This window comes from Castor canadensis, chromosome 5 (assembly GCF_047511655.1).
Source record: "Castor canadensis chromosome 5, mCasCan1.hap1v2, whole genome shotgun sequence".
In the NCBI taxonomy this organism is placed as follows: domain Eukaryota; kingdom Metazoa; phylum Chordata; class Mammalia; order Rodentia; family Castoridae; genus Castor; species Castor canadensis.
The window spans coordinates 2,376,853-2,661,199 of NC_133390.1; the positions used below are offsets into that span (position 1 = coordinate 2,376,853).

At 48.2% G+C, this 284,347-nt stretch overlaps 5 protein-coding genes and 2 long non-coding RNA genes across 27 annotated transcripts; 2 read left to right on the forward strand and 5 right to left on the reverse strand.

The window, feature by feature from the left end:
• Positions 1-16,915: 16,915 nt before the first annotated feature.
• Positions 16,916-39,899, reverse strand: Rrp1 (ribosomal RNA processing 1). 6 transcript variants are annotated; one of them, XM_020152696.2, is made up of 13 exons: positions 39,696-39,899; positions 38,681-38,763; positions 37,723-37,780; positions 35,028-35,113; positions 33,420-33,481; positions 22,623-22,752; positions 22,476-22,540; positions 22,138-22,283; positions 20,664-20,743; positions 19,675-19,772; positions 19,397-19,416; positions 18,439-18,546; positions 16,916-17,551 (listed from the first exon to the last, which is right to left on the reverse strand). In XM_020152696.2, exons 1-13 carry the CDS (start codon positions 39,826-39,828, stop codon positions 17,316-17,318), a joined length of 1,305 nt encoding a protein of 434 aa, XP_020008285.1. In that variant the 5' UTR covers positions 39,829-39,899; the 3' UTR covers positions 16,916-17,315. The 6 variants fall into 6 exon arrangements, with proteins under 6 accessions (XP_020008285.1, XP_020008282.1, XP_073928645.1 ...); XM_020152693.2 differs by having other exon boundaries at positions 16,916-17,554; XM_074072544.1 differs by lacking the exon at positions 39,696-39,899 and adding an exon at positions 39,536-39,647 and having other exon boundaries at positions 16,916-17,554.
• A 3,964-nt stretch (positions 39,900-43,863) lies between these two features.
• LOC141423178 (uncharacterized) lies at positions 43,864-52,218 on the reverse strand. Its single transcript, XR_012447826.1, has 4 exons — positions 51,500-52,218; positions 49,310-49,438; positions 47,275-47,392; positions 43,864-46,530 (listed from the first exon to the last, which is right to left on the reverse strand). It is a non-coding gene; the product is annotated as an uncharacterized lncRNA (long non-coding RNA).
• A 180-nt stretch (positions 52,219-52,398) lies between these two features.
• Positions 52,399-55,702, forward strand: Cstb (cystatin B). 2 transcript variants are annotated; one of them, XM_020152534.2, is made up of 3 exons: positions 52,399-52,588; positions 54,867-54,968; positions 55,344-55,702. In XM_020152534.2, the coding sequence occupies exons 1-3, from the start codon at positions 52,523-52,525 to the stop codon at positions 55,470-55,472; spliced, it is 297 nt and encodes a 98-aa protein (XP_020008123.1). In that variant the 5' UTR covers positions 52,399-52,522; the 3' UTR covers positions 55,473-55,702. The 2 variants fall into 2 exon arrangements, with proteins under 2 accessions (XP_020008123.1, XP_073928648.1); XM_074072547.1 differs by lacking the exon at positions 52,399-52,588 and adding an exon at positions 52,684-52,828.
• Positions 55,407-57,136, reverse strand: LOC141423179 (uncharacterized). Its single transcript, XR_012447827.1, has 2 exons — positions 57,076-57,136; positions 55,407-56,773 (listed from the first exon to the last, which is right to left on the reverse strand). It is a non-coding gene; the product is annotated as an uncharacterized lncRNA (long non-coding RNA).
• A 9,076-nt stretch (positions 57,137-66,212) lies between these two features.
• Pdxk (pyridoxal kinase) lies at positions 66,213-94,266 on the reverse strand. Of its 2 annotated transcripts, XM_020152663.2 has the most exons (11): positions 94,038-94,259; positions 84,396-84,450; positions 81,099-81,203; positions 79,982-80,065; positions 78,292-78,338; positions 75,970-76,055; positions 75,013-75,058; positions 72,721-72,832; positions 71,608-71,744; positions 69,108-69,174; positions 66,213-68,846 (listed from the first exon to the last, which is right to left on the reverse strand). In XM_020152663.2, the coding sequence occupies exons 1-11, from the start codon at positions 94,119-94,121 to the stop codon at positions 68,734-68,736; spliced, it is 936 nt and encodes a 311-aa protein (XP_020008252.1). In that variant the 5' UTR covers positions 94,122-94,259; the 3' UTR covers positions 66,213-68,733. The 2 variants fall into 2 exon arrangements, with proteins under 2 accessions (XP_020008252.1, XP_020008269.1); XM_020152680.2 differs by lacking the exon at positions 69,108-69,174 and having other exon boundaries at positions 94,038-94,266.
• Positions 94,267-102,218: 7,952 nt separating this feature from the next.
• Rrp1b (ribosomal RNA processing 1B) lies at positions 102,219-130,367 on the reverse strand. 11 transcript variants are annotated; one of them, XM_074072551.1, is made up of 16 exons: positions 130,158-130,366; positions 122,671-122,753; positions 121,224-121,281; positions 120,029-120,114; positions 119,482-119,543; positions 118,776-118,905; positions 117,414-117,478; positions 116,749-116,930; positions 115,460-115,554; positions 114,873-114,970; positions 113,853-113,872; positions 112,862-112,990; positions 110,852-111,573; positions 109,136-109,288; positions 107,971-108,034; positions 102,221-105,335 (listed from the first exon to the last, which is right to left on the reverse strand). In XM_074072551.1, the coding sequence occupies exons 1-16, from the start codon at positions 130,285-130,287 to the stop codon at positions 105,220-105,222; spliced, it is 2,193 nt and encodes a 730-aa protein (XP_073928652.1). In that variant the 5' UTR covers positions 130,288-130,366; the 3' UTR covers positions 102,221-105,219. The 11 variants fall into 11 exon arrangements, with proteins under 11 accessions (XP_073928654.1, XP_073928652.1, XP_073928650.1 ...); XM_074072549.1 differs by having other exon boundaries at positions 102,221-105,339; XM_074072548.1 differs by lacking the exon at positions 102,221-105,335 and adding an exon at positions 106,992-107,280 and having other exon boundaries at positions 112,862-112,987; positions 130,158-130,365.
• A 43-nt stretch (positions 130,368-130,410) lies between these two features.
• Hsf2bp (heat shock transcription factor 2 binding protein) lies at positions 130,411-224,694 on the forward strand. Of its 4 annotated transcripts, none has more exons than XM_074072555.1 (9): positions 130,411-130,494; positions 131,448-131,538; positions 133,022-133,172; positions 156,905-157,008; positions 165,003-165,152; positions 166,879-167,011; positions 177,309-177,426; positions 189,579-189,682; positions 223,934-224,694. In XM_074072555.1, exons 2-9 carry the CDS (start codon positions 131,518-131,520, stop codon positions 224,140-224,142), a joined length of 990 nt encoding a protein of 329 aa, XP_073928656.1. In that variant the 5' UTR covers positions 130,411-130,494; positions 131,448-131,517; the 3' UTR covers positions 224,143-224,694. The 4 variants fall into 4 exon arrangements, with proteins under 4 accessions (XP_073928656.1, XP_073928658.1, XP_020008205.1 ...); XM_074072557.1 differs by having other exon boundaries at positions 130,436-130,494; positions 131,448-131,741; XM_020152616.2 differs by having other exon boundaries at positions 130,436-130,494; positions 131,448-131,662.
• The last annotated feature ends 59,653 nt before the right edge of the window (positions 224,695-284,347 follow it).

A 284,347-nucleotide genomic window follows, 5' to 3' on the forward strand; every position in this document is an offset into this window, starting at 1 on the left:
TCACTGTTCCAGAGGTTTCAGTCCCCGGTCGCTGGGCCCTGTGGCTTTGGGCCTGTGATGAAGCTGAATGCCACCACTGGGTGAGCAATGGAGCAAAGATGCTCACCTCATGGCAGCCAGGAAGCACAAGAGGGAAGAAGGAGCCTGGCCCCGCCCCCTTCAAGGCCACACCCCCAATGGCTTCGCTCCTCCCACCAGGCTCCACCCCCTAAAGGTCCCACCACCTCCCAATGGCACCAGGGGCTGGAGACACAAGCCTTCAACACATGGCCTTTGGGGGACATTTAAGATTGAAGCCAGCTGAGTGTGGTGGTGCATGCTTGTAATTCCAGCTACTCGAGAGATGAAGGCAGAAGGATCATGAGTTTGAAACCAGGCAGGGCATAGATAGCGGTGAGACCCTATCTTAAAAACAAAGTGAAAAAAAAAGAGAGAGAGAGAGAGCGAGAGAGAGCTGGGGTATAGCTCAAGTAGTACAGGGCTGGCCCTGGATCCTTCCCCGAGCACTGCCAAAAAAAAAAAAAAAAAAAAGGCAGAATGGCTTCCTCCCCTCCCCTCCCCTCCCCTCCCTCCCCTCCCTCCCCTCCCTCCCCTCCCCTCCCTCCCCTCCCTCCCCTCCCTCCCCTCCCCTCCCCTCCCCTCCCCTCCCTCCCCTCCCCTCCCCTCCCCTCCCCTCCCCTCCTCTTCTCTTCTCTCTCTGTTGGGAACAAACCACAAGCTACATCCCAGCCCCAGATTACTTTTTTTGGTTCGTTGGGGTTTTTTGGTTTTGTTTTATGAGACAGGGTCTTGCTGTGTAGCCCAACCTGCCTCAGCTTCCAGAGTGCTGGGATTATAAGTATACACCACCACATCTGGCTGGTTGCCTTTTTACCTCAGGAGAGTGCTCCAAATCCATGCACGAGGCTTTTGGTTTGGTAGCTGAGGCAATTTTCATCAATTCCCAAAACAGGAATTTTTTTTTTTTTTTTGGTGGTGGTGCTGGGGTTTGAACTCAAGGCCTCAAACTTGCAAGGCAGGTGCTCTACCACTTAAGCCACTCTGCCAGCCCCAAGTTTTAAATTTTCTTTGTTCTTTCCTTTGGCTGAGAACTGTAACAAGGTGAAGAATTCACAGCTCAGAACCGAGGCTCGTGAGAACCTCACCTCTTACCTCCGTGTCTGAAGAGTCCCAGACACGGACTCCAGTGGGCCAGGGGTCACTCTGCACCCACCCCACCCACACCTGAATCCCAGAACCTGTGACTACGTGACCATCCAGGGCAAAGGGACTTTGCAGATGGGATGAGGTTAAGGGCTTTGAGATGGGAGTTGGTCCCACATTGCCCATGGGGGCCCTAAATGTCCTCCCAAGGTCCTTTAAAGGGGGAGGCAGGAGAGCCAGAGTCCCAGAAGGAGACATAAGGGCAGAAGCACTGGTCAAAGAAACCTGGAGACTCTGTGCTGCTGGCTTTGCAGATGGAGGAGGCCCAGAGCCAAGGCTGCGTCAGCCTCCAGAAGTTGGAAAAGTCCAGAAATGTCTCCCCACAACCTCCACAAAGACCTGGTTCCAGAATCTTGGCCTCCAGGACTGCAAAGAAGCCTTTTCATTGCTGTCAGCCACAGAATTCCCTGTAATCCACCACAGCAGCCCCAGGAAACCTTTACAAACACCTGCAGATTTTGAAAACTGCTTCTGCTAAAAAGCACAGACCCAGGCCGGGTCCAGTGGTACACACCTGTAATCCCAGCCATGAGGGAGGCAAAGGTAGGAAGATGGAGGGCCAGGTCAGGCCTAGGCAAAAAACATAGGACCCTATCAGAAAAAGAACCAACACAAGAAGGGCGGAAGGGCAGGGTGCAGGAGTCAAGTGGTAAAGCGCCTGCCTGGCAAACACAAGGCCCTGAGTTCAAATTCCTTCATCCCAAAAAGAGCACCACGTCCTCACCTGGGCTGCTGTCAGCTAAAAGCAGGACAAAGCCTGCGTCCCTGCCTTCCTTCCCGTCCTCTCCCGTGTCTAAAACTCTGGGTCAGACCCCTGCTTAACTCTGCAGCAGGCGCACGAAGCCCTCAGAGGCATCTGCCTAAACCCTGGTGACACCTCGCCTACCGTCCCCAGAAGGCTGAAGGCGCAGAGAGCAATGGGGCGTCCACCGTCAGCACACGTGGGCGTGTGGAGCTCTCAGTCCATGAACTGAGGCACAGTTTGGAGACGCATGGTCACATGGCTGGTGCATTTGGGGGACACCACAATCCTGCAGGCAGCAGCCCCAGCCAGACCTCAAGGCAAGTCGGGTAGCAGAGCACCGGGTGCACACCAAGGAAGCCTCTGGGAGCCAGTGTGTGCTGGCATGTCCACCAGCGGGGTGTCTATGTGTGGCCGTCACCTGAGGATGGGCGCCTGCCCTCTGTGCAAACTCACCAAGGCCAACTGAAGTCGACAAAGCACTGACACACAGAAGGGAAGGAGAAACAAAAGGCTCCATGCATTGTCTGTGTGTCATGGCCAGGGTTCTTAGATATGCCAAAGGGACACAGCTGTGACTTTCTTCTGATTGTTATTCTGCCACTTAGAAGAAAGTGACATTGAAATAATCAGACTGAATGGCAGATGACACGAGCGCCAGGAAAAGGAGGGTGGGTTTCTCTCTGTGTGACACCCACATCCTCACTCTCTAGCCAGAGAGGTCTTTTGGGGATAAGAAGTCTCAGTCAGTGACACCTGTGTCCCTGGTGTGCAGGCTCCTGAGCAGGACAGCACTGTCCTCAGAAGGCATGAGCAAGGTCCAGCCCCTGGTGTGGAGAGACACCGGTCATAGTCGGTCCTGGTTGCCTGCTTTTTCTTTTTCTTTTGTGACGCTGGGGTTTGAACTTGTTAGGCAGGTGCTCTGCTGCTTGAGCCTCACCTTCCAGCCATTTTGGTTTTAATTAATTTATCTGGGCTGAGGATGCAGCTCAGTGGTACAGCACTTGCCTAGCCATGCGTGAGGCCCTGGGTCCCCCCCGCAACACCAAAAACAAACCATTTGGGAGACACGAGGATCCGAGGATCCGTGTGCAGTTGTAGGAAATATGTCCTGAGCGCCCTTCCCTCTCCCCTGTGGCACACCACATCGTCACAGCCAGATGGACGCTTGCTCCCACAGGACCCTCCCGCCGTTTAGCGGCTGCATGTCGCTCCCCGACCCGGCAGCCACGGTCGCCTCTGGATGTGCAGCTTTTGGTTTTTGCGATCCTGGGGATCAAACCCGGAGCTTTGTACGTGCTAGGTCAACACTCGGCCATGGAGCGACGTCCCCAGCCCTGGTGGTGTGCTTTTGTCAAGAGTGTCCCAGGACGGGAACCACAGTTTGTGGCCTTTCGGGCACTGGCCTTTCTCACTCAGCAGACCTTTCTGGAGACTCTTCCACTGAGGGGAGCCAGCTCAGCATGGGCTTGCTTCTGGGGTGCAAGCGGAGCAGGGGGCCATCCCAGGGTGGGAGGACATATTTCCATGAGGAGTGGCACCAGGGCCAATGGCAGCCCTTCTAGCAAGGGCTCTGGGATCCAGCTCTCAGGAGCTTCCGTTTCTCTGGCTCCCAAAAAGGCCCACACTCCCTTCGGACTCCCTTTTCAGCCCAGTGCACCAGGGACAATTGTGATGCTGGCCACCAAAGACCCCACATCTCCCCCTTCTCTGGAGATCAGAAGGGCATCGTGGCCCGGCCAAGCCCGAGCACAGATGTGCTGGACACAAGTACACATGTGACCACACACTCCTGCTGGGGAGGTACCCAGCCTAGCCCCTGCCTGTGGCCCTGGCACTCCCAGCCTGTGGTTCTCAGTACCCTCGTGGGCTTCCCAAGAAGGCTGGGGGACAAGGGCACAGCCAGTCCTCCTCTGGGCTCCCTGCTCTCCTTCTCTCCTGCCTGGCAGGGCAGCTGTGCAGCCCTTCACCTTGCTCCTCACTCAGAAGCCCTCCCAACAGTTCTGCCATTCAGCAGTGTCTGCTGTAGGTTTTTGGAACACTTCCTCGCACTTGGAATTGCTTGTTGATTTCACTGAGTGTCAGTTGTGACCCAATTGAGATGGACACAGGCTTTTCCCCCTTAGGTCGCAGAGAGTGGTGAGCAGCCAGTTGGCTACACGTGCTTTCTGTCACCAGCCTCCAATCCCTGGCCATGCTTCTCTGGCCCATTGCTGGATAAATTAGGCTGTTTTCTTTGATTTTTCTTAATATGATTTTTTAAATAACTGAGCATGGCCGGTAATTATCCTTTCTGGTGACATCTTTGCTGGATGTGATATCAAGATCACATTATCTCATGAAGCATGGTGGTCACTTCCTTTAAGGGACAGAGGTGGCATACCTGTGCCCTGCAGCAAACCCAAGCTCCGCAATCCACAAAAGTGTATTCGCTCGCTGTCTTGAAGCCGGAAGTCCAGCATCACAGTGTCACGGGTCCAAGCTCCCACTAAAAGTGCAGGGAGGGCCTTCCTTGCTCCACCAGGGTCACTGTGCAGGGGCAGGACCTGGCTCCACGAGTCCAGCCAGAACCTCCAGAAAGCTTCTCTCTCTGTGCGGGGAGACGGCTTCTGCTTGGGGCTCAGACCCTCACATGTAGACACGACACCCACGCAAGCACCCATGGGATACACACACACTCAGCCTCACCAACACGCACACAGACGCACTCGTGTGCAGACGCAGATGCCCTCTATCCCACACGCACGTAACACATGTCACACATGCTCACACTGACGCACGCACACCATGCACACCGGGGGCTCAGGGTCTTTGGGAGCTTGGGCCCTTGACACACAGAGGCCACCTCGGGCAGGAAAGGGCGAGAAACAAAAGCAAACATTTCTCTACCTGGTGATGAGCTGCTGACATGGCCTCCTTGCTTGCTAACCTGTGAGGTGAGGCAGCTGCTTTTTTTGGCTTCTTTCACTGGTCATTCTCAAGTGGATGGAGTAGTGCAGTACTGAAGGGGGCAGGGAGGGAGTACAAGTGTCACCAGGACCCCTAGCTGTGCCCTGGGCTCCACTGTAGTGCCCAGGTCCCACTGCTGTGACTAGCTGGGCAGTAGAGCCTTGCTTTACCTTGAGGCCAATGTTAAATAGACATAAAAACTTAGTAGTGGAAATTAAATAATACTTTAATGTAATCTTTTTGAAAATTGAATTTGATGCCAAAAAGTCCACGATTAACAAAATATGACCTTTTAAATGAAGTCTCCCCATGCGCAGTTTGATCTCAGAGCTGGGAAGGAGGCCAGGTGAGGATGAAGCCATGGCAGGGGGTGACAGTCGCAGCTGTGTGTCTGGCTCTATCTGGAAGTTCTCAGACATCTCACACTCAGGAGAAGCTGACTTGGACCAGCACCACTAAGGGCCAGAGCCACTGGTCTGCTTCACATCACCATCTAGCACTGCCAGTGCGTGTCCCTAAGGACATCCCGGGATCAAAGCCCCTCTGGAAGGTGTCCCGGCCACCAAGCCCTCTCATGAGGGAAACGACGTGAGCTCTGGAATGACCGACTGCAGAAGGACCCCTGGGCCAGCACAGCCCTAACCAGGGGACTCAGCCAGCATGGACACCAAAGCAGCAGAGCTTCTGTCCCTCTGTGGATCTTAAGGAAGGCCAGGTCCTGAGCTGCAGGGAAGGAAGAGAGGCCCTACCAAGGTTCCCCATGCACCTGTGTGTTTACAGTGACCTCCTTTAGTGGCCTGATTTGCTCTCTCTGAGCACCAGAACTTTCACTCTTGGACAGGGGAGTCCTCAGGTCAGTGTTCTGCCCACAGCAGTGACTGGGAGGGACCTGGTGACCCAGAGGCCTGTTGAAGATGTCACAAGTCCCCAGAATGAGGCACAGCCCAAGTCACTGGATTAGTGTCAAACACTACAATGACCCCTCACCCTTCCATCTCCCCCTCCCTAACTGGGAGGGTCTCAGCTCCCTGGCTGGTGTCTTGCCTGTGTGGGCAGCATGGAAGACACTGGCAGACACGGAGACCAAAAGTCATGGGAACAGATGGGTTCCCCATCCCCGTGGAACTTACAGTCAGTGACTGCCACTTGAGAGCTAAAGCTGCTGTCCTAGGGTCAAAGGAGTTGCAACCAGGATCTACCCTGAGACCCAGGGGTGGAGAGGAGAGAGCCATGGCTGAGGGAAGCAAGGCCCAGTCCCCATGCTCCTGGCATCCCTGTGCCCAGCTCAAGGGGGACTTGTCCCCAGCAAGCATATGGTGCCTCTGCAGACCTATGCATCGGACCAGTCTCTAATCAATGCCACACCAGCCTGACACCACGCAGCGTGGTGGCCTCTGTCTGAGGGGCTATCCTGTCAGCCAGCCTTGGAAACCCCAGGAGGAAGGAAGGGTCTACCCTTCAGGTTACACAGGAAAAGAGGATCCCCACCGGGCCCCTCTTGGGAGGAGACAGCCGACCCCAACAGGGACAAGCTCAGTAAGGACCTGGGACAGGTGCCCACCCATCTACTCCTTAGCAATCGAAGCACAGAGAGTGTCGTCTGCTGAGCCAGCTTGCTGCGCACACACTCCACGCATGAACAAACTGCTCCCGGAGATCATAGACCTAACAGGCCTTTCCTTGCCCTGGGGTCCTGGAGCCTGCCTAGGTCCTGCAGCCTGGGCCAGTCCGTCTGTGAGGGCATGGAGGAGGGCACCAGGCTGGTCCAGGTGGTGAGTCAGGGCATCAGGAGGGAAACCCTTGGGAGCCACACTTGGATCTGAAATCACTTCTCCAGCAAACACACAGCTGACCTGATTTCCCGGGCAGAGCAGGCCCAATGCCAGGCCCTCCCCAGGACAAGAGCCGGGGGTTGGTGCCACTTCCAGAAGCCATGATGTCCTACTGCACCCGAAGCCAGCCTTGGTGTGGGAGGAGTCACCCTGACCCATCTTCCAGGCATTTAAACGGGGCACCTTCCACAGAGGGCTGACCCCAGGCAGCCCAGTTCCCCAGACGTGCACCTGAGGCTGCTGCGTGGCCATGGCCCTGCCAGGCAGCCGCCCGGCAAAGCCAGGCTGGAGTGTCATGGGCCTCCCATGAGATCCTGACACTCCAGCCTGCTCACCCGGGCAGGTAAGAAGGCAGCACCCACTGAGCAAATCTCAGCGTCTGCACAGGGAAGACACCACTAGGCTGCATCTCCAAAAGCTCCCACGACCCTGGAATCGGAGCCCCCATCACAGGTCTGGGCCTGCCTTCTCAGCCCACCCAGGACGGCTGCCTGCCCTCACCAAGTGTGCAGACTTCACTTCACTTCTCCACTTCTCTCCCATGCCGCTGCTGGAGGTCACAGAAGAGCAGAAGTGGAGTGATGACCCCCCTCCTTCTAGGTAGGGGAAGATGGGGTCCTGGGATCCTTCAGGTGGGTGGACTATAGCACCATTTGGGAGCCAGTCTATGGATACACACAGCAAGCAGCAGGTCAGAGCTTCCCTCCCTTCACAGAGGTTAGCTGTACTGCAAAGGCCAGAGATGTCCCTGGGTTCTGGACCCTTGGTACCCACCTGCCAATTGTACCTATTCCTTGCAGCACTGTGCTGACCACCTGCAGCTTTGCCCCTGCTTGTGAGAGTCACCAGCGTCCAGTTCTGCAGATGGCCTGTCACCTGAGGTCGTCCTCCTTAACTGTCCTCAGCACAGGGCCTGGCTCATGGGGACACACCGATCTGAATAAATGAATGACAAATGAGCGGGTGGCATAGACTGGAAGCGGGACAAACCCAGCCTCACCTTGCAGCAGTGTCCCTTTCCCGTGTGGCCATCTCTCAGAGCTCTTGCCACGTCTTGGTGTTGACTTCAGTTCCTGCCGGACTCCATGAGGCCACATAGTGACCATCTGTCTCCTCAGGACATGGAAGAGCAGATGGCTCTGGGGCAGAATTATGTCCCCATAGGCCCAAGGGCGAGGTTGCCAGCCAGATGCAGAGATTTCCAGAAAAAGGTGCTCTGGAGCCACCATGCTGGTCTGGGAGTGGCAGGTTCCAGCAGGGGCTGGCGCAAAGCAGAAGCCTTTTCTTCTGTCTCGGCAGCAATCCTTCAACGCTAACTTGACTCACTTTCCAAGTGACTGCTCTTCCTAGCGCCTTCGTGTTCCTGCCACTTCCAGCTCCGTTTGTCCCACTATTTATAGTCGACTATTTCAGAGACACAAATTACCATTGTGCGAGGCCTTTAGATTTCAAGGGAACACTGAAGAGGATTAGCTGAACCATTTGCTAGTGATTCTCGCCTCTCATGGTTAGCAATAGCTGCGTCCTTTTCCTTAAAGGATGAATGTTCTTTCGTGTTGCAAGAGGCCTCTCCAAAAATATAACCTCCTTTAAATAAAACTGTGCAATTGCATTTCCCCAAGGGGAGCCACATTCATCCTCTGCCCCAATCCCCCGTCACCCAGGAAAAGGCCATCTCTCCAAACTCGGACTTAGAAAGCCATTTAGGACTCCCCACCTGGTTCCAGGTTCCCTGATTCACGTCCACCTCCTGACATCTTCCCAAAGCGTGGGGCTAGCCTCCATTCTGAATGACCATAGTGCTGACAGTGCCAGCTGTTGTGTGGGGCAGCTTCTGAGTATTTCACACGCATTCATTTACTGAATCCTCAGACAGCCCAGGAGGTGGGGGCTGTTGCCAGACTGACACATGTGGTACCAAGACATGGCCTGCCTTCCTTGCACTGCCTGCCGGTGTCCTGCAGACCAGCATCTCGGGGCTCCTCTGGGACAGAGTGTCCAGAAGGCAGGGGCACTCCAATGCTCCAAGGACACTGTTTTGATGCTTATTTAAGTGACTAGTAGAAAGTGCCGGTTCACATGGTTATTAGGGAGCCAAACATCACACAAGACTGTGCTTTTTGTCCTCTTGTGGACAGTGTGTCTACAGAGCAGGTGGGGGTCAACAGCCTGTCCACACTGGATCTAAAGTGCCTTGGGTACCCCTGGGGATATTGAAAATAGGAATTAGAAAGCCAGGAAGACTTGAGTAAGAGAAGTCAGAGTTCTGGGGGGTCCAAGGGCACTGTAAGCTAGGAGAGGCTGGGGTTTATCCTGCCACCCTCTGTCAGCCCTGCACTTTCACATGGACTACACAGTGCTTAGGCCAGTAATAGGTTCTCCAAATCCCATCTCCAATTCAGATCCATTCAGGCCTCAGCAGAAACTCTGCAAAGCACAGCAAGGAGCAAGTGCAAGGTGGCACCGTATGGGAGCTGTCGAAAGGCCACTGTGTGAGGACAGGGCTGACACTGGGAATGGCACCATGCTCCCACCATACTGAAGGTCTCCAGCCAAGACCCTCAGACACCTCAGAACAATCCAGCAGAGCCATAAGAAATCCCTGAGGCCTCCTGCCATGACCTCCAGCCCAGAAGCAATCAGGTCCCAGAGGGCAGGTGCTCAGGTGTGAGGAGAGTCCTGGACAAGTCAGCAGACAACAGTGTGTCGTTTGTATTTTCATGAAGGGTCCCCAGGCAACACTGTGGGAAACTGAGGAAAGAGAGGTTTACCAGACACTGTCCATCACAGCCCTACCAGAAGGGACTGTCGCATCCCCACTCAGAGTTTGGGCAGTGCAAGGCTAGAAAGGGACTGGACATTTCAGGCAGCTGGCTCCCACTCAGAAACCTCCCCACCCACCCCAGGGCTGTCATGAGGACCAAGCCAGGAGTGAACTGCAGGCTCAGAGACAGGGTCCTCCCTGGAAAGACAGAGGTGGCCCTCCTCTCCTGCACCGAGCAGAGCGTGTTTCTTGCCGCACAGTCAGGTACAGATGACACAGGCTTCCCGATCCTCAGAGAGCTGACGAGGTGGGCGTTCTCCACCGGGCCTGACCTCTCCTTTCTCTGCACACCTTCCGTCATGCTTCTGAATCACTCATGCAAGAGAATCAAAGCCAGAAGGAACACTGTCAGCATCACCACAACTGCTCAAACTTCAAGGTCACCAGGATGCTGTGAGCCCGGTTCTGACCCCTCACAGCTGGCCTTCACTGGCCAGGTGGACCTGTCTGCTGCAGTGATGTTGGATAAGTGCAGCAGCTGGAATGGGCATGAGGGGCTTTGCTCTCAGAGTGAGGCAGAAGAGCCCAGGCATTCCCCCTCGGTGGAGAGGAGGGTTAGAAACACAGAGGGGGCATGTTCTTGGGGTCCCTTGCCTGGGATAGTTTTCTAAAACTGCCCATGGGGCCTGTTGGTAGCCAAGGGGCACAATTGTGGTCCTCTTTCTGACCCTTCCTTCTCCTGCCAGTCTGGATTTGGGGCAGGTGGGTTCTTCCCCCTACCGGCCGGCAGGCGAAGTTACTCAGTCCTTTGCCAAGAGCTGGCCTGAGGCTGGCAGAGGCAGAAGAGGATGTGGCTTGGAGAGCCCCCTCCTGGTTGCATAGATCTGTTCCCAGGACAGGCCAAGCTACTCCCATGCCCTTTCCTTTTGGACTGGCCAATTCAGCAGCCTGGGGCTGGCACCTAAGTTCTCTAACTGAAGGAGCTGCTAACCTGCCCTTGCAGTCACCCCATATAACCTCTCCTGCTAGGAAGTCATGCAACAGAGAGGAAGAGACTCCCAACCAGGAAGGAGTCATCAGCATCACACCTTTCTGTCACTGCATGTCTCTGATTTGACTAGGAGTCTGATTTGACTAGGGAACAGGTGAAGTCTCAGTTTCCTGCCTTGACTGCCACCTGGTAGAGCCAAGCAGAAGGGAGAGACCACGTTTCCTTCTTCCCAAAGCCTCCACGCCTTTCAGGCTCCCTGAGGTTCCGGGCATCAGACTGAGAAAGGGCAGGGCCCCTGGGTGTGACCTTCTCCTGTGACCGCCCCTAGCTGGGGTCAGGGCTGCTTGTAGCCCACTTGCACCATCAGAGTGGGTTTGACTTTGGCACGAGGCACCCAGAGCTGCAGCTCAGGAGGGAAGAACACAGGAGGTGGAGGTGTGAGCTCACCTGCGCCAGTGCTGCATCCAGTAACTTCCCTCTCGAGTCTGGGTCGTCAGCCAAAATGTTCTGCATCTCGATGCCCTACCTTCCAAATTCAGGCACATCTTCCATTTATATCAAGGCAGAATGTACAATGATAATTATTACAACAACTTAAGCAAGCCAACACCTTCCCAGAGAGCCGCTGTAGAGCCTGGTTGAAAGCAGAGCTGTGAGGCTGCCTGTCCTGCTCCAAACCAACAAGCACAGAGAGCTGTACGCAAGGCACCAGACAGGCTGGCCCCATCACCTCAGCCCTGGAAACAAGAGCTGTTGACCTCTCACACAGGGATGGTGGACGGAGTGGAAGTTAAGTTAAATGAGGCAGCCCTTAAGAGCCAAGACAGGGCCACTGGGAGGAAAGTTCCTGTGTCCCTGCAGGGAAGCCCGTTTCCTTGGAAACCACAGGCTGCAAGCAGAACTGGAGAAACCAGAGCCCATTTCAGGGCTAAGGGCGTCCCCAGAGGCAGATTCTGGTATTACATGTGTGTGCATCCCAGATAGGAGGGAATTTAGGGAATACCCAGCATGACAGGTGGGGCCGCACATCCTGGGGTTTGTGGCAGAGAAGTCCAGGCTTCCTCTCCACCCTACTGAGCAGGCCAGTGCCCATCAGCTTCCCTTCCACCTGTCCCCTGCCCAGAATGCAGGTCAGGGCTTCAAAAGAACAAGCCGCTCCATGGGTGATGTCTGTGTGAGGAATGAGCCACAAAGAAGGAGATGCCACTGTGGGGGACACCATCATGGAAATGGCACCATGGAGACATGACAGTCTGGGGGATGGGCTACTTTGCGACAGGATTACATAGTTCTTTCATCTTTGGGACAACCTCTGGCCAGGTTATCTCTGTAAGACTGTGTGCAGAGCATCACAAGACATTGGTCAGCAAGTCATCCCACAATTGCCAAGACTGTCCCCAAGTCATCTCTATCCCACCCTGGCTGGGCCAGACCCCTGCAGACTGCACCCCCAGAACCCACAGCACAGCTTGGCCTGTGTCCATCTCAGCCCACTCACTTCAACTGCCACCCACACTGCATAGGATCCTCAGATTGCAGTCCCCGACCTTACGCCCACCCTGGTCTTCCTGGGGAATTGGAGGCCTCACTCAGCCTCCCATCAGGGCTGGTTAAAACAGGGGGAAATCATGGGTCAAGACCACATCTGATGAGAAGCTGGTGCAAGACCACTGTGGCAGAGGGAAGGTGTTCCAGGCTGTGTCATTCTCACCCTGCTTGGCAATGCTAAATGAGGAATGTGGAGTCTGCTTCCAGCAAACCAGGCCCCTGGGCCATCACCCGCACTTGCAATGACAAAGGAGCAAGATCTCTGTGAGACATCCCCTCTAGCCTCATAACCCCAGAGTGACTGCTCAGTCTTCCAGAGCATCCTGTCTCAGCAGAGAACTGTAAGGCATTGGCTCCAGGGGGCTTTGTGACACCTGAGCCCCAGGTGATGGTGTCCCAACCATTTTGTTATTTAGAGAAGTGTAAGTGAACATCTCAACTCTGTGATCAGCAGCCCATCACCGGCATAGCAGGCTCCTACAGGGCAAAGCCCCTCTCAGACTTTCTCCCAGAAGTCTGCTCTAAAGAAATGGGGGAGCTAAGTATGGGGCTTCTTTCAGGGATGGTGAAAATGTTCCAGAATCAACTGTGGTGATGGCTGCACTCCCCACTCTGACAAACCAAGTGAACCAAGCACTTCCAGAGTGAACTGAATGCTTCACTGAATTGTTGCTCATTTAAGTTGTCTTAACAAAGACTGGGGGACCCTACCTAGTGTGGTATCACTGCTGCTGGGCACACCTCCAGGACAGAGCCTCTCTGGTCTGTGCACCCTGGGGCTTGGACTCTGGCCCTGTGCTGGCTGCCCAAGGGAAAGGACAGAGGGATAGTTGGGGCTGCCAAGTTTCCCTGATAGCTGTGGTCATTGAGACCTGAGACCACTGGTCTTCAGATCAATCAGGCAGGTCCATAGTGCCTTCTTCGTGTTCTTTGCTCCTTATGGGCTTTGGGGCGGGGGGAGGGGGAAGGCTGTCACTTCCCCAGTCCTGCTTCTGACCTCCTGGAGACCCTGCTGGCACAGTAGGGGGCCAGGGCCAGAGGGAAGGAAGAGCACCCAGGGGACCCTGGATGCCAGACAACCCTCCCACTTTCCACATTCCTGCAGGGACTCTCAGACAGGGCCCAAGAGGGCTACGCTATGGAGGCAGGCCCTCAGTGGCTGGGTGAGGTCCTCCTATGGCACCTGTGCAGGTGTCATTAGGTCAGAGCCAGCAGGCACACATGGGTCCATGCTGGGGGCAGCAGGCCATGCTGAGTTGAAGCAGGTGGAGAGAGGTCTATAACCAGTGTGGGCAGCTACGTCAGGCAGCAGAGCCCAGGCATGATGAGGAGGCACCCAGGCAGACAGGGCAAAGCAGTGGGAATGGGACCTTGACTACAGGTGAGACACACAGGAGAGGCCAGCGGGGCAAAAGGCCAGCTTGTGGAGGGCGCCCACAAAGGGAAAGGGAGATACCTGAACAGGTCTGAGGGCCGGGGGACACCCCCCTCTGACTTGAGGGAGGGAAACAGATGCTACGTAAGTAGAGTGGCGGCCGATTTTCTGGCTATGCTGTGGTATCCAAGTTTTGGCAATGTCCCAGCGGTTTCTGTGAAGAGACTGACATTTAAATCAGCAGACTCTTAGTCAAGCAGCTAGTCCTCCTCCAGTCAGCTGAAGACCTTAAGAGAACAAGCCGGAGGCCCCCGCTGAAGAGGGAATTCTCCTGCAGTCTCCTCCTGGGCCTCTGCCCACCGACCTGTCCTGCACTTGTCAGACTTGCAAACACCCCCACAAGACAGCTCCTTAAGAAAAACTCTTCCCCCATACTAAGTCAGCCCTTCTTACCCATGGGTTCCGAATGTGTGGGTTCACCAACTGCCAATCAGAATTATTCAGAGAAAAAGAATTTTGTCTGTAGTGAGCATGTAGATGTTTCTCTTTCACTAATCCCTGAACAACGTGGTGTAACAACTGTTTACACAGCACTTATGCTATGACAGGTACTTTAAGTCACCTAGACATGATTTGCAGTGTATGAAGGATATGTGCAGGTTTTGCTATTTTACAGACGAGGCTTGAGTTTAAGTAGATTTTATGTGCCAGAATTGTGGAGCCCAGCCCCAGCACCCCTGAAGGTGTCTCGTGTGTAGTTGCTTCTGTCTGAGGTCTCCTGGGCAAGAGGTTTGAGACAGCAGTGGGGTGAGCCACCCCTGCACAGGAGCCTGGCAGATCCCCAGCTGGGAGCAGATGACATCCTGGGTCGCTATGGTGCATTCCCACGGGACTGAGGAAGGGGGGGAGGGGCAGCATCACCAGCTAACAGGTGAGGTGGCACTATGGAGCACTCACCTGAAGCTGCACCCATACGCAGAATTACACCTGGACGGGGCCCCCGTTCCCCCGCAAGGCCATAGTGCTGCAGTAAGGTCTGGCAGTTCCTCAAACAATTAAACAGCACATGGTCAGCTATTCCACTCCTGGGTGTCTAGCTACCCAAGAGCAATGAAAAGTCCACACACAGACCTGCAATCCATGGACACCCCAATCCATGGACGGGCCCTGAAATGTGCCCCGCCCCATGCCGCAGTACTGTCCCACAGCAGCCCAGGGATGAGCCTTCAAAGCATGCTGGGTGGAAGGAGCCAGACCTTGAGAGCTCCTCCCAGATGACGCCACGTTCATGACAAGCGCAGAGCACAGAATCTGGACGAGAGGTTGTTGGGTAGGTGGGGTGGCACCCAAGGCGTGCCAGGTTTCTTCTGGGGTGAAAATGTTCCAGAACTGAACTGTGGTGATGTCACACAATTCTGAGACTATACTAAAAACCCACGAATTTCGCACTTTGAATGGGTGAATTGTATATGCGTGATGCTTAGTGGGAAACAAAAGCAACACTCCTGAGTGTGAGAGCTGGCAGTTTCCATTCCTCAGGGCGGGTGTCGCCATGTCGCCTCACAGAAGACACTTCCTGGATAAACAGCAATCATGGTCAAGACAACAGTGACACAAGGCAGTCACCTGAAAGGACTCTACAGACCCAGGAAATGCCACATCACACAGCCTGAGGACAGTGACCAAAGAACGTGAAAACCCTGGCTCAGCTAAGAACTTCTGGAAGAGCACGGCAAGCAGGGTCCTGGTGTGCAACCGCAACCAGGCATGACTACTTTTCACAAATTTCTACAGTACAGTCAGTTCCTTTACTTACCCATTTACAGCAGACCCTTGGTATTGGTGGGAATAGCACAGTATGGCTGAGCAAAAAGCACGAGCCACAGAGGTCACACTGTACCATGGATGCTTGGTTCATTTTCCCTTAACGCTGCCCAATTTCCGCTGAACAGATTTCTACTTTATCACTTGACTCAAGCACATCACGTGCCCTTTTTGGTTTGGGAGAATTGCCATAACTTCTGCCTTGCTTTTGGGGCACCACCACCACTTGCCTTTTAAGATTTTCACAAAATTAAAGGCAGGAAACACTCAACAGATCACACGACTTAAACACAACTGATGACATCTCAGAGCAGACAGCTTCCCCCTCACCAACTGGGCTATGTAATACATGTGTAGGAATTTAAATTGTTTGTGAAATTTCTTTGGTTTTTGACCACTTTGTCAAAACCGTATGTAATAAATCCACAAATAAGGCAGGCTTCTGTATTTAATTTCTGCGGTACTGGGGATGGAACACCTTTCTGCATGCTAAGGAAGCACTCCACCACCTGAGCCATGCCCCAGCCCTCTACTTTTTAAGGGTCTCACTAACTTTGCCCAAGCTGTCCTGGAATTCCTGTCCTCCTGCCTCTCCACCTCTGAGTAGCTATGACACAGGTGTGAGCCTCCTTGCACCTGGCCTGGCTTCTCTCACTTTTGCACTGACAAGATGACAAAGCATTATCCTGCAGTGTGGGAACACTGTTAAGAGCAGCAGCTTCAACCTCGAGGGACTTCAGAGTGCACAGGGAAGCACATGGGGCAGAAGTGATGCTGCTCACTCACAGCCCATCACCCTCACCTGTGTTCTTCCCACCAGCACTAACAGTGGACACACTTGTCTTTTAAAGTTGCTTTGGGCAAAGAAAACCATAACTTCCAGGAACTTTGCCACTGCCCTCCTTCCCCATGGCTTCTAACCTGTCCCCCAGTCAACCCTGGCTACCCAGAGTGCTGACCCCTAGGTGGGGGCATGTACACAGCAGCAGGGCCCTAGGACCCTGCTTCATGCTAGCCTCTGTGGAATGCCAGCAGAGGCCCCCTCCCCACCCAGATGAGTCCATTACATGTCATGGCCCTCTGCCGGGCTCTTGCCAACACGCCCTGCTGGTCCCAGGGATGCCAGGTGTCACCCTGCCCCGTCACAGAAGAAGAGGAACAGCAGCAGCCAGATTTTCCTGCCATGGACGTGTCACCATAGCAACAAGAAACCTCATGAAAACCCTATGTTCTCAGAAGGGCCCCAGACACAAGTTCATGAAGTGGAAGTAAAAGCCCAGCCGCCCACTGGAAGTACACTAGTGGCTTTTTCCAGATTTTTTTTTTCAGATATGTGTAAACAGACCTCTTTCCACAAAAATGGATAAAAGAAAGACAGGACTGTAAAACAGGTACACTGTGGGGGGGGGGTACCTGTGGGAGCAGGGAGTGAATGAAGGAGATGAAGGTGAGGGAATATGGTTGCTAGAACTCACACGCATATACAAAACAGAACAATGAAACCTCCTGTAACTGCTTTACATTGGGCTGGAAGGAGGGTGTGGGAGGAGGTGGAGGGTGATCAAACAATGTACAGTGCAAGTCTATCTGTAATTGTTACAATGACTCTCCCGTAAACACTGCTCAGGAAAGTGCACCTGTCACTTCATACACAAGTGCGTCCATTCAAACATCAGAAGCTACAGTGTTTTGCTAAGGACGCATGTTTTATTTTAAAGACAGCTCACGGCCTAGGTGACCGTCCCCGACACAGGTGGAGTTGGGGGTTTGTCTGTGACAGGGTCTTTCTACACTGTGTAGCCCAGGCCGGCCTGGAACTCGTGATGCTCCTGCCTCCCAAGTGCTGGGACTATAGAGAGGCACCATGTCCGATGTGGGTGGAGTCTGATGTTTGAATTTCTCATCCAGACACTGCACACAGGTGGTGCCTGAGGAAAGTGCATTTCCTTGAAGGCTGGCTCTGAAAGAAGGTCCACCTCTTTGTCCTATCCCTGGCTTCTTCCCTACAGGAAGCTAGGAGACTTTCAACTTGGTGCAAATGAGAAGCCAGCAGCAAGCACGACTCCCACCCATTCTGGGCCAGTGCATCATTTCCTGTTCTCCAGGGACTGTTTCCTCTTCTTCTCTGGCTGCTGAACACCAGCCACCCTTGCTTTGCACCTGTGCAGCTGTCGAGACCTCTTCCTCCTCCTTCCATGAGCCCCTCTCTGGCCGCGGGTCTCCGCGGGTACTGTGGACCCGGCTCTCTCAACCTTCCGCCTGCTCCTCTTCCTCTCAACCCCCAAGTCTGGGTATGGACTCAAGGCCTTCTCCTTGCCTTCCCCTGCTGAAACAGCAAGGCCACGATTCATTGACCTCAACCCTGTGACTGCAGATGCCAGCACAGAGGATAGCCACAACAGTTCCACATCCAGTGTGGATGGTGAGCTCTATGCTTAGGATACCAGGGAGGGCTGGCCTTGGAAATGAGGCATCCAGAAAGAGGATGACATTGACGTGGGGAGCGGGGCATAAACGAAGAGTGAGCAGACTAGTTTGGTGTGGGAAGGGAGGTGGCAGGAGACAACCTGGCCAGAGTGCCAACGTTTTAACTCAAGTCTCTGCACAACAGAGCTGTGATGAGGGCATCTGGCAGAGGTGCCGGAGCAGGCCAAGGTAGGCTGGTAGGAAGCAGTATGGATGAGCCTCAACACAGAAGTGACCTGGGGACCACGGAAGGGAACCCAGTGGCCCTTCGCAGGGAGGATTGCAGGATGGGGTCAGTCAGCACAGGTGGGTGACAGGGAAGGTTTTTCAACTCAACCAGGGTCAGCATGTCTTCCCCAGCATCCTGCCTAGCATGCCTACATAGCCTGCCTCCATGCAAGCAGGAAGCCCTGAGCCTGGTCATCTACAGCAGACCCAGGACAGCCTTCAGCCAGGCCGTCACACGCCAACCACACTCCTGTAGCCCACACAGGAGTGGGGAGGCTGGGGCTTGGATCAGAGATGGAAGAGGGTTAAGGAAGAGGTAGCTCAGCCAGACCATGATCCCATGGCCTCGAGGGCAGTCCTTGTGGACAGCAGGGCTTTAGACAAGCAAAGAGGAAGACCTCAAGTGGTCCCCAGGACAATGGCACTAAGCCTAGAGGGAAGCCCTGGGCAGCCATCACAGCAGACTGGGAGCAAGGGAGCGAGCACCTGCCCGTTAACCACCGCCTCCAATCCTACCTTTCTCCTGCGACTGTGATTTAAGCAAACGCTTCTTTTTCCGTTCCCTCCTCCCTTCAAGCAGCTTCTTGTAGGCTTTTTCTGGGACATCATCCTCAGGGAAGGTGCCTAAGAACCAGGCAACAGTCAGGAAGCTGAAGGCAGGCTTGAGGCGTGCAGCATACAGCACCTCCACACTATGCAAAGGCGACTCTCATGCCATGTGACTTGTTTAGCAACAACCCCACAGCTGAAATCAACAGCCAAATCCGCATGTCCCAGCTCAGAACCAATGGATTCTGGGAAGTCAATTCTTACAGCATCTATGATGTCAAAAGTCTATCTCTCTAACAGGCTTATGCTGGGTAGGGCACAAGGAATTTGTGAGTAGTGGTGACGTCTGCACCTTGTCAGGTTCCTACATACTAGTCAAGCCCACCAAATGTGCAGTGTTCCTATACTTCACCCTGTTGGTTTTACCTAAAAACACTAGATGTGAGTTCATGCTGAAACATTAGGGTGGGTCTGCTGTGTGGACAGAGGATGGCCTCCCCACGCAAGAGCATGAAAGAACAAGGACAGTGACATCTTCCAGTCAGAATCAAAGTGGTACATATGCAGGTATCCAGATAAAACCCCTTCAATTAGGTTTTATGTTTGAAAACTTTTAAGAACCATCTAGGGAACTGTCCTTCAGGTCAACTACGCCTCACACTGTAAAGTGGAGCTGCTTGCCACCCAAGAGACAGGGCACCTCATAGCCTCCAGGGCTGTGATGGACACTTAGGTCTGAGAACCTCTCAGCAACCACAAGAGGAATGAGAGCTGCAGAATCTCTCAGCCCCACCTCCCTCTCCACCACAACACTGGCCTCTGCAGAGACCACTCATTTTGTGACAGGATACTTGGAACCACCCCACGCCCTTGAGGATGATCACTTCCAAGTCAATAGCCACTCGGTGCCCAGCCCAATCCTTACCTCCAGCCAGCTCCCGCAACCTGAAAGAGAAGACAGATATTGTCACCAGACGAATCTGCAGATTCCAAAGGGGACTCTGGGGCCGAAGACGGACCCTGCAAAAGCTCTGTTCTCAGGTGAGACACCTTCCTATGTGAGTTCTGAAGAGACAGCCCCCACACACCACCTGTGTGAGGCCACTGCAGAGGATAACAGTGCAAAGCAAAGGCAGTTAGGGCTAAGACAGCAGGCAGCTCCAAGGACAGTAAGGACAAGGCTAGGCACCTTCAGACACTCACTTCTGGATCACTTTGTAGAGACGCTTCCTGTTCTGAGAAGGAGTGCTCTCACCACTGGCCAGCTCGAACAATCTGTTAGCAACTGCCTCATAGTCAAACTGTTTCAAAGAGATGTCAGTGAAGTAAGTCAGTTACTTCCACATGGTCTGAGAACTCAAAGCCCAGCAGGGTGGCAGGCCTTGGTTCTGCTCAGCCACTAGAACACACCAAATGCCGTTCCAGGCCTCCCTGGCTGATGCTCGGCAGGCTCCCCACCTGCTAGGAGGTAGCATGGCCAAACAGAAGCTACAGTAAGGCTGATGTAGTAGGCCAAGCAGTGGAAAAGCACCTGCCTAGCATCATGAAGTAAAGAGTTCAAACCCAAGTGCTGCCAAAAAAAAAAAAAAAAAAAAAAAAAGAAGCGTACAGTCTGTGGCCACACCACCCTGATGTTGCCTGACCTCATTAGTAACAGCAAGCGCTATGTGGGCAGCTCACCTGTACCTTTAGAACCCCAGTAGCCACAAGCAGACAGGGAAGGAAGAAAACAAGTGAATGTAATCTGATGCCCAGTATTTCATTAACTTGATAAGCAGTCAATATTAAAATCTTATTAATACCTTACTTTTCCAATTTCCCCCACATCACTGATCCCATGTGCTGAGCTGATTCCGAGGTAGAACCCAAATGCTGACCACTCAGCGTGTCACCTCTTTGAAGCCCGGCACCTCAGTGCGGGGGGGGGGGGGGGGGGGAGCACCCCCCCACCCCCTGCCAGAAGCACAAGGACTGACACAAGGTGAAGCCAGGACTGCTCAACTTCTATGCCACATCCTGCCCAGTGTACATAAGCAAGCCCGGCACTGTCCTTCCCTAGGCCAGCCTCCACAAAGGTGAGGCTCCCCATCCCCACTGCCAGCGCCTTCCTGGGATACTTTCTTCCCTCTGGAGTTGGCAGTAAGGCCAGAAGGCAAACGCCAAGTTGGCAGCCCACAGTCCCAGATGCCTACCTGGAGCACAGGGTCAGAGCTGTCCCCATCGTCCTCTGCCTGCTCCTCATCCATCTCAGGATCAGCCCTACAGAAGGAGCCTAAAATGGAAAAGACGCCAGAACTTAAAGCCCCATGCCTGGTGTGAGCAAGGGCCCAATGCCAACACTTGGGCACCGATGAGCCCTCATGCCACCCCACCTCACCCCAGTTGGAGCTGTGTGCATAGACTGGGTAAGCACAAGGCAGCTGTGAGGCACCAAGTGTACTGGGGGAGCAAGGGAAGATATCCCAGGGAGACCGGGCCTATAGCAGCCAGTGGGCACCTTAGGCAGCAAAGGTAGCATCAAAACTTCCAGAATTGGGTTGGTAGAGTGGCTCAAGGGAGGGGTGGACAGAGGGAGAGAGGGAGGGAGGGAGGGAGGGAAGGAAGGGGCTGCGGGTGACAAAAATGATAGCAGGGCCTTGGGACTGACTCTGAAGGTGGTGGCCAGTGGACCACAAGCAGGAACTGGGGGACCTGCCAGGAGTCTCTTGGAGTGGCTTGGGCTACTACAGGAGACAGTACAAAGGAGGAACAGGGAAGATATAACAGGATAGCCAGATAGTGCTGGGGGACAGGGAGGAGTCTGCCGACCCACCAGAAGGCAAAAAGGCACCCCAGAACTGGCACCAAAGGTGGAGGGGTCCTGAAATGGGAGGATGACCCAACTTTTCAGCAAAAGGACAGGATAGAGCACATAGCAACCCCTCCCCATCACCCAGTCAGACCACAGCATCAAGATTGGAAGCAGGCCAGAATGGATACCACTGCTGCCAGAGAATGTGGGCACAGGATATCTAAAGCAGTGTTAGGTCTGTCCACTCACTCCTCTCCCCAAGATTCAGTCAGGAGCTCTCTCAGCACTGAAACCCAGCTGTGATCAACACAGAGGTCCCTGTCCCCAAGGGCACACGGGCCAGGAACAAGGAACACAATGGAAAAGCAACTTATAGAAGACACCAGCAGATGGCAGAGGTGGAGAAACCCAATGTGGTAGAGCACTTGCCTAGCATGCACAAGGCCCTGGGTGCCATTCCCAGCATTGCCAAAAAAAAAAAAAAAAAAAAGTCAGCAAGTCAGAGTGTCCCAAGAGTGACAGGTGGAGAGAACCAAAGAGTAAGGGTGCCTGGCAGCCCCCAGGAGCACTGCAGTCTAAGCCAGGTGTATGTCTAGGGAGCTGAACTGGGGAGGAGTCAGCACAGGGGAGTCGGGACAGTGCTGAGCACCAGGGGCCGAGACAGGCTTAGGAGAGTGGACAAGATGTATGCTGTGTGTTCAAAGGTCTTGTGGCTGTCAGGCTATACTGGATTTTGGGGAAGAGAGCAGAAACATAGGACAAAAACAATCCAGCAGAGACCAGGTGGGCTTGACCTAGGACAGGAACCAAGGGAATTGGGAAGATAACCCTGGCCCGCCAGGATCCTCACTACAGGTGGCCCCACTGGAGCTCACCTTCTGACAACTCATCATCGCCATCTGACACCTCATCCTCCGCCTTCTGCTGGTCCAGTTCATTCATCAGGTCCTCAATGGCCAACGGTGCCTGCTCCACAATCATCTCCAAGATGCTCCGGGTGATATTATGCAGAACCAAGGAACTGAAGGAGCAGAGCAGAGGCCACAAAGCCCATTAGGTTGGACTCCCAGACAAGCAGCACCAACCATCACACCACCTCCCCCACCAGGATGACTAGTGGCCTCTGTGGCTCTGACATAGCCAGCAGGAGCACAGATGCCCTACAGCAGTCTCTCCAGAGGCAGGTCGGGCCCCAGCAGCCCCTGCAACTTACTCATTAGTGCAGGCAGCAATCCTGCAAAAGGGGTCAATGAGCTGCAGATTCTGGTCCGCAGTGAGCTGTGGGAAAGGAAAGAGAGGGGGCAGGTTCAGTCCTGCACACATGCACAGTGCCCAACTGGCCACCACCTGGGTGCCTTACCTCTGCAGCGCCCACTTTGCTCAGCTCCTCCAGGAAGATCTCGAGGAAGTGGCTCTTCACTCCATTGGGGGCCTCGCCGTTAGGGTGCAGGATCTCAGTGGTCAGCAGTTCCAGAAGCTGCTCAACCTGTCTGAGGAAAGAGAGCACAAGTACAGCAGCAGCCCAGCCCCAAGGCTGGCATCCCTGCTCCCTATGTTACAGGCTCTGGTGGAACCCAGAACCTTCCATGCCACCGGTGAGGACTAGTGGGCCTGGTCTATGTGGCCCAGGAGTCCTGCAGTCGTAAGTCTAGGAGGCCACAGCCAGCACCAGAACATGTGGTATGCATTTGGATCTTGGCTACAGCACATCCTGTGCAACACTCACAGGCCTTCCATGTAGAGGGGCAGATGAGATGTGAAGCTCTACCATCGTGCCAGGTAGTCCTGTTTGCTTTCCCTGAGGGGTGGATTCCACTCAGAAAGAGTCAAGTCAAAACAGACCAGAGGCAGAGAGAAAGGTGGCACCCAGGCAGTGCTGAGGGCCACAAGCCATCTGCTGTCTTCCTAGAGCCTTTCGAGTAGCACACTGTCAGTCACATATGCAAGCTGTATGAGTGTGGCTCTTCCTGACACACAGAGTCGACGGTGTTAGAGGCCCTGAGCCCTACACAAGGGCGCACCAGAGAGCAAGCAATCTTCAGCAGTCTAAGTGTGCTTGAAACTGCTGGGGCACCAACAGTGCAGACCCTACCACCCAGCGCTGTGAGGATCTCCCCGACAACGCCAATGCATAGAAAGCATTGGCTACAGGAAATGATGCTCTACCAGGCTCAGGAAAAAGGAGGCAAAGGCAAATCGGGTGCAAAATCAGGAGAAAGATGCCCAGAAGAGGCAAGTCCCGAGCATCAGAAACAAACAAAACTGAGAGAGAAAAGCAGAACACAAGGCCCACATAAGCATCACTGCTGCCCAGGGCAAGGGGAGGGACCAAGGTTCTTCACGGTGTTCTCTCAGCCAACAACTACTTGCCATGAGGACAGAATTGCTTTTGCAACAATCAACTTTTTATTTTAATCTGTGTAAGTCACTAGGTCCCTTCAGAGAAACCCACACTATGAAGCCCTAAAATGAGGAAGACCCATGCCCTCCTACCCTGAATGTAAACTCCCCTACAGGAATTCAAACCTTGAGGTGCTCACCAAACTACACCACAACTCCTACTGAGTCTTCTATAAAGGAAAAGAAGAGGGCTGGCTGTGGAGGGGATTCGTTCACATTTACTCTTACAGAAAATGTGGTCCTAAAGGAGCTCATTTGGAGCTCATTTGGAGCTCCTGTAGGACCACATTCCAAATGTATTTTTTCTAAACACATTTGTGGCAGTGAAGGAGGCAGAGATAGCGCTAACACTGCCCATCAACAAAGTATTCAGCTGTGAACTTGTTCCATTCAGCATCTTCTAAGGCACACTGATGCCTGGCATAAATGCAACAGTTTCAAAATAATTTCCTGTTGGAACTAAAATTACCTCTCAGGGCTAGGGACACAGCTCAGTAGTATGTAGTGTGTGTTTAGCATGTATGAGACCCTAGGTTTAATGCCCAGCACCAAAGAGGGAAAAAATTACTTTTTAATGTTTCATGAAGGTTTTGAGTTCTTTATACCAAACATTCATCAGTCATAATTAGAAAAAACATGAAAATTATAAATACAACATAGTTTGAATATGTTATAAAGAATTATAAAAGGTTAGTCAATTTAAAAAATATAAAAATGTGAAACACAAACTTGCTTCACATTGTGGAACTTGGATTACTATGGAAGGTTCCAGAGCCCAATGCCCACAGGTCACATGAAGAGCCCCAGGTGACCCCAGGCAGCACCTGAGGGTCAGATCGCTAAGCCTAGGATCTCCCAGAAAGAGCAGGAACTAAGCCAGGGGAGAGCATGGGACTAGCAATACCTGCAGGTCAGGAGTCCAAGGAAGCTCAAAGTTAGACAGAAGATGCACCACTTCACAGTTTGTTGGACACGGGTGGCCCCATGCTAAGCACTGCTATGGACAGTGAAAAGGCTGGGCAATCTGAACACTTAGAACCAGGCAAAATGACCATTGACAACAGAACCGAACACACTGTGTTTCTATAAAAAAGGATGTCCTGGGCTGTCCATCATGATCAGTACATTCAATTCTGACTTAGTAAGAACTGACCAAGACGGCTAATGAGGGCAACATCTCAGCAGACACAACCATTTTACTTTTGAAAATGCTTTCAGTTGGGTGTGCTGGCTCGTGCCTGCAATCCCATCTACTCAGGAGGCAGAAATTGAGAGGTAGCCTGGGGAGAAAAGAGTTCACAAGACCCCATCTCAAATAATAGCAGGGTTTGGTGGTGCACGTCTGTCATCCCAGCTACTGCAGGAACCTTAAAATAGGAGGACAGCAGTCCAGGCTGGCCCAGGAAGAAACAAGACCTACCTCCAAAATAACGAGAGCAAAAAGGGCTGGTGGAGTGACTCAAGTATAAGAGTGCCTATCTAGCAAGCGTGAGGCCCTGAGTTCAAACCCCAGTACAACAACAAAAAAGCCTTCATTTAGCCAGGTGCCAGTGGCTCACACCCGTAATCCTAGCTACTCAGGAAGCAGTGATCAGGAGGATCGCAGTTCGAAGCCAGCCTGGGCAAATAGTTCTGTGAGACTGTGTCTCGAAAAACCCTTCACAAAAGTAGGGCTGGGAATTCCAAGATGGTGGCTACAGGGAGGAAGCAGAAAGCATGCCTCCTAAAGTAAAATCTTAGAGAGATGCTGGAAATACACCTTACAGGAAAAACCACCAAGAGGCAAAACTTTGACTTCTCCACACCTCCAGCCTGTGCAGAGCATCTCCACTTCACATTAAACAGAGAAAACAGGAGGGCTCCCACGCCGCTGCCAAACAGTGCCCAGACCGCTTGGGAAGACGCAGACCACAAGGTGAGCTAAGCGGTACGTGGTACTTCCACAGACAAGCCTGGGCCAGATCAGCATAGCCCCCTGGACAGACCGACCCCCACCCAGGGAAAAAAGAAAAACTGAATAATAAGCAATAACAACAAAAAAAAGACACGTAGCAAAGAGGGTGGGGTGCCCTGAGCACTGAAGAGCGGGGGAGAGGAATCCCTCACAGAACTGTAAATAAACAAGCCGGGCCAGAGAAGGCAGGAGCAGCAGCACACACCCAGCATCCAAGAGTGGGAAAGCTTGTAAAAGTGGCAGAGGGAGGAAAACTCCACAGGAGAGGGGAGAAGACCCACTTCCCACGTGAGCTGTAAATAAACACACCAGGCCGGAGAAGGCAGGAGCAGCGGCACATGCCCAGAAACCAGGAGCAGGAAGGCTTGTGAAAGTGGCGGTGGGAGGAAAACTCCACAGGAAATGGAGGAAGACCACTTCCCAGTGAACTGTAAATAAACAGCAGGCCTGAGAAAGCAGGTGCAGTGTCACCTCCCCCAGTGTGCTTGGAAAGGGGAAAGCTTGTAGCAGAAGCTTGCAAACAGGAGAACTCTGAATAAACAAAGCCTGCAGGGCCAGGTGAGTGTTAAGCTCACCCAGAGATCTGCATAAATAACGCCTCCAGCAACAGCAGGCTGACAGCAGTGGGCCGGCAAGCCACAGCCGCAGATAGCCATTCACAGAACTGTCTCCAGACTCTTTTTTTTCTCTCTCCCCACCTTTGATGAGAAAACAACCGAACTACACCTGAATGCGGAAAAACTTACTGAAACTGTATTGCACTTGAACTTGGGACACTTTGTGGGGTTTTTTGTTTTGTTTTGTGTGGTTTTGTTTTATTTTGGCTTTTCCAGGCTTTTTCCCCTTTGATGAGACAACCACAGAACTACTTCTGAGGCACCATTTCCAGGATTGGAGGGACGAACACCAAAATTATTAAGACTGAAACTTTATTGCATTTAAACTTGGAGATTTATATACATATATATAAACATATACATATATATATATATATACATTTTCATTTTTATTTACTTATTTATTTTTATTATTTTATTCTATTTTTTTTTTTTTTTTAATTTTCAATCCTCTATCTTTCCAATGCCTGTTCAGCTTATGGTTGATTAGTACACTATCTCTCCCTGTTTATATCTTTGAAACTTTTTTGTTTGTTTGTTTTCTACTTGTTTGTTTTTCCCTTTTCCTTTAACTTCTTTGCTTTCCCTCTCCTCTCACCCTTCCATTCTAAATATCACCATTGTTATTATTACAAGCTAGAAAATACTTAATTGCACATAGTATAGGGACAATAACAACACCGAAGACAATGACGGGAAGACAGAAAAAACAGGGAAACCAGTTTCCCCACAGCAAAAAATTAGTACAGGAACCAGAGGGGAATGAAGAAAACAGATACTCAGATCCAGACTCCAGCAAAATGAAGATAAACTATGCCAAAGGACCCAATGAAGCCCACAAGAATAATCTAAAAGAAGAAATCCTACAGGTAATCAGTGAGAATTTTATAGAGATGATACTGGATATGGTCAACCAAAATGTACAGGAGACACTCAAGAAATTCCAAGACAACAAAAATAGAGAATTTGAAAAAGCAAAAGGATAAATAAAGGAAACCAGAGAAGAACTGTATAAACACCAAAGTGAAACAAAGAACACGATTAATAAAGAGATAAATGAACTCAGGACAAAAATAGACAACATTAAAGAGGAAACCACCCAGGATATGGAAAACCTCAGAAAAAAGAACGAAACAGAACTGCAAAACAAAACGGAAGGCCAATCCAGCAGAATAGAACAAGCAGAAGACAGAATCTCAGAACTCAAAGATGAAATGGTAATTAAAGGAAAAACCGAAGAACTATTAGTTAAACAACTCAAGACCTGTGAAAAGAAACTGCAAAAACTCACTGACTCCATCAAAAGACGAAACCTGACAATCATGGGCATTGAAGAAGGAGAAGAGGTGCAAGCAAAGGGAATGGGAAATATATTCAACAAAATAATAACAGAAAATTTCCCAAATCTAGAGAAAGCTATTCTCATACAGATGCAAGAGGCCTCCAGGACACCAAAGAGACAGATCAAAATAGAACTACCCCACTGCATATCACCATTAAAAACAACAAGTTCAGAAACTAGAGAAAGAATATTGAAGGCTGTAAGAGAGAAAAAACAAATAACATACAAAGGTAAACCCATCAAAATCACAGCAGACTTCTCAACAGAAACATTAAAAGCAAGAAGATCTTGGGAAGAGACCTTCCGGGCACTGAATGAAAATAACTTCAACCCCAGGACACTCTACCCAGCAAAACTATCATTCAAAATAGATGGAGCAATAAAAGTCTTCCATGATAAGCAGAAACTAAAAGAATATGTGAACACAAAACCACCACTACAAAAGAGTCTTCAAGGGATTCTGCACACAGGAAGTGAAACCCAACATAACCATGAGAGGACAGGCAGCACCAAACTACAGAAAAAGAAAAAGAAAGAAAGTAGAGAGTAACCTCAACTTAGGTACAAACAATCAAACCTTCAAACTAAGACAACTAAATGACAGGAATCACCACACACCTATCAGTACTAACACTTAATGTTAATGGACTTAATTCACCCATCAAAAGGCACTGTTTGACGAAATGGATTAAAAAGGAATATCCAACAATTTGTTGCTTACAGGAGACCCATCTCACCGGCAGAAATAAACACAGGCTTAGGATGAAAGGCTGGAAGAAGATTTACCAAGCCAGTGGCCCCTGAAAACAGGCAGGAGTAGCAGTACTTATCTCTGACAAAGTAGACTTGAAACCTACATTGATCAAACGAGATAAAGAAGGACATTCCATACTAATAAAAAGGGAAATAGACCAGAAGGAAATAATAATTATCAACCTATATGCACCCAATGTCAACGCACCCAATTTCATCAAACATACCCTGAAAGACCTAAAAGCATATATTAACTCCAACACAAAGGTCGTGGAAGACTTTAACACCCCATTATCATCAATAGATAGGTCATCCAAACAAAAAAAATCAGTAAATAAATCTTAGATCTAAAATATACAACAGATCAAATGGACCTAGTTGATGTCTACAGAACATTTCATCCAACTTCTACACAATATACATTCTTCTCGGCAGCCTATGGAACCTTCTCCAAAATAGATCATATCCTGGGGCACAAAGCAAGTCTCAGCAAATATAAGAAAATAGAAATTATACCATGCGTACCATCTGATCACAATCCAATAAAACTAGAACTCAACAACAAAAGTAAAGACAAAAAACACGCAAACAGCTGGAAAGTGAATAACTCATTACTTAATGAACAATGGGTCATTGATGAAATAAAAGAGGAAATTTAAAAGTTCCTGGAAGTCAATGAAAATGAAAACACAACCTACCGGAACCTATAGGACACAGCAAAGGCAGTCCTGAGTGGAAAGTTTATAGCCATGACTGCATATATTAAAAAGACTGAGAGATCCCAAATCAATGACCTAATGATACATCTCAAACTCCTAGAAAAACAAGAACAAGCAAATCCCAAAACAAATAGAAGGAGAGAAATAATAAAAATAAGAGCTGAAATCAATGAAATAGAAACCAAAAAAACCATACAAAGAATTAGTGAAACAAAAAGTTGGTTCTTTGAAAAAATAAACAAGATCGACAGACCCCTGGCAAACCTGACTAAAATGAGGAGAGGAAAAAACCCAAATTAGTAGAATCAGGAATGCAAAAGGAGAGATAACAACACACACCATGGAAGTCCAGGAAATCATCAGAGACTACTTTGAGAGCCTATATTCAAATAAATTTGAAAATTTTAAAGAAATGGACAGATTTCTAGATACATATGATCATCCAAAACTGAACCAAGAGGATATTAATCACTTGAATAGATCTGTAACACAAAATGAAATTGAAGCAGCAATCAAGAGTCTCCCCAAAAAGAAAAGTCCAGGACCTGATGGATTCTCTGCTGAATTCTATCAGACCTTTAAAGAAGAACTGATACCAACCCTCCTTAAACTGTTCCATGAAATAGAAAGGGAAGGAAAACTGACTAACACATTTTATGAAGCCAGTATTACACTTATCCCAAAACCAGGCAAAGACACCTCCAAAAAGGAGAACTATAGGCCAATCTCCTTAATGAACACTGATGCAAAAATCCTCAACAAAATAATGGCAAACCGAATCCAACAACACATCAAAAAGATTATTCACCACGACCAAGCAGGCTTCAACCCAGGAATGCAGGAGTGGTTCAACATACGAAAATCAATAAATGTAATAAACCACATTAACAGAAGCAAAGACAAAAACCACTTGATCATCTCAATAGATGCAGAAAAAGCCTTTGATAAGATCCAACACCATTTCATGATAAAAACTCTAAGAAAACTAGGAATAGAAGGAAAGTACCTCACATTATAAAAGCTACGTATGACAAACCTATAGCCAGCATTATATTTAACGGAGAAAAATTGAAACCATTCCCTCTAAAATCAGAAACTAGACAAGGATGTCCACTATCTCCACTCCTATTCAACATAGTACTGGAATTCCTAGCCAGAGCAATTAGGCAAGAAGAAGGAATAAAAGGAATACAAATAGGTAAAGAAACTGTCAAAATATCCCTATTTGCAGATGACATGACCTATACCTTAAAGACCCAAAAAACTCTACTCAGAAGTTTCTAGACACCACATCAATAGCTATAAGCAAGGTAGCAGGATATAAAATCAACATAGAAAAACACTAATAATGAACAAACTGAAAAAGAATATATGAAAACAATTCCATTTACAATAGCCCCCACCCAAAAAAATCAAATACCTAGGTGTAAACCTAACAAAAGATGTGAAAGACCTTTACAAGGAAAACTATACACTTCTGAAGAAAGAGACTGAGGAAGACTGTAGAAAGTGGAGAGATCTCCCATGCTCATGGATTGGTAGAATCAACATAGTAAAAATGTCTATACTCCCAAAAGTAATCTACATGTTTAATGCAATTCCCATCAAAATTCCAATGACGTTTATTAAAGAGATTGAAAAAACTGAGGCCACGAATAGCCAAGGCAATACTTAGTCAAAAGAACAATGCTGGAGGTGTCACGGTACCCAACTTCAAACTATATTACAAAGAAATAACAATAAAAACAGCATGGTACTGGCACAAAAACAGACATGAAGACCAGTGGAACTGAATAGAGGACCCAGATATGAACCCACACAACTATAACCAACTTGTCTTTGACAAAGGAGCTAAAAATATACGATGGAGAAATAGCAGCCTCTTCCACAAAAACTGCTGGGAAAACTGGTTAGCAGTCTGCAAAAAACTAAAACTAGATGGATCTAGTATATCACCCTATACCAATATTAACTCAAAATGGATCAAGGATCTTAATATCAGACCACAAACTCTAAAGATGATGCAGGAAAGAGTAGGAAATACTCTGGAGTTAGTAGGTATAGGTAAGAACTTTCTCAATGGAACCCCAGCAGCACAGCAACTAAGAGATAGCATAGATAAATGGGACTTTATTTTTTTTTTTTATTGATTACATCTGATATTTTAATACATATATAAATAATATGGTACATACATATCTAATATGGTTATATGAGGAAATTCACTTAATTTAAAGTCATGGAACTATTTTACATATTTGCTTATTTGAGATGAGATTTACTTTTTCATGGATGTCTCAAAGTTGGTAATTTTCTTCCTCCAAAAGAGTCTGAGAAAAACTTACATTGTAAGCTTAGTGGTATGTGTAGTAGTAATGTAAAATCATTTTGCTTACTAGATAAGGGTATGGATATATTGCTCTACAATTTGTGGTTATGAAATCTCTGATATATAAAAGAATAACCACTTAGAATTACTGAAATGCAAAGATAAATTTTGTTTTCTAAGAGTAACTTGCTTGTAAAGAATGTTCAGGGATCATCTGTAAAGTGCTTTCTTGTTTACAAAGGACCTTTACATGCTTTATCATTCAGTCTTCACGATAGCTCTGTGAGGTAAATAGTAGTGTTTTCTTTCATAGCTGAGAAAGCTGCGGCTCACAAAGGTCACATTTGTATGTGACAAGCCAGGATTTTATGAGAGACTGAGTCACTGTAAATGATCCTATAGAAATGATGCCTACACAGGAGGACTCTTGGAAAATATCCTACAGGATCCTTTCAGAGCCATATTTCTGTGATTCCTATAGTTTTTTTTTTTTTTTTTTCATTTTTCTTTTATTATTCATATGTGCATACAAGGCTTGTAAATGGGACTTTATAAAACTAAAAAGCTTCTGCTCAACAAAAGAAATGGTCTCTAAACTGAAGAGAACACCCACAGAGTGGGAGAAAATATTTGCCAGCTACACATCAGACAAAGGACTGATAACCAGAATATATAGGGAACTTAAAAAACTAAATTCTCCCAAAACTAATAAACCAATAAAGAAATGGGCAAGTGAACTAAACAGAACTTTCTCAAAAGAAGAAATTCAAATGGCCAAAAAACACATGAAAAAATGCTCACCATCTCTAGCAATAAAGGAAATGCAAATTAAAACCACACTAAGATTCCACCTCACCCCTGTTAGAATAGCCATCATCACCAACACCACCACCACCAGGTGTTGGCGAGGATTCGGGGAAAAAGGAACCCTCTTACACTGCTGGTGGGAATGTAGACTAGTACAACCACTCTGGAAAAAAATTTGGAGGCTACTTAAAAAGCTGGACATCGATCTACCATTTGATCCAGCAATACCACTCTTGGGGATATACCCAAAAGACTGTGACACAGGTTACTCCAGAGGCACCTGCACACCCATGTTTATTGCAGCACTATTCACAATAGCCAAGTTATGGAAACAGCCAAGATGCCCCAGCACTGACGAATGGATTAAGAAAATGTGGTATCTATACACAATGGAATTTTATGCAGCCGTGAAGAACAAAATGTTATCATCTGCTGGTAAATGGATGGAACTGGAGAACATCATTCTGAGTGAGGTTAGCCTGGCCCAAAAGACCAAAAACCATATGTTCTCCCTCATATGCGGACATTAGATCAAGGGCAAACACAACAAGGTGAATGGACTTTGATCACAAGATAAAAGCGAGAGCACACAAGGGAGGGGTGAGGATAGGTAAGACACCTCAAAAACTAAATAGCATTTGTTGCCCTCAATGCAGAGAAACTAAAGCAAATACTTTAAAGCAACTGAGGCCAACAGAAGGGGACCAGGAACTAGAGAAAAGGTTAGATCAAGAAGAATTAACCTAGAAGGTAATACACATGCACAGGAAATTAATGTGAGTCAACTCCCTGTATAGCTATCCTTATCTCAACTAGCAAAAACCCTTGTTCCTTCCTATTATTGCTTATACTCTCTCTTCAACAAATTAGAGATAAGGGCAAAATAGTTTCTGTCTGGTATCAAGGGGGTGGAGGGGAGAGGGAGGGGGTGGGATGGGTGGTAAGGGAGGGGGTGGGGGAAAGGGGGAAAAATGACCCAAGCATTGTATGCACACATGGAAAAAAAAAAAAAAAGTAGGGCTGGTGGAGTGGCTCAAGGTTAAGGCCGTGAGTTCAAGCCCCAGTACCTCAAAAAAAAAAAAAAAGAAAGAAAGAAAGAAAAAAAAGTCTTCATTTTCAACACCACCAAGGGTACCCCTTAATGTAAAAGCCAACATCTCTTCACAACAAAAAGTTATAATGGAAACACAGTCCCTCATCCCTTCTGCCCCTGGACACCCAGGAGTCTGGACTGACCTTTCTTCCCATCCTTGTGCTTTCACAGCCTTCAAGGACTCACTCAGGACCATCCGCATGAGCTTGGGCACAAGAGAAGACCTGAGTTAGTGAAGAAGTACAACCCAGCTTCACCAGCCCCCTGCGCTCTATGTACCAGGAGCCTCCTGGGCAGGGGAAGGCTATAGCCTACCCCACGGCAGATGGAGGGGTACTGCCAGGATGGATGCAAGAGCTCCTTGCCTGGAGGCAGAGTCACTGCAAAGCCAGGTCTGAAGCTAGCAGCTCTTTCCCAAGCCCCACTCTCCAGCAGACAGCAACAGCAGTTTTCTCTCTGCTGTGCAGTGCATGTCAATCACAACGTCAGTCGAGGCCCAGCATTGGCACATGCTGCCTCCACTTCCTCTTCACTGGCTCAGTGTTTTCTGCACGGTTTTCCTATCTTTGGGATCTTAATACAACATCCCCACTGCAAGACCGGGTCATGGTAAAGAGACAATCAGGAACACGTGTCCCATGAGCCTGTCCATGGAACACACCTGGCAGCTAGGATGCCACTTTCAGGGACACTGCAGAGCTGTCTCATGCCTCCCTGCAGTGCTGCCAAGAGGATTGACCTACCTCAGACTGAGCTGCTGGGCTGAGCTACACAGAGGGACATGGGAAATGGGCCTTGAAAACCAACAGCGTTCACCATGCAAAAGGACCTGGCAATTACAACCTAGTCAATTGCATCTAGTGGTGGTGACTTCACCCAAAACTGTCTAACAGATTGGCACCCTGCAAAAGACTGTACTCAGTTGACCCTACCCATGCCCACTCAATGCCCCAGAACCGTCCTCCTTCCTTCCCAGCTCTGTGCTTCTCTTGCCAGGCAGACCTCACTCTGAGAGTGCCAGTGTGGCCACACTGGCACTGGCCACAGAGTCCTGGCTCAGGCTGGAGTTGCCACTGCACCTTGTCCTTCATCTGGAAATAGCTCCACCATCACCATCAGCACACATCTCCTCAGTAACAAGCATGCAGCCTCGTAGGGAAAGATGTGAGCAGCATACATGATGCTACAAAACCCAGTTCCCACTGGAGGCATAGCTAATGGAAAAGTGCTTGTCTAGAATGTGCAACACCCTGAGTTCAATCCCAACACTGCTAACCACCCCCCAAAAAACCAGTTCCCCTGTGTTGCTGAGGGCAAACTAGCAACCCAGATAGGAGCAGCATGATACAGTGAAGGAGAGAGGAGCTATGCAGAGCACCAAGACCTTGCCCTCGCCCAGAAGGAGCACTCACGGCAGCACAAGCCACAGCTACCTCGCCGCCCCTACTGGGTACCACTGGCTACAGCCCCTTAGGCAAAGTACTGATGGCTTCACCACAGCCTCCACGGGAGAGCAACTCCAAGGACCCTCTGAACAAAAGTCTGAGTAGGTGTTATCAGGACTGAACTCTTCACCAGCTCGCTAACCTCCAAGATGGGCACGAGGAACACACAATTCTAGCATGGACAGTCTACACAGGCCTTCTCTCACACTCCAGCCCACTGGGCTCATGGGCCGTGACCTCAATACTGCACAGCTTGGGGCAGGGAGGGCCCGGCCAGCACCACAATACAACACACATGCTCCTCACCATGTAGAACTTGTCCAGGCGCAGTCTATCGATGCCTGCCCACTCACGGTTTATGGTCTGCCAGAAGGTCTGCAGGAACAGGTGTCCTGCAGGAAGAGAGCCCAGTTAACACTAGAGCTATGGGGGGATGACATGGAGGAACATTCAGAGCCACAGGAGGGGGGACACAGAAAGCAACATTCTCAGGAAGTCCCATCTGGGGTTTCTCAGACAGTCCTGATCTAAGACACGGTGCTATGTACGTGGCTGAGAAGACAGGGCTTTCAACACCACAGAAAGAATGCAGAGCACAGCTTGGCCCAAACTGTTGCCATGTTTTCTGAAAAAAAAGCACGAAGAGGGAGCAACTTGGCTGACAAGTAGTGGCTACTTGGCCAGGTACAGTGGCTCATACCTGTAATACTAGCTACTCAGTAGGCACAAATCGGGAGGATTGTGGTTTGAAGCTGGCCTGGGAAAATAGTTTGTGAAATCCCATCTGTAAAAATCTATCACAAAACAGGACTGGCAGAGTGGCTCAAGGTGTAAGCCCTGAGTTCAAGCCCCAGTACTGCAAAAAAAAAAAAGACTACTCTCGCATGTCCCCTCCAGGCTTCCTTTCATCCATCTTGGCTAGGGCTGAGAATCCCAACACCCAAGCTATACCCGTCAGGAAGTGTCACCAAAGCTGCATGCCTACAGAGGATGCCAGGTACTCACCCTGCTCGTTCCACTAACACCATCAACCACATACCCTACAGATAACAGGTGTCAGATACGAGACGCTAAGGATTTCCTTGTGCTCCCTAAAACGCTTATGTAGAAGTCCTAGCCCTCAGTACCTCAAAATGTGACTATAGTACACATAGGGCCTTTGCAGAAATTTTGTGGGGTTTTTTGGCAGTACTGGAGCTTGAACGCAGGACCTCATGCTTAGGCAGGCACTCCACCACCTAAGTCACATCCCCAGCCCTTTTGCTTTGGTTATTTTTTCAATAGGATCTTACTTTTATGCCCAGGCTGGCCTGGACTATGGTCCTATTTACACTTTTCACATAGCTGGAATGGGCAAGCACCACCACGCCCAGCTTTTATTGGCTGACACAGGGTCTCATGAACATTTTTTCCTGAGCTGGTCCTGAACAACAATCTCCTCCAACTGCGATCCTCCCCATCTCTGCCTCCTGCAAAGCTGGGACCACGGGTGTGAATCACTGCGCCCAGCCTTTCTGCAGAGGTTAGATTAAAGCAAAATAGGGCCCTAATCCAATCTAACTGGTGCCCTTGTAAGAGGAGATTGGGACACAGACACACAGGGACAACAATATAATGACATGAGGAGTAAATGCCACCTACAAGCCAAGGAGAGGCCTCAGAAGGAACTAGCCCTGCAACACCTGGGTCTTAGGACACAAAGGCAACTCCTAGCTCCCCCTACAGAATTTCTACACCAGCAAAGGACTGCTCGGCTGGCTCGGTCACAGGTGAGCTAGTATTTACCTACGAGTATCACTGAGTGAAGGCTTTGTCGTTATACTCAGCACAGCAACCATTCTGCAAGTATTTAAAGTAAAGCTTAGGGTGCACAGATCTAGTTCATCATTTACACATATTAAAGAGATTCTCCCACTGGGCTTGGTGGCACAACCTGTAATCCCAGTACTCAGAAGGCTAAGGCAGGAGGATCTCGAGTTCAAAGTTAGCCTGGATTACACAGTGAGTTCAAGGCTACTCTGAGCTACATAGCCATAACCAAGACCCTGTCTCAAAAAAAAAAAAAAAAAAAAGCCCACTAGCTACTCAGGAGGCAGAGATCGGGAGAATGAAGGTTTAGGACCCGTCTGGGGGAAAAGTTCAAGAGACCCCATCTCCATCAATACCACCTGGGCATGGTGGCCATGCAGCTGTCACCCCAGCTATGCAGGAAGATAAAGCAGAACCCTATTTTAAAACTAACCAAAACAAACAGGGCAGGGGACATGGCTCAAGTGGCACAGCACCTGCCTAGCAAGTGTGAGGCCCTGAGTTCAACCCCCAGTATCACAAAACAAAAACATCCAAAGAGAGAAAGAGACAGAATTTCCCAAATTGAGAAACTGTGTGCATTCCCCTTGTATTGCTGACCTCAGTATAACAGAACTAAAACCCACCACACAAACTGTACCATAGCACTGCCTGCCTCCCATCAACCTCCTCCTCCTTCCTCACTTCACATCAGCCCTGCCTGCCCTCAGCACAGTGATGGTCAAAGATGCTAATGCCCAGGCCACACCTACAGGGCAGAACTGAACTGGACCAGGGTCTGGGGATCGAGATGATTTTTAAAGGCTGCCTGGGTAATGCCAATGGACAGGCAGGGGGTGAACTAGTCATCCTGATCAAGATAAAAAAATTGAAGCACTAGAAAAATACACTCCAGTAACTTCATAGTTACCAGGTGGAATGCAGTCAAATACTATAGTTTCATCACACCAGCTTTTCATTTTAAATGTAAGATGCAGGACTTCAGCCTGTTGCTTGGAGCTGCATCTATTTGGGAGAGGGAGTCAGTACAGGCTGAGCACTTAAGGGCACATTTCACACAGGACAAGCAGCCAGACATCAGCTGGCTCCCCTAGCTTTAGATTTCAGAACACAAATATCTGTGTCCAGTGGCTTTGAATCTCAGCAACTCTGACACTTGCAAATGGGCTTAACTCCAGCAGAGTGTACTTACGTGCCTCTGTGGTCTGAAAAGCATGTGTAAGCTGGGAAATGGTCCTTCCTAGTTCTTCCTGTACAAGAAACAATAAAAAAATTTTTAAAAATAGATTTAAAAAACTCCACAGGCCCTGAAGCACTGTGCACGTACAGATGTCCACTCACTTACCACAGAGAACCACCAGCCTCTAGAAGGGCTCAACCCAGGGAACTTGAGTTTTGCAAGTCTCCCCCATACTGCAAAAGGCTCTTCTGCAGCTGAGGCCAGCAGACCCAACCAAAACCCACAACAGTCACTGCCACCCTGACTCAGGCTGTACTCTAAGCAATAAGGCGATGTCACAGGGGGTTTGGGAGAATAGGGGAGTATGGGAAAGAACAGATGGGAGCCTCAGGACACAGCCACCTTACCAGCAGGAAACAGGACCAACCAGACTCAGGGATCACTTAATTCTTGCCTGCTTCTCGCTGTCAAGCATCGCCTGGCACCCTTGCTAAGGCAGAAGATTTCAGAGCCTCCTCTTGAGAGAGGCTTGTTTAGTAGGCATGAACACGGACCAGGCATCTGCATAGAAGTAAGTTCCCTCACACCCAGGTGATTCTGAAACCTAAACAATTTACACTTGAGAACCACTGCTCTAAAAGGCCAGCAGGAGAAATCCTAGACCCAGAGACCTGGATTCTGTCCCTTGAATTCCATTATTTCAGTACTCGGTTTTCAACCAAACCTGAATAAACATAAAACCCACCTCGCCCTGGCCTGCACTGCCTACTGCCAGTGTCACCATGGTGTTCAACTTGGCAAGCCATGCCTATCTTCAGCCAGTGCCAGAGCCACTACAACCAAAGGTCCCACCCTGCCAGCCATCCAGAACAGGCATGAAAGCTGCGCCATGTTAAACGGGACTCAGCCACATTGCCCATCTGTCCTCCCTTCATCCTTTGTTTCCTGGGCTGCCCCCCCAAGCACTCACCTGCAGGAGTGGCTTGTCCTGCATCCACATGCAGTAAAACAGTCCCTTCCATATCTTCAGTAGCTCGTCATGTGTGAAACCACCTGCATCACAACAGAACCATTCACACTAAAGGAACTCAGGCCTGGGCTCTTACTGCCAGTTAAGAAGCATGACCACCCCAACTTATTACTGCATAGGCCACTGTGGGGGCATCTGCTCCTCCCAGGGCACTCTGCCAGCTCAGCACCTACTGTGCCTGAGGCAAGCTGCTCTCCCACGGATGACTTTGTGCACGCACTGGGACCATAGGTCGCAGAGATCCCCAGTTCAGAATCCTAGGCATCCCTAGCAGGATGGCAGTCCCTTCAGGAATCTACTAGGGTGACTCTCCCAGGGCTACACTGAGGGGCTGTCAATTTTCCTGTTATGTCTCAAATGTTAGGAGAAAGTGAACGCAGTCGCTCAGGGTAGCAGAGAGCGCTGGCCAACGTGCACCAGGTGCTGTCAGGCTCCCATCTCCAGAGTGGTGCGTTGGTGCGTCTCAGAATGCAACTTGGATAACCAAGGCTCCTGCAGAGCTTGCTAAAACCCAGGTGTCCCCTCCGATCCGGCTGCGCGGACGTAGAATCTGCAGTTGTAAAAAACGCCCCGGTGATGCGGCGACTGCTGACCAGGGGCCACTGAGAACCATAGGCACAAGGAGCAAGAATTACGTTCTCGGCCTTCGGGGAGGGTGCCTCCATGTGACAATAAAGTCGGAAATCAATCCAGTAACATACTGTCCTGTTCCTGGTTCGGGAAGCCAGAGACAGGAGGCGACGTGGCCTGATGGGGGCCGGGAGGGACGGGCCCGAGTCGGAGGTGGGCACGCACCGGAACCACGTGTCGCTGCCCTGGAGACAGAGGGGCCGGGACGGGGCCGGACGCGGGGGACACCGGCCCATCGGACCGGCCCCACGGCCACGCGGGGGACCCAGGCAGTCCGCGTCGCGCGGTCCCGACCCCGCGCCCCTCTCCCCCTCACCCTGCCCACCTGCGGCCCGCTGGGTCCGGGCGACGATGTACTTCCGGAGCTTCCGCACCGCTCGGTCCCGGGTCACCTGATCGTTCCCCGCCAAGCGCTGCGCGAGCTGGATCTCAGGCGGGAGCTGCACGCGTGGAACCATGGCGACGCCAGAGAGACCGCCGGACCCCCAAGCTTCCGCACACAACGCTCCGGCGGCGGCGCACGTGTGTCGTCACACGTCATGTACGTCACACGTCCGCGACGACGCCGGCCCGCACGCCAGCGCCACGTAATGGCCGGGCCGTGCAACTGCAGCCCGCAGGAGAGGTGGGCGGCGGGGAAACCTGCATCTGGACACTGGTCATGGTGGGGAAGGCAGGAGTGTTGTGTGTTCTCCTTCCCCTTTGCCGAAGTATGTCGGCGAGCACGCTCAGCAGGAACGACAGAGTTAGAAGAAGGGTAACTGCTGCGACCATCCCAGAAGAGCTGCATGGAGCCGGCGCTTGCAGCGTATCCTCTGCCCACACCACGCTCTACCTAGGGGTCTGGCGCGGACAGCTTACTGACAGCATCGTCAGGGCCCCCTGAAAACCCAAACTATGAAACAGCTAGGGCTGCGTCCGCTCTTCAGGGCAGAAGGGGCTGGAGGAAAGCAATCGTGGGACAGGCGGTGGGACATCATCCTGAAGGCTGCAGAAAGTTAATCTGAACAGAGAGATGCATGCGTCGGGGAGGGCGGAACGCACTCTGCAAAGCTCGAGTGTGCCCTGGGGGAAATCGGAAGTTGCGGGTTTTCTCAGGTATGACCATGGTGTTTTCTGTGTAGAATGGGGCCCAGTTAACTGCTCCTCTGAAGGCCCATGTGTTGGGGGACCCAAGACCATCCCAGGCTCCATGACTTGCTAGGAGTTCTGAAGACCAGGGGAGAGTTAGCCTCGCTGCTGCTGCACCCAAATCTGGCCTCACCACAGGCCAATGAAGTGGAGAGACAAGTTCTGACAAAGAAGGGATTTCATACCCAAAGTCCATCTGGAGTTGATTTAGGGGCAACTTAGGAGGCAGGTGTTGTTAAAGCAGGTGGGCACTGTTGGAGTGCTTTAACTTGCAGCCCACCTAGCCTAAAAATCAAGTATAACTGGCATGACCCTTGGGTAACCTTGAGCCCCACTCCCTGGAACAAAGGGAGGTGGAATGGTTTCTGGGAACAGGGAGTGTTTCTGATTGATCCTGCTGAACAGAATGTGAGTCAAAATGTTAAGACATCTGGTGTTTTTCAAGTTCCTGACAGGTCAACCTGATAAGTAACCGTCTTGTGTTTTTTCACTTCCCAATAAGTAATCTTACCCCACCACCAGGATGTGGGCAATGTCAGAAAAATGTGACCCCAGGGGCATGAGGAATTCCTATGCAACAGTGATTAATGCTTTAAAGAGTAAACTTTGCATTCAGGGTCCTTGTTGAAACCAGCTGCATCAGGCAGATACTCGGACCCTAACCAGCTAGAAATAAACCTCGCTTTGTAGCTTGCTTTGTCTCAAGTGTCTTTTGTCCTCTCAGAGGGTGGCCGGCCTCAGACCCCAACAGGCACCTTCTCCCAGGTGGTTTGTGGCCCAAGGATATATATTTGATCCTAATCCCCTGGTGTACTGAGTTGGAAAATCTCAAGAACAAAGGGCATGAGTAGTTGATGTGAGAAATACACTCACCTGTCCAAACTCAAAGAATGGACTCAGACACATGAATTACAGCAGAAGCAACACTTTAAGGACAGCCTTGAAAGATTGGGTTGCTAGTAAGCCAGGCACACTCAGAGCTGTCCTGCAGGTCCCTCCCCTGGTTCCTCATTGGCTGAGTATTATGGGGTTTGCACTTTCCGCTCCCCCCCATCGCCTAATTCCTATTGGATTATTTTAAAATATACCTCTCTTGGGACTAGTCAAATCTTAGAAGGGGGATCCACCTCTTCCTGTGGCAGGAAAGTCTCCCTGAGATATGTGCCTGCTTGCACAAACACAGTTTTTACCTAGGTGATTTAACCCTCCCAGTTTAAGTTCCTGTATCAGTTTCCCCTCCCGCAACATCTGCAGGCTGATACGAAAACAAGCAGATAGGGCTAAATGCCTTGCCTTGAAAATGAACCACCACTGACTTTATTTCTAACAATTGAATGACAAAAGTCATTATTTCCTGGGGCTGTTCTTGCCATTGATTAGGTGACTGGAGTGCAGTCCCTGACATGTGTATCACACAATAGCCAGGTGAGGGGCGGCTGCCCTGAAGCTCTCCTGCTGATGACCAAACTCTGGTAATGAAAGGAAACATATCTCAGCTGGTTACTGTGGAAGACCAGGGTCAGGTGAGGTTACAGGAAGCTGGGCACAGATCTGTCTCTATGCTCAGCTTCAGTATGGTTTATTACAGGGAAAGGTTGGATGGAAACCAGGTCCAAGCTGCCTTGAGACCTTTCCAGGTGGGGGCTGTGAGAATCAACTAAATCAGGTCTTTTCTATCAAAGTGGCTTAACCAAACCACTACCATCTTAAAATGTCATGTCTTTGAGTCTCATATTCCTGGAACTGTGAGTAAACACGTTCTGAGTTGTAAAATGTCAACCCCTCCCCTGTCTAAACAATAGCTAACCAGGAAGAATCATGAACCCAGGTGTGACCAAGCCTCATGAGGGGCAGACCTGCATTAGGAATATAATCCAAGTGGACTTCCCACTTGGTGTGCTCACTAATCAGACTTGAGGTCTGTGGCTGCACCCTTCTGCAGAAGTAAAACTTTTTGCCTTGCTGAGCAACTGCTGAGTGTTTCTTTGATTGCCATTTGGGAATCCTAAGATCCCAAACTTTATTTCTAACAGGGGCTACACGATACATTTAGTGCCCCATGTGAGAAGTACGTTCAATTGTACAAACTCAAAGAACGGACTCAGAGACACATGGAGTATAATGAAAGCAAGCCTTTAATAGTGATCTTGCAAGACTGGGTGCCTGGTGAGCAGACACACCCAAAGCAGCTACAACAAGCATCATATTGTCTGGTGCACAAGTCCCTCCCCTGGTTCTTCACTGACTGAGTTCTGTGGGTTGTGGGTCGTATATTCTTTCCTGTATGTCACCTTACTTTCTTATTGTGTAATTTTAAAATATGCCTATCTTGGGATTGATCATATTTTAGAACCAGGTTTTACGTGGTATCCATTTCCCTTTGTGGCAGGATATGTGCTTTCTGGCACGTACACGGTTTTGCCCCATTTCCTCATTATACTGTGATTTACCCCTCCCAGTGTAAGTTCCTTTATCAGTTGGCCTTCCCCCAGTATCTGCAAGCTGATACAAAAGCAAGGGGCCTGGTGAAATGCCTTTCCTTGAAAATGGACAACCACTGACTTTATTTTTAACATCCAGCAATGAACTGTGACATCTCAGGTGAAATATTGCCAACCAGGAAGCTTGTCAGAGATTCAGCACCCTGGGGTTTTATGAGAATCTGGTCACGCAGGCATCTTCCTGGCACACACCAAAATAGCTGAGTCCAGAAAGGAAAGCATGGCCCTTGTGAGTCACATTGTTGGTGAATTTTGTGCAATGAGACCCTCTTCTCGGAATGGTGGGAAAACCTCCTGAAATTCAAGTTCCCAGAGACACCCTCAGGCCTCTCAAAGAGAGCTGCCAAGTATGTTCTGCTAACTCTTACATGCTTTTATGCAAATTCAGCTGTAGGTACTAGGTGACTGCCTTGGGTAACTGTTCCAATAAAGCTTTATTTTTTAAAACAGGTGGGCCAGATCTGGCCTAGGGCCTTAGTTCACCACCCTTGATATGGAGTAACACTGAGCCATCCGTTAAGGGTGAAGAGTCATGATATTTGCGACACGCGTGTACACACGTGCATATAGAGAGGCAAGCACAGCAAGACTGTAACGGTGTGGAATCATGCAGAACACAGGAGTTCTCCTACTCTTCCAAATTTTGCTGTTCGAAACATTTCAGAATGGAAAGGGGAAATAGTTCAGAAACCATTTTTTTAAAATTGGAATTAGTTCTTTTACCATCTGTCTAAGTACCATACGCACACCAGGCAAAAGCCACAGAGTGAACAAGACAAGGCCCTGCCTCCTGGGCCCACACAGCAATAAAATGACAAGTGCGTGTGTTACAGAGCAGACAGTGCTGCGTCCGTGAAAACCATAAAGCAGGAAGTAGACAAGTGAGCCAACAAAGGGAGTCATTTTAATAGACATGAATTTCTGACATGAAATTTCACCAAAATAATAAAATGCATCACATATACTTAAAAATGTACTCTACAGGGCTTGCAGAGTGGCTCAAGTGGTTGTAGAGTGCCTGCTTAGCAAGCAACAGGCCCTGAGTTCAAACCCTGGTACCGCCTCCCCCCCAAAAAATAAATAAAAAGTAAAAATGTACTCCTCAGTGTATACCGCTGGTAGATGCTACAACCAGTGAAAGAATTGCATCATGTTCAGTTACTGAAAATAATTTATCAATCAATTAATAATAAATGCGTTAATATTAATAAATCCACAGTGGTCCATCTTTAGGAAGCCTTTTAAAATCTGTTTTTTGAACCATCCATCTATAAATACAGAATTAGCGGGGAGAGCACTTACCGAGCATGCGTGAAGCCCTGGGTTCAATCCCCAACACCAGAAGAACTAAATAAAATCAGTGGGCAGGCGTATAATGAGAAATACGGTATCTGCAAGGTCCCCAGGCCTTCTAGCTAACAAGTTTAGCCACAAAAGAAGAGCAGCATCTTTGCGGTGGGGAGATGAGCAGGCCACTGAGGTGACGAAGGCCGTGGCCAGTGCTAAGACATCGCCATCATGCTTCCTGAACTGATGGCCTGAGGGGCGCAGCATCGTGTTCCCCCCCCCCCCCGCAGCTCCTCCCCAAAGAAGCCCACGTTGAGGGCATTCCCAAAATGACAGACCAGGACTCTTCCAGGCGACTGACTCACAGATAGGAGTGTCCCTGGCAGAGGTGTGGCTACCTCATTGGTAAAGTGGGAAGTGCCTGGCCAGAAAAGGCCTGGGTGGATGCTGGTGGCAGGCAGGTGTGACAGATCTGAAGATCCATCCCATCTGGGTGCTGCCATGCTGTGCCTGCTGTTGTTCGTTGTGCTGACCAGTGGAAGGGTGCTGACCTTCCAGGAAACAGGTGAAGTGCACACAGGGACTCTGAATTTTGCAACCTAAGACTATTACGTTATAAAAAGTTTTAGAGAGGCCAGGCGTCAGTGGCTCACACCTGTAATCCTAGCTACTCAGGAGGCAGAAATTGGGAGGATCATGGTTCCAGACAAACCTAGGCAAAAAGTTTAGGAGAACCCCCAGCTCCACCGATACCCAGGGGAGTTGACATGCACTTGTCATCCCAGCTATGCTGAAGGCTGAGATTGGGACAATCACAGTTCCAGGCCAGCTCAGGCCAAAGAAAATTCACGAGACCCCATCTCAACAGAAAAAGCCGGTGGTGGCACACACCCGTCATCTCAGCTACTGTGGAAAGCATAAATAGGACAATCCTGGTCCATGCAGGCCCAGGCAAAAAGTGAGAATCTATCTCAAAAATAACCAGAGCAAAAAGAGCTGGAAGTGTGGCTCGAGCAGTAGAGTTCCTGCCTAGTAAGCACAAAGCCCTGAGTCCACCCCTAGTACAGCCAAAAAAATGTTTTAAAGATTGAGAAAGATAAAAATTTTGATGAAAATTTGGAAAATGGAACCGTATTCCAACTTTTTAGACATTACACACTCCCAAGGGTACCTATTACTATTATTTTTTTTTTTTAGACAGTGTCTTACTATGCTGCCCCAGCTGTCCTTGAACTCAAGATCCCCTACCTCAGCCTCTGGAGTGCTGGGATTGCAGGGATATGCACCACATCCACTTTCCAAAGGCAGAAACTCATGTCTGATTTGTTGCCCTCCATCCAGGACAACACCTTGATGGCGAAAGTGAGGGACAGCTGCAGGCAGCTCACTGGGTCCAAGCCAGCAACAAGCACCAACCCCTCTCGTGGCCCTGCAGGACCATGCCCATCCGCTCCCTGTCCTGAGGCTGGCCTGTGTGGGCCTTGTTTTTTAGAATGTAGAAAAGTCCATGTTTATGGGTCCTGTGTGCTTCCGTAATCTGTGGGTTATTCAACTCCAGGCTCAACTTGATGAAAACTCATGTGTCTGAGGGAGTGCTTGTGACAATGAAAAGCATGATTTTGCTTCTGCAACTGGGAAATAGAGTCAGGGAAGATGCACACAGCTGCATAACAAAATACCACAGAGCAGGTGGCTTACAACAGCACAACTGTCTCCCCTCGGAGTTCTGAAGGCCTGACATCCAAGCTCAAGCTCAAGCTGCTCTGAGGACCCAGGAGGGCTGTCCTGCCTGTGAGGCCATATCATTTCTGGCTCTGCCTCTGCCTCCATGTGGCTTCTTCCCTGTCTGTTTCCTGAGCCATTTTTTCTGTCCATGTGTCCCCTCCTCTTCCTGTAAGGACACCACCATTGGATCTGGGACCACCCTCACCCAGTACAACCTCCTCCTAACTAGTAACATCTGCAAAGCTCGGTCTCCATAATCATAGGAAGTCTGGTTTTGCTGCCATGGGATGAAGCCAAAAGTCAAGGGACAGAGAGAATAAAGAGCTTCACTGGCTATAAACCAGCAGGTGGAAGGTGGGGGGCTTCACACACATTCTGTTTTGCCAGGAGTCACAGTGTGTGAACTGTAACTTCAGCCCTCACACGGTGGCCACCACAGTAACCCACCCTGTTGACGTGGTTTTGATGTTGTCCACAGATCACCAGGTATTTCAGGTGTTTCTGGCCCCTGGACACCTAGGGAGAGATGACTGATCAGAAGAGCACATGCCTGATGGTCTTCTTTAATATTTCACCTTTTTTTTTTTTCAGGCAAGTGTGATTTATCAGTTAGTTATTTGGGGAGTGAGGCCTAGGGGAGTGAGGCAAGACCAAAGGGTGAGAAGCAAACTGGCTGCAGCTGGCTTCATTTCCAAATCAAGGCCACAGGTGAGGTTCCAGGCAGACATAACTTTTAGGGGAACACCATTCAAGCCACTCCAGGAGGGGTGAAGAACACAGGTGACTATCACTGCTCTCCAGTGAATTCCTACTCTGTGCCTAGGACCTCACACACACCTTTCCCAAACCTTAAAACAATCCTGGAAGGGAGACCTCCTCTTTGCCCTTTCAATAGACAAACAAAGCAGCACGCACGGTAAGTAAACGGCCCAGAGGCAGGGAGCAGCAAAGTGAGGGATTAGCCCAGGCAGGCCCAGGACCTGACAGTGTGGTACCCAATGTCCTAGCCACAATGACTTCCCAGTAGTTACCTGGGCAAGTGCCCAAGCCTGGAGCTCTGCAGGGCCCATGCTCAGTGTGACACCCTGCTGTTACCATTCTAAAACTCTGAGTATTTTTTGAAAAACAAGGGTGTGCAGGTTCACATTGCTTAGGCCAGCTCATTGGGCCGCCCTTCCCGGTCTGGCCACTGTAAGGTCCAGCCTGCTGCTCCTAGGTTCACAGCCTGGCTCCCACCCCACCCACCTCTTGCACACTCACGTGTCTTCTCCTCCATGTGACTCTGCCAATTCTTTCCATAGCAAATGAACAGGAGAGCTGGGAGAGGGTGCTTCCATGTCCTGAAGGAACAATACACAGCATAGCTGTTCTTTCTTTTCTATGAAAAGGATGTAAAAAATAGTTTAGTCACACTATAGAGATAATTTTGTAACCTTTCATTAACATACCAAGCCTTTCCGACAATGTCACTAACTTGTCAAAGTATGAACTATTGTAAATCAAACAACCTTTTTTCTAAAAGCAAAAATTTCTTTTACAAAACAAAAAACTTTAAAGCCAGGGATGATGGTTCACACTTGTAATCCCACCACTGGGAAGCTGATGGAGGAGAAGCCTGAGTCTGAGGCCAGTTTAGGCTATAAATAGTGAGACCCTGTCCCAAAAAAACCAAGGCTGGGGATGTAGCTCAGTGTTAGAGCATTTTTTTAAGTGACCTTGAACCATGATCCTTTGGCCTTTGTCTCTTGAGTGCTAGAATTACAGGTGTGGCCACCATATCCAGTTTAGAGCACTTCTAAAACCAGAAAACTCAAGGCAGCAACCTTTAAAATACCAGTATCCACCCCAGGACTGGCTTCTGTGAGCATGCTAGTCTGTGCTTTGGTTCTGCAGGAACCTGGACCCTGCTCAGCCTGGGAATTGGGACTGTCCAGGGAGGCCTGGGAACTTGCATTCCAGTGAACACCCAGAGGGTGCAAACCCAGGCACCCCGGGGAGACATTCCTTGCTGTGGGTGGAGGCTGGTGCTATAGTTGCTTCTCAATTCTGTGATTCACATTTTTATAGATAAATTTTCTGTCTGGTCATTCATTTTCCCTAAATTCTTTGGATTTTGTTTATTTGTTTGGCAGCAATGGGGTTTGATTTTTAAAAATATACATATATGCACACATATTTGTGGAACTCAGGGCCTTGTGCTTGCTAGGCAGCTGGTCTTCCACTTGAGCCATTCCCCACCAAGATAAATTCTTTCAATTGATTGCTTTAACTTTGAAGTCTTGGGGGCTTTTGTTTGTTTGTTTGTTTGTTGTTTTCCAGTTCTGGGTTTGAACTCAGGGACTACACGTTGAGCCACTCCACCAGCCCTTTTTTGTGATGGGTTTTTTTCAAGATAGGGTCTTCTAACTATTTGCCCTGGCTGGCTTTGAACCCCAATCCTCCTGATCTCTGCCTCCTGAGTAGTTAAGATTACAGGAATGAGCCAGTGGCGCCCAGCTGTGAACTCTTGTTTTTGATGTACCAAAATGAATAAGGATCATGGTTTTTAGGGCCTGTTCTGTGCCAGGCATGGGGATAGGAGCTAGCCAGCAGCTTTCCCTTCCAGCCTGCCTCAGTCTCTCCTCACACAAGCAGCTGCTGGCTCCCCACCCAGCAGCCTGGAGCAAACAGCCTTGCCAGTTCTCACTAGGGTGACCTTTGTCTACTTCCACAGGTGTTTCCTCCTACTTGTAAAATGTGGGTGCCTGAGACCCAGCTCCAATAGGAAGCAGTCTGTCTGCTGGGAATCCCCAAAGCACTTAGGGTGTGAAGGAGACACTTGGGCAACAGCTAGGTCAGGATCAGATGCAGCAGATGTACCCAGAATGCAACTGCCCCCATGTGGGGCCCAGCCTCCCTTTCTGCGTCTTCTGATGCTTTTAAGCTTAAAACAAAAACTCTCTGCTTATGCTAGTAGTTAATAGCAATGACCTTTTAAAACTGTGCGTCTGCCGGGTGTGGGGGTGCATCCTGGTGGTCCCACTATTCAGGAGGCTGAGGCAGGAGGAACTGACATTCAAGGCCAGACTGGGCTACACAGTGAGACTATCACAAAATAAAAAACAAATAAAATAAAAATTCAACCGTGTATCTGTTCCCTCCCTTGACTTATCCCAGTTTTGGGGACCCTGCCACCCCTCCAGAGATGGCTTACTTAGAGGGGCCCCAGGTTGAAGGCAAAGCCACTGTCTGCCCCTTGTGGGTGTTCCCTGGCAGCCAGGTCTGTGACACAATCCCAGGGTGGTGCTTGGCTCACCTTGATACAGAAGCTGACGTGGTCCATTGAAAAATGCTGAGCTGTTTAAATGTGTCATCTTTCTTCTTCTCACAACCAAAGAGCTTCTCAGGCTAGCAACAAATTGTTCCACGATGGAGACACGGCAACCTATGAGAACCTCGTGGTCAGGAGGCACACAGGCAGCAGGAAACTGGAGCTGCCTGCTGGGGAAGGGGGAGACCCTGGCAAACCCTGGCAAAACTAGCTTCGAACCACTCTGGGAGACTCAGGTTCACAGCCCAGAATCTGAAACTGCTTGACTTGAAGATTTTGATCTTCCTGAATGTAGATTTTAAATTTAAGTGATGTTCAAAGCCCCCACAGTGGGATGGGACATGAGGTGACTCTGGTGAAGACACAGAATGTGCGGTCTTTTCCCCTGGCTGTAATCCTATGTACTCAGTAGGCAGAGATCAGGAGGATCACGTTTCAAAGCCAGACTGGGCAAATAGCTCTCGAGACCCTATCTCCAAAAAAAAAACCCATCAAAAAAAAAAGAGGGCTGGTGGAGTAGCTCAAGGTGTAGGTCCTGAGATCAAGCCCCAGCACCACAGAAATAAATAAATAAATTAAATAAATAAACAAATAAATAAATAAATAAAAAGAATGAGAGGGAAGCCAGGCACCTGTGGCTCACGCCTGAAATCCTGGCTACTTGGGATGCTGCGATCAGGAAGATCGAGGTTCGAGGCAAGCCCAGGCAAATAGTTTGTGAGGCCCCCATCTCCAAAATAAGCAGAACAAAACAGACTGAAGGTGTGGCTCAAGTGGTAGAGCACCTGCCTAGCAAGTGTAGGGCCTGAGTTCAAATGCAATACTGCCAAAAAAAAAAAAAGAGGTTATACAAATCATTAGTAAGATGCTCATTAAGAAAAAAATTACATGAGTATGCTAACAAAAAACAGTGACAATAATAATGCTTACAGCTCACCCCAGAGCTGAGATACTGTCCCACGTTTTCTGTACTTATTAACTCACTCCTTTAGATAAACGCTTTGAGAGGATGGGTTACTGTGGTGGCCACTGTACAAGGGCTGAAGTTACAGTCCGCACACCGTGACCCCTGGCACAACAGAATGTGGGTGAAGCCCTCCACTTTCCACCTGCTGGTTTGTAGCCAATGAAGCTCTTTCTTCTCTCTGTCCCTTGACTTTTGGCTTCATTGGGCAGCCATGGACCCAGCCTTTCAATGCACAACAGGAACCAGGCAGACCCCACGTGGCAAGAACACTGTGACTCAGAGACTAAGGCAAGCCAGACCACGTGCAGTGCTCCCAGCCAGGAATGGCCAGGATATGCCAAGGACATCCTTCCCCATGTCTGTCCCTAATGTTCCCAATTTAGGATTAACCAAGAAAGCCAAGTATGCCCCTCACATGATCACTAGGGCCCTCTGCTGTGAGCTCCATGGAGCTGCGCTTGTCCCCTGCTGCCTCAGCCTCTGCCACACACAGGAGGGCAGCCCCTTGCATGGCCAGCCCGAACAGGCACCCTGTCTACATGCTGCTCCCACTGGAGCCCTGTGTTTATCCCCACGGCCCTTACACTCCTATTGCACAAGTTGCACACGGGGACCCAGCTCCAGCAGGGAGCACGAGGACCAGACTCAGACCTCGTAGATGGGTCAGCCTCTGGCCAGCAGGCAGAAGTCCACAGAACTACAGGGAGGTTTCCTCTCTCCTTCACCGTGGTTTTGGTTTGGGTTTCCTGATGCTTTGCTTTCTACACAGAAGGGTTTCCCATTTTATGGGATTCAATCTGTCCTCGCTCACTCAGTAGTAATGGGAATTGTCCCCCAGGATGTCTACCCCACTGGGCCCCTCCTGTCCTTTCACCATTTAGCCATTCACCGTGTCCCCTTAGGCCTCAGTGCCCACTGAGGGGAAGCCTAGGGGCTGGGAAAAGGCTGATTTTTTTTTCTAGCAGTACTGGAATTTGAATTCGGGGCCTAACCTTTGCCAGGCAGGTGCTCCACCATTTAAGCTACACCCCAGCCTGCTTTTGTCCTTTTTCACCCAAGGCTGGGCAAAGAGACTGCCATCCTCCTACCTACACCTTTCAGGTACACTATGTCTGGCTTACCAGTTGAGAAGGGGTTCTCGCTAACATTTTGCTTGGGCTGGTCTGGAAACTCTATCCTACCTATGCCTGCTCAAGAACCCTGAGCACCTGAAATTCCTGCGCGTGTCATCATGCATCACTTCCAGCTAGGGCTAGGCCCCTGCTTCTCCCCTGGGGCTTGGCAGCTCTCAAGCCCAGAGCCCCAAGCCTCTGGGCATGCCAGGGCTCCCACTGTCTCCGGCCTGCGGTGGGCTCAAGGGATGACACCGAGACTTCTGACGGCCAGGCTCCCACAGGGCTGGTCTAGCCCCACTTTCTGCCCGCGGGGGAGGGGCGGGGAGGGGAGAAGGAGAGAAGTTGTCATCCAGGACCCCAGACTCCTGTAGGGCTGTACCCGCTCCCACTTCATGCCAAGAGGAAGAGGAAAGAGGACAACACAGGAGGGGAGGGGTCCCAACCCCCAGGCTCCCTCAAGGTTGCGTCCATCCTCGCTTTGTGCTCACGGGGGGCTGGGGGGAGGAATCGGAACCCCAAAAATCCCACCAGGGCTGTATCCATCCCTACTCCGTACCCACGGAGGAGTGTGGGGTGGAAATCGGACCCGGAACCCCCCCCATCACCACTTCGTGACAAGAGGCCCCCCCCCCGACTGGGCTGCGCCGGTCCGCAGCCCCGCCCGTCCTCGTGACTCAGCCTGGGGTGGAAGACTGAGACCGGGACGAGGGGGAGGGGGGAAGGGCGTGATGGGGACCCCAAGACACCAGCAAGGCTGTGTCCATCCCTCCTTCGTGTCCACGAGGGGTAATGGTGCGGACAGAGACGCAGGATCTCCCCATTCCCCACTTCTCTACAAGCGGCCCCCACTGGGCTGCGCCGGGCCCCGCCCCCGCCCCCGCCCCCGCGCCCGTCCTCGTGACTCGGCCTTCCGGGAGGAAAGCGAGTCGGGCGCGGTGGGCGTGACGGGGCGCTTCCGGCGGGGGCGTGGCCGTCCGCGTCACGTGGTCGCTCGCGCCCGGGGGCGGAGCTGGCGTGGCTTGTCTTAGGCGCAGTGGCCGAGGTCTCGCTATCGCTCGCTGGTCCTTCCGCTGCCCGTCCGCTGCCAGCCCGCGCCGTCCTCTCCCTGCCGCTAAAATGATGTGCGGAGCGCCCTCCCCCACCCAGCCGGCCTCCGCCGACACCCAGAAAATCGCCGACCAGGTGAGGCCCCGGCCCTGCCCTGCTGCCCGGACGCGGGCTTGGCCTCTCCGAGGTCTTGGGGTTCCGGAGGGGAGGACACGAGATCCCGGTGCTCTTAAATCGCCGCCCAAGCTGGGCGTGATCTGTGGCCGAGCCGGGCCCAACTGAGTGCAGTATTTGGGTGCAGAAGGGTCACTGGGCCGGTGGCGGGCCGCTCGCATGGAGAACACCGCCCAGCCCTTGGGAATTATGCAGATAGAGGTAAGAGGCTCGTGGTACGTGGTGATCCCAAATAGTTAATAGGAAGACAGCACGGAGTTCACAGTGCCAACACCAGGAGCTGTAAAAACTCAGGTGAAGACGCGACGATGGAGAGTTAAGGGGTCAGTCTGGGTTGGAGGAGTGGCTCGGGTGGTAGAGCGCCTGCCTAGCAAGGGTGAGTTCAAACCCCAGTGCCACCAAACAAAAAAGTGGCCAGCCTGACCACGACTCAAATGAAACTCAGGTGGATCTGCATGAAGGTATGCAGGTATTCTTTTTGCTGTTCTCAAACTAAGTTTGAAATTATCTCCGAATAAAAAGTCAAAACATGCCAGGCGTGGTGGTGCACGCCTGTAACCCCAGTACTCAGGAGACGGCAAGAAGATTCCAGTTTTTAGGGAGACTATCTCAGGATTTAAAAAAGGCTGGGGGTATAGCACCTCCACAAAAAGCCAAAGCCAGGTCAGATTGCAGGAGTTGAACTCCGGGTGCCCCAGTTTCCCCATCTTCAACATGGTATCATCACAGGCTGCAGCTGGGGGGAGGTGCTGGTGAGGATTTCCTGAGTTGGTTTACTGAGCCAGGCCCTCCCTGTCCCACTGTTCGTTAGCAAGGATTAGGGTTTTTACAATGGACTGATGATTCAGGGTTTTGAGTAAGAAGAGGAATAGCCAAACAAACTTCATCGACTTTCCTGCTCTGCTGCTGCCTCCCACAGCCTGTGGCACGTGGCGAACCCAGGGTGGCACTGCTTGAGTGGTTTGGGCCATCTGACTGCAGTCCTGGTGGTGAGTCAGTCCCATGAGACCCTGCAAAGGAGGAATTGGTCCAGATACAGGAGCTCAGGCTGGACAGACAACCTAGAAAAGCCGGCAGCCACTCTCGGTGTCCCAGGCCTGCGAAACCCTTGTTCTTACTCAGCCAGGACAGAATAGCGGGCTCACTTCTCAACGGGAGTGTGCAAGTGGGCAGTAGCTTTGCTTTGGGGGGAAAAAAAATATCTTTTTTTTTTTCTTTTTTTGCAGTCCTTGGGTTTGAAGTTGACCTTGAGCTTGCTAGGCTATGGGGAGAAATCTTAAGGCTGGCAGTGCTGGGCGGTTTCTGAGCAGAGAAGGCCTGGAGGGGCAGGGACGCTGACAGGGTTCCATCCATCCTGTGCCGTTTTTATAGACTCTGACCCACCTGCCTTTTGGTGGCTCTCCCCCTGTAATACAGTGGACTGTCTTTATTCACCAACTACTGTGCCTCATGTGATCGTTTTGTTTTGTTGAACTGAAACACCTAATCCCCAGCACCACCCTCGTCACTATGACACTACTCTAGCATTACCACCAGCCTTGTCAGGCACCCAGGGCACTTCTAAACAACAATAGATTGCAGTTTTTAAAAAGGACGCACATGGTCTTCCACCATGAAGGTCGATCAGCTTCTGAAAGGCAAAGACCCTGGAGAACAGATTAACATCCAAAGTATGTTTACTGTTTCATTCACAGTGGGGTCAGCCTCCGCCCAAAGTGTTGTGTCCTAAAGAAGCCACTTAAAAATACAGGTGGAGTACTTTACACCTGTGCAGCTACCTGTTATGGCAAAATTTACCTAAGTGCCCCCAGCCACAGAACAATTGAAAGAACTGAGACGTAGAGGATTAAATTTAAATTTGCTGTCTCAGTTAATTTTAAAGACTAGGGCTAGGGTGTAGCTCGTGGTAGAACATGTGCTCAGAGAATGCACAAGGCCCTGGATTCAATCCCTAGCACCAAAAAATAATAATAAACAAAAGATTAGTTAAAAATGGTTCACAGTGTTTCACATGAACTGTTTGTGTGTATAAACTTCTACCTAGTGTTGTAATGATACAGATACAGAAATATCCCACGTCCACAGGAGAAAGAGAAATGTTTTGAACTAGTAGCATTAAACTTGGGTACAGGTGAGGAGCTGTTGCCTGGGGCTGTTTACCATGTCCCCGGCTGGACTAGGAATTCGCCCTGCAGACACCGAGCCACTGTGTCCTTGCCTTCCTCCTCCCACCCCACAGGTGAAGACACAGCTAGAAGAGAAAGAAAACCAGAAGTTTTCCACTTTTAAGGCTGTGTCCTTCAAGAGCCAGGTGGTGGCAGGAACCAACTACTTCATCAAGGTGAGTGCTGGTAGGAAGTGACCGGTCTGCGGATGTGGCCTCAAGTGCCAGGCAGGGTGTTCCATGGGGGTCCTGTGGCCATTCTCAGCTTTGGGGGTCCATGGCCTGTTAGACGAGCATCCTGTTGTATATGTGCCTGTGGGCGTGGCGAGTATATGCCAGCCTCTTAGGAGGACACTAAGGATTCTGAATGTGGGGTGCTGGGGTCCCTACCCTTGAAGGAGAAGACAGGACTTGTCATCAGCCCAGTCCCTGGTGGCCTGCAGTGGCTGGGCTTCTCATTTCCCAGGTAGCAGCTGTTCTCACAGTTGAAACCAGAGGACTGGGGTCAGGGCTGCACACCACCCTCACTGGACTCTCCCTTTCTCTTTCTAGGTTGACATTGGCAATGATGAATATGTGCACTTGAGGGTATACCAAAGTCTTCCTCATGAAAACAAACCTTTGACCTTGTCTGCCTACCAGGTCAAGAAGACCAAGCAGGATGAGCTGAGCTACTTCTAATTCCTCATTTCCCAGGGGGCCCTTCGTCCCTGTGCCAGCTACTTAATCAGTTCTCTGTCCTCTCTGTGCCGTGCCTCCCGGGTAGAAGGACAGAGGGAAGGGGCTTCCCTTTTGCTGTGATTCCTATTTCATTGTATGGATCTTTTTTCTCACAATTAGTGATCTTAATTATTTACAAAGAGTTCTATAACTGATCTGTCTTTAAATATATTTTTAACAGTCCATACCAATTGCCTTCTTTGTTTTGGATTTCTTTCCTTCATCTGAGGTCATAATCACACTATACGTGTGCCAGGAGAGAATAACACGTTTGTAAGTTCTTTCACAGAGCTGAGGGTGTAGCTCAGTGGCAGAGCACTTGCTTAGCATACACGAGGCCCTTGCTTAGCATACACGAGGCCCTGGGTTCAATCCCCAGCATGGCAAAAAAAACAAAGTTCTTCCACAGCCCACGTTGCACACAGCTCATGAGCCGCTTGTGTATCAGGCACTGATCCCAGCTGGCCCATAAAGGTCTTTCCCATTCCAGAGTGCTGAGTGCCCAAAGTCACAGTGAGTGGGTGGGAGAGCTGGGGTTTTCACTGGGCACCCCACCAGCCTGCGGTCCTGGTGATGGCTTGTCCACAGGCTGTTGTCTTAGCTCTAGGCTCTGTCCCCTAGCCTCAGTCTCCCCCCATAAAAGAAAAGGTTTTGAGCTGGGTACTGTGGCTCATGCCTGTAACTGTAGCGACTTGAGAGGCTGAGATTGGGAGAATCACAGTTCAAGACTGCACCAAGTTCAAGTCTAGGTAGGAAAGACAGGTGAAGAAAGGCAGTGTGCAACATCCAGCATGTGCAAGGGTGGCCTGGTGTGAGTTGATTGTGTGTTGTGACCTTGCTTTGACAGTGAGCACTCTGTCCTTACATATGCAGCCCCATTACAGATGCTCCTTGTGCTGCCCTGTGTAGAGCACCTGTTTCCACTGGACCCGGAAAATGACACACTGAGCAGGTGCTGGTCGGGCTGCCCCACACTGAGAGTCTCAGGACCTTTTTCCAACTGAGTCACAGGCTGTGGACCCCAGCCCATCGTCATCCCCTCCACCACCCTCAGTCTCCTTCCACCCTCTGCCCAGAGTTCTCAGTGAGTGACACTTTACCCAGAGCCCGTGTTCATTCTTACTCTGCTGACAGGGTGTCCGTGAGCTGGGCTGGCTGAGGTCTGTAGGAGAGTCCTGGTGGGGCAGCCAGGAGAGCTAACGGTGTCCTTGTCAGCATGGAGAGGAAGCAGGGTGAGGCCACCGCACCCCCGTGCACTGTACCTGTTGTCAGAAAGAGGTGCTCGCTCAGAGCCGGTGGGCTGATGAAGTGAGATTAGGTTCTAATTAGTGAGAGACAGAACAGCATATAATTGGACGCTCATTCTGTAAGAGACAAAATCGCAGACCTGGGGGAATCTAATCATCGCACTACCAGGTGGCAGGTCAGGATGTCCTAATTGGGCTGCCTGGAAAGCAGCATTAACTGTTTCAGTGGGGGACACAGTCCCTCCTCCCCGCCACAGACTCCCATGTCACAGCCAGCCCCTATTGTCCCTAATCAGGCAAAGCTCAGGACACCTTACCCCTCTAGGGATGGTGCTTGCTTCCTTCCCACAGTGGAGTGTCCTCAAGCCAGACATGGTGCCGGTCTAAGCAGAGTGACAGAGACAGACAGATGGGGTCTCCAATGGGGCTTTGATCCCAGGTGACCAGAGCCTCACCCTTCCCTGCCCAGATCCAACTCTCCATCTCCCTGACAGGGGACACAATTACTAACTGGGCGCTACTCAGCCTCCTTAGCAGCAGGTATGGCCACATAGCCAGGTGCAGCTCAGACAAGACCAGATCAAGGAGCTGTGAGCTGAGGCAGGAATGCCAGGATGGGGTGGGCTGTGCCATCTACAGTGTGCACGGTGGACAGCTGCCCTCACAGATGGCCACAGGCTGACCTGCTGAGGGTGAAGGGAGACACTGAGGGCCAGCTGGTCATGGCTGAGTCCCTGGTAGCAGGGGGCAGGACCCAGAGTTGCCTAACCAGTGTCCAGAGGAAAAGTGATGCTCCTCTGTCCCTCTCCACTCTTCCCCACAGCAGTGCCTACAGCTGTGCCCCTGAGAATGTAGTAATCGAAAAATAAAGATACTGAGGCCACCAAGCCACCTGCCCGCCTGGGTCCTCAGGTGTCTTTTGTAGCCCAGAGCTATGTGATAAGAAAGAAGGATTACAGCCCAAATGAACAGGCCACCACCTACAAAATGTATTGGCCTCTTGCCACAACTGCCAGGGACTGAGATGTCCCTGGGAGGTTTCTGGTCACTGGCAGGATGAGCAGTTCTGGGGATGAGGCCCGGACTCGGTCTGGTGGCACCTCTGGAGCCTGGACCAGGGTGCTGGCCAGGCACTGCAGATACGTCCTTGTCCACAGCCAGCTGTGACATCTCAGAGATGCCTCCTGAGTGAGAGGACTTTGCTCCAGAGGCCTTGGTGATTGTGTGGCCAGTGGGAGCCCAGGGCTGTGTGGCCTAGCCACCTCCATTCACTGAGACTTGTAGGATAGGGTGGGACCCTGTTACTGCAGAAACCTGGAAATGATGGGGTCCAGGACGGACTTTGCATAAAGCTCAGTGGTGGCTTTGATGTGAGACCCAGTGGGAACCAAGGAGGACACAAAGCAGAGAGGGAGACCAGGCTGCAGAATCACACCGGGCAACAAAGGGAAGCAGGGAAGTCTGTGGTCACATGATTGCTTTGGACCATGGGCTGTCCCAGGAACAGCCAGAGTCCTCGCCAGACACTGAGCACCAAGTGAGTTGTTGTCCATGGGCTGCCACACAAAGCACCTCAAACGGGGTGGCCTGAACAATGGACATTGGTTTGCCCACAGTTCTGGTGGCCAGAAGTCCAAACGCCACGTGTGGGCAGGCCATAAGCTCTATGAAGTTCTCTGGGGAGGGTCCTTCCTCATGCTGGCCAATGCCAACCCTTGGCTTTTGATTCCAGTCTGTCTCTGCCTCCACATGGCTGTTCTTCTCTCTCCAAATTTCCCTCCTGTGAGGGCCCACAGGGCCCACAGTGGGACCTCATTAATCCCCTCTGCACCTGCATCCTCATGATTTCAAAGAAGATCCCATTCATAGGCCCAGCGTATTGGAGGACACAGTGGAACCCACAGCACCAGGTCACCAAGTCACAGGTGAGTGCCCAGATCGAGGCACTTCTCCTCCCAGCTAATGCACGGTACCCATCCCACCTAGGCCCACCTGCCAGGCACTGCGCATGCCCACTGACAGGTCAGGCTGGGCCTGCACTTCCTAGGGAGTGTGGGCACCCCCACCTGATGTGGTCTGATTGAGGTCTGAGTCAGGTGACCCTGGAGTCCCATGGGGATGCAGGCAGATCTGGAGGAAGCAATGACCATCCTACATTCCACCTGGCTCCAGGTATGGGAGGCTGTTCTCCCCTAAGAAAGCTGGGGAGGGTGCTACCCTGAAGCACAGGGGAACTCAGAGGAAGCTGGGGAAGTGAGACCCTCAGGCTTGTCCCTCCAATGTCCTTATTCAGGTCTTAGGGGCCCATTGCCCACAAATGACCCTTATTTGAAAGTAACTTACTGTCCTAGGAACCTAGGGTCCTAATACAGGGTGACCTCAACTTATTTAACTAACTACATCCACCAAAACCTTATTATCCTTTTTTAAAGTCCCCGGGACATCACTGAATTTGGAGGGACACCTGCCCAAGCTTAATTCTGTGTCCTTCTCAACAGTTCTACCTCCATAACCAGATCCCGATCCTACACTCTGCGTGGGCGAATCAGTGTGGCATGTGAATTAGTCCTCTGTAAAGCTGCTTCTGAAGGTGGGGGGGACCGCCACCCCTCCACCCTCTTTCCTGCCTCCCTGGCTGGGGTGTAGACTGGTGAGAGCCACCTCCAAGTTCGTGCATGAGGACCACGGAGAGAAAGCAAAGAGACAACACCCAAGGGCCTGCCTGGCAGATGTGAGGACTGTCACAGGCCAGCCAGTGCTGGCTCGCTTCCTCAGGACAGGAATGCAGATGGAATTCCAGATGAGGCAGAGCCCAGCATGTAGCTCCAGAGGCTTCCAGGAAGTTTGCTTTGAGGAACACTTGGTGACCCTGACGCTCCCTGCCCTCAGCAAGCTAAGCTGAGAGAGAGGGTCTTGAACAAGGTCCTAGCAAGGTGGAGAGGGAGTGACAGGAGCATTGGGAAGTCACTGTTTGTGTTTCCAAGGGCTGGGACATGTGCTCACCAGAGCCAAAGGGCACAGGAGGGCTGTACTCCCGTGACAGTGTTACAGCCAGACCTTTCCAGTGGGGTCTCCAGCAGCCCACAGGTCTCTGCAACCAGTCCATCCCACACCCTGGCCACCTTCTCTTCCTTTCCCTGTCTCCCTTCCCCTGTGTCCTTGCTCCAGTGGCCTTGGAATGGTCCTGCCTCCCCCACCACATCGGCTGGATGCTTTGGTCTAGGCACCCAGACTCAGAAATTCCTAAGCCATGTATACTTAGGGATAGAACCTGAACTCAAGGCCAGCCTTCCCCGAGCCACCAGAGGAGGCCCCCAAAGGAGTCCTGACAATGGCTTGGAATTGAGTGCCTGTGCTGGAAGTTTGACTCAGAGGCTCAGAAGGGTAAAGGTGACCAAGTCAGAACTCCACTCCACCCACACCCTGTCACAGGATGGGGGCCACAGGTGATGGTCCCAAACATGTCCACATCCTCATCCCTGGAGCCTTGAAGAGAGTACCTTACAAGGCAAAAGGGGTTTTGCTCATGGGATTGTTAAGGGTCTTGAGATAGGAGGTGATCCTAGGTTATCTGGGCTGCCCAATGTCACACAGCCCCTTACTGGGGGAGGAAGGAGGGTGCGAGTCTGTGAGAGATGGAAGATGTCACACTGCTGGCCTAGAAGACAGAGGAAGAGGCCACAAGCCAGGTGCTGGAAGAGGCAGAAATGATTCTTCCCTGGAGCCTCCAGGAGGAAGCAGACCCGCCAACACTATTTTTAAACTTCTAGCCTCTGAAAGTGTGAGGGAATGGATTTGTGTTGGCTTGTGGAAACTTTTACAGCAGCCACAAGACACTCATCCACAGGGATCACGGCTCTAAGCCAGGATACTCCGTTGGACCAGGGCACCAGATGTAGGAACGGCCTGAGGGGGGACCAGCAGGCTGCAGGTGCACAACACCTGGTGCTCTGGCCATCCTTCCCTATCCTGTCTGGGCCTCACATCTGGGCCCTTGGTATGCAGTGTCCTCCATGGTGATGGGCTTAGGGGCATGGGGTGGGGTGGGGCGGGGCGGAATCTCCTCTCCCAACCTCCCCAGAGCTGCTGTGAGGCCATTGGATCATGGTGTCCACCACACCAACGCACCACAATGTCACTGCTCAGGCACAAAGGAGCCAGATGGGCACTGGAACTCATGAGGAGCAGGGATACTGGGCTGGTGGCTGGTCTGGCAGGGAAGGGCTGGGAAGGGGATGCTCTCCATCCTCGAGTACCCCCAGGGCCCAGGGCCTCCCAAGATGGGGAAGAGCACGCAGGACAGAGGGGAGTGCACTGCAGGTGGGGGCCAGGCCATGCCCTTCCTTTAAGAGGGAGATTCTTATGGAGTCTGCCTCCACCCATTTGTGGCAGTAAACATGCTGGGCTGGCTGGGTAGCATGGCTTGAGTCCCATGGTTTGAGGGACTTCAAGGAGGTAAGAAATTGTCACGCCAACACAGCTGCCATGAAAATATTTATTTGTGGATAGATCAGGCAGGTCAACAGGACCAGCACAACACACAGCCCACACGGGGCCGATGGTGCTCATGTTGCAGACACAGATGTGGACAGCACAGGGCTGGGAGAGGCCAGGCTCACGAGACCCCTGAACCCACAGAGACCGTGCCGACCGCGCAGCAGGACTGTGGGATGACGTGTTGCTTTGTTCTGAAGGCAGGAGCTTCTGAAAGGCTGTGCTTGTATACAGGGAAGGACCGGCCAGGCTCAGGTGAGCCCTGCCACAGCCCCATTCTCCTACTGGTTCAGTGTCACGGTAATTGGGTGAAATTCTGACTAAAGTTCTACACCAGGAATCACACAGCTGAGAAGCTAAAAGCATCCATGGCGTCATCTGTGTACTTCCCAACCTACAAGGACTATGTGGGATAAATGAAGAATTCACCCTCATTTCCTAAATACTGACCTCCTTGACTCACATCATCAAAGCAGTTTCAGGTACTTTTTGGAAATCTTCAAGCTGAGCTTTTTTTTTGTGGTACTAGGGTTTGAACTCAGTAGGTGCTCTACCCACTGAGCCACACCTCCAGTCTATTTTGCTCTGGTTATTTTGGAGATGGGGAGGGAGTCTCAAGAACTATTTTTCCCAGGCTAGCCTCAAGTCTCAATCCTCCAGATCTCAGTCTCCCAAGTAGCTAGAATTACAGATGAGAACCACCTGTGCTGGGCTCAAGGCTGAGCAATGAACTTTGAAGTGCGTTTTGCTCCGCCTCCCTGCCACTCTTAGGACACACTGGATGAGGCTACCAAGCTCCCGACTCCTTTTTTGTTCCACCAGCCCCAGCACTCACTCTCCTCATGCCAGGCGCTGGGTCCTGAGTGAGAAAGCAGATCCAGTGTCTTCAAAAGTCACTAACCCCACTCATAACTAGTTTGCGTTCACAGAACAGCCCAGCCCTGCTGGGGAGTGGTAAAACTGGACCACAGCTTGCTCAGGACCAGTTTCCCAACCAGCCCCAAGGTTGTGTGGAGCTTCCCAGGCACTCTCTCCTCTCCATTCCCACCCTGCTGCAGGCAAGGGTTTGCTCTTGCTGTTTCACAACTGATGTGCAGGTAGCTGATGTCCTCCTGGCCAGGGTGAGGCCCCATGGCCTCAGGAAGGCCCTTCCTATCCTAAATAAATGTTCTGTTGCAGAAACACAAGAAACTGCCCTGCAGTGGACTGGAGGAGAGAGGCTAGAGTTTGGGAGCCCCCTCCCACTTAAGGATGAACCTGGGACTCATCCCCAGGCAGGGAAGAGTCAGGGATAGGAGCCAGAGCCGCCTGCTCTAAGAACCAACTCCTGCCTGGCTTAGACAAAGGAGAATAAGCTTAAAACTCCTGCTCACTCTGCCTGAAAAAAAAAATTTTTTTAAAAAAGCTACAGAATACCTTTCTTTTTTGGATGGGTGTTTTGTTTTTGTTTTGTTTTTTGCAATCTACATGTTCAATGCAATTCCCATTAAAATCCCAATGACTTTCATCACAGAGATTGAAAAATCTACCCTAAAGTTGATTTGGAAACACAAAAGACTGCGAATAGCCAAGGCAATACTCAGTGAAATGAGCAATGCTGGAGGTATCACAATACCTGACTTCATACTGTGTTACAAAGCAATAGCAATAAAAACAGCATGGGACTGGCACAAAAACAGACATGAAGACTAGTGGAACAGAACAGAGGACCCGGATATGAGGCCACACAGCTATGCCCACCTTATTTTTGACAAAGGCACCAAAAACATATGATGGAGAAAAGACAGCCTCTTCAATAAATGCTGCTGGGAAAAGTGGCTATCTGCCTGCAGAAAACTGAAAGTAGATCCATGCCTATCACCCTGTACTAGTATCAACTCAAAGTGGATCAAGGACCTAAATATCAGACCCGAAACTCTGAAGTTAGTACAAGAAGGAGCAGGAAACACTTTGGAAATGATAGGCATAGCCAAGGACTTCCTCAATAGAACCCCAGCAGCTCAGCAACTAAGAGAAAGCATAGATAAATGGGACTTCATAAAACTAAAAAGCTTCTGCTCAACAAAAGAAATGGTCTCTAAACTGAAGAGACCACCCACAGAGTGGGAGAAAATATTTTCCAACTATACATCAGACAGAGGACTGATAACCAGAATATACAGGGAACTTAAGAAACTAAACTCTCCCAAAAATCAATGAACCAATAAAGAAATAGGCAACCGAACTAAACAGAACTTTCTCAAAAAAAGAAATTCACATGTCTAAAAAATACATGAAAAAATGCTCACCATCTCTGGCCATAAAGGAAATGCAAATCAAAACCACACTAAGATTCTACCTCACCTGTTAGAATAGATAGCTGTCATCAAAAACACCACCAACAAATGTTGGCAAGGACTCGGGGGAAAAAGGAAACTTCGTACACTGCTGGTCAGAATGTAGCTAGCATAACCACTCTGGAAAACAATATGGAGGCTTCTTAAAAAACTAAGCATAGACCTGCCATATGATCCAGCAATCCCACTTCTAGGGATCTACCCAAAGGAATGCGATTCAAGTTACTCCAGAGGCACCTGCACACCCATGTTTATTGCGGCACTATTCACAATAGGCAAGCTATGGAAACAGCCAAGATGCCCCACCACTGACGAACGGATCAAGAAAATGTATTTATACACAATGGAATTTTACTCAGCCACAAAGAAGAATGAAATTTTGTCATTCGCAAGGAAATGGATGGAACTGGAGAACATCATCTTAAGCGAAGTTAGCCAGGCTCAGAAGGCCAAAAATCGTATGTTCTCCTTCATGTGCAGATTACAGACCCAAAACAAATGCAGTGATATTACTGCACATGGGTCACACACTAAGGGGAGAACTTGCATGGGAGGAACGGGGAAAATGAAGGAAACCTAAATAATGAATGTGTTTGATGTGCTCACTGTAGAGGAGGGAATATAGTAATCTTAAACTGGCAGAGGCCACTGGAAAGGGACCAGGAAGTAGTGAAGAGGTCTGGCAGAAATGAACCAATGTGGGTTGTAATACACAAGTGCATGGAATCTCTCTGTATAGCTATCTTTATCTCAAACTAGCAAAAATGCTATGTCTTTCTTATTATCTCTTGTTTTCTCTTCAACAAAATCAGTAAACAGAGTGCAGAACAGGTTCTGCCTGGAAGCCGCTGGTGGGTTTTTTTTTTTCTGGGGGGGGGGACGACAGTGTCTCATTATGAATTAGCTCAGGTTGGCCTCGATCCTCTTGCCTCAGGTTCCCAAGTGTTGGGAATACAGGCATGAATTCCCACCCCCAGAATTAGTTTTTCTATTAATATAAAACTTTAAAATACTCACTGTTAGATCTAAAGTTACTCATTAAATTCTGTTTTGAGCAAACAAACACACTGGGTTGTAATGAAGGCAGAATATGGAGTATAAGATGCTATTTTTAATCAGTTTTGTACATTTAGAACAGAAAATGTTTTCACCAAGAATAAGTTGCAGTCAATAAGGAGACACATACATACTATAAAAAGCCCCCAAATTTAGCAACTGTGAACCCCAGCTGTGCAGCCTGAGCAATGATTCCAGGTCTGCCATGCTGGAAGTCACAGAGCACTCCTCTCACTGAGAGGTGTAGTACAGATGACAGAGCCTGGCTTCTCTCTCTAAAAGGGAAAGATTTACACGCTGAAAGCCCAAAACAAACAAAAGGGTCTACAGAAGGGCCCTGCTGCTTAGTCCACCAGGGTGGTGGACCAGGAAACCTGGTCTCTGGGCTCACTTGGCCTTGTGACGCCTGCTGGTGCAAGCTGGAAGTGTGTTGCTTGAGGCAGAACCCATAGTGCTGACCCATGCTCCCTGCACCTGCAGGTTGCCTACCAGTCAGCTCTTACAGTCAGAGCAACTGCAGCAAGGGCATCCATGACAGGCACACGCGTGCCCAGCTCTGCCACAGCCCCAGAGACATTCTCCCTGACCTGCTGGGGTGAACAGTGCTCCCAAATGCTGGTCTCTCCTCTTCCTAGCTCAGGGCTCATGAAAGAGCCTTCAGGTAGTAGACCTGGCCTCCCAGACCTGCCCTCCCCAGGTCCTGGGGTCGCTCTGAGTGCTTACTTGGTCACCTTCTGGTCAGCATTTATCTAATGTGTTCCTTTGGCAGACATGGCTTGTGCAAGGAGCTGTGTGGGTGGCCAAAAGGAAAACTCTTCCATTCTGGCAGTGAGATGGCAACGAGTGACAACACCCAGCAGTACATCATGTGGGGGTGTACTGGAGTCACCAGTACTGGTGCCTGGAGTCAGGACTCAGGGAGCCACCATCAAAGTTTCATATCCCTGCCCAAACTTCAGTCCCCTCTCTGGGCCCAAGCACATGCTTAGGGGCATCCCGAATGGAGCCCTGCCTCAAAAGGAGGTTTGCATGAAGGCCATGAGAGCAGCTGGGCAGCAGGAGGGAGGAGGGCTTCTTGATCCTCAGGCCACAGGTACAGTTCAGCCTCATGGTCATAGGGTGCCTCTGAGCAGCATAAATATGGACACTGATGTCCCAAAGCAGTTGTCCTGTCAAAGGCAAGGCAAGGGCTTTATCTTTGGGCCAAAACACCCTCACCTCTTTTTTTCTATACTTTCAACCAAAGAATGTGTGGCACCAAGAAATAAGAGATGGATGTCAGGGTCAGGAGTGTGACCAAGGGCCCCTGCTTGCTGTCGTGACCAACGTGCCTCCTCCCCAGGGCCTCGCTCAGCCTGTACCTCTCTGCAGGGCCTGAGCTCTAGCACACACTGCTTATTTTCTCATTGTAGGTGATGCTGGTGGTGATGTTACATCAGGAACTTGGGCAGCCCAGCCCAGCCCGTCCCGGGCAGGCAATGCCCCTGCTCTAAAACACTGTCGGTGTTCATCAGTTCAGTTCAGCCAAGCCCAGCCCCGTCCATGATAAAATCAAACAACACGTTAAAAACTGGCTCGAACAAGTTTAAGAACAGGACACAAAACAGAACACCATTTTTACAATCACTGACATCTATTGCAAAAATAAGAGGCACACAATTACCTTGGCAGGACTAGGCAATGATTTAAAATTGATTTAAAAAGGGTATTTTATAATTCCTTCTTACAGTCTCTGGGTGTTTGGAACAGCCTTAACAAAGTATTAAAACACAGCTCCCTTAAAAATAAACTAACAAAGCTCCCATTTCAACAGAAATTGTTAGCTATTATTTTGTATGTTACTGAACTATGGAAAGTAGAAACAAAGTTGGTTCTAATTTGAACCCAAGTCCTACCAATAACCACTACCAGTGCCACAACAGCCTTCTTGGATGGGAGGACCCACTCCGGTGGTGAGATCGCCACTGTCCACATGGCAGTCCCAGGGAGCCTGGCCCTCAGCAGTGCTGACAAGGAACCCTGTGTTCACAGCGGGACACTTTTTCCCAGAAGCTAATTTTTTTTTATTTTTTGTGGTGCTGAGGATAGACCCGGCCCTCACAAGTGCCAGGGGAGTGCTCCAACTCTGAGCCACAGCCCAGGCTTCAAATTATTTCCACATAAATCCTGTGCTCCTCCGCACAGACACGAGGCTCAAGCGGTCCACGCGTGAGGCCCTGTTGCTTCCATGGCTCAAGTCACAGCCTCTCCTCATCGGCCCCAGGGCCCCCTAGTCAAGACAGGAGGGGAGTGTCAGATTGTGCCTGGGTTCGGTTTTATGGAATGCTCTTGGTGGGGAAGTGCACCCGTCCCTCTGCGTATAACACCAGGAGGAAAAATGCCTCCCTCGGCCCAAGACTGTGGTCACAGCTCAAGGAGCTGAGCACCAGGTACAATTCTGTATGCCAGCTGGCACTTTTTCCATCTCACTGAGATACATACAGGTCATTCTCCAGTCCTATACTTGCTCTTCAAATGACAGAGAGAGAGAGAGAGAGAGAGAGAGAGAGAGAATGGAGAATGAGAATCATGTCCCTGGCCTCTGCATGGCAGTGATGGGCTTTACTGTGAAAGGCCCTATGGAGGCCCAAGCCCCTAGGTGACTGTGCCTGGTCCTCCCTGCTAGGCTAACCACAGCCTTCCTCCTTCTGCTGGTCTGGTGGATCCCAAGGCTCGAAGGCCTGCCCTTGAGACCAGGGAACAGGTCCGATTTGATGGCCATGGTGGTGAGCGAGCCAACTATGGCCAGGGAGTGCTGACCTGTGAGAGCTCAGACACTCAGAGTGGGAACTGGGTTAGGGAGAAGGGAGGTGGAACGGTTCCAAGTCCTAGGTGGACTGGCACCTCTTTATTTTAGGGTATTTCATGCACCAGACAAGTTTTCAACAGAACCTAGGCCTCATGCGCATCTGGCAAGTACTGACCACTGAGCCACCCCCCGCCCACCTGGGGGTATTTTAACAAGTGAAGAATGTACTGTGGGAGGACTATCTTCCTGACAGACCCTGGAACTCATTAAGAGGGCATGGGCTCTGGGAGAGGACCACAGAGTGGGGGCACCCTTGGAGAACCTGCTTTCCTGGGGACCAGAGTGGGGCCCCGCCTCCTGCAGTCTCCCCATTTCTCTCCAGGCTGTGGGTTCCCAGGAGAGGAAGTGGGCTGTGGGGAACAGGGGTGCAGGGTGGGTGCCGAGAGGGAGGCAGGCCAGAGATGACCCCACTTGCAGCCACACCTGGAGGAAAGTGGAGCTAGGGAAGTCACTTCTGAGCAGTGGACAAGTGGACTCATGTCCAAGCCGGCACTGTGGCCTTTGCCGTCACAGCCTACCCAAGGGTCTGAGGGCCGTCCCACCATGGCGCTGTGTGCTCCCCTAAGGAGAACTCCCAAGGGGGCAGAGGACCCACTGGCTTAATGTGAGGGTCACTTGCTCCCTAGCATACGGCAGGCACAGAGTGCAGAACTGGGGTCAGGAAGACAGGGTGAGGGGTTAACTATGCCATTAGCAGGCAGGTGCCACCTCTGTCTCCTCTGTCCTTGTCTGCACACAAATACCGGTGGTTCTGGACATTGTCACCAGTGGTTTGTGGCAAAAACTCAGTGCCTAATCATTTGGACTGTAGGCTGGGGAACTTGCATACAAACCCAGCATGCAACTTGCCCTGAACCTTGCAAGCTGCCCTTGGCCCAGCAGCACCAGTGAGCACCACTGTGTCCTTCACGTCCTCTCAGAAGTTGCTCATGAGTGACAGGAGGTCTGGCTAATACCCAGGAGGTTTGCGGGTGGTGACCATGTGCCTGTGTGCATCAGAGCACGCAGATGTGAAGCCTGGAGGGAGGGGCTGAGCTTCAAATCACAAATTTCTGACTGCTTTGTTATGGTTTTTAAAAGCACAATGGCACGTTTTCACAATTGAGACTGGCTGACACCCAACACTCATGAAGAAACGAAATGTCAAGTTTCGGTCATGATTCTAAGGCAGACATTATGTTTTTTCACAGGGACGAAAACGGAGACACCGACACTGCGTTAGGGGCGAGCGCATGTGGCTCTCACAGCACCGTGGCCTGCACCACGATCTCAGGGTCCTCGATGTCCTTTTTGCTCTGGACCATCCTCAGCTCCAGATGAGCTGGCCTAGGCTTCTGTCCTTCCCCAGCTTGGGCTTCAGAACAAACAGAGGATTAGTGAGAACAGGCGGGAAATTATTTGGGGCATCTTTCTCCTTCTCTGGCCTTTGTCCAAGCCCCCTATGCCCTATCACCTCCTGACTTCCTGTTCTAGAAGTAGGCTCCAGCCACTGCCCCAGTCCTAACAGCTTCCACTGGCTATAGGAAAAGCTAGGAGGGACCTCAGTCTCCTTATCCTGCTCACCCCCGAGATGGGACTATCTCTCCATGGGAAGGCAGAGCACGAGGACAGGTACCTTTTGCACACTGGATAGTCCTCTGTAGTACATGGTGCATGGCCGACACCGTCTTCTCACAGGCCACCTGCATAGAGGACAGAGACTCTGTGTCCTGGCCAACCTGGGTCCTGCTTCTAGATTCTGACCAAGGGGACTTCATAAGCACCAGCTGCCTCGTCACCAGGGAGCTGGTTCCACCGTCACATATGCTTACATGGACATGGACTATCTCCCTGGATGACTGGCTGCAGGACAGCCCAAAGATGCCTGCTGCTATGGTTTGGATCTGGAACGTCTCCTGAGGCCCATGTGTTAGAAGCTTGGCCCTCAGGTCCGTGGGGGGCCTTCTTGAAGGGGATAGTGGGACTGTGCTCTCTTCCTCTCCTCCCTCTTTGCTCCCTGACCACCATGAGGTCATCCTGTATCACATGCTGCCACAGGCCAGGAGCAAAGAGGTCAGCCAGCTGCAGACTGAAACCACAAGAGCTGTAAGTCAAAGTAAAGTTTACTCTTTGTTCGCTGAGTGCCCTGGGTGCTCTGTCACAGTCATGAAAAGCTGACCGCCAAACAGGGAGAGTGGAGCAGATGTTTAATTCATCATTGCCCTCTGAAGCAGACACCTTGTGCTAAGGGGCCATGTTTCAAGACCTCTGTTGCTCTTGCCTGGCATGCAGCAGGTACTTCACAAGAGTTCCTGGGATTCACGACTTACAAAGACTCCACAGGAGTCTCCACAGGGGAGAAGAGCTGGCATCTCAGGGTCAATGGCCTCAGGTGCTGGGGGAGGATGAAATGCATTCCCTGACTCAGTGACTTGGAGCCCTCATAGGGAGGCCTCCTCTGGGTGTCAGTCGGCAAGTTCTTGCTGCCCTGCACCAAAGGAAGAGGCCTTGGCTGTCAATTACACATGGCAGGTCTGGCTCTGCCTCTGCCTGAGGGAGGCAGGAGGGGGCAAAAGGGTGAGGGAACCCCATGTTGCAGCCTCAAGTTCAGGGATTATAGCAGGCTTGACACATGAAGACATGATCTACTTCTTCATTTTACAAACGAGGAGCTGGAGACTTGGCCATGCTGACTTGCTGGAAAAGGAAATGCCTCAGGGGAAGTGCAGCCAAGTGTGCCCAGCAAATGAGGTAGTGTTAGGGGGCTCCCTTCCATGTCCCTACTTCTTCTTTTTTTTTTGGTGGTACTGGAGTTTGAACTCAGGGCCTCATGTTTGCTAGGCAGGTGCTTTACCTCTTGAACCACTCCATCAGCCCTGCTTTGTATTGGGTATTTTCAGTATATGGTCTCATGAACTATTTGCCCTGGCTGGCTTCAAACCACAATCTTCCTGACTTCTGCCTCCTGAGTAGCTAGGATTATAGGCTTGAGCCACTGGCGCCCAGTTCCAGGTCCCCACTTCTGACTCCTTCCCTAAGCAATGCGTGGTCCAGAGTCCTTTCTCCTGCCCCTCCCACATTTAAGGGAGGGTAGCTCCACCCACCTGAGCCCAAGAGGCACACAGCAAGGGACATTTGAGGGCCGTGATTGGTTGAGGCCAGGCCTGGGGTAGTCTGCCCAGGGCTTCTCCTCCCCTGCTTTCTTTTTTGTTTTGTATTTTTACTGCTGCGGATGGCTTCATGCACGCTAGGCAGACGCTCTACCACTAAGCTACACCTCCCGCCTCATCACTTGCTGGCTGTCAGCTGACCCAGCCTCAGACAGAACAGATCTGATAAGTGGTCATGATGCAACTTTTCTCCACACAATGCAGGAGGAAGCCAAAGAAACAAATGACACAAGCTGTAAAAAAAACAAAAAACAAAAGCAAAAACAACTCCTTCGTCCCTGCTGAGCTACATGCTTAAAAGTGCACAGGGCACAGGAAAGGCCCAGACACCTCCTCTCAGTGCATTAAATCACAGTTGCGGTGGGGCCACTCTGCCTGGAGGCACCTGAGCAAAATCGCCCTCTCTGTGCAGTGTATGGAGCCGGTGGGATAGACATGCAGACAATCCACACAAAGACCAATCACCATGCACCCACCCAGGCCTCTCTCCTCAGCCTCCTGCCCATGGTACCCAAGGGGCAGCTTCAAGACTCTCAGTTCATCAAAACATAGCAGCAGCTATATCCCAGGAAATACCCCTGGACTGAGATGCCCTTTTGAGAGGGTCAACCTGGCAGGCTGCAACAGGCCCAGGGCTTCTCCCTGGGTGGAGGAAACCTGGCTGAGTCCAGTACAGGCTCTAAGCTTTTGAGTTTTTTTGTGTGTGAATGAAATCCAGGGCTTTGTAAACAGGTCAGATCTCCATCCACCATGGATTCTAAACTCTCTTGCATTGTCCCAACCCTGAAGGTTTCTGACACCCCTCCTTCCAAATGAAGGGAGTTAGGTCAATCCAACAGGGTGGGTCCCTGAGCCCAAGGCCAGATAAGTCTGGTTCTCCTTCTTGCTCTTTGGACCGCTGTAACCAGTTCCCAACAAAGTGCAGGCGGGGGAAAACCATGTAGGGGAGCAGTGTGCATAGCTGACCTTGAGATTGTTGGGGTGCTTGTGTGTCCACGCCAGAAGCATGGCGGCAAAGAGGTCCCCAGTGCCCACGAAGACCGCGTCCACCTTGAGCATCTCCATCCGGATGCGCTGGGTCACCATGGAGCCATCTGGCCTCCCTGGAAAGACGAAGACCCAGGTCACTGGGTCTGAGACTTGTTGGCCAGTGGAGGGTCGGCCCTGCATTGGGATCTGATTAGCCTGACTTGTCCCCACTCTTCCCACACAGCAGCAGGAGGGTCAGCATGACCTACTCTTGGGGTGCTCACACAGAGCGTGGGGTAGCCTCCTTCAGGAAGCAGTGTATACCACACCCCCTGCTGCCACCTGTCCCAAGGGAGGAAGTGGAAGACTGGAACCCCAGAAGCCACAATTAGGGTGACTCTGGGGACACAGTGGAACCAGGAACCGCCTGGATGTGCTGAATTCTGTGTGTATGTGTGTGTACACACGTGTGAGCCTGTGAGCTCAGGCATACACACATATCCCCAGATGCAGAGAGTGGGAAAGAAGCCACACCTGGAGTGCTAGCTGGGGCCAGTGGGTGTGACCTCAGGGTCACCCTCTTAGCATGTGATCCAACCTTCCATGCCACTAATACTGCTCACAAAAAAGCAATCCAGGTGCTATTTGATAATCAAGCATCACAGATGAGCAGAAGCCTGCTCCCTTAGGGTGGGGACATGGAACCAGCTCAAAGCCTGGGACGCCTGGTCCACAGAAGATGGACTCAACTGGCCATCAGCAGGTTATGCAGTCCAGAGTGGCCCACATGACCTTGGAACCTGCAAACAGGGATGAAATTTTGGTGCCACCAACACAGCGTGGACATCTGAGTGCTCGGTGCATGAGTGTGAGTGAGCCTGTGGCATCCCCAGAGCCCTGCCCCACCCGGCTCCAGAGACCTGTCCTAAACCTGCCTCTGGTCTGACCTTCTTCAGCTGTAAAAGGCTCTGGGGAAACCAGCCAACTGCTGAGTAAAATGTGACTTCCCTTCCACTGAGCCCAAAACATTCTCTGACACCACCTACCGGTCATCTGAGCTGCACAGATGAAGCTGAGCCCAGGGGCAAAGGTGGGTGGGTAGGCACTTACGTATCCTCTGGCTGCCCAGAGAAATCAGGTAGTCACTGCCCCGTGGGGCAGGCAGATCGGAGCTGGTGATGACCACTGTGTGGGGGCCCATGGAGTGCAGCACATCCATCACCTGCCAGTGGCACAGGGAGCACATCAGCCCAGTGACCGTGACACACCTCCCCCCGTGGCTGGCTTGATGATGGCGTGGGGAAGGGAGAGGCCCGATCGCCACTGTCCTCCTAGCATTCCAAGCCCAGGCCATAAGGCATTGTCAGCATGTGACAGGCCCCCGGAGAGAGAAGAGGAGCTAAGAACTTGGAAAACCACATGCATAGGCCAAGCCAGAGGCCTGCTGGGGTCACCGAGGTGAAAAACTCGAGACAGCTACAGGTGGTAGAGGACCCCTATCTGAACTGCACACCCTCCCCCTCGGGGACAGGGCATGTCATGGCCACAGCAAGAGCTAGCCTCTCTCTGAGCTGGCTTTTCCCATCCCTCGTGGGAACTGCTGTCCTCCTGTATCCCTCAGCAGGGGTGGAGGGGATCCTGTGTGGGGGCCTATGCTGCAGCTGAGTCCAGGCTGGGCTGTGAACCACATATGCACACAGGTATACTGCACACATAAGATACATGCAGCACACACTATACACGGGTGCAGCACACACATCTACTTCAAATACACACCCAACACACACACAGAGCTCAGGTACACATGCCACACACGATTTGCACGCACACGTGCCCAGGCCTACAACAGTCACAATACAACATAAAACACTTGTACAAAACTGCGGGAACATCACCACCCCTCAGCTCATGCCACGCCAGGACCAGTACCCCACCCAGCTCAGCTGGCTCTGAGGCCTCGGGGCCTGGTGCCAGCTGGAAGCAAGGCCCAACAGCAGGACGAGTGTGCTCACAATCCCTGAATGAGTATCCCTCTGCGAGCGAGGAACGCACAGCAGGCTGCAGGCCCAGGCGTGACCAGCACCACAGGCTGGCCCCAGCAGGGGAAAGCCCAGGCTCGGAGGCAGCTGTCTAGGGACTCCTGCTATGGCTTGAATGAGCCAGCCAAATTCAAGCTGTAGCTCCCCAGCAGCCTTAGGAGGTAGGACCTCTGGAGGAGGTGGGGTCAGCAGGCTGGAGGAAGGGGCCCAGTCTGGAACGGGGGCCTTCCCCAGATACTGGACCTGCTCACCCCTTGACCTTGGACTTCCTGGCTTCCAGAACTGTGAGCCATATGCTTTTGTACTTTACAAATTGCCCACACCTTTGCAGCTGTGTGTCAGCATGGAAGAACAAAGGCAATTTTCCCTGAGACTCAGTGTAGGGCCTCAGCAGGTCCCAGAGACAAACTGGGAAAAAATTTGGAAATCAAGTCTCAGCCTGGGCTGGCTGCTAGCCCCAACCTGTCTCCCAGATGGCCTGTCCTGTAGTGCCAGACCTGTCCGGTAGACACGACAGACAGACACACACACATACACATACACATACAGCCTGCTGGGCCTCCGGCTGGGGTGGCTGTGCTGGGGTGTGGGACCACTGCTCAGGACACATGAGCTGTATACCTGCCCTGCAGACACGCAGCTCACAGGCCTAGGGTACAGCTATCACCACAGGCGTCTGGTGGCTCATTCCTGCCTGCTGCTTGTCTCTGGCAAGAAGGCATGGACTGAAGGTCACCAGGGACATAACAGGGAGGGGGCACAATGACACACTATGGGCTGTAGACTCAGTAGGAGAGACTGCTGAGCTCACAAGGTGCCCAGCACACAGTAGGCACTAACAAGTGTTGTTGCCTATTGTGGGTTGAAAAGCTATGTTGAAGTGTTAACCCCCAACACCTCAGAATGTGTGACATTTTCTGGAAGTAAGATGGTTGCAATGGAGTGGGATGTGTCCTGTCATAAGGACATGACTGCTGTCCTAAGGAGGGCATTTACACAGGAAGAGGATGCCCATGTGATGAGGGACACAGAGATGACGATGAGCCTTGGGTGCCAAGCACTGCCATGTGTCAGGAGCTGGAGAGGCAGGCAGGGCCCTCCCTGGAGCCATCAAAATGAGTCACCACCTGCCATACCTAGATTTTGCACTCAGACTGCAGACCCAGGAGGGAACGAATGGTCGTGGCACTGTGTTACACAGCCCTGAGACACTCGTGCCTGCTTAGACCATAACCAGCAGCCACCTGAGGGGCCAGAACAGAAGTGACGGGGTGCCGGCAGGGTGACAGAAAGGCGGGATGCTGCTGCAATGAGGCTTGAACCCCTCCCCTGGAAACAGCGTGGCCACAGAGGGTCTCCTTACCATTAATGCTTCTTCCTGGCTGTGGATCTTTCTGCCAGTCAGTAACCTGGAAGGCAGAACAGGGCAAAGGGCACGAGGTGAGATGCCCCCTCGGGATTATGCATGCAACATTCCCTCAAGTGTGGCAGCCCTGGCAGCTAGCTTAGCATCCACTGGCCACCACAGCCCAGGTGACCACTGTGACACATGCAGTCAGGGCGAGGCTGGAAAAGAAGTAAATATGGCTTTAAAAGGGAACTTTCGTATGTGATGATGGTTGGGGAGGTTCCAAGCTAAGTGACAAAAGTGAGGAATAGCAGCACATGACCCCCCAGTGACCCGTGCCACAGCACAGAGCGCCAGCCAGGTGACCAATGTCCACAGAACTCCAAGGACGGCAAATGGTCAGTGGACCACTTTCTCATGAGCCCATCAATAGCTCAGGGTCCTCTAGGTGAGATGTCATCCCCCAGCTTGAATGGACCCAGGTCAGGGAACCCTAGCCACCTGTGGGTGCGTCAGAGGCTTCAGGGACAGCAGGGAGCCAGCTCCTGGCCAGATGGGACAGGGCAGCCTTGTGCTCTAGGTAAATGGTAGACCGTCCCATGGTCAGCTTCTTCAGTTAGTCCAGGGGCCAGCACACACCTCGGAACCGCACAGAGAGATCTGGGTGGCCGGTCCGTCCCTCTGCATCGCTACTGCAGCTGTCTCCTGGACGCATTTCCAGCCATGTGTGCCCTCAGCATTCAGGGAATGCCCTCCCCACCCAGACCCCAGGGCATCTGGTCAGCAGGAGATGCTATGCCAGCAGGATGGTCAACTGGGAGTCTGAGTAAGACTGTCCAGCTGCCGCCCAGCTAGAGGCCAGGGTGGGCCCGGGGCTGTGTCTGCCCCTGTGTCTCAGGTACAGCGACACTTGCAGTGTTCTCCACCATGCTCCCTGGGGGAGCCTCACAACTGGGGCTGTGAGTTACTTACTCGGCCTCAAACTGGTTGGGAGTTATGATGTCTGCCAACGGCACCACTTTGTCCCTGTACACTGGAAGGAGGTCCTCTGGAACGTACTAAAGAGCACAGGAGACAGGAAGGGAGGCTCACTCACCACAAAGACGGGGCAGCAGAGGACACTCTCCCTAAAGCCCTGGGGTCCAGGCTCCAGAGGGGGCCTTTGGGGACAAATGAAAACTGCACTGTGGAGAGGATATCCACACCACACTGAGAGTCCTGAGGTGGGGCTCAAGGCTCAGAGCAGGGATGGAGAAGGGCCTCCCTGAGCAACCGCAGGGGCAGAGGGTCTGGGACGGAAGGAGGTCTGGAGTAGAAGGCCTCAGTTCACGGGCTGAGGGGCTGGGGAACAAAGGAGGCGTGGAGAGAGAGGCCCTAGGGATCTTGGGGCCTGGGAATGCCAGGTGCCCATCGGACTCGGAGAACCTGACCTGTGGGTCTTCTTGTCTCTACCTAAGTCAAGGTTATGACCCAGGATTGACTCCTTTTTGTCTTAAACCGTCCAACAAACAATTTAACAGACTAGCTTTCTTTAGCTTCTGGATCCTTTTTTTTTTGCAGTAGTGAGGATGGAGCCCGGGACCTCACACACCCGAGGCAGGCAGGTAGTCTACCTCAGAGCCACACCTCCAGCTCCCTACCTCTCCCACATCCCTTTTCCTTGAGGCAAGGTCTCACTAAGTTGCTGGGGCTGGGCCTCAAACTTTCAATCCTCCTGACTCAGCTTCCTGAGTAGCAGGGATTCTAAGTGCGCACTACCATGCCTGGCTCAGCCTTCTTTGAAAAAGAGTTCCAAAGCCAAAGTCCAACCCGAGGATCTGAAATACTTTTGCTTGCTTTAGAGATACCTCCCCAGGCACTGGCCAAATGGTCAGTTGCTAAGCCACACTCCCACAGTGCTTGGGAACATCCCTAGACAGCCAAGGTCCTGAGTAGATGTACATAAGCTTGGTGCTGAGTGCCCAAAGTGGGCGCTTGTCAGCCAGTACTCTGGCACAAGCTGAGGAAGTGCTGGGCGTGGGTGGAGGTGCCCTGTACAACCCAGCCCCTGGGTTTCTTAGGTCTGACCAAGACTCTTTAAAGCCTGACTTTGCTGGCTAAAGCATATCTCAGTGTAGAGTGCTTGTCTACAGTGTGCAAGGCCCTGGGTCTGATCCCCAGGACTGCAAACAAACAAACACAAGCTGCTTTGGGGTCGGGAGGCCCCAGGTGTTCCTTCTAGCCTATGTAGAAAGCTGGGATAGGGATTTCTGCTCATTTGAACCTCAGATAGCATCTCATGTCCAGCCTGGTCTCAGCTCCCAAGCGAAAAGCAAGCTTGATCAAAACCAGGGAGCCAGACCCTGCAGTTACACTGAACTGGACCAGGGACCTCAGCTCTTCCAAACACAAGCATTCTTCTTGGGTCACCAAGCTCACAACAAGCAAGCAGCACCAGGAAGAAGGAGGGAGGGACAGGCCTGTGCAGGCAACCTTCCAGAAAACAGGGACTAGAGAAAACAGATGAAGATACAGCCACTGAGCAAACCAGCCACCTGGTCTGGGTAACTGCCCACTGATCCAGCCTCAACCACTGACCAAGCAGGGCAGGGAGGGCCTGGGCCTTCATGTGTCCTGTGCAGCCCAAGTCAGGCTGGCTGTGCTAGGGAATTCACAGTGAGCAGTTGGACGAACCAGACCATGCCAACAGAGAAGGTGTACGTAAGAGAGTTTGGGTGTTAAACTGCCAATGGTGGACCCTGCCAGCAGGATGACCTTTGCTACAGTTCCACCTGCTGTGATGACTGCAGGACAGACTTCACCTGTGGATTTCTAAGACCTGATCGACTTGAAAAGCACAAAGGCCTATTTGTGCTGGCCTTTTTTTTTTTTTGGTGGGGCTGAGGTTTGAACTCAGGGCTTTGTACTTGCAATGAAGGACCTCTCCACTTTAGCCACACCTCCAGCCCTGCTGTTTTTGAGCAACTAGTGAGCTGAGTGATGTCTGCAATTTTAAATGATTAGGAAAGAAATGCCATAAAAAAAGGAAATGTGGTGACATACAAAAGTTATAGGAGATTCAACTTTCAGTGTCCTCCTGCCTTATTAAAGGACAGCCACACCTGCTGTTGACATGTTTGTGGCCACAGCAGGGCCAGGTGGTACAGAGCCTCATGTGTTTACCCATGACCTGACCAGCTTAGCTGCTCCTTCCTAACAGGGTGGCATCTCAGCCCCTGAAGGGGACCCACCCTTTCGGTGTCACAGAACTGGCTTCCCACACCATGTGTTTAGTGACAGCATGGCAGCACTCACCATTTTGCCTTCACCATTCCACTTGTCGCCCATCACAGGATCACACACTGTGGAGACAGAGCATCTGGTCAGCAGCCTCGCGTTGTTTTCTTTTTAAATTTTCATAATGTGATTAAAAAACATGTGACACGAACTCTGTCACTGTAACCATTACTAAATGATGCCTGATTCTGGGGCGTCAAGGATGAGTGACTGTTGTACAACCGTCAGCACTACCACATTCCACGTATTTCCTCTTCCCACACTGAAACTGTCCCATTAAACCTAGGTCCCCCTCCTCCTTCCAGCTCCCAGGACATCAAATCCACTCTGCCTCTGAATTTTCCTGTTCTAGACACTCCGTGTCAGCGTGGGGGCTGCAGTAGAGTGCTAGCCTAGCACGTGCAGGACCCTGGATCCCATCCCTCCCACCACTAAAAAAAGAAAAACTCCTCGAAGCAAAATCGTATTTGCCCTTTTGTGACTGGCTTCTTTCACCAAACACGTTTCAAGATTCATCTGTGTGGTAGCTCGGTTCGGATTTTCCTTCTTTTCTAAGGCCCAGTGACACTCCGCGTTAGGGAGCGGCTGCATCGTCTCGTTCATCTGTCAATGGACACCTGAGCTGTTTCCACCTTTGGAACTGTGAGCACAGTGCACAACTCCAACACGCCGGCCTCAATTATTGGGGATACTATGGACAATGGAAGGGCTAGGTCGTACGCTGACTACGTTTACCTTTTTTCTTTTAGAGACAGGGTGTTGCCCAGTGGGCTTCGAATTCCTGATCCTCCTGCCTTGGCCTCCCAAGTAGTGGGATTACAGGGGAGTGTCATCACACTGGGCTCCACTTTAGCTTTCTGAGGATCTGCTGTACTCTTGTCTGCAGTGGCCTTCCCATTTTACGTTCCCATCAGCAAGGCCTGATGTTTCCAACTTCCCACATCCTCGCCAACACTTGCTATTTTGTTTTGTTTTTTTAATCCTACATGGTGTGAAGCAGTTCCTCAACTTTTTTTAACATCAGACATATACCAAGGCAAAATGACAAAGTCATGGCCTCCCGTTTTCCTTTACCTCACTCCCTTGGCACTTTTCATTTCTTTGCCTGAGATGACTAGGTCCTTTGCTTAATTTTTGTGTAACTTAAAATCATTCATCTCAGGCCACCCAAGCTGGCACACCCCCACTGTCCTGTCCTGGCTGAGGGCACACTAAACCTGAGCATGTTCCCTTTGGACAACAGGCTACACCATGGACCAAGCAGAGGTCTGCTATCAGTCACATGCCTGGGAGACCTGAAATCTGGAGAGGCCACTCCATGCCGATAACACAGCATATGGTCACCGCTACCTCCACCCTCCACGCTGGCCGTGACCCTGCCTGGAGTGCCCACACACTGCCATCCTCAAGGACCAGTGTGGTCACACACATCTTGGGCGCCCCAGGCCTTCTGACACGGACCCTGATTTTTAGCACATCTGAGCCCTTCCTCTCTCACACACAGGCCTGCCCAGGTTCACCTGAAAACTTTCCAACCCCTACAGAGCTTAGAAGGCTCCTCCTGAAGGCCCAGCACAAAGAGCCGATTAGCCAGGGGAGGCAGAGCAGGAAAGGGGTGTGGTCCTCTCTGGGTTCAGCCCCACTCAGAAGGGTGATGACCACAGCCGTGGTTGCACAGTAGGCCAAGTGTCCACAGCCCAGCACTCACCATACACCAGCTTGGAGTTCTGCTGCTTCAGCTCCTGCACAATGTCCACCACTGTGGCCAGGAAGGACTTGTCCCTTGTGTAACCTTGGGGAGGGAAAATTCAGGGTTATCTTCTCAAACCACCCACAGCCATGGCACCAACAGCATCATCTGAACTGTCCCGGTATGGAGCGGAGAGAGGACAGGCCAGACAACCAGTGGCCATGGCAGGCGTGGGGGCCCCAATGGTCTATGGTCATGGAGAGGAGACTAGGTGAGCCCAAAAAAATGGGTGAGTGAAGTTTTAAATGAATGGACCCATTTATGGGTGATCCATAGAAGACTTATATTTTCTTTTTTTTCCATTTGCATTAATAAACGTGTCAGCCAGGTGCCGGTGGCTCACGCCTATAATCCTGGCTACTTGGGAAGCAGAGACCAGGAGGATTGTGGTTCAAAGCCAGCCTGGGCAAATAGTTTCTGAGACCCTGAGACCCTATCTCTAAAAAAACCTTCACACAAAAAAGGGTCGGTGGAGTGGCTCAAGGCGCAGGCCCTCAGCTCAAATCCCGATACTGTAAAATAAATAAATAAATAAATAAATAAACACAGTCACTTTTAACCAGGTATAAAAAGCGAACTGTGTGCAGTGGTTTACAGAATCCTCGCTTGGGAAGTGGCGATCAGGAGGATGGCCAGCCCAGGCAAAAAGTTAGCGAGACTCCCATGTCAACTGATAAGGTGGGGATGGTGGCACATGTCTGTCATCCCAGTATGCAGACTGCAGAAAGCAGTATCGTGTTCTGAGGCTGGCCCCAGGCAACCGCCCCCCACAAGACCCTATCTAAAAAATAACTAAAGCCAAAAGGGGCAGAGGATGTGGCTCAAGTGATGATAAAGTACCTGACTAGCAAGTGTGAGGCCCCGAGTTCAAAACCCAGTGCTGGGGAAAAAAAAAAAAACCTCCCAGGGTGGCCCTAGGACACCCATGGCCTGAGCCTGGCACAGTGTGGCAGGAACCTAAAGCAACCAGGGGTGTGGTATTGCCTATGGCACACCAAGAAGGCAGGGACCAGGCACGAGCCCAGGAAGGGGGCTGTGGGCCTTCCTGACTCCACACCGCGGGGGAGCCCCTCACCTGTGAGCACGTAGTCATACTTATTCACGCTGTTCAGCGTCAGCCCTTCGTACAGCTCATGGAGCTCCTGGGAATTCAGCACATGACCCTTCCAGTGGGCATAGCCTGCAGGGAGAGCAGAAGGCGCAGACCCATGATATAAGGCAGTCGCAGCTATGGAAGCCACAGATTCCGAGGGCCATCTCAGCTGATGACAACTGCCCACCCGTCCTGAGGATGCCCAGGGGTTGGCCCAAGGCGTGGATGAGATCACCCAGTGCCTCAGTGGGCATTACCAACCCCTCTCCCCCGCTGCTGCACCTGTCCAAATCCAAGTGAGTCCAACCCCTGAGAGCGGCTCTGCTATAAGGGTCCCAGGGAGGTCAGTGGCCTCCACCTTCCCATGGCCACTTCCTGCTGTAATTAATCCAGTACAGCAGATACTTGGCACCCCAGGTGGCCTGCAGACACCTGTGGAACCTGTGTCCTAAAGAGATGGGACATGGGGAGGGACGTGCTGGGCACACACAGCTACCTAACTTCTGTCTTCAGCAGGAGCAGCTCAGGGCACACCCCAATCACAGTGTGTTCTCTGTCTCCTCTGCATGTCTCCAGTCATCCAAGCTGAGTTGTTCATCGCCGTCACCTGGGCCCTCTGGCAGGCAGGGGCTCATCCTCTCCCTGCCCTCTCCCCTCCCCCAAAGCTTATTAAATCACAATGACAGCAAATTGTAGATCAAACCCTGAGCAAGAGAAAAACGTGAATGAGAAACAACCCAGCCCTGGTTTACAACCTGCCCCTGGCCCAACAGGTGTCTGGGGTGAAGTGTTCCCTCTGAGATGGCCAGCCTTCCAGGAGCCCCTCCCAAGATGCAGGATGCCTGGATACATCTCCATGTCTGAGCACCACTGGGGACAGGGAGTACTCATTCGTGCCAGGCAGGGGCCAACCATGGATACCCCACATTTCACCAATGAAAGCTTCCCTGCATCCAGGGGTCCCCAGCCTCCCTGACTCACACACAACCCTGTTAACATACTCCTCCAGCACGTAAGTAACACTTTCCGGAGGATGGATTCTTAGAACTGCAAAGCACAACTCCAACCACAAAGTCCTAGTTCAAGTACTGGAGGTGGTCATGACCAAATCAGACTTAGTCTTGCCATGCTACTGACTTCCTCCAACCCCATGTGGTACACCTGTGCCCAGGGCACAGTGGCAGACACACAGCAGAGCCCTCATCAGCAAGCTCTGAGGCATAGCCCTGGTCCATGGAGGCGCACATGTGGTGCCTCTAGGCCCATGTGGCAGTAAGTGTCTTTGTGAGTGACCTTAATAATGCTGAGAAGTGAGAACAGAAATTTACAAAGGCAAGATAAACAAATGCTTCTTAGCCCACTGTGGACTGTGGCACAAGGATAGAGATGGCAAAATCATGGGTGTTCCACTCACTCCACCAGAGAGTGGGGAGTGACCCAGGGGCTGTGAGAGGGTGGCCAAGTCAGGGTGCCAGCTCCTTGGTGCCATGTGCCATGGGGCAGGTGTGACTCCCCAGCCTCGCCACTCCCTTGAGGTGGTGATCCTCAAGACGCCTCTGGATCACCCAAACCTTCCTGAGCAGGCTGCACAGACAGACAAACCTATGTGGCCAAGTGCAGTGTGGTGGAGCCAGTCACAGACGGGGCTACATCGGGGTCCCTGAGCCAGGCTAGCCCACATGGCACCTGGGAGGCTGGAGCCTGGAAGGAAGCTCTACCCACTTCAGCCTTGCCCTATACCTGGTAGGCTTCTAAGCACTAGGGGGTCTCCATCCCACCCCTGCTTGGGCAGGCCAGAGACCCCTTTCTGTTTTGGATTTCTTAGAGTGGCCAGTCCTACCCCATGTAGCAGAAAAGGCTACATGGAAGCCAGGCACTGGTGGCTCACACCTATAATCCTAGCTACTTGGGAGGCTAAGATCGGGAGGTCAAGATTGAGAGTAGCCTGGGAAAACAGTCCAAGAGTCCTCCAAAATAACCAGAGCAAAATGAACTGGAGGCATGGCTTAAGTGGTACAGTGTCTATTTTGCAAGTGCAAAGCCCTGTCCCATCAGTCCCACTTAAAAAAAAAAATGGTACATGGAGGCAGAAGGCAGCTGCTCACATCTAAGGTCTGAGAGCTGCACCATCTTGGAACTGGGCATCGAGCTAGTGAGCAAGGTCTGTTGACAGTAATCCATACCAACATGGAAATCTGTATTTCCTCAGAGGTAAATACAACCTCACCATGTAGTATCCTCACCAGTCTGGCTTATTTACTTAAACAGAAGTAAGCAAATGTTTCTAAGAGTAGGGTGTGAAAACAGCAGTGAGAGCCCATGGGTTTGGGAGCAGTTCCCTGTAGGGACCTTGGCCTTCTGGGATGCAGCCAAGTCGGAGCACCAGGCACCTCAACAGCACAAGCTACTGAGGACTTCCGGTGAGAAATAGAGCCCCCAGTTGTGTCAGGCCAGTGTTCTCCCCTCCCAATTTATAACTCAAAATACTCCCTCCAAGAAAACTCTCATCCAAAAGAACCTTGGCCAGCCCTCCTGAGCACCAGGATGCAGCTGCCCTGTGTGTCCTGCCGTACTCAGCAGGGCTGCTCTGAGACACTCAGCATCTGAAGTTCCTCTAGGTTCAGAACAATGTCAGCACAGGGCTGGGAGTCTTTCAAAGAGACAGTGCCTTTGTTCTCCTGCCACCGGGAGACTAGGGCAGATTTCAAACACCACAGGCTCCATGTTCTCAGATTCCCCAGGGTGAGACAGCTACACAAACACCCCCTCCCTGTGGCACTGGTATTAACTGAGGGAATCCAGAACCACCTACACCCCCACTATGGATCAACCACATGGGGACCCACTCCTTGCACCAGAGGTGTTGCCTTGGCAGACAAGGGTGTGAACGGGCATATCACAGGGCTGACGGCAGGACATGGCTCTGAGCCAGGCATCAGCCAGCACGTGACAAAACTCGTCTGCCTAACTTTCATACCCCACAGCAGGTGCTATAATTGCCACTGTTTTATAGACAAGGAAACTGAGGCACAGAGAGGTCCTACTACCTGTTCTGGGTCACACAGCTTCAGAGCAGCCAAGCAGAGATCCAACTCAACAGCACACACTCAAGGATGAGGTGAACCCCAGCCCCTGCAGCGTGGTGGCTGTGTGGGCCAAGCACTGAGCAGTATTTGCAGGTTCCTTTTCCCGGCCACAGGAGGGTGGCGCCTGGCTCCACAGAGCCATGTCTCACATCCACACTCAGTTCTACCATGACTGCTTGTCTCCAGGTCTTACCTGTGTGGTTTGAAAACTGGACAGAGTTCACTGCATCGATCTCAAATCCCAAAACCTGCAGGATAAACAGCAGGGACAGGTTTGTAAGAGCACTGGTCTGGGGCCCCACAAACTCACAGCAGGTACCCAAACGATGGCCTGAGCACCACTTGCAGGAGGGGAGGAAGAGCAACTGAGCTAGACCAGTGCAGTGCAGACCCCTGGGCCTGTGGGCTAGGGCTCACCAGTGTGGAACAGGAAGTTCCCACAAGGCAGCAGGACGTTGGTACTTCTGAAGCTGCACATGCCTGGTCATGGGCTTCCCTGGTTCCTTTACATAGGAAACCCCCTGTGGCCCCTGCCAAGCCTGCGGGAACTTACCAGGGTTCATGGCTCATTCTGGAGGTCCCACCTAATAAACATGGTCTTCCCACATATGGCCGGGCCACAAGGACCACATCACCTACTAGGACTGTGTGAACTGGCCCTGCCCTAAAGAGTCCTGCTACCTCTCCAGCCCATCTCTGATCGATCCTACCTCTGGCCCAGGTCACCAATCTCCTAACAAAATCAGTGTCTGTCTGTCCTGATACTGAGAAAGGACTGCGAGGCCCTCTTAGGAACATTTGGGTTTCCAACCCCCACTCCAGTGAAGAAGCTGGGCAGTGCCCCACTGGGCAGCACAGGAACTACAATTTCAGCAAGTTCACTCAGTGCACAAGGCAACACTGAACAAAATTTAAAACTATGGATCACCGAGTCAGTTGAAAACTATCACTGAGTTTAAAATCTCATTTTTTTAAAAATGAAAAGCTCCATCTTTCCACATTCAGTGGGCCATGGCTCGCTCGGGATGAGCCATGTTCTCTCCCGGGTCCTCGGCATCCTTTGGCCACTGGATGTACAGAGAGTAGGCACAGGACAGAGGACACGCCTCAGCTCACAGCTCAGCTTTCACCCAATATCACCTGGGTCTCTGCCAGCCTCATCCTCTTGCCTCTCCAAGTTGGCCTCTCTCCTGGCATCATCAAAGTGGATCCGTCCTCACAGTGACCATCCCCTCCTCATGCAGGCCACCCTGCTACTTCCCACCGCCTTCCAGAGAGCTGGCCTCAATGGTCACCTGTGTCTTACACCCAACTCCCTCTGGATTGGGCTGTTTGCAGAAAGAGCCTCCCTTGCTCCCCAACTCTCCAGCTACATCATTCCCCATTCTGCCCACGGCCACAGCCAAGCCCAGTCCTCCCCAGAAGGCACAGTCTCCCCTCTGTCCCTTTCCAACTCCCAGCCAGGTCTCAGGTAAACCATTAATGTTCACGTCCACAGCTGAGGTCATCCAAGGGCCACTCCACAAGACCTTAACCAAATGTGTCCCACACCAGCAGGGGCCAGACAAAGGACCTGCCAGGGTATGGGAATGAAGGACCCAGGGCTCAGGAACAGCTGTCCAACAGCCATGAACACTACTGTTGATCTAGAGATGTGCCCACCAGGGTCAGGAGGGGAGAGATGACAGGAAAACCTGATAACGTCACTGCCAGGACTATCAATAAACAGGAAGTGCCAGGTGCTGGTGCCTCACGCCTGTAATCCTAGCTATTCAGGAGGCAGAGATCAGGAGGATCATAGTTTGAAGTCAGCCTAGGCAAAGAGTTCTGCAAGACCCTATCTCAAAAATACCCATCACAAAAAAAGGGCTGTGGAGTGGCTCAAGGTGTAGGCCCTGACTTTAACCTCAGTACTGCAAAAACAAATAAATAAACAGGAAGAGAAGAGAACTCAGACATCCCCCAGTCAGTACCTCAGGAAACCAAGAACAAAGGAAACACTGTAAGTTGGAGCAACCAGGGCAAGGAGACAACAGGAGGTGAGAGTTGTCAACAGTTCTGAAACAGCAGAAAATGTACTCTGAACAGTGCACAGTTCCAGTCGCCTTAAAACTAGGGTCCTGCTGGGTGCCAATAGCTCATACCAGTAATCCTAGCTACTTGGGAGGCTGAGATTGAGAGGACTGCAGTTTGAGGCCAAATTCAGGCAAATATTTCAAGAGACCCCCATCTCCAAAATAAGAGGGAGAAAAAAAGACAATGGACAGACAGTGAGACAGCGCAACAGCCAGCCAGAGACAGAACCTCTAATGCAGCTGCCCTGAAAGGGGCTCCCAGGTGCTGGCCACATTCTAGAGCCTCTGCTTCTTCCAAGGGCTGCCTTCACTTCACGCTAATCCATCCAGCCGTGTGCTTATGACCTATGTCCAGATGGTCATTCAAAAACTTCAAAACCAATATCATCACTAAAGTAACAAACCAAAAACTAGCAGTCTTATTAAACCAGGAGTCAAAATGACACTTTGCAAACGTAGCTGCCTGACTCCTCTGCACTGATACAGCCTGCAGTATTTCAAAATCCCTAAAAGTTCTACTCAACGCTGATGAAACAGATTCGAAGCAATGATGACACGAATCCTGGAAGTCCTGCCAAGATCCTCTGCTTCACTACTTCTGTGCCCATAGATAATTAACCCTCTGGAGTTGGCAAACATATCTGGGAAAGAAGTTGCTATTTTCTGCTTTTAAATGATGGAACTAAGCCTCTGAGCTGGTGGCTCCATTTCAAATTTCACCATCAAAATCCAGCTTATTAGGAGTGTCACATGCTCGTTTCAACACTGCCAGAGTCTGCCTATCAAACTGCAGGTGCGAAACTCAAGTGGTAGAGCACCTGCTTAGCAAGTGTGAGGCCCGGAGTTCAAACCCCAGTACTCAAAACACAAAACAAAACAAAGATACAAGTCTCATTTCAAGAAAAAGGAAGAGGAAGAACTAGCTGGTTCAGCCCAGGGAGTTCTGGCAAGATAAGAGAGAAGTACACAGTCAACTCTCACCGCCACTTGGGCTGATCTCCCCTCCCACTGCTGCCCTCATTGTCCAACAGCTCACCTTTCCTTTGCCCAGCCTTCCCCACCCCACCCTCACTCAGGGGCTGAGTCCGGGAATTCCCTGCAGGGCTCAGTCTCTGCGGAGACAGCCTGCTTGGGGGCGTGTTCACCATCACCCCATTCCCATTCCTGCGATGGTCATACTGGCCACCATCCTGCCCCGAGCTCCCTGTAACGTATCCTCTACCTCGAACCCCCTACTTGCACCCCACTGCATCTCTCTAAACCCCAGCTTTGAGGATTCACTGCTGCCCATGGGATGAAGCCCAGATCCTCTGGCCACACCCACTACCCCAGCCCAACACCCCCATGGAGCAATCTTATCTCCTCTATTCTGTGAGTTCCACTCTGGCGTCACAGAGCTGCTGGCCACCTTCTGCACCTCAAAAGGCTCTGAGCCTCTGTGCATTTGTCAGCTTCCCTCTCTCACCTCAGAAGGCAGCAGCCCCCAACCCCAATCCCTGCTTTCACTTTCTGTGGTTTCTGTTGTCTGCAGCCAGTCATGGTCCAAGCAATTACTGCCTATCTTAACTGTTCAAGAGACAGACTGTTATTGCAACTTATTATGGCATACTGTAATGACTGTCTCTCAACACAGATGACGCCTGGCACGAGGCAGGGCTCCCTGGACCTGCTGATGGATGAGACCATGGCATGTGCACATGAACACCACCCGGCTTTCCTGCAGAGAGGAAGATGCTCAGACTGCCGCGCCCCAGGTGGTCGAAGCCATCCCAGGCAGAGCCCAGGCAGCGGGATGGCTTAGAAAGGCTCCCATTTCCTCCCCCACCCGCTGTGCGGGGACCAGCGATGTGATCAGTGTAGGTGGTCCCTGGGGAAGTGTGCAACGGTGACGTGGGAAAGCTCTCTGTCCCTTTTCCTCCCTGCCACCTACAGCTGCCAGACACAGGCTAAGCTCCTCCTTCTGTCCCCCACACAGCCACACCAGCTAGCCTCCTTTCTCTCCAGCAGTGATGCATGCTGAGCCAGGGGTGGCTGCTGTGGGCAGGAGGTACACATTCCAGCCACCCACGCCCGCCTCCATGGCTGTATCATCAGCCCTCTGGCAGAGAGGCGGATGCAGCCAGACATGCGGGCATCTAAGGCAGCAGCGCTGCTGATTCGCCCTCCCCAGGAGGCAGAGTGACTCAGAACAGTAGGAGTGAGGAAAGCTCTGGAATATTCCAGTGCAGTTTCTCCACTTGGGCAGGTCACCCTTGCTCAGGCATCTACAGACAGACAGAAGGGTTGGGGGTATCCTTAGAAGTGTCCCCCCACCTTGGAGAACACTAGCCCTGCCTTTCCCTTTAGCCTTTTTCATACGAATGGGGAAAGAGAGGCTGGGGGAGCACCATGTGAGTAGTGTCATTCCCAGCAAACTCAGGGTCAAGTGCCACCACTGGTCATTGGTAGACCTTACAATTCAGGCAAGCCACATCTTTTATCCTCTGAGCTCCAAGGGGAACTTCACTGGAAACAGCCTATGTTCCCCAAAGCAGCATCCCACCTCTCTGGCTCACCCCAAAGCCCCCTTCACCCCATGTGTGCATGCTTGCCTCTACCAGCATAGCCATGGTCCTAGCCCTGCTTACAACACACGGCCTTCAGCCCCTATCTCTGTGCTTACAGTGCTCACTGTCAGGATTCAGTGCCAGACAGGCCCCGCTCAGGCACCGTGCAGAGCTGCCAGGGTGTGCAAGGTGCTATTCTATAAAACCCTAAGGGCGGGGTCTGTCTGAAGTACCCAGCAGCACCAAGAGGCTGGCAGTAGTAAGTGTTGCTGTTGTGCCACTCAGAGGCTCCATAACCTAGCCACAGGCTTAACTAGGCGACAGAGGGTGACTGAGAACCAAACAGGTCAAAAGCCACCCACCTTCCCTTGCCCTATATCCAGATGCTCACAGCTGGTTCAGAGCTCTGATGGCCAGACAGCTAGGGCTGCTGAGCTGTCCAGAGGTTGCAAAGCAGTGTTCCTGACCCAAGAACCTTCCGGGTGGCAGTCCTCTTCATACCTCACCAGCAGGCACTCCACAAGGTGCTGACACCCATCCTGGGACTCTACTCCCATATACACCCCTGGGTGGACCAATCCCTGTCTGCCTCAATGGCTTTCCCAGTTTAGCTAGGTACTTGGCAACCATCACAGGTAAGGAGACGGGACAGGAGGGTACAAAGGGCTGGCCTTCTTGGAAGCTGCTGGGGGGTGGCCCGGGAAAGGAGCAGAGGCTTGCAGGCTGCCTGCAGTGTTATTGTTGACACCTCTCCTTCCTCTCTCTGCAGGAAAACTTCATTACTTCTTCCTTGGCATCACCCTTCTAGATCACTGAGGGGGACTGCCTATGACACTATGTCCAGAGCTCTGTGTAGGCCAGGAGTGGTGGCTCAAATCTGTAATCTTTGCTCTTTGGGAGGCAGAGATCAGGAGGATAGCAATTCAAGGATAGCCCAGGCAAAAAAGTTTGAGAGCCCCCATCTCTCAAAAGCCAGGCATGGTAACAAGTGCCTGTAATCCCAGCAAGGTGGGAGGCCTAAGCAGGAGGTTGTAGTCTAAGGCCTATCCTCGGCAAAAAATGCAAAACCCTACCTGGAAAATAAAGCAAAAAAGGCCTGGGGGCATGGCTCATGTGTTAGAATGCCTGTGAGGCCCTGGGTTCAAACTCCAGTACCTCCAAAAAAGGGAGGAAGGCACCTGGGGCCTCAAAAGCACCTGCCTAACAAGTGCAAGGCCCTGAGTTCAAACCCCAGTATAAAAAAAAAAAAAAAGCTCTGTAAGGAGGTGTCAGAGTCAAGGAGCCACACAGCCTGTTAGTAGGCCCTGTGTTCCTGAAGCTCTGCAGGTATGTCTCTTTTTCCAGAGGGTATAGCGTTACCTGAGCCAGGATCCCACAGAGGGCAAAGCAACATACCCATACTCACCTGCTTTGAATGTGTGAACATGACATATTCAGAGAATAGCCTTTGAGAGTATAATTAAGTTAATTAAGTTAAAGGTTTTAATATGAGGTCATCCTGTATGATCTGGGTAGGCCCTGGGTCCAATGACAAACTTCCTTGGAAGGAGAGAGGACATAGGAAGAAGGCTATGTGGCAGAGATGGAGTGACACAGCTACAAGCCAAGAGATGTAGGGGGCCACAGAAGCTGGAAAAGGCAGGAAGGATTTACCTTTAGAGAGAGCAATTTCTTGCTTACCTCATGATGTTAGACTTCTGTCCTCCAGATGAGAAGAGTAATTTTTTTTTTTTTGGCAGTACTGCAGTTTGAACTCAGGACCTCACACTTGCTAGGCAGGTACTCTGCCACTTGAGCCACCCTGACAACCTGGTTTTGTGTTGGGTATTTTTGAGATTGGGTCTCGATAACTATTTGCCTGGGGCTGTCTTTGAACCTCGATCCTCTTGATCTCTGCCTCCTGAGTAGAATAACTTTGTTTGAAGCCACCCAGTTTGTGCCAGGTACCGCAGCCCTCCAAACTCTAACCTAACCCCAAGGTTAGTATAGTATTTTCACAGGAAGCAACAGGGCAGGAGTGGGGCTGGGAGCTGGGCTGGGAGCTGCTCTGGGTGTCCCAGGATCTCCACGGTAGAGCAGCTCATGCAAAACACAGGGGCTGTGGAGTCCACATGCCAGGAAGGCTCTGCAGACACCTGTAGGGCTCAGGAGGCCCAAAGCTCCTGGCTCTGGAAGACAGAGATATCCTACTTTCAGGAGGAAACGGGCTGGGGGGCATAGGTCAGCACGTGTCTTGCCTAGCCTCTGTAAGGCAGGCCCTGGGCTCCATTCCCAGCACCGCAAAATTTAAAAAGGTAGCAAATAGTCCTGGTGGTGCCTGGTAGGAGGATCAGCCATCAGGTGGCAGAGCCTTCCCTGTTCTCCATTCTACAGTTCAGAGCTTCACAGGCCTGTGTGTCCTGGATTCAGCCCCTCTCCTCCCCTCACTGCAGAGGTGGGTAAGGAGGGGATGGGGTGAGGAGCCACCAAGACCATGAGTTTGCTGGCACCTCCATCATGTTTTGCAAACCTCGGACACCTGACTACCTCCTGCCAGGTCTAGTCACACGAACAGGTTCCCCTCTGCCACTAAAATGCATCTTGGGCACTGGCCCAGAAACAAAATCCAAAACAGCATCAAGGTTCTACAACCTTCTCTTTTGTATGTTTTTTTTTTTTTTTTTTTTTTTTGGCTCAGAGCAGGTTGCTGCCAATGAGACCCATGAGTAGTGTGTTTGGAGGACCCAGCAGGAAGCACTAGGGAGGCAGGACTCTGATGGTCTCAAGGTACAGAGTCTGTGCCACGCTAAGGTCACGAGCGGGAGCTCCTTATCTATGAATAGATGCCACACCCAGCACAAAGGCGTCTAGGAGCCCTGACCCTAGGCCCCAAGTCTGCAGGGGAGGCTGGGGAAAGCTTAGAAACTGGAATCAGGTTACCCAGCTGGAATTCCAGGACAAGGGTACATCTACTTCATGGTACAACCTCTGGACACTTGGGCTATCTCCCACAAGTGGCCTCCTTCCTCCCCCTGCCACAGCCTTGAGGCATTCTCTGGTCTCCTGGAGCAATGTTTAGGACAAACCGTGGGCCCGCCCAAACTTACTCTCTTCCCCTTTTCTAACTTTTCTTAGCCACAAGACTTTAGACAAGACTTTGGACTTCCAAGATGTTGCTCAAAATTAGAATATCACACACCACACCCTGACCTCCACTAAGAGCAGCTCTGGACCTTAGGGGCTGCTCTCTCTTGGGGTTGCTGCTGAAAGGCTAGCCAGTGCTGGCCCCAAGGTCATTTTGGGCTCTGCCCAGCCCAGGCCCTACTGTATTCAATAAGACTGGTCAAGCTGGATAGGCAGGTCAGCAGTCCAACTATCTGGGCCCACCCTCAACAGACTCACTGCATCTCGCTCTCCAAGAATGCTCAGATGTGGGGGTGGGGAGCAAAATGCCAGGATGGGACCCTGGGGAGCCCACAATGAGGATGCTAGGTGCCAAGGAGACTCCAAGTAAGAACCATAACTCTGTCCTTAAGAGACACTTTCCCAGGTCGTTGGAAGAAGCCCCCTCCCTTCAGCACCTGGAAAACCATGTCCTCATCCTTTGTGTGGAAGCTAGGGCATGTGCCTGGCAATTTAGGAACCAGGGGCCCTGCTGGAGGACCTGGAGTGGGTGGAGGACAGAACAGTTTGTCCAATGAAGGGAGGAAGAGGAGGACAGGGAAGAGCGGCAGGCCAGGGGCCTCAGAAGAACTGCACACCTCTGCACAGGTGGTGCAGACTCAGGGCTCAGTCTGGCTCCTCCCTCCTTGGCTGCCTCTGCTTCAGGAACCCTGCACCTTTGCTCCCAAGCAATCTCATCTCAGTGATCCTGCCATGACCTTCACATAATCTCCCCTCCATGAGCAGAGTGGGAGTTGGGAGCAGTGGTTAAGAGCCTGGGGCTTGGGACAGGTGCACCCTGAAAAGAAGGAGAGGTGTGTACACCACACATCGGAGTGGCATGGCATGCCTCACAAGAGTGCTCAACACTCAGCAACCACCTTGTGTCTTTGGACCTTGAACCTTTGTATCTACTTGCAAATCTCTGATCTAGTCTGCCAAGTGTGCCAGCCTCAGGACAGCTCTCAGACTCTATTGAGACACAGCTCTGACCATTCCTGTCTTTCTTCCACTGCAGGCACATCTAACCAGGTGGCTCTTCTGCATGACTCCTAGGACTTAGCACAGTGACCAGACATGCACAGCAGGGGCCCAGGGACCTGTCTTCTTGTTCAGGAACCAGGCCAAAGGTGGGAAGTCCAGGAGGCTACTACCTGGCCAGGCCAGAAAGTGCAGGCACCCTAACTCTGCTTCTGGCCTAGCCTAATACCCCTGTACCCAGGCTCCCTCCTGCCACTCCATGCACAGCCAGGAAGCAGTGAGCTCTCCACCTGTCATCCAGGATGGGAGACAGATATCCATGAAGAAAGAGCTCTTAGGGCAGCAGGGGGGGCGGGCTCTGAGAGGGTAGCAGGCTATAGAGATCTGACAGGTTGCTTCCAGCAGTCCTGTGCTGGTCTTGGGAATGCTTTACAGCAAACATGTGCAGGACTGTGAGAGGTGCAGGGTGGCCCTTGCCCCGTCCTTTTGATTGACCACCTCTGGGACCCAGCCTGTCTGGGCACTGACCTGTCTGTGACCTCATTCAGAGGCCTCCTCTGTTCTGGGGGGCAGAACCTGCAGGCCAGCAGGTGAGTGGACAAACACCTGCCTATCCTATCTCCCCGTCCTTCCTAGAGACTGTCCACACTCCTAAGGGTCAGGATCCTCCCCGGCTCAGAACCCTCCAAGCCCTGTCGCATTTTGTGGCCACCAGAGAGCCACCGGCTGGTCCGGTGGCGGGAAGCGGCAGGGACTCGCAGGGACGAAGGAGTGCGCCACACACAGCTGGTGCGGGGGGCTGCCTTCTACCTGAGCACCCCCACATCAACGCCTGGAGACAAACCCGCCCGCAGGGGCCACCAGAGTGCTCCACGGTCCCCGCCCCCGCCGACCAGCTCATGGGAGCGGCTCATCCGTGCGCCAGGCTCTGCCCGCAGCGCCCTGAACTCCAGATGGAGAACCGAGGCTCGTGTCAGGACCGGACCAAGGTCACGGCTCGGGGACGGCCAGTCGCGGCCACCCCGCCAGGGACCCGCGAGCTGCTCGCGGGTGCAGCCGGAGCGGGTTACGTAAGCCGGGCGGAGCGCGTACCTGCAGCGGGAACGTGGCCGCCCGGTTGCCCACGTAGCCTCGGACGACGTGGCTCTGGATGGAGAGCACCCGGCACTCCTCCATGCCGGGCTGGCCGCGGCGGCGCAGGGCCGGCGCTGTGTCCCCCGACTCGGCCGCTCGCTCGGGCTCCCGGGTCCCCGGCTCCTCCGGCGTGCGTCGGGCTCGCGCAGGCGCTCGGCTCGGACGCGCTGCCCGCCTCCTCTGACCTCAGCCCGCGGCTGCGAACCCGCTAAATGCGCGCGGCGGGAGGCGGGGCGAGGCGGGGCGGGGGCGGGGCCAGGGCAGCACCACGCAAGCCCCGCCCAGGCCGGCTGCTCAAGGAAGGGAAAAGCGGAACCCGACCCCGTGCCTTCGGGAGCTGGTCCAATGCTGTGCACCCGACACGTGGGCGAGCGGCCACTCAAACGCCGGTCAGCCCGCGCGGGACCGGCTGCGTAGTGTCGCACGGTCATTCACGGATTCCGTTCACTCCGCACAGGTCTTCGCTGCGCGCCGGGCGACACCACCTCAAAGGGAACCAGGGTCGGGGGCTGCGGCCATCGCCACGGCGCTGAGACCCGCGTGGGCCTCCGTGTTCCCTTCCAATCCCTGGTCACGTGCCGCGCCCTCTGGCCTTAGGCTGCCCCCAAGTTGGGCCACGTGTCCCCGGGCCCAACCCGGGCGGGTCTCCACGCTGGTGTTCTCCCTGCTCAGGGTCTTCCGGGAAGAACTTGGTTCTGCCGCACCCAAGATCTCTGCCCTTTTTCTCCCACCCCAGCCTTCTCTGCGGTTGGCAGTTGGGCAGTACACACCGCCCTCTGGATTCAAATCTCCAGCCAGACCTGGGACTTTGGGGCCTCTGGGGTCACTGACAACAGTCTTAGCGACATAGGAAGCACAATGTAAGGCTTGCTTGGTGACAGCATGCCCGGTACCAGGCTGGTGCTGGGGAGGGAGAAAGGAAGACATTGCCTAGCCCACAGTTTATCAAGAGGAACTACTTTAGGGGCGGAGTGGGGGGGGGGCGGGAAACGCAGCTTGGTGGTACAGTGCATGCGCATGAGGCATGGGTTTGATTTCCCCAGCACCACACGTAGAAGAGGAAGTACATTGTAACTAGTAATAATCAATTGCTGATTAATAATAGCTTCACGCATTAACTCCAAATCTTTGTAGAGAGTAAGGTGGAGTCCATTCCGTTTTACATACAGATGAGGAAACTGAGGACGAAGAGCCAGATTACAGTTGATGACAAATGTTGCTCCGAGAGCCCCAGGAATCCATAGTGCCCGGTTGCCAACCACTGTTCTTACTGCCCCTTTCCAATCCTTTCCTGTAAGGTGAGGTCACTACCCTCGCCTCTGATTCCATTCCTCCCTGCCTGTCACCGGTAGCCCTCCCCTGTCCCTAGACACCCTCCCCCCAGGTCCCCGTTACACCTATAGCCCAGGTAAATCCAAAGCACTAGAGGAAAGGGCAGAGAGGTGGGAATGTGGGTCTGCCAGCCTCCAGGCCTGTGGACCCTCCTGGACAGAGGACTAAGGTTCTCAGAGCTGAAAAACCTAAAAAGCAGACAATGGAGTGTGTCTCAAATGGTAGAGCACTTACTTAGCAAGTGTATGGCCCTTGACAAAAAAAAAAGAAAGAAGAAAATCCTAAAAAGTGCATTTTGGTGAAGACACTGCTTAGTTTCCAGCCAGGGGTCAGTGGGAGGGGCCAGGGAGGTTTTCAGAAAGTCATTCTCTATCACAGAAGAGTGACCTTGGGAACTCAGCCCAAGCTCATCTTCCATCAAACTTTTGAGTTATGGCATTATGGCTGTTAGGTACACCTGTGCCCTCAAAGTACTCTGAACCTTGGGAATGACTCTGGCTATAGGATCATGTTTCATGTGACCAGTAATTTTTTAAAAGAGCTTTCCACTGGATACAAGGCTGTCTATGCTGGTGTATTTGAAATGCCCTTATCAGGAGAGCACTCGGAGGACAATTGTCTAACACCTTCCCAACCTTACCATTTCCTGAATTGGCATGAGAAGGTTAGAAGTAATTTTTCTTCAGTGAAATGGGTGGTGCTTAGAACTTGGGTTTAGCCAGCAGTGTAAACAGGGTCTCTGTTAGCTGGCACTGCTATAACAAAATGCCATGGATGGAGTGGCTTAACCAACAGAAATTAGTGCTCTGGAAGCTGGAAGTCCAAGATCAAAGTGCCAGCTGATTTGTCCCTGGTGAAGACTTTTCCTGGTGAGCCCATGGCTGCCGAATTGCTGTAACATCTTTGTGTGTGAGAGATAGATCTTTTTTTTTGGTGGGGGGAGGGCAGTACTGGGGTTTAAACTCAGGATCTCAGCATTTCATTATGTAGCCCAGGCTGGCCTGGAACTCCCAATCCTCCTGCCTCAGCCTCCCAAGTGCTGGGGTTCCAGGCATGCACCCACACCTAGCTGATACGTTTACTTTAGACTTCTGGTCTCTAGAAATATGACAGGGTACTTTTCTGTTGTTTAAGCTACCTGTCTGTGGCTCTTTGTCATAGTCCTAGCAAACTCGGGCTTCCTGACGACCTGCATGTGTATCAGATTCTGATTTCATTTACGTGTCCACCTGGTGGGTATTGAGCTATCCTATATGGTTCAAGGCTTTGACTCCAAGGAAATGGAAACCGTGAAAAGACAAATTGATTTAGCTTAGTTTGCAACGTGTGTTCCAGATTTTTCCAGTCTCAAATGTTCTGTCACTACAGACCGTGGACACTGAAACAAGAGGACACAGTGGAAGGGTGGCCATCTGCAGGCCAGGAGACAGCCCTGGGCAGAAACTGTCTTAATCTTGAACTTCTAACATCTTGAACTGTGAGAGAGATATTTGGTGGTTAAAGACACCCAGTGTCTGGGACTTTGATATGGTGGCTGGAGAAAACCAAGACAGTCACTCAGACCGTCCTTTTTTTTTTTTTTCAGTACTAGACTTTGAACTCAGGGCCTCAAGCTTGCTAGGCAGGTGCTTTACCACTTGAGCCACTCCTCCAGTCCTTTTTTGTGATTTTTTTTTTTTTTCAAGATAGGATCTCATTGACTATTTGCCTGAGCTGTCCTTAAACTGTGATCCTCCTGATCTCTGCCTTCCGAGTAGCTGGGGTTACAGGTGTGAGCCACTGGTGCCTGGCTTCTAGTATAGATTTGATCACAAATCAGGTAAGGTGAAGCCAACACATCAGGCACAAAGAGGGAGGACATGCTTGGGCAGGAGCCTCACTGTGGTTTCCAGAGGAAAGTCAGGGAAAGGCTCAGGACTGGTGAGCTCAGGTCATTTCTGTGGCCTCTGGGGCACAGGGGCCATCTTTGTTCGTCTGGTGCTGGCCCTGAGACATTTGGGGCCTGGGAGCATTGCTCCTGGCATGTAAGAGCCAGATAGAAGAGGTGGGGAGAAATAGAGATGAGAACCAGGGTGTGCTGTGGGCTCTGAGCCACCCTGCCCACGTTCAATTCCAGTTCTCAGATGGCCTTGTCACCTTGAGTGACAAGTTACTTTAACCCTTGGGCTGCTTCCTCACTTCCTCAAATGAAGACATAGTAAGTGTCTGAGGTCCCACAGCAGGTGGCCCCATGGAAAGACAAAGGGCAGGACAGGCACAGCCAGTGCCCAGGCACACTGCCCTCTGATATTTATCTGGAATTCCCTGGCTATGGAAATTCCACATTCTCTGTGACCCATGGCCTCTAAGCCACATTTTTGTGATGAAGAATCCAGTTTGAAGTTCTTCCGTGGTTTTGTTTTATTTTGTAAAGTAGTAGCAGAGTTTAAGTGAAAGCAGGCAGGGGGAGAAGGCTCTGAGCGAGGCAGGGTAAGATCGCACCTGTAGCTCAAGAGGCAAGTTCTTCTGTTATAAGAAGCCGCTCCATCCCTTAGGGTACAGACTTAGGGATGTTTTCCAGGTCCAGAACATCTTTCTTAAGGGGCAAACACTAAACCTAAGGGCTGGGATACATTTCATAATGGTAGAATTACCTTTTTTGCCTTCATCTTGGGACTGTACTGGGGGAAAGTCGGTGCTGGGGCTTGCTAGGCAAGCTCTCTAACCACTTGAACCAGGCCTCTAGCCCCCCCATCTTCTTTTTGAGACAGGACCTTACTATGTAGCTGAGGCTAGCCTCAAACATCCTGTACAGCCCAGGCTGGCTTTGAACGCTCCATCCTCCTTTGTCAGCTTCCCCAGTGCTGGAACTACAGGTGTGTACCACCACTTCTGGTTTCTTGGAAGTTTTTGAAGCTTTAAAGCACTTTGGGCCAGGATTCCTAGATACCCTGTAAAATCCCCTAGACTCTTTTCAGGGCGGAGTTTGATGTTTTCAGTCCTCAAAGACATCGGTTTGAAAGCTCACCTGTGTCTTTGGGCCAACATTTGGGCCTGGTGACAACTCCTCAGGGCCTCCCAGATCCCACAGGCTCCAGCTGAGACAGCTCCATGCCACCTAGAGACCTTGCTCCAAGGAATTCTTAAAAATGTGTAGTGTTTGCTTATACCCACCATTGCCCAGGATTCCTCACCCAAAGAAGTAACTTTGAGCCTTGCCCTCTGCTCCCAGTCACCCCATTCCAGGGGCTCCCTTCGCAGTGTCACTTTAATTAAGGAAAGATAGGCTGGGACAGTAGCTGGAAACTTGAGACCCTCAAGGACCTGCTGGGGCAAATTATTCACCAAGACAGTAAAGAGGAAGTGAGGGAGTTCTCCCTTTTACCACAGTTCATCTCCCTTAGGAATTCCCTCCCAAACGGGAAATGAAAGTTTGCTTTGCTGTTTCTCTCCTTATAGGAGAAACTCACATTGTAGGACATTAGGAAAGATCACAATGTAGGAAAGAAAATGGAAGCCCCAGGATCCCATTGGCGGGAGGACAGTGCTTTCTTGTCCTCCTTCTGAGCACATCTGTCGAGTTTTACCTGGTGTCAGGTGCACAGCAAGGCTCAAGAAACAGTTAGAATGTTGTTCTTTTGCCCAGTAGGGATTGGAATGTGTTAAATGTGACGTTAACCTTGTCTTTTTTTGGTAGTACCGGGGTTTGAACTCAGGACCTTGTGCTACAATGCTAGGCAGGCATTGTAATGTGTATGTACCTATTATTGTACCTGCATACTGTCTTAGTGTATTCCTGCTGCTATAACAAAATACCCAAGACTAGATAATTTATAAGAACAGAAATTTTGCTGGGTGCCAGAGTCTCACGTCTGTAAACCCAGCTACTCAGGAGGCAGAGACCAGGAGGATCATGGTTCGAAGCCAGCCTGTGCAAAATAGTTTGCGAGAACCTATCTTGAAAATACCATAAAAAAATGACTGGTGGAGTGGCTCAAGGTGTAGGTCCTGAGTTCCACACAAAAAAAAAAAAAAAAAAAAGATATAAATTATTTTCTCACAGTTTCAGAGACTGGGAATTCCAAGATCAAGAAGCCAACTGGTTGGGTGTCTGGTGACACACATCTACCTCCAAGATGGTGCCTGTTTGGTTTAGAGTTAATTATTTATTATTGTTGTGCTGAGAAGATGGTGCATTTTTCTGTGTCTTCACTTCGTAGAAGGACCAAAGGAGAACAGCTTCCTGGACTACTTCATAGGTCATTAGTGCCATTCATGAGGTGGAGCCCTCAGTTTTGAATACTGTTACTCTGGCACTTCAGAGTTCAACACATGGATTTATTTGTTTTGGGTGCTGGGGATCAAGAAAACCAACTTATCCCACCAGACTGTGATCTCAACAGAGCCCGTGTCCTGGGCATCCTGCACTCCAGCATCTATGCTGTGCCAGGCTGCTGGGAGTCACTGTCGATGTTAAACACTGAATCTGTGTTAAGGAGATAAGAAAATAGTTGATTCTGAGCCAAATATGAGTGACCATGGCTTGGGAACATGGATTCAAGTAACCCTAAATGACATGTCCCACCATGGAAAAGGTTACATGAATGGCACTGGGGTTTGAACTCAGGGCCTTGAGCTTGCTAGGCAGGTGCTCTACCACCTGAACCATGCCCCAACCCTTTTTACATTTAAGTATTTTTCAAATAGGGTTTCACATTAATGCCCAGGTGGGAAAATCCCTTTCACCCTAAGAGTTCAGGTATGATCAGGCTTAATGAAAATTATGTGAGTTGCTAAGGAAGGTAAAGAACCTTGAACCAGAAACCGAGGGATTGGCTGGTGTCCAGGGTCTTTCCAGGCAGGGTGGGCAGCACCCCTGCAGAGGTAGGAGGCTGGGTGTGCTATTAGAGTCCTAGACCCTTCCCTAGGCTGAGGTGTCTGAGGATGTGCCCCAGTGGTGTGGCATGGTGCCCGTCTGTTTGCAGTGGAGTGTGCTCTTAGGCTTTGAAGTCCCCAGGGGGGTCAGGAGTCTCCCTCCCCTGAGATATAGATGGAAGGTCCTGTGGAGCTGCTTTGACCATCTTCCTCCTCCCCCTCCTAACCGTCTCCTCAGCACTTCCTTTCTCCCACAGTCCAGGCTGACCCCCACCTGCCTTTTCACTTTCTTCCTTTGACATGTCCTGCCCTCTCCTGCAGCTGTGCTCTGCAGGCCGCTGGACACAGAGCCTTGGTAGGAGGGGAGGTGGGGATCCTGCCCTGGGCAAGGTGGCTTTACTTACAGTGGACTGAATCAGACTGGGTGAAAAGCTTGGAGAGGCACTTTCATGGCAGATATGTGCTCAGGTGACAAACTCCCTGTTCTGCTGCGGACCCTGGCCCCAGGATGGGTACCAGGGGTAGGGTGAGAAGAGTAATCAGGAAAGGAGGCTAAAAACAGGCTGGGGGTGGACATTTTCTTCCCAAAGAAAACTAAAGCCAGTCACAAAAGATCACAAATTGTACGATTACTTTCTTTTTCTGAGTCAGGATCTTACTATGTAGCCCAGGCTGGTCTCCTACTGGCAATCCTCCTACCTAAGCCATCCAAGTGCTGGGGTTACAGATAAAGATGCAATTCTTGAATAATGTGGCCTTTAGCCACATGTGGGGCACAATGACAAGACACCAGACAGGAACGAGAAAGCAGGTCCTCACTGGACATTGGATACCTTGACCTTGGAACTGTAGCCTTCAGAATGTTGAGGAATAGATTTAAGTTGCTTAAAAACTATATTGTTAAAGTAGCCCAAATGGATTAAGACACCTCCTAAAGACACCCCTCCCCAAATACCATCATTTGGGGACCAGGTGTCAACATCTGTTTTGGGGGGACACAGCATTGGGTCTGAAGCAGCAGCCTATGTGGCAGGCCTGGAGGAGGCTGTGGGGCTGGTGCGGGTGTCACTGGCCCAGTGGAGAGTGTGGTTTTTGGGAAGCACAGGACAAGATGGTGCTTTGAACAGGGTGTGGTTGGAGGGGAAGCTGCTGTGAGACTGAGGACATGGGGACTTCGTCCACCATGCAAGAGAAAGCTGTCATGAGCGGGGAAGGAGGAGAGAATGGGAATAAGATGGAGGGGTGAACTTGTACACATGTATGGGATTATCACAATGAAGCCCCCTCATTATTCCTTTTTTTGGGCAGCACTGGGGTGCTGCACTGGGTGAGGCACAGGGCCTCAGGCTTGCTAGGCAGGTGTTCTAACAGTTGAGTCACTCCACCTCCAGCCCTCTCCTCCTATTTTTAATGTATGATAATTTAAAAAAATAAACAAACCAAGCAGACACACAGAATCCCATCCCTGTCCCAGGCCCATTTTCTCACAGGGTTCTTCTCAGCAGATTGAGTTCACAATCATTTCAGATTAAGTTCCCTGCTCGACTGTGTGGAGAAATCTCACTGTGGGCAATGGCTCACGGGGAGAGGAAGCAACCTCTCTGCTCAGTAGCCTAATGCCAACTTCAGGGCAGAACATGAGTGTCAGACCCCTGCCTCCTCAAGGGGTTGTTATGGCCAGCACAATCAGTGCCGCTGGCCTGCTGGAAGGTACTCACTTGCTTAAACAGGACTCAAAGCAGTCACCAGCGGCTGAGGATGGCTTCAACTTTTGTTCTTAAAACCCTAGGTGGAGAAGTAATTACAGGATTTCGAGATTGATGGACTGAAGCCTTAGTCACCAGCCGATGACTAATACCAGGCAATTTTTAGACTGGGTTCAGACAGGCAGCAAGTCCCAGGAACAAAAGGCAAGTTCTAGGCCCTGGGAGAGGCCCCGGCTGAGTCCCTCTAAATGCAGGTGGCCCAGGCCCCACTTCATTGCCTTTCCTGCTGAATCAGGGACCCAGTTTAATCTACCTCCTAGAGGGAAGCTCGTCATTGTAACCTGTTGAGAAGTGGGAGTGGCTGCCTTTTTTGGATGGTTCTGGAATAAGTGAAGTTCAATCCCCTCTGGCCCCAGTCCCCAGACTGAGAGGCAAGACTCCTTGCCTTGGCCCTGCCAGCGGATCCTGTCCTCCCTTCCTATAGTCAAGCCATGCTCCCTCCCCCCGAGTGGCCGCCCAGTGGCCAAGGCTTCTGTGTGGCCTGCAGAGGCAGTGCCTCTCGGGCATGTTCCCCCCTGGGGAGCCCCAAGGAGTTGACTCTGGAAGTGGGCCCTCTGCTCTGGGAGCCCTTCAATCCCCCAGAGAGAGCCATCACACTCAGGCCTGGTCCACTGCCCATCTGGGAGGCCCGGAAAAGCCAGTCTGCCTAGCCCAGCTCTTCAAGGAAGGAAGGACGGGTCATTTGTGAAGGATAAGAACAGCAGTGGCAGAGAGGCCGTCATCCTGTCTTCCTCTCTCAACATTCTCTTTGACCCCTTCCCCAGCGCTGAGCTGCGTAGACCCTCAAGTCCAGGTGCTCCTGCAGCCTGGCTCAGCCCTGGACTCCCTCCTTTTCCTCTGCTGCTGGGGCCACCATCAAACCCAACTCCACAATCCGTAGTCCCTGAAGTGTCCCATAGAACAGCTGGGACCTCCACGTGTTCTGCATACCTCCCTGATCCAGCCCTACCTGTACCCTGTTGTTCTTTGGAACTCATGATCTTCCTGCTTCTGCCTCTCGAATGCTGGGATTACAGGCATACACCACCATTCCCAGCTTTGTTTTATTACACATTTTTTTTTTCAGTACCGGGGTCTGAACTCAGGCCTACACGTTGAGCCACTCCACCAGCCTTTTGTGATCGGTTTTCGAGATAGGGTCTCATGATTTGCCCAGGTTAGCTTCAAACCATGATCCTCCGGATCTCTGCCCATTGAGGAGCTAGGATTACAGGCGGTGCCCAGTGAATCTCAGGCTTTGAAGACAGCTAAGGCTGAGGATCTGCTTGGGGGTGTCTCCAGCTTAGACCTCCTGGATGCACAGCCAAAGAAAACCCTTTGGATTTTTACTTATTTTTTGCTGGTAGAGTAGCTAAAATGGTAAGAACGCCTGCCCAGCAAGTGTGAAGCCCTGAGTACAAACCTCAGTACTGCCAGCCCTCCTCTCCCCCACGCCAAGCTTTATTAACATTCTTATAGTGCTGGGACTGAGCCACAGCTTTGAACACGGTAGGCCTAGGATCCGGTGCCTGACTTCCCTGTCTGTAAGAGCTAACCACAGAACTCACCATCTAGAAAGGTGGGAGTACTGGACACAGGATGTCTGATTCAGAGTCTATAGGAAGGGCTCCCCCAAAGCAACCACAGCCCCCCAGGATGCTGAGCTGACACAAGGTCTGCAGGGAAGGAGAGTCTGAGTCCTTCTGCTCAAGTGTGCTGGAATCTGTCTTGAGTAGCAGGGAACTCACTGCTTAGTGAGGGTAGGTAGGTGGTCTGTGTACATGATGGGGAGGCAGGCAGGGCTGCTACAGGCGCCATGGGCATATGAATCCCATAGTTTAACTTGTGTGCTCTGCTAGTCCTCCTTAGGCACCTAGGACACCCTCTCACTGGTTGAGGAACATGTTTGTCACACTAAGTGCACTAAGAAATAAGCACGACGCTGACTGCCAGGAGCCTGAGGTGGGGATGGTCTAGGTGCTCAGTGAGCAGAGGGTTTTTCTTGGGGTGGTATAAATGCTTTGAAGACAGGGGTGGTGGCTGCACATCTGAGGGCACGAAATGTTACAGAGTTGTGCTCTTGGAGGAAGGTTTGTGGTTGGCTTTCCCTTTTTTTGACTCTTGAATGCCTCATCCTGCAGCCTTTCAGCCCCCTCCCCTTCCATGAGAAGTCAGCTATTGACTTGTGACAAGTCATTTCTCCTTTTTTTTGGTGGGACTGGGGTTTGAATTCAGGGCTTCACACTTGCAAAGCAGGAGCTTTACAGCTTGAGCCACACTCCAGTCCATTTGCTCCGGTTATTTTGGAGATGGGGGCCTCATGAAATATTTATCCCTGAACCTCTATCCTCCTGATCTCAGCTTCCCAAGTAGCTAGGATTACAGGCATGAGCCACCGGTACTGGCTAGCTTTCACTTTTTTCTCTAGCTGTTTTCAAGATCTTTGTTGTTACATTTTGATTATGGTAGGGTGTATGTCGTTTTTACCTGTAATAGTCACTCTTCAGAGATGTGCTGGGAGTGTTCACCCAGGACCCTGGCACCTTTCCACTCATCTTCACAGGCCTACGTCTGTGGACAGCGTGTTCTAGACACAGTGTGAATGGCTGTGAGCAGCCACAGGACTGCATCAGCCATCCAGATGAGACCCCTGAGCAACCCCGCTGGCTCTGGGGAGTAAACACAGAATGAAGGGACAGGGACCCGAGGAGTTGTTTCCAAACACGACTAACAGGAGTATCTTCCAAGCTCTGTGGCATTATGGTAGTTTCCTGAGATGTGTATTTTTATGCTTACTAATGGTATCAATTTCTTTAAACTGGCCCTGGCTGTGACAAACACCAACAAGCACTGTAGACACCAGTACAACTGAGAGCAAACACATGTCCTCACCAACATGCAACTCAGAGAATACAGACAAAAATTAACACTTTCTCATAGAACAACTGCTTCTGGATCTTCTTTATATGCCTTTTTGTGCTTTCAGTTCAGTAAGTTAGAAAGGTTGAGTTTGTCAAGTCTGATGCAAATCATACAAAATTGACAGACCCGTGAAAATATTTTGCAAAATACTGCTATTAAGATTACCAGCGCTAATTATTTGCTTTTCTGGACTTGGAAAATAACATGCATAAATAGAAAACAGGTATTCTAAACATGTTTTCTTCATGTGACACACTCTTACTGTGGGTACCTGTGATGATGATTTTTCAAAAATGTTTTCTGCCAGGCATGGTGGCACATTCCTGTAATTCCAGCACCTGGCAGACTGAGGCAGGAGAGTCGCAAACTCGAGGAAAGGCTAGCCTGGGCCACACAGGGAGCCCTGTCTTAGAAAAACAAACAAAATAACAACAAAAAATACTGAGTAAACCAGATAGATTTGGAGGGCAAAGAGAATTGAAAGTGCACACACTGCCACTCCTTGATAGACACAAGCTCCTGGAGTGACCATGGCAGGATGTGCACTAATAGGATATTCACTGTCCCTCAGACAGGCAGGTCATATGGAAACACCATGAGGGAGTTCTTCCTTCCGTCTTCAGAACAAGCAAGCCACTACTACCCTGGTGTTTGGCTAAGACAATTCAACATTGTCCTCATTTGGTTATGACCCTCTTTGAAGCTGAAATAAAAACTGTTGAAAAAGTTGAAAATGGTTCTTTAAACCTAACCTTTTAGTATGGGTTTTGATTTTAAACATGCCTTTGTAAGACTCAGCATCCTGCACCCATTCAATCACAGTGGTTGTGCTGTATGACTTCTCACCACAACCTCAATAGCACAATGGTAATTTTCTTTTTTCATGGCCTGATGATGACGAAGTGCCTTCACCAAGAAGCCAAGGGGCCTAATGCTATTTAACCCCCAAGGACAGATGAAGTCCTGCCCTTAATTCTGTAGCAGAACCAAATTGCCCAGCTTTTATGTGTGGTGGGGGAGGGGTGACAAGGAGTTGGAGGCTCTTGAGCAGAGAGGGGCCGGCTGGCAGCACTATACACTGATGGCTTCTTTATACCTACAACTCATAATTGCAGAAATCGGTAAGTCTGGCTTCCCGACTATCCTTGAGTGGCACTTGATTCTGGGTCTACACCTTTTCTGTCTCTTGGGTTCAAGGCAGTTTCTTAAGTCAATTACATAGCAAGCTCTGCTTTAAGGGGTGACTTATTTTCCCAACTGAAGTCTGAGTCCCTTCTTCCCTGGGTTTTTTAACTAACTTAAGTTAGAAGAGCCATATAAACATCTGCGAGTGCAAGTGTCTGTGTTTCAGGCAACAGGCAGTGTGAGCAAACACATGTGCACACTTGTGGAGGGTTACTTGCTGTGGAGAGAGCCTAGGCTCCAGACACAGCTGGGACACACATCTTGAGAGAGATGTGCTAACCTGAGGTGGGACAATGACTTTGGGGACATTGACACAAGTTCTGGGTTCACATGTTAATGTACAACTCATGCCCACGGCCTGGGAAGCCCCAGAAGTGCTGGCCCTGTGAAGACATGCTGGGCTTGCTGTAAGAGGTAGAAAAACAGGGACAGAAACAGGCAAGAGAAAAGCCCTGAGGACAGAGCATCGTCTTCCCCACCCCACACCTGCATTGTCCTTGACTGATTACACATAGAAAAGATATGGTATTGCTGACTCAGTTTCAAAAACCATCCCTATCAGAAAACTGTCATATACCAACATTGGAATGAAGCCTACATGCTTTCTAAACAAAATGCTGTGAGACTAAAAAATAACCAGAGAAAGCCAGTGGGGTAGATGTGACAGGTGCTAAGGTTCTGCAGAGCAGAAGCTGGTCAGGGAGGTGGCTCCAGGGGCCCACAGCACCAGAATCCTTCTGGGGAGAACTCAAGCACATCTGTAGCCGAGACTGAGCCACGAACTCAGTCTGCAGATGGACAGGGAAGCAGCAGCTGAGCTTGAGAACCTTGTACACAGTTTGCGGGGTTTAGAAAACAGTAAAAAGTCCACATCTTTAAAGTTATAATTTATAGAATATTTTGTACAAAAAAAGTTTCTAAAAAGGAGCCCTGCCACTCTCAGAAGAAGTCCGCAGCCCTGGGTCTTCTCTTTGGGGTGGCAGCTAGTGGCATCCTGGTGACTAGGGGAGTGCTGGCAGGTAAATTGGTGACTAGAGGAGTGCTGGCAGGTGAATTGGTGGGGGTCTTCAACACTCCATGGAGAGGTCTCTGTTCAGGGTCGAAGGCCACCCGAGAGGGACCCGTGGGACTGACCAGGATACTCTTGTCTGTCTTCTTAAATTCTGCCCCAAAGGAAAGTAAGGCCTGGTCAATGAGTATGATGTCTGTTCCTTCAACATGCCTAGGGCTACAAAGCTCTCTTCCCCAGGCCCTGGGGAAATGAAGGCAGTGAGGCCTGTGTGAGAGCTATGTGAGGGCACCCAGACAGATTTGAGGATGATGCAATCTGGGAGGAGGTGCAGCTTTGGGGAAGGACCTGTTGTCCCTCACAAACTTCCTGCTCCATAGACCAGGCTGCTTAGCCAAGGCAGGTGCGCTCCTCTGCTTTCCATGCGGCCTCTGCTCTCTCAACGTGTGTGCACACATAAAACTCACTTGTGGTGTTTTGAGAAAAACATCAGATGATGGTACTGCTATGAAGCTAGCAAGCTGGGTACGTCCCTCCTCCTGATCCTCCCAGGAAGCCGGCAATCCTGAATTTTAGCAGAGGCAACTCAGGCAGAGGGACCAGGGGCTATCAACAGTCTGTGGGACAGAATTAGGGAGGTGCCCAGGCAAGAGGCTTCTCACCTTGCATTTTATCAGGGACCTCAAGAGGTCCTAGGAAACCTGCTCCTGACCCCCAGGGTACTACTGACTCAGAACAGGCAGAGAGGACTAGGGACCTTGGCCTTAGCTCCCATGGGACCCTGAGGCAGCCCTTACTGGGCTGTGCTCTTGAGGACAGTCTCCCAGAAGCATACCAGACTCACCTGTAGTCATGTTTCTGTTGAGACCAAAGGTGACTTTTTTGGAGCTGGAGGGTGTTTTATTCAGCTGTAGGAGAAAAGTAACAACAAAAGTAGTAGTGCACAGTAACACAGGTATGCAGTTTCCTTGTCTGGGGATTTTCCTGGAAAACTCACCCAGATAGGAGAGCTCAAACTTTCTGTTTACTGACCCACACATATGCACAGAGGCCAAAGGACAGCACACCACGGGCCTAAATTAGCCCTTGCTACCATTTACCAGGCCTGTGGCCAATGCCTTTGCATTTATATTATAATTAATTTATATATTAATATAATTAATATTATAATTAATTTATATTATACAGGCACATTTCCCTCAACCTGTGAGGTGGCTAGGTGCAGACAGTGGGTGCCAACAGTGTAGTCACCCATATCAGAATGGCCACAGGACTGTGTTCTCAGTGAAGGAAGCGGGGGTCTGAAACCCCCCAAACTCATCACTGAAAGACTGTATGGAAATGTTAATCCCCATTCATTTTGTGCAGTTTGTCAGATTTAACTTGCAGATACATAAAATTAGACTAGACCTGTACTGGGATCTAATTCCAATGGGCATTGGACATGAATTTTCCAGCTTTTTTTTGCACTAGGCAAGTGCTCTACCATTGAGCCACATTGCAGACTGCATTTGCCAGTGATCTGTGCACAAGGATTTTAGGACCTGGATATTCTCACAGTCTATCAAATTTAATTACACTCTTTCCTACTTGGAAAATTCCCTGAAGCTGGCCCATTTTGCATCATCAAAGCACTGGCTCAAATTCCTCCCCAGAACTCTGTGCTTCTTTCTGTGGATTCCTCATTTCTACCTTATTCCACTTTTGTGTTAATACTACAAGTATTCCTGGGAGAAGGCCAGGCTCTATAGGTCCTGGGTCTTAATTATGCCTGGGAGGCATAATAAAATACCACCTGCATCTCAGCCTGACTGGGACCCTGCAGGGTTCATCCCAGCCACTCGGAAGTCACTGGATGCCAACAGGGCTGAGGATGCAGCTTCTGAGCTGTTAGCAGAAACCTGCCCTCTGGGGACAGGACCAAGGGCCAGCAAGTTTCTGTGTGTGCCTCTGTGGAGGGATGAGCTCGCTCCCGGAAGGGGAGGGAGGATGTGGTGTCGAGGGCGCACCTGGACGGCAGGACCCGGAGGGCAGGTGGCAGTGCTGCTCTTCATTTTTCTGAAGAACAGGGGCTTTGGTAAGGAGGAGGTATCAAACTTCACAAAGTCATTCTCTGTCCTCAGTGGTTTCTTCTTCAGGGGGCTGAAAGTCTTGCTGCTTCCCTATGCAAGCAAGGGGCAAGAAGCCAAGAGGGATGGTCACACCAGAGCCTCCTGTCAGGCCCATGCACACAGGGAGAAAAATGAGGACAGTGAGGTGGAAGCCACTGGGGGGCAGACTCACTCTCTGGTCCCTGACCCTGCTGCTTCCTGCACCAGGACTGTCAAGAGCCCTTCTGCTCAGCACAGCACAGCTCAGACTTCACAGGTGAGACAATCACTTCCCTCAGGGCACCAACCACCAGGGGTGGCAATGTGTTCTCACCTCCATCTTCACACACAGAAGCCCATGATCTGAATCACTCTGCCTTTCAAAGTCCATCTGTTAAATATAACAAATTTTCTAACCTGTGAGGAGATACTATGTGGGTTGCAAGTCTGGTGTGGATGGCAGGTGTGCTACCATCGGGTCTGCAGGCCCCTAACAGGCAGGTAGGTAGGTAGGTGGGTGTGTGTGTGTGTGTAACTGGCAAACTACAGAGTACAGGCCTCTAGGGTCTTGGACATCTGGGAAGCCCAACGCAGGTGGTACCATGTGAGTGATTTTGGCAGGATCTTAGTGTTCCTGGCTGGTGTCTACTGCCTTTTCTGGATAGATCTGAGGGCTACCACAACCCCAGGGCTCCTTACCACTGCTGGCACAGATGTTGCCAACATGTCAGCCTATTAGGAGGTAAAGCCGCCTTTAGCCCTGGGAATGACTTAGCAACAATCTTAATTCTAAGACCGGTCAGCAAGCCTGAAAACAGCATCTGTTCTTCTTTCAGAGAGTGAGTGAGAGCATGACACCACTAGCTAGGGACAGTTGTGAGGCTAGAAACCACCTCCTCAAAGCCAGCTCAGTGCTCTGCTCTGCCTTGCTAAGGTTCTTGATCATGATCTCACTCACCCTGGCTACTGCCAGACAGCCTCAATGTCACGGCCACCACAAAGAGGAACAAGTAAACACTAGTGTGGAACAAGGGTCGGTAAGTCTTTTCTGTGTAGGGTCAGGGAGTAAATACTTCCAGCTCTGTGGGCCACAAGGTCCATCATACTGCTTAGCTCTGCTGCTGGGAAGTGAATGTAGTCATGGATACTATCGGGGTGGTATGGTATCCCAACAATATTTGTGCTGAACGGGACACGGTGGCACAATGCGTGTCCCAAGACATTAAGTAAAAGGCACAAAAAGAGCCTGATTCTGCCTTTACACATGGTTCTAGAGATCCTGGCAGAAAGAAAGTCTTTTTGTTAAAAACATATGTGTGTGAGAATTGTGGGCTGCTTCTTTGTCACAAGGGCCAGATGGGCTGAGCGGATGAAAAAAGAGTACTTGATGGAGGCTGTATGTGCCTGGGCCTGCCATGGGTGAATGCTGACCCTTTCCTGATCCCTGAGCACATGTGGCATGGGGAGGTGGTGGGTAGCAAGCCCTTGCACTTGACTGCTCATTTACTTGGTGAAGGCTGTGTTAAACCAGTATATCCTAACTGCTAGTCAGTCCAGGTCCCACTGCCCTTGACCCTAGGCCCCCAGGAGGCAGAGAGCCCTGAGCACCTCTGCCCAGAGCCCTTCCCCGCTTACCAGAACTGGAATCTGCTTGACTTTGAACTCCAGTGCTCCATTGTACTCTACCAAGTTTGACATCTCTTTCATTTTCTTCCTCTTTTTCAGTATTGCTATTTTCTGACTGGACAGGTTTTGGAGGTCAAAGTTGGTGGGCTCTGCCTTTTTTTTCTGTGGCTTCCTGAACTGAGGCAGGGTGGTCTGGCTGTCCTCTTCCTTTACTGGGCTTGTTGGAGGGCCTGCCTTCTGGGCAGAAGGCCAGGCTGGTGGGGCCAGGTCAGTGCCATTGACAGGGAGCGCTCCAAGTTTCCTCTTCCTTTTCAGGACCTGAGTACCCTGTGTTAGGGAACCCCTGGCAGCAGGCCCCTGAGGATGCTCATGGCTTGGGCCATTCCGAGACAGATCCTCCAGAGGTGACACTGAAGCTTTCCAGAGTCCTCTGTGTGCCTTCAGGCTCCTCTTCTTTGGACGCTTCCTCTTACTGTGCGTGGGGATGGTAGGGGGATTGTCATGGCTGCTCTCCTCCTGGGGGCTGGACACAGCCTCTGCTCTGGGCTCATCAGCCACATGTGCCTGGGAAGCCTGCCTCTGAGTGGCCTCAGGCTTGCTGTTCATGCTCTGTACTAAAGTTGCATCAGCATCCCTGGGGCCATGACTCTCAGACTGGAAGTGGATTCTCTTCTTTTTCCTTTTTCTCTTCTGAGTGCTACCTTCACTGTCCTCTTCTTCGATTTTGTTTCCTATAAAGACACACAGACCAACAAGCAGGTTCCTCAAAGCTGGGAGACAGTCTGACTGGCAGCCAGAGTGTTTCTGACTCCCTCTCTCTCTTTTCTGATGGGGTTGGAACCTGGGCCTCTACCACTGAGCCACACACCTGACCTCTGGGTTGTGAGAGTTTTTTTCTTTTTCGGTGGGACTGAGGTTTGAATTTAGGGCTTCATACTTGCAAAGCAGTCAGTTTGCTGCTTGAGCCAAACCTCTAGTCCATTTTGCTCTGGTTATTTTGGAGATGGGGTCTCCAGAACTACTTGCCTGAGCTGGCTTCAAACCAAAAGCCTTCAAATCTCAGTCTCCCAAGTAGCTAGGATTACTGACGTGCGCCACCAGTGCCTGTCTATGCAGAAAAGCTCTGACCTCCGTGATGCACTTGGTGTATTGGCTAGCTTTGTCATCTGGTCCTGTTTCCTCCTTTCCAGTAAGACTGGAAACTTTTCTGAAGTCCACTTCAGCAAAACTATACTGAAGCAATCGTGGCTCTCATATTTTAATGCCAGAAGATCCTGGATTAAGCTCATGGCTCAAGTGGTACAACACTGTCTAGCAAGTATGAGGCCTGAATTCAAACCCCAGTACCACAACAAAAAAACCCAGAAACACAAAGCCACAGATCCTGAGCAGTAAAGAACTCCCTGCTCTAAGGCTGGGTGTAGCTAAGTGGTACAGCGCATGCTTCCATTCCCTGCACCAAAAACAACAAACCCAAAACCAGAGAGGCAGAGACTAGATAGATACGGGGTGAATATGATCAAAGTACATTATTTATATATATATATATATATATTATATAATATATATATATATAAATAATGTGTATGAAAATAGCACACTGAAACTAAGTAAAAACTGAGGAGGAAGGTATGAAAGAGTATAGAGTACAAAGTACATCAGATGTATTTATTAGGTATATGCACCTAGTAAATGAAACTCTATGTGCAATTAACCCAGTTAATTAAAAAATTATTTAAACAAAAACAGCCCCACTGTGAAGGGCAGTGTTGGCTGTGTCCGTGCATCACCTTCCTCCTCCGTAAAGCTGCCATGCGGAGTAAGAGATGCCTTTGGACAAGTGCCCAGGAAAAGACACCATTGCTTTTCAGTCATTAGAAACTAAGACTTTTTGGTTTGCTAATGATTTATAAGGATGGACCTCAGCCCACAAGTTCCCTAGATCTTGGGGGCACACCCCACTACCTGCGGGACTGGGCCTTCTCTTTGCCCTCTGGGATCTTAAGCCTCACAGCTCACCTTTCTTCTTTTCCAACTCGGCTTTCTCTAAAAGTTTCTTTCTTTTTCTCTTGTGCCTTCCTTGACTGAGGGCTTGATCATCTTCAACAGAAATGTCCTCAGTGAAAGTGAGTTGCGCTATATTGCCTGCTGGACACCAAAGTGACACTGTCAGCTTCTGAGACCTTCTGCCTCTGTCCCTAGGAGCTGGGCCCTTCCTGAGCCACCCAAGTGAGATTTGCAACCCTGATTTCTGCCTCGTTGTCACCACCCATATGGCTTCTCCAACACAACTAGAAAACTGCTGGCTCAGGAACCACGTGGGGTTCTTGGGTAAGGCAAGGTAGGGCATCAGTGGGCAACCCTCTGTGGCTCAGCCCTGGGGTGGGCTAAGGTGGCCTCTACATTCCTCCTGGCTGTGGTGCTCACTTCAATTCCAAATGCCCCCATGCATAAGGGGTAGGTGAGCAGGCTCAGCAGCTTACCCAGATACAACTAAGTTTACAGTAGTTTTCCCCAGGGACACAAGCTCATAAAACAAATGAAAGGGACCCTGAGAGATCAGATTTTTCTTCTTCATAAAGGGTCAAATTGGAATCTTCCTGACCCAATAAAAATTCACCTCGTTGAAAAGAAAGACCCAGTCCTCTGTTCAATATGAGTTTTGATACATATAAGAAGATATATAGCTTAAAAATAAAGAGAAAAAGAAATAAAGACCCAAACAAAACACACTATCCACATGGGGGAGGGCAGGGAGGAGAGGAGCTTGCCCCGGCCATGGCATACTGGGGACACCTGGAAGTGGGTGTGTATGCAAAGAGCCCTGCACTTATGGCACTCTCTACGGCCTCTGCCTCAGGTATGCCAGGTGAATGTAGGCCAGGGATGCTATCTCACAGAGGATGTTCCATGAGTGCCCTTCCTTCCGGCTTCCTGCATCCGGCAGAGGCGCCCTCAGCCGGGCATGTTAAGTCAGAATATTCTGAATTACAATTCTGATTCTCCTCACCTTCAGAGAGGTCCTGGAACCTGAAAAAGAAAACATCACAGAAGTCCATAGAAATCCTTTTTATCTACCACACACATGGGACTTCTACCACAGCAAGCTGGATATTTACTTGCTCACTTCTTTTTCCTCCAGCAGAGGGGGCAGGAGAGGACTTCCTCCGAGGGAAGGTGTAGCCAGGGGAAGAAACAGCCCCTCTCATTCACCACAAGGTCGGAGGACTTGGGGTCTAAAGGGTCTGTTTTGGCACATACAAAACTACCCAGCAATTCAATTTCTTCTTCACTTGTTTCTAAAGGTAGAAAGAGCTGAGGACTATGCTTATGCTCAATTCTCCAAGGGAAACATGCCAAGTTGTGTTCTCTTTATATAATTCTGGGGCTTTAAACCAAACCAACAGGGGCTGTATATGATACATGGGAGACGAACGGAAGCTGGGGGAATTAGGTTGGCTCCAGGCCTTACTGCAGCAACCTTAGCATATCACCTCCTCCGGGCCTTCAGGGACCCAGCTATAAAATGGGGAATGCCACCTTCTAAAGGTTTCTTAACATGAAGAGATAAATGACAGTGCTCAGATCAGTGACCAGTCCACACAAAGGGTGTGATTTGTCGTAAGTCTCAATGTCTTGTGGGGCTTTCTGGTGAATCACGTACCATCATGTCATCATGATGAAACTGCTGGAAGGAAAGGGCAAGGGCAGACGGCTAAGCCCCTACCTATCTTATACAGCGACAGCTGACACCTACGCAGCAGACTGACGCCAGTTTCTTCATCTACTGCTCGTAGACTTCAGAAGGCGTCACTATCAAGCAGCTAGAAGAGAGGAGTGTGGCTGCATTTGAGGAACAGAACTCAAGGGACAGGGGCAGCTGCTTTCATTAAAGTGCAGTTCATGTGTGTGTTACATCATTACAAACAAAAAAGTTAAAGGACAAAGGAAAAAGAAAAAAGGTAAGCATGCAGAGGGCTGGTCCTACGCCATGAGATAACCAGAGGAGCCCGCTCACCCAACTGCTTACTTCTTGATCAGTTTGCAGAGACGCTTCCGGTTGAAAGGAGGAGTGTTTTTCCTGTTGGTTATTTCCAAGAGTCGGTCGGCAACAGCTTTATAGTCAAACTACGAAGGGAAACTGAACATAAGCAGCGGCAAAACAATGTGGCCTGACTTGGAAGCACGTGTCTCTCGGTAAGAAAGATGCCTGGGCTATGGTCTCAGTGAGTGCGTGCTAAAAACAGCAAAAGGTGAGTACCAGTTGCTGAAAAGAGCCACACTCTTGGGAGAAGCCAGCAGGTCAACCGCCCCACCTTTTAACAAAATTGCCTGCCTAACCTAGATTCCCAGTCTGTACTTGGAAACAGTCACCTTTTGTATTCAAAAAGTGCTACTAGATCTGGCTCTGCTGCATACAAAAGAACAGACCACAACAATTCAAAATGTGGGTAAATCTTTTAAAGCCCCACCTTATTTGAATTAGTGTCCAATAAGCTCCTGGTAAGGAAGGTGACATTAGTGACAGAAGGGATTAGAAAAGACTTTACACCTCAGGCCCTAATTCTCCAGCCATGAAATAAATCTAAATCTTATTAAAGCAACAGCAGCCCCCACCTGGAGGAGTGGCCCTGTGTCCTCGGAGGTTGCACAGCCATCTCTTTCTGGTTCATCACTGACTCCATCTCTCCCAGACAAGCATTTGCCTAATGCTGTCAAAACAAAACCAAAGGCAAAACTCTCAATACCCAAGAAGGCATCAATGACTGCTTTCCCAGGAGCCACTCTGATTAGGTGTCTCTTAGTGAAAAGGAAAATTTCTTCAGAAGAACCTCTACCTATATTTATGATTTACCAAAGATGTTTTTGTTATTCAGCCCTGGAAAAGAGGATAGAGAAAGCACACATTTTGCCTCTGCTACTCATAATCACTCCATAGCAAGCACACAGAAACCTGCTGCCTTCCCTATGACACACATCATCCCATGTGCAAGCTGTGCCCGAGGGGACTCAGGTAAGTGGGCCAGGGCTCCATGCAGCTGACTATGAGGAGGGGAATGGACGGGCACAGGAGTCTGCTGCTACTTCTGGGTAAGTTTAGAGCCACACTGAGAATCTCTTGTCCAGGCTGAGTATCCCTTACCTGAAATGCCTGGAACCAGAAGCTTTTCAGATTTAGGAGCTTTGTGGATTTTGGAATATTTGCATAGATTTTACCAGCTAAGGATCCCTAACCCCAAAATCTGAAATACTCCAAAATTGGACAGTTTTCTGAGCTGTTGGGGCATTTTTGGATTTGGGATGCTCAACAGGGCACTGACTTCTCAGGAGGTGGCTCAGGAAACACAATACTGCCACTCTGCTCTCTCCAAATTTTTTTTCTTCTTAGTACTGGGAATCAAACCCAGGGTCTCGTGCATGCTAGGCAAACACTCAACCACTTAGCTACATTCCCAGTCTGTCCTTCTAGATTTTAAAGGCACTACACAATGTTTTGTGTCTTGCTTTTTACAAAAAAAAAAAAAAAAAAAAAGACTGAATTTCTTTCGGTCATTAGTTTTTAGAAGCTTTGCTTCTTAATATCAGGCTATATAGCTTCCAAGAGGTGGATAATAATCTCTGACTTAACCATTTACCTCCCTTTCTCACTGTGATGCCATAGACCAAGGTGAGGGTTCTGGGCTGCAACTTCAAAGGCATCCCACACTTTGAGGCTCCAGGGATATAACTCAGTAGAGAGAACAATGCTAGTGGTTTACAGACACACCCTGCCTCCTTTCTTGGGAGAGGTGCAAGGAATCAACTCTAGGCTGCATTAGGGATTAAAAGGAACAACTGAAAAAAAACAAAAACAAAAACAAAAAACCAAACACAAAAGAGGGAAGCCCACTCATGGAGATTCTCACCTATCTTCTTTCTACTGACAGCTTTTCTCCACGTGGCCTGGACTGCAGGAATCTCTGCTCCAGAAAGGTCATTCTCACCCCCTTTTGTTTCCTGCTCTCCCACAGTCTCTTCAGGTAGAAAAGGAGACTGATCCACGATGACTTCAAAGACACCCCTAGCTATCGTCTGCACCAGTGTGTGGCTGAGGGTGGAAGCAAGAGTAGAGACTAATTAGAGCAGTCTGGGCCTCCCACAGAAAGGAGCCAAGCTGAAGGGAAGCAGAGGGTGTGCTGCACAGGCAACTGCAGCATGTCTGGGCCTAGTGTGACTGACAATGGGTCAGCAGGTGTCAGCAGGTGTCCCTAATGACCCTCTTGCGCGACTGCCATGGGACAGATGCTGAGGGACACACAACAGGCAGGGCTCTGGGTGTGGGAAGGTGCTCCTGGAAAGACTGGGTCAAACACCGAAGCTGGGAGAGCTGAACTGCTGCTCAATGCTTCAAGTGAAGCATGGTGCTGGACAACAGCCCCAGCTGACCTGAATCAGGCTACACAACAGAACCTTTGCCCTGACCTGAATCAGGCTGCACAACAGAACCCTTGCCCTGACCTGAATCAGGCTGCACAACAGAACCCTTGCCCTGAAGTACCAACCGAAGCCGTAAAAATAACACGTCACTTACTCTTTAGTCTTGGCAGCAATTTTGCAGAACGGGTCAATAAACTTGAGGTTCTGATCTGCCAAAAGCTGTAGACATAAAATCAGAAAAACAGCAACAAAATGACAAGACTGCTTGCATTTCTCACAGGTTGAACCGGAAGCAGTGATGCTCTTCTTGGGCAACCCTAAACACTTGTGGGAGTTGCCCAGAACTGTGGCTAGGCTCATGGTTAAGGGCATCCTCCAGCCACCTGGGATCTTACTGTAACAGCCCAAGGACCACCAACCAGCCAGGCTGCTCTAAAATACACATGCTTCCTGCTATATCATGTACTTCAAACCGGGAGACGAAGGCCTTGTTTCTTTTTCTTTTTTTGTGGTACTGGGGTTTGAACTCAGGGCTTTGCACTTGCTAGGCAAGAGCTCTGTCACTTGAGCTATGCTTCTAGCCCATTTTAAAAGCTTTAGCTATTTTTCAGATAGGGCCTCAGACCTTGATCATCTTACCTTTGCGTTCCGTGTAGCTGAGATTACGGATGTAGGTACCACCACACCTGCCTTGGTTCTTTGAGATAGGGTCTTGCTACCTTTTTTTCTACACTGGCCTGGAACCTCAACTCTAACTCTGCCTTCCCAATGGCAGGTATGTACCGCCATGCCCAGCTCTTTTCTACTGAGATGGGGGTTTCACAAATGTTTGTGCCCAGGTTGGCTTTGAACCTCGATCCTCCCAATCTCAGCCTCCCAAGTAGCTGGGATTATAGGTGTGAGCCACAGGTGCCTGCTTATATTTTCCTTTACTTAAAAAAAATATGTACACTATGGAACACTTGTGAAAGAAAAAAGTAAAAATTGCTCATATTCCTAAATTCAGATAATCACTCACATTCTAAAAATGTCCATTTCCTTTCCAGCTTTACATCTATTTATGTGAGTATAACTCAGGGCCTACACCTTAAGCCTCTCCACCAGTTCTTTTTGGTGATGGGTTTTTTTGAGATAGGGACTCGTGAACTATTTCCCCGGGCTGGCTTCCAACCAGGATCCTCCTGAGCAACTAGGATTACAGGCGGGAGCCACTGTTAAGAGACAGGGCCTTGCTGTGTGGTCTTGGCTGGGCTTAAGTGATCCTGCCTCAGCTTCTCCAGCAGAGGTTGGCTCAGTGCTGTTTTACAGACAGTGCCATGCTCATGCGTGGTGCTTGTTCTTTGTCCACATGCTCCATTAAGCTGTTTGGGACAGATGGAGAATGACTGTGCTGAGTAGGTTGAAGCAATTTATGCTGCTACTGTCACTGGTGTTGATGTCAACAGACAGCATTCCTTGACAACTCCCCAAGCAGCAGGGTTACATCCCACTGCTGGCAGAGCATCTGCCCGCTTACCTCTCTCCCTCCCACTGTGGATAACTCGTCCAGATAAATATCAATGAAGTGGAATCTCACTCCATCAGGAGACTGACTCTCAGGACACAGGATTTCCTTCATCAGGACATCTAGAAAAAGCTGGATTCGGCTGAAGAAAAGAACACACAGGGTTTGTTCATTCATTCATTCAATGATTGATTGGTACTGGGGCTTGAACTCAAGAGCTTGCACCTGCCAGGCAGGCACCCTACCACTTGAGACACTCTGCCAGCACACACAGGGTTCTTTTAATGACAGCATGCCAACACCTTTTTCTTTCCCAAGTGTAAATAAAAATACTGAGTGTAGTGCTTGCACATTATAACAATCAATGTAAAGCTAAAAAAGTTTTATGGAAAAAAATAGTCACTTAAATTAGATAAAATGTTAACTGTCATATATGCCCCACTACTGGATTTTAAGTTCTCACTGGATAAAGATATGTTTCACTTCTCATAGCATTCTATAGAGCGGTAGGTACAGATCAGGCAATTCATATTTTCCAATTAACTGAAAAGCTTGAAAAACACCCTATTCATTATCCTATAGGTTCCCCCGCCCCCACCAGTGCTAATCCTCAAACCCAGAGCCTTGCACTGCTAGGTAAGCACTGTACCACTGAGCTAGACCCCCAACAGTTACAAGTCTTTAAGGTCACCGAAGCTAACTCAAATAGTTTACCAACCTTTCTTCCCAGCCATTCCGCTTCAAAACTTCAAAGGATTGCCTCAGGACCAGCCGGATCAACTGAAACAGACAATCTTTGTGAGAAAATTAACCAGCCTGGCACATGAAGAGAGCATTGACATTGGTTAGCCTGGATCCCGAAAGTCAAACAATATCCGTAATAAGTCTCTATTTAACTTCTAGACTACAAACTGTCAAGCCAGGCATGCTGGTGTACATCTAAACCCAGGATCTGGAGACCAGCTTGGGCACAATCTCAAGAGAACAAGGTTCACTAATGATCCTCAGTCTTGTCCCCAATAGCTCAGGGCCTTAACACTTGCTAGGCACCCTGCCAGCCCTTCTGTGGTTATTTTGGAGATGGAGGTCTCATGAACTATTTCCCTGAGCTGTCCTCAAACTGGGATCCTCTTGATCTCAGCTTTCCAAGCAGTTAGGATTACAGGTGTGAGCCAAACCTCCAGCACCTGGCTAGACACAGAATGTTCTTTCTGCACATAGGCACTAGTCACTGTGTCACTGTGGAAGAGGTGCGAAGACCTTACCATATAGTATTTGTCCAGGTGCAGCTTGTCTATCCCTTTCCATTCTCGATTCATCGTTTGCCAAAAGGTCTGAATGAACAGGTATTCTGCAGGAACAAGAAACTCTGACTGCTTACTTTCCAGGTTAGCATATGACCACATAGCAAGAACACGGTGGAGAGAGGCAAACTACATTGTTTACCTACTTATCTCAAGAATTCTTGGGCAGCAAGAAAATCTGGCCACTAACTCAGTAATTTCCTTTACATTCACATGAAAACACTGTAACAGGAAGGCTGGCAGTACCTTTAGAGTGCTTCCTGGAGCATTTTCCTTTCTCTACTGCAAAGCCACATTCTGTTAAAATCAAGGTCCCTGACCAACACCTTTCTGCACCTCCACCTAACAACCAGTCTTGAGCCATTATTTTTTTTTAAAGCAAATTCATTAATCTTGATGAGCACGTAACACAATCCAAGTAGAAACTCAGCTTTTCTTCTGATGTTAGTTGTCTCCTCTACCTCCTGAGTGCTAGGATTACAGGCATGTGCCACCATACTCCACACAGGTTTTTCTTAACATATGCAGATCTACACTACACATCAAATATTTAATTTTGTCATTCTGACTCAGCTAAATTTCAGAGAATCACTGAGTGTTACTCTAGTCATGAGGATGGTTTTGTTCTGAGCAGTGCTACACAGAACAAATTCTGCTGTCCTTTCTTCCTGGGTAAGCAATCAAAGCCTCTCAGTAATCTTAATTTCCCCTTTGTCTTTTCTTTTTGATAGAGAGGAGTTACCTCATACTGTATCACCACCGGTGTTGTCTATTTATTACCCATGACAGCTCTAATCTTGGTAAGGACACACCCGCTCCATAGGTTACTATGTTGTAAAACACTAACATATGAATCTATGGCCTCTAAGACTGTTAAAGAGTAACTGGAACTCATAGTATCTTTGAGATGTCAAATCATTCTCCACCAGATAGCACCTTCGCCCTGCTAGCAACTGATACTTAAGTTTATCATACATTTTAGAAACAAAAACAGCTCGTCACCTGACAGCTACACAGTACCAGCAGCAGGCTCATGTTAAAGTAGCACCTGGAACACTGAAACTTTAAAGAAAATATACTGACTAGATTTCCTAGGCAAGTTACCAGAGCTGATGAGCAAGGAAGGTTTGAAAGTCATGAAAATGCCAGGACTTACGAGCCTCTGAGTTGTTGACAACATGGATGAGTTGGGAAACAGTGTTTGCTAGCTCCTCCTGCAAAGGTGGATTGGGGAGAAACATCAGGGGTCATTAGGTGGTTGTACTTCACGGCAGCACCATGACCTGCTTCCTCCTCCCTCCTGCTGGCGGGAAAGACAGCACCTGCCATCCTCAGTGCACTGCCACCAAGGAGTGTGCCTAAGTACCTGGGCTTCAACAAACATGAAATTCCCAGTTTCAACGGGCTGCTGTGCTAACGTGATGTGTCTCTGGGAATAGTTTAAGCTGCATGTTTAAACAAGCACCTCTGGTAAGCAGTTTGAACGACCCACAGAAGAAACAATCAGCTGCTGATCCCTGGCTTTTAAAATTATCACAATCACCAAATGCTGCAAAAGACAGAAGACGCAGGTTTGCTACACTGGTTCTTGGGTACAGTTTAATTCAGTTTTTGCAAAGGTGAGACAGGACCCTCCTAGGGAACAGTGCCCTCTGAAGAGCACACCTGCTAAGCACCAAGTGCCTGTGTAGGAGTTCTCGGTGGGCTGGTCCCAGGGCGAAGCCTGTCTCCAGCAATGTAACGCAGCCGCTCTGAAAGAGCCTTGTTCTCAATGGCCCAGCTCACACTTCTCTATGCTCAATTTTCCTCACCCATTTAAAATGAATGCCAGCCTATGTGTTGGTTCTCTTCCTCCACTAAAGCTGCTGTTGTTACTCTTGAATGAAATCTGAAAATATTTTGCCATGCTATCCCACTCAAATTATGTTCAGCAAAGTAACATAATAAATCAAAACAAGTAGTTACATGGCCTGGGAGAAGTGGCAAGTCTGCAGTGCACACAGAACCCCGGAACAGGGAGTGCTGCCCAGGGACTTCTGCAGCACATGTTTGCATGGAGCCTCCCAAACCCCACTCCTCACCACTACCAAGGCCTTCAGACACCAGAACAAAGATTTGCTATAGCAGTTTTGGTAGTGGGGCTCAGATGCTCAGCAAACAGGGGTCAGGTTAAGACATATTTTGGTTACCAGTGCAGTTCCCACCAACCTTTACTGGTTAAGAACACTTTGGCCAAAAGGGCTGCCTGCTGGCTTGTCCTGGCTCTCCCAGAGTCTTAACTAGTGCTCCAGCTGTGGTTTCTGACAACACGAGGTGAACAAAAACTTGAAAATACATAATGTGAAACATGCCATGGAAGCTACAAAATGCCGAAATGCTGACAAGAGAAACAGTAAATCTACGACTTAGTGCGCCCAGAGTATTTGAAAACAAAATTAACCTAAATCCTAAATGCTGGCGCTACATCCCTTTCTGTACGGATTAGAGGTGAGGAAATGGCTCCTGAAGACGTTTATTTCCATCTGTTTAGTACATCAGCAGACTGATGGAGGGTAAACGGTTAAGTCTCTTTTATCCAGGAACACAAGGAAGGGCTGCGTTACCTGCAGAGGAGGCTCGTCCTGCACCCACATGCAGTAGAAGAGTCCTTTCCATATTTTTAGGAGTTCCTCTTGACTAAAACCTCCTGCAGGGCGAAAATAGCACAAAAATCTTAAGAGTCTACATATTTTTTCTTAAAGATCAGAGTTGCCACAGAAGTGGCAAAAATGATACCACATACATTTATTTTCTCCCATTTTAAAACCTTTTAAAAAAAATCTGAAGCACACATTTTCTTTTTTTTTAAATTTTTTCTGTCTACACATTTTCTTAATGCTATAAATGAACATATAAACTGCTGTACATGCAGCTTTACCTTCCAAGCAACGCAAGGGAGCCAGTGTGACCAAAGGAGGAGGAGCAAGGCAGAGGGAGGAGGAGGATGGGGGAGAAAAGGAAGAAAGAGAGAAGGAGGGAGAGAGAGATAGGGAGGGAGGGAGGGAGGGAAGGAAAGAGAGAAAGAGAGAGAGAGAGAGAGAGAGAGAGAGAGACAGAAAGACTGCAAATCCTATGAAAGATGCAGGTCTCTTTGGTAACACTGACGCCCCCAGCAACTGGCAGACTCACTCCCAAGGAACAGAAGATCAACCACGCTGAGGGGGCAGGAGGTTCCCAACAGTAGATCTGAGAGCTAAAGGACTGGGAAAGGCCCTGAGGAAACTGATGATGCTTTGTAATATTTTTGCTGAACTGACCCCTTTAAGGATCCTGCTGTAGGGAAACCTGGCTGATGCTAATCTCCCTCTTCTTACAGCCATCACTTCCTGGGCAGTTTTACTTTGTTTCAAGCTACATGCCCTAGGTTGGCTCCTCCTCTGCCATACCATCTGTGACCGAACCAACAGATTCATTCTGCCTGCATTTCCTGGCCCACTGCAGGGGTCAGGAAGTATGTGCTAAGTCATAGGAGGAATCACAAAATGATGAGGCCAGAGCGCTGCCGGAATTTCCAACCTCTAGACCACGAAATCAGAGAACAAACACAATCCTCAGGTTTTCATGTGTGACACAAATGACCTTAACTTATATTTTAGTAGGAAGTAATAGGAAACATCACTTGGAGCAGCAAATGGGGTAAACTAGGTAAATGCAAACAAGTATTACTTTTCTTATATTCTAATAGTGTGATCTCACACTCTAAAGATGACTAAAAAGTGACAAAAAGACCCCTTGTACCGGGCTGACATTTATTTAGTGTATTTGGCAGAGTGAGCCTACTGTATTTTATAGACTGATTTCCAATTCACTGTCATTTTGTGACAGTTTTCCACTTAAAGCTAAGACACTAGAAACCCTAGTAAAATTAATTAAGGTACATTTCCTTCAAGAGTTGTACAGATGTTATGCCAACTGGCTTCCCTCCCCTTTACTACTAATAAGTCATGCCTAGAGATCTTCACTTAACAATGTAACCATGGCATGAATTCCACCACAGCAGATCCAACTGCTGTCAGGATAGCCAACTTTTTTTTTTTTTTTGCCATGGCAATTTGCGCTTATGTCTTATAGTTGGTCATTTTCAAAGAATGCATTTGTCCCTAGTGAATTGGCAGATCTGGGTAAGAACCAATGGCTGCTAAAACATTAGGTGAAAAGATACTGAGGACCTTTAAAAAGGATGGACCAGACTAACACTGCTCAAACCTACTCATTAATGGCAACTTAGACAGTCATTTATTAGATGCAGGGGGAGACGCAGTAGCAAAAACACAGACCAGCCTGTTTAAATATTCTTAAAAAACGAAAGTTTGAGCTACATCTTCCAACAAATAAATAGCAAGGAAAAAAAAAAAGAGGGCAAGAGCTGTGTTAGAAGCTAAGCTAGCAGACACACCAGCCAAATGAAACAGCTGTCTCGCTTGGATTCTGATTTATCAGAAAAACATGTATGAAGGATTGGGGTGTGGCTAGCAACTGTGAGGCCCTGAGTTCAAAACCCCAGTACTGCCTCTCCAACCCCCAAACCCAACACCATGTATAAGACTGTGGAGAAAAACTCAGGAGAGTACTTCATGATATGAAGGGTTTCTGTCGTTGTTTTGTTTCTCTTGAGATCCTCTGGTGTCCCGGCCTCTCCCGAGGGCTGGGATCAGGGGTGTGCATCATGCCGGGCTGAAGATTTTGGCGCTCAATGATGGCACTGTGACTACGCTTAAGAGCCTCACTCTTCCAGAGTCATACACTGAAGTGTATGGACACAGAACGAGATGCCTGGAATCTGGTTCACAGATACTAGGGGAGGGACACACTGGAAACCCCGGCTGGCTGCTGGGAAATAGTGAAGCAGAGAAGAGGGCACTTTTCATATGTAACAAAAGAAAACACGGTGCATGACACTGCCTAAGTGATACCATGGCTGCTTCTCTCTCTCTCTCCTTTTTGGGGGCATTTGAACTCAGGCCTCACACTTGCTAGGCAGGTGCTCTATCACTTGAGCCACTCCATCAGCTCTTTTTCGTGTTGAGGGTCTCGTGAACTATTTGCCCAGGCTGGCTTTGAACCAAGATCCTCCTGATCTCTGCCTCCTGAGCAGCTAGGATTATAGGCATGAGCCACTGGTGTCTGGCTGTTTTCTCTTTTTAAAAGAAACTCTTCAGAATGTGACTGGAAAGCCACGAATGTTAAAGAACTTACAAGCAAAAGAGAGGATTAAGGGAGACAGGTTACTGCTCAAGGTCAAGGCCTGGCACTCCTGTTTTTTGCCTAGCAGCTGCTGTTACACCCCTCCTCAGCAAGGATATCCACTTTCAGGGTAGGACTGAAGCCAAATCAGCAGGAATTCACTGGGCCACAGGACATTCAAGAAAGCACAAATGACAGATCCTCCACAGAGAAAGATCCTCTGTTCAGGCCCTAGGAAAGTCCATGTCTTTCTCACAGATGGTGGGCACATGCTAGTCATTTCCCAAGCCCAACCACCCTCTGGTCAGGAGGAGAGCCTGAGAACAGAGACCATCTGGGAGCAGTTTCCAAGGAGAAACTGGTGTTTTGGTGTCACTAGCTAACTCCTGCTCAAAGCTGTTTTACTTTCCCCTTAAAGCAACTATGGCTTAAGCTCGGTATGGAAGCACATGCCTACGACTCTAGCTAATTGGAAGGTGGAGATAGGAAGAATTGAGGTTGGAGCACCACCCCAACAAAAAAAAGCTCAACCAAGTCAGGTGTGGCAGTGTGTGTCTATAGTCCTAACTATGCTGGAGGCCCTAGAGAGGAGAATCAGGGTCTGAGGCCAGCCCTGGACAAAAACATGAGAACCTATCTGAAAAATAGCTGAAGAAAAAAGGGCTGATGGAGTGGCTGAGGTGATAGAGCACATTCCTCGAAAGCATGAGGCCCTGAGTTCAAACCCCAGTACTGCCAAAACCAAACAAACAACAAAACTAGCGAGGCTTGGATGTTCTGATGAGTGGCAATTCATTTTGCAAAAAATTTATATGCTACCACCGAATGTTACAGTCAAAAGTGCGCCTAGTTTATTGCCACCCAATCCCAGTCTCCTCTCCAGAGGGGCTGTGTTGCCTACCTAATGTGTGTCCTTACAGATTCCTACGTGCATTCAGGAGTGCAGTTATATCATATCAGTAATCTGGCCTTTCTCACTTACAAAGCAGCACAGTGTATATTTATCCCCAGATGGTTCTCACAAGTATACCAGTATGGCAAGCCAATGGTAAGGGATGTGACATGCCTAATATCTTTGGACAATCCCATCTATTACAGGAACAATATGATGTGCTAAAGAGGCTTCTGTTATTGAAAACAGAAGATTTCAACAAAGTGGGAGTGGCAGTCGACCCTGGATAGCAGGCAGGGAAGGGAGCTGGACAGGACAGCACATCCTGTTTCATCTCTACTGAAGCAAGACAAAGAACGTGGTGGAAACAAAGTATAGTCTCAGCTATGATAAGTGCACAGTATCAGAAAACTGTCAGCTGACCCCTGAGCCTCAGTTCTCTCCTTATATTATAGGTATGTTATATGGTTAGGGTCAAGATCAAAAGCACGTATGCAAAGCACCCTGTAAGAGGAAGGCACTGTTCCACTGGTGGATGTTGTTATGACTGGCTCACTTTCTTAACCTGCAGTCTTTTCAAGTTCTGCCTCCAGAAAACCATCTATTTTTAATGTACATAGTGACAAATCACTTGTTTTCACCTATGAATTGAGTAGGTGAAAAACAAGGTACCAATTTTTGAAGCATCTAGAAAGGGAGAAATACTCAGTATTTAATTTATTTCAAAACTCTAGAAGGTAACATACATACCTGAAACAATTCTACAACTTATCATTTCAATCTATTTTTATATCAATCTATCTTTTCTCGTTGGAGAAAAAAATTTGAAGCCTAATAAAACTAAGCTTCTGACAACAATTCTGGTTTAGCTATTTTAAAATGGGTGAGGCAAATACGAAAGTGAGAAATGCAGACACAGGAAGTACCAGTAAGTTTTGAGATGAGAAAAGCAGACAGCCACCCTTCTCCATGAAGTGAGCACAGGGGCTACTTAGGATGGGGACAGTGCCCACTATGGCCAAACCCCACCCAACTCCTGCTTGTTACACTCTTAGGTGAGAATTCCAATTCCATCAGTAAGAAAAAGCACTGATTTCCCCATTACTTGCACTCATTCAAAGACACCAAAAAGAAAGCAATGACACGAATGAACATGTCCTGAGGTTGATCCTGAGATGCATCCCAGCTTCAGCAGATGTTAAGTATTTAAAGCGGGACAGTTGATAAAGCAGGCAGGATTGTTTGGTTCACTACTGTATTTCCAGTGCCAAGAACAGTGGACATAATAAGAGCACACAGTTGGTGCTGTCGTACATGTTTGCTGGACACATGAATGAATGACTTTATTGGGACAAATGAGCTATTATGAACAAGACCCACGGACAATGACAGTTTCATGATAGCAGGGACACAATTCCAACAGTTATAGCACAAGCATATAAATAGCTGCAGTTGGTTTTAAGACCACAGATTAACCTGTTGATGTTGCTGACACCCATGTGTTTCAGAAAGACTAACATCTCAGATTTCCCAACAAGATGCTAAAAATATGAACCTGTCAATGAAAGTTAAATTATTTCCAAATTTATGTTTCTATTCTGATGGGGACTAGCTGTGCCACAGATTTGGTTTGTCTTGTCCCATTATTACTAAGGCTTTACTCTATAGAACTATTTTTTATGGGCCCACTATACTCCATGCACTATGGATATGGTGGTGAACAAGGGAACAAGAAAAGCACCTCTGGTGTGGTGGGTGCTAACCAGGCAGGACCTAGGGCACTGGTGTGAACTGACTGGCCTCAGGGTCCTGCAAAAGGGCTTGAGCAGCAGGCTGTCATTGCTCTTGTCCCCAGCCAGGCCATTGTAAGGCTGGATGTGCTCCCACTTCCAGGTAAGAAAACAGAGGGAAGCTTTCAGTGTTTGGTGGAAAAACCACGCATCAACAGATAATTAAGAGGCAGTATACACGTGTAATCCCAGCACTCGAGGCTGAGGCAAGAGGATTGTGAGTTTGAGGCCAGCCTGGGTTACATAGTGAGACCCAGTTTAAAAAAAAAAGAGAAATGTAGCTAGTGCTACAATAAGGACACTGGTGTTCTCCAACCCTAGAGGAGTGGAGTGTTAGATGCGAGGGAAGGCTTTTTGGAGGAAGTGACACTGAACTGAATGCTGGGAGTGGAAAAGAGGTGGATTCTTTGCAGGGAGGTGAAGAACATTGTGTGGTCCCCTGTGAGCCACCAAGGATTCTGCTGACAAAGCAGGAAGTTTAGGCAGGAAGAGCAGATCCTGACTTCAAGAAGGTGGTAATGCAATCGATTTGTTTAAGGAAGATGACTGAGGCTGGTTTGTGGTGGACAGGTCCAGGGAAACACAAACACAGAGTACAGGAAACAAGTTAGGGAGCAAGTAGGTGCAGAAATGTAGGTGAGCTAAAAGGAGAGTGATTCAGGAGGTGAAGGAGGCAGGACTGAAGATGAGGAAGAGAGGAGTCCAGAGCAAGCTTGTGCATTCAGCACAAATTAGTGTGTGTGCAAGGAATTAGCAACCAAGCTAAAGGACAGGTGGCAGAGGACCAGCAGCAGGAAAAAACAGGTTGGGGGGGTGTCTGTGTGTGGCAAGACTTGGGGCTTTTGAGTCTGAGGTGCCTGTAGGACATACAGATGGAGTACCAGGCTAGTAGGGCATACCTGAGCTGAAAGTAGAAAAGGTCTGTGCTCTTTATGTTTAAGAACCATCAGCAGGATGGGCACATGGCTCACGCCTGTGATCCAAGCAACTTCGGAGACCAGCCTGAGCATAATAATACAATTCGCAAGACCCCATCTCTAAAATAATCAGAGCAAAATGGACTGGAGGTGTGGCCTAAGTGATAGAGGACTTGCTTTGCAAATGTGAAGCCCTGAGTTTAAACTCTAGTCCCACCAAAAAAGAACAACCACATATGGGAAACCTGGATACATGAGAGAAGTGAATGTCTTCAGGAAATTTCACACAGAAATGAAGCCAAGAATTTTGGTCTTCACTCCTTTATCAAAAGTGTCCGTGTGTGTGTGTGTGTGTGTGTGTGTGTGAGAGAGAGAGAGAGAGAGAGAGAGAGAGAGAGAGAGAGAGATTTTGTTGGGGAGGTGGTCTTTTGTGATTTCTCTTCAACATAAACTAAGAATGTTAGTAACTGGAGGCTTGTTTATTCTTTTTAAGCAGATTTCAAATGTATTACTATTAGCAGTAGCTAAATCAAGCTTTAACCACTTGAGTGCAACATAAAACCTCAATAGCACATTGTAGTCCATACTTTATGTGCTCACCGGCTTACAGACCCTACTTTGGATTAGGAACACAAAATCCTTCAATGGCACTCTAGCGCAGTCAAAACGCAAACTTCCAAGCCCGGAGTCATCGGGCGGCCGCTACAATCCCAACATCATTTCCCTAATTTACGGGGCATGCTCAAGCCCTTTCCTGCGTCTGCTTCCTCTCTCTCAAAGATCTCTCTGAGATCTGGATTCGGATCTCAGTTGAACAGCAGCTGGAAAGGCCTCCCGGAAGAGCCAGTGGAGAGGGGCTCCCTCCCGCACCTTCCCCACCGTCTGGGCTTCATCCCCTCCCGCACTCGCTCTTACTTCACTTTTAAAAGTTCCTCCAGGGAAGGGATACCGCCGTCTTCCCTCCCCGCACCGCAGCAACCTAAGCGCTGTCAAGGAAGGCGGAAATTAACACGAGAACCACAAAGCAACCCCGGGGCGAGCCCAGCGAAGCCACACGCGGGTTCGCGCACCGGACAGACCCGGGTCCATTCGCTGCTTCTCCGATCGCTAACTTTTGGCACACGATCGGACCCCGGGCCCGTTTCAACGGCGAACCGCCCTAAGCACAATCCGCACCCGACGGCGTCACACTTGCCGCGCGCCCGAAGGGACACGGCGATCCTCCAGTCCGGCCCACGCCATGTGGCGCGGCTGACCCGCGGGCCCACCTGTCTCCCGTTGCGTCTTCACGCTGAGATACTGCCTCAGTTTTCTCACCGCTCGGTCGCGGATGCCTTTCTCGCTGGACGCCAACCGCTGAGCGAACTGGAGTTCCGCAGACTGCATGGCGGGAGCCATTGCGCCCGCTCCAGCATCCCCGGCCGCGCGCCCCCGCTTGCCGCCACAGCCTACCGCCGCGCAGCCCGAGCCGCGCTTGCGTAGAAGCGGCAGCGCGCTCGGCGGCGCGCGGGCTGATGGCGTCACAAAAGCGCCGCTCGCGGCGCGTTCTGGGAGCCGGCGCGGCTGTGGCGCTGGCTGCGGGTGGCTGACGGAGACGCTCTTCTGGTGGGCGGCGTGCGGCTTCTGTTTTTTGATCGCTAGAGTTCAGGGCCGTTGGTGGCGAGGTTAGCCACGGTGGACCCTTGGCCAGAAAGTCACGGACGGCTAGGTTTAAGTGGTGTAGAATCTTTAAAGCACACTTAGCAGAGCCCCGTCGGGCCAGCGGCTCTCCTGTGAGCTCCACGCGCGGAGTGTCTGTGGAGCTCCGCGGGCTCCCTGGGTGGAGTTGAGATCGGAAAGGAGGGCTGTCATTGGGGGGTTGCTTAGCAGTTGGTCACGCAGTACCACTGACCGGCGACGGCGGTGGCTCTGGCAGGGACCGGCGCTCCTCCCTGCCCCCCCCCCCCCCAGTGCACAGCGACCTGCGGCAGGTGCAGGGGTGTGGAGGGGGAGGGAATGGCCGGACCCCGCAGCGCCCGGGACAGGTGCAGGGGTGCCCAGTGCGGCGGGAACCGTCCTTCTCCCCATCCTGGGGCAGGTGGAGGGGGAGGGAATGGCCGGTCCCCGCAGCGCCCGGGACAGGTGCAGGAAGGGATGTGCAGGAGTAGGGTGGCGTCCCCGACGGTCCTCGGGCCTGTAAAACACACTTCAGGGGAGTGGGAAGAGGGCTGGCTGCTTGCTGACCCCAAGGCAGAATCCCTACAGTGTCTAACTTTGGTGTTACCCGAGACCCCAGGCTGTGCCAGGTCTTGCGGGCTCAGTGGTCACGCTGGGGATGTTTCTGGACCACGTAGCTCCCTCGAGCTTAGGCGGTTATCTTATTCCGCTCAGCCGCCTGGCAGAAACAGCTCTGCTGGGACACAAAGTGTCGCCTAAGATGAGAGCCCCGGAGCCGGGCGGGGGTGGGGCCGGTTTCCGGCAAAGAGTGCGGGCTGGACGCAACCCCCGAGTGCAGCATCTCTGCAAAGGGAGGACCAGATGGACTCGTTTGACCTGACTCTCACTTTCCATCTTTGCAGTTAACCCCGCGGGCGGAACCAGGGAGCGAAGTGGGACCTCGCTGACCCGCCCCCTCGACCCCCGCAGAGAATGCGGTGCAAATCCCAGGAGGTCTGAGCCTCGCCGCTCTCCGTCGGGAGCCGGCGTGGTCGCGTTCCCGCGCTTTCCCGCGTGCGGGGTCAGAGGGCGGCGCGCAGCCATGGGCGAGGCGGGCGGCGCGGAGGAGGCCCGCAGGGTCAGTGGGAGGCCCGGCCTGGGAGCGGGTCCCAGCTGCCATCGTTCGTGGTCCCCCAGGGCTTTGCCCAACGTGCGAGGTGTGAGGTGTCCCCGCAGCCGGGCCAGGCCGGGCAGGGGACGGACACCAGGCTGCCCCGCCTGAGAACCGCGCTGGGTGGGCCTGGCGGGCAGGGCGGGAGGCTTGGGGCCCTTGCCTGCCTCGGACGCCTGGCGGCTTTGGCCAGGTTGGAGGAAATGTGCGGTGTAGACCGGCTGGCTGTGACTGTCCAGCGTATGTAGAAGGAGAAAGTGCTGGGCTCCGGGGCCACACCCGTGTTCTCATCCGGGTTCCGCCTGTTGGAAGGGCCCTGCCCACATCCCAATTTTTGGTCTGGGTGATGGGGTGCCGCCCTGGGAATCCAGGAAAGTTGCTGTCCCTCCACCCTGTCAGACTGGCCCTGCCATGTTAAGTTGCTGGCGTTTTCTTTGACTTTTTGGAGTAAGACAGTTGTAGGATACTTTTTTCCCCTTCATTACCCCCTTCCCACCCCTTCAATTTGTTTTTCCTTTGGCAGCACTGGGTTTGAATTTGGAACCTCACGCTTGTTAGGCAGGCGCTCTATCACTTGAGCCGCCCCCAGACACTTTCTTTTAAAAAGAGGGATGGTATAGGGTTGCCCAGGTGGCCGCCAACTCCCGGGCCCAAGCGATCCTCTGGCCTTGGCCTCCTGAGAAGCTGGGACTGGAGCTCCCAGTGCCTTGTATATAATCTGTATCCATATAGCTATCAGAAGGCACACTAGGTAAACACTATTTTTGTTTTTTCTGGTGGTACTGGCGTTTGAACTCTGGGCTTCTTGCTTTCTAGGCAAGAGCTCTATTACTTGAGCCATGCTTCCATTTCTCTTCTCTGGTTGTTTTTGGAGTAGGGTCTCTCTTTTTGCCCAGGCCAGCCCAGATCCCAGTCCTTCTATTTTATGCTTCCTGTCATAGCTAGGATGGCAGGCAAACACTACCACATCCAACCTTTTTCCTTTTAGATGGAATCTTTTTTTGCTTGGGTTGGCCTGGAATGAAGATCCTCCCATTCTTAGCCTCAAGTGTAGCTAGGATGACAAGCTCACACCACTTAGTCCAGCTATTGGATGAGAAGGGTTGTCCTGAATTTTTGCTGGGGCTGACCTCAAACTGTGGTCCTCCTCACCTTGGCCTGCCAAGTAGCTGGGATTATAGATGAGCCATCTGTGCCCACCAACACATGCTTTTGAAACAATTGTGGATATAAACAGTCATGAAAGAAAAAGAAGCAAGTTGACCAGCTGCTGGTTTTAGTTATGTGAAGAGAAAGAGTAATCTTAAGATCTGCTTGTTCTTTTAGCACATGGGAACTAAAGAAGAGTTTGTTAAAGTCAGAAAGAAGGACCTGGAACGACTGACAACTGAAGTGATGCAAATACGGGACTTCTTACCCAGAATATTAAATGGGGAAGTGCTGGAAAGCTTCCAGAAATTAAAGATTGTAGAAAAAAGTGAGTCTTAACTTCATTTTTAGCATTCATTGGTAATGACAGTAATCCTTCCATCAGACTTACCTTCAGTATATGTCTGTAAAGTAATTGTAAGTAAATCTAAGGTATTTGTGGAGCCCTTGTAAATACATTTGGAAGAGTCAGATAAAACATAAGCAAGGCTTGGAGATGCTGACACTGAGTAACTTGCACATACGATGTTGGTTCTGGAGGAAAGGTTGCTGCTTTCTGGAGTATTTGTACGTGCTCTCTTTCTCTCCCCCACCCCATCCTTGGTGGAAGAATTTTATGCTTTGGATATCTGAAATGCTCTTCTCTGAAAATTAAGCCCTCAAGTTAATTGAGATCTTGTCACGTGGAGACTTAGGATGAGATAACTGCATCTGTAGAGAGAACCGCATGAGAGTTCACTTGTCTCTAGGGGATGGGAGGGAGGGGCAGTGTTCTGTTTTAGTCCTTTGTTTTGAGTCAGGGTGTCAGCATAATGCTCAGGTTGACCTTGAACTCTTTCTGAAGCCCAAGCTTGCCTCCAACTCTTGATCCTCCTACTTCAGGATTCTGAGTGCTGGGATTATAGATGTGCATCACCACACTCAGCTTAATGGTCAATTTTTAGCACTGATTTAAGGGCTTATCCATACTTTTGAGATTTGAGCTGAGCCATTTTGTTGAATACCAGTCTAGAAGTCTACTAATCTTGGAGGTGTTTGGAGATTGACTCAGCACTTGCCTGCTTGAGGCTGAATTATGAGTAAATCAGTCTTTGATGGTTAAGGCTAATCCCCTGCATCATATTGAACCATTGCCAACTTGGTGTGACTTCTAGGAAAGGTGGATCCTGGAGGCTGAAGTAACATTTCTAGCAGTAGTCCAGACAAGAAAGGTGTTTCCTCTCAAGAATAGAATTCTGGTCAAGAGCAGGGGTGTGATCCTACACCCCTGACTGTAAGCCTAGCTACTTGGGAGGCTGAGAGGCAGCTCTTGAGTCCAAGAGCTTTGGGCTGTGGTGATCTATGCTGATTGGATGTCTGGAGTAAGTTCTCCAGCACTTTGGTGACCTCCCAGAACTGGGGGACCTTGAGGTTGCCTAAGGAGGAGTGAACCAGTTAGGTCAGAATATGGGTTTCTCATTTGTGCAAAATGAGGCCAGCCCTTTCCAATTAGAAGGGAGAATGCTTACGGTTACTGCCATACCATGGCCTATTCCCTTGAGTCTCAGATACATTCTTTTCCCTTCTGCCCCATGCTGTGCTCTAGGCTATGGGCCTCTGTGGACTTGGAGCTGGCAGGGCTCACTATGGAAGGGAAAGAGAGAGAGGTTGGGAGGGCTGCCTCCCTCCCCACTCTGCTGCTGTCCCCTGTTGATGACTGCATCCCTCCACAACTTAGGGCTCCTACCTGGAGCCTCTTCCACAGTTCAGTTCTCACTGGGCTCCAGTAACACCACTGTCTCTCCTTACCCCTTTAGCTGTAGGGGTGTTGCTACCTCCTGGGTGCCTCACATACCTTGTTTGGTCCTCTGTTGCAGCTTTCTCACCAAAACGGAAAATAATCTTTTCTCTTTCTGTTGGGACCCTGCTGGGACTTTGATTTGCCTTATTCTGCTCTCATGGTCATCTAGCAGTTTCCAAAAGTAGTTATTCATTCCTTGTGTATTTGTCTCCAGGAAAGGAAAATACTGTCTGGTAGCAGAGTATGTCAGCCTGCTAGTTGGTTGTTTTACTGTAAAGTTGTGAATGGCATTTTGAAAAATAAACTAGGGTCTTAGGAATCAGCACTAGTCAGTGTTTGGAGTTCAGTCTCTGCCCAAATCAGACTAAGTGAGGGCCACATAGGCATCTGTGGTGACTTGATCAAAATCAAACTCCAGGAGTTATTTGCTGCTTGTACCTGGCCTTCCCCGGACTGTGTTGTTACTTCTTTTCCCACTGATCTCTCTAGCAATGCCTTCTCAGTGTTCTGTGCTCAGTTATTCTTTTCTGTTCAACAGCCTTCAGTAGTACAGTTGCTTGAGGTTCAGGTCTAGGCCCCTTCTCTCCTGCCTGGCTTCTCTGCAGGCAGACTGATGCACATGCATAGATTCAGTTACCATCTTGATGTCAGTGACTGCTGTATTTATTTGTAGCCCTAACCTCCTCCAACCCCCAAGCCCAGGGCCCTCCATCTGACTCCTACTTGGGAGTACTTCCTGCTTATTTCACAATATGTCTGATTCTAAATGTTCTAGCCTAATCAGTCTGAGACCACTAGGAACAGACCTACAGTCTGACAAGGTCAGATTTATGGCTCACTGCGATGTGGGAGACCACAAACCAGAGGAACTGGGAAGCACCCACCAAACAAAGAACAGGATAGAGTTGCTATAGGACTTTAGGACAGGTGGGATTTTAGATGGTAAGAAATGAGCTGTTTTTTTTTTTTTTTTTTTTTTTTTTTTGGTGTGTGTGTGTGGCTTAAACAAGAGAAATTTGTGACAGTTCTAAAGGGTGGAAATCAAAGATGAAGATATCAGCAGGTGTGGTTTTACCTGAGGCTTCTCTGGGGCTTGCAAATGGCTGGCCGTCTTATTACTGTGTCCTTGTGTGGCCTTTGCTCTGTCAGAAGCATTATTTCGATGGCTTAAGGCAAAGTAGAGCTGTGTGTAAAGAGGCAGACAGTCTGAATGTGATGTAAACACAGGTCCCATTTGCTTGAAAACTACAATGTTCAGACACAAATGCAACACTGTCTAGAAATGTCTTCTTTGAAGCTCTGCAGCTAGTGGGAAATTAAGCTGCTTCTCTGTGTCACAGTGATTAGGGTAGCGTGTTTCCTTCTTACTGTCAAGTCTCAACAAAGCTTCTGAGAATGGACAAGTTTCAGAGTGAATTCTCAGTGAATAAGAAGCCAGCAATCACTCAAAAAAAGGGTCATTGTGATACTTCCTAGTTGCACTGTCCTTGGGAGGTATGTTTTCTGTTTACTTGCAGCTGGCTCTATCTGTGTCTGCTATTCTAGGCTGATAAATGGCAAAACAGGTTTTCACTTTCTCAGCAAACTAATTTTTACTTTCTCATGTCTGACTCATGATAGCAATTCCCTTGCTTCCTTCTTACCCTGATCTTCCTCAGTCTCCTCAGAGCACCACCCTGGCCATTAGTGAGTCTTTGTATTTCCCTTGACTTTGTCAGCCTTATTCCCTCTCTACTACCATGTCTTGTCTAAATCCCCGTGATTTCCTCCTCCAAGCAGCGTCCACCCTTGCCAGCCTGAGTAATTTTTGACAATCCAGTCTGGTCATGGTATTTCCCTGCTCAAGTCAAACTGCTGAAACAACTGCTGCTTGCTCTTAGGAGGAAGGCCAGCCAACCAACCAACCAACAAAAACCACTACCAGTCCAGGACCCAAGCAAGACCATGCCATGGCTTAAAAGGTTTTGAGTTATTGGACACAGCCTCAGCCCAGAATCAATATCTACTCTGACTTCCCAAACAAGGACCTCTCCTCCTAGTAGACATTGTTGTAGGGTTCGTCAACTGGTTTTTCTCCTGACAGTGTGATTTTATTCTCATTTTATTTTGTGAGTTGGTGGGATGGCAGGGCCCCTGTTTTTGCCTACTGCTGTCCTCTGAGCCTGGTTGGATATTTGTTCCTCATGGACTTACCTCCCATGTCTGAATGCTCCTCTTTTTTGAGTTGTAGTGTTGAGGCTCACATTGTGTGAACCTGGTGTTCATAGAAAGAAAAGACCAAAGTGGCCTGGGGCATTACAGGAGGCTCACTGTGAGCTTTCAACTTGAGCTGAACTTGAATACCCCTGCTTTTCGGGCTGAGGCCTGACCTAAAATATGGCTTCCTACAACACCTTTCATCTAATTTTTGTTCTTTTGTCTTTTTTTTTTTTTTTGGCAGCACTGGAGTTTGAACTCAGGGTCTCTTGCTTGCTAGGCAGGTACTCATACCGCTTGAACCACTCTACCAATCCTAATTATTGTTCTTGAGTTCTTGGGAAATGTGTGAAGAAGAACAAAATTTATCCCCTTTTTTCTTTTTATAAAACCTACATTAGGTAGTCCTGCGCTTTCCCCCAGGGCCTGTCTTTCCATGCAAAACATTTGGGTTGTGGTTCTGAGAATGGAGCCCACAGAGGAAAGAAATTCAAGGATCACATTCTGGCATCAAGAAATGCTTGGCATATTGACTCTTCCTCCCTCCCAACAGCTTCTTTTGCTGCTAGAGGTTGGTGTGTTCTTCCAGTATCATTAATTTCACCTTCACGTTGTAGAAGGTGGGAATGAGTGGGGCAGGGAGGGAATAGAGGGGAGTTAGAGGAGGTTTCTTTTAGACTAGGTATGGTGCTGTTTGGATGGCCAGCCAAAGGTGAGGTTAGGGAGGGTTGAGGCTGTAACATATGTTGCAAGCCAGCTAGAGGGCCTGAGTTGATGGGATGAGCATCAGGTAGCGTGAGTGGGTCTTGAGTCTGCTAGCACAGCACCTACCTTTGGGAAACTGGGAAGGAAGTGTTGCCCGAGTATCTTTAGGGAGCCAGTAAGCATTGAGGAGAGAGGCATGATCTTTTAGAAGGAGAAGGGAAGCTGTTTGAGGCCAGAGTTGTGACGTGTGAAAGGCGTACATTTATGGTTCATTTTTCTGCTTACTGTGTGGAGAAAGGATTGGGTAGAGCAGAAGTGGGGACAATATGTGAACAGTTTATAGAAGACAGATAATAATGGATTGTTTTTAGCTGGGATGAGAGGTACTTAGAAGTTCTAATGTAGAAATGACATCAAAATAGTGATTCAAGTAACATTTTCTGGGGAATTACTTGTATCTGAGTATATAATAAGTTAGAGGGGTTGGGTAGAAGATGGAGGGAAGTAATGACAGAGTGTTTTTCAAGGAAGGCTCCAGGCTTCATGCACTATGGCTTTGTGGATGGAGTAGGGGTAATATGAGAGTAAGTGATTAGTCCTGGGGAAGAAGTGAAGACAGAGTTATGACTTAGGATCAACATTGGAAATACGGAGTTTTGGGAGCATTGATGTCCTGCTTGCTTACTTGTATCTGTGTCAGCCTGTCAATAAAATGGGGACAGCAGTGCTCACTCTCTCGAATGTGACAAGTTTTAGATGACACAGTTGTTGTAAAGTGCTGGCTCAGTGCTGGCTCATGAGGATTCTTGATAAATAGTTCTTCCTATCTGAGAAACCACTTGAGCCCCTGGTGTAACACACTTGGATTCACAGCCCAGCAGCTTCAGTTCTGGCTCATGCACACACTCACTTCATGAATTTGGAAAGGAGTGGGAGGTATGGATACAACTAGCATGGACAGTTGCAACTCCGTCCTTCATTGTCTGTAGCCCGCAGCTTCAGGGTGTTCTGCCTGTAAAACGGGGTGCTGTAGTACACACGTGTTTACTCTAGGTGACCTTGGTAGAGCAATAGAATTTGAGTACTCTGTAAAAGCTGTTTTCTCTCATCCCTTATTCAACCAACAGTGGATGTCGAAGTTTTGTTTTAAACCAGGAGAATACTATTTGCTTTTAAACTAAGGTTTGATATAGCATGTGGTAGTTCTTTTTGTAAAATAGATGAAAATTGAACTTTCTGTACATTTTAAAAAATTCAGTTTTAGAATATTTATAAAATCAGTGGTAAAAAGGAGGTGTTGTGATGAAAATTAAAAAAAACTTAATAGTAGGGATTTTGGAAGACAGTGCATTATCACCCTCAGCATCCGATTTTCTGTTTTCAGTTTTGGTTGTGAAGTAGCCAGAAAAAGACAAATCATAGAGACAAGGAGTTGTAGGTGCTGCATTTTCAGATTGCTTACCTGATGACCTGAGGGTGCCGTCCAGTTAAATGGGGCTCAAAGCTTGAAATCAGAGGAGTGACATATTTTTGGTTTACTCTAAATCACCAAGATGTAATTATTCCTTCTTGTCCTCTGAAGATCCATCCAGCCTGGCTTTTTTTTTTTTTTTTTTTTGGTGGTACTGGGGATTGAACCCAGGGCCCCATGCATGCTAGGCAAACACTCATCCCATTCAACCATTCATCATTGTCTTATGGAAAACAATGATAACATTTTTTAAAAAAAAAAAGTACAGCTTGACACTTCAGTGGTAGTCTGTCAGATACTCAGTCTCAAAGCACTTGGTATTGTTTAATTTTGTGTGTTGATACTACACAAAATTTCAGGTTCATTTCTGACATAATTAATCCTAAATAGTTTTAGCATCTCAAATTTTATTAATTTTACTATATATGTATATGTGCATTTTTCTTTTTTAAAATATATATATTTTTGGTGGTACTGGGGTTTGAACTTAGGGTCTCATGCTTGCCAGGCAGGTGTTGTACCACTTGAGCTATGCACCTAGCCTTTTTTGTCTTTTAGTTATTTTTTTGATAGGGTCTTGAGTTTTTGCTCAGGGCTGGCCTTGAACTGTTGTCAAGAGCATGTTCTCATGCTCTTTACTCTTGAGTGGCTAGGATTATAGGTGTTAACTACCACTTCTAGCCCCAGTCACAGTTATTTTAAAGTTTAAAGTCTGTATCTGGTAAATCCTGTCTCTGAGTCACCTGTGGGCCTGCTTTTGTTGTCTGTTTTATATTATTTTTATTGGTTAACATGTCTGTCTGTCTGTCTGTCTATCTATTTATCTATCTATTTGTGTATATATATTTTAAACAGGAAAACTTGAGGAAACACCTGCAAGTTTTTTTTTTCCTTGTTTGGCTTCTGGAGACAATTAGGATAGAGCAAGGTTGGTCACCTTAATCCAGTCAGATTGCCCTGATTCAGGGCTGGCCTGCTGGCCTGTTTCTAGTTCCTCCTCTCAGGCATTAGTCATTCACCAGGGTCCTGTTTATCAGAGCCCTCCCACCTTACCAGTTTTTATTTTGTGGTCCCTGAGTCCTATCATAGCTCTTCGTGGCAGCTTGCCTCTCTTCACTTTCTTCTTGTCCCCTCAGCCTCTCTGGTGCCACTTGGGATTTGCTGAGTGCTTTGAGAGCAGAAATAGTGTTAACATTAGCTCATTTTTTTGTTTTTGCTTTCTGTTTCCATTTTCTCCAGGATCACGGTCCATCATGGTCTTGGTTGTGGTCCTGACTGTAAATTAAAAGTTTCCTAGTTCCATGGGATGTTGAGTGGTCTCCTTAGTTTTGCTGCCTCTTTGCCTATGTTGCTTTTGGTGTGCAGAGGCCACAAGGAAGAGTGAGGTAGAATTGGGTGCATTGCACTGGCATGTTTCCTCCTTTTCTGGGTTTTGGTGCTTAAGATTGCCTGGCTTAGCAATTCTCAGATGCCTTTAAGCAGTGTTGTTGGATGTTTGCAGTTGGCTTTGTAAATTATTCTTAGCAGGAAGATGATCTGCTGTGCCTTCATCACAACTGGAAATGGAAGTCCTTCCATCTGTGCTCTTTTTATTGTTCTTCCCGGAACTGGGGCTTGAACTCAGGGCTTGCATCTTGAGCCACTCCACCAACCCTTTTTTGTGATGGGATTTTGGAGATGGGGTCTTATGAACTGTTTGCCCAGGCTGGCAGTCATCCTGATCTCTGCCTGCCTCCCAAGTAGCTAGGATTATAGGAATGAGTCACTGACATCTGGCTTGATTTTTTTTTTTTTTTGAGACAGTGTCTTGCTGTGTACCCCATGCTGGTCTTGAACTCATGGAGTAGCTCAAACTGGCCTTGAACTTGGGATCCTCCTGCCTCAGGCTCCCTAATGCTGGGATTGCAGCACACCTGGCTTGATCTTTATTTTTAAATTGTTAAAAATATATAGTAATGTTATAACAGAAAAGGCAGGCTATGAAGATGTTCCAGATTAAAGGGGGATAAAGATATGTGACATTTAAGTGTAGTACCTGACCCTGGACTGGATTCTGTACTTGAAGGAAAAGCAAGCTATAGTGGACACTATGGATCCATGGTACAAAATTTGAATGTTGGTGGTAGATTAGATAATGTTCTAATGATGTTATTTTGTAGAAGTTGATTACTGTATATTATGAGTGTCTCACACATTATCCCTAATCGTGGGACTACTCACTGAAGTATTTAGGAGCAAAGGACCATGATATGTATACATGATACATATGTTGTAATTTACTCTCAAATGGTGATGATAACAGAGAGAGAGCAAGAGAGAGAGAGTGGGGGAAAGGATATATGGACATTCTTTGTTTTATTTATTTACACAATGTGTTGTAAATTTGACATGATTTTCAAATAAAAACCTTTAGAAAATATAAAAGGAAATACTAAAAAATGCTTAGAGAGCTGTAACCATTCCTGAGGGTCTTTGCGTTCTTTGGTGGGATCTGATAAACCATCACACTACCTGATTGCTAGAGTGTTTCTGGGGTGTTTAATTGCCTGAGAATTTGATTCAAGAAGTGAGGGGGACCTCTGTTTTAGCTCTAGAAAGAATTATTTCTGGTCCATGGAAGTATGAACTAGAGAGAGAACCAAGAAGAATGAGCACCAAGAAGAGGCGATTGATTTAACTCAAAGTTTGTTGTGACTCAAAGGCAAGTGTATCAGCCTGTTAGTTCATATCCTGATGGCGAACAAAAGTAGTAGAAGTGCAGTGAGATGACTTGCAGAACTGCTGGAGGCTAAGGGGACCAGCACATGGAGAGGAGAGTGACTGAAGTGCTCAGGAACTAGCAAGAGCGGAGCGCCAGCACCTCCCTGTTTCTGCCTCCTTGTTCCTGGAGGGGTAGGACAGGGAGTGCTACTGACTTATGAGATGCTGATTCAGAAGATGCTTGGCAGTGCCCATAGCCTAAGTCATAAGTATGAAGCCCTGTAGGAAGGATGCGGGGGATAACTATCCTAGCCTCTCTTCTGTCCTTGTTTCTTGTATCCAGCAGGGAGCCATAGGACAAGAGAGCCCAGTGGCTGCAGGTGTTGACATCAGCCTTTTGGGGATAAAGCAGGGTAGAGAGTAGATCTGAAGGAGCACAAAAAGGCTGCCTAGAATACAGGGGAATATAAAGAAGAAAATAGGTGGAAAGGGGCTTATAAATAGGATAGGTGGAGAGGGCAGAGATGTGCAGTGTTTGGATATCACTCCTGATTACCCTGTCATTTGCATCACATTTGTGTGTCAATAAAAGAAAAATAAAATCCCTTGACTCCAGTTTGGGAAGCACGTCAGCAGAATTCATTCAAGTTCAACAAGACTGATCCTAGTTTTTTGTGATGGTAATTGTTTTCAAGTTTTTCACTGATTAATCAGGTGAACATTTGCCATATTCCTGATATTTGCCAAGTACCACAAGGTGATTTGGGGATATAAGAATGGTAATATTTGATTTGTTCCTTTGACAGTTTCCAGGTAGGCTGTGGGCTCCTTTTTGTTCTGAGGCAGGGTTTCTCTGTGTAGCTCAGACTCACTTCATACTCAATATGGAACCCAGGCTTGCCTCATATTATGTAGCCTAGACTGACCTCGAACTTGTGATCTTCCTGCCTCTACCTTCTGAGTGCTCGGATTATAAGTGTGTACCACCATGCCTAGTGGCTGGGGAGCTTTGACATACAGATATGAAAAGTTAGTGATGCGAAGTAGTGACCGTTCATTGGCTGTACTGCCAATATAGAATAAATTGTGATTAGTTTCATGTTTTCCTTACTGTAATGGCCTTTGTGTTAAGAGCAAGAAAAGTGGTTTGGGGTGAAGATTTGCCAGTGTAGTATTCTGATTCCAGCCCTCCACTCTCTTTCTTAGATTTGTTTTAAAATTTTGACAGTTAATGTAATTGACTGGCTTAGAATGGGCACTAGGATTTCAAATGCATTTAAGCTTTTTATCTGAGGGTTTAAAAAAATTTTTTTGTGGTACTGGTTTTGAACTCAGGGCCTTGAGCTTGCTAGGCAGTGCTCTCTTTTGAGCAGTGTTCCCAGCCCTCTTTTGCTTTAGTTATTCTTTGAATAGGGTCTCACATTGATGCCCAGGCCAGGCTGCACCTCCATCCTCCTGTTTGCACTTGCCATGTAGTTGGAATGATGGGCATGCACCACCAGGTCCAGCTTTTATTGGTTGAGAAGGGGGTCTCATTAACCGTTAGTCTTGACTAGCCTTAAACTGCAGTCCTCCCTCCTCCCTATCTCTGTCTCCTAAGTACCTAGGATTACAGGCCTCAGACTTTGGCTTGGGTTTTTTTATTTATTTATTTTTTTATTTTATTATTCATATGTGCATACAAGGCTTGGGTCATTTCTCCCCCCTGCCCCCACCCCCTCCCTTACCACCCACTCTGCCCCCTCCCTCTCCCCCCAACCCCCTCAATACCCAGCAGAAACTATTTTGCCCTTATTTCTAATTTTGTTGTAGAGAGAGTATAAGCAATAATAGGAAGGAACAAGGGTTTTTGCTGGTTGAGATAAGGATAGCTATACAGGGAGTTGACTCATATTGATTTCCTGTGCATGTGTGTTACCTTCTAGGTTAATTCTTTTTGACCTCACCTTTTCTCTAATTCCTGGTCCCCTTTTCCTATTGGCCTCAGTTGCTTTTAAGGTATCTGCTTTAGTGTCTCTGCGTTAAGGGCAAAAAATGCTGGCTAATTTTTTAGGTGTCTTACCTATCCTCATATCTCCCTTGTGTGCTCTCGCTTTTATCATGTGCTCAAAGTCCAATCCCATTGTTGTGTTTGCCCTTGATCTAATGTCCACATATGAGGGAGAACATACGATTTTTGGTCTTTTGGGCCAGGCTAACCTCACTCAGAATGATGTTCTCCAATTCCATCCATTTACCAGCGAATGATGACATTTTGTTCTTCTTCGTGGCTGCATAAAATTCCATTGTGTATAGATACCACATTTTCTTAATCCATTCGTCAGTGGTGGAGCATTGGCTGTTTCCATAACTTGGCTATTGTGAATAGTGCCGCAATAAACATGGGTGTGCAGGTGCCTCTGGAGTAACCTGTGTCACAGTCTTTTGGGTATATCCCCAAGAGTGGTATTGCTGGATCAAATGGTAGATCGATGTCTAGCTTTTTAAGTAGCCTCCAAATTTTTTTCCAGAGTGGTTGTACTAGTTTACATTCCCACCAGCAGTGTAAGAGGGTTCCTTTTCCTCGAATCCTTGCCAACACCTGTTGTTGGTGGTGTTGCTGATGATGGCTGTTCTAACAGGGGTGAGATGGTATCTTAGTGTGGTTTTAATTTGCATTTCCTTTATTGCTAGAGATGGTGAGCATTTTTTCATGTGTTTTTTGGCCATTTGAATTTCTTCTTTTGAGAAAGTTCTGTTTAGTTCACTTGCCCATTTCTTTATTGGTTCATTAGTTTTGGGAGAATTTAGTTTTTTAAGTTCCCTATATATTCTGGTTATCAGTCCTTTGTCTGATGTATAGCTGGCAAATATTTTCTCCCACTCTGTGGGTGTTCTCTTCAGTTTAGAGACCATTTCTTTTGATGAACAGAAGCTTTTTAGCTTTATGAGGTCCCATTTATCTATGCTATCTCTTAGTTGCTGTGCTGCTGGGGTTTCGTTGAGAAAGTTCTTACCTATACCTACTAACTCCAGAGTATTTCCTACTCTTTCCTGTATCAACTTTAGAGTTTGGGGTCTGATATTAAGATCCTTGATCCATTTTGAGTTAATATTGGTATAGAGTGATATACATGGATCTAGTTTCAGTTTTTTGCAGACTGCTAACCAGTTTTCCCAGCAGTTTTTGTGGAAGAGGCTGCTATTTCTCCATCGTATATTTTTAGCTCCTTTGTCAAAGACAAGTTGGTTATAGTTGTGTGGGTTCATATCTGGGTCCTCTATTCAGTTCCACTGGTCTTCATGTCTGTTTTTGTGCCAGTACCATGCTGTTTTTATTGTTATTGCTTTGTAATATAGTTTGAAGTCAGGTATTGTGATACCTCCTGCATTGTTCTTTTGACTGAGTATTGCCTTGGCTATTCGTGGCCTCTTGTGTTTCCATATAAATTTCACGGTAGATTTTTCAATCTCTTTAATGAATGTCATTGGAATTTTGATGGGAATTGCATTAAACATGTAGATTACTTTTGCGAGTATCGACATTTTTACTATGTTGATTCTACCAATCCATGAGCATGGGAGATCTCTCCATTTTCTATAGTCTTCCTCAATCTCTTTCTTCAGAAGTGTATAGTTTTCCTTGTAGAGGTCTTTCACATCTTTTGTTAGATTTATACCTAGGTATTTGATTTTTTTTGAGGCTATTGTAAATGGAATTGTTTTCATACATTCTTTTTCAGTTTGCTCATTGTTAGTGTATAGAAATGCTAATGATTTTTCTATGTTGATTTTATATCCTGCTACCTTGCTATAGCTATTGATGATGTCTAGAAGCTTCTGAGTAGAGTTTTTTGGGTCTTTAAGGTATAGGTCATGTCATCTGCAAATAGGGATATTTTGAGAGTTTCTTTACCTATTTGTATTCCTTTTATTCCTTCTTCTTGCCTAATTGCTCTGGCTAGGAATTCCAGTACTATGTTGAATAGGAGTGGAGATAGTGGTCATCCTTGTCTGGTTCCTGATTTTAGAGGGAATGATTTCAGTTTTTCTCCGTTAAGTATAATGCTGGCTGTAGGTTTGTCATCTATAGCTTTTATAATGTTGAGGTACTTTCCTTCTATTCCTAGTTTTCTTAGAGCTTTTATCATGAAATGATGTTGGATCTTATCAAGGGCTTTTTCTGCATCTATTGAGATGATGAAATGGTTTTTGTCTTTGCTTCTGTTAATGTGGTTTATTACATTTACTGATTTTCATATGTTGAACCACCCCTGCATCCCTGGGATGAAGCCTACTTGGTCGTGGTGAATAATCTTTTTGATGTGTTGTTGAATTCGGTTTGCCATTATTTTGTTGAGGATTTTTGTGTCAGTGTTCATTAAGGAGATTGGCCTGTAGTTCTCCTTTTTGGAGGTGTCTTTGCCTGGTTTTGGGATAAGTGTAATACTGGCTTCATAAAATGTGTTAGTCAGTTTTCCTTCCCTTTCTATTTCGTGGAACTGTTTAAGGAGGGTTGGTATCAGTTCTTTAAAGATCTGATAGAATTCAGCAGAGAATCCATCAGGTCCTGGACTTTTCTTTTTGGGGAGACTCTTGATTGCTGCTTCAATTTCATTTTGTGTTATAGGTCTTTCAGGTGATTAATTTCCTCTTGGTTCAGTTTTGGATGATCATATGTATCTAGAAATCTGTCCATTTCTTTATATTTTCAAATTTATTTGAATATAGGTTCTCAAATTAGTCTCTGATGATTTCCTGGACTTCCATGGTGTGTGTTGTTATCTCTCCTTTTGCATTCCTGATTCTACTAATTTAGGTTTTTTCTCTCCTCACTTTAGTCAGGTTTGCCAGGGGTCTATCGATCTTGTTTATTTTTTCAAAGAACCAACTTTTTGTTTCATTAATTCGTTGTATGGTTTTTTTGGTTTCTATTTTTTTGATTTCAGCTCTTATTTTTATTATTTCTCTCCTTCTATTTGTTTTGGGATTTACTTGTTCTTGTTTTTCTAGGAGTTTGAGATGTATCATTAGGTCATTGATTTGGGATCTTTCAGTCTTTTTAATATATGCACTCATGGCTATAAACTTTCCACTCAGGACTGCCTTAGCTGTGTCTCATAGGTTCTGGTAGGTTGTATTTTCATTTTCATTGACTTCCAGGAACTTTTTAATTTCCTCTTTTATTGCATCGATGATCCATTCTTCATTAAGTAATGAGTTATTTAGTTTCCAGCTGTTTGCATGTTTTTTGTCTTTACTTTTGTTGTTGAGTTCTACTTTTACTGCATTGTGATCAGATAGTATGCATGGTATAATTTCTATTTTTTTATATTTGCTGAGACTTGCTTTGTGCGCTAGGATACGATCTATTTTGGAGAAGGTTCCATGGGCTGCTGAGAAGAATGTATATTGTGTAGAGGTTGGATGAAATGTTCTGTAGACATCAACTAGGTCCATTTGATCTATTGCATATTTTAGATCTTGGATTTCTTTATTGATTTTTTGTTTGGATGACCTATCTATTGATGATAATGGGGTGTTAAAGTCTCCCACAACCACTGTGTTGGCGTTTATATATGCTTTTAGGTCTTTCAGGGTATGTTTGATGAAATTGGGTGCGTTGACATTGGGTGCATACAGGTTGATGATTATTATTTCCTTTTGGTCTATTTCCCCTTTTATTAGTATGGAATGTCCTTCTTTATCTCATTTGATCAATGTAGGTTTGAAGTCTACTTTGTCAGAGGTAAGTATTGCTACTCCTGCCTGTTTTTGGGGGCCATTGGCTTGGTAAATCTTCTTCCAGCCTTTCATCCTAAGCCTATGTTTATTTCTTTTGGTGAGATGGGTCTCCTGTAAGCAACAAATTGTTGGGTCTTCCTTTTTAATCCATTTTGTCAAGCGGTGCCTTTTGATGGGTGAAGTCCGTTAACATGAAGCGTCAGTACTGATAGGTATGTGGTGATTCCTGTCATTTAGTTGTCTTAGTTGTTTGAAGGTTTGATTGTGTGTACCTAAGTTGAGGTTACTCTCTACTGTCTTGCTTTTTCTTTTCCTGTGGTTTGGTGCTGCCTGTCTTTTCATAGTTAAGTTGGGTTTCACTTTCTATGTGCAGAATCTCTTGCAGAATCTTTTGTAGTGGTGGCTTTGTGGTCACATATTATTTTAGTTTATGCTTATCATGGAAGACTTTTATTGCTCCATCTATTTTGAATGATAGTTTTGCTGGGTAGAGTATCCTGGGGTTGAAGTTATTTTCATTCAGTGCCTGGAAGATCTCACCCCATGCTCTTCTTGCTTTTAATGTTTCTGTTGAGAAGTCTGCTGTGATTTTGATGGGTTTGCCTTTGTATGTTATTTGTTTTTTCTCTCTTACAGCCTTCAATATTCTTTCCTTAGTTTCTGAACTTGTTGTTTTAATGATGATATGTCGTGGGGTAGTTCTATTTTGATCTTGTCTGTTTGGTGTCCTGGAGGCCTCTTGCATCTGTATGGGAATATCTTTCTCTAGATTTGGGAAATTTTCCATTATTATTTTGTTGAGTATGTTACGCATTCCCTTCGCTTGCACCTCTTCTCCTTCTTCGATGCCCATGATTCTCAAGTTTGGTCTTTTGATGGAGTTGGTGAGTTCTTGCATTTTCTTTTCACAGGTCTTGAGTTGTTTAATTAATAGTTCCTCGGTTTTTCCTTTAATTACCATTTCATCTTCAAGTTCTGAGATTCTGTCTTCTGTTTGTTCTATTCTGCTGGATTGGCCTTCCGTTTTGTTTTGCAGTTCTGTTTCGTTCTTTTTTCTGAGGTTTTTCATATCCTGGGTGGTTTCCTCTTTAATGTTGTCTATTTTTGTCCTGAGTTCATTTATCCGTTTATTCATTGTGTTCTCTCTTTCACTTTGGTGTTTATACAGTGCTTCTATGGTTTCCTTTATTTCTTCTTTTGCTTTTTCAAATTCTCTATTTTTGTTGTCTTGGAATTTCTTGAGTGTCTCCTGTACATTTTGGTTGACCCTATCCAGTATCATCTCTATAAAATTCTCATTGAGTACCTGTAGTATGTCTTCTTTTAAATTATTCTTGTGGGCTTCATTGGGTCCTTTGGCATAGTTTATCTTCATTTTGTTGGAGTCTGGATCTAAGTATCTGTTTTCTTTATTCCCCTCTGGTTCCTGTACTAATTTTTTGCTGTGGGGAAACTGGTTTCCCTGTTTTTTCTGTCTTCCCGTCATTGTCTTCAGTGTTGTTACTGTCTCTGTACTGTGTGCAATTAAGTATTTTATAGCTTGTAATAATAACAATGGTAATATTTAGAATGTAATGAGCTGAGATGGAAAGCAAGAAGTTAAAGAATAGGGACAAACAAATACACAGACAAGAAGGACAAAACAGAACAAGGTATCAGACAAGAAAGTTTCAAAGGTATAAACAGGGAGCATTAGTGTACTAATTGACAGTAAGCTGAACAGACATTAGAGAGACAGAGAGAGGATTGAAAATCAAAAATAAAAAAAAAGATAAGAATAAAAATAAAAAATAAGTAAATGAAAGAAATATCTATATATAATAATGAATTAAAATAAAATGGAAAATAGAAAATTAAAAAAAAAAAAAAAAAACCAAAAAACCTCCAAGTTCAAATGCAATGAAGTTTCAGTCTTAATAATTTGGGTGTCCGTCTCAGTCTCCAATCCTGGAGATGGTGCCTCAGATGTTGTTCTGTAGTTGTCTCATCAAAGGGAACACATAAAGTAGAACAAAACTACACACACACACACACACACACACACACACAAAACCCCACCAAGTGTCCCAAGTTCAAATGCAATACAGTTTCAGTAAGTTTTTCAGCATGCAGGTGTAATTCGGTTGTTCTCTCATCAAGGGTAGGGAGAAAAAGAAAAAAAGCGTCTGGAGGCAGTTCTGAGAATGGTATCTGCAACTGTGGTTTGCCTGCCCGCTGCTGTCAGCCTGCTGTTGCTGGAGGCATTATTTATGCAGATCTCTGGGGTGAGCTTAGCACTCACCTGGCCCTGCAGGCTTTGTTTGCTCAGAGTTCTCCTGTGCAGAAGGCTCTGCTACAAGCTTTCCCCTTTCCAAGCACTGGGAAAGGTGACACTGCACCGCATTGTGAGGCCTGCATGTTTATTTACAGTTCATGTGGGAGGTGGGTCTTCCCCCCTCTCTTGTGGAATTTTCCTCCCACCACCACTTACACAAGCTTTCCTGCTCCTGATTACTGGGCGGTGCTGCTGCTCCTGCCGGCCGCCATGTTTGTTTACAGTTCACGTGGGAAGTGGATCTTCCCCTCTCTCCTGTGGAGTTTTTCTCCCTCCGCCACTCTCACAAGCTTTCCTGCTCCGGTTGCTGGGTGCATGCCCCCGCTCCTGCCAAAGCCTCTCTGGCTCGCCTGGCTTATTTATTTACAGTCCCGGGAAGGATTCCCTTCCCCCAATCTTCGGTGCTCAGGGCGCCCCACCCTCTTTCCTGCGTGTCTTTATTGTTCTTATTGCTTATTAGTCAGTTTCTCTTTTTTCTCCGGGTGGAGGTCAGTCTGTCCAGGGGGCTATGCTGCTCTGGCCGAGGCTTGTCTGTGGGGCTACTGCGGTACCGCGAAGCTCACCTGGTCCGCGTCTTCCCAAGCTGTCTGGGTGTGGGCGACTGGCGGCCCGGGGGCCCTCCTTGTTTCTCCGTTTAACATGAAGTGGAGATTCTCTGCGCCAGTTGGAGGTGTGGAGGGATCAAAGTTATATCTCTTCTCAGTGATTATGCCTGTAAAATGTGTCTTCAGCATCTCTCCAAGATTTCACTATAGGAGGCTCGCTTTCTGCTTCCTCCCTCTAGCCGCCATCTTGGGATCTCCTTGGGTTTTCTTTTTAATCTATATCTATCTATTTAATGTTTTGGTGGGACTGGGTTGGAACTCAGGGCTTTGTGTTTGCAAAGCAATGCTCTACCACTTGATCCACACCTCCAGTCTATTTTGCTTTGGTTATTTTGGAGATGGGGGTCTCGAAAACTGTTTGCCTAGGCTGGCCTCAAACCATGATCCACCACATCTCAACCTCACAAGTAGCTAGGATTATAGGTGTGAGTCACACTTGCTCAGTTTGAGGTTTTTTAAAAAATGACTTCTGGAATAGTCTCATTATTTCACCTTTTCATATTTTGAAATCTATTAGAATGCCCCAAGGGTATCATTGAGGTTTACCGAGTGGAAGATTGGCTTAAATGCAAAATACTCCCATAAAAACATCATCAGCATTTCAGCATTGTTTCTTTAGTGGGTGTAAATATTGGGAGGAGGGTTTCTGTGGAGGAAGGGGCCTGCATCAGCGTTTATAACTTTGAGGTCTGTCAGCTGTAAGCAAGCGAGAACACTGGATCTTTCAGTTACACTCAAAGAAGATGGTCCAGTAATAGGCCAGAGTTCATGGCTGAAACAGTGTGTAACCTTCTGTCTCCTGTAGGGATGGAACCTTGTAGCTGTCTCTGAGTGCAGCAGTAAAAGGAAGCTGCTGGGGCTGCATCTATGGCAGAGCCAGCCTCAAGAAGAGAGGACAGATGCTTAAGGATACCCTTAAGAGAGGATAGATGCTTATGCCATGAAATGGGACTAGTAGGGCAATTGGGACTGCAGGTACTCCTTAGAGGAATGAGATCTTGACCTGCAAGTTCTCAGGTCAGGGGCGGGGGGGCTTAGCAGTGCTGTGCTGGTTACTTGAAGAAATTCACAGGTATACACAAGATAAGTCACATCCTTAAGGAACATAATAGCAGGGAAGATTAAAATACACAAATGATGGCAGTATGAGAAAGGAAGTATATCATAGATGCCTTGTGAGCAGAAAAGGCTATTCCAGAATGTTCCTCCTTGGAATTCAGAATTCCAAGCCTGGAGAGAAAGGTTGAAAGGTGGCTTTCTTCAGGAGAGGAATTAGGAGCTGGTTATGGGGCATACTAGGTAGGGTGGTTCATCCAAGTGAAAGATGGGAGAGCATGTGGTATGCCAGGTAAGTGGAAAATGGTCTCATTTTAGTGTGTTGGAAAGTGCAGGTTCTGCTGCACAGAGTCTGCCCATCTGTAATTGTGGGTTTGTTAGACCCTGCAGCAATGCTTAGCAAGCCTATTAGAGCTTTGTGAATGGCCTTTTGGGGGCCTCTTGATTGTTCCTGTGAAACCTGAGATGCTTAACAGCTTTTCTGGAATATTCAGTGTATTAGAATCTTTGGTTGATGGTGGGCACATGTCTGGGTGTTCAGTTTGGGAGCTCTCCAACCACTCTTACCTCTCCTCATTTTGGGGGACCTTGAAGGATGCAGAATCATCCTGGAGATGGCTGTATGTTTGGAAAACTATTGAGGAAGGACTGCCTCTTAACTTGAACAGTTTTACAAGGCCTACAAAAGGCTGATGGTCCTGTTGGTAGGGAACTGATGAAACCCTGGGAAAGTCCTGCAGTACTACCTGTTGAATATCTGCTGCCCCACCTACTTGAGAAAAAGGTAGTTTGAAGTCTAGTCCCCAGTTCCCCAGAACAGGACTTTGTTTGAAAGTAGGGTCTTAATGACATTAAATGAAGCCATTATGATGGGCTCCAGTCCAATATGATCTATTCTTATATAAAGGGGAAGTTTGGACTGTGAAGATACAGGGAGGCCATATGGATGTGGAGGGAGAATGGCGTGAAGACACAGGCTGTGTAAGTTGTGGAGACAGCTCAGATGCCCTACATCATGAATGGATTAAAAAATGTGATTTTATATAGATATATATGATATATCATATATATCATATATATGTGTGTGTGTTTATTTTTATTTTATTCATATGTGCATACAAGGCTTGGGTCATTGTGTGTGTGCACACACACACACACACATATACAATGGAGTGTTTTTGTAGCCTTGAACAATGAAGTTATGTTGTTTGCAAGTAAATAGGGGGCTCTAGACATCATTATGTTAAGTGAAATAAGCCAGATTCAGGACAAAGTTTATATGTTTTCCTTCATATGTGGAAGCTAGACCTGGAAGATAAATGTATACATAAATACAGACCTGATGCTGTGTAACATATATATAACATGATTGTAATAGACTGTTTTGGGGGATGGGGGGGTGGAAGAGGACAGGAGAATGTTAGAGTCTGTGTATGAAGATGGCAGAACCATGCACTTGAAAGCTGTTGAGTGACAGTACAGTTGAAGTACAATGTATGCATATGTGTAATGCCATGGCAAAACCCCTTTGAACAACTAATGCACGCTTAAAAAATGAAGGATGGGAATGTATAATGGGTCCTGTTTGGTGGTGGGTACCAGTGGGGGGATGAATGGAGAGGGTAAAGGAGGGTGAATATGGTTGATGTACTTTGTATACTTGTATGAATGAGAATGATGAAACCTTATTGAAATTGTTTTAAGAAGTGGGGAATGACGGGTGCTGGTGGCTCACTTCTCCGTGGCTCACTTCTGTAATCCTAGCTACTCAGGAGGCAGAGATCTGGAGGATCACAGTTTGAAGCCAGCCTGGGCAAATAGTTCACAAGACCCTATCTTGAAAATATCCAACACAAAAAAGGGCTGGTGGAGTGGCTCAAGTTGCAGAGCATCTGCCTAGTAAGTCTGAGTTCAAACCCTGGTACTACTAACAAAAAAAGGGTGGGGGGGAGGTGGGAATGAGAGAGAATGATGGAGGGAGTTGAATCTAATGAAGATATATTACAAGCACATATGTAAAGGTTACAATGAAACCCCCTGTACAACCAATACATGCTAATAAAGATGAAAAAAACAGGTTCTGTAGAGGTGGCCTGAAGATAGAGGGAGGCCATGTGGAGGTAAAGGAAAAATGGTTTAACAACACTGAAAACTCACAGAGGTGGAAGGAAAATGTGCAAAGGCACAGGGAGGCCACATGAAGGCAGGAGACCGTGTGAAATTGTGGGTAGGCCATGTGGAGATGGAGGCAGGGACTGGAAAGATGCTGCCACAAACAGGAGTGTTGGGCTATAAGAAGGAAGAAGAAGCAAGGGAAGTTCCTTCCTGTTCAGGTTTTAGAGGGAGTGTGGTCTTGCTGACATCTTGGTTTTGGCTTTGTAGCCTGTATTCCTGTGAGGTGGTGTGTTTCTGTTGTTCTAAGTCATCCAGCTTAAGGTACTTTGTTGCCATGCCCCAGAAAATACATTACCCGAATCTCCACTCAGAGTAAAAATGGAACCTATCAGTAGCATACTTATATTCTCTTTGAACTAGTCAGAGAGTGATAAAAGGTAATAATAAATGGTTATTTAAAAGCCTTTACTTTTGTTTTGAAACACCTATTTTGATCAAAACCAAATAATTTCATATTAATATAATTGATGATTTGTTATAAGCATGCCAGGTAATAAAAAAAGGGTAGGAGAAATTCATCCTTTTTGTATGGTCTTAATTTCTTTGCTTAATTTTTTGGAAATCCTGTTTTTCTTTTTCTTTTTTTTCAGTGTGGGGATTGAACCCAGGGCCTAACACTTGGTAGGCAAGTGCCCTACACTTGAGCTGTGCCCAAGCCATTTTGATTTTATTTTGTTTTTGAGATCTCTGACTTTGCTTAGGCTGACCTCAAACTAATGATCTTTCTGCCTCTGCCTCCTGAGTAGCTGGGATTGTAGGTGTACATCACCACACTTGGCTCCTGCTTTTTCTCTGTGCCCTCCCTGTGCATAGGGTGAGTATTAAGAGAAACTATCATTCTCACATTAAAAGTTGGATGCAGTGGGGACAAGCCTGTAGTTCCACAATGCCAGAGGCAAAGGTGGCAGTATTGCAACTTAATGAGACCTCGTACCCCAAAAAAACAAACAAAACAATAGAAAAAAGGGATATCAGTGATACCTTCAAAAGATACATTGATGTTGAAGTGGCCTGTTGGTTAGGTGGTTTCTGTGCGCACCAGTCTGTCCAGCTTTGCCACCCTTCACCCAGTTTAGATAGCTAGCTGGAGATTTTGTCTCCGTTGTGAATGCTGGGTTAGTAGTTGAAATGCAACCTAGCCTGATTGGCAGCTTCTTCCCTATTTTAATACTGAAGCTGGGTAAGAGAATACCTTGACTGCAGGTAATGTGTTATTCACACTCCATATTATGTCTGTCCTTGGGTTTTTAAAAAATTGCAAAAGCAATACATTTTCATTATGGAAGAAGGAGATGTATAGATAATAGTCATGTTTTTCTCTGTTCAAGGATAAAGAGGAGGAATATATAAAGAAGTGAAATTCATTCATGTGACAAATATATAGGTAGTGTCTGCTGTGCTCCATAGGCTTTTCTAGGCACTTGGAGTATAGCATAAAACAAAGCCAATGAAAATCCTTGCCCTCGTTCATGATGGCAAGCAGTGGGCCAGGTTGAGAATGTGAAGTAGTTAGGTGGTGGCAGCAGTGCTGTCATCTGGCCACAAGGCGGCAGCCTAACACAGCAAAAAGGTACCTGCCTGGTGAATGGGTGTGGCCACCTCACCGCTGACCTGTAATTTTATGGGGTTGCATGCTGAGGAGTGTGCTGTTTTAAGCCTGTTGCTTTGGTATGTTAACCTACAGTAAGGTCACATGTAGCTATATGGAGCAAGAGACCATGAAGTTTCCATAATGAAAATGCTTTAGGTGGTCAAAATTCCTACAGATTTTATAGGACTTGTGAAGATATAACATCCTATCTTTTTTCAATATTCAATTGGCATGTAATTTACTAATAGAAGAGAACTTTAAGAATTGATTGCAAAGAGAAAAATTTAAACCACTGATAATTTTACCTTAGTTCCTTTATTCATTGGATTTCTTTTTCCTTGTGACTCTGATGCATACTTCCTATGTGATTACAATGCAGATGTGAGTATGCATGATTACTGTCTTTTCATTTGATATTGTTACATACCTGCAAAAATGTACCTTCTGAGGGATAATGCTCTTTTGATTTCTTGGGTGGTCAGGATTAATGGGACAAAAAGGAGTCCACTAAAAGTCATGTTTATTGCAGGGGGTCTTTTACCACCCTCCATTTTTGCCTGTCGTGTTACTTGGCCAAGTTGCCTTGCTTTCTGGTGTTGGTTGTATGCTCTGTGTTTATTTTGTTTTGTTAGTGATGAGATAAAGCTATTATCCTAAAGTAGTTGCTCTCCAACTACTTTAGGACAACTGCTTGTCAGACAAGCAGCAGCCTCATCTGGGAACCTGTTAGAAATGCAAGTTCCCAGGTCCACCCCAGATCCACTGAACCAAAAACTCCATTGATGGAGCCAGTTTCTCCATGTGATTCTGGTGGTCACTAATGTTAGAATCACTGTCCTGAAGCATTGCTGCTTTAGTCAGAGAACTTATACCACCAGCTTGCACATCTCCTCACGTCTTGATATATGTTGGCATAATAAACAGATGATTTCTCAGCTCTTGAGATCAAGCACTTAAAATTTTTAAGTATATATTTGATTTTTTTTTGAACATCAGTATTTCTGCAGCATGATAATATTTAAAGTTGGTAATGCTTTTTTGTTGATTTATTGATGTGGGTGTCTTTTGGGATTTTCGTTGGCCATTTGACTCATCAACTAAATTAGCATGGTGGAGAGGAAGTGTTACGTGGTTCCTGCCCCCTCACCATAGCGTTTTCTCATCTTGATCTCTGTTGCTTCCCTTCTCCATTGACTACTACTGCAGTTGTTCCCATTGAGTCAGGATGCCAGTTGGTGGGATGCGCTTTGTGAATCAGCCCATGCTGGCACCAGCTCCTCACTAAGCTGCCTTCTGCTTATGGTGCCATGAGACAGTCTGGCTTCTCAGCTCTGCCTCACTCCTTTAAATAACACACTGTCTTGAAGCCTTGAGTACATGTCTGGCGGTAAAGCAGGGCCTTAAAAAAAATCACAAAATGAAACTATGAAAGAAATTCTTTAGGGTTGAGGGTATAGCTCAGTGGTAGGTTGTATGCTTAGCATGCATAAGGCCCTAGGTTCTACCCCAGTACTACACCAGCAAAAACCTCTCAAAAACAAAAGAGGCCCTTTCTGCTATGGGCTAAAAACTGATAAGAACTTAAAAACAGGACTTGAAGAGTATTTTATTCAGGGACCTGTTGGAAATCAGAGTGGGAATACTCTGATCTAAGAAATCAGTGACAGGGAAGATGGGACAGATAGATGCTGAGGAGGGATTCATGATGTGATGCGTCTTGAGTATTTTTATGTCTCTTTCTAGACCTAGAAAGGAAAGAACAAGAATTAGAGCAGCTGAAATTGGACTGCGAGCACTTCAAAGCCCGCCTGGAAACCGTGCAGGCTGACAGCGGGAGGGAGAAAAAGGTAGGGCTTCTTGGATAGGCTCCAGCAGTCACAGCTGTGTCCCAAAAGTGGCATTGGCCTGCTGCCTTTTGCTCGTAATGAGTAGCAGGTCTTAAATTTTCTCCCTTAATCCTCAAGAGATTGTATTTTTAAATGTATGTATTCTGGGTGGTTGGAAGGTAGGTGAATCCTTGGATTTTATAACCACTTAACATGTAGATCATTCATTTGCTGCCTTTTAACTTTTATATTTAAAAGCCCTCTCCAAAACATAAAGGCTCATAATAAGAACTTGGGGAAAATATTGTACAGATAATGACTTATGGTGGGTGTATTCAATCAGGAGTATTTATAATTAATTTGAATATTTTTATTGATATTTTAGAAATAGCCAGTTATATTTTATTTTAATATTGGGAGAGACTATAATATTTCCTTAAAGTCTTTTTATATTTTGGTTAAATTATTTTCTCTTCTATAAAATTAGATCTGTCTTCCACTTGTAAAATTTTGGGCTTTTATATATTGTTATTTTTAAATAATAATACTAGTGCTAACAAGAGCAGCAAGTGTGTGTTGGATATGTACTGTGTCTTGTTGGTGGCACGCAGCTGTCTGTGTCTCACACACTTCTCCCAGCTCAGGTATATCAGCAAGCACTGCCGCCTTCAGAGGTCACACTGCCTGTCTGAGAACCTGAGTTTCATACTGTCTCCTCATTTAAAGGAGTTCTGAAAATTTGTGACTATGATAGAGGTTTCCAAAACCAATAGATTGTGTACATGTTTTAATACTGAGCAAGCAGAGCAGGATAAGAAGGAGTTCCATTCTTAGATCTGAGTCAGTTGGAGCACCACATAAAGTTGAGATCTTAGTTTTGCCATATTTTGTCTAGATAATAATAAACTAAAATGGCAATTAGTTTCAGGCTACATGTTTCACAACCTGAAGGAAGTTGACTAACAGGCAAGAAGGAATTTAATAAAGGTGAAAAATGCAGCCTGTTGATCTTGTCCTTCCTTAAATTGCTGAGATAGCTTTGCCAAGGTTGAATCTTGAATTGAGCACAACAGTATATTTCATTTAAAAAATTAGCAGACATAGAAAAATGGATGTTTGTTGGCATTGTAGATGTAATTCTTAAACATAAGCCATTCTGTGCTGGGCATGATGGTGCATAAGTACTTGGGAGGCTAAGGGAAGCTGATCATGAGTTGGAGGCCAGCATGGGCTACACAGCAAGACCCTATCTCAAAAACAGAACAAACAAAAAACAAAAGCCATTCCAGCAAATGCCAGTACCAAAGGATAAAATGACATAGCTAAATAGTTTGAAATCTTTAGGATATTATTATTTTCCTGGCACTTTGACTTTAGTTAAAAAAGTGGAAATATTTTAGCTTACACTATTTTTCTGACTCCGGTCAAGTTTTCTATTGAGTAGTCCTGCTAGTTTAACACACATGGAAGCCCCCGTAAGTTTGCTATGAGAAGGCCATTTCTCTTTGGCAGCTGCCTTCTGTAGCCTTGTGCAGGGCTGTGCAGATCATGAGGCAGGATCTTGGAAGCTTGTTTTAGAGTTGAGGAACCAGAAAAGAGTTCAGGGACTATGATCCTTACTTAGGTTATTGCCAGTAAGTACTTGAGTGTGGGTGAAAATCATTAGGAAAAGGCAGAAATGACAAAAGTTTGGGATTAAAAGCATGAAGGAATGTGCTGTGTGAACAGCTGCTCAAACCCCGTGGGACACACCTGAGCAGAGGCCTCACCTGTGGCTAGATGGAGCTATTTCCGTCTCCCTCTGTGGAGCAGGCTGGCTGGGACTGGATGTGCAGAGGCTGCTCAAGAAAGAGTACTGGCCACAGCAGCCTTGGAACTCTGGTGGAGAAAAGGCTCCTCTTCACAGTATAGGCACAGCTGTTGGAGAACCCTGAGTTACTTTACTTGTGAAGGACTAAGCTGCCACTTCAAGGTTTAATATGGCTCTTTACAAAGTATCTGCTGCAGGAGCTTATTCAGTGCTGAGATGGTGCATTAGTCAATTTTTCATCACTGTGACAAGTACCTGAGGGAATGACTTAAAAGGAGGAAAGATGTATTTTAGCTCATGGTTTCAGAGGTTTCAGTCCCTAGTCAGCTTGCTCCATTGCTATGGACCTCTGGTGAGGCAGAGCATCATGACAACAAGAACCTGGGGCAGAGCAAAGTTGCTCACCTCATGGTGTCCAGGAACTGAGAGAGAGCATGTTTGAGCTGGTGGGCTTCCCCCTTTCCCTTGTATTTTATATAGGCCCCAAGCCTATTGGATAGTGCTACTCATATACAGGGTTAGTTCTCCCTCCACTGCTGAGTTAATCCTCTCTAGAAATGACCTCACAAGTATATCCAGAGGTGTATTGTACTAATATCATAGGCATTTCTCAATTCAATTAAGTTGACAATCAAGATTAGCCATCTTGCTAAGTGTAGTGGCTCACACCTGTAATCCTAGCTACCTGGGAGGTAGAGATTGGGAGGATCCTGGTTTAAGGCCAGACTGGGCAAAAAGTTGAGAGACCTCATCTCAACCAATAAAAAACTGGGTATGGTGGTACATGCCTGTAATCCTAGCTGCCCAGGAAGCACAAATAGGAGGATTGTGGTCCAGGCTGACCCAGGCATGAAAATGAGATCCTATTAGCTAAAGCAGAAAGGGATGGGGTGGGGGAGTGGCTCAAGGGATAGAGTGTCTGCCTACAAGTGCAAGGCTCTGAGCTCAAACCCCAGTACCACAAAAAAGATTAACCACCATGAGTTCACCTCTTGTCAACTTGACACCTAAACGCATTTTCTTAAACTGTACTTAATCTCCAAATACTGACGATCATAAGGTCATAATTCTACCTAACACAGTTCTGTGTACAGTGAAAAGATGCACTGATTCATTTCCTAAAGTCTCACTAGTTCCAGAATTGCTCAAAAATTCAAGCCCAAAGTGTCTTCTGAGACTTAAGGCAAATTTCACCTGTGAGCACCTGTAAAATTGCAAACAAGTTATGTACACCCATGATAGAGTGGCGCAGAGGACATTCCCACTCCAAACAGAGGATGGGGCACAGGAGGGAGGGATGGGACCAAAGCAAGACAAAAGCCCAGCAGGGCAAGCACTGAACACTACCTACATGCAAGGCATGCAGAGCACATGGTAGCATGGTGTGAGTTTCAGAGGCCTTGGTTAACCCTGCAATCCACATGGCCTCTCTCCTTGGCTGCTGCTGCTTGTTGCCTGCAACTTTCTTTGGATATTCCATGTTCCTGGCATCTTCAGCTTCCAGTGGTCTCCATTTTATCTTCAGCTTTACTCTCACAACTTCAGGAATTGCCCTCTCGGGTGCTGCCTTCAGTATCTCTGACCCCATCACACAGCCTGGCTTTCCAGGCCTTTCTTTGAAATCTGGGTTGAAGCCTTCATGACTTCACAACACTTGCACTTCTGCAAGTGGATGTCAGCATTTGTCACCAGCTTGAGCTGTAGCCAGGTTCCCTAGGACCACAACTTTAGTGGCTTCTGAGTGCCTGGGTAGCTGAGCATGGTGAAAGGAATCCTGGGAAAACAACTTCCTAGATGGTTCTGTGTGAGTGGGGTGCCTCTGCTACACTCTTCTCAAGGAAAAGTCTTTCAAGTGAGTTTACACTTTTACCCTGACTCTGAAATGGGTTTGGTTTTGCTGCTTTCTGAGGTATCCTCAAGACGTATTTCCTGTTGTCCTAGCTGAGTACTTGGCTTCCTTTTACACTTGATCTTAGCCAAAAGGCTGAGAAGTGATTTTGGCTTCTTTTTAATGGCACTGATCTTGTTAACGACCGCCATTTCCCTGGCTTTACATGAGCTTCTTTTCTGGCCTAATTGCATCTTTTTGCTCTGCTCTTTGCTCCACATTCTCACTGTAAACCTGGCTGAAAGCTGTCAGCAATACCTGTGTCACAGCCTGAATGCTGGCTGCCTTGAAATTTCTTCCCTCAGATTAATTAACCCATCACTTGTATATTTAGCCTCCCACAAAGTCTTAGGTCAGGGACAAAATGTAGACAAGTTCTTTGCCAGAACGTAACGCAAATGGCCTCTAGTCCAGTTCCCAGTAGGGTCGTTATTCCTATCAGAGCCCCATGAGCACAGTCTTTATTGCTCATGTTTCTGTCAGCATTCCTGTCTTCTGAGCTCCCACTAGAATCATCCATGAAACTCTCTTACAGTATTATAAACTTTTTCTAGCCTGCATCCCCAAATGTTTTCAGATTCCTCCCACAAACCAGTCTAAAGGCTTATGAACCATATGGTTGGGTTTAGTCACAGCAGTGGCCCCTCTCCAGTACCAGTTTTATGTGTTAGACTTTTGTTGCTGTGACATGTACCTGAGAGGAAGAGTTTAAAGGAAGAATGATTCATTTTGGCTATAGTTTCATAGGTTTTAGTGCACGGTCACTTAGCTCCACTGTTTCAGGGCCCTTGGTGAGGCACAACATCATGATGTGGAGTGTGGAGCATGTGGTAGAGCAAAGTTGCTCTCCTCATGGTGACTGGAGGCAGAGAGCAGCAACAGGAAGGGGCCAGGGCTGCGATGCACCCTTCAGAGGTATATCCTAGAAATCTACTTTCTCCAATTGGGCCCTGTCTCCCATACTTCACCACCTCCCAATAGTTTGTTCAAATTTTGAATCCACTAATGGATTAAAGCACTGATAGGATATGTTAGTCAGACTTTCATCACTGTGACAAAATATCTGACATAAACAAGGGAAGAAGGATTTATTTTGGCTCGTGGTTTCAGAGGTATCAGTTCATGGTTGGCTGGCTCCACTACTTGGAGCTTGAGGTGAGGCTGAACATCTTGGTGGTGGGAATGTGTGGAGGAGGAGGCTGTTCACCTCATAGCAACCAGGAAGCTGCTATTGAGAGCATTGTGAGCTTCCTTCCTTTCCCCCTTTATTCCATCCCTGCCTCCAGCTTGTGGGGATGTGCTCCCCACATACAGGGCGAATCTTTTCCCCTTACTTAATCCTGTCTGGAAACACCCTCACAGACACAACCAGAGGTGAGTTGTACTAATTTTCTTCTCAGTCCAGTCAAGTTGGCAATTAAGATTAATCATTACACCTAGCCTTTGTTGTGTGAAATGATGACAGGTTTCCCACTCTCTCTCTGAGGAACAGTCATCTCAGTGCTCATTGGCATTTCTTCCTCTCCACGTGCTCTTTTCTGGTGGCATGCATCTTTCACAGCAAACCCACTGGGATAGAGAATGCCATTTTTTAATCTTTTTTTTTTTTTTTTGGTAGGTCTGGGGTTTGAACTCAGGACTTCGTGCTTGTAAAGCAGGTGCTCTACCACTTGAGCCATACTTCAGCCCCAATTTTTTGTTAGCTGTATTTTTATTTTCTATATTTTAAATTTCTTAGTAAGGAATTGCAACTTTCATGATAATAAAAGGGAAGTTGTTGCAAACAACTTGTAATGTTTTAAGAAACTTTTTAAAAAGAGACATGAACTGATGGTATATTTAAGTTAAAGTTTTGAAAGCTCTGTGCTTGATACTCTGCATGAATATTTACTTTAAGAAAATATATCACTGTTTGATTATTGCTTCTTTGAAACATCTTTACTAAGGTATGTTTTGCATACTGCCAGATTCTCTTCTCATAAAATGTAAAGTCTGATAAGTTTTAGTAAATTTATACATTTGTATAATGATCTCAGTCCTGTTTGCTGTTTTTTTTTTTTTTTTTGAGACAAGGCATCACTGTGTAGCCAGGCTGGCCTCTAACATGCAACCTTCCTGCCTCAGCCTCCTGAGTAGCTGGGTCTCATTTGGCTGTTTAATTGGGCCTCACACAGGCTTTGTGGCCTTTACTGCATGGGTCTTGTGCTCCTTTTCCCAGTCTTTTGATCTTGAGCTTCTTTTGCTGCTCTGTGCTGTGTGCAGCCCTGTGCTGGGGCGTAGCGTTCTGCAGCTAGCTGCCAGGTGTGACCACAGGGAATCAGTCCTGTCTGCTCATTTTTTTTTCTGTATTGGGGTTTGAACTCAGAGCTTTATGTTTGCTAGTCAGATGCTCTACTACTCAAGCCACACCTCCAGCCCTTTTTGTTTTGGTAATTTTTGAGCTAGGGTCTTGTTTTTTGCCCAGGCCAGCCTGGACCTCAGTCCTCCTATTTTATACTTCCCACATAGCTGGGATGACAGGCGCATGTCACCATTCCCAGATTTTTCTGTGGAGGTGGGGTCTTCCGAACATATTTTTGCCCAGGCTGGCCTTGAGTGGTGATCCTCCTGACTTCAGCCTCCCAAGTAGTTAGGATTACACCTGCACCCACTACCGAATCCAGCTCTGCCTGGTCATTCTTAGTAGTTCTTTTAGGGTCTTGCAGAAGAACTACCATAACCAGACTAATTGGAATACAGATTGCTTTAATTGTGAGTAAAGCTAGAATTCCAAAAAGAAATGCTGTGATAGACTTTTTGCATGTGTCTCCATGACTTGAGTGAGTTCAGCTATGTATACCAGAAGGGCTAGTCTAGGAATCCAGACTGCTTTATGTTTAAGTCAGACATGAAAAACTAGCATGCATCATGGGCTCAATGACCAATTTTCTACTGAAATAAGTGTATTTATGTTAGAATGTGAATGAAGCTCTGTGTTCCAAATTCATAGTGTTCAAGTATGAATGTCCTCCAGGTTATAAGCCATTTGATTCATGGCTCTAAGGCTTTCTTTTCTTCTCAGGCAGAAAGCCCTCTCTCTTTTAAAAGAGGAAGCTGAAATGTGTAATGCACTTTAAATTTGTGATTTATTTAACTGTATTTGTTTATTTAGTTTATATTTGTTGTAAATGAGTTTAACTGTGTTTTCGTATTTTTCAGTTTCTTTCTCTCTCTCTTTTTTTCCATTGGGGATGGAAACCAGGGCCTCACACATTCTGGGTAGTAGCCAGCTAGTTAGTTAGTTGTGTGTGTGTGTTTGTGTGTGTGTGTATGTATGTATGTATACACACACATATATGTATATATACACACATGCATGGTTTGGTCTCAGGGCCTTTTGCTTGTTATGCAGGCACTCTACCAATTGAGCCAGATCCCCAGTTTATTTCTTAAGTCAGAAAATGGTGTCTACTTTCTAGAAATGTCAGAGCAGGGTGGAACTGGTGGTTCAGGAGGGTAGGAAGCCTTGCATTGCTCCAGGCCCATTTGAAAATAAACCTGAGCCAGGCTCATGTGGTCAGGGGCCAACAGGACAGCAGTTCCCTGTCTTCCCCTAAAGAGAGTCTGGTGGAGACTTGCCCAACTTGAGGTGTTCTCAGATGCTGCTGGGGGTGGGTAAGAAACCTCCCCTGGCCTCAGTGCTTGTTATGTTGGCACTGTGCCAGTGCATGCTTAGAATGCCCATCTTCACAGCCCTCTTGCCCCTGAGCCCTGGCTTTTGTTCCTGGTTTAGTTTCACAGGCATATGATTCTCATTTTCCAGCAACTTGACAGTATTCTCATGAGTGTGTGCAGATGTGTTTACCCACCAGGTGTCTGTGCCTATTATTCAGAGTCTGCCTCTGGCAGAGTGTCCTGACAATGAGGTGATCCATTTGGAGGTGTCAGGCTCCTCCCTTGCTAGAAATGCTGCTGTGTGTGCACTGCATGATAGTTTGCTGCCTTGCTTAGGTGGCCCAGTTTGTGCTGTTCTGGACGTGGTTGCTTGGGATTTGAGATAACTCCTGTTTTCACTTCACTTATGCAGATGAATTAAACTCTTTGGGGTTCTCCAGAACTGTGATGCAGCAATATGTTCTTTTTTAAGACTCTGGAGTTTAGTTTTTAGGTGCAGATTATGGCTGTCTTAAGAACTAGTTTTCATTTGCAGCTGTTTTTTGTAATTCTGCATGCATTTCTTTCATTTAATAAATATTTGTGAAGGAGAAAGCCTAATAGAGATATTTTGAGGTTGAATGCATTGTCTGTTTTCCTGATTTTGTCTTGTTGTGAATTTAGGAGAAGCTAGCTCTTCGACAGCAACTGAATGAAGCAAAACAGCAGCTTCTGCAACAGGCAGAGTATTGTACAGAAATGGGAGCGGCCACCTGCACTCTCCTGTGGGGTGTCTCTAGCAGCGAGGAAGTCGTCAAAGCCATCCTGGGAGGAGTAAGCATGACCAGAAGCTGTCTGGATACCGTTCAATGTGTTTGTGTAGCTTGGAGGTGACAGCATGCCTGCTAAGACATTTAGAGACTGGACCAGGTCTTGCTTTTAGTTCAGACAGTCGTCAAATGTGTACTGTGTTCACCTTGTAACCTGGTGCTCTCAGGATATGTAAAATGAATGAGATATGATCCTTTCTCTCCCAGCACCCATGGGTATTTGTGGGTATATTAATCACATCAATGTAACTACTTTATATGTAAAGAGTTTAAGAAGGTTTAAAGTGCTTTTATGTATTTCATCTCATGGGTAATGTAATACTTAAGTTTTTGAGTATTTTATGTTAACATGTGTGTCTGTATCTACATATATATATTGGAAAACTTTCCAGAGGGGAGGGATTTGAAATGGGCCTTGAAATAGCAGAAAATGGGAAGGACAGCTCAAGAGGACAGAGCCATTCTAATCAAAGGCCTAGGCTGAGAAGTCTGTCTGTTTCAGGATAGTGGGAGACCAGCGATAGAGTGGAGGGCTCATGCACTAAAGTAGTGGGAGATGGGCGTATGAGATGGTTGGAATGTGATTTGTGATCTGAGGCACCAGGTTGATTAAAGTGCTGGGAGATAGACTTACAAGATGGTTGGAATGTGATTTTGTGACCTAAGACACCAGGTTGATTATTTTATCTTATAGTGGGAAGACTAGATTCTGGAAGTGTTTTCTTTTTTTAGTAAATGAATGATAAGACAAGGGCAGAATTTTAGGAAAATAAGCCTGACAGTGAGTGAGGAGGCATCAAAAGGTGGGCTCGTGGGGCTTTGGGACTAGATAGAAGACTCTTCAGCACTCTGTCTTCTTGGCAGGGGAAATGGGGAGGAAGGATGCACATGAGAGCCCTGGTCACAGGGACAGATGTGTCAGGGTACAATTGACAAGGGAAGAGAGGTGTCATAGAAAATTAGGGTTTGACCGTGGGAGAATGGTGTGTGAAGCGAATATGAAGGAAGAGGGGATATTTGGCAGGAAGCCAGTGATCATTCCTTATTGCTTACAGAAGTGGCTGTGTTTGAATTAAGGTAGAAAGTTTGTTGAGCTTTATTAAGATATAATTTTCCATACTGTAAAACTCACCCATTGTACATGTGCAGTGCAGGTCAATGGTGTAGCAAACTTCCAGAGTTGTGAACCATCACTACAACCCAGTCTTGGAGTATTTCTGTCACCAGGAGGTTACCTTGTACTAACTGTAAATGCATGCTTTTCTTCTTCCAATTTTTTTTTTACTATGCTGAAATGTGCCTTGGTTTTAAAATTATTTTTCAGATTGCTGGCACCTCCAAGGAAGCTGTGCAGAGATGGAAAAGGTTTTGTTGTTGTTTTTGCCAAGTAATAAGAGTTTAAACTTCCAGAGGAGCCTGTTTACTGTGTCCATCTCTTTTACATGCCGAGGCTTCAGTTATGCTTTTCTTGAAGAAAGTTCTGAAACTTTGGAAGCGTGTAGCACAGACAATATATTTTTCTAACATATGTCCACTATCAGCATAATTTTTCTTGATCCTTTGTGCCCTGAGCTATTTTCTGATCTTTAATTGGGAACTTTTAATGGGGGAGGAGATGTCAAAATATTTCTTCTATAATTAAATCCAAAATATCTCTCCTATATCCTGCACTTTTAAAATGTTTTTAAGTGGTATCTGTGAAACTGCATGACATATTTCCAAATTTTCAGGACAAAGCTCTGAAGTTTTTCAACATCATCGGTCAGACGATAGAGAGTTTTGTGAAGTCACTGGATGGGGAAGTCAAAGAGCTGGATTCGGATGAAAATCAGTTTGTATTTGCATTGGCTGGAATTGTAACAAGTAAGTGATTCTTTTCAATGTAGTGATTGTTACATGGATCAGTAATGATAGTTAGGGGTGTGTAATCATCTCTAAGGAATGTTTTCAGGTAACCCTGCTGAGCCTCACCTGGAGAGACTGACTCCATAGGTACCAGGTGTGTGTATTTGGGAAAATTACCTCAGGGGATTGTGATAAATATCAGTTATTAAGAACGACTCATCTAAAGGAAATGCAGGTTAGTTTGCTTGCTCTGTTTATTTACAGACATTAACAGAAGTTAAAAAACAAGACTAAATTTAGCTACTTGTTATTTGGAGTCATCGTCACTTTAATAGTGTCTAACTAAATAAAAGCCTTAAACTAAGCTAAACCTGAGCTCTTGTTTTAAATGATTTCAAAAACTTAAGTTGTTTCTTTAGTAACTATCTTTTCCCTTCCCCTTCCCAGCCTGTTGGCCAGCTTTGAAGTTCCACTTGGTTTTGTTTTTCTCTTGTGGTGGCTTATATGTGAGTTCTCAGAAAGAGTTGGAAAGTAGATACTTAACATTTGTGTGTTAATAAGTTTGACAAAGAAGCTTTTATACTCTGGTGGTGCTTCACAGAGGCCATGGGGGATTGTGTGTGTCAAATACCACCACTGTTCTATGGGAACAGGCAGCACCATGAGACTACAGGTCAGCAGTCTGATAGGTCCTCTTCTAAAACAACAGTCCTTCTTAAATTTACAAACAGTACTCATTCTTCACACCTTTTTGCAGTTCCTAAAGTCTTGGTAGTACTGGGGTTTAAACTCAGCTCTATGCTTGGTAGACAGGCACTTTACCACTTGAGCCTATTGCCAGCCCTTTTTTATGTTGGGTATTTTCAAGATAGGGTTTCTTGAGAACTGTTTTCCCTGACTGCCTTTGAACCTAGATACTTCTGATGTCTGCCTCCTGAGTAGCTAGGATTACAGGCATGAGCCTGGCACCTGGGGATACATGTTTGTTTCATGGAGCTCCAGTTCCTCCCCACTTTTCCTGTTATAATTAGCTATTCCACCCACCATTAGTCCCACCAACCACTGATCGGGTGCTTCTGTAAACTTTAGCTGCATTTTCTGACTGGTTTGCATGGCATCTAGCATTGACCCCAGGTTCACATGTTAATCTCATGTCTCTGGAGGTCCCTGCCTCTTAGTTGTTTGATAGTCAGCCTCAGCTCTCTATTGTACTCACAAAAGCTGTAATTTTATAAATTACTCCCTCCCCTCTCTGGGGAAGAATGGAGTTGTTCTTTCTAGTTTACTATATTCTAAGCAAAAACTGACATTAAATTTATTACTCATCCCCAGTCACTGTCCTTTTTTTTTTTCTTTTTTGGTGGTACTAGGGTTTGAATTCAGGGCCTCACCCTTGCTAGGCACATGTTTTACCACCAAGCCGTGCCCTAGCCCCCACAGTCACTGTTCTTAATGATAGATCAGTGTAGCAGAAAGGGTCTGGACCTTAGGCTCAGCTAATCTACTTCCTAGGTTGTAAATCCTCTAGGCTTTCCTCACAGTATGGTGGAACAGAAATGCCTGTTGTAATGGCTGCTTACACTGTGACTCTTCCTTGAACTTTTGTAGGTGATAGCACATTGTAAAGCTGAGGTATTGTTCAGTACAGGAAACTAATTGTTTTCTGCAATTCGGCTAAGAAGGCAAGTGAAGAATGAAAACATGACAGTAGATTTTTATCCCAAATCCTATAAAGAGTAACTTGCTTAGCTCGTAAGTGAGAAACTTACTTTTCTAGCTATTTTTTCTGCTTTTGGATGGTTTGAAAATCATAATTATGCTCCTTGCCCCTTAATTCTGGTTTATGTTTTCCAATAATGTTCAGTAAGCACCGTAGCTACAATGTTACTTTCTGATTGTTGATGATTTGGGAGCAGGACTGGCTCTGCTTAGTCTTCCATGGACCTTCCTTATTGCAGAGTTCCCAGCAGAGCCCTTTGTGTCAGTTACCATCTATTTCCTGGCCACCAGTCCTTCTGCCACCCCTCACCCCCTGCATACACACACTGTGCTACAGGGAATCAGTGTGGTGGCTGGGCAGAAGACAGGGCGGGACCTGAGACCTATGTCCAGTGCTTCTGCCAGGGACCCGTTCTTTGTTCTTGCACATGTGGTCTTTGGTTTCATCTTTAGAAGAGTCTTTTAGATACCAGATAATAAATTAGGTCTTTCCTGGCCCTAGAATTGTGTGATTCTGTTTGCATTTGGAAGAAGGGTTTAGTTTTGAAGTTGGACCTTAGATCTTCTAGCATCAGATGGTCTGCAGTGAAGTCAGTGAACAGCCACTCAGGCTGTTCCCACCTTTTAGCTGTTATGAGCAATGCTGCTGTGAACATTTGTGTACAGTTTTCTATGTGGACATATGTTTTCAATGCTCTTAGATATTCATCAGGGAGTGGAACAGCAGGGTCCTGTGGTAACTGTGTTCAGCTTTTTGAGGAGCTGCCAGGCTATTTCCCACAGCAGCTATACCATCTTGCATCCTGCTGGCTACTTTCCCCATGTCTTTGGAATTGGAGGTCTTTTTCCAGGCATGTGGGCATCTTTATCATTGTTGTCTGGTTCTTTGAGCACCTGTTTTGTTCTTAAGCTGCCTGAATGGCAGAGAGATTGTCAGGAGCTGCCTGGGTCCTCCCCACACTGCCACTGAACCTCCTGAGAGGTGAGGTGGGTCTGTAGATTGCTGATTTTCACTTTGAGCATAGTCAGCATGGTTTCCTCCTGCTTTTGCCTATGGATCATCTGTTGAATCATCTTCCGGGTGCAATAGCTGAGAGAAGTAGTTTACACTTCAGCAGCAGGGAGAGAACAAGTGCAGCCTGAGACGCTATGAGGAAGAAGACACTGTAGCTTTGACCCAGCACAGCCAGCCTTGTGTTGTCCTTTGCACTTCTAGGATAAGGCCCTCCGCAGCCACGCTGCACTCAGGCTCTTGTGTGGTAGCTTCCTCCAGTCTCCTCTGGACTGAACCAGGAGGCCCACTACGAGGTGCTGTGTCCTCAGGCAGGTGGGCTAGGGGTGGGTGAGGTGCTGCACTAGCGTAGTGTTCCAGTAAAACAGACAGGGACGGTAGTTGGTCATCAGTCAGCTGGCTGGAAGAAAAGGGTTAGGTATTTCCAATTAGCCACGGGGCTGTACTGCTTGCGGTGCTGTCATGTTACGGGTGATCTTGGTATAAGGACAGAAACCTGGATGAAGTTGGCTGAGCTGCAATTGCTCTGAGACAAGGCAGCTATGGCCTAGGCTCCTGGATTGAGGATAGGCTCTGATAAGCAGTGGGTCTTTCACTTGAGCTGTGTTTCCCCTCAGCACTATCATTATGTGAGGGCTGCCCTGTGCATTGTAGGGTGTTTAGTGATATACCTGGCCTCTACCCATTAGAGGTTAGTAGCAACCCACAAATGTGACAATCCAACAGTCTGCAGGTATCGCTGGAGGCAAAGTTACCGCCCCCCCCCAACTGTGCTGCCATATGCATGACCTTTAGACTATTCATAATAATCTGGGGTATTACAGGAGGTGGTAGAGATTACTGAAGGTGTTTTGGTTTCTGTGTTCCATGCTCATGGTTTTGTCATGTGTGATTTAGTCCAATCATGTAAGTAGTCTTGCTAATTCAGAAAAATTTGGCACTTGCAATCTATGATATTCAGTTAATCACAGAATTCCCTTGTCTTTCACTGGTTGGGCTTGAATAATTTATAATCTTCTCTTAAGTACTGCTCTTCCTTCAGTTGATAGAGCAGGGTCTAGATAATGAACTGTAATTTTGTAGAACTGTAGGTTTTTCTTAGAAATGGTGTCCTTTTCTCAGTGAGGAAGTAGTGTAGTCAGCCTCAGCGTTTTCCAGATCAGTAGAGTGTAACAGATCAGGCGCATATTGGACCACAGTAACCTTTCAGGGCTGCATGGACACATCTGGGTTTAAGACTTGTGAGAAGTATCTTGAAATTTCAGTGAATCCTGGTGGATATAACCTAGGTGATTGTTGATTTTTTTTTTTTTTTTGGCCAGGTGAATGTAAATAAATTTTGCATCATTATGGAATGAGAACTAAAGAAACCTGAGTGCCATGCTACTCCGGTAAAGAGGAGCAAGCAGTAATTAGGTTGGGTGTTCCAATGAAATGGGGAGTATGATTTTTTTTATTCCTAGATCTTGAAAAAATCTCCATCCTCAACCATTAGGTTTTTTTAAATAGCTGGTATTAGATAATTGCAGGGACTGGCACAAGGAACTAGTAGTTATTTTTCTTTAAACTGGTCAGATTGGCTTGTGGCTTCAGTGCTGGAGGGTACCAGAGTCCAGGTAAAGATTTGAAAGAGTCCATGTGAATACTTCCAGCTTTGGCTTCAGCTGTTTGTCCATCTTCAGGTATTGAATTATACACAAAATTCAGATCATCTATAAGTTATGCTTTTAAGAATTTTCTGGAAATTCTCAGAATCTTTTTCTTTTCCTTTTCTTTTCTTTCCTTGTTTTTGAGGAAAGTTCTAGCTATATTGTCCAGGCTGGTCTGGAACTCCTGAACTCTTGTGGTGCTTTCACCAGCCATCTGTGCCCAGCTCTGAAGTACCTTTTATTGGCCAGTACCATGTGCAAAATAAATCTCTGCCATGAAATTTTGCAGGGGTGTGTCCTAGAGAAGAAAGAGGTGTTCTCTGATCATGGCCCCATGGTAACAGTTAGAGATCAGGAGAAATGAAAGATTCTGAGTGTCTGTCTTCCTTTCTTAGATTGCAGTAGAGTGTTGAGGGAGAAATTCTGACCAGCTGAAGGAGCAGGCACTGTGCTTGTGGATAAGCCCGATGGAGGTGGGGACTTGCACTTGGAGTTATTTTCTTTGTGTAGATCAGCAGGCTACAGAATGTGACTGGCAGTGAAGCGCTATCACTACCTTTGATGTTTTCTGTGTCTGGGGTTCCTAACAGCTCTCACCCCGCAGTGGAAACTTACCTAATCGGGAGGAAGCAGATTATAAGAGAGATGGGAACGCCTTACAGTAGTTGCTTAGCCCTGTGGACCACAGCAGCAGCTGTTACAGGTGTTTGTTGTCTTACTACAGAAGCCAGGTCATCACAGTTGGGTGATGCTGAATCCTAGTGCCTCCTTCCATCAGGACTGGGCGTCCCTCCAACTCTGCAGTGTTTCTGTAAGTAGTGTACAGAGGAGGAGCTGCCAGATGGAGGTGATCCACAGCCCCTGACCCTGGCCCCCACTCTGACATATATGTTAGGCAAATGCAAAGTAACAAAACCCAACAAGACAGGGTCAGAACACTTACGTTAGAGAGAACTTAAACAGTTTCTTCTACATAATGGAGTGCAGTGATAGAGCCATAGACAGTAGGTTTATAGAGACAGGTCCAGGATGAGCAGCAGTGTTGTGGTCACATGAACTTGAACATTGTGTCCCTGTTATTATTAACTTATTTCTTTTGGTGGTGCTGAAGTTTGAACTCAGCTTTGCGCTTGCTAAGCAGGCACTCTGCCACTTGTGCCATGCCTCTAGCTTTCTTCGCTTTGGTTATTTTTTGGATAGGGTCTTGTGTTTTTGCCCAGGCTGACCTGGACTGTGATCTTCCCATTTACACTTTCCACATAGCTGGGATGACAGGCACACAACCACCATGCCCAGCTTACTGGTTGAGATCGGGGTTTTGCTAACTTTTTGCTCTCCCGGGCTTCAAACTGCAGTCCTCCCAATCTCCACCTCCTAAATCACTGGGAATACAACAGTGGCTGCACTATTTTACATTCCCACCAGGAATGTATGAGGGCACCAATTTTTCCACATCCCTGCTGACATATATTATCTGTCTTTTTGACTGTAGCCTTCCGAGTGGATATAAAGTGGTTTCTCATCGTGATGTTCATCTGTGATGGCCCCAAAGCTAACTCTTTAGGCCTTGAGTGGACCCAAGAGCATACCAGACATATTAAATACTAGAAACCAAAGCGCAAACTATTGTGGGAAATAAATGAGAGTAAATTCTGATAGGCTGACACACTGGTGCTGTCTGTGCAGGAGTTTATTTAGTTACTTTGCACTGTAGTTGCTGCTATTCAGTGAGGTACAGGTGTGTGCTGTTGCAGTGCTGGATATGGACTGAATTTGCCAGCAAACTTGCTGTGTGACTGGTGGCCTGCTGTGAGACAATGTGTGTTTTGCTCTGTTACTGTTTCCTCATATAGCTAATAAGGTTATTTTAATTAATTAATTTATTTATTTTGTAGTACTAGGGTTTGAACTCAGAGTCTCACACTTTCTAAGCAGGCACTCTAACACTTGAGCTCAGGTTAAAATTCATTAAAGAAGGTAACTTTGTGTCAAGGAGGGATCTTATCCTCAAGAAGTTATAGTGATCACAAAATTATGTACCAAATGACACAGCACCGATTTTTGAGGTCAAGTAAAAAAGGAAAAATCCATTAGGGTTAGGAGATTTTAATGTACCTCACTTTGTTAATCTCAGTCCAGATCAACAAAAATAAGCAGGAATATGAGGGATCTGATACCATAAAGTAGATCTGGAACTTCCAGTGACATTTTATATTCTGTAGTAAGACAGCAAATTAATCAAAGACAGAGCAAGTAAGCATAAAATTTGTCCTCCATTCATCTATATATGAATATATAATATATATTTTTAATTTTTATTTTGGCAGTACTGGGGTTTGAACTCAGGTCCTTACTCTCGCTAGCCAGGTGCTCTACCACTTGAGCCTCTCTACCAGCTCTTATCCTCCATTCTTGATAGTTCTTAGCTAACTAAAAATAGAAAACTTCCTTAAAATGGTAAAGGATATCCACTAGGAACAGATAAGACATCGCCTTAATTGTGGATTCCCGGAAGCCTGCCTCCTTGCCACCTTGGCCAGTTTGATGCGGGCCATGCATCATTGTTAGACCTAACTGAAGAAGAGTCTCAAGACAGGTATGTCCATATTCTTGGTATGATGTTCTCACAGGTATTTGTGATGATGGTAGGGCCAGTGTTGGCTGTAGCACTGTTACTGAAACCTGTGACACTCCAGGGAAGAGGTCTCCAAAAGGTAGGAGGCCTCCACCTGGCCCTTGGGTACCGAGTTGTTGATGTTGTTGCACAAAAAGAATGTTAGGGCACATCGAGGTAGAGACCAACAAGTTTATTAGGAAAGCACGGCAAAGAAAGGACAGAAACAGAGCACACAGCCCAGACATGGGTGTGGGTGCAATGAGTGCACTAACTTCAGGGTGCTTAATGGAGAAAAAGTACATTGGGGTTTGGCTCAAATTTGCCTTAGGAAAAGTGCTCCCCTTTGTCCTGACACTCGGTATAATTAGTTTTTTTTGCTGTTAACACTGTCTTACCAGTCAGGCCCAAAGAGTCAAAGGTCGGTCCACTTATTAAATTTGGATCACTGTAACATTAGATTCCTTTAAACAAAGGCTGGGTCCTTCCAGATGCTACCTTCAGCATAGCTGTCCATCCTTGCAATAGGTACTTTTCTGTGTAGACACTTTTTGTGCCCAGAGGAGTCATTTTCCCAAGAGTTCTTTCCCAGGGTAAGTGTCTTTCTTTAAGATATCCCTGCTCAGTTCTCAGAGTGCACTAATTACTTTTGGGCAAGCAGGCAAGGTCAGGAGAGAGCTGCTCCCCTACTCTTTTTTTTTCTTTTCCTTTTTACTAAATGTTGCAGCTTGTTAGAGGAGGTGTAAGACTTAAAGCAAAGAACGCAATGTATGTTTTTTATCGAGCTATTCATTAATATAATGCTTATTTGTAAATTCCTGGATGCTGTTTCCCATGCCTCAGTTTCCCTGATTTGTCCTGCTTTAGCATCATCCGCTGGGTACTGTGTGATGACTCACTGTGCTCTCCATGCTGGTTTGTTGTGCCCCATGCATGAAGGGGCATACTTGCTGATCACAATAGGACACAGCATTTAAAAAAGAAGTCTTTTTAGAATCAGTTTTCATATTCTCTCTCTCTTTTTCCTTTGGTGAGACTGGGGCTTGAACTCAGGGCATTATGCTTGCAAAGCAGGTGCTCTTCTGCTTGAACCACACCTCCATCCTTATTACTTCTTTCTGACCCCGTGTGATTTCAGTTTCAGTTCCGCCTTTGGCTTGGGCTAGATGACTGTTGGTATGGTGCTATGGAGCATGGGGCTGCAGGCAGCTTGGACCCCAGTGCTCCAGTGCTCTGTCCTGTAGCACAGGGATATTACCTCCTGCTTTAATAGCTCTTGTGGTTGTCAGGTCTTTGTTCTGGGATGGCAGATGAGTGTTGCCATTAAAATGCCTCATCTTTACTCCCCAAAGTAATCTACATGTTTAATGCAATTCCCATCAAAATTCCAATGACATTCATCAAAGAGATTGAAAAATCTACTGTTAAATTTATATGGAAAAACAAGAGGCCACGAATAGCCAAGGCAATACTCAGTCAAAAGAACAATGCAGGAGGTATTACAATACCTGACTTCAAACTATATTACAAAGCAATAACAATAAAAACAGCATGGTACTGGCACAAAAACAGACATGAAGACCAGTGGAACAGAATAGAGGATCCAGATATGAAGCCACACAACTATGAGCAACTTATCTTTGACAAAGGAGCTAAAAATATACGATGGAGAAATAGCAGCCTCTTCAACAAAAACTGCTGGGAAAACTGGTTAGCAGTCTGCAAAAAACTGAAACTAGATCCATGTATATCACCCTATACCAAGATTAACTCAAAATGGATCAAGGATCTTAATATCAGACCCCAAACTCTTAAGTTGATACAAGAAAGAGTAGGAAATACTCTGGAGTTAGTAGGTATAGGTAAGAACTTTCTCAATGAAACCCCAGCAGCACAGCAACTAAGAGATAGCATAGATAAATGGGACCTCATAAAACTAAAAAGCTTCTGTTCATCAAAAGAAATGGTCTCTAAACTGAAGAGAACACCCACAGAGTGGGAGAAAATATTTGCCAATTATACATCAGACAAAGGACTGATAACCAGAATATACAGGGAACTTAAAAAACTAAATTCTCCCAAAACTAATGAACCAATAAAGAAATGGGCATGTGAACTAAACAGAACTTTCTCAAAAGAAGAAATTCAAATGGCCAGAAAACACATGAAAAAATGCTCACCATCTCTAGCAATAAAGGAAATGCAAATTAAAACCACACTAAGATTCCACCTCACCCCTGTTAGAACAGCCATCATCAGCAACACCACCAACAACAGGTGTTGGCGAGGATGCGGGGAAAAAGGAACCCTCTTACACTGTTGGTGGGAATGTAGACTAGTACAACCACTCTGGAAAAAAATTTGGAGGCTACTTAAAAAGCTGGACATCGATCTACCATTTGATCCAGCAATACCACTCTTGGGGATATACCCAAAAGACTGTTACTCCAGAGGCACCTGCACATCCATGTTTATTGCGGCACTAATCACAATAGCCAAGTTATGGAAACAGCCAAGATGCCCCACCACTGACGAATGGATTAAGAAAATGTGGTATCTATACACAATGGAATTTTATGCAGCCATGAAGAAGAACGAAATGTTATCATTCACTGGTAAATGGATGGAATTGGAGAACATCATTCTGAGTGAGGTTAGCCTGGCTCAAAAAACCAAAAATCGTATGTTCTCCCTCATATGTGGACATTAGATCAAGGGCAAACACAACAAGGGGATTGGACTATGAGCACATGATAAAAGCGAGAGCACACAAGGGAGATATGAGGATAGGTAAGACACCTAAAAAACTAGCTAGCATTTGTTGCCCTTAATGCAGAGAAACTAAAGCAGATACCTTAAAGCAACTGAGGCCAATAGGAAAAGGGGACCAGGAACTAGAGAAAAGGTTAGACCAAAAAGAATTAACCTAGAAGGTAACACCCACGCACAGGAAATCAATGTGAGTCAATGCCCTGTATAGCTATCTTTATCTCAACCAGCAAAACCCCTTGTTCCTTCCTATTATTGCTTATACTCTCTCTACAACAAAATTAGAGATAAGGGCAAAATAGTTTCTGCTGGGTATTGAGGGGGGGAGCGGGAGGGGGTGGAGTGGGTGGTAAGGGAGGGGGTGGGGGCAGGGGGGAGAAATAAACCAAGCCTTGTATGCACATATGAATAATAAAAGAAAAATGAAAAAAAAAAAAATAAAATGCCTCATCTTTTATCTGTGTTTTCCTTAGGTCTGTTAGGAGAAAACCAGCAACATGTACTGTCTTGAAGCTCCCATGACCGTGACACTTTGTTTCGTGTCTATTGCAGATGTTGCTGCCATAGCCTGTGGTCGTGAGTTCTTGGTTAATTCCAGCTGCGTGCTCTTGGACACCATGTTACACCTGCTGGGGGACTTGAAGCCTGGACAGTGCACCAAACTCAAAGTGTATGTGGTTAACAACTCACAGTCCCTGTCAGTTTACATGGTTCTTAGAATATTCTCACTAGGCTTCTCCTCAGGTGAACAGTTCACTTGTCAGTAGCTCTAGGAAATGGAGGAAACAGATTCCCTCGTGTATTAAGAGGGTGCACTGTCTCTCAAGTTTATTTTATTTGAGATAGGGTTTTGCTGTAAGCCTGGGCTGGCCTGGACTTACTATCAGTTCAGACTGGCCTTGAACTTATGATCCTCCTGCCTCAGCCTCCTGACCATTGGGTGAAGTAGTAGTTTAGAAAAATAGACTGAGGGTGCAGCTCAAGTGAGCACTTGAGGCCCTGACTCTATCCCCAGTACTGTGAAAAAAAAAAAAAAGTACTGACTGTGGTGGTACATGCACTTCTATGTTATTTCAGCACTTGGGAAACTGAGGCAGGAAGATTGCAGGTTTGAGGCTAGCCTGGGCTACAAAGCAAGACTCAGTCTCAAAAAAAAAAAGAAAACCTTAAAAAAGAAAAAATTTAAAAAAGTGTTCTCACCTTGGTGCAATCGATGAGTCCCAAATACATGCCTGTGTGTCAGGTTACATTATTAGTGGTCTCATGGACCTCAGTAAGTATTTGTGATGGTAGTACCCTACTTCCAGCTGCCAAAGTCTGCATTTATTTCTTTTTATTGGATAACAAGTTATGACACTTAGTGGCTAAGATAACACCTACTTATTATCTTACAGTTCTGTGGGTCAGAAATCTGAGTGGGCTTGACTGGGTTCCCTGCTTGGGTTCTCACAAGGCAAGAATCACCTGGGCTTGTTCTGAGGCTCTCAGGAAGAATCTCCTTCCATGTACTTTCAGGTTGCTGTCTGAATCCCATGCAGGGTTGATTGTGTGCCCTCTCACACAGCCCCCACGTTGAAGCCACAGTGCTTACTGAGTCCTCCTTATACTTGGAGTCTCTCAGATTTCCTCTTTTTTGCCAGCAAGATGACACCCTGCTTTTTATGGGCTCATGTGTTTAGGGATCCCTGTGTAAACCCATTTTAATCAACTCAGAGACTGCTGATTAGCAACTTTAATTTCATCTGCAGAATCACCTTTGCCCCTTTGCCAAATAATTTAACATAATCAGGGTACGATGTATTTATAGTTTCTGGGATTAGGGCAGGATTTTTTTTTCTTTTTATTTGGCAGTGCTGGGAATGGAATCCAGAGCCTCTTGCTAGGCAGGTGCTCTATCACTGATATACAGCCCCAGGCCAAGAAATTTTGGGGCCATCAGAGGGTTGTTCCTGTCACACCATTCACTCTGAGTGTGGGATTTTACTTATTGGAGCACTGGGTTTTTGTTATTATTTTGGTATAATAGTCTCTTTGCCATCTACCAGATAACTTCCAGCATCTATGTTATCCTGGCCTTGGTGTCTCTTAAACGTCTTTTTCCATATGAGTTGAGATTTCTTATTTCTTTGTATACCAAGTAGTTTGGGGTACATCCTGGGCATTTGGGACCCTGTGTTATGAGAAGCCGGATCTCGTTTAAACCCTTTGGAAAATGCAATCAGCCCAGTTGGGTTTGGGTCACGAGTCCCAGCAAATTCTTAACTGTGTTGTATTTTAGTGTCAATCCTGTGTCCAAAATGCCTTTATTTTGGTCATTCTCCCACTCTTCGATCTGCCTCACAGGTCTTATGTGTGTCACTCGGGCCCATGTGAAGCCTGAATGATGGTCCTTCATTTCAGTTCTGAGACCTATAGGTGCTATTTATGAGGATCTCTACACATTTTGGGATGAGGCCGGGAGTTTACAGACAGCTCTCTGGGGTCACTTTGCCAAGCTCCTAACTTTCTACAGTATCCCTAGTACTCAGTAGTTCCCTGGGGCTCTGTTTTTCAGCCCAGATGTGGAATGCTGGGTTGCCCTACAGTGTCATGGCTGCTGCTGCTGCTGCTGCTTCCACTCTGCCCATCCAACAGGGGAGTTCAGAGGCTCACAGACCCCTCTGGGTGGGGAAGGGTGAATGCTTTCTGGCAGTCTGAGGTGCCCGGGCTCCCACTGTCGGGGGGCTGCCAGTAGACCCCCTGCTGTCCTTGAGCCTGAGCCTGAACCTTCTCCTGTGTTGCCTGTGTAGACATTGCTGCTGCAGGGCTTGGGGCTCCTGGGAGCCCACGCCAGGGGACTGTTCTACTCTTGTCTGCATGCTGCTGTTTGTTTCAGAGACCTCAAGTAGCTGTTCTGTGTATTCCATTCCATTTGTAGAGCTGTATTCACTGGAAGCCAGAGGTGGGTGCGGTTATGCCCTCCTATCTGGACCAGATTCCAGTCTTTTTAGTATTTTGTAGTAACACATCCATGTGCATGAATAATGTGACATACATATGCATGGATAGTTTTCTCTTGGGAGTAATTTTACAAGTTGTCAATGGATCTAGTTAATTGCTCTCAGGTCGACGGCATCACAGCAGCTGTAACTCTGGATCACCCTTGCACTGCCTGATGAGCATTAAATTATTTTCAAGTTCTTTTCTACAAATATAATGCTGCAGTGAACACCCTTGCCAAATATCTTCTTGTAAACCTGTGTGAGTTTTCCCAGAAGTGGAGTATTTGAGAAGTAGGATGGCCATTTTCAGTTTTGTGGGACTGTACCAAAGAGTTGACTTCCACTCGCCCTGTGCCAGTGCTTTGTGTCTTGTGGCCTTGTCTGCCTTTTGTTGTTTGTTACAGAGCTGGCAGGCTGGCTCAATTGGTAGAGAACATGCCTAGCAAGCATGAGGCCATGAGTTCAAACCCCAGTAGTGCCAAAAAAAAGAAAAATCATTGTTTGTTGTATTCCTATGAAGAATATTTATATCTTTATTTTATTTTTTTTGTGGAACTGGGGCTTGAACTCAGGGACTACACCTTGAGCCACCCCATCAACCCTTTTTTGTGAAGGGTTGTTTTTCTAAGATAGGGTCTCGCAAACTGTTTGCCCAGGCTGGCTTCAAATTGTGATCCTTCTCATCTCTGCCTCCTGAGTAGGTAGGATTATAGGCATGAGCCACAAGCACCCAGCTGTTTATATCTTTAATTAGTCAATTATCCATCTACTTTCCTCTCTCCTAATTTAGAACACTCTCATGCAATAACTTCTCTTTGAAAATTCGAGCAGCCAGTCACCTCCACATGCTTCTTTTCCTGTCACTCGCCTTCTTTGCCTCTGTTTGGTTCTTACTCTTACTTTCCATAGTGGAGAAGACAGTGTTGAGCACTGGTTGAGGTGGTGTCTTTGTGCTCAAGACACCACCTCACTTCTACTGTGCCTGCTGTTCAGGTGGGTGTTTAGACTGATAACTGTGCTTCTGATTCCATAGGGAGAATGGAGGATGTGAGTGTGAGCTAACGCAGCGGGGTCACCTCCCTCATTGTACCACCCACCCTCTCTTCTCGCTTGTGTCAGAGGAACCATGTGCCTGTGTGTCTGTCTGTGTGTTTACCTGTCTGTGAGTAATCCTCCCACCACCGCTTTTGTTGAGCTGTACTCTGGGATTGTTGGTCAATTGGTAGTTACCACTTGCTTCAGTGTGTTCAAAAATTGTCTCTCTCCTGTGGCTGCTCCATAGCCTTTTGTTTACTAGTTGTGCTGTGATGGGGTCCATATCAAACCATGTGCCAGTTCCTCAGGATTCTGGGTAGCCTTGGCTTTACCAGGACTTGATACATTTTCCCAAATGCAGGGCTAGCTCACAATACTCTGTCCCTTTGTTTCCCCTTGAGGTCTCTGTGGGCCCTGTAGGTTAGAGGTATAACAGACTTAATTCTACTATGGGCCCACATGACAGAGCACACATAGGGTGGTATGTGGGACATTGTTGGGACTCTGTCAGCCTCTGTAACTTAGTTCAGTGTAATGGCCTAAGCCATATAATCTCTGCCTAGCCCTAGTTTATCTGCTTTTTTTTTTTTGTAGGACTTTTTTTTTGACTCTTCAAATGTAGAAACTTGTAACATCTGGTGGTCAGATACATCCATTGACCCTGGAGGCTCTTAAAAGGTTCCCTTTGCCATCAGCAGGATGACTGCTTATGGTAGCAGTGTATCTTTTTTAGACAGGGTCTCAACTATGTGGCCCAGGCTGGCTTCAAACTGTCACTCCTCCTGCCTCAGCCTCCTGAGTGCTGGGATTACAGGTGTGGACATGGCGTATCTTTTAAGCCTTGACATCATCCTCTCGGGTGTCTGCTACAAATGACCACTCAACAGAATTGCCTGCAGCATGGCCTTTGGCAGCCAAGGGATAGTTGGTGCCTCCGTCTCTCCTGAGTGCATTTCTACTTAATCATTCAGTCCTGGCCTGACAAGTGTCCGGGGTTTCACCCATCACCACTGCCTCAGTCCTTGCCCTTCTTCCTCCAGCCACTAGTCACCTAGGCTCGTACACACAATGCCTGGCATGCCAGGGCCTGGGCTGTTTCTGGAATTCTACCCTGCCCTTGGGGTTGCAGAGAGAGCCCAGTGCAGCGTCCTGACTCTGAGTCAGGTGCAGTGGACCCTGATATTTCATGTGCTGACTTGTCTCTCTCCACTGCTGTCTTGGGACAGTGGCATTTCCATCTGACCCCTGATAAAGGATAGGCTACCAGAATTTTTACTTCACATTAGACACAGGGATTTCTCCAGCTTTTAGAAGTCTCTCCCCTGTTTATATACTTAACTTCCTTGTGGCCAGGTCATTTTTTTCTTACTGCCTATGCTTCATAATGATTTTGCTGGTTCTTGTTGAATAGGATACTATAATAGTTCATGCTTGCTGCTCCTTAGGGTTAGTGTTGAGCCACACATGTTGAAGATATCATTGAAAGGGGTGCCTGAGGCTGAGTTTAAGGTGGTTCTCACCTGGATAAGGAGTCCCTGGGCAGGTGAGACAGAAGGGCTGGGGGTGGTAGAAAGTGGCCACATTCCTGAACAGCCACTTGGTTCTCCGTGAAACACTCTCCCCAGATTTGGGCTTGAGTTGCAGACTCTGTGAAGGGAATAGCTTTGCCCTGTGCTGAGCCTAGCTAGCTGACAGTGCATTTCGCAGTCAGAGGCTGGAGAATATATTCATGTGTGGTGGTGGTAGGGGGCAGGACCTCTGCAAAGCCATTTCTTGACCAGGGGTGGAGAATTATAGAAACATCTCTCAGAGTATGGGCTCTACCTGGTACCTGATCCTTGAAATTACTCTTGGTTCATCCACTACCTGATGACATCCCCAGTGTCACCAGTAAGGTAGACTCAGTGGAGGTGCTGCACCTGGGAAGGCTCTCTGCAGTAACTTCAGGACCAGCTGATTGCCCTGCAAGAATGCTCAGCTTTGTGAGCAAGCACTCAGAATCATATCTTGCCATTCTCTGGAGCACATGGCCTGAGCCACCTGCAGTGTCTCTGCAGACTTAGGCCTCTTAGAAGCCTAAGTAAGGACTGTTTTTTTTTTTTTTTTGTCAGTACAGGGGTTTGAACTCAGGGCCTTATACTTGCTAGGTAGGCACATTCTGCCACTGAGCCATGTCTCCAGCCCTAGGTATTTTTCTGAATAGTCTTATGTTTATGTGTGGGCAGGCCTGGACCATGAGCTTCCTATTTACATGTCCCACATAGCTGACATGACTGGTGCATGTCATCACACCCAGCTTTTTATTGGTCGAGATAGGTTCTCTCAAACTTTTTGCCTGGACTCACCTTAAACACGATCCTCTGATCTTAGTCTTCCAAGTAGCTAGATACAGGTGTGAGCCACTGTGCCTGGCTTGTATTTTTTGTGGTTGTTGACCTAGGGTCTTTCTTGGCTGTGTAGCTAGGATGGCTTTGAACATGCCACATCCTCCTTTGTCAGCCTCCTGTATGCTGCGATTACAGGTATGTAGAACCACGTCTGTTTCAGACAGGAGTTTTTGAAGATGCTTCCGGAAGTGTTTTCATAAAATGTCTTAAGACAAGGCAGTGTTTGTTCTCACAGTATGGAGAGGGAGCTGTAAAGCCCACACTTCCAATATCCAGTAGGTACATTGCTTCTCTTCCAGATCTGGTCAATTCTAGGGAGCACAGGCTGTGTCTTCAGGTTTGTGACCCTAGGCCTGGTATCCAGAAAGTGCTTTAGAGGTGTTACATGATGAGTGATATGCAGAAACTCCCTTCCTGGGTTATAGCTATTCCTTATTTATTGTCAAAAGTCATACAGAGTGTCACTGTGTCTTTTGGTGGCCTGACTCCTTCATAGAAGGACTGGCTTAATACCAGTGGGAAAGAATCTTCAAATATGACATTTCTAAATAGTTTCAAAGGTTCAGTAATCCTAGATAAGAAAGTTAAGGATCTTTTAATTTTAGGATACTGTTTTGACCATTAATGTCTTGATGAAGAAAGTACATTTTGGAGACGAATCTTGGATAATGCTCAAATTCTGAAATTTAGAGTCCTTAGATTTCCAGATACTAACAAAAATCAACCGCACTTCTACAGTATCTGCTTGTAATATTTGGGTTTATGAATTAACATACGTGTTATTTATAAGTGGTAATTTTTCAGCCACAGACGCCTAACATCCACTGACTTAGCCTAGTGATGAGCATAAATTGGCTGGTAGTGGTGCAAACATCAGTTTTCTAGTAAGGTATTTTAAGGGTTTCACCCTGTCTAGTTTCATGATTCTATATATGTTTTAAAAAAACCTATAACTAATTAACTTGCTTTTCCAGCCCTTTCTTTCTCTCCCTTCTTTTCTCTCTCTCTCTCTTCCTTTCTGTTTCCTTCTTTCTTTCTTTCTTTTTTTTTAAAAGATGAGGTCTTTCTATGTTGCCCCAAATGACCCTGAACTCATGAGCTCAAGTGATTCTCCTGCCCCAGCCTCCTGAGTAAGTGGGACTATAGACTTGTACTACCGTGCCTGGCTCTTTCTCAACCTTTTGAATTAAAAAAAAGGCAAATAACCTAATACGCAAATGGGCAAAAGAGATAATCTGGCAATTAACACACACAGGTTTCATAAACACAGAAAAGATTTTCAGCTTCCACAGTAAGCAGGGAAATGTAAACGATTATAACTATGCAGAACCTTTTCATTCCATCTCCACTTAAGAGTTGGAGTATCCCAGCTTTGGGTTGCTGTGCAACCCCAATAAAGCTTGCCCCTGCCTAGTTTGCAGCAGAGGCTTATGGAGACAGTTGGGCACCATGTGTGTGCACATGCCTGGGTACAGATGAGCACTGCTGCAGATAGATGTGCTGCAGAGAAAGTTTTATGTGGCAATACCAGGATGCTCATACAGAAAACATTCTTGCAGCAGTGTTTTGATAGCAAAACTAGGAAATTACCCAACTGTCCATGGGTTAGAGAATGAAAAATAAATAATGATCAATTAAGAAATGGGACACATGAGTGAGAATAATGATAGAGCTGTACATTCAGCATAGACAAATCTCACCATGGCGTGATGGTTACCTACGGTGTTCTGTTGAGATATACATGCAGAGCAAAACTGAAAAGTTCTGTACATAATGTAGTTAAAGTATGAGAAATGCTTGGCTATTTCAGATAATCTAGTGTAGGTGGTAGTTACTAGCTCCCTTTTAAATACGTGTTCAGTTGGAGTTCACAAAAGGGGTTCGCTTATGGTTTTAATGTCTATAAAATGACCAAACTAGATAGAGTGAAACCTGTTCAACACTGAGTTGGTCAGCTTTTTGTTGCTGTGACAAAATACCCAAGACAATCAACTTAAAATGAGTAAAGATTTATTTGAGAGGTTTCAGTCCATAGTTTCTTGGCTCTGTTTTGTTGGGCTGGAGAGAGAAAAGGAGAGAGGAAGGGATGGGGTACTCATAGCTACTTCAAGGGCATGCCAGTAACAACCTTACTTCTTTTCACTAGGCCCTACATTCTAAAAGTTCCACCTTATGATAGTGACACAAGCTGGGGAACCAAGCCTTAAACACATGGCCTTTGGAGAACATTTAAGGTCCAGACCATAACAAATACTTTTCAGAAAAACTAGTGTTCAAAGCACCTTCTGCCAACATACAACCAGGGAGGTGTGTCTTTCTTTGCTGGTGCGACCGTCTCTCTCTTTTGTCTCTGTCTCTCGCTTGTGCGTGTGTGCGTGCGTGAGAGTTAACATGGAGCTGTAGAGACACTGGTTTGGCTGAGGCAGTAGTATAGAGTAAACAAGCACGTTTAATGAAGCAGTCTTCATTAAACATTGGCAGGCCTCCAACTGCAGGTTTCTGTCAAGAATCATTGATTGTGTTGCTGTGCTGATCTCAGATTATTTACACTCTTGTGAAAAGTTTGTCATGTGCCTTAGCACTCCTTGCTGGTGCTGATTTGTCTGCTTTAGGTTCAGTCAGTTTAGAATGACCATTTTCTAGTTTCTGTTTCTGGGCAGTGGACATCACAGACCTCTCCCCGTCCCTTTTGGACAGTATTAATATTTGAACTCAGGGCTTCGTGCATATAGGCAGGCACTCTACCACTTGAGCCACACTGCCAACGCAATTCCCTTTTCTTGTTCATTCTCTTTGCTAGTTTGTTTTCAAGTACTTGGGAGTGTTTACACTTTGCTCCTTCTAGGTTTAAGTTATGGCTTTTAGGGTTGAAGAACGAGAAAGTTGAGTTGAGACACTTTTACTTCTGGTGACTCACCTTGCTGGTCAGCCTGACCTTGGCTACTGGGGAGAGAGAGCTTCCTTTTTACTGCAGGACAGTTACTCTTGTTGTGTGGTGACTTTCCAAACTCACCTTTGCTTTCATTGTAAATGTCAGATGTCATCTCAATAGAGGCTGAGAAGTTACTCAAGAGGAACCCATCAGCCCCATTTGTAACTCTTCCTGCTGCAGTTTATGAGAAGCAGAGTTTGTCCACTTTTTTGTCTCTGGAAGAAAAAGCTTGATTGTCTGGTACACCAGTGTGAGAAACAACATTTTACTATCTCCCTATCAAGAGTGAGTTGGATGACATTCTCTTTTGCCTGGACACATCATTTACAAATATTTTTGGTTGGAATGGAAATGTTATACAGAGAAAACATTTGCACACAGAAGAGAGAGTCTTCTGGGTTTGTGTTCTGCTAACTCCTGTGGGGCCTAGAGGTCCGTGTTCTTATGCAAGGTGTATGTAGCCTGGCAATGACATGGGGTCTTAGGTGACACCACATTTGCTGCAATTACATCTGCTGTATTTTAGCTTCTTAAGAATGACTTATTTTGACCAAATATGAAAATTTAAAGGCATTTGTCAATCTGTGAATCATTTTTACCACCTTAAAGCTGAAGAATTCCAGCTGGACATTGTTTTCTGAGATCTTGGCACTGTTGCCCTGTTTAGCTTCAACAATTCGTTTTTCTTGCGGGGTGGGGGGTCGGGGCAGGCGCTATATTTTGGTTGCTCTCCAGTTCTCTTAAGTGGTTTATTGTGTCCAGAATTTATAGTTATTATCAGTGGGAAGGCTAATGCAGTGCAAGTTACTCTGCCATTACTTCAGGTTGTTAACTTTTAGCCTTTTAAAATAATCATTTAAAGCTCTGTGCGTGCATGCATGTGTGTGTGTGTGTGTCTATGTCTGTGTGTCTATATCTCACGAGCCTCACTTCACAAATGTTATGCAGGATATTCGTTACTGTTCAATTCTAAATATTGCGTAATTTCACTTATAGTTTTTAATTTGACTTAATTTTCCAAATGTTAGTTGGAGTTTTAGAATATTTTTTTTAAAACGGATTTTTAAATGGAGTATGTTAGCACATTCCTGTAATTCTAGCTCTTGGGAGGCAGAGGTAGGAAGATCCCATTTGCAGGCAGCCTGGGTAAAGTTAGCACTTGACCCTATCTGAAAAACAAACTAAAAGCAAAAAGGACTGAGGATGTGGCTCAAGTGGTAGAGCACTGACCACTTGCCTGACTACTAACACAAACAAACAAAAAAAAGGTTTCTAACTTAATGGCATGGAGAGCTAGCTTAGCGTACCAAATACTGTGGCTTACTTTTAAATCTCCTTACTGTGGACTGGCCACCGTGAAGTTGTGTTAATTTGTGTTTTTATGTATTTTGTTGTCACATCATTAGACATGTCCAAGTTTGAGTGTCTTCTTGATGAACTGAGCCTTTCAGCATTACATGTTTACTCTCTTAGCTTTGGAATGCTTTTCCCTTAATCTCTGTTCTGTTAATGTATCTACCACAGCCGCTTCTTTTTTCTGTTACTGTTTGCTTGATATATCTTGTTCCACTTTCTTTTCTTTTTTTTCATTTCATTTCAAGTGGCTCTACCACTTGGGCCACACCCACAATCCTTTTTTGGTTTAATTATTTTTTAGGTAGAGTCTTGAATATTTTTTATTTCCTGACGGTGACCTTCCTATGCACTTCTGAATAGCTGGCATCACTGGTGGTTGCCTGGCTCATTAATTGAGCCTGGGCTGGCCTTGAACCTTGATCCCCCCAATCTCTACCCTTTACCCTTCTCACTAGTATCTGGGATTATAGGTGTGAGATATGGCACTCAGCTTGTGCCTTTTTTAACTTGAACTTTCATTTTAATTGTGTTCCTTTAAAACAGTACATGATTAAATTTTGTTTTTCAGTCTCTGTGCCATTTAATAGGAACTTACTGCCCATTAATCCTTGGAACAGTTAAAATACTTGGCTTTATTACTTCTATCATGGCTTTTCTGTTCACTATGTTTTTCTTAGTTCTTTTTCTAATATCTCCTTCCTTCCTTTCTCTTCCTCTTGAATCCACTAGGATCTCTTCTGATCTTTTTCCTTCTAGAGTCTTGAATGTTTACCTCTGTTTCTGTATTTCAGTGATTATCCCCCTTTTAAAGCCTATTGTGAAAATAATTGATGCCTTTCTCTTTCAGGAGAAGAGACCTTAGAGTGCTTGAACATTTACATCCTGGACTGCACACATTTGTGGACCATGTCCAAGCTTGCATCCATGCACTGCACTCCCCTTTACTCATGGTTTCTCATTGTATCTCAGAACATTCTTTTGAGATTACTTCCCTTGCTTCCGAATCTGTACTTCAAATTCTATTAGTTCAGGGTACTTCATGATAAAAATCTCTGATGTTTCTCTGACAGTATTTTTACCTTGTTTGCTAAGGATATTTTTGATGGGTTTATAATTCAAAGTTTGCTGTCATTTTTCCCTGTGAACTCTTGGAAGGCACACTTTCCCTGCCTTCTGGCTCCTGTCTTTGTTATTGAGGGTCTGGCTTTCTGCGGAATTGCTTCTTTGTAGATAGTGTCTTTTCTCTGGCTGCTTGTAAAACTTTTCTGTCTCCAGTGCTCACTGGTTTGATTGTGAGGTATGCAGATCTCTCTTTACCTTTGTCTTTTTGAGTTGTTTTTGCGTGCTCCCTGAATCTGAGGGTTTATATTTCTCAGCTTTAACTTTGTGTGTGTGTGTGTGTGTGTGTGTGTGTGGTGCTGGGGCTTGAACTCAGGGCCTTATGCATACTGGGCAAGTGCTGTACCACTGAGCCACACCCTAGCCCTTTGTTCAGCATTTTTTCAATTGCTCTGAAGTGTGAAGGATCTGAAGTCTCTGTATTCTGCAACAGTTTTAGAAACCAAAGGCCATGGTCTCCAGCGTTGCTAAGGAGACTGCTTTATTGCTTGTTGGGGTGATGGGGTGTGATAGATCATGTCCCACGTGCAGTAGGTTAAGCAGTCTTGATGGCCTGACCTGGCTGCCTGATGTAATGTGTCATATTCATTGAATGAAAAGATAGTTTTAGGTCTTTGATGGCTGCATTGAACTTAAGCACAATATACTTGTGAACTGAGGATTGCCTGTACATAAATGCAGGTGTGGTGCTAAAAGAGGTGAGTCAATAAGCAGCATTTTCGAGGTTTCCCATGGGACCCTGTCTACCTTCATGTTTGGATGTGTTGAGCCCATCACGGTGCTATTGTGATGTCATTGTCGAAGCTTCCCACTGTCCTGTAGCCTCATGTAGATGAATGCACTTCACCTGCATTGACTTGCTGCACTTCCTCTCCAGATGTTGTACTTGGACATCTGAGATGTAAGGAAGCCTCTGAATACATTCAAGTCCTCTTGAGCAGGGGATGGGTTTGGGGTGAAATGTAATGTGGATAAACCAACTTGTCAACACCATTTTTCTTTTTCATTTCAGGTTAATGCTGATGTCTCTGTACAACGTGAGCATCAACACAAAAGGCTTAAAATACATCAGCGAGAGCCCGGGATTTATCCCCTTGCTGTGGTGGCTTTTGAGTGGTAAGGAGTAGTTAGCTGTACTCTCCTTGTATGCTGTGTGCTGTGCCTCTGCTGAGGGCAGAGGTGCTGAAGTGTGAGAAATCAAGAGCTGTGATCTCAAGGTGTTACTCTGTAAAAAGCGACTGCAAACTCTAGAAAAGTCACTGGTATGCTAAGTGCTTTCTAGTTCTCTTTCTCAAGTATTGTGATTTGCTGGTGAGCTATGACATAAGGTCATCATGTAGAAACTGCATCAATTTACCCATTCTCTGTAAACATGGAAGGAGAAGTCCTGTCATTAAAGAAGTTGGGCAAAAAGAAATCAGAAATGCTGCTCTGAAGTCACATGTGGATGTTTGTCAATGTGTTGTTTAAAATAAACCCCTTCTGGGCTGGGTATGGTGGCACACATCTATAATCCCATCTACTTGGGGGGCAGAGATCAGAAGGATTGCATTGTGAGGCAATTTTGTAATTTTGCCTGGACAAAAATATTTTGGACCCTGTCCAAAAAATAACTAAAGCCAAAAGGCTGGTGCACAGCTCAAGTGGTAGAGCACCAGCCTGGCAAGTGCAAGGCCCTGAGTTCAAACCCTAGGACCACCAGAAAAAAAAAACCTCAAACCTTTTTCCTTTCACTCTTAACCACCAACTTAACCTAAAGTTTTATTCCAGTTTCACCATAATTTTAAACAGTTTAGTGGGTATATATTTTGTTCAGCTATGCAAAAACAGACTTTCTGTATTTCATAACTCAAATTAATCTCTATTTTTTTTGGCAGTACTGGGGCTTGAACTCAGGGCCTTGTGCTTGTTGGGAAGGTGCTCTACCCTTGAGTCACACCCCCAGCCTAATCTTTCTTTGTTTTTGATTCAGTTCCAGTAAGTGGAATACTTATTTTTTTCTAACAGTTTTATAGAGGTATGATGACACACAACAAACTGCATATATTTAAAGTGAATAGTTAATAGGTTTTGATATAAATACCCATGAAATAATTACCCTGATCACGATAATGAATAAACTATTACTCCCAACACGTGCTCTGTACCCTCACTGATCCTCCCCTCCTCCCTTTTGCTGCTTACTTTCCAGAGAGCCACTTGCCTCCTTTACACACCATTGTTCAGTTTTTATTCTCTATAGCTTTTCTATTCTTTTTGCTTAGCTTCTTTTACTCACCACGATTATTTTGAGATTCTTGCCATGTTGTTTTGTGTATTAGTAGCTCATTACTTATCATTGCTAAAAAGTATCTGCTAACATGGGTCACCGTGCTATTTGTTGGTCATCTGGGCTATCTCCAGCTCTTTGGGACACTATAGATAGAGGTGTCGTGAGCATCCTTGGGCAGCTCTTTGCATGGACATGTATATTTATTTCTCTTGGGTAAATCCTAGGAGCACAGTGGCTAGGTCATGTGGTAGGTGCATGTTAGTTTTAATGAAACTACAACACTGTCTTTCAAAGTGGCTGTATCATTCCACATTCCCACAGGCAGCCTTCAGCATCCCAGAGGCTGCATATGTCCACCATACTCACTGTGGTCATCTGCTTGGTTTTAGATATCCCAGTAGGGATGTGTTAGTATTGGACTGTGTTTTCATTATTACTACTGGTGTGGAGCATCCTGTCATATGTTTCTTTGCCATCAGCATACCCTGTTTCAAGAAGTGTCTGGTCATATCTTTTGTTATTCTGTTTCTGTTAATGAGCATGAGAGCTCTTATATGAATCTTTTCTAAGGTGTGTGGGAAAATCATGCGCTCTCTTTTTCGTAAGAGCATCTTCTGAAGAGCAAAAGATCTAGATTTTAGGAGTTCAGTTTACATTCTTTCTCCTCTATGAATCATGCTTCTGATAAAGAAATCTTTGCCCAAATCAAGGTTTCAAAGGTTTTCTAATACATTTTCTTTTGATAGTTTTGTAGTTTTACACTTGACATTTAAGTACGTGACCTGTTTTGAGTTAATAGTTATGTGTGGTGAGAGGCGTCTTTTGTGTAAGGCTGTCTATTGCGCCACCACTGTTGGTTTGAAGACCCCTCTCCAGTGAATTGCCTTTGCTGTGGTGAGAATCAACTGAGGATACATAGGATGGGCTAGTCTTGAACTCTTTTCTGTTCGTTTGATCTAGTTTTGTATCATTGTGCCAGTACCATTTAGTATAACAGATCTTGATAGCTTTTAATAAATCTTAAATCGGGTGGTATAAGCCCTCCAGCTTTGTTCTTACTAAAGGAATATGAAGAGAGATAAAAGTAAATAAGAGCTGTTTCTAAATCCTTTGCCTTTCCATGCGAATTTGAGAATAAGCTTGTCACTTTCTGCCAAAAAAATCCTTTTGGAACTTTTGCTGAGATTGTGTTGAATCAACAGTTCAATTATGGGAGAATTGATATATTGTCGATATCAAGACTTTCCATGAGCCTGAGTTCACATCAACATTTACTTAATGTCTTGCTGGGTACAGGGCTTTCTCCTGTGTCCACATCTCAGGAACAGGATTAGGCCTCCTTGCTTTCTGGCTTTCTGAATTTCGGGGGATTTGTGTAGAGTGAACACCCTTACGGGGTAAAGCAAAGCGTGGGCTTGTCTGTTCTTTCAGGATAAATGCATCGGTCAGGCACACTGACTGCCCACTGTAAGAGATTTGGCCCTAAGCTTGGGCTGTCATGCTGTGATACAGCCATGGCATGTATGTCATCTTTGTGGCACTGAGGTTTGACTTTGCACAAAGATAGATACTCTGGCCATGTCTGTGAGTAAAAAGGTGTTTGTCTCAGAATCAAGAGTCCATGTCTTCTGCCAGTGTCCTTCAAATTGTAGCATATAACTTGTCACTTCAAATAAGGCAAACCCCCAGGCCTTCTGTAGTTTAAGGACTGGTTGAAGCAGCTTCATTTGTGCTCCATGATAATACCCCTCACCAGGACTGGATACTTAACCAAACAGCTTTTTCAAGAATCCTGGAGTCAGAGAGAGCTTTTGCACTTGACCTGTAAGGTAATCATCCAGCTGGGACAGTGCTAGTTTGCAGGAGGGTGGTGGTGGTGAGAGGAAGAGAATAATTGAAGAAGCCCTGGTGCAGCACTAGCCGCTGCTCTAAGGGCACCATGTGTGCTCACTGATTTATTTCTGTCAGTGCCCTAAGGCACTGAGGTTAGGTGAGGCATTCTTGGTTCTTATTTTTAGATGAGGAGGCTGATTCTCACAGAGGAGAGAGTAGCTTGCCCAAAGTTAGCAGTTACCCATGCCACTGATTTGCTGCTCAGCATACCTCAGGGCTGGAAGCCTTGGTCCTGGAGAGAGCCACCTTAGTGGCCATTAGTCTGACTTTGATTGACTTTGCAGAGACAGTTGCTCTTAGACAACATGCCAGACTCTATCCAGCCTAGATTTTAGCTAGTGATCCTTCAGCAGCCTTCTGTGAGTTGTTTGCTTTCTCATAAAAACCCACTTAGGCTAAATGTTTTCTGTTGCCCTTTCTTTGTGCTATTCCAGAAATGTTCCTGGGGTGAGTGAAAGTTACAGTGAGTTTCATTTTAACTTCTGTATCTCTGTCAGTGGCACACAGCCCAAGCGAGTCAGTTCCTGACCCTGTCAAGAGATAGTGCTCTTTAACATGGGTGGATACTCCTGCCACAACTTAGGGTCATAGGCAGTGTGGGGAATTGAGAGGCTGTCTTAATGTACCGTTTGGGTTTTGGGGCATGCCAGGCCTTCTTGTCCCTGAAGACAATTTTTGGTTCTTTCAACACAGCAAGCACAGCCCTACAGATATGTTGCAAGGTCATTTTACTTGATATCTTTAGAATCATTTGTTCTAAAGTCATTCAAAACAAGGCCTACTCAAGGCCAAGATGTTTGACCACTGAGTTCTGAGTGGAATTACTTTAAGTTTTAAATGTGTTCTATAATTTGATAAGTGCTTTAAATTGTTTTTGTTTTTGATGGTGCTGAGGATAGAACCCAGGGCCTCAGGCATACAAGGCAAGCATTCTACCATTGACAGTAGCCCTGCCCTGACTTGTGTTTTAGAAAGCTGAATATGCATTTTATCATAGAGTAAGAAAAAGAACAGAAGCATTCCGTGAGAAACCACGTGCAGCTTGGTGCTTGGTGGAGGTGGTGGCGCTAGTTTCAGGATCCAGGTGTTGTGACTACTTAGGACTGGGAGAGAATGTGAAGCTGTCTGCTTCTTAAGATCTAGGGAAAAAGATCACATTACCTCTCTGAATAATCAGCTCCTACTTTATCAGTATGTGCAGTTAGGAAACTGATGAATTCAAAGAGCACAGCCTTTAGCCTCATTAAACCCAGATCACCTGACCTTTTAGAGTCCCGGTCTTCTGATTTGTAAAGGGGGAATTTCTTTCTCTCAGATCTTAACACCTAATACAGTAGGTGTTAGATAGATGTTAGTTTTCTCTTTTATTTCTAACCTAAGTATCTTGTGTTGCAATGAAGACTCATTCCTTTTATTTTGCTTGACCTAGGCGAGTTACTTGTAAGTGTACACCACCCCTCTGATGCAGAGAACAGGACTAGGTGCTGTTAATCCTATCCTGTAATAGATCATCTCATTCCCTCTAACCCTTGCTGGGTTTCCTTTTTCCTTCCCTTTATTCACCTGTGTGTCTGGCTTTTTCCAGACTTTGTCTAAATTCTTCACATTCCTCTTAAGCCACAGAACTGGCAAAGAGCTCTAGCAAATAACTGATGAGGACAGGGTGTGTTGGTGGTGGTGTCCACGCCATGTAACTACAAACGCAGTGTGTTAGAATCATGCTTGTAACCGTGGCATTGCACTTCATGTCTGTGTCCACAGTGCTGAATGGTCACGTAGGCACTCACACCCACGTTACATCGCTTTAGCTCTTCTGTGTAATCTGGAAGACTGCCAGACATCTCTCCCATGCTCCAGATTCACAGATCCAACTGTCTATATCGCCACACAGACATCTAATGGACTTTCACGTCCAGGGTGTTCACACTAAACTACTCTTCTCCCACACCAGCACTACTCATAGCTTCCCCAGTCTCATTTAATCACAACTCTACTTTTCCAATTTCTCAGACTGTTAAAAACCTTCCAGTGACTCTTGACACCTTTTTATCTTTCATACTCATGTCAAATCTGTTAGGGATTCTTGATGGCTCTGCTTTCAAAACATCCAGGATTGGATCACCAGCAACCACTGCCCCTATCCCCCCACCCCCCATTCTGATCCACCATCATCTCATGTGAAGCACTCCCTGCAGGTCTCCCTGTGGTTCATTGTTCCAGGCCATTAATTGGGAACCAGAGGTATCGGGGAACAGACTTCTCCCTGATCAGCTCTCCTCACTGAACAAAGTGTTAGGTGAGATGTAAAAAACATTTAAAAAAAACCCCACTCCTTTGAGTCATAAAAATGACTCATTCTCAGAACACAAAAGCCATGTGAAAGTGGGAGGGCAAGGGTTCACAGAGAACCACTTACTAGGTAGCCCTAAGTAGCCTCAAATTCATAATCTTCCTGCCTAAGCCTCCTGAGTGCAGGATTACAGGGGAGCACACCACTTGCTCAAACTTGACCTTCAGTTTTCATTGCTCATAGGGCATGGGAGACAGAAGACAAAGCCCATATCCCACCCCAATAATAGCCTAATAGGGAACTCCCAAAGTTGCTTACCATCAGTGTGAGGGTAAACTGAGGACACTACCCCAACTCTGAAGTTTTCAGGAAAGTGAACTGCTTTGGCCTTTGGCTTTGAGTACAATGGGAGAAGTCAGGCTGATTTTCAGGCAGTGTTGAACGCTGTGATGGTTAATTTTATGTGTCACCTTGATTGGACTTTGGTCACACATTCTTGTATACCTGTGGGGATGTTTCAGGATGAAATTAACTTTGAAATCAGTACACTGAGTAAATCAGAAAGCCCTCCCTGGTACAGGTGGGCTTCGCCAAGTTGGTTGAAGGCCTGAATAGAACAGAAAAGCTGAGTGAGAGGAAACTCCTCTGCTCAGGCTCGAATATGGTCTTTTCCTGCCTCTTGGGTTGTGAGCCTCAGGGCCTCCAGACTAGACTATGCATTGGCTCTCCTGGGTCTCCAACTTGTTGCCTATGTATCTTAGTACTTTTCAGTCTCCATAATTATGTGAACTAATTCTTAAAGTAAATTGCTTAACCTTTCTATCCATCTGCTTATCCATCCACCCCATACCATGTTGGTTGTGTTTTTCTTGAGGAATCCCCATTTAGAGAAAAACGTAAATCCTTTCTGAAGGATTTTTTGACTGCAGCTAAGTCCTTAAAGAATTCTTACAGATTGCATTCCAAGATCAATGATCGCATCCTAAAAGCACAAAAAGCATGGGGGAACATTATCATTGAAAGGCAACCGAAATAGCGGAGGTTTGTAGCATTAGACCTGTAGAAGATTTCAAAGATTAGGATTAGCAGGCCAATATAAAATAACTAGATTTAATATATTTAAAGAAATAACACAGGGTTGAAGGTGTAACTCAGTGGTAGAGCACTTGCTTAGCATGTACAAGTACCTTGGGTTTCATCCCCAGCTCCCAGAACAAAACAAACAGCTCCACCCTCAGAAGGGATTAACATGAGTAAAGAGTTAGAGATTATAAAAATTACTAGGCAGACCTGAAAAAGATCATATAATGCTTCTGGAAATTAACATTATAATTAGCTGTAATTACAAATTTATTGGACAATTTAATAGTAGTTTGTACTTAGTTGAAAAGATTGGTAGATCTTTGGAAATTACTCAGAATGAAGCACAGAAAGACAAAGCTGGAAAATATGACCAGGTAGGAGACAGGAGGAGAGACTAAGAGCTTACCACTCGGCCAGTGTTCTGAATGTCAAGGACAGAGCGAGCAGCACAGAAGCTGCATTGGAAACAGAAAGGTGAGGACTTCCCAGGCTGGTGAGGAGCAGCTCTGACCTTGAGAAGTCCACCTAGTTACAAGCAGGAGAAAGCAAGAGAAAGCTTCTGAGCCAGGCGTGTGGCACACACCTCTAATCCCAGCACTCAGGAGGTTGAGGCAAGAGAATGGTGAGTTCCATGCTAGTTTGCGCTACATAGTGAGACCCTGTATCAAAACACTGAAAGAAGGAAGAAAGGAAGGGAGGAAATAAAGGAAGAAAAGGAAGGAAGGAAGCTACACCTAAGACATTTTGTGGCAAAAAGTACAGAACACAAGACAGAAATGGTTGAAACAGGTGGATAAAAACAGATATAAACTTCAAAGGAACAACACTTGACTGATAGTTGCCCCTTAGCAGCAGCAGTAGAGTGTCCTAATGTGAGAGAGAGTAACCCAAATTGGTATACTGCCTTCCCTCATTGCTAGTCAGCTTTCTCCTCACTGTGACAGAATGCCTGACACGAATGACGGAGGCGGAAAGGCTTATTTAGCTTCAGAGGTTTCAGGCCATCACGGTGGGGAGGGCATGGCAGAGCAGCTCACACCATGGCAGGCTGGAAGTAGAAATCTGAGAGAGGGACCAGGGTCTAGGCATAACCTTCAAAGGCATTGCCCCAGTAAACGCCCTTCCTCAAGCTGGGCCCTACCTGCTAAAGTTTCCACCACCTCCTGAAATAGTGCCACCAGCTGGGAGCCAAGCATTCAGCACATGAACCTGTGGGGGTCATCTCACATTCACCAAATACCTTTCAATAACAAGGGTGGAATACAGACATTTCAGACAAACAAAAACAAGTCTCACCCACATCCCCTCCTGATGGACAATTCTAAGTAACACAATCCTGGAGGAATGTGGTCTCAGATGGGAGGGATGAGATATCTAGGAGGAATATGGTCAAAGAGGGTGGCTGAGATGTGTGTGAATCTAAATAGACATTGCTGCATAAACATAGCAAGAGCTGAAGCACCATGACAACAGGAGCCAAGGCTAGAAAGAGAAGGACATCAGTTCTCTTGTATCTGAGGTCCCATGCATGAGGAATGTAATTGATTTTGGGTGGCCAGGTTGATTTCATAGAGTGATATAGAGATGAGAAGAGTGCTGTTTATACCATTTGTGTATGGTAAAATGGAATGTGAAAGTAGTCAAATGATGGCAAGATAAGAGAAGAAACAAAAATAATATAAAACATAAGCAATCAATCCAAATGTATGCACAAATACAATTAATATAAGTGGACTAAAAGACCTAGTTTAAAAGACAATATTGTCAGACTGAATTTAAAACTGATTTAACTATGTGTTGATTACAACTAATTTATCTAAAACAAGAGAATAATGCCTAATGATGGAAAAAAATGTATTAGGCAGAGACTCATCAATTTACCTCCTAGTATAGTCTCAAAATAAATAAGAAGGGCCAAAAAAAGCATAAATTATTTGCAAGTCCCCCATGATTAGGGAGAGCTTAACACTCCTCAGGCAGTAACTGACAGAGAAACCAAAGACTTAATAGGGATTGCCCTATTGGAGACTTAGAACACTGTGTCCAGCTAGAGAATGTATGTCAGTTTTGAGCACTCGTGGACCATTGGCCATGAACTCGGATGGCCAGAATCCATGCAGAGTATGTTTTGGCCACAGCAGAATGAAACTAAGAGTCATTAACCACAGGAGAACTGGGCCGGGTACCATGGCTGTGATCTGATCCCAGCTACTTGGGAGGGTCACAGTTTGAGGCCAGCCCTGGAAAAATGTTAGTGAGACCCCCATTTCAACAGAAAAGCTGGGTGTGGTGGTTAACTGTTATCCCACTGAGGAGGGATTCATAAGTAGGAGGATCATTCTGTAGGCTGGCCAGGGCACAACATGAGAGACCCTCCCTGAGAAATAACTAAAGCAAAAGAGGCTGGGGGTGTGGCTCAAGTGGGAGAGCACCTGCTTAGCAAATGTGAGGCCCTGAGTTCAAATCCAGTGCTGACCCCCAAACAAAGAGAATTAATAAAAATTAAATTGAGTTAGAAATGAGGTATTTCAGGAGTAAAAGAAGGAATCATAATGGAATTCAATTTTTGGATTAAACAATGAAAACATTACATATCAAAAGTAACAAACATTTAAATTAGTACTTAGTGAAAAGTTTATGTGAATACTTGTGTTAGAAAAGAAGAAAGCATAGAATTGGTAAGCTAGATGTCTACTTTAAGAAATTCAGAGATCAAGGGGCTGAGTGTGATAAAGTCCTTGATAACACATGTATGCAAGTAGATAATAAAAATTATTTAAAGAGGGGGATAAGAAAGAGTGATAGAGGGTGAATTTGATCAAAGTATATTGCATGCATGTGTGGAAATACCACAAGGAAACCTCTTTTAATAAAAAAGAAAAAGAAATAAAAAGAAATTGAAACAACCTAAAGGAAATACACAGAGGAAAATAAAAACAGAAATGGATGAATTTTGCTGGATAGGTTCAACAGCAGATTTGAGAAAGCATCAGCATTTTTAAGTTAGATCAACAGAGATTGGATAGTCTAAAGAACAGAGTGAAAAAGAATCAAGAAAAATCATAAAAGCTAGAGACCCCATGGTATGTCAGCAAGCAAACCAATATATGCACAGTAGTCCCTGGATGGAGAATCAGAGGTAGAAAACCTCCCAATTTTATTGAAAAACAGTATGTATTCCAGAAATTCAGTGTACTCCAACTAGGGTAAACACAGAGAGATCTCCATCTGGACACATAGAATCAAATGATTGAAAATTTAGGACAGAGAAAATCTTCTGGTCATGTGTAGGAGAACCACAAATAAGATTAAAAGCCACTGCTCTTCAGAAGCAACAGTGGGATAACATATTCAAAGTTCTGAGAGAAAAGGCTCAACTAAGAATTCAGTATTTAGACAGAGTATTAAAAACTGAGAGCAGAGTTAGATGTGGTAATGCCCGCTTGTAATCCCAGCTACTGGGAGACATAGGTAAGAGGATCATGGTCTGAGGCCAGATCTGGGTAAAAAATGCAAGACCCTATCTGAAAATTAGGGCTGGAGTGCAGATCAAGTGGTAGAGTACTTGCCTGACAAGTGTAAGACTCTGAATTCAAACCCCAGTACTTGGGAGGGAAAAAAAGGCAGAATACTTCACTGCATAAATGAAGGTGGAGGAATTTTGGCAAGGTTTCCAAGACTGAAGGAAAATGACTCCAAGGGTGACTCCACTCCAAGCATGTGGGTAGGACCACCTCTTGGCCCACCTGCCTATCAGCTTGTGTGCTGAGTGTGAGTTGGTGGGCTGGTGTTCACACGCTCTCTCTGTGAGAGCTGTTGGAAAGGGTTCTAGTAAGAATGGAAGATCTTGTGTTGCTCTGTCCTTCCTTACAGCTCCTGCCCTTGTTATTGCATCGTCATCTTGGCTGACTGTCCTGTGCATGCTGCTCTCCTGTCTGCTGATGTTCTCTAAGTCATGTTGGCCCTTTGGTCAACAACAGAGCACTCTTAACTGTGAGCAGCCTTGCCTGACTTCCTCCTCTTCTCTCACAACTCTCACAGAGCTTGGGCTTGAATTGCTGACAGCCTGAAGGCCATGTCTGAATTCTTCTGTGTGGTAGCTGTAGGACTGTCACAGGTTGTCTGTGCAGTGCCTTAGGAGATCAGGCGTGCCGGGCCCTGCCTGCTGGAGACACTGGATGAGTGGGTGTCCCTTGCTGCCCTTCTCATTTCTCAGATACTCTACACAACGTTCCATCTTCCTGCACTACTCCAGTGACCTTGAGCACCCCCCATTCTTTTCATCCTTCCTGCTCCGGCCCATTGTTTCAGGCTCAGCTCAGGCTGTAACACTTAGAAGCCACCTTCCACTGCTTCACTCCACGTGGAGTTCTCTTTGTCTTCCTTTTCTTTAGAGACAGTACAGTGGAACGTTGTTTCCTGTTACTTATTTCATAGACACCAGTTATCTACAGCTAGACTCTACATTTCTTGTTAGTGGGAACAGGATCTTATGCTTATTTTTATATATTTTTAATCTACTTGAGTACAATCTGCGTATTTATATATTTCAGTGAGTTTAAGTAATATGTCGATGAAATTGTCAGCACCCTCAAGGCCATAGACATAACCATCACCTCCTGAAGTTCTCTCTGGATGCCTTTTTTATTCTTTTTTTTTCTTTTTGATAAGGAAACTTAGTACCTACCCTCAGCATAGGTCAAGTGTACAGTACAGTGTTATTGGCTACTGACACTGTGCTGAAGTGTGTCTGTAGAACTTACTTATCCTGTACTCTTTTACCAACATCCCCCTATTTCCCTGCTGCCATCCGTTGTGGCAACTGCTGTTCTAGTCTCTACCTTAATGAGTTCCAACAGAAGTGAGGTCAGGCGGTGTTGTGTCTATGCCTGATTTATGTCGCTTAACACACTGCCCTCCAGATCCACCCATGTTTTTGGAAATGCAAGAGGGCTGTTCATTGTTTTTTAAAAGTTGTTATTAGTGTATAATAGTTATACAGGGGTTTTGACATGACAGTTTCATATGTGTGTACAGTGTATTCCAGCTTGTTTCATCCCTTCTGTTATTCTCCCCTCCTCCAAGATGTCATTCTTTTTAAAGGCTGAATAATATTTCATTGTATAATAACACAATTTCTTTATCTGTTGATCTGTTGATGGACATTTAGATTATTTACATAACTTGGCTATTGTGAATAATACTGCAGTGTATCTGAGGGTATAGCTATTTCTTTTGAGATCCTGATTCCTATTCCTTTGAATACAAAATCATAGGTAGGATTTCTGCTATGTTTAATTTTTTGAGATACCTCCACTGTTTTCCACAGTGGCTGTATTAATTATATTCTCATCAGTAATGTATGAGGGTTCCATTTTCTCCACATCCTTACTGACAGTGTTGTCTTTTATTTATTTATTTATTTGGATGGTATTAGGGTTTTAAACTCTACCATGAGCCATGATCCCAGCCCTTTTTGCTTTAGTTATTTTTCACATAGTCTCACGTTCATGTCTGGGCTGGCCATGGTCCCCTATCATCTATTTGCTTGCATAGCTAGAACAACGGGCATGTGCCACCATGCCCAACTTTTTATTGGTTGAGATTGGGTCTCGTGAACTTTGTCCCAGGGTGGCCTTGAACTGAGATCCTCCTGATTCCTGCATCCTGAGTAGTGAGGATTACAGGCATAAACCACTGCACCAGCTTATTGTATTTTTAATAACAGATGTTTTGACAGGTATAAGGTGATATCTCATTGTGGTTTTGATTTTCATATCCCTAACAATTAGTGATTGCCTTTTCATGTGGCTGGTGGTTGTCATTTTTGGAGAAAAGTGTGTTCAGGTCCTTGGGTCATTTAAAAAAAAGGTTTTTTTTCCTGTTTAGTTTTATAAACTCCTTGTATATTTTAGATCTTATCAGATGCATGGTTTTCATATTTTCTCCCATCCCATAATTTGCCTTTTTACTTTTTTTTGTTTTCCTTCTGTGCAGAAGCTTTTTTATTTTGATGTAATCCCACTTATCAGAAAAGTCACTGGCCAGATGTTAATCATGGAGCTTTTCTCCTGTGTCTTCTCCAGGAGTTTTGCAGGTTCAGGTCTTAAGTTTATATCTCTAATCTATACTGTGTTGATCTTGACCTGTGGTATAGCATAAGGGTCTGATTTCATTCTTTTGCATGTGGGTGTCTAGTTTTCCCAATGTCATTTGTTGAAGATGCTATCCTTTTCCTGTTGTGTGTTTCTAGCATCCTTGTCAAAAGTTAGTTTGTCTATACATGTGCAGGTTTATTTCCCAGCTCTCTGTTCTTATACAATGGACTATATGTCTGTATTTATGCTGGTTCTGTAGTGTTTTGATTATTACAGCTTTGTGATGTAATTTGAAATCAGGAAATGTTATGCCTGCTTTATTTTCTTGTTCTAGCTTTGGCTATTTGAAATCTTTTGTGGCTTCATATGAATTATAGTCTTTTTGTTTCTGTGAAATATGCCATTGGAATTTTGACGTGTGTTTTATTGAATTAATACCACTTCAGGGTAGTATGGACATTTTTGCATTATTCTTTCAATTCATGAACATGGGATATTTTTCCACTTATTTGTGTCTACTTTTAATTTCTCCCTTTTCCTTCCTTCCATCCCTCCCTTTGCTTCTTTCTTTGACTTCTTTCCTTGCCTTCTTTCTTTGTCCTTCCTTTCTTTTTTTGACAGGCTGGCCTCTTGTTTGCCTCAACCTCCCAGGTGCTAGGTTTGGGCAGGTAGCCCCATGCCCAACTCTTTGGTAATCTTTAAAAGGATGTCTTGTGGAGTATAGCGTTAGGAACCAGGTGAATTTAAGGAAGAATGGAGGAAGAAAAAGTAGGGTCCTTGCAAGGAGGGGTTAGCAACAAAAGGAGTTTTGGGTATATGTTTAAAGGTAATCAGATTCTGATTTTTAGGTTTTTAATTTACAATGGAAAGTAAGTAAAAATAGGAATTAAGGGCCAGGGCTGGAGGCTTGGCTCAAGTGATAGAGTGCTTCCCTAGCAAATACAAAGCCCTGAGCTAACATGGCTGCACTACCAAAAACCAAAACCAAAACTCTACAATTTTACTTTAAAATATACTCTGATCTAATGTTATCTTTTATAGTGGTTAACTATTCACTTATTCATCTTTAATCAGCGGTTTTTTATGGTATAGCAGTGATTGTTAAAATGTAATATTTGCTCCATTTTTGGTGGTTTATTTTAATGTAGGGTACAAACACTGTGATAAGTTTACAGTCATTTTCTATGGATTCTGCATTATTCTTTAAGGACAAATATCATTGAGCATTCTTCATTAACTCACTGATGACAGATCTGATTGCTTACGATTATTGTCCTTTATAAGGTTATTAAGCTTCAGCTAATTAAATTTCTCATATGATTTGTAAATGTACCAGCTGTGAACAGTCTTAGTACATAACATCTTAGAAAAACTTCCTATAAAAATGTCAAGTGAAACTCTGTAGAAGGTGAAAATTGGGGCATTAGCATCTATAAAATAGTTGTTGGAGATTATATTTTTTGAACACAAATGATATCATTACAAGTGCTAAAATTGTAGAGAAAACTTTGGATTTCTCAAAGTCTTATGGATCCAGAGGAGGTGTACTCCTGGACTGTTGTATACACCAAATCCCCTGCCTGTCAGGTCACAGAGACTCAGATATAGCAGACACTGACTGGTAGGGTCTGGTCAGGAGAGACGCTGTGCTTCACTTTGATCCAGGAAGTCATGCAGGATAGTTCTGCTTACATAAATGGAAATTAACTGATTTGTAGTGTTGGGGATCAAACCCAGGGCCTCGTGTATGCCCAGTGAGTGCTCTACTGCTTGGCTAAATCTCCAGCTCTGCTTCAGGGTCTGTCTTACAATTGTGTAATGTCATCATGCCCTTAAGATCAATGTCCTGTTCTTTTTTTTTTTAAACTAATTTGTTTTATGTATATTCACATGCTTTTTAGGGAATTTATAAACAAAAATCTGTGCTATTGCATTTTACTATGTCCAGCATGAAGTACAAAAGCTTTTAGGAAACATTTCATACATTAATTTTAATGCACTTTTTTCTTTTTTTTTTTAATCATATGTGCATACAATATTTAGGTCATTTCTCCCCCTTCCCCCACCCCCTCCCTTACCCCACTGCCCCCTCCCTCTTCCCCCACCCCCTCAATACCCAGAAGAAACTATTTTGCCCTTATTTCTAATTTTGTTGTAGAGAGAGTATAAGCAATAATAGGAAGGACCAAGGGTTTTTGCTAGTTGAGATAAGGATAGCTATACAGGGAGTTGACTCGCATTGATTTCCTGTGCATGTGTGTTACCTTCTAGGTTAATTCTTCTTGATCTAACCTTTTCTCTAGTTCCTGGTCCCCTTCTCCTATTGGCCTCAGTTGCTTTAAAGTATCTGCTTTAGTTTCTCTGCATTGAGGCAATGCCCTGTTTGCATGGCATAAAATTATCTGTTAGCTAGTAGCAAGGACAGTATGGTTCCAGGGCCTAATGCAGCTGAACTCTGGGACCTACCTTGCTTTATTTTCATAGTTTATTTGGCATGTCTGTGTAGAATGGACACTGTGTGGCTTGTCAGTATCATTTGTCCTTCGTTTTAACAGAACCCCAACTTTATTTAGACCTTTACATTCCTGCTCATGAGCTTGTGATTCAGAGACCTTTTGGAGAAAAGAGAATGTACACACACACACACACACACACACACACACACACACACACACACACACTCCAGCCTGTGCACCAGTATTCGTGCACGCATGCACACACACACTCTCTCCACCCTGTGCACCAGTATTCATGTGGTGTCCTTGATCCCTAGAAATTAGAATCCAATTCATGTGGACCAGGGCCCAAGCAAGGTTTGTCAGTCTCCCCAGAGGGTTCTCCTAGGTGAGAGAGCGGAATAAGGAGTAGCCAGTCATGGTAATCCCACCATCAGGGCAATGATTGGCTTGGGGCTAGAGGGGGCAGGCTGCTCCTTGCATAGTGTCCTTTTGCCATTCGCCCCTGGTCTCAAGGTGGACATGCAACCCAGGTAGCTCCATCAAGGCTGAAGGATGGGAGAGGCATCCTTCACTCGAGATGAAGGATGAGGGAAGTGTATGGCCCTGCACACTGGTGCTTTGGTGGGCAGAGTTGAGGGAAGAGAACCCAGGTCTTTGGTACCATAATTAAGCTACTGGATCAGCCCTTTCATGTTATGTGAAATGATGAATGTTACTATTGTTTTAGCCACTTTGAGTTGCAGGTTTATTCTCTTAGCTGAAGTAGTGAGACTCACTGTTGCTATAGTAATGTAAGTAACAAAATTTCCTAAATTAATTCCAAGTTTCTTTTTAGGCAGGGTAAAGGAATAATAAAGAAGGTGTGATCTTTGGAGATGAAATTCACATTCACTTAACAACATATCCTGCCAGCATTAACTTGCTTACTTTGCTTTTCTTGACAAAATATGAAGATATCAAATGCAAACTCAGAGCCTGTGGGGACACTGGAATGCCAGGTGCCAGGTCTGCTGATCTGAGTACATTGGCAGGCTGGCCTGTGTTCCAGCTTCTCACCCGAAGGATGGTGACAGTGACAGTTGCTTCAGAAAACCCATGAGGATAACATGAGCTAATCTGCACAAAGCCAAGCGCCTGGTCATAGGATGAAGCTGAACTGTAGGAAGCCGCCAGGATTTATCTGTTGATGTATAAAAATATTTCACATGGTTTAGCTGAACAGTTTGTTTACTAAAATGGAGGCTGTTACTGTCAACAGCAGGTGGAGCTGGGCCTGAGGGCTTCAGACGGTGCTCCGTGAAAGTTGTTTTTCCTAAACTGGGTTAGCTGTGGTTTCCTTCAAGTTCCTGATTTCACACCCTGACCAAAGAAATACCCTATGAATACTTTTAATTTTCAGGCCTATGTTACGAAGAATATTTAATTATAGGAGTGCAGAAGATTGTAATGTCATTCTTTAAAATGCTTAGCATCACTAAGGCAAGACATTTATGAAACTGTGATGGTGGAGGAGGACCTTCTTTATACAGGCTGAGCACCCCTAATCTGAAAAACCCAAATCCAAAACTTTTTGAGCTCGCACATGACACTACAAGTGGGAAATTCTACTCATGACCTCATGTGACTAGTCACAGTCACAGCACAGTTGTCCTGAAAATTATGTATAAAATTACCTGCAAGCTATGTGTATAAAAATAGAAGTAAATTTTGTGTTTAGATTTGGGCCCCACCTGCAAGACATCTCTTTATGTATACATGAAAATTCTAAAGTTCTAAAAAATCTGAAATACTTCTTGTCCCAGGCATTTTGAATAAGGAATACTCAACCTGTAATACTTTTTGGATTTACTTATTTTTAAGTCCCCAGAGCCCCCTTTTGTGTTCTGAAGTGAGCAGCAGTGGAAGCACACATGCACACAACACACTTACTTGTGCACTCACTACATGGCAACCACTGTGTGGACCACAGCCTCTCCTTACTGTGTTTGTTTACTCTTCACAACAGGCACTTTTTTTTGTTAGTATTAGATTTGAACTTAGGGCCTTGCACTTGCTAGGCAAGCACTCTTACCACTTAAGTTACGCCTCAGCCCATTTTTGCTTTAATTAATTTTTAACATTTATACCCCCACGAGCCTGGACTATGATCCTCGTAGTTATACTTCTTGTGTAGCTGGGATGACAGGTGCATAACCACCACACCCAGCTTTTTTTGATTGAGATGGGGGTCTCATGAGATTTTTTTTGCCTGGGCAGCCTTGAACTGCAGTCCTCCCAATCTCTACCTCCTGAGGAGCTAGGATTAGAGGTGTGAGCTATGGCACCTGACACACAGGCACATTTTATTTCTGGAGACGCTGAGGCTCACAGTAGTGTAGAGGCCTCAGAGGCTGTATGACTAGTAAGTGGTGGAGCTTTAATAGATGTGATTTATCTGTGAGAGTGTATACAGGCTTAATGCTTCAGGACATTCAGGAAGCCACAAAACAAATGACTGTGAGCTTCATTTCTACTTAGAAATTTAAGTCACCGCTCAGGACCCAGCACGTGGTCTCGTGTCTGATACTGATCTCCTTACATGCTGCTGGCTGTGAGGATTGCAAGTACTGTTCAGTCAAGATTTAAATGTCTTTAAGGACCTGCATTCTTTTTGCCTCTTCTTGACAGTTCTTTTAACTATAGTAGGATGACAGGTACCTTTACGAATCATGTTATTCCTAGTGTCTCAGTACCAGCTTACTACTGAGTCTGTTAAGAGGCATATCCTGTTTATTTTGCAGGGTTACTTGACAGCAGTGTGTTTCATGTTCTTTTGGGCAAAGAAAGTCCTCAAAGTAAAAGAGCAGTAATGTGTGTAAGAAGTCTTTGTAAGTGGAAAATTGATTGTCAAATGTAAGGGTTTTGGTCATTGTTGTTTTCTGTTTTTTGAGACAGGGTCTCACTGTGTAGGCCAGGCTGGCCTCAAACTCCTGATCCTCCTGCTTCAGCCTCCCACGTGCTCAGATTATAGGTGCATACCTCCACACCCACTGAATGTAGTTATTTTTTTAATCGTTTCCTTCTGGGAGGATGATTCCTTTTGATGGTGACCAGTCCTGCAGTGTATTCCTTACTAGTTAGGTGTCATTGCTTCTCCTCTTACAGTTGGAGAAACTTATCTGAGTAGCTGGGCAAAGGGCATAACTGTTGGTTGCAGGTTCATGGCTTGTTCTGTGTAGGCTTGGGAACCAACTGCCCCTATTTTCAGCATGAAGGGACTGTGCTGCAGACTCTGAAAGTTGGACATGCTCCTGCCGTTTCCATATTCTGTGACCCTCGTGGCAGACAGAATACCTGGTTATCAGGACTGTGACATAGATGCCTTATAATGTTTGAGAGATACCAGAGCTTGGAGGGCCAGACATTTTGTTTCAGTTTCTAGAGAGAAGGAATGCAAACAGCAAGCGTGGTGGGGGCTCTTTGAGTAGTGAGCGGGGCCAGCCCACGCTGCTGTGCTCTGCTACCCTGTGCGTGCCTTGGGCTCCATGGGGCCCGGGAGTAGGAGGAAGTGGAGTGTTATGCTTGAGCTTTCTGGGTGTGCTGCCTGGTCTTGCCAGGAGAGAAGGAGAAGTGGCTCTGGCCTGTGATCTCAGCAGCTCAGCAGCCCAGGAGGAGCATGCTCAGCAGGCTGTTGGCTTCCTCCCGAAGAGGGAAGAGAGCCTTGCCTGTGCTGTGGCCTTCAGGGTGTGTGCATGTGGACTGGGGAGGATTGGTCCACAACCTTTACCAGATTTAAAGAAGAGTCTTTTAACTCAAAAAAAAGGGCAGTAATCATCACTCCCAAGGTCACCACCCAATGTGGAGATTTGCTAGGTAGTGTGTGGTAGCTGAGACTGACAGTGAGGACGGCCATTGTCCTATTCGCATTTAGGCACTAAGTAGAACAGGTGTAGGTGAAAGGGTGTGCTGAAGTGCCTGTGGTATTTGTCAGGGGAGGCAGGGCAGAAGTAGTCTGCTGAGAGAGGCCCTGTTAGGTTGCTGGTCTGGCCTCCTCCTCCTTTGACCCCACAGTGGTCTGGATAAGGAGAGGCCCCAGTCTCTTGCTGCCTCACAAAGATCTTGCTCACTCACAAAGATGATTTGCAGAGCAAGGAACTAGCTGATGAGTTGGCCTTGAGGTTGTCAGTGCTAGTGACTGGGCTGTCTGGTCCTCATCTGGAGCACCTTCTTCCTACTTTCCAAGTCCTGAGGAAAGCAGACCACCCTCCCAAGTTTGCTCTTAGATCAGGGTGATGGAGCTGAGGGAAGGATATGGAGCCTGAGGAGAGCAGCCTGAGAAGCCTGGAGCGTTATTCTCAGCTCTCCGCACAGCACCCAAATCCAGGGGCAGCCCCCACCTTGCAGTCCTCAATATGAGCCCTCCCCTCATAGTGCTTGATACCCCTCCATATACACCATCTTCCCCCACGAGGGTGCCCTTTGCAATCGTCCTCGCTGTGCCCAGTGAGGGCTGAGACTGAACCTTGCGCCCTACTGTGTGTTCAGTTGTGCCCAGAGTTGGTGCATGTCACTATTCAGTCAGCATCGCATGAACTTCTCTCTGCTTCCAGAGGTTACATCAAAACCACCTCGATTGGAGCTTTTGGTAGCCCAAAACTCTTTCTGTGTTTTCAGTTAGGGTCCTCATTTATTTTCTGAGATCTCTATGTGCATTTTGGGTATGTGGGTTTTCCTGGTTTCTCTCTTGAGAAGGCAGTAGTATGTGCAGATCGTTGCAGGGAAGGAGCCTTGTGCTTTTGTGGACTGCAGCCCTCAGCTTTGTGAATGGAGCCACCCCAGTGGACAGGAGCTGTGGGCCCACCATGCATGTGACCCACTGTGAGCCTCACCCCCACCTGTGCCTGAGGCAGGGGTCTGTCAGGAGTGTGTTTCATGATAGAGAAAAATTCAGAGGATGTGAGGGGCTGAGGCATGCTGGAAGTGGTCTTCGTAGGCCAGCCTTTGCATGGGGCAGCCTCTGGAGGAGGGCGCTGCACATCTTCATGTGTAATGTGCATGGATGAATCATCATGCCTGACTGTTCAGCATATCAGATATCAGAAGTTCGCACATACCTAACTTTTGGGGATTATGGTCCCATTCACTTGGCTCTTCAGGATGTTGTGTGACATGTTCTCATTTAAATGGAGTTGTTTAATCTCGAAATCTCCAAATGTTTAAAGATTTTCCAGACATCTTTCTGGTATTGATTTCTAATAAAATTCCACCGTGTCAGAGAACATTCCATGTATGAGTCCAATTCTTTTGAATTTATCGACAATTGTTTTATAGCCCAAAATACGTTCCGAGTGCACTTCTGTTGCTCAGTGGAGTGTTTTATAAATGTTAACACTTGAAAGTTAGTTTTGATGCTCTTAGGTTTCATATATCTTTGCTGATTTATTTGCTCTCTACTTGCTCTATTAGTTATTGAGAGAAGGGTGTTGAAGTCATTTTGATTAAAACTGTGCATCTGTTTCTCTTTCAGTTTGATCAGACTTTGGCTCATGTCTTCTGAAGCTCTGTTGCTAAGGCTCCCCCCAGTTCCCCACACCACACACACCCACTGGGGATTGTTGTGTCCTCTTGCTGGACTGACCCCATTATCATTACAGAACATCCCTCCTCAGCCCTGATGGTGATCCTTGCTTTGGAGTGTGCTTTGATCTCAGGATAGCTGCTGCAGCTGTGTTTTGATTATTATTAAATCCTATACTTATTTCCCATCTCTTTACTTCCAGTATACCCATGTCCTTATTATAGTTGGGCTATGCATTTAAAAAATTAATTTGACAATCTCAGCTGTTTTATTGGTATGTTTAGATCATTAATTTGTAAAATTAAAAATTTTGTTTTTTGGCAGTACTGGTGGTTGAACTTCAGGCATTACACTTGCTAGGCAGGCACTCTACCACTTGAGCCAAGCCTTGAGCACTTTTCATGTTGGTTGTTTTTGAGACAGGGTTTCACTTTATGTCTAGGCTGACTTGATCCTATTTTTGCTTTCCTAAGTAGCTGAGAATGACAGGCAGGAACCACTGTGCTCAGCCATTGGTTGAGGGGTAGAGGGGTCGCACAGACTTGTTTCCAAGGCTGGTGTTGAACTGTGGTCCTTCAGATCTCTGCCTCCTAAGTAGCTGGGATTACAGATTTGAGCCGCTGTGCCCGTCCTTGATAATTTACATCCCATGTGATTATTAACACGGTTGGGTTAAGTGTTTCACCTCGCTATTTGTTTTCTACCTGGCTTTTTGTGTTCTCTGCCGCTTTTCCCTTCTCAATCCCTGTTTTCTCTCTGGATTAACTTAGTATTATGTTGTGATTTCTGTTTTATATCTATTATTGACGTGCTAGCTTGATCTTGGTTTTTTCCCTCTTAGTTGTTTAGGGTATAAAATCTGTATCTTTAATGTGTCATAGCTACCTGTCGATGAGTAATGAGATGTTTGTAACTGCAGACTTCTGTCCTTTTGCTGTTGTTGTACACATGTTGTAAACCTCAAAATATGGTTTATTATTTTTGCTTCAGACAGCTACTTGAGAGGTTGAAAAAATATGAGGAAAAATACACACAGATTTTCAACTCCTGGAGTCCTCTGTTTCTTTGTGTTGGATCCCAATTTCTGGTTGTGTCATTTTTCTTCTACCTGAGGACCTTCCTTAACATCCCTCAGGCAGGTCCATTGGTGTGGGGTGCTCTCAGTTTCTACCTGCCTAGAACCATCATTCATTTCACCATCACTTTGGAAGATGTTTACCTGCATGCAGGGTTCTGCCATCCTCATCTCTGCTCCCTGGTGTGTGATGCATGTTTACCTTTTGTTGCTTTTTTATTTCTTCTTGCAGTTCTGGGGTTTGAACTCAGGGCCTCATGCTTTCTAGGCAGGTGCTATACTACCTGACCCATGCCCTCAGCCCTTTCTTACTTTAGTTATTTTTCAGATGGGGTAGGCCTGGACCTGAATCATGTAGCTGAGGCCACAGGTGCGCACCACCACACCCAGCTTGTTGGTTGAGATGGGATCTTGCTAACTTTTTGCCCGGGTTGACCTTGTACTGTTATCCTCCTGATAGCTGCTGGGATTATAGGTGTGAGCCACACCCAACCCCCTTTATTGCTTCCAAGACTTTTTTCTCACTGTTGGTTCTCAGTAACATGATTATGATGTGCGTGGTATGGTTTGACCTTAGATCTTTCATTACCTCAAAATTTTGACCATTATTTCCCAAATACGTTTGTCCCTCCTCTTTTCCTAGGACTCCAGTAACATGCTTATTGTCCTGTGAGTCACTGTTGTATTTTCTCTTTTGCTTTTCTTTCGGGCTTTTTTTTTTTTTCTTTCTGTGAGGGCAGAAAGTCCAACAAAGTAGCTTAGACTATGAGAGCATTAGAGCTGGGCATGGTGGTGTACACCTGTAATAACTTCAACCAGAAGGCACAAGGAGGAGGAACTGTGAGTTTGAGAACAGCCTGGGTAAAGGTAGCAAGACCCTATCTCAAAACCAAAATGCAAAGAATAGACCTAGATGCGGGCCTGAAGTGGCAGAGCACTTGTGTAGCATGTGCAGGCCCTGTATTCAATTCCAATAAAACACACAGGCACACCCCCCCACACACACCATACACACACCACACACACCCACACACACCATACACACACACCACACACACACACCACACACACACACACACACACACACACACCACACACACCACACCACACACACACACACACACACACACACCATACACACTACACACACCACACACACCACACCACACACACACACACACACCATACACACTACACACACCACACACACCACACACCACACACACCACACACACACACACACATACCACACACACACACCACACACACCACATACATACCACACACCACACACACCACACACACACCCCCTCCCACACCACATACACACACCACACACACCACACACACCACACACCACACACAAGGAGAGCATTTGGAAGCTTTCTGTTTTCCTTTGTCTTCTGTCAACCCTCCTCCTCAGGAGGCTTCCTGCAGCTGCTGTGTGTGTGCTCATCTCTTCCTATGGGTTCTTCCCACTTCTCTAACTGCTCCATCCCACACTGGGTTATCTCAGTAAACACAGACATATCTCCTGGCACAGACTCTCATCCTTAAAGTTTCCTACCCATAAACTAAACGTTGTGGAAAACCAAACCAAAAGGTGGGTCTTCAAAAGGCCATTCTTTTTTTTTTTTTTGTTCATATGTGCATACAAGGCTTGGGTCATTTCTCCCCCCCGCCCCCACCCCCTCCCTTACCACCCACTCCGCCCCCTCCCTCTCCCCCCAACCCCCTCAATACCCAGCAGAAAGTATTTTGCCCTTATTTCTAATTTTGTTGTAGAGAGAGTATAAGCAATAATAGGAAGGAATAAGGGTTTTTGCTGGTTGAGATAACGATAGCTATACAGGGAGTTGACTCACATTGATTTCCTGTGCATGTGTGTTACCTTCTAGGTTAATTCTTTTTGATCTCACCTTTTCTCTAGTTCCTGTTCCCCTTTTCCCATTGGCCTCAGTTGGTTTAAGGTATCTGCTTTAGTTTCTCTGCGTTAAGGGCAACAAATGCTAGCTAGTTTTTTAGGTGTCTTACCTATCCTCACCCCTCCCTTGTGTGCTCTCGCTTTTATCATGTGCTCAAAGTCCAATCCCCTTGTTGTGTTTGCCCTTGATCTAATGTCCACATATGAGGGAGAACATACGATTTTTGGTCCTTTGGGCCAGGCTAACCTCACTCAGAATGATGTTCTCCAATTCCATCCATTTACCAGTGAATGATAACATTTCGTTCTTCTTCATGGCTGCATAAAATTCCATTGTGTATAGATACCACATTTTCTTAATCCATTCGTCAGTGCTGGGGCATCTTGGCTGTTTCCATAACTTGGCTATTGTGAATAGTGCCACAATAAACATGGGTGTGCAGGTGCCTCTGGAGTCACCTGTGTCACAGTCTTTTGGGTATATCCCCAAGAGTGGTATTGCTGGATCAAATGGTAGATCGATGTCTAGCTTTTTAAGTAGTCTCCAAAGTTTTTTCCAGAGTGGTTGTACTAGTTTACATTCCCACCAACAGTGTAAGAGGGTTCCTTTTTCCCCCCGCACCCTCGCCAACACCTGTTGTTGGTGGTGTTGCTGATGATGGCTATTCTAACAGGGGTGAGGTGGAATCTTAGCGTGGTTTTAATTTGCATTTCCTTTATTGCTAGAGATGGTGAGCATTTTTTCATGTGTTTTTTGGCCATTTGAATTTCTTCTTTTGAGAAAGTTCTGTTTAGTCACTTGCCCATTTCTTTATTGGTTCATTAGTTTTGGGAGAATTTAGTTTTTTAAGTTCCCTGTATATTCTGGTTATCAGTCCTTTGTCTGATGTATAGTTGGCAAATATTTTCTCCCACTCTGTGGGTGTTCTTTTCAGTTTAGAGACCATTTCTTTTGATGAACAGAAGCTTTTTAGCTTTATGAGGTCCCGTTTATCTATGCTATCTCTTAGTTGCTGTGCTGCTGGGGTTTCATTGAGAAAGTTCTTACCTATACCTACTAACTCCAGAGTATTTCCTACTCTTTCCTGTATCAACTTTAGAGTTTGGGGTCTGATATTAAGATCCTTGATCCATTTTGAGTTAATCTTGGTCTAGGGTGATATACATGTATCTAGTTTCAGTTTTTTGCAGACTGCTAACCAGTTTTCCCAGCAGTTTTTGTTGAAGAGGCCGCTATTTCTCCATCGTATATTTTTAGCTCCTTTGTCAAAGACAAGTTGGTTATAGTTGTGTGGGTTCATATCTGGGTCCTCTGTTCAGTTCCACTGGCCTTCATGTCTGTTTTTGTGCCGGTACCATGCTGTTTTTATTGTTATTGCTTTGTAATATAGTTTGAAGTCAGGTATTGTGATACCTCCTGCATTGTTCTTTTGACTGAGTATTGCCTTGGCTATTTGTGGCCTCTTGTGTTTCCATATAAATTTAACAGTAGATTTTTCAATCTCTTTAATGAATGTCATTGGAATTTTGATGGGAATTGCATTAAACATGTAGATTACTTTGGGGAGTATCCACATTTTTACTATGTTGATTCTACCAATCCATGAGCATGGGAGATCTCTCCACTTTCTATAGTCTTCCTCAGTCTCTTTCTTCAGAAGTGTATAGTTTTCCTTGTAGAAGTCTTTCACATCTTTTGTTAGGTTTACACCTAGGTATTTGATTTTTTTTGAGGCTATTGTAAATGGAATTGTTTTCATACATTCTTTTTCCGTTTGCTCATTGTTAGTGTATAGAAATGCTAATGATTTTTCTATGTTGATTTTATATCCTGCTACCTTGCTATAGCTATTGATGATGTCTAGAAGCTTCTGAGTAGAGTTTTTTGGGTCTTTAAGGTATAGGATCATGTCGTCTGCAAGTAGGGATATTTTGACAGTTTCTTTACCTGTTTGTATTCCTTTTATTCCTTCTTCTTGCCTAATTGCTCTGGCTAGGAATTCCAGTACTATGTTGAATAGGAGTGGAGATAGTGGGCATCCTTGTCTGGTTCCTGTTTTTAGAGGGAATGGTTTCAGTTTTTCTCTGTTAAGTATAATGCTGGCTGTAGGTTTGTCATCTATAGCTTTTATAATGTTGAGGAACTTTCCTTCTATTCCTAGTTTTCTTAGAGCAAAAGACCATTCTTTCACGTGAGATGGTGTCATGATTTCTAGCCATGGATACCTGAGAACCCTGGTGGTCAAAGGGGGCATAGTAGCCAGGGAGAGCCCCAGTGGCTTCTTCCCACTGAGTAGGGCCGGCTTTGGCCTGATGCCTGTTCCCCAGCATGATCTAATGTGTTGTGTGAAACTCTGGAGGATTCTCCCATTTTCCTGACCAGGAAACAGGCTCAGAGAATGGGAAAGCCACTGTGTTGCCAGCATCAGACAGGAAGTGCCTCACTCGGTATTCATATCCTAGTCCCTCTGTCTGAGGTTGAGCGTTTCTCCTGTGCCAGGCTGAATTTATAACTTAAGCCTACATTTAACTTGAAATGGAAAAATTATATGTTGCCTCCACTTTAATAGATGACATACCATTCTGAGAATTCTGTGTTTGCCAGTGGTATTTCTGTTACAGTTCCTGACATTGGCTTACTTTAAGTTTTTGGCATGTTGGATGGAGGGGGAGAGCTCTGGTTGTGACTTAGGCTGTACTCATGTGCCAGAGCTGACCCATCTGCCATGCCAGTGCACTGTGGAGGGAGTTTTGCTCCTGCTCTGTCTAGCTGAGCTAAGTAACACATCATGGAAAAAGCCAAGTGGCTACATTCCATTATGAGAGGGTTTTAATTTTACTGTAAAAGTTTTTTTTTTCAATTTTGGAAAGAAAAAATTAGAAATATAAAATAGCCTATTATATAAAGGTTTTTTGGCGGGGAGGGGAGGCAGTACTGGAGTTCGAACTCAGGGCTTTGTGCTTGCTAGGCAGGCACTCTAACATTTGAGCCCTGCTTCCGGCCCTGTATAAAATTTTATTAGTCCATCACTTAATTATCTGAATGATTCCCAGACCTTCACAATCCAACTTGAAACCACTTGCCTAGGAAGTCCTCCCAGATTTCCATTAAGTCTGATCGTCCCTTTTGTGTCCCATGGTGAATAGTGTAAACACAGTCACTTGTATGGCTGATCTATTGTTTGTTGATGGCCTGGCAGTGTTGCTCTGACCTCCATTGCATGCTGCTGCCAACCCTTCCCCACCCCCCTGTGGGAGGGTGGGAACTGCAGGCTTAGAAGTAAGCAAGACTGAGAGTTCTTCTGCCATGGAACTTATACCCAGGTGGGGAGACTTGAGAGCAGACAAAGTGCCATATGCAGTGCAGTGACACAAATGAAATGGAGTGTGGGAAGAGTGGGCTAGAGAGACAGGACGGGGTAAAAATCTGAATGGAGTAAAGGATGAGCCATGCGGAGAGCTGTGAGCAGAGCAGCAGGCTGATGGGTGATCAGGGGGAGGGCCTGAGCCAGCCACAGGCAGTGAAGCATTGTAGGAGTGTCTGAGGCCATTGTGGTTTGGAGAGGATAAAGGCACAAGGTCAGGAAGGGTGGCCAGAGGGACTGTCAGAGTTAAATCACCTGTGAGGATTCAGACAGTACTCTGAGCCCGGGAAGCTGTGGTCAGAGCTGGTCTGGCTGTTGCTATGGAGAAGACAAGAGGAGCCACAGCAGGTAATTGCACAGTGTATGTGACAGGACCAGGGCAGCCTGGACCAGGATGAAGTAATGGAGATGACCCATGTGGCTGGATTCAAGGTGCATTGTGAAGGGAGAGGGACCTGAAGGAGGAAGGGAGTTCAGGATGACCTTTGGGTTTCAATCTATGTATCTGGGTCAGTGGTGGTGATTTAAAAAGGGTAAGAAGAGAAATCAAGAGTCCAGGTTGGTTCCTTTAAGTTTGAGATACCTTCTAACTGTTTTAGGAGGGCAGAGTCCGCAGCTGGATTTCTGAGCCAAGAGGCAAGAAGATGTTGGGGCTGGGGCTGTGACCCTAGTATTTATAGCCACAGCAGCAGCAGATGGCATGACCGAGGATTGAAAGGGATGAAGGCTGAGCCAGGGGCATTCTATCATCAGCCCAGATGAGGTGGGAGGAAAGCCAAGTGGACACAGTGTCACTAGGCCAGTGCTCCTGCACACCTGAGCTGGGCAGGTAAGCCCAGGTGGGGAGGAAAGAGGGCCAGCTGTGTGGGTACTGAGCTGCTTGGTGCTCCTCACATTCTCGCAGCACTCAGTGTTAGAATCTGGATGGCGATCCTGCTGTGTGTGCATGGCTCACGGCTTCAATGTGATTTTGCTCAGTTGTAATACAGAAAGCCAGGTTCCATAAAGCCACCCTGTGTCCCTGCTAGTGTCCCTTCCTGTGCCCTACAGCCACTATCATTTCCTTTTGGGCAGCAGGGACAGGCTTAAGAAGCATTTTCCCAAATGACAGGGCTCCTAAGAAAATTTTTAGTTTTCCTTATTACCTGTTGTCTCTGTTACAAAAGAAGACTTCATTGTCCTTCCTTCAAACTCTGCCCCATTCTCATGGAATGCTTGTAGTTGGGTTAGATTAACATTCGTTGTTTCCATTATTATGGATGCTGTTATTCAGAGCTGTCTTAACTTATTTCTTTTTCCTTGCAATTTCTTGTTTCAGTTAATAGTTTTCTTGTTTAGTTTTTTTTGAGAAGGGTCTCGCTGGTTGGGACTCACTGTGTAACCTAGGCTGGCCTGTTCCTCGTAGTCCTCTGGCCTCTGCCTTCTGCGTGCTGGGGTTACAGCCCAGCCCAGCCCATTTTGTCTAGTTTTCTGTATTTATTATCCGTTTGTCCTTAATTCTCTGCCAGTTTTCCAAACCTCCTGTCAAGATGTTCATTTATACTAAGTATGTTGATAATTTCATATTCCTGATGAAGGATCCCCTAAAGCCACTGGTTTGCTTTAGTCTGGGCCAGTGTCCCTCCGCCCAGCTTACACTATAATCTAAGGATTCCCTGCCTTTGTCTTGTCTCTTGTCCTTGTCTGCTCTTTCTTGCTTTGCTCCCTTTTTAGGTGGAATGTGTCCTCTCAGAGAATGTGTAGGAGATCAAACTGGAGATATCTTGTGTCTGAGATACCTTTATTTTACTCTCACTATGATGGGCATAATTTGACTGAAAAGTACTTATTTCTAAGTTTTGAAGACCTACGTCATTCCATTATTTTCTCATGTCCAGTGCTGTTGAGAAACTGATTCCAGATTCTTTGTATGTGATCTATTTTTAGAAACCTGTACAATCTCCATTTTAGTATTGAACTGACATTTCACATTGATGTATGTGGGTGTATTTACATGTTATCTTGTATCAGTTTGGCTGGAAGGGCCCTTTCAGTTGGTTATGTATCTTTGAATTCTGGGAGTCTTTTTTAAATTATTTTCAGTTACTGGATTATTAAAGAGTGATTTCCTTCCCTTTGCTGACTGGTTCTCTCCCTTTGTAATAGCTGTTTATTTGGATGTTGGACTCGCTCTTCTAATCTTCTCTTTGTGCTGTTTTCCATCTCTTTTTTTGTAGCACTACTTTTGAGAGAGTTCCTCAACTCTGTTTTCCATACTTCTCTGTCTTCATCTCTGTGGTCATGCTTGAAATTCTAAGATATCTGGGTTTTGGGGGAATCAATCTCTCTCTCTCTCTCTCTCTCTCTCTCTCTCTCTCTCTCTCTCTCTCCCCGCCCCCTCCCTCCCTCCCTTCCTCAGTAACATCCCATTCTTGCTTAATGGGTGATGAGCCTCTTTTACTTCTTTGAGGAGGATATTTATAGTTGAAAGGGCTTTCTCCTCAGTGTGCAGCCTCTGTCCTTTACCCTCCTTTTGTTCTGGGTTAATAATACATTTCTAGTCATCTTGGTAAGGGGCAGTTGTCTAGAGGGAGGGGAGGGAGCATGAGGATTAGTTGCTGCTGCTTTTTCATTTTATAAAGTCAGATGAGTTATAATTTTTTTTCTGGTGGTACTGGAGTTTGAACTCAGGGCTTCGTGCTTGCTAGGCAGGTGTTCTACCACTTGAACCACATGCCCAGCCCTTTTTGCTTTAGTTATTTTTCGGATAGGATTTTGCATTCATTTGTCCAAGGCTAGGATTAGACTGGGACCTCCTTATCTACCACCTCCTGCCTAAGGGGATGACAGGCATGTGCCACTATGCCTACCTTGTTTTGTTGAGATGGAGTCTTGTCAACTTTTTACTCAGACTGGCCTCAAACTGAAGTCCAGTCTTCTTGCTTCCTAAATAGTTGGAATTACAGGAGTGATCCACCACACCCAGCTAAATTACAATTTACATAGAATAAAATCCATCCATGGGTTGGTCTGCTTCTGGATCCTTTAATTTTGTTTGATTCATGCCTGTGTCAATCCCTTACTAATACAATACTCTTGATAGCTGTGAATCTTGGAATGTAGATTTCTAAGACCGCAAACATTTTTCTTTTTCTAAATTGTTTTGACTGTTCCAATTCCTTTTCTTTCCAATTGAATGTGAGAATCAGCTTGTTGATATCTAAAAAATTTGTACTGGGATTTTGGTTGGTTACATTGAATAAGTAGATTTGACACTCAATGATTATTCAGTCTTCCTGTCCAAAAACATTGTTATGGTTATATCTTAAATGTTCTTCAAAGACTCATGGGTTGAAGGCTAATGGCACTACCTGGAGGTAGTAGGAACTTTTAGGGGGTGTGGACTTATTGAAGGAAGTCGATCCTTGGGGTTACAGGTGTGTCCTTGAAGGGGACAGTAGAACACTGTCCCCTCCCCTCTCTCTGTTTACTTCCTGTCCACCTTTAGGGGAGCGCCTTTCCTTTACCATACACTTCCACTGTGACGTACTGCCTCTTCACAGGCCCAAAAGCAACTGGCCAAGCAACCACAAAATTTGATCTAAAAATGAACCTTTCCACATAAGTTGAGTTTCACAGGTATTTTGTCCAAGCAATAGAAAACTGACTAACATAAAATGGTTTGTATTTTTTTTTGAGTTTCAATTTTTCATTAGTAGTATGTGGATAGTATTTATCTTTGTTTATTGACCTTGTATTCTGCAATCTTGCAAAACTCAATTAGTTCTAGTGGCTTTTTGTAGATTCCTTGAGATTTTCTGTATAGATAGTCATATCATCTGCAAATAGAAAGTCTCATCTTTTAAACCTATAAGTCTTTTCAAATGTCTTTCTCTTGTCTTACTGCATAGTCTAGCATCTCTAGTGTGATTTTGACAAGGGGTGGTAAAGACGGGCATCCTTGCACATAGGGAATACCTTAGGTGTGATGGTAGAGCTGGTTCAGGATGTTCCTTCTGTTCTCCATTTGCTGATAGCTTTTAGTATGAATAGGTCTCACATTTTTCCAGGGCATTTTCTGCATCTACTGAAAAGATCAATTTTTCTAGTTTTCTAAAGATGAAAACAGAGATCTTTGTCCTTTTTAAATATAATGCTAAAAATTCCCCTCATAAACACTAACTTAACTGCATCCACAAATTTTTATAGTGCTGTGCTTTCGATTTCATTTCATTCACATCCTAGTTTCCTTTAGGACTCACATTTTGATCCTATGTATTTAGATGTATACTATTGGATTTTTAAATATTTGGAGATTTTAAAGATGCTCTCTGTTATCAGTAATACATTTTTCTAACATATAATTCAATCCTTGTGATCACAGACCATACTTTGAATTCTCTTACTTTTTTGTGTGGGGCACTGAGGTTTGAACTCAGGGCTTCACACTTGCAAAGCAAGCTCTCTATGCTTGGGCCACAGCTCTAGTCCATTTTGCTGTGGTTATTTTAGAGATGGAGTTCTCTCAAACTGTTTGCCCAGGCTGGCCTCAAACCACACTCCTCCTGATCTCAGCCTCCCAAGTAGCTAGAATTATAGGTAGGAGCCATCAGTACCTGGTTTTCTTAAATTTTTTGAGATTGGTTTTATGGTCCTGAATTGGGTCTATCTTGATAAAAGATCCTGTGGGCTCTGGGGAAGAATCTCTTATGCTGATGTTGGGTAGGATGTCTGTGAATGCCAGGGCAGGTCGTGTGTTAGTATTGTTCAGGTGTCCTATCTCCTTACTAATTTTCTTTCATCCATTTTTGAAATCAATAGTAGAAATAAGAAATGTTAGACTTTACAGTTCTCATTGTGAAAGTTCATTTCCCCTTGTTCTGTCTTATATTACCTTTGTCTCTTAAGCTGTATTGCTACATATACACATAATTAAGATTGTTAAGCTGGAGGTGTGGCTCAAGTGGTATAGTGCCTAGCAAGCCTAAGGCTCTGAGTTCAAACCCCAGTTCCTCAAAAGACTGAAATCTTTTGACATAGAGTTCTTTATAACTTTTCAATATCCCTCTTTATCCCTCATAATACTTCTTGTTCTGAAATCTGCTTTGATAATAATATAGGCACTGCATCTTTCTTTTAATTAGTGTTCACATAGCATATTTTTTGGATATTTTTACTTTTAACCTATGTATTTACATTTATCTTGCGTTTTTTATAGAAAGCATATAATTGAACCTTGCTTTCATATGCATCCTCTGACTCTTAATTGTGTTTGTACTGTTTTCATTTAATGTAGCTGTCAAGATATATAAAGGAATATAGAATATTTCTTTTTTCCTCTTTTTTGTCTGCTATTAGATTGTTTTACTATTCTATTTTATCTGTACTGTTGGCTTATTACACTTAAGAAAACACTTTCAGCATTTTTCCTTAAGATGTGAACTGCCATCTTCAGTCAGAGTACATCTTGAAATAACAGGACTATGCTTCAGGCATAGAGTAAGTTCACATCACAGTATTTTTCCTTGTAATTGTTTCCTTGTAATTTTTATTAACTATTAGGCATTGTATGTAGGACAGGAGAGCAGGGCTCAGGTAACTCTGTTGGGTCACATAGTAAACATTTTGAACTTTGAGGGCCCCATGTGGTCACTGATACATATTATTTTTGTTTTCTTTTAAAAAATAACCCTTTAAAAGTTTGAAACCATTTTTAGCCTACAGTTTGTACAGAAACAGGCCACGGGCTATACTTGGCCTCCAGGCCACCATGTGCCACCTCCAGAGAAGAATAAAGTAGGTGAGTGGTGCTTACACCTGGAAATGGCCACACCTCTGTTCTGCTAGGCTGCGGAGTGAAAGGTGGAGCTGGCTTTGAGTTTGATTGTTGCCATACTTACCTTCCATCCACTGGCTAGACTTAAATTCCTCTAGCTTTTCCTTGAGTTCAGTGGGAGTACTGAGTTGCCTGTGTCTCCACCCTTGGCCCTCCCCTGCCTCAGAGGGGTCTCTTTGTATCCTTTGCTCCTCTCCCAGGTATCTTCATCAGGAGTTTGCTGGACTGCTTAGGGAGTTCTCCATTATTTCAGCCTGTTCCTGTCCAGCTCTGTCTGGGCCTGGGGGCCTTCCCGATGATGTCGGCCTCTTTTGTGGCAGCCACACTGCCCTTTACCTTGGCAGGTCTTGTCCTAGAGAATGCCTCCTTTCCCTCCCGAATATAGGAGGGCTCTATTAGTCTGGGCTCATGATGGTTCCTTGCCTCTCTTCCAATGAGGAACAGGTTTTCCTTCATCTTTCCCCAGCCGCAGTCTTCCTTCTTGTTCTGTAGGGAGAAGCCTCTGGTCTGGATGTGGTGTGCTGGCAGCCCCTATCTTGTGAGGGATTGTTTAGTTCACTGACTTCTTGAAAATAGTGCTAAGAAAGAGGAACTGGTTCTGAGCCTGACTCCAGCCTGGTACTCAGGCCAGAAGGGTGTTAATGGCATGTTAAAAGCTAGCAACTGAGAGAAATGGTAAGGAGAATTGGTTCCATCCTGGTTAAGGATTATGGCCACCAGGCTGTATAATTCCTGGGGGCATTCATGTGGAAAATAATGGGACTACCATATGAATATCACAGCTTGTGACATTGTGTAACAGTGTGTGACATTTTGTGACATGGTATGACAATGGCTCTGAATATTCAGAAGCTATCTCTGTGTGTTGTTTCTGAAGAATTTTCCCTTTTTTGAGTGGAAGTGAAGTAATACTTCTTGAAATAACTGTTTAAGTGGGCAGAATTATAGCCCCCCCCAAAAAAACCCCATGAAAAGCCCTATCAGCTTTGTGTCACTGTGACAAAATACTGGAGATGATCAACTTAAAAGGAGGAAAGGTTTATTTTGGTTCACAGTTTCAGTCTGTGATTGGTTGTGGCCTGTAGCACAGTACCTTATGACAGGAACACATGGCACAAGAGATCTGTTCACCTCATGGTATCTGGGAAGCACAGAGTGAGACCAGAAGGGTCAGGGTTCCAATGATTTAACTTCCTCCTGCTAGGCTAGGCCCACCATCTTCTGAGAGCACCATAGGACGGCGATCCACACATGAGCCCTTGAGGTACACTTCCAGGCCCCCTGTAGCAGCTCTCATTCTTCCAGCTCGTATTTGAAAATTATCTGATTGTAGTATTTGAAGGTGGATAGTTACTAAATAGATAATGATGAAGTTTTGTCACGTTGCTTTTATGAGCTAAGCTTTCACATCAAGAAGTGACTTTCTGGACTAGCTGAAGTTTTCTCAACTGTCAAGCCTCTGTAATTCAGAAAGAACCTTCAAGGGGTCGATTTGTGAAGCTTTTATTCTAACCAGAAGCATTACATCTTTCCCAGATCCAGACGCAGAGGTGTGTCTCCATGTTCTGCGGCTCATCCAGTCTGTGGTTCTGGAACCAGAAGTCTTTTCCAAGTCAGCCTCTGAGTTCTGGAGCTCCCTGCCCCTGCAGCGCATCCTGGCCATGTCAAAGAGCCGCAATCCCCATCTGCAGGCCGCTGCTCAGGAGCTTCTTGAAGACCTTCATGCCCTGGAGCGCAGCGTGTAGGTGCGCTTGGCCACCAAGGGGTTTGGCGAAATGCCAGTGTCCCATCCCCTCCCCAGGTCCCTTACTTTGTATTCAAAACCATCACTGTATGCCATGTGTTTGAAGTGGCACACTGTGATTGACTAGAGATGGACATGAGTGGATATGTATACCACAGCACTCCCTCCCAGAAATGACGCACCTGTAGGTGGGTGGTTAATCTTCCCAGAGGTGGAGCCAACAAAGACTCCATCCTCCAGAAAGGCCCACATTTGAGCTACCTGGAAGAGGGCTTTCTTCGAGTAGCTCCATGCTGCCCCGTGGATTGCCTGTGCCTGTAGCGTCACTGTAAAGGTGGGGGTTAGATCACCTTCCACCTCATGGTCAGCATTTCTTTAAAAAAATCCATCTCATTCTCTCTCTAGTAATTATAATTCGTGCCCCCAGTATGCAGGTTTGCCTTTGTAACCTTTTGGAGAACCTGCTCTTTCAGACGACATTGGACATTTCAGATGTAGATTTTTGTGTCTCTTATTTTTGAATAAAGTCAGAAGAGTCAAGATGTAAACTTGATGTTAAGAAGTCGGTCTCCTTTGTATACAGCAGTACATGCACTTGGCTGGCAAAACAAGCTCTCCTTACATTGTCTGGCCGTTTGGTTGCAAATTTTTCTGATAGCAAATTTAGGGAAATGGCATCATAGATTAGGGCACATGTGGTGGGTTGAGATTCCTTAAGTGGTAGTTCCATCCCTCTTTTGGTGTGTGTGTGTACACAGGGCTCTACTGTGTATATGTGCCTTGTCTGTGTAGTCATCACGTACTTGGTTCTTATGTTCTAGGCCACTGGCAGACACCATGAAGTGAGAGAGTTGCCCTCAGTCGTATCAGGGAATGCACTCCATCCTTTCTCTGGGATGCTTCTGTAACTGGGCTGAGTGGTCTAAGAAGACACTAGTCCAGAAGACTCCGAGTTCTTGTGTCACTTGAACAGAGAACTGGACAGAGACACAAATTGCAAAACAGTAGCAAAACTTATTGAAAGAAAAGGAAAGAGAAAGAAGAAGCACTGCAAGAGAAAAAGTGGCGGGCTCTGCCAGGTGGCACAGGAGGCTTGATTTCTTTGTTTTAATTCCACTTTATAAGTTGTAAGGCAGGAAAAATCTGGGCAGTCCTTAGAAAGGGAGGAGGGGAGGGTGGCTGGCAGGTTTACTTAACATAGCCTTGTCACATAACAAGTGGTATTCTATGCATGTGTTTATGCCAATTTTTGGCCTTTAATTGTGTATATGAGATGTGACCAATATTCATGAGGTCCTAAGTAAGAGGACTTGATCTGGGAGGTCAAATTGGGGACAGGCTTTTTTTTTTTTTTTTTTTTTTTTTCCAACCAAGAGAGGCAGACCCAAAGGTGCCTCTTGTGGGTGCTGTCTGGCAAAGATAATTGATGACCACCAGGGTATTTACAACTCAGAGGGGATTTATTGCTCTAGAGATGGCTCAAAGGTCTGGATGTCTAGAGTCTGTGCTGGGGAATGCCTGTTTGTTTAAGAGAAAGGAGGGGGTTTCCTATGGTGGTTTATTTTCCCTTTGCTAGCCTGCCTCATTTCCTTAAGTGTGTTGCTTCAGGGTATTGGGCTTTGGACATCCTGTAAGAGAGAAAACAAATCCAGGTGTCCCTTTGCAGCGGCAGTCTGAATACATAGATAAGCTGTTTCTGCTGTGTGTGTGGCATTGTAGAGTAACTTCTGTTTTTTTCTAAGTAGATTTTTAGAAGGAATGTATAGTTATGGCTGAGGCTGAGTCCAGAATACAGCGGAAGGCACAGTTGCTCGAATTTCATAAGCCAGCATATTGTGGTTCCTTAGCTCACCAGAGCCAGAGCAATGTTGTAAAAGGCAGTTTGAGATCTTGGAGGCAGATGCTGGTCCATCTGTGCTGTGTGATTCTGTAGGCTCGATTAGTGGAGGAAAAAATTGAAGAAACTATGTGGTACCTCTTCTTTTTGGTTGCTGCCTATTTAATAAGGTAATAGGGGTAAACCAGCATGATTAGTTTGTGCTACTTTTAGAACTGCAGGGAATTTCCTGCCAAAAATGGAGCTAGTGCTGTGTAGGGAGGAGGAAATGTCCAGCCCTGTGAGTAGCTTGTTAGTAGATGGACATGAGTGAGAAAGACTGTCCTTTCCTTCCGATGCGAGGCCCTAGGTAACAAGAGTTTCTGGGTGGAGTCTCCAGGACTACATGAGTGAGTGCTGCAGGGCAGGGGCAGGGGCTGGAGGCCAGTGTCAAGCAGCAGTCTGCATCCAGTGTCCCTGCTCTTCACTGCAAGGACAACAGGACAACATGGCTGCCTTAATTTTTCTGCATCTGGCAACCTAAAGAAACCCATTCAGCTAAAGGAAAAGTGTACATAAAAGCATGTGTCTTGCAGTGTGTGCACGCTTGTGAATCTAAAAATCAGAGGCAAAGCAGTAAAGTACTTCATACATATATTTTTAATTTGACTTTTAAAGAATTCCTCTTGTATTTATTCAGTTAAGAAATTCTTTTGCTTCTTGGCACCAGTAGCTTGCATGTGAAGGTGTGAAACCTGGCAGGCCAACAGCTAGACTGCACCCATACCTCCTCCACTCCCTTTTCCCTGTTGGGTCCCCACAAGCCTTTGGCTCTAGTTGTTTGCTAAGCCATCTAACCTGATTTCTGTCAAGTCTGAAAGCCGAGATCCTTGGTACAAAACCACGCAGAGTCTCTGGCTAACTTTGGGACCCTGTTTCATGGCACAACCTGAGATGAGCCTACTGTTGAAGAGTTTTTCATTTATTCCAGAGGATTTCTAAGTTACTTAAAGTAAGTACCAAGCATAGGTCACAAGTCTGCAGCCTAAAGAAAACCATACCAAGGCTGAAAGTCAGAGCACAGCCAAGGAGGGATTGTAAGAAAGGTTATAAATGCAAATTGTTCACAGTGGCTCGTGCCTATAATCCTAGCTCCTTGGGAGATAGAGATCAAGAGGACCGTGGTTCAAGGCCAATCCAGGCAAAAATTTAGCAAGACTACATCTCACTCATGGGTGTAATGGTGCATGTCTGTAATCCTAGCTACTGGGAGGCATGGGTAGGAACATTGAGATCCTAGGCTGGCCCTGGGCATAAACATGAGATCCTGTCCAAAAAATAAACCAAAAGGGGATGGGGGTGTGGATCAAGAAGTAGAGTGCCCGCCTACCAAGCACAAGGCCCTGAGTTCAAGCTTAAGTCTCACTAAAAAAGAAAGGTTATAAATATGCCCACTCTACCAGTTCTTCAGGGCCTGCCATTATATATTGTCATAGCATTAATGTGAGTGGAGAAGGTTGAGGAATCCTGCTGCAGACTTACTGATTTTCTGAGAAGTTCTAAAGTTGACATTTATTTATGGGAGGAAAACTAGTCTCAGGCCTTCCGACCAGTGGAGGACCCCAGGTATAGACCCTAATGGAGTGTAGGACGTGCTATAGGATGCAGGATGCTATAGGGCAGTGTGTAGGCTCAGAGGTAGTGAGAACTCACTGAGAGGTCCTAACTGCAAGGGATCTGTAGAGTAGGAAGATTACAGACCAGGCTGGTCCTGGGAAAAAATACAAGATGCTATCTGAAAAATAAAGCAGAAAAGGGCTGGGGGCCTGCCTAGCAAGGGCGAGGCTCCCCCGCTCCCCAGCATTGCTGAGACAGAGAGAGAGAGAGAAAGAACATTGCTTTCATGAATAGTCTATATTATAAGGATTTTAAAGTAGTCCCAGAGGAACTCCTTAGCTTCTTTTCCTTCATAGAGGTATGTTTTAATGTTCCTAGAACATCCTTAGCACAGTTGTAGTTTTTAATCAAAGGCATATTTCAGCTCTGGTTTTATGCAGAGTATTCCCATGAAGTCCGAGGAGCACTCCAGGCAGAAGGAAGAGGTTTGAAGGCTACAGCACTGTCCGCAGGCAACAGGGAGGGAGCTCAAGTTTGGCTGTGAAGCCTTCCTGATGCATCTTGTGTGATGGCAGGTTGTTGGAGATTGGGGACAGGAACATCCTTGGGTTTACAAGTGAAAATGTAAAAATGTACATTCTGTTCTTAAGATCATTCATTGGGCACTGTCTCTAGCCATGCTGTTCTCCCCAGCATCCCCTCTTAAGACAGACAAAATGAGTTGGTCTTCAAACACACCTCCCCAGGGTAAAGCTTCCCTTCTCTCTCATGAACTCAAGCCAAATCCAGGTTGGAGGCCTAGGATGTGAGTTCCCAGTGCTCAGTTGCTGTATGCATGTGTGTGCTGTGTGCCATAGGCCAACATTGGTGAGGGGTCCCTGCCAGTGTGGCCCTGAAAGAGAGTGCCTCGTCAGGGCTGCCCTCTCAGTTGCTCAATACCAGCTGCCATCTCTCCCACTTAAGCCTCATCTGCTGACATGCCTCAAGCTGACATGCATGATTTTCTGCGAGTTTGTGGGATTCAGTATTGCTTACTCTCCAGTAGGCAGCCCTTTGTCCTGTACTTGGGAACCACATTTGTTGGACTTGCATGGCACAGTGTGGTGCCAGACACATCACAAGGCATTTTTAGCATGGCAAGCATTCACTAGTGTCACTGTTTGTGTGAGATGTCATTGGCAGCCCAGGAGTGGACACAGTGCCAGTTTCCCTGTGCTTGAACTGCAGCTCACTTACCACTCATGCCACTCTCTGAGGGCTGAATCACCAGCCACACTCTGCAGGTGGGGACACTGGAGCCCCAGTGACAGGGCTTTGATTTGCAGCTGCAGCTCTCTGTGGTGACTTATACTCACAACTGGTGTCACTTGGCCCTTTCTGAGCCTATGTCCCTGTGTAAGTTTCCGGCTTCTAAACTACTGTCTGTCCTGCCCCTGGGTGTCTGTGGTTCTGCTAGTAAACAGTGTAGACCTCTGGCAGAGGGTCATTGGCTCTGTTGCCAGCAGCAGTCCATCAGGGCAAGTGGGGAAGGAAGTGGGGGACAGATGGTGAGCCCCATAAGCACTAGTTCCTTCTGCTTCCCACCTAGGCTGGCATTCAGACAGCATGTGTTGCTCTGTGACAGGCTTTCATGTCTGCTTGATCACATGATAACATTTGAAAAGGATGGGGAAGGTGGTGGATTGATCATTAATATTGAGACTAAGTTTGAAAAGGATCTGTTCAATATCTGCAGGCCAGCTTATAAAATTAACATTTACTCCTGCTTAGTAAATGTTAATTTACTAAGTAAATTAGTACATTTGTTCACCGATTGCTACACCATCTCACCTTTGCCTAGAATAATTGAGTAAGGCTCAATGTCACTGTTTCTTTGAGATTCCATATTGCTGAGACAGACCAGACCAGGATCAGGACAGATTCTCCTCCCTGCCCTAGGCGAGATAGGCAGCAGCAGGTTCTGCCAGACCTGGCAATGGCAGGCTCATTCCCTGCAGAGTTCTCCTCTAATAGAGTAGGCAGGCCCAGGGGCTTGAGGAATGAGGGAGGAGTAGCCCTATAATGGCTGTGTTTCTACTTTTTCTTTTCTTTTATATAACTACAAGAGAGTGCCATCTGCTCCTGAACAGCTCTCAAGAGTGCCTTCCACAGTCCAGGAAGGCCTGATGGGAGAGTAAGGGGCCTCAGACATGGCCCCTGTATGGCCACCTCTTTAGCATAGCTCACCTCAAATGAAGCATACACTCCAAACACAAGAAAGCCCAAAGGCAGCACACATTCCCAAACACAGGACATGCACAAACTTCAGATATATGACACATACCCCAAACACAGCATAGTTCTCAAGCATATTTATATACACCTACAAACACTGGACACAAACCCCAAAATAGCATACACACCTACAAACAGCATACAGCACATAAACCTCAAACACACATATCCCCCTAACACAGCATATAGCTGTGTCAAACACACTGCCCCATGCACAGTGCACATATACCCAACACAGTACCCTTCACCCAAACACAGAACACACACAGGCTGATGCCCCAGGCAGGCTCACAACTCACTTGGCTCACTCGGGTGCTACTCCCTATAACCCGCTTGGCAAACCTAAACTACTAAGGAACAGGGATCCAGCCAATATAAGCACTCCCTGCTTCCTTTACAGCCACTTTCACAGGGCTTTTAGGCATGCAGAGGTAGGAAATCTTGTTCGAACGTGAGAAACAGCCCCCTACTTTGGCTATTATGCAGCCGTGAGACTCAGGCAAGCTTGCAACCCTGGCTTGGGTGGTGGACAGCAGAACACTGATGCAGCAAGAAGAGAAAATGCCCCAAGCACAATGCACAAAGGCCACAGGGAGGGAACGCATTGCCTTATGAAAACAGTCCTATGCAAAAAATAGCCTTTTGTGGGCTTGTGGCGCCTGCTCCTCTGAGAGCCCTGCCCTGTCACTGTGATCCAGTGGCTCACTCTTACCACTCTACAGGCACCCTTTTGGGGGATAACCTCACTGCTTGACCTGGCTCTACCCACCAGGATCCCTGGTTGCCTCAGAGCCAAGGAGAAAGGCCTTCCCAGGCTGTGTCCTACCCTAATGTCTCTGAGGCTGCTCAGCTGCCCCATCCCTCCTAGCCCTATGTAACCTCCCCACCATCCCTTACTCTTATGCCTGGATCAGGTGTGAACACATGTTCAAGACTAATGAAAGTGGAATCAGCCACAAATCTTGTAAATGTATATGTCTGTGTGTGATACCTTTGTATGCCTGTCTGAGTATCTTTGTGTATGTGTGTGTGCATATGTGTCTTTCTGTGTGTCTGTGCTTCCCTCCCTCTCTTTCTGTCACCCTCCTCTCTGTCTCTCTCTGTATGCCTGAATTTGTATGCATGTGTGCTTGTGTGTGTGTGTCTATGTGTATACTATCATAAATTCTCTCACATGCTAAACATACCTGTCTTTAGCCAAGTTACCCTGTTACACCTGTTCTCCAATCCCATAAAGTTCTATCAGGAATTTATCAATTAGTAAGAAAACCCAAGCTTCCACACATAGCTTTCCCTCCAGGAGTGGAAGGGAGGCACCTAGAAGAACAAAAATCTAAGAATCAGTGCCCCAGGAGATGGCCCCTGGGAGAGGCAGTCTTCAGGGAATGTTTTACTTGAGGATGCAGCATGTTTTGGTGTCCTCAGGTGAGAACTGGGCCACCTGGCACCCAGCCAGTGTGTGGCCCAGATTTGTCCTTGTTACCTGTGTCCCGAGTGACCCAGCCATGAAAGGCTGCTTTCAGTGAATATTATGCTCCAGACTTCACAGTGCAATGTTTTCAGGAGCCCATGCTAAGGTTTTCTTGGGGGCAGGGTGGTACTGGCCCTGGCCATGTGGGCTAGAGCTGGGGTTTAGGTGAGTATGCCCCTCCCACGCAGAGCCTCCCCTCATCTGTGCCCTCAGTGTGATGGGGCTGGAGGCCACTGTGGCTACAGGATTCCATGGGTTAAGGATGTACTTTTTAAAACCCTGGGGACCCTGAGGACAAGGCCAGGTTTCTGGAGCTGTATTACCTGCACAGCTTTTTTTGGCTACAGATCAAGATATTTGCTCAGACATTTGGTCAGGTGTTTAGAGGCTGGGACAGGTGACAGAGACTGTCCTGCAGGACAAACCTGAAACCTTTACTCACAGGCACCCAGCTTTGTGTTAGTCAGATTTGCATTTCTCCCTTAAAAACAAACCTACAACTGGTTGGCCAGGGTCCCAGGTGGAGATGTGGCCCAAGGTAGAACCACTGCACTCTGCTGCCAGCTCTGCTTCTGGTTGTCTCACCACCTAAAGCCTTCTTCATCTTGTTTTCTCTGATATGCTAGAAAGAATTCCATTCCTGGATATTACCAGCAGAAGTGCTATGTTCAGGGTAAAGGAGCTGGAATCACATGGAAACAAATAAACCCTGGGTCTGGGTATGGTCCTGGAGTTCAGGCTTGAGGTAAGAGGTCTGGTCTCTGAGATTCCCCCACGCCTGTTGAACAAGTCCATCTCCTCTGCACCCCATCCACTCCAAGGCACTGCATTCTACCCTGTTGAGGTCATCCGCACAGGAGACTCCCAGCAAAGAACAAAACTGCCTGTACTCTCAGGGCTTCTGATGGTATTGCCTTGTCTCACAGGGAGCCCTGATTGAGGTCCAGGCAGGCGAAAAGCCTTCCTGTTGTCCTCAGTTAGTCACACTCAGTTCTCGGCCAAGCCATTTGCTCTTGGCGTTAATCCTTGGTCTTGAAGGGTACACTCAGCCAGGAGGGGCTTGACAACACACACTGAGGCTACAGTTGCTTCTCTTCCCTGTAATTTGCAACCCCTGCCCTTTCTCAACACACACTTCCTCATTTCTGAGTCCTGACCTGGCCCACATCTTACACTGTTGAGGAGAGGCAGCCTTTACTTCAAAGGGAAGTCAAGAGCTCCTGTGGAGGACTTGACTTCCTTCCCAGGAGCTGTTGCTTGAGCCTGGGGGCTCCATCCCCTCTCTGTGTGTTTGTGGGTAAGGACAGAACTCCAGCTCTCTTTTTCCAGAATAGACAGTGCTGGATCATACCAGCCTGGGCTCCTCTACCACATGAAGTGGCCTCACCAACAATCAGGAAAAGCAGGGGCAACATGTGTGCTTTGGGCTCCCCAGGTATGAACACATCAAGAACAAATAAACCAAAGTCAAGTCACTTCTTTTCCTTACAAATCTGCATGTATTATCTTTTGGGGGAATCAGTGGTGTTACCCATTGTGCTGGTCTCTGAACAATGCACTGTGTGAAAAAGAGCATTTCTTGAGGTTCTTAAACCTGCAGTATTCCCACAGCCAGACACACAAGCTCAGGCTCAGCCCTCTCAGAGGCAAGGTTCAGCAAGCACTTGCCACACTAGTGCATGTCCAGAGCACATCCATGAAAAGTGGGATGGGGTGGTGTGTTTGTCACCCCGAGACTTTGATTACTGTGGGCCCTCCTTCTAGGCAGCTTCTATGACAGCTTTTCATACTGAGAGTCACTCAATTCTCAGAGCAGCAAAATGGAAAGGGCTAGGCTGTGTCTAAGAATTGAAGTCGGAAGTCACAATCCAAACCAGCTTTCCCTTTTTTTGGTGGTGCTGGGGTTTGAACTGAGAGCCATGTGCTTGCCAGGCAGGCACTCTTATCTCTTGAGCACTTAGCAGCTTTTCCATCTGACCTAGTAACATGCTACAGGTTTTCATTTTTTACCTGATTGCATGTAGTTTAGGCTCCTGTTAAAATCCATCTGCATGTCTTTGACATCCTGAGCACAAGAAAGGCTGGAAGTGGGACTCTGGCCAGGGACCCAGATGTGCTTGCAGATAGTTCACAGTAGAGGCACGTGGTTGTCTCCCTGACCAGTTAGGGTCCCAGGCCCTGACGACTGTACTTCTTGGATCTGCATCTGTCCGTGTAGACCTGCCTGAGAGTTCACCTGCTCTCCATGCTATACAACGCCTCTTCACTGTTGTGGGGGTGTCTCTGCTCTCTACCCTCAGTTCTCCAGAGAATGCTTAATTGAGTGGCAGCTTAGCCAGGTTCTGCAGGCTCAGAAACCTGGCCCCAGGGCCATTCTCTGTCTGACTTTTAAGCTTCATCTCTTGTAGAGTGCTGGTCTGAGCCCTGGATACTACTGTGTCTGCTCACATCTTCCAGACCCATCTTTTCTTCAGCCACTGGTATTCCCGAGTAGGTTTACAGCCCCCTTGGTTCTCTCCTGGAAGTCTCTGATAAGGGTAGATGGGAAGACTCTTGCAGGATAGCACTCCCAGAAACCAGGTCCATGTTCCCTCCAGACAGCCAGGGGTGGGGACGGACAGAACCTCAGCTGTCCATGGCGGTGGCCAACTGAAGGAAGTACCTCTGAAGCTAGCTTCCCCTTCTCTCTTGTCTGCTGGCCACTCTCCTTCCTTAGAGTTTCCTAAATACAACTGAACTTCCTATACAAGAACTTCAGACTCTGCTTCAGAGGAACCCAGGTTGTCCAGAAGGAGGTCCTCCTACGTTCTGCACAATGCAGGTCAAATGTGTGTCCCTGGTCACCCAGCCCTGTGCTGTGTGACTTATACCTAAGGCAAGGTAGAGCATTGGTGAAGAAGGGTGAAGGAATGTGCACAGACCAATGGGTGGAGTACCAGCTACCCGGTACTCCAGCTCTTCCTGTCTTCCCAGCAGCGTTCTCCAAAGTGCTAGGCATAGTCATAGACAAATTCATACCAGGGTCTCTATGCTTTGCCCCTAGGCCAGACTCTAAAGATGGAGTGACTTAGAAATCCAGGGTCAGGCTCAATACAGCTGTCAGGACACCCAAGCTGTTTGCTGAGAGAGTAGTGTGTGCACATGCCAAACTTGCTGCATCACATAGATGGTCTCATGGAAGCCTCTCCTGACCTGGAAAACACTTAACCAATTATTATTTCACAGGTGGGAAGCTGAAGGTTTGAAGTCAAGTTCTAGAAAGAATTGGCTGCGGTTTGTATTGGGCAGGTAGATGGTAGAGCTTTGCCCTCATAGAAGGATTTGAGGGTTTGGGAGGTGCACAGACAATAAAGGGATGACCTCCAGCAAGAAGGTCCTCTGAAGGAGGAATAGGGACAGAAGTCAGGGATTCAGAGAATGGCATTGGAGGGGAGAAGGTGTCCTGGGAAGAGATAGGATGTGTGCCTTTTAGGGTGTTGTCACTGGACGGGCCAGGTGGCCTCACTTGGCTACCCTCTTTGCCTCCCCTGGCTCTGGATGTACTAAGGACCACCTGCAGTAAGTGCTGAATTCAAGTGAAAACTGCTTCTCAGGAGGACTGAGATCTGGGGGGAAGTGGGAGATCAGAAGGCACTTTGCCCCGGGCTCAGCATCTGACCTTGTTCTGTGGGAGCCTGGCTTTCTCTTTGTTCCTGCCTTTTAGAATGTCTTGACATACAGTTTGCTCTGGTGAGGTTATATTTTTGGCCTCTGTTGGTCACCCACTATGAATGAGTCACACTGTGGAAGGATTGTGTGTTTCAGGCCATCAGGTCAGAAAAGTGAGAGGAGTGAGGCTTCAGAAGTCTTCCAACCGCTGCCTGCCTCATGTTGGCATGTGGGAAGCTGTGGCTATCACGTTCTAACAGGGCTAGCATAGCAGGAAGGACACAAACAGGCCCACAGTTGCTGCCTCTCTTGGCAAAAGCTGCCTTGACATGAACGCTTTTCCTGTTGATAAGGCCGAGTAAAAGGGGACCAGTGGCTAGCCCTGTGTAGGGAGAGGCCAGCTGGTTGGCTCTTAAGACAACCTCTCAGGACAGGTGGGCAGAGTCAGAGGCCTGATGTCACCAGTTTGGGCAGCAGCCCGTGGGGAGGGGGGACCATCTTGCCACAGAGGGCAGCAGAATGTTCTAGCATTGCGCCACAGGTCTCCTGTTGCTTTTGGACAGTCCCCTTCTTGGAGAGTGGCTCTCCATTCCCAGCTCCAGAGTGGAGTCGCTGAGGAGTGCTCCTCTTAGAAGATTTGTCACTGGAATTTTCCAGAAGACTGAATCCCTCCTTGTGAAACCTTAGAGCCAGTGTGCCTCTTCTTTAACATCATCTCAATACCTGAATCTGTTCTTCGCCTCCAGAGTTGCAGGTCCATCCAAGCTGGTGACATTTCAGGATATTGGCTCCTCACCTCCATGCATCCTGAGAGCCCTTTTCTCACATTCTCACATTCGCTGGTTCAGCTCTGCTGCAGTCTTGGGGATTGGGTGGGAGGAGGCTGGAGATAGCTGGGGACAGTCATCCCAAGGGACCAGGTTAGAGTCACAGCCCAGGCAGTCTGGAGAGAGTCAGAGGAACATGAGATGCCCTGGAACCTCTGTGGTGTGCACACATGTGCATGTGTGTTTTGCATCACATGCATGTCCTGCGTGTACATAGAAGGGCATGTGCATGCATGTGTGCCAGTTCGAGTGTGTGTTCAGGTGTGTGTGTGTGTGTGTGTGTGTATTACAGTTCTCAGGGAGGGGAAGCTTAGGCTTGACAGGGCCACTACCTCGGGAGCCTGCTCTTCAAACACATTGTCTCATGGTCTCTGAACTGTGCCTGGCCATACCTCAAGGGAAGATCGCTTCAGGTTGCTTTTCCTGTGTGCATGGTGTCAGGCACTTGTGCTTGCACCTGAACGGAGGTGGTTCAGGAAGGAAACTCCCACTGCCCCTCTTTTTATGGTGTCGGCTATTTATTGCTGGTGTTAAGGAATCTAAACTAACCCTGGTGGCTCTTCCAGGTCACCTGGCCCCTTGGCCTGCCCCTCTGAAAACCCCCACGTAGGCATCCACTGCCTGTCCTTTCACTAGCTGTAACACCCACCTAGTAAGCCAGAATCAGACTTGGGTCTCTGCACTCTGGCACAGAAGCCCCTTGCTGCCTGACCTTCTTCCCTAGAAAGCTTTCACAGCATGGCCAAGTTAGATTCAGCTCCATAAAGACCCCCTAACTTTCTTGCCAGCCCAGCCCTGGTGGCTCAGCCCTACACCTCTGGGGCTGCTCTAAGTAACCATGGCCAGGGATAGCCACTCCATCTCAGGGGACATTGGGCAACACACATCACCTGTCACTCCCACTCCTGCTTTTCACATACCAGCAACGTTCCCACCACCCTTTCACCTTTCTTGGCACACACGCCCTGAATGGAAGTCCCCTTACCCCAGCCCCACTAGCGCCCCGTCTGCCTCCTTTCACCTCCCATGCACTCTCAGTGTCCTTCCTCTCACACAGGCCTTCCACTTCCTTTTGCCTCCTTGGTTATCCCAGTGTGGGCACTACCCTGATCTTGTTCTGTCCTCAGACCTGCCACAGCCAGCCTCAAATGTGAAATGCCACAAGCTTATGGTCATGAGGCTTTCTTTAGCACACTTGGATGCTAACTAACAAGGCATTTCACACTTACGGGGCTGCATAATATAAAGAGGAATGGGCTGTGCAACAGTGGGGCTAGTTAGAGAAATCTGAAAGCTGCAGGCAGGTGCATGACTTGGGAACTCACCAGAGCAGAGACAGAGGCCAAAGGTGGACTTCCTCCTCCCTGAGGGAAGCCATGGCTTCAGGGGTGCTCGAGGCTGCCTGCTGTGTGTGAGACCCACTAAGTATTCAAGGACCATCTCCTTGAAACCGCTGGTTTGGCCCCCATCAACTGCACCTAACAGGTGTCTTTCTGAGGTGGTGACTGAATAATAGGCTTCTGTAGCCTGGCCTGTGACCTCATAAATGTGGCCATCACAATAGCTAAAGCCCTTTGGGTTTCTCTTCTGGGCCAATATCTTACAAAACCTCTCCTTTCCACACCCAGTCATTCTCTACTCAGCAGCCAGCTTTAAAACTACAAAGCAGACCACATTTCATTGCTTAAAATTCCCCATTGTCTCTGGTGGCAGCTGGAGCCACGTGTCAAAGCCTGCTGCTCAAGTCCTGGACCCACCGGCTCCTCAGTGACACTGTCAGCTGACACAATTCTTGCTGATCTTTTGCGGTTTACCCTTTCTTAGTGTAAATTACTAGATGAACAAAGGAGCAGTGAATCACGTGTGCCCATGTGGGCAGGTGTTACACGAATGAACAACCAATGACATGCACCTGGCTAGGGCAGTCACTTAATCACCCCTGCCCATCTGCTCCCTCTGGCTCACCACCTAGAGGAAGCTGTTGATGGAGTAGAGTCACTCAGCTAAATCAGAACTGCCCTGGCTCCTCTCTGGGAGAAACTTCACCCAAGCTCCATGCCTTTCCTAACATTTTGCACCCACCCTAGGGACCTTCTAGAAAAGGGTAGAAGAGCACCCCTCTGTGAACTGCCCCATCTTGGACTGTTCTTTTGCACCGATTTCTTGGCTAGTGCTCAGAAAATTCTGGCGGTTCCTGCAGTGGCAGCTCTTCCTGTTCACCGAGGTCTTGGTTCATTGCTTGGTCAGTATGTGAAGACTGCCTCAGACTGGCTGTTGGTGCCAGAAGAGACCCTTTCCTACTGCATCAACTAGTATCTTCCGGGACTGTGTCCATGGACAGGTTCTTCTGATTTAAGATACTGTAGCTCAGTTGAGTCCAGGGCCAGAGGAACCTAGGAGCCCTACAGCTTGCAGGAAGTCAGCACAGGTGCCCAGCAAAGGCACAGGGCTGCCTCTGACCCAGCCAGCTCCTCTTGTTCTGTGCAGTGTGATTTGCAACTGCTGTCAAGGTCAGGCCTTCAATTTTTGAGAATCTAAAGAAACTGAGGTCTGCATGGCTCAGTGTCTCTCAGAGGCTGATCTTGAAAGGGAGAAGGGGTTGTGGTGGGAGCTGTGTGTGATGTGTGTGGCCTTGTGTAGGCCATGACTATGCAGCTGTGTGGGGTCGGGAGGGGAAGGGGGCTGGTAGGATGTTGTAGCTGCCAGCATGAGGAGGCAGGGCAGGCAGTAAGCTCTTATGCCCACAGGACAGTGTAGTAGGGCTGAAAACCACCCTACTAAATGTAAGACTCACTGGTGAAAGGAAGCGTCCAGCTTACCTTGCTCCTATTCTTGGAGAATTCTCACTGTTCCAAAATTCTCAGAATGAGCTGAACCATGCCTTCTTCCAACCATGACCCAGAGGTCCTGACTGGGTCACCTAGAGCCACAGAGACTACTTTGTTCCCTCTCATCTGTGTCAGGGTCTCTCCCTCTCCTACTCACCACTATCACTGTGTGTTTCTCATAAGACACAGAGAGGCCCCTGGAAGTGTGCCTTTTTAGAAGTAATTTCTCATTGGTAGGTGTTCTGTCCCTGAGTCCTGGGGTGGTGGCTCTGGCCAGCAGAAGAGTCTGCTGGGTAGCAAAGGTCCCTGGCCCATGAGCCCCCCCAGGCCAGCAGCTGTCATGAGAAAGGACTTCCGGAAGGTGTTTTTGCCCTGTGAGTGCACATGTGCTTGTGGGTCTCCTCGGTCCCCTCTGAGGACTGCTGTTGCAGTCACCTACCAACCTGTTGCAGGTTTCTGTTCAAACCTAACTGAACCCTCCCATCAGGGACTCCTGGGGCAATTCTCAGTGGTGATCAGGCGATGGGGAGACCTGCTAGGAAATGAAGTGGAATGCTGGTCCTGCAAGTCTAGTCCTAGAGCAGCACAGCAAACTGGACTCTGCAGGGGCCGGGCCTGGCCTGGCCTGGGAACTGGACAGCCTCACAGTCCAGTTCTGCTTCCTGGGGGACCAGTTGAGTGGGCAGAGAGGGGGAGGGAGAGAAGGAACAGAATGGAGTCTGTGCAAAGTTTCCCTTCTTACTCAGGATTCCCACCAGCTACCCATATGGTAGCCAAGGCTAAGTGGGCAAAGCTAGTCTGAACATTTCCAGTGCTTCAGCGCTGCAGGGAGACAGAGAATTGATCACTGAGCCTGTCATCCTGGGGAGGAGGAAGTGAGTCATAATGGTCACCACAGCAGTAACTCAGCACAGGTTCCAAAGAAACCGCATCCTCTTTCCTGCCTCTGGACCAGTGTCAGCTCCCTCCCTGGGGAAGCAGAGCATGGTCTCAGAGAAGAGTTGGCTGGATTTCACATTTCTAGGAACAGGAGGTACCATGGGTGCAGTTGCATTCTGAAGTCTCCTCCAGGCTGTCAGGACCAGCTGGACCGGGAGTGAGATGCAGAGTGAGAGAGGGCTTCACCTCACTCTAGTGTTCAACCCTGGCTTTTGTGAACTACAGCCTCCCAACCAGAGTCCTGGGATCCTTTCATGTTCTGGGCACAGCCCAGAGTCCCATTCTCGGAAATTCAGCAGTGACAGGAGGACGCCTGCTCTTCACTTAGCACTGTCCTGAGCCTGCAGGACCAAGGGGCCTCGTGGTGAAGGTGGAGCCAGCTCATGGCCATTGAGGGGAACCTAGTGGTCCAACCCAGGGGCCCAACTATGAAAGACACGTGCAGAGCAGGTGTGTGTCACAGAAGCGCTGGCAGGGAGAAGACAAGGCCCAGCCCTTGCCTCCCAGGCTGCTCTTCTGCACCTGACAGGGTAGAAGTGGACTCCTGAGTCGTCCTTTGGGGGACAGTTTTCTTCCCTTCACCACTGGGATCCACTGATGACTGGGGAGGGACATATGGACCTCTCTGAGGACAGCAGAACCCCGTGGCAGCTCCAACAGCCAAGGTCACCTCCCAAACCCTGAGAGCAGGTGCCTGTCCCTGTCACTTGGGTTCAGTATTGCAGGCTTTGACAACACTTTGTGAGCCTGTGCACTAGTGTGTATGCATGTGTGTATGTCCACATGAGTTTTCCATAGGAGTCCCTATTGCTGCCACTCATGGGACTCCGTGGACCTTGTGCCCAGGAGGTTATCACACATGCCTAGCCTTTGAGGCTGTATGTAGGCTTTGGGAGGAGAGCAACAATCCAGCCTGGGGCCCCTCACCTCCCATCCAAGAGCCCATGGCAACTTTCCTCTTCCTGGGGGACCACTTCTGGGATGCCATACTCTAGGGGCTTGACCGTGATGGAGAAGAAAGCCAATGAGGCTATCCCGCAGACGTGCATATCCACACGCATTTATGCCTCTTTCTTGATGGACATAAATTCTCATTCAGCCCCTTCCACCTGGCTGGTACAAAAGAAGCCTCCCACTCTGCCAGCCTCCCTTCCTCTTCCTTCTTGACAGTGAAACCTAGGACCACCAAGGGACCAGAGAGCTTGAGCCAGGTCAGGTACATCCCCCTACTCCCCAGCACACCCCACTCCATTCAGGAGCCACTATTGTGGCTTTCTTCCAAGCCAGCGGGAAGGAAATGGGTAACTAGTTTGTGTGTGTGGGGGGGGCATGCAGAAGCTTGTCATTAGGCTACAACACCAGAGCAGAGCCACAGAAGGCACCTACAGCCTGTGACCTGTCTGAGGATGACACCATGACTGGAAATGAGGTGGCCTCTGACAGGGAAGACTCGAGGGACAGCTGGCAGCAAGTGGTGGGTGGGTGGGGAATGAACTGTAACCTATGTGAGTTTGCTGGTCAGGTAGAAGATCCATTATAACCTGTGTGAGCACCCCAGGAGAGTGGATAGAGAACCATAATCTGTGTGAACACCCCAGGTAGATGGAGGGTGCACTGTAACCTGTGTCAGTATCATGGGTTGTATGCCATAACCATGCACACACATTGGGACCTTAACAGATATTTGTGGGTCAAATTCTGGAAGCTGGAAATTTAAGTTCATGGTATCAGCAGGGCTGGTGCTTCCTGGGGCATCTCTCCTTGGCTGGCGGATGGTCATCCTTCTGTGTGTGTCTGGGTCCTGACCTCCCCATCCTATAAGGATACAGTCCGATTGGAAAAGGGCCTCCCCTTAACCCATTTACCTTAATCACCTCTGTAAATACAGGCCCTATCTTCAAATAAGGTCTCATTCTCAAGGGCTGGAGGTTAGACCTCCGTCCATGAGTTTGAAGGGACATGATTCAGTCTCCATAGCAGCAGCATTCCCTGCAAACCCTAGCAGTGTATATTTTGTTACCTGTTTATCTTTCCTGCATCTCTGGGAGGTTCATTACAGCTCAGGTTCACAGCAGGGAGATAGAGTCTCAGAGATGTGAAGAAATCTGTCCAGAGACTGCAGAATGTCCAGAGCTTGGGCCATGAATCACAGCAACACACAGGTGCTCTGAACATGACACTCGGGGTGTAGTGGAGACAGAGAGACAGGGAGGGACCACCTGGGCTGCCCGGAGGTGTTATGGCTCAGCCCTGGCCAGAGCCCACTGACCTTTCCCAGATGTGTGCTCTAGGTTGACAGGACCCACTGTCATTTATCTTGGCAGAGAGCAACAGACCTTGGTCTCCCAGGCCACAGGCAAGGTGGAGCTGCTTTATGTCATGCCACAGCTCTGGTGGGTCTGGCCAGACCAGACCAGAGCCAGCCGCTCCTCTAGAAAGATCCCTACTTGCCCTCACAGCTGTGTTTCCAGCAGCTGTGAATGTGTGTGACCATCGTGGGGGCTTGTGTCACTGACACATTCTTTCTGCCTGCAGATCTTGCATCCTGGAGTCTCTGTAGAGGAGAGGGAGCCCTGTGAGGCCAGCAGCAGCTGCACTGCCTTAGCAGCTGCACTTGGTACTGACGCAGGCCACTGCTGTGGCTTCCACAGGGGTCCGCTCAGGGTGTCTATTGCTTCCCAAGGCTGCGTGCCTGCTGGCCACATGCCTGTGGACAGTGCTGGACCTTCCTACCTCCAGGCAGCTCTTACCTTTGAAGGTCTATGTCCTCACAACCATATTTCTTGCTGACTTGGCCATCCTGGCCTCATGGTCACCATTGCCTGGCCAGCCCTGCCCTTCGCCAGGTCTCTGTCTGTTCTGCCGCCTTAGCTTTGGTGCACACAGGCATCCTTCTTACTTTTAGAAGTAAGACATGCAGATGCCTGGGGCAGCCTAGGCTGGGGCCAGACTTCATTGTTACTGCAGTCAACAGAAGTTGATGAGTGAAGGATCCTTTGACCTGGGCTGGGGACACAGTGGGAACCTAGTGCTGCCACCTAGATTCGGGAGGGGGGACATTACCAACAGGTCAGAGCCAGCAAGATAAGGCAAAGACATGAGACCCACGCTGTATCAGCCCCTGCTTGGCCAGGAATGTGCCCCAGCTTATTGCTGGCTGGTGGAGGCTCCTAGGGAGAGGTTTTGGTTGGCCAGGCCAGGGTAGACCACCAAGGTAAAGCACTTCTGTGCTCAGAGGACTGGGATCTTCTTGCTTTTAATGCTAACAGCCTGACAAAGGCCTAGGCATGGGTTGTGGTCTGGGGAGGCCTCTGTCCTTAGCTGCTGTGACCTTGGCTGCCTTATCACTGCTTTGGGCTACTGGTTCTGAGGCCCAAGTAGATGTCTCTAAGCTGTGTCCACCTGCAGCCAGAGTGACCCGTTGGAGTTCAGCTGGCCTCCAGAGCAAGAGGAGGAATGGCAGGGTGAGCACTGGGTGGATTGTGCTCAGCCTGGGGCCATTGGGCAGCACTGAGGCAGATGAGTGAAAGGTCAGTGGGACTCACAGGTCACACGTCCCACTCACCCTCACCTCTGCACCCAGGTAGCCTCAGCTCTCAGGATAAGGGATGGTTTTGCAGACTACTTGGAATGACAACTCCGTGAACTTGGCCTGTCTCCTTGCCTTGTGGGATGTGCTGGTGATGAACATGACCCCGCCTGCCTCTCAGGCTTGCTGCCCACATGCAGCCAGGTGTACCTGGTTCCTGAGACTGTCCCACCCAGTGAGGGAATCGATAGCAAGAAGGTGCCCAGTGCCTTTGGGCTTGTTCCTTCTACAGTGGGGGCAGTGAGGGCATTTGTGGACAGTGACTCTGTGAGGATGGGGTGGAGCAGTATGTGGTCACCTGTGGGAGAAATAGAAGCTTTTGGAAAGCTCTTGCCAATGCCTATGCCAGCCCACTGTCAAGGCATGATTGGTCCCTTCAAAAACCCCACTGGGCCCCTGTGCAGCCAGTAGAGAGTCCTGGCCAACAGCTTCCACGGGCTCTTGGCCTGTTCTCTCCGAAGGGTTCTGAATCCTAGGACAGGACACTGGAGATGTTGGTTTTCTGGGGTTCAGCAGAGAGCAGGGTCCAGGAGGAGAGGGAGACTTGTCCTGTCTGTGACTGGGAGAACTGAGGTGCTGTGAGGCTGGGCCCCAGGGCTCAGGCTCCTTTATCTCCAGTTTGCATTCCTCCTGTGGTTCTGGGAACCGAGGGAATGGGAAGGTGCTCTGAGTTCCCTAGGGAGGTTTCTGCCGGAACTGGGCTGGCCCCGGGAGCCTAGACCCTGTGCCAAAAGCAAACCTGGGGCAGCCTGGCCTGGTCTCCTGGGCTGTGACCTTGTAGAGTAGCCAGCTGAGTCTTGCACCTCCCCCACCCCCAGAGAGTTGCTGCCCTGGAGCAGCTTCCGCCAACACTCAGGCCAGTGACCAGGTTCCTGGAAGTGGCCCAGGGTGGGGGCTCCAGCCAGGGCCTGAGGCCAGACCAAAGCTGTAGGCAGCAGCTTTCCCCGAGGAGAGACACTTGGCCTTCCAGAAAATCCCAACCTCATGTCTTGCTGATCCACTGATCTCAAAAGGAAGGATCAAATTCAGGCTCCTGCTGGCTAGAGGAAGAGCTGCTACCCGGTAGACTCTGCCCAGCCTCAGGCCAATAGATCAGTTGCCTTTCAGGAAGGGCAAAGGAGTGGGGATATGGGTGTCAGAAACAAGGCTCCTAGCCCCACCCCTCCCTGGCTGGGCCCCTCTAACCCTTAGTCTCAATCTGTGAGATGACAGAGTCCGTGGGGTCTCTTTCCAAGGAGGCCACAATGTGGAGAGGCCTTGGGGGACAGGGTCCTGGTGGCCACTTGAGCTATCTGTGCTGGCAGGGGCAGGGTCTGGGTAACTTTGTCCTTGGGGTGCTGCTGGGCTCTGTTGCCCTCCACTAGCTGCTCTTCTGTGCTCACTGTCAGGGAGCACTAGACAGGGCAATCTGGCTTTTCATGAGTTCACGGCTAATACAGAAAAGGGAACTGGACCAGAAGGAGGGTTAGGGAGAAACCTAGGGGTAGAGTGCAGGCCACCCATGAAGGGGAGGCAGCTGTGGGCTGGGGGGCTCCAGAAACAGGCCTGCCCCGTGTTGGACCTCGAGGGCAGTGGCAGGTATAACCTCCATGTAGGCAGCCATGCCTAGGCTCTGCCTCTCCACCAGACAACAAGAAACCTGTGTCTTCCAGAGCAGTCTCCCAGCTGCCCCTCTCGTTCTCTCATTGTGCAGGGCACTAGGGTGAGCACTGGGGGCTGGGCTGGAGTAGGTGGAGTTCAGGATGAGGCAGAGGCAAGTGAACAAGTCACTCAGCGATGCACCACCACCAGATGAGGGCTCTGAAGGGAAGGGGAGCATGCCAGCCTGGGGACAGGCTAGGGACAGCACACTCAAAGGCTCTGAGGCATGAGAGACCCAGGCATACTGAGGGAATGTGCCAGAGGGACAGGAGGACTGGAGGGTTCAGGTTACATTGAGGGACTCAGATCTCAGTGGGCTGAGGCCAGCACTCACTACTGTCCTCATTGCTTTGTTGGCAAGTGGTCAGCAGGCAGGGTCAATGTCCTTCCCCTCTAGCCTCTCTTTGAACTGTCTCAGTCCCTCTTCTGGGCATGTGATGAAAAGGTGGTGACCAGTAGCCCTAGTAAATGACCAGTGGCGGATGAAGGTGTCCTCTTCACCCATAGTTCTCTGATTAGGAAACAGAAGCCCCCCCAACCCCCCTCCTGCTCTCCGCAGCTCCAGGATGGGAAGGAGTGGGGCAAAGCTATCTTCTGTGCAGTGTCTCAGGTCTGGAACTATGAGTTATAAATGGACCAGAGCAGCTGTCGCCATGGTGTCCAGAGTGACAATGCCAAAAGCCCCCCTGGCCCCCAGCTGCCCTCCTGGGAACCAGGAGACTGGCCGGCCTCAGCCTTTTAAGGGCATCTCTGGCCAGCACCTCCATTACTAGTGGCTCTGGTTGAAATGTGATCTTGGCAGGAAGTGGAGGCTCTCTTATGGAAGGAAGCTCTTCTGGGCTGGGCAGACAGCCACACTCCCTGCCCCACCCCATGGTACCTCTGATTTGGCAGTAGGGAGACAGGCAGCTCAGAGGACCTGTCCAGACCTCTTTCATGAGTGTTCAGGGAGGTGACAGGAACCACTGTGGGCCACCAAGGTCAAGGTGCTGGGAAAAGATGCCCTCTCTGCTCTGGTGGAGGATGGGCAGCTCTCTGAGCCCCAGCGAGGAGGTCAGGGTCATGTAGATGCCCTGTAATTTTCAGTGCACTTCTTGCTAGATTTAGGATGTCTTGTTGGCTCCCCACTCCTGCCTGAATTTGGGTGATAGATAAATCCTCTTTCCTCTATTCAATTGCTAGGGATGCCAAGCAGGGTGTATAGACAGGGATTTGTCCTCTCACTGTCTGGAGGTTTCCAAGCCCAGGCATTGGCAAGACTGGCTCTTCAGGTTGTGTACCTGCCCCCCACCCCCATGGCTGCTGCCAATGATAATGGCAGTCTTTGGCATTCCTTGGCTTGCAAAAGCATCACCCCAGCTTCTGCCTCCATCTTCACATGGCCTGCTCCCTGTATGGATATCTGTGTTCAGATTTCTCCTTTTTATAAGAGCACAGTTGAATGGAATTAGGGAGCTACCCTGCTCAAGATGACCTCATCTTGGCCAGTGAATCAATGGCCTCATCTCCAAATAGGGTTCCCCTCACAGGTTCTAGGGGGCCATAAAATCCCTGAGATCAGGAGCAATACAAAGATTACTTCTTGCCACTTTGATTCAACTTCATCCTGGATCTCACTCTGTGATAAAGCAAGAAAGTGAAAGAAGAAACATCCAGATCAGAAAGGAAGAATCCCCATTGTCTTCATGCTCAGATGACTCATTGATCAGGTAGAAAAATCTTATGAGAATGTACAAAAAAGTTCCTAGATGCGTACCAGTGGCTCACATGTATAATCCTAGCTACTTGGGAGGCTAAGATCAGTAGAAATCATGGTTGGAGGCTAGCCGGGCAAATAGTTCACAAGATCCCATCCTCAAAAATAACCTGAGCAAAACAAACTGGAGGTGTGGCTCAAGCCATAGAGCACCTACTTTGCAAGCACAAAGGCCGGAGTACAAACCCCAGTCCCACCATTAAAAAGCTCCTAGACCCAGGAAGTGAGCTTAGCAAGACTAACACAAGATTAGCATAGAGAAAAAAATCACATTCTACTTTCTAACAGCAAGTAATTAAAAATTAAAATAAAAATACCAACAACAAATATGGAATATTTTAGAGATAATCTTACAGGAAATGTGCTGAAAGGTACAAAACGTCACCAAGGGAAAGTAAAGATGAACTGAAGGGAGAGATATACTGGGTGTGTATGCAATTGTCATGCCTCCAGGTTAATTTGCCCAATCCTACCAGGTTCTTTTGTAGACATTAGCAAGATGATTTTCCAATTCATAGGAAACAGAAAGGGCCAAGAATGACCAATAGAACTGATAGAGAAGCACAAATTTGGAAGGCACATATCTAATTCCAAGACTTACTGTAAACCTACCTCAGTCAGTACAGTGTGGTGTTGCATTAGGGTTGGCAAAATATCAACAGAATAGAATAGATCCACAAACACACAGCCACATTTCCAACAAGGGTATTGAAAAGACAGTCCCTTCAACAATTGAAGCAGGAATGACTGGGCGTGCGTCGGCATTGACCGGAAGTGGGACTTGGACCTATAACTCTTAGTACCTACAAGCACGCATTCAAAGATAGGTCCTGGACCTAAATGTGTCACCTAACACTCTACAACTTCTAGGAGGAAATCTTTGTAGCCTCAAGTTAGAAAAAGTTTTTTTAGACTCAACACCAGAAACACAAATCACCAAAGAATTGATAGGCTGTACTTCAAAATTGAGAACTTTTGGTCTTCAAAAGACACTGTAAATGGCTAGAGCCTGGGGATCAAGTGTGAAAGCCCTTGCTTAGCAAGTGTGAAGCCCTGAATTAAAAATTCCAGTATTGCCACAAAACAAAAACAAAACAAAAAAGTGTGAAGAAATTGAAAAGCCACAGACACAGAAAATTTTTGCAAGGCGTATGTGTGGCAGAGGGCTTATAGCCAGCATACAGTATAAAGAACTCCCAACCCCACAAGACCAAAACAGCCCAATTTAAAATGAGCAAATAAAATAATTGGAGTAGACATTTCACCCAAGATGATACATGGATGGCACATAAGCAAGTAAGTCCAGCTCCATTAGTCATAAGGGAAATGCAAATTAAAGCCCTACTGAACCCCACTGTGTACTAATTACAGTGGCTCATGTTTTAAAAGACTGACTGTACCAGGTGTTGATGAGGCTGTGGCCACCTGAAAGTCTCATATCCTGTTGCTGGGGCTACAAATTAGTAAAACCACTTTAGAAAACAGTCTGGAAGTTTCTTTAAAAGTTAAGCCTACAGCTGCCTTATGACCCAGCCATTCTAGTCCTAGAGAGATGAAAATACTGATCCATTCAAAGATGTGCACTTGAAAGTTCACAGGGGCCTTATTTGTAATAGACAAAAAATAGAAGCAGAACTCATCCTTCACAGGCAGGTGGATAAACAAAGGCAGGGAAGAGGACCCAATCCTAGACAGACTCCAGCAGGCTGGTTGGGTCTCAGGCAACCCTGCCAAGTGAAAGAAGCCAGGTGAGGGCACACTGAGTGATCCCTTTGGACATTTGAGAATGTACCAGCTCATGTCTAGTGGCAGGAAGCACAGCTGTGGTTGTCTGGTTTGCCTGGGATCTGTGTATGTGGGGAGCTGGAGGAGAGAGGCAAGAGGGGACCACAGAGGGCCTGGGGAGCCTTGGGGTGACGGGCACACTCATCTTGATGGTGGTGACAATCTTCCCATATACATTTATGCCAAAATGTATCACACTTCACTTTTTAAATATAGACAGCTGTTGTGTGTCAATTATACTTTAATAAATCTGTTTAAAATGTAAATAAAATAATCCCCTCAACAAACAAGACCCCTAATATTCTGATTTTTCTCAGGGAAACCCTCCGTGCAATACACATGCATGTATTATGTATCTTTATGGTTTCTCAGAAACCCCACCCAATTTGGTACATTTCTGTGCAAAGAGGTGTGCACCTCAAAAGAAAGCACATTTGCAGGGAGCTCCCTTAGCTTCCCTCAGTGGGTAGGTTTGTGCTACCTGTTCTCTTGAGTGGCTTTGCTGCATGGCTCTGCACACCTTCCCCAAGGGCTTCCAGAAGACAGAGATGCTGGCTCAGTGCATTTAAATTCTACCTGGTTTAAGCCGAAGCAGCCCCCTCTGCCCTGCCTCCTGCTCTTGCTTAAAAGGCTACAAGGTCTGGCTCAGCTGAGAGCAGGGGGGCTGCACATTGTGCTGTGTGCTCCCCTGGCAACTCTGAGGAAAGTGGGATGCTTCCTCATGGCAGCCAGTGCTTTGGAGTTCACCTCCCACCTGCCGTAGAGTTGGTCTGTAGACCACATTTCCCAGGGCATGCCCCCTGAACAGAGCAGGGAAGTGGATACCTTCCACGAACAAGTCGTGGAAGGGATCTATGGCTGGATGGAAAAATCAATGCCCCAGTCCCTGGGAAGACAGGTGGAGCTCCCAGCAGCTAGGCCATCTGCAGCAATGCCTCCATCTCAGCCCAGGGCCCCACAGGCTGGCAGGGGGTGGGGCCTGTTGTCAAGGGGCTTCCCAGGTGGAGGGGCAATGGGCAGAGGTAACTTCTCACTCTGTACCACAAACCTCAAACTTCCTGGTTGCTCTCAGCACATACGAAATGGGCGCTGGGGTCTTCCAGCAGGCCAGAGGATGATGCAGGCAAGAGACATTGCGATGGAGGACAAAGATAACTTCTGTTGTAAGGGTTGTTTTCTTTGAGCTATTCGGCCTGGATGCCAAGCTGTGGTTCCAGGGGCTGCTTCATTCTGGGCAGGTGCAAGAATGTGATCCTCTGCTTGCCTTGCACTCTTGGCCCTCTAAGGTAGGCAGCGTGAGGATGTGTGATAACTAGGGATGGTCTCCCGGGAAGGGGGCACCTTACGGGACTCCCCACAATCCAGCCTGCCAGGGACTCACCTTGGGTCCTGGGACTGTGCTCCCCAAGCTCCAGGTGAGGCCCAGAGACAGGTCAGTCAGCCACCATGGTCATGCACAGGTAGGTAGCAAGAATGAGATGCAGAGTCCTCAAGAGAGGTGTCAAGTGACAGAAGCCATCTAGGTGGGAGGCGTAGTCAGCACTCTTGTAATAACAAGGCATTATTGATATTTTGAAACATAATTAGGTTGCCTTGGTGAGCTCCCATATTTTTCTCCAGAGCACTGATCGTAATTTGATGTTATATATTCACCTAGGGATTCACATGGATTGAATAGTATCCCCTCCAAAAAAAGATATTGAGGATCTGCTAACACCAGTAGCTCACATCTGTAATCCCAACTACTCAGGAGGCAGAGATCATGAGGATCACGGTTCAAAGCCATTCTGGGCAACTATTTCACGAGACCCTGTCTCAAAAATACCCAACACAAAAGAGAGCTGGCAGAAGTGGCTCAAGTGATAGAACACCTGCCTAGCAAGCATGAGGACTTGAGTTCAAACCCCAGTACCACCAAAAGAAAAAAAAAAAAAAAGGTCCTAACCCCAGTACTTCAGAGTGATCTCTTATTTGGAAAGAAGGTCTTCACTAATGTCCTCAAGATAAGATGGGTGGCCCGCCGTGTGAAGACAAAGGCAGAGATCCACATCTCAGAAACTGGGAGAAGCTGGAGAAGGCTTTCCATCCAGGCCCGAGGGGGAACCAGCCCTGCTCGCACCTCACTGTCAGACTGCTGGCCTCTGGCACTGAGAGACCACCCCTCCCGTGTGTCAGCCCACAGACACTACACAGCATCTGCTTTCTTCTGGACTGGGGGTTCCATGCAGGCAGCAGTCACATCTACTGTCACCAGGAGCCCCCACCTGGCCCCAGAAGGCACCAAAAGAGTTTGCAGACTGAATGTGAAAAGTACCTCAATCTGCCCCTGTGGCTTAGAAGGCCTCTTGACCACCACTTTCTCCCATGGGCTTGGCAAAGGTGGCTGCTCTCTGCGGAGCTGCTTTAGGCTCAGGGCTGCTGCCCACACCTGGGACTTTGTTGAGACATCTCACATTGGTGTTGGTCTCCAGCTTCCAGGAGCTGAATGCAGGACTCCCCAGGCCGGCTGGTTACCAGCACTGGCTGTGGCTACAGGACACATTGCAGAGAACCCTGCCCCACTCCTGCTCTGTGGGCCAACTTGAGTGCTATCTTCAAGGCCTTCTGAGATCCTGCCCCTTATCTATGCAGGGTGGTGGCTCTTCCTGGAGCAGATTTCCTTCTAGAAGATTCTCACTGTGCCCTAGGAGACCCCGATGTGGGGAAGGAGACGGGGAGCACATGCTCGGCTGGAAGACCCACACAGAGGATCTCCCAGGGGTAAATGTCAGGAGGATCTGGGAAAGGCTCCCCTCCCAAGTGGATCCACAGGGAAGAACAAGGCTAGCCCCCATCCTGGTCTTCCTCGGCCCACTCGTTCTCTGCCCCCATCCTGCCTGAAGCTGAGGCAGTTTGCATGGCCCTGGGCTCACAGAGCTGGTGCCTCTCACAAGACCTGTCCCAGCAACCTGAAACCTGCCCCTGAGAAAATACAGCTGGACACTTCCCAAAAGTGGACAGCTGCCATTCCCCATAGCCCTGGAGCCAAGGGGTCCTTAAGGGAGTAAGACTGCAGTATGGGGGCATCTCCTTTCCCTGCATGGCCCTGCTGTGGCTCAGGCTTGGTGGCTGTCAGCCTCACCTCCTGAGGGGCAGCCAGACTTGTACAATATTCAGAGGGAGGCCCACTGTGAAATGGGGCCAAATTCTGTGAGCTGGAAACAGTTCTGTGGGCACCATATGGGCACACACACAAGTCTAGAGGCTTTGCCCAGTGGAGGAATTTAAGCCAGACAGTCTGCCATCTGCCGAGGGCAGGTATGGGGTCTGGAGGCCCGGCATGGTGGTCTACTCAGCTAGTCCTGTTCTGAAGGCAGCAGGTGGACGGACGCAGGGCCAGATGCTGCCTGAGGGTCATCACCAATCAGTATCCAACATCCTCTGACCCATCTGGAGTGCCTCTAATTGGTTGACATCACCATAGGCCCCAGGGTCAGGAACGGCCATCTGGCTGAGTCCACCTTTGAGCAAAGGGAGCCAGTTCTTGTCCGACTGTGATTACTAAAGGCCACATGAGTGGGGCTGGCTACGCTGGCGCCTCTCTTGATGCTCCAAATGCATCCCGGCCCCTAGCCTGGTCGTCAGGACTTTGGAAACAGGGAAGCCCCACCCTCAGGACAAGGATTTCCTGCCCTTTGAAAGGATCCTGGTTCCAAGTTCCACCCTTGGAAGGTTCCAGGCACTCAGAGGAGGGGTGGAGAGGGTGAGCGAGCAGGAGTGGGTGATTCTGTTTGCCCACAGAGCTCTGGTCTAGCCCCGGGGGCAGCCACACTGGCACTCACTTGTTCCAGAACAAGAAGGAATGGTGAGGGGATCCTCACCTCCATGGGCAGGAGAGCAGGAGCTGAGTCTATCTTTGGTCTCCCACCAGAACTGGGTTTGGATCTAGAGGAAAAATGGGCCCGATGCATGGCTGACAGAAGCTTGGACCTGTGCCTCACAAGTGGGGCACAGTCCCTGCAATGTGGACATACTGAAAATATTGTCAGTCAAAATCCTGGCCCTGGTCCCCAGACGAGTCCTTCTACAGAGCAGTGCCCAGGGAGCCCCAGCCCCCATAGCATCCCATGGGTTCTGCTCTTGTCCTCATGGGACCCATGAGGAGGCTCCATCTTCTCATTTGCACATGGAGATGGTGAGTTCATGGTAAGGCCAAAGGGAGTTCAGACTGTGGTGGACGTGACTAGCCCAGCCCCACACTTGCTGCCACTTGGGTCTGGCTCCCTCGTCCTGTTCCCTGGCCCTGAGTGCACTGCTGGTCCTTATTCCCTCCTGCTTCTCCTCCTTCCCCTCCTGTTTATTTTCATTTTAAGAAGTTCGGAAAGACAGGAAGGCACAATGAAGATAAGACACCTCATATTCCTACAGCCAGAGTTGGCAGTCCTTTGTCAATGTCGGCGTCTCTCCCGCACTGTCCTCCGGCCAGCCGTGAGCTGGTGCTCATGTCTGCTCTGCCACCTCTCTGGCCCCTCGCTCCTTGCCCTGTGGCTACATTTCTGCTTCTTGGCCCCACTTGGGACGCATCTGTCTGCCTACACATGCGGCAGGTGCAAGGCACGTCGACCACAGAGGGCTGACCCTTGTGTGATCCCACTCTGTGGCCTCTTTACCGGTGATGCTGCAGTGTTTATGACATGTATCTGTCAGGCCAACTCCAGTATCTAGTTCCTTCTTTTCAATAGCCACTCAACTCTACTATAGATGTTTCGTCACTCCCGAGAACGATGTCCAAACGCTTTCCGTCCATCTAATGTACCACACACCACGGCTCAGCAACCATCATGGGTGGAGAGCTGACTGTTTCCCCTTGTAGTCTCAGGGTGACGGGATGCTTCAGTCCCCCAGCATCACAGATATTTGGCAAGGAAAAAGGTCAAAATTCAAAGTGTAATTGCTACTGAATACGTATCGTGGTCTTGCCATCTTAAGTCATGGGTGACACCTGGCCACTCATGGCGAGTATTCACATACCATGTGTCCAGTCCACACCCATCGAGGGACACTTCACCTACTGCACTACAGGCAGCCTCCCATGTTCTCCAGGTGTCCCTTGGGATGTGCCTGGATGTAGAATTGCCGCTCGTTGGGCGTGTGTGTTTTTGGTGTATACAGCAGTCATCCTCCACAGGCTTCCTAGTTGTACCCCTGCAGAGTGGGAGGGGATGCGCAGCCCCCCCACCTGCCCTGGGTGGCAGCTACAGAGGACCATCCTTTCCTTCTTGGCCACAGCAGGGTCAGCCTGGTGCTCCGAGTGCCCTGAGCTGGGTGCTTTGCCTGAGGGCAACCCCTGGGTGGGCTCAGGGAATAACATCAGGGTTCCCTGGACAGGGGAGGCAGAGGTCCAGGGCCTTAGGGCCAGGCAGGTTCTGGGATGGGGACTCTGGAGTGTCTTCTGAGCACATAGGGTGCTGAGCTCACACTCCCCCATTCCTGCTCAGGCCCAGGACTCACCATGCCCATCTTGGTCCTCATCACTGACGGCGTGGGGCTCCAGGAAGGCTCCGCCTGCCCCAAGTGTCAGCCAGGGGAGAGCCTGGTGGACCCCGGGTGTGGTATGCAGTCAGCAAATGCCGAGCTATGGCAGGAGGGCAGGAAGAAGGACTGCTCCTGTGTCAGCAGCAGTGGCCTCTGTGGGGAGAGTCCTGACCATTGCGATGGCCAGCCTCAGGCGGTACAGGGTGTTGGGCAGGCCAGCACGCATGGCCTAACGCTCAGGTCAGTGCAGGATGCAGGCTGAGCGCACGCGTGTTTTGGTGTGGGTGTGTGGGCTGTGAGAGCATGCTGGGGACTGTGTGTGTACTTGGATGTGTACAGTGTGTGGCAGTGCTGTGTGCAGGCATGTTCTGAGCGATGGGTTTGGTGTGTGGCGTGTGTATTTCCAGGGTTGAGTGTGTAGGGATGCATGATGTATGTGTGTGTTGTGTGTGTGGCATGTGGGTGGTGTGTGTGGTTTGTGGATGACGTGTGGTGTTTGGGTAGTGTGTGTGTGCTGTGTGTGGTACATGGCGTATAGGGTGTGAGGTTTGTTGTATGTGTGTGCTCTCTGTGGGTGTGTGTGGCGGGTGTGCTGCGCGTGGGTGAGGTATGTAGCTACGGTGTTTATGCGGTGTACATGTGTGGTGTGTGTGTGTCATGTGTGTTCTATGTGTTTTGAGGGGGCGTGTATCCTATGTGTGTGATGTGTGGTGTAAATGTGTGTTGGCGTGTTTGTGTGTGGTGTGGGGGGTGTGGGGCGAGGTACGTGTGGTGTCCGTGTGTGTTCTGTGCACGGTGAGGGTGGGGATGTGTGTTCTGTGTGTGCTGTGTGTTGGGGGGGTTGGCTTGCGTGTGTCTGGGAGCAGAGCAGGGGACAGGCCAGGCCAGCGCTGAGCCCGACAGTGAGGAAGCTTCTGTTACACGGACGCCCGTCTGTGAGTGCTGCTCAGGCCTCAGGCCCTCTCTGACCTGGTTCAGCCACCCCAGCCTGAGAGCTGCCCTTCAGGAAAGACCACTGTGGGGCAGCCTGGTGGGACCTTTACCTGATTCTCAAGCCCTTGAAAATTCAGCTTCCTTCCTCCTGTGAGGCCAGGTCCCGGGGGCTGCTGTGGGCCTCAGAGCGTCTGGATCCCGGTTCAAGGACAGGGGAGCAGTGGCAGCCTCGCCCAGGACAGGCACACAGGGTGGACTCAGCCCATACCGGTCCCCAGCACATTCTTGTGGCTCAGGAGGCAGTGAGCAGGCAGGGTAGGGTCTCAGGCTGAGGCCTGGCCACCTGTCCCACAGATCTGCCCTCTGTCAGCCCTGGCTGTGGCATTTTGTCATGTGCTCCCACAGTATCGACCTTGCCTCCCCATCACAGCCCAGCCATGTCCAGAGCTGTCCTCCAGGGCCGTGGGTGGCATGTAGCTGCCAAGAATAGGACCTTGCTTTCAGACAACAGCCTCCTTTGCACTCACAGCCACCCTTCCAGGGTGGGCAGAGGGTGGGATGTTTGTCCCAAGTTATTTTCTCGTTCTTTTGGTAGTGGCCGTCTGTCCTACTGCCCCCTTCAGCTGCAGACTCAAATACTCTGGGGCCCTTGTCTCCAGCTCAGAGGCTTCAAGGTCCTTAGATCATGAGCTGCTCAGTAAGAAATGTTTGCACACGCAGCAGTTTATGTACGTGTCAAAGAAAAACTTCAGGAAGCCATGGTTTTCTTCTGGGGTCCTGTCCAGCTGCCCAGATGGAAGTCAAAATGGAATCACTCACACTAAAACTCCATGTCACTAAGCCCCATAAAACTAAGCTGTTCTCTGGCTTTCTGAAAAGTCAGGAGAGACACAAACAAACTTCCCACACAGGCCAGCTTCTACTGCATGGTAAGGAAGTTCCCTCTGCTGTAATCCTGACCGAAAAAGCCACCGAGGCCAGCCTCCCTGCCTCTCCTCAAGAAGTTCACTTTGATTCCCCCTTTGTTGTGCGTCTGCTTCCTTCACCCTCCCCAGTCTATGAAGCCAGCTGCCACGCTCTCCCTCTGGAACACTCATTCACGGGTATCGTTAAACTCGGTCAGTCTCTACTTGTAATTTTGTCCTTTGGCGTGTGTGGATGCACGCTTTATGTTTTGTGTGTGTCACAGTCTCACTAGCCAAATGTCGGGGCACGATTAGAGCGGAGCCCTGACAGCTGATGTTAACCCTCCACACTTAGGAGTGCTAACGACCAAAAGGTGACTTCCTAATCATGGGTTCCCAGATCCCAGTCCTTGAGTGAGGCAGTGATGGGACCTGAGTCAGTCCTGGAAGGTCTTCTCATGGACCTGGTCCAGGGGGCAGGGAGGTGTGGGGAGCAGGCCCAGCTGGGACTCGTCTGGTTCTCCCTAGGAGTCAGGAGTGGTGGAAGGAGGGGACTGGGCTGCTCCTGGGGACCAGGTCTGGGGCAGTGGCTGTCCCTGGGAAGCCCACCCTGCCTTTCTGCCCCGTGCTCCAGGACAGGGGGTGCTTTTTCACACTTCTTCCTCTCTGAGGGGTTAGTTTGAGGCTGCAGAGAGTTCCAGCAGCTGATGATGACTCTGGAATCTGGGAAGCATCTCCTAGCTAGAGATGAACCCAGAGAGGTGGCCCAGGCCACAACTCAGCCAAGTGACCACTGCAAATGGCCACAAGACAAGCGAGTAGTGGGGTACTGCAGCAGGGTGCACCCTTACTCCCAGCTGAGTGGATGGAGGCCTGAAGACTAGACACAGGAGCTGTGACTGTCCCCTTTGCTCTAGCTGACTGGGTGCTCAGACACCAAGACACCCCCCTGCACCACAGGCTTTCTTCACACACACAGACCTGCTCCAGATTCCCGGGGGACCTTGCCTCCTTCAGCCACTAGAGCTTTTTAGTTTTTTGCCTTTCGTGTCTTTTTGTTTTCTTGTGGCAAAGTGTACATAAAACTTACGATCTGAATGAGTTTTAAGTGCACAGTTCACACATTAGGCATATTTACATGCTGTGTAGCTGTCACCGCCATCCATCTCAGAACCCTTTCAACTTCCCAAATTAAAGCCCTGACCCCACTAAGCACTGACTCCCCAAACCCTCCCCAGCCTCTGACACCCACCATCTTACTTTCTGTCATATGACTTCAGCTATTCCACCTATCTCATATAAGTGGAATCACACAGTATTTGTCCTTTTATAACTGGCTTATTTCACTTAGCATAATGTCTTCAAGGTCATCCCTGTTGCGGCAGGTGTCAGGACTGTGTTCCTTTTAAGACTGAGTAATATTCCATTCTAGGGACCTACCGCTTGCGTGTCCCCATTCATCTGCTAGTGGACATGGTCTGCTTCCACCTTTTGGCCACGGTGAATCGTGCTGTTCTCATGCGTGTATGACTGCCTCCCTCTGTCCTCTCGGGTATAGACTCAGAAGTAGAATTGCTGATCTTATGGTAAAGCCGAGCTTGGCTTTGTTGAGGAACCGCCTTTTTGTTTTCTACAGGGGCTGCACCATTTTACATTCCCACCAACAGTGCACAAGGGTTCCCGTATCTCCACATCCTGTTCATGCTTGTTATTTTCTGGTTTTTTTGTTCGTGTGTTTGTTTTTAGTGTAGTCATCCTCTGGAGGTGAAGTCGTTTCTCACTGGTGTTTTGATTTTTCCTTTCTCTCATGATTAGGCATATTTTCATGGGCTTATTAGCCATTTATGTGTCTTCTTTGGAGAAATGTCTAGTCAAGTCTTTGGCCTACTTAAAAAATTTCTGAAATTACTTATGAATTTTAGGATAGATTTTTCCACTTATTCAAACAATGCTTCTGAGATTTTGGTAGGTGTTGCGTCACCGCAACACCTGTGGATCGCTTTGGGTCATGTCAACCCCTGAATAGTATTAAAATCTTCCAATTCTGAAGGCCTGGTAATCCCACACTCAGGAGGCAGAGGCAGGAGGTTTGCGTATTTGAGGCCAGCCTGGGCTATAGGAGACCTTGTCTCAAAAAACAAGCAAAAAACCCCCAAAAGACCAAACCTCAGCCACCTCTAAACCCAACCCAACTCAAAGAACCACAAAGGCCCTTCTGACCCAGCAACACGGGATGCCTTTACATCCTTCTTTCAGCAATGTTTTGTAGTTTTTGATCTCCTGCCTCCTTGTTTAATACGTTTTGCTGCTACCGCAAATGGATTTCGCCACTTTTTTTCAGACTGTGCATTGTGAGTATGTAGAGATGAAGGTGACATTTTTGTTGCTGGTGCCCTGAAACTTTGCTGGATCAATTTATTGGGTTCTAACCTGTGTATGTGATCTTTAGAGTTTTCTATATGTGAATAAACATTTACTTACTCCTTTACGATCTGAAATCTTTGCATGTGAGTGTATGTGGGTGACATGGTGTGCAATGAGTGAGTGGTACACACAAGAATATGTGATGGGTGTGTCCTTGTGTGTGTATGAGAGCGTTTTGGGTGTGGTGAGAGAAAGCGTGAGAAGCGTGGACATGTGTGTGCACGTGTGCAGTGGGTATGCATTCATGTACGTGTGTGCGGTGGCTAGCACCAGGCCTTCTCTGTGGGTGAGGCGGAGTCCTGGCTGTCCACGGAGCAGTACAGGCCCTGGGAGCACCGGCTCCACAGGATAAAGGGTGAAGCTGGAATGTGAGCACCAGATCCGTGAAAATGGTGTCTTGTAGTGTTTCTGGATTTCAGTAAGCAGATACCAACCAAAGAAACTGATGGCAGCTTTGAACTGTTGTACAATCTCACTCCTCCAGAACAATCCTCAGCCTATGTATGGCTTCCACATATCCTGGCAGAAAAGCCCAGGCTCAGGCTGGCTCTCAGGAGAGGCTCTGCCCTGGCTGGGGCCTGGGTTAGTCTGCTGGGAGGGGCCCCGTCTGGAGCACAGAACCTGCCCTCATCCAGGCGAGGTGGCACGGACAGCTCAAAGGAGACGGTCCTGGCTCAGCCACCGACTTGCTCTCCTTCCTGCAGAGCGGCCAGCAGGGGCGAAGCACATGCTTGAACTTCTCCATCACTGAGCCGCTGGGACAGAAGAACCGTGTTTCCCTTTCTGCAAGGGACAGAGAGGATTTACAAAGAAGGGGGCCTGAGGGGACCTGATGGCACACGGGCCGTGTCTCTGCTCCACCTTGTGCTGCCGTGCCACCCCTGCTGGGCGCAAAACACAGCTGTAACCATGTCACTGTGCAGAGCTGTTGCAAGACAAACGCTATTTGGTGCCTGAGCGCTCAGTCCCGGTGAGGCCGTTCATTGGCAGTAAATCTCTCAGCACGGCCTTGAACCTGGAGTGTAGCAAATGGCTCCAACAAGAACCAAGTCCCCAGCAGCACAGGGCTGAGCCCTCCCAGGATCCCCGCACGTTTCTGCTCTTTGTTGCCCAAAGCAGCAGACAGAAGCAGCCCTGCGCTTCCTGCTCTCCTCAGTCAGGGCTTGTACCCTTCGCGCCCTCCACTTTCAAAGAAGGTTGAGCCCGGAGAAATGCTCCAGGCCCACGTGTCTACACTGCAGGCACCTGTCAGAGCAACTCAGGGCTCAATGTTGACAGCTGGGTGGCAGCAGCCATGCCAGACGTCCCGCAAATAGCTGGGCAGCCATGCCTCCTCCTTCTGTGTCAGCCTCACCCAGGAGCTTAGCCACCCAGTGGCCACGGCTGATGAGTCACTGTGATAAGCACATACCTGTCCTGTATATGCCCAAAGGACAAGGAAGTACAGAGCCGTTTCCTCACGATTCTGGGCTGAGTATGTGTGAGACAGGGAGACGGAAGCACAGACAGTGAGACCGAGAGACAGAGACAGACAAGGACAGGAAGAGACAGAGGCAGAGACAGAGTCTGAGTGAGACAGAGGTGGAAAGACAGAAAACAGACACAGAGAGACCAAGATAGAGATAGAAAGAGACAGAAAGATACAAAAAGAGAGAGACTAGCCTGGTGTCAGTAGCTCACACCTGTAATCCCAGCTACTTGGGAGACTGAGATTAGGAGGATTAAGGTTAGAGGCCAGCCTGGGCAAATAGTTAGTGAGACCTCATCTCAAAAATGGATTGGAAGTGTGGCTCAAGTGGTAGAGAGCCTACTTCGTAAGCATGAAACCCTGAGTTCAAACCCCAGTCTCACCAAAAAATAAATAAAGAAATAAAATAAAAACCCATAATTTAAAAAGCAAGGGAAAAACAGAGACAGACAGAAAGACAGAGAAAGAGACAAAGACAGACAGATTGGGCCAAGGCAGGGGAGAGGGGAGAGAGAAGGCTGGAGAGGAGGAAGAACCAAAGTCTGGTTGAATGTGCTTTCTGGGTGAGACGATTCATCTTCCACCAGCATGGACTTGTGGCCAGTGGGCTCTGTGAGGGCCATCTCCACGGGCCCTTCCCTAGGTGACAGGCAGGAAAGGCGTGGTGGGTCCTGAGGGCAGGAGCAGTCTCCCTCACGCTGAGCTTAAGGATGCTGGGGTCCTGTGGCCCGGGGCCTGTTCTCAGGAAGGACCTGGTGGAGTCACCTACAAGGAGTGACACCTAAGGCCTCTGCACTTGACAAAGTGTGCAGAGAAAGTTCTCTGTAGGGCCCAGAAGCTCTGCCACTCTCTTGGCAGTTGGGGTTGGGGTTGATGAAGCCCAGAAAGGCATGGTGGTACCTTGGTGTATGTTGGAACCTGGCTATGTGGGGCGGGTGGGAAAAGCTGATGACTTCCATGGTGAAAATAGGCCTGCTGTGGACGGGTCCCAGCTTCCTGCACAGGAGCAGAATGCAGAGTTGAAGAGAGACACGTGGGCTGTGTGTGCGATGGAAGTGAGGGTGGCCTCCGGGCTGCAGGGAGACCTCAGGGAGGCCGCTTTTCTGCAAGTGACTTGCAACATTTAATTTTAACAGGGGCCTCAGAACTGCTGCGCAGGCAGTCATGGCTCACAAGGCACTTCTTGCTCCATGGTCGCCCCAGGCCCCCGCTCAGCAAACTGGGGACACCTAGCCTCCCAAGACAGTTCATTATATGGAAGGCTGCTCAGGTCCCCTTCACCTGGAGCCCACAGCCACTACTCCCTGGGCTGCGAGGGGAGGAGGGCTCTGGCCCTTTATCACCCCCAGTACTGGTGCAGACAGTTCACAGCCAGCCCCTGCCGTGCTCCTACCACAGTGGGGCTGGAAACAAATGCGTGCGTGGTTCTGAGTGCGCACATGCAGGGAAGGCAGTGCAAGGACAGTCAGGAGGATGGAGCTGGGGTCTCTGCATTCATCCTGTGTTCCTGGATGGGAGCAGAGCCGACTTTCTGGGAAGGGCCACCCGTGTTTCCTGCAGCCTTGGCAAAAACAACAGGACACGCCAGGGCAGCCAGTGCTGCCCAAACGGACATCTGTCAGGTGATGCCTGAGAGTCCAGCCTTCTCCTGATGGCTGGTTCCTCCAGTCCTGTCCTGGTAGCCCTGACCTCTCTAACCAGAGACATCTTTGCCAGCTGAGGGCCAGCAGTGAGCCAGGCCTCCACTGGAGGAGGGTAGCAGGGCTCCCACCACAGTTGCTTGGGGACCAGGGAAACCTGCTTGGCCTCTGCCTCAGCATCCTCTTCTGTGACATGTGAAGGACAGTGGACCAGGGTTGCGTTGAGAGCAGGGAGAGGCTGTTGCCAGTAGCAGCTGTTAACATGTAAGTTGCTCTTGGTTTAGGGAATCACCTCAAGGACATTCCAGCTAAAACGAAAAAGTTGGGCCAGGTGCAGTGGTACACACCTGTAATCCCAGCTACTCAGGAGGCAGAGCCAGGAGGATGGAGGCTAAGGCCAGCTGGGCAAAAGCATGAGATCCTATCTGGAAAAAAAAAACACTAAAAAAAAGCATAAGGACTGAAAGAGTGGCTCAAGTGGTAAAGTGCTCACCCAGCAAGTGTGAGGCCCTGAGTTCAAGCCCCAGTACCACACCACATACAAAAGCAGAAGTTGTTTTTAAGTCAGAAGGGCTAGGGGAGCAGCCCTGGGGGAAGCTATTGCCACCACGATGTCCGGCAGCCCCCCAGGCTCCCAGCCGCCCTGCCCTGTCCACGAAGCAGTTCCAAAGGCTTCTGAGCCGCACGGTCAGGCAGTTACAGGAACAAACCCGCTGCTCTGTCAGAAACAACGTAAAGGAGGAGGAAGGATTTATTTTAGCTCACAGTTTCAGAGGATTCAGTCCATCATGGTGTCCAGAAAGGGGAGAGAGAGAGAGAGAGAGAGAGAGAGAGAGAGCTCTGGGACAAGAGATAGCTCCAAGGTCATGTTCCAAGTGACCTGCTTCCTCTAGCTAGACCCCCCCTCCTCCTAAAATTTCTAGAACCTCCCAAAATAGTGCCACCAGTTGGGGACCAAGCATTTCACACATGAACCTGAACATTTCATTTTCAGACATAACACAGCTCTCACCTCGGTCATCATTGTATTTACTTTTTGTTAGTTTAATTAATAACTCTTTGCCTTTGGAGATGCTGGGGAATAAACTTGCTATTCTGAAGACTGATAAAAAGGTGACAGACTCAAGGATTTGTCCTGCTGTACTAATGGACAAAGAGGAGCAGATTTTTGTAAAGTCAGCTAACAAATGGGTAAATGAGGAAATATTGTCATTTTGTACCTTCCAGTGAGATGCTAGATGCGGGCGGTGGCCTTAGCCTACTGAAATGAGGATGGGGCAAAGCTAAGGGGACCATCACGATGTGCGGGCAGGCTGACCCTGTCTGGACTCCCTGTCTACCCAATGGCAAACGGGACAGCAGGACACTGTGTGCCTCCAGCTGGGATGTAGTGGGAAAGACATGGCTGCACTGGGATCAGCTGGAATAGGGCTGAGCCTCTGAGTCTGGCCACTGGTGTGAGGGGCCCAGAGGACAGAGGGCCACACGAACCTTCCCCACGAGGGCACACCCAGCCATAGGCAGACCGTGGGAACCAGGACAAACACAGGGAAAGAAAAAAGAGAAGGAATCAGTCTGTTGATTAAAATAGGGACATGGAGACCAAATCCAGCCCTGGGACCTTGTCTGGACCCCAAATTTGATAAAGTCAACCTATCAACAGACAAACAAAAGCCACCAAAGAACAGTCATGAGGCAGTTGGGAGCTTTGCTCTCTGGTGATATGAGGAATTTATTTTGGGTGCAATGGGGATAACTGGAAATGTATTTTTAAAGAATTATCATTTAGACACAACTGGACCACTGACGGAAGGAGAAATTTACTTCAAAATGGACCTGGGGACACGGGGATGGGGCACAGGGCACTGGTGGGTGTGGACGAGAGGCCGTTGGTCTTTGGCCAGTGGTGACGGTAGTGGCAGAGCAGATGGGTCCAGAGTGTTATTACGTGTTTCTCTTCCTAGTTGGATTTCAGCCACCTAGCAATGGCTGAAAGACAGAAACGCAGCAGTGTTAACGGCTCTTCTGTGCGATTCTAGTCACGTAGCCCTCAGAACCACAGAGAAGCTCATGGCCGGACCGCCGAGAGCGGCACAGAGAGGGCGGGTGACTGCACAGCGCCTCATCTGAGCCAGGTCTGACTGGGCTCGGTGACTGCTCCAGAGCCATCTCTGCACAGCCTTCCCTTGGTTTATGTGCCACACGAGGCTGCAGGTCCCGACACCAGGGCCACGTGCAGAGGTCTCCTCGAGCCAAATTTCACTTGACAATCAATGTGACCTCATTGCCAACGGTCTGGGGAGGTCGTATTTTTTCGGAGGTGTGTGTTGACACCGAGGGCTTCTGTAACCCCGGGACAGTGTCAACACAATGTTACTTAAATCCCAGGAAACCTTCAAAACAAGCAATGCTATAAGCTAGGAAGGCCTAAAACAAGGGTGGAAAAAGAAAACCAATGCCTGAGAACATGTTTTCGGGCAAACCACAGCCCTAATTTCTGTGATAATTACATTTGGGGATGTTTCAGAGGCTGACAGCATTCCGAAGAGTCACCCTAAATCCTCCATCACGCCTTTGATGGCGTGAGGCTTTAGTCAGGCTTACGGTCAAGCCTTAAGTGGCTAACAGAGCTGCTCTCCCAGCTCCCTTTATTCTTACATTAAGTCTAATGAATACAGCAGTAGAAGGGGAAAAAAGATTCCGCTCAACATTCCTCCTGTCCGTTCCTGCCAGCGCTGGTCCTGACTCGTCAGCGTTCTGTTGATCTGTTGTTTAGGTCGGTCTCCCTGATGGGCAGCGTTGAAGGGTGGGGGAGGTGAAGGATGGACAGGCAGAGGGCAAGACCTGCGGCCTCCCAGGGTCCTCGTGGATCAGCTGGAGCAGGACTTTTCTGGGTCCTTCCACTCCCTGGGGAGCAGTGGACACCTTCATGACAGTGGAGGACGCTGCCTGGCCTGACATTGACCCTCCATTTCTGCTCACTCAGGACGGTGCCCACAGATGTGTCCCCAGGGTCACAGCCTGCAGAGGGCGGGTTGGGTGGTGGCGTTGGAGCCTGTGGGGCAGAGATGCCAGCTGCGGGTGCTGGCGTCACACAGAGCTGCGTGTACAAACAGAGACCGGTGGCGAGGGGCTCTGGACAGAATGTTCCCACTGCGGCCCGAACACGGGCGCGGCTGCCCTGCTTGGCCGTCGTCTTGTTTATTTATTTGTTTAAGTTTCTCATGTTTGAGTTACAGAAATGGCACTGAGGAGGGAGTGGCTCTGTGGACCATGCCCTAGGTAAATGGTACAGGTGCCGGGAGGGCTGCCTGTGCCAGCCCAGGTGCCCCCGCCCAAACTCCTGTTGGGGCCTCTTTATCCTATTTTGGTTTGTTTTGGTTTTAAATGACTTTATTGAGGGAGAATTCATATACCATAAAATCCACCTGTTTTAGGTGTATGATTCGGTGATTTTTGTCAATTTACTGAGTCACACAGCCACCGCCCTAATTCTCTTTAGAACACTGGCATCGCTCCAGAAAGATCTCTCTGCAGTTAATCCTGGCTCCCGCCCCAGTCCCTGGCAACTGCTGGTATGTTTTCTGTCTCTGTAGATCTGCCCGTTCTGAATAGTTCATAGGAGCAGAGGCACACAGTGGCCTTTTGTGTCTGGTTTCTTCTTTGAGGCTGTCCTCACCGTAGCAGGTGGCAGAGCTTCATGACTTTCTGTGGCTAGCACTGTCTGTCGTGTGGCTGGACCACTGTCTGGCCAGTAGTCGATGGACACTGCCAGTGTTCCTACTGTCTGGCTGTTGTGATGGCGTGACCGCTTGTTTTAGGAACATCCATGCACCAGTCCTCAGTCTTTACACGGTCAGGTTTTCTTTTCTCTTGGAAAGACAACTGGGAGTTGGTGATTTTCACCAAGAGATTTTCTGAGTAGATTAACCATGCCCAGGATACAATTTGAGAGGGACAGATCAATAAAAACCAAACAGAAGTAAATTTTCTACCTGGTGTCCCCCCAAGGCTGTCATTGTCACCAGATTAGGGTGTTTTCCTCCTGAGGGACTTTCCACAGCTATCAGCAAAATCACGTGCCGAGTTTAATAGGAGTCGCATCTTGGCTTGGGTCCCCTGAAAGCAGAGTCAATCCAGGACTTGGCACAGGTAGATTACTTGGAGGCTCAGTTCTGCCCAGCACTTCCAAAGATTAACCCCCCCAAGAGACAGGAGGTTGGGCCATTTGTCCAAGGACTTGGGCCCTACTGACAGAGCTGGCCCCAGGGAGCCCTCAGCCCCTCCCTGCTTCATAGGTGGCACAAAACAGGTATCTGTACAGTGACACTGCTTCAAGAGGGGACACTCTGAGAAATGCATCCTTAGGCAGTTTTATCACTGTGCAAAGACCATAATGTGCGCTTACACAAACCAAGATGGCTATCACGCCATCAGTCAATGCACTCTTAAAGGACCCCCCTCGTGGATGCTGCCTGTCACCAACAGGAATGTCATTACATAGCGTATGACTATGTTTACACAAATGGTGTCTTACTCTACTCACAGGTCTCAATTTTCTATATTCACTTGAGTATTTGTCTTGGGGTTGTACCTCACCCATTCTTTTAAGTGGTACATGATATCCCCTTGCCCAGACACGCCATACTTTCTTTCTTTCTTCTCTCCCCATTGATGGACTTAGTTCTTCTGTTAGAAATGCTGTAATCATTGACTTTGAATTGCATCAAAAGTCAGATGAAGAGATGGAGGGTTGGAGGAAAAACGAGGGATGGAGGAATGGAGGGATGGCCCCGTGATGAGTGAGTACAAAATGAATGGGTGGTGGAATCCAGGGGCTGGTGTGTGGGTGCTCATCGCACAACTGTCTAAGCTTTGCTGTACATGGGAAGAATTTAAAAGGTAGAATGTGGGGTGGGAGTTGCAGGGGGGATGTCGCGTCTGTGGCAGGGACATCTCTGGGCTCCTTCCGAGAAATGCGGCCAAACTCCCTCCTGGGAGACATCTCTGTCACCTGCCACCAGCATAGAGGAGCCTAAGTCATGGCCTCCCTTAGTGTAAAAGCCCCAAGACTGGAGACACTGTGGGACATTGTGTCCATCAGTCAGTTCCTCCTGGATGAGTGAGGGTGGGGACCTGAGATGCTAGGTCTCTCCCAACGTACACCTGAGGGTTCTTGAATCTGAGAAAAGGGCCCCCTGAGGAGGTGGCTTGTATGCAGGGCCGGCACCTTGGAATCCCCAAGCCCAAGTGCTACAGGCAGTTCTGGTGTCTGAGCCCAGAGCCCTCCTGGAAGCTCTGGCACCCACTCTCTGCCCTAACTGTGTTTCTGCTGGGTGTGAGCTTTTGGTGTGCAGAGCCCGTCAAGGAGTCCACGATAATGGAACACATTGGGTTCCTTGTCGCGTACTGGGAACTGTGTCCACGCATGGGAGCCCACTTCTGCTGTGGGGAGCACCCCCTTGGGGTCCCATGTATGTGATGATCAAAATCCAGGAGGTGGTAGGACAGGCTAGTGCGTGCCCCTGCCCTCAGATCTGCTGAGGGACTCACTGCAATGTGGATCCCTTCAGGCCTCATGGCTTTGGTGACAGGCCAGTTGACTCTGCCAGTTTTCAGGCCCAATAGGTTGGGAGCAGTGGAAAGACAGAGGTGGAAGAAAGAGGAAAAGGAGAAGGTGTTGGGAGGTGGGGACTTCAGGGGGGTGATGAGGTCGTGAGGGCGGAGCTTAAATGAATGGGATTAGAGCTCCCTTGCCTTCCACCATTAGGACATAGCAAGGAGGTGCCATCCGCAGCCTAGGAACTGACCCTCCCCAAGGGAGAGACCTCGCCAGCTGGTTCCTCAAAGCCTCAGATCTGAGCACCCCATGCAATTCTGGTGTCTGAGCCCAGGTACCCCCACCCGGAAGCTCCAGCCCCATTCTTTGCCACCACTGAGTTTCTGCAGGGGGTGTGCTCCTGACTTCAGGGCAGATGGTGTCCCACAGTGACTGAACACATTAGGCTCCCTTGCTGTGTGCCAGGTCCTGTGAACCCAAGTATGGGAGCCCAGATTTCCAGCCTCCAGAGCTGGAGTTGGAAGCTGAGCTTTGAGAAAACAGACTTCTGCTGCTTGTAAGCCAACCAGTGTGTCATTTTGTCTCAGCAGCCCAAACGGACCAAGCCAATCAGGAAGCAGCAGTTTGTGTAGGGCTAGGGCTTTCTTGTGGCTTTATGGAGGCCACCGTGCCAGTACACGTGGATCCACCTTAATTGGAAGTCTTCTCTTATACACAGCCCTTAACCCCGCTGGGTGTTTAGCAGGGTTTGCAGACCCTCTCACGCACCTGCTGGCCAAAGCCTGCAGTCAACAGGCCAGAGAGGCTGAAAGCCTTGGTCTGAAATTTGGGGTTAATAGGTCATTGGACAATGGATTTTCAGCAACTGGGGGCAGAAGGGTGGCGCTCCCTCCCAGGAATGCAGGGCGGCCTGTTGCAGGCCCGGGCTTGCTCACTGGAAGGTTTTGGATGTATCTACGGCACACAGAAGCCTGGTGTCTCACCTCCCCAGAGGCTACTTTGCCCTCCTGTGTAATCCCGTCTGGGACAGCGGGCCAGGCCTGTCCCCTGGAGGAGCTGACCCATGCGTCACACCCTGTGGTCCAGCATGTTCACCTTTGGGCTGCCCGACAGCCACCAAGGTCTGTCTCTCCTGTCTCCAGTTCAGGATCCTGGGCCCTGGAGGTGAGAGGTCAGCCAGAACTCTCACAGATGGCCAGTGCCTGGCCAGGGCTGGATTCAGCTCCTTGCCCACCCAGGTTCCGGAGGGTGGGAAGGGGACAATGATGGAAGTTAAGGGTGGGTTCGAGCCCCCTGTGGGGCCGTGTGTGCTGAGCTGTGAGCTCTGTGTCTGTGTGACTGGTGATATTAGGTTTTCCCCCCATGTTGGGAGCCTTCCTTGCCCCCTGCCCTGACTGCAGACCTGGCTCCTGTCTCTCTCTCTGCAGATCACCAGCCAAGGGGCATATTTTTCTCCCTGCACAGGGGCTGTCTCCCAAGGTCTTCATCACCCATCCTAGTGACCACTGAGGGCCCCCAGCTCCCCACCTCCTCTCTTTCCCTCTCTGCACTCTGACCCCATGCACTGCAGCCTTTGGAAGTCTGTACCTGGGAATGACTCACTCTCACATAGGTGTCTGGCATCCATCCTCACCCTGCCACTGTGGGGCAGAGGTGGAGGGTCCATTCTAACTGTTGGGTGCTGAACTGCTTCACTAGGGACTCAGCCTGGGGCTTAAACCATGGACACTTAGTGTCTCACACGCAGGAGGCTGCAAGTCCAAGGTCACGGTGTCTCAGGCTGGTTTCTCTGAGCCCTCTCTCCTTGGCTTGCAGATGGCATTTTGTCACCTGTGACCTCACATGGTGGACTCTCCCTCTGTGTGTCATGTCCTGATCTTCTCTCAGTCAGGTTGGATTAACTTCAAGAACTCTATAAAGACCCTGCCTCCAAATAAGGTCACATACTGAGGTCCCAGGTGCTTAGGATCTCAACTTTTGAGTTTGGGGGACATGCCAGTCCCCACTGTGACCCCGTCTCCTTGGTCCTTGAGTAGCCATGGTTTTATTTCACCAGATTCCTCTGTGTGAGCCTCAAACTCTGCATTTGAGGCAAATCCTCACATGGGGTGGTGTCTTTCACTTTGGGACATGCATAGGTTTCCTTTGGGGAGCGTACCCCCAGGGTTGGCCTCTAACAATACTGAGAGTGTCTTTTTTGCACTAACAGTGATACCCTCCGTCTCTGCTGAACACATCTCGGGAAGCCCTGGGCATGTGGGAGGGTCTCCTGGGGGAGCGGGAGGCTGGCGCTGGCTCCTTCCTCGTAGTCACTGCCCCAGGTGAGGGACTGGCAACCCAGGTGGTCTTGGGGTAAACTTTCCCTTGCAGCTGGACCCTTGTAGGCTGGCACAGCTCTGTAGACAGTTGCAGGGAGGCAGCTTAGGGTGGGGAGTCAGGCTCTGTCCCTTGACAGGGTGCCTGGGGACCCCATCGTGAGACTGTCCCTGTCTGAAGCCTAAGCCCATAAAGGCCATCACTAACACCTACTGAGCCCCACTGTGTGCCTGGCAGGATCTAGAATTGAGTTTCTAGTCTGAAAAACCCACCACACAGGGCTGCAGGACCTGGAGCCTCTGTGAAGAGGGCATCTGGAGGAATTCAGAGACACTGGTGATGACACCTTGTACCTTCCTGGGCTCTCAGTCCCCGGCTTTGTCCCCCATCCCGTACCCCTCTCTTCACTGTATCTTAATTGCCTCTCCTCCATGAAGCCCTGGAGCGGAGGCAAGGGGACTAGGGACTTAAACCACAGTCAGCCATTGTCTCACTTGCTGCCGGCTGGAAGTCTCCTGTGAGCTCCCCCTGTCTCGGCCACTCTCTCTTTGCCAAGGCAAACACCACACATGTCCCCAAAACATGGCCTGTATACACCCTCTCTGGGCCCTGGTGCCATCCCTAGTCTGGGTCTGACACTGACCTGTTGCTCATCCCTGCCCTCATAAGGGCAGCTTCAGCCCCATGGTCCTCCTTCCTGAGGTAAAGACTCTGAAGTAAAGGTGGGCCACCAGGCTAGACGATGGCTGCCACTGCACACAGGCGGCGGCCTCCCCTGAGGCCTGGCAGGAGAACCAGTGCAGGTACATACCTGGGGAGAGCTGTGGGGCCTGTGCCCAGCTGGGTCTCCCGGGTCCCCTGAGGACATGAGAGTGTTCTCTGAGCCTCAGGGTTCTCATCCATACAGGAAAAGGGAGGGCTGTGAGGGTGACATGGGCTCATCTGTCATGGTGTCGCCTCCAAAGGGTGCTGGTTTCTATGATCAACCAAAGAGAAAATCCCTCTCCCAAGCCCTCTCCTGGTAGCTCAATGCCACACACTTCCCTCCCCATGCCCAGGCCTGCTCTCTGTCCTTTCATGCCACCGTCCCCCAAGAGAGGACAGCTCCCAGGCCACACCCAAGCCTGGCTGCTCTTAGGGGAATCGGGCCTCACCTGCTGCCTGCCTGTGCTCCACCCCGCCATCGCTTAGTCAGTGGCACCCTAACCCAGCCTTGAAATAGGCACAGGTGAGTCAGAGCCCTGAGGCTGCCGTCCGTGGGGGCCCTGGATTTGATCTCACTGATAGAGGTTCCCACTAGGCACAGGGAGCATTTGCTCCCTAATCCTTGTAGAAACAAGGTGGGGGACTGAGGGCAGGCACCTTCTCCACACTGTCACGCACCTGCGCATCCCGCAGACCCTGTGGAGTCCACGCTTGTTTCTTGTGAGCCCACACCGCGTCATTACGCCTGGCCCCGACCTCATGTCGCTGCCTCCACTTTGAGTGCAGAGTGACATCACAGAGGCCGAGAGATCCTTGCTGGCTTTTGACTTGCAGACCCTAACTTAGGTAGTGGGATCCCGGAAGTAGGAGATGCAGAAATGACAGCATCAAAAATCATCAGTGACTGTGTGGACAAGGCCGCAGGCTCTCGCTGAGCGTGGGGACCCGTCCACATCTGAACCCCAGCAGGAACATTCAGGCGACGGTGAAGACAGCAGCCTTCGTTCTGAGGGAGACGAGGGTGGTGTCCGCTGTGGGTGTTTCCTGTCGCCCTCCTCTGCTGGAATCTCTCCAGACCCCAGAAGGGAACTTAACGTCGCCCAGCCAAAAGAAGAGCGCTGTGTGGTCACTGAAGCCAGCCTTTTCAGGTAAACCGAAGGATTCCACCTAGGTTTTGACCATAAGTTGAAACTCCTTTCCTTTTTAGAACTCTTTCTAAATATGAGAAATTTCCCCATTATGGAAACAGTAGGTCCAGTCTTTTGGAGAATTGGGACTCCCCTTTCTTGGGGTACTGTATTAGCAGTGCCATGCGGCTTGACTAACAGCAAGGTCCACTGTTCTGCGCTTCTCTGACTTCCGTACCAGAATCTCCAGGCGTGTGCGATGATGTCCTGGGCCTGGTGACACTGAGGCATATTCGTTCTCAAGATGCCCCGTGGTCCCTGACTCTGGCCTTTTCACTTTGGGTTCTGACCTTCATGTCCTTTTTGTTGCTGGCTTGCTCACATCCACCAGTCCTCAGCTCTCAGTGTCACGGGAAAACCAGAGAGCTGGCCTTCCTGGGATCCTGTCCAACTCAGGAAGACGAAGGCCCTGAGCCTGGGGTTGCCACTGAACAAGCACACGTGGGGATACTGGGCAGGGGGACTTGCTCTGACACGTGGGAGCTCTGTCCCTTGTAGATGTGCAAGTGTGTTCGGGAGCCTGAGGAGGTCAGAGGAGTCATCTGGGAAGGGTTGAGGTGCCACAGCCGCCAGGCTGGACTGGACACAGAGCCGGGCAGAGCCGGGCCTCCCTCCTGGAGAGCGTGACACGGCTGTGCTTCCTGCTGCTCCTCGGCTGGCCTGTGGAGGCTTCCTCCCGGTTTCTTATCAGGCTTATCCTCCCTTTACGTAACGATGTTTCCTGAGCATTAATCTCGGAGTGAAGTCAGCACTCCACATATCGGGCGGGAGGACTGCAGAAGACTTCCTATTCGGGGAGTGAAAGGGAACACGGACTCCCCAGCCTTCAGGAAGGGGAAAGCCCTGGCTTCCTGGTGCAAGGGAACAAACAGGGGCTGTGGCTCTCGAACGCAGTGGAGCACGTCAGAGCCTGGCCGCCTGGGACGCAGACAATCGGCCAGGCCCGGCCCAGGCGCCGCCATCTGCACTGATGTCCCAGCCTACAGGACATGCCAATTGGGACAGGGTGGACCCCCGGGCTGAGGCTTCTCTTGGGGGTCATTGGGAAGGCTGGCCCAAGCTCAGGTCCCATCCTCCACCCCAGATGTGTCCCTGCTGCTGGGACCTGCAGAGCCTGCTGGAGGACTGGGTCTTCACTTTTGGTGGGAGCACGGCCGTTGCCATGGCCCATACCCAAATGCTCAGAGACACACCTGCTGGGTTTGTAAGCCTCAGGCTCCCTCAAAAATCCTTTTGCTCGGGCTGAGCCAGGGGTTGTCACTGGGGAAGCTGGCAGAGGCTACGTTTTGCTTCCCCCCTGTCTCCTGCCATGGCTCCCGAGCATCTATAGCAGGACCCTAACCTTGGGCTTCAGCAGCAAGTCCTCTGTCCCCCAGCCTGGGGTGGAAGTGGACACGGCTAGCACTGCTAGCCCCTTTGACTTCTGTAGTCCTGAACACCCCCCCACAGACTCAATGCTGCCTGAGGGCTCCTCTGGCCAGATATGCGGGGTAACTAATGTCCCCAGGAGCTCCTGACTATGACAGGTGACAGCTGGAGAAGTTGCCCAGCAATCCAACCCAAGGTGGGCCAATCCTGAGGGTGCTTTTGCCATATTCTTGGAGCCTCTAAAAGGTGGCTTGCTTCTTGTGTTGGCCCCTGCTCTTCTCCACTCCCCACATCCTGGGGGGTCCAAGGTCCCCTCCACATTATTTCGAACCCCATCTCAGCATCTGTCCTCTGGGGAGTCCTCAGCCCAGCAAACCTGTGCTCTCATGAAGCTCCACTCTCTCTCTCAGCTGCTGTCTTCCAGGCCCCCTGAGGCCATGGCACTGTAGGGCAGAGGGGGAGGGTCTGCCTCCTGACCTGGCCACTGCTTGTCCTCTGGTCGTGGGGCTGTGGACAGGGAGCAGGAAGGGAGAACTAAACAGGGGGGTCCATGGCTCATGGCACAGATCCAGCCAGGCGTCTGGGACCTTGGCCAGCACCTGAAGAGCTGGCACAAGCGGTAAACACGCTTCTACTTGCCTATGCTCCCTGGCTCGGTTGAGCCTGTTGTTACATAAAGCTTCTTACACACGGTACGTGGAAAGCCCCCAGCAAGTCAAAACAACCCTGCATGGGCCAGGAAAGCTTGGCGGACAAGGGCCAGGAAAGTGGTGACCCACTGCTGGGGAAGCCCTGGTTGCCGGCAGGAAAGGAATGGACGGGGCGGGCAGCCCAGAGAGAAAGTGGCTAGACGGATGCACAGATGGATGGATGGAAGGCAGAGGCTGGCATCCAGCAGGCAACGGACTGGGCAGACTGCGTACTTGGCCTTTGGACTGAGCTGCTGGGATCCATCCATGCCCTATCCCTGCCTCCCGTGGCCGCTGCTACTATTGGTCACATCAACTCAGTGTCTTGGAAGGGCCTCGGCTCCTGCCCTGCCTGGAGGGCAGGTTGGCCCTGTTTGCATGGGCCCCTTCCTGTCATCTTGGGCCAGAGGAGAAAGGGGCAGTATTACTTTCTGGAGATGGCTGTTACAGAGTACACAAATGGTCGGGGGGAGGCCCTCACACAACAGATTTATTCCCCAACAGTTTGGGGGGCAGAAGTTCAAAATCAAGGCATCAGTGAGACCCTGATTCCTCTGAGGGCTCTGAGGAGAGTCCTTTCCTCTCTTCTTTCACCCTTCAAGGGCCGCTGTTAGTCCTTGCTTGGTGGCCCCATCACTTGATTGTCTGCCTTCTTCATAACATCTATCTTCCCTGCATCTCCCTGCCCTTTTTTCCTTCTTTTCTGAGACTCTGTCCTTGGATTTCCACTCCACTCCAATCCAGGATGCTCCAAACTCCTAACTTAGCCACACCTATCTGCAAAGACCCTTTCCCCAAATGAGATCACAGTTCCAGTTCCAGGGTTAGGACCTGGACATGCATTTCACAGGGTGTCATTGCATGGACAGTGTCCCCAACGTCCTGGCTCTGCTTGTGAGCATACCCCAGACCTGGGACATGCACAGCCCAAGCCATAGCTGGCCCAGGATGCCAGCCTTCCATGCGGGGTTGCTGCCATGGGACCCTGTCCCCAGTGCACACCCACACCCCCTCCTCCAGCCCCTTCCTGAGCCAGGCACCCTCCCTCCTGACCCCTCACCTGGCCAGAGTCTTGGGCCCCTGAGGTGGGTGCAGAACCACAGGCAGGTTCCCATCTCCTTCTCCAGCTTCTCTGGTACTGGTTGGAGTCTGAGGCTGCCTCTGCCTGGTGTGGGATTGGAACTGGGGCACCCAGGCATCAGGGGCAGTGATAATGGGTTTAAGAGTATAAGGGGGATAAGAGAGAGAGAGGGGGGCCAAAAATGCTTTGGGAAGTCCTAGGGGCTTGACAAGCTGTACCTGTCACTTCTAGCATGCCCAGCCCCACTGCCCCTCCCATGCAGGCCTGGGACACAATTGCTTCCCTTCATCACCTCATGATGGCCCTAGATAGCACCTGCCAAGCACCATGGCTGGCAGGGGAAACAGGCCCAGAGGAGGATGCTTCTCTACTTGCTTCTCTGTTATCTGACAGGCGGAGCCCTTGGCCATCCACCTTCCCTGCTTGCTATGAAATATGTCTGTGGGAACTGGATGGTGCTTAAAAGTAGCTCCACCCCACCCCCAAGCTAGGCCACGCCTCTGGCTTCCTAGGACATGGACCCCTAGACACATGCTTGTCCATGTCAGTCCCACAGTCCTTGCTGACTGTGCTTTGTCTTCTGCTGCTCTGTGTCCTGTTGCCTCTCTGGGACCTGGCAGAGTGGGAGTAAATGCCCAGCAGCTTCACACTTCCCCTTTAGGGCAGTATTTCACCCAGGGTGGTACCCACAGATGACCCAGCCCCATTTGGCTCACCCAGCATACTCACCAAGAGGCCCTGGAGTAGCAACTCAGGGGTCAGGGCAGTGCCCAGGCCTGTCCTTGGCACACACAGGCAGGGATCCCTATAGGAGCCTCAGGCTCTTTCCTTTACAGCTGAATGGAACTCTGGATCTAGCTGTCTCTAGCAAATGGCCAGACGAGGAATATTCTCAGGGAGCCCCCAAAATGACTTAGGAGCTCCGGGTCCAGCTAGGCAGATCTGCAAAATACTCCCTATGCCCGCTGCCATGGAGAGATGCAAGCAAGGTGCTGCTCCTGAGCAGAGCAACAAGAGGGAACCCGCCCTGGGCAACAGGTGCCTTCCAGCTGCCAAGGTGACTAGCAGATTGGCCAGCTCCTAAGCAGCACCTCTCCATCTTCCTGGGTCCCAAAATTCTGCATTGAATCCTAGTTCTGACTTGGAGACACAGATACTATGTGTGACCCTGTTTTAGGGTTGAGGCTGACTGGCTGCTTGTCTCCTCGTGTGCTGGTCCCTTTACCAGAACTTGGCTGCCTGTGATCTTGTTCCTCTTAGTCTTTATGCCTTGTTTGTAGTATGTGATTGCAGATCTGCCCTTGAAGGCTCTTACAATGAATTCATGTCATTGAACTTTTAATTGGTGTGTTTAGACCATTCACCTTTAATGTAATTAGTGGTGTGGTTGGATTCAGTTCTGCTTTACTGTTTGTTTCCATTATCCTCTGAGCTCCATATTCAGTGTATTGTCATAGTGCATGTTAATTTGTCTATTAGCTTTTTGCTTTAATTTCATTTTTCCAGTGGTTGCTTCAAGACTACATACACTAACCCTAACCTTTCATGTTCTACTCAGAGTTCACATGTTACCACGTCAGGTAAAACAAGGTCAGACTTGTCATATAGTATGTCTACATTGAGGATTAAATACAAAGTATCCAAAAGGCTCCTGTTTTAAGGGCTTGGTTGCCAGCTCGTGGTCTTTTGGGACATGATTGGATCATGAGAACTTTACCTAATCATGGCTTAATCCATAGATAGTGTCATAATTTGATGGCAGAACTCGGAGGTCATGGAAACAAGGCGGGGGACTGGTTAGAGTAAGTGGTCACTGGTGGTGTGCCTTTGAAGGGTATACCTTGTCCTGGTCACCTCCCTTGTCTCTCTACCTCCCGTCCACCATGAGCTGAGCCATGGTGCTCTCCACTAGAGGCCCAGGAGCAATGGAGCCAAGTGACAGTGGACTGAAGCCTCTGAAACCATGAGCCAAATCAACCCTTCCTTCTTGTTTTTCTCAGGTGTTCTGTCCCAAGCCTGTGATTTACACTTCTGCATTGAAAACCTCACCAGGCAATGTTACGCTTTTTTGCTTTCAACAGTCATGCATATTTAAATAAAGAGTTTTTTAAAAATAATTTTAAAATGTACCCAGCGAGCTATGATTTGTTTCTCTGCCTTCATTCCTGTTCTGAGCCATCCCCTGGGGTCATTTCCCTGAAGCCTGAGATCTTCGGTTGGTATTTTGCTTGGAGAGGTCTTTGGCCGGTGAGCTCTCCTAGGTTTCTTTCAGGTGAGAATGTCCTCACTTGACTCTTTCCTGAAGGCTGTCTCCTGGATGTGAAATTTTGGAGAGATACCCTTTTCCTTCATTGCTGTATAGATGCTCCATTATCTTTTGGCCCTCTTGTTTTGCTTTTTTTGGTGGTACTGGGGGATTTGAACTCATGGTTTCATGCTTGCTGGGCAAGTTCTGTACCACTTGAGCACTACACCAGCTCCATGTTTTGCTTTTAATGTTTTTGTTTGTTTTTAAATTTTATGTGCTTGTTTATTTTGTACCTGATTTCTCTTTAAATCAACAGACTTTAAAAGAGTAGATTTAGGTTTATAGAAAGATTGAGAAGAAAACACAGAGAATTCCCTCACACCTACTCTCTCACAGCAATCCTGCCAACGGAACCCTTGCATTTGCTGGGACCTTAGCTACCATTGAACAGCCAAGATTGGTAACGATTCTTAATCAAGTCCATGGTTTGCTCTGGGTTCACTCTTGGTGTTGTTCTATGGTTCTGGACACGTCCTCTGCTACAGTATTACAGAGAGCAGTTTCACTGCCCTGACAGTCCTCGTGCTCTGCCCATTCCTCCCTCCCTCCCTCAGCCCCTGTCACCCACAATCTGATTTTTCACTGTCTCCATGTTTTGCCTTTTCCAGAATGTCACAGAATTAGGATCACACAGAACACGTAGACTCTTCAGACTGGCCTCTTCACTCGATGATATGCTTTGTAGTTTCCTCCATGTTTTTTCAAGGCTCTATGGCTTTGGATGAGAAGTAGAATCTGATGCAGACCAGGGACCACAACCCTGGAAAATACACACCTCCTGTGTGTCAAGTCAGCCTTGCACCAGGTTCATGTTGACACTCCCTAACTGCCCCAAATGCTCCATCCTCCTCTGCTGCGGCTGCCTGTCACCTGCCCGGAGATGGCACTTCCAGGTGGCTTTCTGATGCAGGCATTGACTCTGAACAGAGCAGCACTAACAGGTCCACATGGGGCTGGCCCCACAGCCTGGGCCTGTGAGCTCCACACAGCTGGCTGAGGTCTGGGAATTGTCAAGGGTGTTCTTGTCATCGTGGAGACTAAACAGATATTGGTGAGTGGGGATGGGATCGGAAGCTGAGATTCAGACAGTGGTAGGAAGCAACAATCTGCTTTCTTCCAGAAACACATAAACCCACAGAGCTGTCAGGGGGAGGGACGTGCTGAAAGAGCTGCTGCAGTGGCCTGCCGTGTCTGCAGGGAGGTGAGAGGCTGGATGCAGGCGGACTGGGTGTGCAGCTGGGAGATGGTGTTCCTGCTTGGAACTGGGGAGGTGGAGGCCCAGGTGAAGCTGCAGGGGGGGCTTGGCTGTGGCAGTGGCCCAGTGGGATGTTGCCAGATTGTCCTAGCTTCTGGAGAAGGTGCTGGGGTTGGGCTGAGTCACATGGAATCCTCATGACCAAGTGGGCACATTCCTGAAACGGTGGCAAAACCACAGAGGACCTGGGGCAGCTTCACGCTTTCCTCTGGGTGGAGTGAAGCTGGTTGGAACTCACCACCTGCCAGCACGAGGGGAGGAGAAACTTTTTCTCTCGCTCTCCTCGGGGGAGGACCAACGCTGTGGACAAGCACCTCGGCAAAGCTCTCCATTTTGTCTCCTGGAATCTGAAGGCAGCTGGTGTTACCGGGTGAATGTGGCACTGGACACAAAAGCTGTGTCTCAAAGCCACTGGTGATCACGAACATGCTGCCCACCCACCCAGCTTCTGTAGGTCAAAGGGGTTGACAAGCCAGAGGGTAGATCTGACTGCGGTGGCTGCCTTGTTAGTCCCAACCGTGTAGACTTCAGGGTCTAAGCCCTTTTGAATGGATTGCCTCTACTGTTTATTTAATAATTGTACTGGGGATGTAACCCAGGCCCTTGCGTGCTAGGCAAGGCTGACCACTGAGCTACACCCCCAGCTCTGAACTGCCTGCATTTAAAAAGCAAGTGCCTTGTAATAATCTAACTTCTGGAAACCATTTGCTCTGGGTCCACATTCCCACACAGTGACTCAGCTGCGGCTGACTCTTGGCTCTGTTTAGATGGGATGTCGGTCCCCCGGCTCCCACCCTTGCATCACCCGTTCTTGCCTGTGTTCCCGCGCGGCCCCAGGTACCTCCAAAGGCACCTGTGAGCTCTACTACCCCGTACTGAGCCACGGGCTGAGTCAAGGCGGCCTGAACTGAAACAGGCCCTGAGTGTTCAGCCACGCGGTCCTCTCCGAGCACAGCTGGCCCTGCAGCCCGGGGCTTGGTGGATGCACTGCTCACCCTGGCATGGGCCTGGGACCTTGAGGGGCAGTGCTGGTGCATGCAGAGCGTTGCCCAGAGTGAGCAACGGTGGGCTGCCTCAGAGACCAGGTGACTTCAGTGTCCACCCAGCCACGTCTCCCCAGCTCTTTCCCTATTTCTGCAGACTGGGGAGGGGCCCAGATGTCAGGATATTCACAGCCACGTTGGGAGCCATGGGGCATTCTAGAGCCTCTCTTGCTTGGTGCCTTGAGTTCTGGCCTTGCACACCAAGAAAGCTAGAGACCTGCTCTTCCGATGTCATTGCTCACCTGGGCCCCGAGCTTGCCTGTCCCTGAGTGCCAGGCACTGAGGCCACTGCTTTGTGGGAAGGAGGAGCCATGAGCGCGCCCTACACTGGCCAAGTGCATCTGTGCACATGGACTTACTGTTCTTGCTCTGGCCAGAGAAGGCATGTCTCCAGGCTATGAACGAGTTTGGGTGTGACTTCAAACACACGTGGTCACACAAACACATGCTCCTCATGATACCAGGTGGGCCAGCTGGACTGACTCCACTGGCTTCTCACACACATCCAAAACTGCTTCTGTGGCACGCAGGCCTCTGCCGGTCTCAGGGGCTGACACAGTGGGTTTCACCCTGCTTAGGAACGGGCAGCAGCTACACACAGATGCCACCACAAGTAAATACTGCCTCGCTCTAGGATATGAGGCTTGCTTGGGGCGGACCCTCAGGAAGCCACCTCGAGAAGGACAGCTCCATCTGTCAGCTCTGGAGTGAGAGGACTGTGGCTCTGTGGGTTTGTGACTTGGAAACTGCCGGGGCTTCAGCCACCTGGAGGGCTGGACAGCTTTCTGCTCAAGTACTTAGGAAACACCTAGTTCACTTCGGGGTTTGTGGTTTTGTGGGTTCAATGTTGGCAGGGGTGTGTGGGGAAGGCGGCCTGGAGGGGAGGCAAAGAGGTGAGAAGTGTGTGTCTAGGTGCCTGAGCAGGACACACACACACACACACACACACACACACACACACACTTACTACTTGCATAGGCTTCCTGGGGGCAGGGCTGCTGGGGAGCTGCTGAGAGCAGGAGGAGCCAGGCTGGGGTTTAACTGAGACTGGGGACTGGGGCAGGTCACCTTGCATGGGCAGGGCCTCCAGTGGTCAGAACCTCCTATCAGCCAGCACCAAGGGAGGGAGCCCTGGGCTTACCATGGCCTGGCTAAGGCACAGGGGAGGCAGGAAGCTGGGCCGAGGCTGTTTGCTCTCAACACCAGAGAGCCCAAGTGCGAGGGAAGTTCAGACACAGGGACCGGAGGCCCAGAGGAGGCTGGCTTTTGCTGTCTGGAGGGCTGCGCACTGTTCTGGCAGTGACCCGAGACGTGCGGGAGCCCTGGGACTAATGGAGAGAGGGACATGCTGGGGCAGGGGCGGGGGAAACGCCACACCCCTAGGTGTCACCTGTCTCCTTGACTTTTGTATGTTTTTTGTCTTTTTCTCCTGTGGCCTCCAGAGCCTCCCCTGGGACAGCCAGTTTGAGCCCTCCCAGCAAGGATGCAGGGCAGGAGGGGGAAGGTGACGCCTGTGGTGTGTGTGTGTTTGCTGTGTGTGAGGTCTGTGGTTAGTAGTCTGTGTGTGTGAGGTCTGTGTGTGAGGTCTGTGGTATGTGTGAAGTGTGTTTGTATGAGTTGTGTGTTGTGTATGTTGAAGCATGTGTGTGTATTTGTGTGAGATAAGTGCGCGGTGTTTGTGAGGGTGTGTGTGTGATATGTGAGGTGTGTAGTGTGTCTTTATGAGGTGTGGTGTGTGAGTTGTGTAAGGCATATGGGGTGTGAGGTATGTGTGAGGTGTGTGGTATGCGTGGTGTGAGATGTGTGTGGTATGTAGTTTGTATGTGTGTGAGGTGAGTGCATGGTGTGTGTAAGGTGTGTGCTGTGTAGGGTAGTGGCATGCAATTTGTGTATGTGTAACATGTGTGAGGTGTGTAGAATGAGGTATGTGGTGTGTATGTGGTACTGGGTGAGGTGACCGGTGAGTGTAAGGTGTGTGGTGCGGGGGCGGTGGTGTGTACTTTGTGTGTGTGGTGTGTGGTATGGGGTGTGTGTGAGATGTGGTGTTGTATGAGGTGTGTGTGTTATGTCTGTGGTACACATGGTGTGTAGTTTGTGTGTTGTGAGGTGTGTGGTATGTATGGTGGGTAGTTCATGTGTGAGGTGTGTGTGTGGGGTGTGTGGTGTGTGGTTTGCGTGTGAGGTGTGTGTGGGGTAAGTGGTGTGTAGTTTGTGGGGTGTGTGGTTTGCGTGTGAGGTGTGTGTGGCAGCAGTGCTCCACTTCCCTGTGGACGGAGGTGTGACATTAGCACCCAGTGGATGGGCAAGGAGGCTGGAGCGTGGGCTGGCACAGGTGTTTTGAAGGTCAAGAGGGCGTTCCCTGGGATCCAGAGCTTTCGGTGTGAGGGATTGTGCTACTGATGTTGCTAAGTACTGTCAAGGGGCCGTCCTGAGGTCAGGACGTGGTCAGTGTGTGCTGGCCCTGAAGGACTGGGCCTGTTGGCGGTCAGAGCTCTGGAATGTTCCAGGCTCCTAAAGTGTCCTCTAGGCCTTCTGGTTCCCCTGCTGAGCCAGGGAACGGGGCTGGCAGACCCAAGTGAGTTTCAACGGGGTGGAAATTCAAGGGGTGTGTTCCCAGCTCTGTCCTGGCGGAGGTTCCCTTCACAGGGTCACCCACCCAGGAATTGGAGTCCCCAGATTGGGTGGAGTGGCCTTGCCAAGGTACCCACCTTTCCCAAGGCAGTCTGCTCTGGTGTCAGCAAGGAGGCAGCCATGATAGAGAATTCCTCCTCCTCATCTCTTCTACTTGCTTCTTTGTGCTCTTGCCTGAGATAAATTAACCAAAAGCCAAACGTGGTGGCCGGGAATGTGGTGGCCACGTGACGTGCCAGGCGGAGAGGGCAAGCCATTGCTTACAAGCTTGTGCTTAATAAACTGCAGCTACATCTCCCGTCTCGGCTCATCTGCTTCCAGAGCTGTGTCAAAGCCACCCAAGAATGCAGCCACTTGAGGAAGGGGCGACCACACACCTGACAGATGGGTTGGCTCAGATCCAAACATTCTCCAGCGTTCCTTGACCAGGCTTTGCATTTGTGGTTTGTGACCTGGAAATCACATCAAAGCAAGTGAGTCCTCTGGGGGAACGTTGGGATTCCTGTACCTTGTAGGCTTCCAGTCCTGGAAAATGCCCGGGCTCCCTTGTGCTCTCTGCAGTGGTGGGCAGGCTGACTGTGGAAGCAGAATTTCATGCACGCCCCAGTGGGGATCCGGGAGCCTGGCACACTGTTGGGGAAGGTAACAGGACGCACTGGGGTGCTTCTTTGGGGACGCTCCACACCTCCTCACTGGTTCCTCTTGCAGGGGTTGCTTAGACAGAGTGCTGGAGGGCTGTAGACCTCAATTTTCTGTTCACAGACAGTTTTAAAAATTAACTGGAAATTTGACTCTGGCTGTTGTGTCCTGGCAGGAAGGTAGCACCCAGACCCAGGAGTAGACACCAGATTCTAGGCAGACTACACTCCCTGGAAGAACACTGGAGCCCTGGGGGTGGTGTGGAGGCGCAGAGCTGGCTACCAGGGAACCCAGCCTTCCAGCATGGTGGCCTGTGAGCAGGGAGTCAGCCAGGTGGGCACGAGGACTTCGGGCCAGTGAGGGCCAGGCATGAACACTGCTTTGAGCCAGTTCTCTGGAAGGGTAGTTCCCAAACTTCATGCTTCTCATGGTTTATTGATACGAAGTGTGGAGCGCACAGTGCATCTATGTGCATTGGTTTTTAATGCATGCCACGTGTGTAGCATGCTAAAGTGTAATGTGTTATAAAGTGTGGGTGCCTCCCACACGCTAACCAAGCATGGCAGAAGTTGGTGCTTTCTCCCTGGGCCTCCCTGGTGCATGAGAAGCTTGGGCTGGGCCGAGCGGACAGTAGAGTTGAGCTGTGCACTACGGGCTGGCTTTTGTGATTGTTTCTTTCTGGCCACAGCTTTGAAACTTTTGTCACATCTTTTGTCATCAAGAACATTAGAGGGAGCAGTATCACAGCCCATCTCAGCTCCCCCTCCCCACACACCCTCTGCCTGGATTCTTCCAAAGCCACCTCTGACCTCATTTCATCAGGAACACACTTCAGTGGGTAGATCTTCAGAACAGGATTCTCTAAAAACACAACCATAATACCCTGTCACACCTCAACCCTTAGCAATTAATTCTTTAATATAATTCGACAGCCACCGTTGCAAGTTCTCTGCTTGTCCTCTGTCTTTTTAGAGTTGGTTTGTTTGGCTACAAAGTCCACAACTCGGTACCATTCTGAAGGCTCCTTTGAACTCTGAGAGTTCCACCTCCCTCCCACCACTGTCCCCTCTCCTCTCATTGCCTCTTCTTCCTTCCCTGCTCTCCTCCGTCACTTGTCATCTTTCGTTGAAGAAACCTGCTCATTTCGTCCTGTAGAAATTCCTGTTTTTTGAATTTTCTGACCGCATCCCTGTTTTGTTATTTAATGTGCTTCCTTGTCCCAGAGTTCCCTGTGAGCTGTTGGATTAATCCAGAGGCATAGTTAAACTGCAGTGTGGTCACATTATTAATGATGGTGGCGGTGGGGGTGGTGGTGATAGTGGCGATGGTGATGATCAGGTGATGATGGTGGTGGTGGTGGTGATCAGGTGATGATGGTGGTGGTAGTGATGGTGGTGATCAGGTGATGATGGTGGTGGTGGTGGTGGTGATGACGGTGGTGACGGTGGTGATGGTGATGATCAGGTGATGATGGTGGAGGTGGTGATGATGGTGGTGGTGGTGATGATGGTGGGGGTGGTGATGGTGATCAGGTGATGATGGTGGTGATGGTGGTGATCAGGTGATGATGGTGGTGATGATGGTGATCAGGTGATGATGGTGGTGGTGGTGATGGTGGTGATCAGGTGATGGTGGTGGTGGTGGTGGTGGTGATGGTGGTGGTGATGGTGGTGATCAGGTGATGATGGTGGTGGTGGTGGTGGTGGTGATGGTGGTGATGGTGGTGATGATGGTGATCAGGTGGTGATGGTGGTGATGGTGGTGATGGTGGTGATGGTGGTGATCAGGTGGTGATGGTGGTGATCAGGTGGTGATGGTGGTGATGGTGGTGATCAGGTGGTGATGGTGGTGATGGTGGTGATGGTGGTGATGATGGTGATCAGGTGATGATGGTGGTGGTGGTGGTGATCAGGTGATGATGGTGGTGGTGGTGGTGATGATGGTGGTGATGGTGGTGATCAGGTGATGATGGTGGTGATGGTGGTGATGGTGGTGATGGTGGTGATGGTGGTGATCAGGTGGTGATGGTGGTGATGGTGGTGATGGTGGTGATGATGGTGATCAGGTGATGATGGTGGTGGTGGTGGTGGTGGTGATGGTGGTGGTGGTGGTGATCAGGTGATGATGGTGGTGGTGGTGGTGATGACGGTGGTGATGGTGGTGATCAGGTGATGATGTTGGTGATGGTGGTGATGGTGGTGATGGTGGTGATGGTGGTGATGGTGGTGATGGTGGTGAGATGCCCTCACAGGTGGTGTGTCCTTCCATCAAGAGTAAGTCACATCTGGTTGCTCCCTTTGGGGCAGTCTTGGTGGCTGTGTATGTGGGTCCAGGTCCACCGTTGTAAAG

Excerpts from the sequence above, each read along its gene's own strand:
- Cstb (XM_020152534.2), top strand. The coding sequence starts at position 52,523 with ATGATGTGCGGAGCGCCCTCCCCCACCCAGCCGGCCTCCGCCGACACC. Across the intron at positions 52,589-54,866 it reads CCCAGAAAATCGCCGACCAG|GTGAAGACACAGCTAGAAGA; the intron begins GTGAGGCCCCGG and ends CCCACCCCACAG. Across the intron at positions 54,969-55,343 it reads GAACCAACTACTTCATCAAG|GTTGACATTGGCAATGATGA; the intron begins GTGAGTGCTGGT and ends TTCTCTTTCTAG.
- Hsf2bp (XM_020152616.2), top strand. The coding sequence starts at position 131,627 with ATGGGCGAGGCGGGCGGCGCGGAGGAGGCCCGCAGG. Across the intron at positions 133,173-156,904 it reads ATTAAAGATTGTAGAAAAAA|ACCTAGAAAGGAAAGAACAA; the intron begins GTGAGTCTTAAC and ends GTCTCTTTCTAG. Across the intron at positions 167,012-177,308 it reads ATTGGCTGGAATTGTAACAA|ATGTTGCTGCCATAGCCTGT; the intron begins GTAAGTGATTCT and ends TGTCTATTGCAG.
- Rrp1b (XM_020152625.2), bottom strand. The coding sequence starts at position 130,287 with ATGGCTCCCGCCATGCAGTCTGCGGAACTCCAGTTCGCTCAGCGGTTG. Across the intron at positions 122,754-130,157 it reads GAAGACGCAACGGGAGACAG|GAGGTTTTAGTCAAGAGGAA; the intron begins GTGGGCCCGCGG and ends TTCGCCCTGCAG. Across the intron at positions 117,479-118,775 it reads CCACAGTGGGAGGGAGAGAG|CTTTTGGCAGATCAGAACCT; the intron begins GTAAGCGGGCAG and ends TTATGTCTACAG.
- Rrp1 (XM_020152693.2), bottom strand. The coding sequence starts at position 39,828 with ATGGTTCCACGCGTGCAGCTCCCGCCTGAGATCCAGCTCGCGCAGCGC. Across the intron at positions 22,541-22,622 it reads GCAAAGTGGGCGCTGCAGAG|CTCACTGCGGACCAGAATCT; the intron begins GTAAGGCACCCA and ends CCTTTCCCACAG. Across the intron at positions 20,744-22,137 it reads CGATGATGAGTTGTCAGAAG|GCTCCTTCTGTAGGGCTGAT; the intron begins GTGAGCTCCAGT and ends TTTCCATTTTAG.
- Pdxk (XM_020152663.2), bottom strand. The coding sequence starts at position 94,121 with ATGGAGGAGTGCCGGGTGCTCTCCATCCAGAGCCACGTCGTCCGAGGC. Across the intron at positions 81,204-84,395 it reads CCAGTTTTCAAACCACACAG|GCTATGCCCACTGGAAGGGT; the intron begins GTAAGACCTGGA and ends CTCTCCCTGCAG. Across the intron at positions 75,059-75,969 it reads CCCAACCAGTTTGAGGCCGA|GTTACTGACTGGCAGAAAGA; the intron begins GTAAGTAACTCA and ends TCTGCCTTCCAG.